General features: G+C 45.3%; 4 protein-coding genes and 1 long non-coding RNA gene across 18 annotated transcripts; 2 read left to right on the forward strand and 3 right to left on the reverse strand.

The window, feature by feature from the left end:
- Positions 1–11,822: 11,822 nt before the first annotated feature.
- On the reverse strand, positions 11,823–163,307 carry CLIP2 (CAP-Gly domain containing linker protein 2). Of its 10 annotated transcripts, XM_043531112.1 has the most exons (20): positions 163,055–163,307; positions 160,845–160,983; positions 154,366–154,506; positions 148,684–148,756; positions 109,650–109,873; positions 77,104–77,642; positions 57,116–57,240; positions 49,881–50,094; positions 48,602–48,799; positions 47,101–47,204; positions 43,578–43,638; positions 36,342–36,446; positions 33,458–34,402; positions 29,866–29,923; positions 28,117–28,200; positions 27,408–27,564; positions 26,629–26,788; positions 24,629–24,814; positions 18,401–18,463; positions 11,823–17,061 (listed from the first exon to the last, which is right to left on the reverse strand). In XM_043531112.1, the coding sequence occupies exons 5-20, from the start codon at positions 109,759–109,761 to the stop codon at positions 17,050–17,052; spliced, it is 3,123 nt and encodes a 1,040-aa protein (XP_043387047.1). In that variant the 5' UTR covers positions 109,762–109,873; positions 148,684–148,756; positions 154,366–154,506; positions 160,845–160,983; positions 163,055–163,307; the 3' UTR covers positions 11,823–17,049. The 10 variants fall into 10 exon arrangements, with proteins under 10 accessions (XP_043387047.1, XP_043387050.1, XP_037736385.1 ...); XM_043531115.1 differs by lacking the exons at positions 36,342–36,446; positions 160,845–160,983; positions 163,055–163,307; XM_037880457.2 differs by lacking the exons at positions 148,684–148,756; positions 154,366–154,506; positions 160,845–160,983; positions 163,055–163,307 and adding an exon at positions 133,625–134,089.
- LOC122463183 lies at positions 135,273–140,650 on the forward strand. Of its 2 annotated transcripts, none has more exons than XR_006286308.1 (3): positions 135,273–135,400; positions 137,310–137,379; positions 139,000–140,650. It is a non-coding gene; the product is annotated as an uncharacterized LOC122463183 (long non-coding RNA). The 2 variants fall into 2 exon arrangements; XR_006286309.1 differs by having other exon boundaries at positions 135,276–135,400; positions 138,227–140,650.
- Positions 163,308–163,935: 628 nt separating the features above from the next.
- On the forward strand, positions 163,936–176,631 carry RFC2 (replication factor C subunit 2). Its single transcript, XM_037880690.2, has 11 exons — positions 163,936–164,195; positions 166,918–166,987; positions 168,108–168,149; positions 168,575–168,681; positions 169,626–169,727; positions 170,397–170,497; positions 172,610–172,767; positions 173,140–173,205; positions 173,871–173,951; positions 175,242–175,355; positions 176,293–176,631. The coding sequence occupies exons 1-11, from the start codon at positions 163,951–163,953 to the stop codon at positions 176,401–176,403; spliced, it is 1,197 nt and encodes a 398-aa protein (XP_037736618.2). The 5' UTR covers positions 163,936–163,950; the 3' UTR covers positions 176,404–176,631.
- A 1,341-nt stretch (positions 176,632–177,972) lies between these two features.
- Positions 177,973–223,358, reverse strand: LAT2 (linker for activation of T cells family member 2). 4 transcript variants are annotated; one of them, XM_037880181.2, is made up of 14 exons: positions 220,268–223,358; positions 218,499–218,602; positions 205,212–205,318; positions 202,104–202,143; positions 197,761–197,804; positions 194,866–194,920; positions 194,208–194,245; positions 192,133–192,171; positions 189,901–189,931; positions 188,798–188,853; positions 185,085–185,150; positions 184,349–184,411; positions 183,336–183,396; positions 177,973–181,564 (listed from the first exon to the last, which is right to left on the reverse strand). In XM_037880181.2, exons 3-13 carry the CDS (start codon positions 205,297–205,299, stop codon positions 183,338–183,340), a joined length of 579 nt encoding a protein of 192 aa, XP_037736109.1. In that variant the 5' UTR covers positions 205,300–205,318; positions 218,499–218,602; positions 220,268–223,358; the 3' UTR covers positions 177,973–181,564; positions 183,336–183,337. The 4 variants fall into 4 exon arrangements, with proteins under 4 accessions (XP_037736109.1, XP_043387303.1, XP_043387302.1 ...); XM_043531368.1 differs by lacking the exons at positions 218,499–218,602; positions 220,268–223,358 and adding an exon at positions 214,533–214,572; XM_043531367.1 differs by lacking the exons at positions 218,499–218,602; positions 220,268–223,358 and adding an exon at positions 206,488–206,638.
- A 146-nt stretch (positions 223,359–223,504) lies between these two features.
- EIF4H (eukaryotic translation initiation factor 4H) lies at positions 223,505–237,685 on the reverse strand. Its single transcript, XM_037880178.2, has 7 exons — positions 237,435–237,685; positions 230,577–230,761; positions 229,381–229,445; positions 229,167–229,266; positions 228,390–228,455; positions 225,780–225,941; positions 223,505–225,555 (listed from the first exon to the last, which is right to left on the reverse strand). The coding sequence occupies exons 1-7, from the start codon at positions 237,488–237,490 to the stop codon at positions 225,419–225,421; spliced, it is 771 nt and encodes a 256-aa protein (XP_037736106.1). The 5' UTR covers positions 237,491–237,685; the 3' UTR covers positions 223,505–225,418.
- Between the last annotated feature and the right edge of the window lie 2,278 nt (positions 237,686–239,963).

Below are 239,963 nucleotides of genomic sequence, written 5' to 3' on the forward strand. Positions count from 1 at the left end.
CCTGACTTCTGCCTGGTAAGTGGAATAGCACACAGCTGAGAACCACTGGAGAGAAAGCAGAAGCCCCGATGCCTGTCCAGCCCCATTTTCTATTGCCACAGCAGGAAATACCCCGCCCCATTGTTACTGAGTTAGTTTTGGTGGGGAGAAGATTTAAATCCATAGGCGACCGGGAGCCAAAGCGCTGCTGTCTGCCACGCTAACCCGCTAACCGCTGGCTACGTTTCAGGAGCAGAGGGAGGCTGGCGGGAGTCAGCAGCAGCAGTTAGGGGTGCTGAGAAGTTGGAGGGCAAGGAAAAGAACCCAAGCAGCGTGGCACACCTACACCGGCAGCTGCCTGGCCCCACACGGACTGAGCCCCGGCCGTGGTAGAGTTGCCAACACTGTATTTCAAAAATAAGGGGCTTTTCTTAGCGCCCCGCCCCACGCCTCCTCCCGATACTATATTATCAATAACAACAAGCCCTACTCAACAAACAAACAACAAGCCAGGGGTGTTTCTTGGTGCTTTTTGCAGCACTCAGCAACTCCCAATCTTGTTGTAAAGATGTGAAAAAATCAGGGCTGTCCCTTGTAACAAGGGGCTGCGGCACCCCTACGGAGAGCGGAAGAGGGCGGCCGCGGCAGGCACACAGGAGACAGAAGCTGCCTGCCACCTATTCTGCTCTTCCCTCACAGAAGCCAGAGCCTCCCCTCCCATTGCCATCTTGACACACAACACCCATAGCTCCAGGCAGATCAGGGAAAGCAGCCATTTGAAGCATGGCATCTGAGTGCTGTCTGCTTGGGACAATCAAGGCTGTGGGGGGGGTGGGGGTCAAGCACGGTTCTGCTCTGAGAAAATGTTCTAGAACGTTCCCTGTTTATCATCTGCCGATGGGTCCAGAGCAAGTGCGCTCTGTTTGCAAGTGAAAGGACCTGGGTGTTGCTGTTTTACGAGGTGCCTGGGCCTGCGAACTCAGCCTCGGCTGTGGTGGTCAAACTGGGTTCTTCCCTTTAGCTGCACCAGCACTGCTCCTAAATATTACGTGTGCCAAACCAGGCCCCCGGTTACCCCTGGGCTCCATTATCTCCCAGCGATGCCCTGATCGACCCACTTCCAGTCCGTTTGCCATTGCTGGGTTCGCACAGTTGTCCCTGACAGGAATTAATAAACAGCTCTGCTGATGAGCACAAGGAGAAATAGCGCTCAGCTTTGCCGCCCAGAGCTGGGTCAGCTTTGCAGGGCTCACTGGAGCTGAAAGGGACAAAAACGCTAAGCAGATTGGTTTTTGCAAATAAAGGGAGGTAAACTGATCCCATTTTTACCTTTTCACTTTTCAGGGCAGAGCTGCACTTTAAAAAAAGCTCATAAACTGCATTGACAACTGCCAGTGTTCGAGAGGCAGAAGTTCGGTTACAGAGAAGCCACAAGATTGGCTTAAAAACCCTAATATTTACAATAAGTAAACTAATAAATGTAGGGCTCGTTTGATTTCCTTCCTGATTTTTGTTTTCAATTATATTTTTGTTTTTAATACAAAACCGTGACTAGATCTAACAAGAGGTTGCGCCATTAGAGTGCACTTGGGTCGCGTTTCCAAGCCTTTCTCTGCAACCACCAGGGCTAGAAACTTGCTTTTTCAAAAAACAAAAGTTGAGATTCTGATCAAATCATTTGTTCAGGGGAACTGAGGCTTCACTGCCAATATCATGAGAGCTGTTGATGGCGTATAGCGGCAAGGAGGTAATGGGCTCAGTTTGCAACAAGGCAGATGTAGGCTGGATATTAGGAAAAACTTTCTAGCTGTAAAGAGAGTTAAGCACTGGAAGAGGTAACCTAGGGAGGTCGTGAAATCCCCGTCAGTGGAGGTTTTGAAGAGCAGATTAAACAAACTCCTGTCAGGGATGGTCTAGGTCAGTGATTCTCAAACTGTGGGTCGGGACCCCAAACTGGATCATGATCCCGTTTTAACCAGGGCTGGTGTTAGATTTGCTGGGGCCCAGGGCCAAAGCCCAAACCCACCGCCCTGGGCCAAAGCTGAAGACCAAGTGTTTCAGCCCTGCGTGCTGGAGCTCAGATTACAGGCCTCCCACCTGGGGCTGAAGCTCTTGGGTTTCAGCTTTGGCCCCCCTGCCCAGGGTGGTGGCGCTTGGGCTTTGGCTTTAACCCCCCCAGCTCAGGGCAGCCTGGCTTGGGCAGGCTCAGGCTTCAGTCCCCCCATCCTGGGATCGTGTAATAATTTTTGTTGTCCGAAGGGGATCACGGTGCAATGAAGTTTGAGAACCCTGGGTCTAGGTATACTTAATCCAGCCTCAGCACAGGTGGATAGACTAGCTGACCTCTTGAGGTCCCTTCCAGCCCTACATTTCTATGATTCTATGACATGACACAGAAACAAGATATCAAATAAAAATATAGGCCCCACTCCTGCAATGAGTTCAGCATGGGCAGATCCCTGCATACCCTTCGGAGCCCCAGGGACTTAAATGGGCTCAGGTTCTCATTGCAGGATCAGAGACCTCCAGCCTGATGTTGTGCAACACGCATGGAAATAAATCTCAGTTTTAATTCTTCCAAGTGCAGAAATGATGAGACACAACAAAACTGTATAATTATGGTTTAATTAGAGAAAGTCCCAGACATGTAAAACAGGTAGTTTGACAGTGGCTTTTGTTCAGCTACAAAAGGCATTAATTTGCAAATACACTTAATATTCTTTTTTTTTGTTTGTTATGCAGAGGGATATTTTCAAAGTCCTCCATACAATGAGAAATCCAGACTAAGTATTCCAGCAGCATTTCCAAGCACAGGAATCTATCTTTGATGTTCCCCCTGATAACATCTTTCGGAGCCCTGACTACATCAAATTAAATTCTGATTACTCTGATAGTGCAACACAGCTTCCAAATGTATTCAGGCGACTTTTTTGTTCTGCAAGGAAATTAGCTCTTTTGGCACGGATGCTCATTAGAGAGCAGTGGAGGGGGAGGGAAGAAATACATTCACAATGGTGAGGGCAGCTCTTCGCGCTGTGATTTAAGTATTAGGCCCTAAATTCTGCTGTGCTCAATCAATCCAAATTCCTCAGCCCCTGCGTTTTCAATATATAGCCCAGGGATGTCAAATTCAGTCTGTGGAGAGGGCTGAACTGTACTTTTAATTCTGGTCCATGGCCCTAGGTATATATTTAGGGCTCATACAACCCTCTATCCATACCAAACGAAGTGCTGTTCAAAGATCAAGGGGAGAATATGGCCTTTCTGTGGTCACTACATCTGTGTTTGTGTTATCTGTTATTAGAGTTAACACCCTATTGAGATAAACAGTAGTGGGGGGAGTTCACACCTCAGCAAGTCATTGCTTCAGGCTGCCTGCAGACTCAGGTCTGGTCCTGTCCGGGGGCTCTTTGCACTGGTGTAGCTACACTAGTGCAAACCCCTTGTGCAGGCATCCCCTAGTGCAGGTATAAGACTTGACCAGCACCATTATCAGTGTGGCTCACATAAATGGCACTTGTGCAAGTCACTTTTTTGCACAGTGCAAGTCCTCTACACTAGGGGTTTGCATTGGCGCAGCTAGATTGGCATAGCTACGTCAGTGCAAAAACTCCCTGAGTAGGCAGGGCCGCACTGCATCAGTTAGGCCTGGGTCACATTTGGAAGGGTTTCTTGGCAACCCCGAAAATAGATTCTGCAGAATCCAGCTGGCTCGTGAGGGCCACCTCAGTGTGTCAGTTAGGCTGATGTTTGATACTCCTGACACAGACTCACGGCCTAGAGGCACAGACCTGGCCAGGGTATCAGGGACCTCTGAGGGGCTGCTGCAGTTCAGCCTGAAGCAGCGCTTTCTGAATGGAAAAAGGGGTACGCCCTTGACACCCCACCCTGGAATATTCTCCCCTAAATTCCCTGCTCTTTCCAAGATGTGATGCCACTTGCACCGGCCCCGTAGTGCACAGGCAGGGCATTGCCAATGGGTCATGTGTGCGTTTCAGGCGGGAAACACCTCTTGGGTTGGTTTGGATACGTCTCCTGCTTGCACACACTTGTGCCATGCCTCTGACAGGAGACAGCCGAGCACCCTGCCACCTCCCAGGGGCAGCGCCTCATACTCTGCTGGGTCTATGCTCTCGGCCCCTTCCCAGCAGGTCTCTCTCTAGGCAGGTGCAGTCACCCCCAAATGGCCAATTCAGGCCATTTCACCTCACGCACCGCTTCCACATCCACCTCTAGTCCCAACCTGAACCTTGTGCTCTGAGCCAACGCGATTCCATCACTCGGACTGACAGCCCTGGCTCACCGGGTGAGCACGGCTTGGTGTGCGTTTGAGAGTGTCCGAGTCGCTGCCACGGCCTGAGCCAGCCAGCTCTTGGTCACCAAGTGGTACCCTGGAAAGAGAGGGCAGGGCAGCCCCTGGCACTTTGGCTAAGCCAGCCTGACAGGGCTCAGAGGAATGCTAATACCTCCACACAGATTGAGCTCGCATCCAGAACAGGACTTCACCCTGTCAGCTAGGAGGCACCGGTACCTTTCACAGGAGCTGCTTCCCAGCTAGCAAGCGCTGGGTAGTTCAGGTTAGAATGGACAGCAGCGGCTGCCCCGTTAATGGATCTGGAATGGGACTTGACCAGTTTCATCTCTTTGGAAACACCGGGCCTCATTCTGATCCCACGTACCCAGTGTAAATCAGCAGTAACTCCACAGTCAGTAGAGTTACACTGAGGGAAACCAGCGTGGGTGAGATCAGAATTAGGCCCATTGCTTTCAGATGCATCAAATCATCCCTTTTTGTGCCAGGTGTCCCTTTAAACTATTTTAATAATAGTACTTGCCCCTTACCCGCAAACTGCTGCAGAAACATGAGCCTCACAATTTACTTAGAGTGGACACTGTTTGGGGTGGGCACCATCTTTTTGCTCTGTATTTGTACAGCGCCTAGCGCAATGGGGTCCTGGGCCATGTTGGGGCTCCTAAAAGTTACCACAACACAAATAATAAATCGCAATAGTAATGCCCATGCGCAGCAGACAAGTTCTGATGCATCATCACAGACATTAGAACCTAGACGATGAGACCATGTCTTTACGCCCACCAAGCCCTAAGGCAGCTACAGCTCCAGTACGGCACAGTAGCAGTTGATTGCAATTGCCTTTTTATCTTCTCTCCGGTGCCACCTATCGCAACGCTGCTAGGGAAGGAGAACAAACCCAGTGCAGGCTCATTGTCCCCATTTTAAAGAGGGGTCAAGGCCTGGATCTGTAAAGGTGTTTAGGGGTTGCAGCACTCAGCATTGCAACACCTGATTTAGGAGCCTAAAATCTCATTTTTCCAAAGGGATTTCGGGACTTAAGAGCCAAAGTCCCATTGGCAGTCAATGGGATTTAAACTCCTAAATGGCATCCAGTGAGTTAGCAGCAGAGCTGGGATTAGAACTCGGGACTTCATGGTGACTAGCCCTGTGCTCACTCCACTAGATCACTCTGCCTCTTTGGTAATAGTATTTTTGCTGTAAAATTCATGTGGTTCAGGCTATGTATATTAACTGTAACTTTAGCGCTCTCATGGCCAAGATGGAGTCTGCTCTGCAGGCAGCTCTGGCAATGAAAACGCACGTGCAGGGGTGAAAGTCCCTTCCACTTCAGGGGCACCTGTTCCAAACCCCTCAGAAAACACACACACACACACACACACACACACACAAAAAGAATATGGGAAAGGGAAATATTTATTGACAGGGGGATGAGAGGGGAAAAACAACAGGGGGAAATATAGGGGGAGCAGTAGAACAGGGTTGCATTCAACACAAGCCCCCACAGGCCCCGTGGTACCGCAGTCTGAAAGGGCAGACACCGAGCAATGTGTCTGCACACAGAGTTCAGGAGTCCTGGGCAGCGTTCCAGTCCGGTGGTGAGTCTTGGGTGCTCCCGTCATCTTCAGCGCCAGTGAACTTTCCCCAGCAAACCCCTCTGGTGCCCTCTTCTGCCACTCTCTGCAAAGCCACACCCAGCGACCACGTCCCCACTTAACTAGCTAACAGCCTCCCTCCTTATGCCCAACAAAGGTCACAAGCGCCAGTACTGGCAGCCCCCTGCAGCTCTGGGCAGCAGCGATACTGGGTTCGGCTCCGGTTTGTCCTCCTCAGGCGATTCCTCCCTGGCACAGTGCTCCTCCTGGCGGCTGCTCTGTCCCTCCCGGGCTTTGGGCAGGTTCTCGCTGCCTCACTCTGTGAGGGCCTGCTTGCTGCAGCCCTTCTGCCTGCAGCTCCAGCCACACACCCTGTCTCCCCCCTCTCTCTTTGTCTCACAACACTTCCTCCTTCTGTAACAAGCAGCACTGCCCCCCACCCCTGGAAAAAGATTTAAAGGGGCCATGCTCTCTAAACCCCAAAGGAGTTACATAAAAAGCCCATGGACTCTAGCGGCTCGCTGGTCTAGTGGGCCTTTTTTAATGTAATGATAGTTCAGCTCTTACCTACGCTCTCCTGTACAACCCTCTGGGCCGAACAATATCTCAATACAGAGTCAGTCTGGGGTGGTTTGGTGCTGAGCAGGGCCTGTGCCATTTCACCCTATGACAGCAACAACGGGAATCCACGGACCTGCAAATCCCAGAGCCGGCCTTTGCACAGAGCCGCCAACCCAGCGGGACTGCCAGCGAGGGTTGGGACAGATCAGACTTCTTGTGTTCATCCGACTGTCAGCTACAGGCTCTCCTTCTTCATGGTATCCTGCAGATGAGTGCTGGAAAAGCCCTAGTGGCTTATGGAGTCTGGCCCCCTGAGAAGGCGCAGGATATGGCTCTCTCCCTACCCCATAGCAGCCGTATCTGCTATTCAACCACAAACTGGGCTCCTGATCCAGACGCTTTACAGCCTGATCCTAGCAGTGTGTTAAACTCATTCCCAAGCAGAGTCAGAGGGCCCGTTGGCCTTCCCCAGCAGGTTGACATAATCATTACCAATATGATTGATCTGGGGGGCATGGAAGCGAAAGGGATCGATCCTGCAAAGGCATACATGGAAGGCTGCTAAACGAGGGGCAGGAATGTACCTTTGCGCTGGGAAGATTTAAAAAGGTGCCCTTTAAACAGAGGTTGGCACGCTGATTACGAAACACGCCCTGTTCGTGCCCGGCCCTGCACGCTAGCACTTGTGCCTCATTCTCATGCCCAAGCAGAGGTGGTTTGGGAATGTTTATAGGCACTGCAGCAGTGTGGTTCTCTAGCAAGGAGCCATCCCACGTACACCTACCCAATCCTATCGTCTGCCTTAGGATTTTGTATTGCTGCCCATCACCGCAGTATCTGATCCTGCAGCCTATTTAGCCATGGGAACGCACCATTGTTCATGTGCGCTTGGGCCCTGCATCGTTAAACTGGGCATCCCTAATGCCATACTTATCTTAACAGGCAGAAGGCTCGAGCTCCTTGGCTTGATGCTATAATGGAAATAAAATGAAATATTTTTGTTTGAAGAGCTTATCTACTCCCCCACTGTGATTTAGGCATCTTTAAACCTCATGTTTTATTTATCTTCCCTGTTCGATTAACAGCACTGAAACGCATGTCTGCAAACAACGGCTTGTGCGACAGCATTATCCGTAAGGACTGCCAAGTGCACAGGCCCTGAACGGTAAATAGGCACTTGATGAATTGCAAAGTGGAGTTAAATAAAGGATGAGATTTTAAGTCACCTTCCCCTGAGCAGGGAGTTGGTGATTCTTGCCCTTTGCTATTCTGCCCTCCTGAAGTCCTTTCCCCTGAAGTCTGGCTGTAGGTTTGCCAAACCTGATCACACCTATCTATCCAGAGATGCTGGGGAGGTTACATAATGGCCCTACCCTGCTCTGGGGAGCATTGATGGCTGTTTGATGGGGGGAGGGGGGAGGGGAAGGGAATTAATTGGTGATGTCAAGTCTACCTAGGGGACAGCTGTCCACACAATGGAGAATCTCCATCAGTATTCTCCAGTGAACCCTACCCACCATGTCAACAGCTCCAGCAGGGAAGCCGTGGGCTGAATGGGGCCTGGAGGGCGAGCACCCATGGGGCCCCAGCCGCTGTTCCAACGCAGGGCTGAGGCAGAAAGATAGGGTAACGAAGTGGCAGTTACTCCCGTTCTTCTCATGCTGTAGCTGTTTTACAAAGAGAAGTTTTCATGCTCCAGGATCCTTCCGAGATTAAGATAACGGAAGAGCAAGTCTTTTCAAACTAAAAGTGTATGGAAAGGTTCTGCTAGTAACGACTTAATCAGCTTTCTTCTAGGGCTATAGCGGCACGTAGCAGCACCCAGGGCTGGGATTTTACACATGGGGCTGCCCTGTTATCCCTTCGAAAACAAGGGCTCTAGTTTATGAAGGGCCACAGCGCCCCCCAGCGGCTATTCAGAGCATTGGCAAGCCCAAGTTCCTAAACGGCGCATTAGGCTGCACAGAGGAGGTTCAGTCACAACTGGATGCCAGGTTCTCTGACGAGCCTTTGGTTAGATGGGGAGGGGGCTGCTGGTGTTTGAATGTAGCAGATTTTCTCCTGGGCGTTCTTTGCTGATGGCTCGTTCTTCACCGTGAGTGTAAGAGACTGTCACGGCTCACGGGCGTTTCCCCTCCCTTGGCATTCCCGTGAGCGCCGTCGTGACACAGCCCCGAGCCCAGGCAGTGCCCATGGGGCTCACGGCAGAGGCCTTCAGCCCAGTATTGGAACAGGAACAAGAGCGGTCACCCTCTCGGTCCTACAGGGGGAAGCTGGCCGGCAGCACCCAAGTACTGTTTGATGGCGGAAGGCTGACCCAGTACGGACTTGGAAAATCCAGGTGCAATTCTTTGCTCCCTCCTTCCATTTATGCCTCAGTTTCCCAGCAGGATAGGATTCCTCGCTATGGGGGGCTCAGGAGGTGCTCACCTGCTCCGGGAACGGGGGTGTTGGAAACGCCGTCAGTTGATTGCTGTGTCCGCTCATGCGAGAGAACTGGATTTGAAATCCCCCTTGGTCAGGTTTACTTTGGCCCTGGCAACAAGAGCCTCCCGGAAGGCAGAGCTCAGTCTCCCACCCCACGCCATGGCTGATGCTTTGCTCCTGCTGTGGGTGGCAGGGGAGGCCTGGCTGACTTCACTCGGTGCTGTTGTGGGTGAGCGGCCCGGCCCACAGCACACGGGCACCTACTGACCCAGTGCGCTAACACCCGCCGCACAGCGAGGCTGCCCCATGGCCGCCAGTCTCTAATCTCCATTTCCCTGACCCCCTCCAGGACATCCCATGGGGCGGCAGAGCGAGGGCGGCGCTCAGGCCAGCGGGAGAGCCTTCACTCAAGCCTGGAGGCGAGATAACCGGAACCCATCATTGACACCAACACAGGAGTGAAAACCTTCCTCAGTCTGGGCCCCCTCGGGCCCCCGAGCAGCCAGTTACACTGAATGCTCAGACACAGTATAGATCGGCCATACTGGGTCAGACCAATGGTCCAGGTAGCCCAGGAGCCAGTCTCCCAACAGTGGCCAGGGTCAGATGCTTCAGAGGGAATGAACAGAACAGGGCGATTTTGAGTGATCCCTCCCCTGTCAGCCAGTCCCAGCTTGTAGGTCCAGTGAGTGACTTTGCCCAGACTGGGCCAGATGTTAGAAGAGCTCGGTCTTTGGCAGCTCCATTGCGATGCTCCACCATGCTCAGCATCCGGAGCCCTTCTGCGAACGCCAGCCTGATCCTTTGGGAGCTGTTCCAGCCCGGCCCGGGGTTCCATCAGACCAGTTAATTGAAGCCGATGGGGTGAGGAAGTCCCACTGGCACTCAGGTCTCTCAGCCCAGTCATCCTTCCGAGGTCACACAACAGAATGAGCTGGGTTTTTTTGCAGTAAGATGCCCGCCTAGTGAGCAGCATCGCACCACCGAGCCAATGCACACACCTGAGAAGCTGGCAGCAATCTCACCAATCCACACGCTGGGCAAGCCCCTCTTCCTTCCCTTTAGGGCCAAATCTTGCAAGTGTTATCCATGTGCTTTGGCCCACTGACTACAACTACAAGGGGGTGATGGGCGGGAGTGCTGCAACCAATTGTAGAGGCTCAGGAGGGCTGTTTGCAAAAATCCCATTGGCACCAAAACCCACAGGGTGAGTCATGGCTTTACATCGCTGCCCGTGCTGAGGTCAGCACCCTGACGTATTGCTCTGAGGCCCGCTGATTTGGCCTTTTCCAAAGATGCAGTGTGCCTGCCCAGCCCTGCATCGGGGGAGATGGCTCCTGGGCTTCTGCAGACCCTCTTTGGGGAGTCTGCTGCTGTGGGTGATGCCTGGGCCCTGTCCAGAAGTGCGGACCCGGGGGAGCAATGCGGCGGGCACCTCCCCCTGTCCTGTAGCATGTGTGTCCCCCTTTCACAGCTGGCCACGTGAGCTGGGCTTGTGGCCCAGTGGGCAGGACCTTTGATGTGAACTCAGGGTACCGAGTCACATCGTCTCTGTGTACCTGTTTCCTCTCTCATCTTTGTCCGTCTCGTCTAGGTGTGCATGCAGCTCCTAGCACAATGGGATCCCAGTCTTGCTTGGGGCCACTAGGTGCTACAGGAATATAAAGAAGAAGAATTTCAGAGCTTCAATGACCTAAAATAACAATCTTTGCAGCCCGTTAAACTGATTATTACGTAGGACTTTACTCCCTACCCCGCAGCAAAGTCACTCCGGCCCAGACACTCAAAGGTATGTAGGCACCTAACACCCACTGGAGGAGCTGGGCTAAGCACAGAGGTAAAGTGAGCAAATCGGGTACCATTGCCTGGAAAACAGCAACAATCCCTCTTGACACTTTGTCCCCCTGAAAATCTGGTCTCTCTGCTCCTCCAGATCCACCCAGACTTTTCGGCCATTTCCAACAGAGAGCCGAGCACTTTCGTCCTAGTTTTTCCATCTGCGGGGCCTTCCCATAGTCCTTTCCACGTAACTTTACCTTTGCATCCCCGACTGAATTCCAGCTCCTGCAACCGAGCAATTCCAATGCATTTATTCCTACTTAGCTCCCATATCTGCATTTGATTAAACACATAGTAACATGAACATTAGCATCCACAAAGAACCGGTGTAAATCGGCTCCTTGACAACCAGTAAGGCTGATTTTCATAAGAAGCGATGCCAGATTGCTGACAGGTGACGGTTGCAATTCATTCCCCGCCCTCCTCATACATATTTTAAGATCCCTGAAGAACTGAAAGTGAATTGAGTGCTTGGGCAAGGTGCTGAATTGACAGCTCTAGTAACCAAAGGCCTCTATGGACAGAGCAGGGCAGCAGCTGCACAAGCATCCCCCGCACCCCACTGTGTTCGAACCTCGACCTCTAAGGGGCAGAGGAGAATTCAGCCTTCAGCTTCTCGGCTCAGACTGCCAGCTAGTGGCTGGGGCCAGTTGGGGGTTTGCAACACCGGAAACTGGACTGAGATCACCAGTCACACCTATTCTTGACTGCATGTGCCAGGGCAATCCAGCGCCGGCAATGCACAAGCTGAAGTCTGGCCCTCTTGAATTACGGTTGTGAGTCTGACACAGGACTCACTTCTGCTCCCACTGAAGCCAGGGGGAGCTTTGCTATTGAGGTCAATGGGAGCACAAGCAGGGACACGCAGCCCATCCAATAAAGTCTAGCAATATCCAGCCCCAAAGAAGGATACCCAGATCACTCACGCCAGGCCTGAATTCGGTGCGAGGTGCCCTGTGATCACGAAGCCCCCCCTTCCGTGTGCGTGATCCCTTCCCTGACGTTTGTCTGCTCAGTCGGGAAGGAACCTTTTAACATTCCGACCGGCAATTCGCCAGCCAGCGTGCACCACCGGGCCTGCACTCTCTCGGACGGAAGAGGCGGGCGTGCCCGACTTTAGCCACAAGTTTTATTGTTTTAGTATGAGCTCACCACACTTTAGCAAGCCACTACTGGGGTCTGTGGTACATTAATACACATCTGTTGTAGTTACACTCAGTGGACTCAGATTTGTACAGCGTTTGTACATAGGAAGGGGAGGGAAAAGAATCAAATAACAAAATAAACATTTGCAGTCAAACCGTTTTTTTTTTTTATCTTACTCACAAAATTCGATAGCCAAAAAATGACTAAGCTACAAAATTGTAATACATACTGTCTGGGTAAAATGTTATCATCCATTTATACATCTACTATCGCCTTTATTCTGGTAACTTACATGGAGGCCTATAGATTTTAGTGGATTAATAATTCCCTACAAGATAGTGGTGAACCGCTAAAAGCTGCTGTAACAACGGGGTCCTGGAATCTTGTGAAGGTTTCAGTTGCATCTTTTTGTTTGTTTTCATGAAACCATCATGCATACCCACTGAAAGTCAAAGGAACTGATCAGAGGAGGGGATGGGGCAGTAGCTGGTATGTCCTGACTATTAATTTAGGACCCATGGGTATTAGCATGGGACTGTGTGTCCGCTTCACTTTTCTGAACTCTGAAAAGGATAAAGCCAGTACTGCCATCCAAATGCTTGTAAGATTTCTCTTTAGCTAGGATGAGGGGAAAGGTTGCTAACCTGGATCTTCAAGAGCCTCTCCAGTTGGCAGGGAGACTTTATTCTTCAGATGATTTCTCAGCCTTCAGTGGGAAAACAAAACAAAAAACTCTTCCAGCCACTGAAGTAATACAATGGATAGAAAGTCCCAATTTTCAACAGCATGGACTCATAATTCCTACAGATTCAACCACTGTGCAGGCCCTTAATTGCTCTTTGAATGGGAAGGGCGCATGGGTGGACCAGACAGCTCAGCACTGCTTTTCCAAGCAACTAGCTCTCACCCAAGACCCCTTGACTGTAGAGGGAAAATTCTCCCCTCTCACCCACACTGCAGTTGTTGATCATGAAGGCATATTCTGCACACAGCCCTGGGTGCGATACCAGCATGGAACATGCAATGGAGACAACTGTGGGGGTCACGGAGGAGAAAGCAGCCCCCTATCTTACTTCAGATTTGAAGCTCTGAACAAGATCACTAGGATTAATGCTGATGGGAGAGACTTTCAAATGGGAGCTAGGCTCTCAACTCCTACTGACTGCCAACGGGAGTTGGCTGCATAACTTCCCTTTGATGACCCCCTCCCCCAGGAAAATACTGATGATGCCAGTTACACAGAATGTTGCAGAGTGCTTTATGTACCACTGTATCTGGGCCAAAGTAGCGAGAAGCTTATAAATAAATGTGGTGGAAGGGGACCCTCTGACTTGTCACTTTCTGGGTTTCTTTCTAATTTGGTCTCCTAAAAATCTACGGGTGCAGCTAGCACCTGAGCAGAGGGCCAGCATGAGCTGTGGGCACTAGGGAAATTCCTCGCCGCTGTCTCTGGTGCCTGTTTCACTTCTGCAGGACTTCACGGGCACACAGGCCTCATGCTGGCCCTGCCGCACAGGGAGGAAATGCACCCTGTGTGATCTGCATTCCAGAGGCATTCAGCTCCTGGCTGGGCTCTCCTGAGCAGGGGCATCTGTTTCTGTTGTAACTCTCCCGCCTGCAAGGCGAGCTGGAAATGGGGCGCTGATCCTATATGGCTGGGTGCACAGGGGCAGAGCCTGGGGCTGCTGTGGCGTGTCCGAGGAGAACAGGTTTGCCCCACGCTGTTTCTCTCTATGCAGAGATCTCTTTCCAAAAGGGGAAACTCAGAGCCTGCGGGACAGCGTGTGATTCAGTGCAGCCCATTGCTGTGGTAAGGCCTTTCCCTGGAAGGCTACTCTCCCCTTAAAGACTATGCCCTCAGTTATATCCTAGAGAGCATTAGATCCTGAGAAGATAGTCAAAGCCAGTTTACAAAGCAGGCTCTCTTCTCCCTTCTCCCCGTAACTGAATGGACTCAGGTGCACTGGCCTGATATATCTTGATAGGTCAAATTCTCCTCTGGTTTCAATCAGGGCAGTGCCAGTCACTTCAGAGCTTTGCCCCATTCAGACCAGCAGAGGACTGGCGCAGTGCACACCTCCCAGTGGGCAGCTCCTGTTTGAACCCGGGGAAGCAGGAGGGTTGCAAAGCGACGCAGAAAGTTGCTATTTAATCCTCTTTAAATAACGGAGGCATGTTACTTTCAAACTAGATGGAAAATAAATACAGATTAATTAAAAAATCAACCCTCCCCCCCTGGCTTTCCCACTTGATAAGTCCCAGGAACTCCTAGGCACTCACATGGCTGCTGCCTTCCCTAAGCCCTGGAAGGCATTTTCCAAAGCCCATGGCACTGCCCTGACTGCTCCCATTGAAGTCACTGGGCGTTTGACCATTAATTTCAGAGGCAGCAGAGTCAGGCGGCCAGTGCTGGGTGCTTTTGAAAATACCACCCCCAAATGATCAACATGGCACCTCCTGCTGTACATTAGTTTTGCTTGGTTATGACATTTTACACTTGGGCTGTCTATCAATGGGCTTTTGGCTCCTAAGTCCCTTAGGTGCTTTGAAAATCCAAGCCTGAGGCAATGATTAGTGCTTTGTTCTTCTATGCAGGTAGAGGGTGCTGGTTCCACACAGCAGGACCTGTCCCACCTGAACTCCCGTTAACCCTCTGAACTCATTAACCAAATTTAGGCTTCTTCTCCCAACATGCCTCACTTTCCTGAACCCACCTCCTTATCTCAGCCATTGAAACAGATCCAGTGTCCACCATCCCCACCAGGTGAAAAAGGCCTAACTCTATTTCACCGCCCGGCAAGAGGTCTAGTGGCTTCCCTCGTGCAGGAGACTTGGACGGGTGGGGCAAAACTCTTCCCCAGTTTGCCTCGAGCTGCCCCAGACTCTGGGTGGCTGGAGAATTTCAGAGTAGCCAAAAGCGGCTGAAGAAAAACCATACAGGAAAACGAAGGGCCAGATTCCCAGCTCATGTGCAATGGCACATCTTCACAGGAAGTCAACAGCTCGGTCGTGTCCTGCCATGTTGGGAGCTCTTGTCCACGTCCACGGGAGCTCCAGCTCATGAACTAGCCCAGGATGTGCGGCAAAGAGCTGGAGAGAGGAGCAGAGCGGTGGACTTGATCTAGGCATTTCAGAGAGGCACAGGGATGCCCAGAGAAGAGACTGAGCTGTTCACAACTTTATGTCATTTGGCTGCATTACGGTAAATATGGCCAAAATGCTGCATTTCCAGAGAAATAGGAAACAATTTGATTTGTGTACCTCTGAAAAGGGATTCTGCAACTAATTCCCTTGGAGGAGGGTGGGGGGAAGGATCAAACAGCATCAAGAACAGCCGTTTGTTTCCATGACGAGCCTCTTCTCCCCCAGAACCAGAGGATTGCCCATTAAACATTAGTCATTTCACTGGTGCTGCAATATGTCAATCCAAGTCCTGCCCCACATTCCAGGTACTGATGCCCCCCTTGGGAAGCCGCCCCAGCCCCATCAGGGGTTTGAATGGAGCCTAAGAATCTGCTGCTGCTCCCTAGGGTCCCAGGGTATCGAAAGGTGAATATTTCTTTTCAGAGCAAGGGGTTTGCCTCAGACCATATTCTACCCTCGCTCCACCCAAGTATCATCCCATTCAGCCCAATGGGAGTTTAGTGCAAAGACTGAGGCTAGAATACAGCCCTTGGAATAGGGAGCAAGTCCATGTGCAAATACACACAGGCAATGGGGTTCCTCCTCCTGCATGGACAGTTATTGCAGATGGGTACAGAGGTGCACAACTGGCTCTCTGCACCCACAATGGCAACAGTTTTTTGTGCAAATCTGGGTGCTCAGTTGTGCCTAGATTTCTGTGCACGTGGCTTGGAGCTCCTGCTTTAAAAATGTGACCCTCAGTGTTGTTTTGGGGCCCAAACCTGCACCCCGAACTCCCACTTACAAGAAGTAGGGGGAGTCTGAGGTGCCCAGCAAACAGAGGAAAGAACAGAAATCTGCTCTGGTTACAGCTGGAGCCCTCCTGCTCTAGACGGGGCCTTTGTTTCAATATCATCCTCAGTCCCTGGTATAAGGCACTCTTGCAAGAATGCTCACAGCAACATGTTAGCCCTCTCCTGTCGGATATTGTACTGAAGAGCCAAAGACAACTGAGAATGGCAGGGGCAACGCCAAGGCAGCCTAATGCTAGGCTAGCCCATCTCTTCCAGCTAGTGATTACAATTCTGTGGATAGCAGTGGAGAGGGATCAGAGCCTAGAGGCGTCTGTCCAATGCGACTACATCCTATGTGTGTGTTTTCTACTCAGACCCTCACAAACAGGCATACAAAGGCTCTAGCCAGATGCTGTGTACGTCTCTACATGCCACAACACACCCATGGGCCCTGGCTCTGGGCCCCGGCACAGCCGGTCCTGCTAAGAGATCTCTCGGAGGAGAGAGGCTAAGGAGACCTGTACTCACCCCTGCCAGCGGCTCCCTCCCCTTCTTCAACTCAGAGTAAGCACTGACTCAGAAATAGCTGTAATAAATTATATCACCTGAAATCAGATGAGGTGCCCCCTGTGCTATCATACAGTACTAAGTGGAGTCTCCATGGCCTACAGCTGGGAGGTCTTCTATGCTGGAAAGGGGGAAGACCGTCCCAAAGGCTTGTCTTCTACAATCCACGCTGACTGGCTTGAGCACAGCCAGCCCAGCCAACCCTTTTCTGTAGTTCTTCATACTACGCGGGTGGGTGGGGGAGAGGGACAGGGATTACCTGGCGGGGGAGAGTGCAGACTTTGGGAGCACACTTAGGAATTTTCTAATGCCCCAAGCAAACGGCTTTGCATTTCCTCTAGGGTTCTAGGAAACACTGATGAAGTTTCAGCCACCATCAGCTCTCAGCAAGACCACATTGTTCAGGTGGGATGAATGGAGGGTCCACTTGGCCAATACAAATTCCACCGTCAAAACCGATACGGATAAGAAAGCAAAACAAAAGGATCTTTACACAGGTAGGTTGCCATACCGCTCCTTCTGGAATGATGCTCGTCTTGGAAAATACGAACCAGGGGATTGTCCTACTTAGGTCAGTTAGTACGTTATAAACAGTCCTGTTTTTAAAGTGAAAATACTGTTGCTAGTCTTTAGGAGGTGCATCCTTTTCCTGTCGGTGTGCAGAAGATACTGGCATGAAATGGTCCTCTCCACCTCTTCTTCTCGATCAGTGCTTCTCCTGGAAGAAATGAGACTGTGTTAAGAAAACAGAGGCCTTGGCAATGAATATGTGATCAAGGTAATCTAGATTACCAGACTCTTTGGCTATTTATCCAAAGAAGCCAGCAAACTTCATAGAGCCATACAGTTATAGGATCGCCAGCTCATCTAGTCTAATCTCCTGTCCACCATCACAGGCCACCAACACCATCCAGCACCTGCACACTAAACCCAACAATTGAAATTAGACCAAAGTATTACAGCCCACAGGAGACTTGACCATTATGTATCACAGGCAGAGAACAGTGGGGACCGAGGTGCACCAGTGCACAAGGCCACTGCAAAGACAGGGAAATGCATAAGCAAGAAAAACCCAGATAACCCTGGCAAGTGACCTGCACCCACACACTGCAGAGGATGGCAAAACCATCCTCCCTGGCAAGGTGGCTGCCAATCTGACCTGGGGGAAAATTCCTTCCTGACCCCCCCACGTGGCGAATCCTAGACCCTGAGCATGTGAGCAAGAACCAGTCAGTGAAGCATCTGAGAGAGAAAACGCCTGCTGCCATCTCAGAGAACTGGCCCTTCCTGTCCAATGTCCCATCTCCAGTCATGGCCATCCCTAATGCTTCAGAAGAAGGAGTCCGAAGAGGGGATGATGGTCATTTTTCTGCATACAAGGACAATCTTCAACCATGGTGAAATGGCCATGCCACTGCAAGGTACCAGGTACTTAATCAATCTGACCCATGTTACCAGTGAAGAGACAAAATTCTGAGACCTTGGACCTTCTCCCTCGGGTCTGAGAACCTGAGAGAGCATAAAAGTAAGCTTCCCCCAATAATGGTCCATACTGTGAAATACACAGAGATCTGATGAACTGAGGAAGGTTCTAACTTGTGCTGACATGTGAAGAGAGACATATGAGTGCTGATCTGGGAGAACTGTCCAATATAGAAGATGTATATGGAACTTCTTAGCTGCACCAGGTCAATAGTCCAAGGCATCACAGTGTGCACATTACCAATTTCTTTGCATGGTTTTTCTTTTCTTTTTTTTAAATCGGAAGCTCTAGGACCCAGAGGTTTTCAAAGCCTCCAGCAACAGCTGAAATCTGTACTTTCAGTTTCAGGCCAGTCCCAGCTGCGGGTGCAGCTGCTCCAGGGAATTGGTTCTAGCGCACTCTGGAATGAGGGCTATGCAAAGCCAACTGTTCTTGCTGTCGAACGTTATGGTCAAAGCCACGCTCCAGGGGATGAGTTCAGTGTTAGACGTGCCCCTGGCACGGCAGAGACCCCATGAAAGAGGTCCTGCCTGGGCCTTTTTTAATTCAAATAGCTCAGTATTGTATAACCTACCTCCTGCTTGTGGGATTTATCCTGTTGATGGATCCCATTAGCAGATCCCGAGTTTCCAATAGTCTGTAACAGAACAGATGAGATTTGGTTGAAGATGGGCACTGATAAAAAGCATCAAACTCCCCAGAAGCGTTGACATCTGAGGTGACAACTAACTCCCCTTCATACAGATCTGATATTAACTGCTGCATGCTGGGAAATTAGAATTTAAAGATCCCATGGTGCTCTTGGCAAGGGATTCTTAACCTCTGGATCCTGGCCAAATCCCCCAGGGGGGAAGGGTAATTGCATTCTTCCTAGAGATGGAATTTCCCCCTGTAGTTTCAACTGGGCAAGGTCCCATTCTTTGCACTCAGCTCCTGGGTAGCATTGCCTCATGCTGTTGGATTTGCTAATCTGCAAAGTGTTTTGAGTTCTTCGGGATACCAGGCACTACAGAAAGCGTGTGGGTTCACCACTTAGCACCTGTCATCTCTAGAGCTGAGTCAGCCAGGCGGAATAGGCTTTGGTTTCTACCTTTAAAAACGACAGCCAAGTCAAACGCTGATCGTGGCTCTCTAGCAGCGAGAACAGGGCCCTCATCCTTTGCAATTACAATATAACCAGCAGGAGAGGAGGGCCGGGAGCAGCTGGAAGCATATGGCTTTGGCATGCCAGCTTTCATTCAGAGCCCTTTCTACACTGACAAGATTGACAGCTGTGAATCCACCACCAAAAGCATTGCTGACGGCAGCACGGGTGGATGTTACAGTGGAGACAGGGCTCTGGAGCTTTAACTAGATCACAGAATCATAGGACTGGAAGGGACCTCGAGAGGTCATCTAGTCCAGTCCCCGGCACTCATGGCAGGACTAAGTATTACCTAGATCATCCCTGACAGGTGTTTGTCTAACCTGCTCTTAAAAACCTCTACCAACAGAGAGTCCGCGACCTCCCTATGCAATTTATTCCAGTGCTTAACCACCCTGACAGTTAGGAAGTTTTTCCTAATGTCCAACGTAAACTGCCCTTGCTGCAGTTTAAGCCCATTGCTTCTTGTCCTATCCCCAGAGGTTAAGAACAACAATTTTTCTCCCTCCTCCCTGTAACAACCTTTTATGTGATTGAAAACTGTTATCATGTCCCCTCTCACTCTTCTCTTTTCCAGACTAAACAAACCCAATTTTTTCAATCTTCCCTCATAGGTCATGTTTTCTAGACCTTTAATCATTTTTGTCGCTCTTCTCTGGACTTTCTCCAATTTGTCCATATCCTTCCTGAAATGTGGTGCCCAGAACTGGACACAATACTCCAGTTGAGGCCTAATCAGCACCGAGTAGAACAGAAGAATCACTTCTCGTGTCTTGCTTACAACACTCCTGCTAATACACCCCAGAATGATGTTCGCTTTTTTTGCAACAGTGTAATGCTGTTGACTCATATTTAGCTTGTGGTCCACTATGATCGGGGGATCCCTTTCCGCAGTACTCCTTCCTGGGCAGTCATTTCCCATTTTGTATGTGTGCAACTGATTGTTCCTTCCTAAGTGGAGTACTTTGCATTTGTCCTTATGGAATTTCATCCTGTTTACTTCAGACCATTTCTCCAGTTTATCCAGATCATTTTGAATTATTATCCTATCCTCCAAAGCAATTGCAACCCCTCCCAGCTTGGTATCATCCGCAAACTTTATAAGTGTACTCTCCATGCCATTATCTAAATCATTGATGAAGATGTTGAACAGAACCAGACCCAGGACTGATCCCTGCGGGACCCCACTCATTTTGCCCTTCCAGCATGATTGTGAACCACTGATAACTACTCTCTGGGAACCGTTTTCCAACCAGTTTTGCACCCATCTTATAGTAGCTCCCTCTAGGTTGCATTTTCCTAGTTTGTTTATGAGAAGGTCATACGAGACAGTATCAAAAGCTTTACTAATGTCAAGATATACCACATCTACCACTTCCCCCCTATCCACAAGGCTTGTTTCCCTGTCAATGAAAGCTCTCAGGTTGGTTTGACATGATTTGTTCTTGACAAATCCATGCTGACTGTTACTTATCACCTTATTATCTTCTAGATGTTTGCAAACTGATTGCTTTATTATTTGCTCCATTATCTTTCCGGGTACTATCATTACACTACAGCTTCCCCTCTTGCTACAACTAGTAGTGGATCAGGGCTACGAAGCTAGTGATTACGGGCAGACACAGCTAGAGAGAAGAGAAAGGCCAGGCTGAGTTTTGGAAGCTTAGATCCTAGAAATTCAGATTGAGCCTTTAGAAGGGAACTATTTGCCCCGGGATCATTCCTAACTGCACTTGGTATTGCTTCTTGCATGGCAATCAATTACTCCGGAGTCACGTCCCAGGTTACTCTATACCGGCATTTACAGGGCACTCATTTTTCTGCAATACAGTAAATTCCCCAGTCTCTGCACAAGACACACAGCCTGTGCCTTGAGTGGCAGCCGCATCCAACACTACAAATTAGACGTGAACTTCGCTGAGTACAAGGTCGCTGGGAATGAATAAGCTGGAATGTAATTTGCTAGAAACTAAATAAAATCTCCCAGAGCAATTATTACAAATTCTTTGAGAAGAAGCTTGAGTGCCAAATCCTTGTCATTTCCTGAAAAGCTATGAGATCAGGGTCTCCAAAGACATGCAGTATGTGGAGATTTTTTTATTACAGGCTAATACCTAGCTGTAGTCATGGCCACAGCAACAGTAAAGTGCCAATTACTTGACAATGAGATGGAGACAGTGCTATTACATCGCAGCTCCTGCAACTCCTTGTCTAATTGTGAGGCCAGCCATGCACGGTCAAGAGAGTCCAGAGCATGTCAGCTGATAAGCCTGCAAAGGGAAAGCAGCAGCATCTTGTGGTAATGAGCGATTTCCTTTTTTAGAGTGTTGCAAAGTGAAGGCAGTGCAGCTGAGAGACAAGGGGAAACAGCGGCGAGCTGGATCCCCCCAAAATGGCTACTGTGTTTTAGGGATGATTGTTTCTGTAGGTCAGGGAGAGAGCAGCGTGGAATGGGCTTACATCCGATGAAGTGAGCTGTAGCTCACGAAAGCTCATGCTCAAATAAATTGGTTAGTCTCTAAGGTGCCACAAGTCCTCCTTTTCTTTTTGGGAATACAGACTAACACGGCTGCTACTCTGAAACCTGTCATTGAAAATCAGTATCTAGCCAAGCACAACCAGAGTCCATGATTGTTTCAGTGCATCCCATTGTGCCCACTGGTCTCCATTTACGGGGTCAAAGTCCTTGGCCTTATCCTTAAACCCTTGTTTAAGCAAGTTCCCCTGAACTTCCCGCACTGAAACTCAGGAGATGGGGGTTCAGTCCTGACCCCACCGCACGCTCTTTGTGTGACTCTGAATGAGCCATTTAGGCCCAGGGTTTTAAATGTATTTAGGTGTTGCTGCACGCAGTGTTGCAACATCTGATTTAGGAGCCTAAATCTCATTTTCAAAAGGGATTTAGGCACTAAGGAATCTAACTACCATCTATGTCAATGGGAAGGCCCCTAAGTGCCTTCATCCCTTTCGAAAATGAAATTTAGGCTCCTAAATCAGCTAGACATTGCAATGCTGAGCACAGCAATGCCTAAATACCTTTAAAAATCTGGCCCTTAGTCTCTTTGTGCCTCAGTTATCGTCTATAAGTTGGGGATGATATTTCCTTTCTGCCACCCTTTGTCCTGTCTATTTAGATGGTTAGTTCCAGGGGTCAGGGATTGACTCTTTCTGTGTGTGTGTGTGTACAGTGCCCAGCACACTGAGGGGGCCTCCAAGTGCTATTGTAATATAAATAAATGATATGGAGTAAAGTAAAAAAATCATGTAAAAATTATTCTATGAAAAAGAAAGAGAGAGGGATTTCTCTGTGCAAGAATTGCAGAGATATTTCCTCCTTTCAGGAAAAACAAAAATAAATACCATTTCTGGAGAAGGAAAAGTGAAAGGGAAGATGTCTTAGCACCGTCGGGGTTTAGCATTCCTCCCAAGGGGGAACATATCCACCATACCACTGGGTATTGTAGCCATCCATCATGACACATTTCAGTTTAAGACATGGTGGTTACAACAGAAGCTAAAGTCACTCTGGAGACACTGCCAGGATTGCATTATGTCTTGGACTACAACAAAGTTGTCACCATAACTACAGCTGTGGCATGTGGTGCGGAATGAAAAATACACAGCTCTGTCTCACACAAGGCAGGTGGCTGCTTTCACCACACTTCTGTGTGCAGAGGAATTGTCTACGCCAAACCCGGCATTCTCGTCTTAGACTTGTCTCGTTTTCAGGGCAGGCGCCATCCTTTTATTGTGTGTTTGTACTGCACCTAGCACAATGGAGCCAGGTCTCTGATTGGGATCACTAAGTGTTATTGCAATACAGATAATAAATGAACCATCCCACCCCTGCCCCTGTCCTTGCAGCAGACTTTGTGGTGTTCTGCACTTGGGGAGAGAAGCAGGATATCCATTGGTCCAGATTGCCTGCCATAAAGTACCTGGACCTGTAACAGCACAGCATGGGAGAGGAAAAAATAACCAAGGCCCTAGCCTCTGTGCGTTACGGTTAGGTCATATCATGCAGTATTAAGTATCCTTCTGAATGTGCATTATGAGCAGCATGCACTTGCTGTAAGAGATGAACATTTTTAGGACCAGGTAGATGAGGAAACTTTCAATCAAAGGAACACATGTAAGGTGTAAAAACACCAGGCCTCTAAGAGATGTAAACTGACTGTAGACTTGAGTTCAGAGAAAATGCGGTCCGAAAAGCAAAAGATAGAGAATGAAAGAGCTTAATGTAAATACCAGGGCCTTTCCACAGAAGCAGGTCTCAGATACACTAAGGGTAAATGACAGAAAAGGTTGGAGCATGCCAAGATAAATTAAACGGATTCTCAGCCTCCGCTCTCACAGCAGAGGATGTAGGAGAGACGCTGGAAGCACTTCTAAATTTCCCAGGGGAGGCAAAGGAAGTACTGGAGGAAATCAGAAGGATTCGGTCGCAGGTGTTTGAGAGCAGCTGACCAACCCCTTGAGTCAGGTAGAGTCCAAGAGTTCTGAGGAAACTGGCAAGAGAGGCGGAAAAACCTTTCCCAGATGGATCTCTATTAAAGCACTTGGAAACTGAAGAAGAGTGTGCTAATGGGCGGCAGGGAAAGTGAATTCTGATGAGAACAAAGAAGAGGGATGACCTAAATCTGTATTTTTCACTTTTCATGTATCATTTTAAAGGAGATAAACAATGAAAAAATAGTCTTAGCTTATACGCCAGGAACAGTGCATTAATATAAACCAAGAAAAAAAGTAAGTCTCTCTCTCTCTCCATTAGGCCAAGTGAAAACCCAGCCAGGGTCACTACTAGAAAGAAAACATTTATTAGGCTGTTCCCAATGGTTATTCCCATCTAGATACAGACAGACAGGGCCTGGCTCCACTTTGGAGGTGTAATCCCCACCTTGAGGGGACACACCAACGCTTGCTCCGATCGACCTAAAGTGCGAACAGTATAAGTGTAGCCACATCAGCGCATGCGGCAGGAGGGTCTAGGCATCTAAGTACGATCCCATCTGAGACCATAGGTACACACTCAGGTTGCTAGCCCCTCCTGCTGCTGCTGTCGCCATGGCTACGCTGCTATTTTTTAGTGCGTTAGCTCATTTAGAGCTAGCACCGATATTACCCCGTCCAGCCTGAAGTGTAGACATACCCACCCACCCACATATAGTCCCTTTCTGTACCCATGAATGCAGCCAACTCTGGTGTGAAGCCTAGTAGATGTGTAAAAACCATCCAGCAGCACCGTATTTACAGCGTAAGAAAGGAAATCAATGCTATACCCATATGAAATGAGGAGATACACGTGAAGTTACCATTTAAATAGGTCGACTGTAATTCCCCACACTGGAATTTGGCACAGGATACTGGGAATAACACCCGGTTCTTGTGAAGAGTGCCAGAGGATCTTTAATGATCCACACAGAGTCATGCAGTTGGTTTTAGATCTCATCTGAAAGACAGAATCTGTAGCAAACACTGCACCCCCCGTGATGCTTTGTTCTGTCAGAGGGAAGAGGGCTACCTATTGAATCATGACCTACAGCACCACTTTGATTTCCTTGGTGGCGTGGGGCCCCATCAGAGCATTGCTCTGGGGACACGGCTGCCATGGCGCGAGCAATCAGGTAACTCGCTGCTCCGGTGGGGGGAGTGCACTACCTGTGTTTTCTCTGAAGAACTTCTCATGGCCTCCATGAGTTTCTCCATTTGCTGACCCTGCTCCAGGGCATTCCGCAGGACGTCCTCCGTGCTGATCAGTCGGTGCTGCAGCCGGAGAACCTCAGTCTCTGATGAAGGGTCAATCAGGGAGTACCGCCTTTGATCTGTTACCGATTTCTCTTTATCCTTGACATATAAAGGCAAAAAAAAAAAAAAAAAAAAAAAAAAAAAGCAGGGAAGCAGGTTAGACTCTGGTAAACACATAGGAACTAGGGGCAGAGTACATTTGAGAGTGACTTGTGCCAGACTCTGGTTTCAGTAACGGATCAGAGCAGACTGCAAGGTTGGAGAGAACCAAGTATTAAATGCAACAAGGGGCTGCTCCGATTTGTTACTAGCCGAGTTCAGTCAATTACTTAAGTCTCCTCCTCTAGAGGTCGCTGCAGTCCACAGGAATCACAAATCTAGATCTGAAAAAAATCATTAAGTCTCATTAGCTCTTCTTGTCCACTCGGATCTTCCTCTATCGCCTTATCGAGGAATAAACAACAGGGGGAAACGAGCAACTTTGTATTTTCTTCCTATTCTTCTCCTACTATTTTATTTTAGGAAATCTGACGTCTTGCAATGAATATATAAAACAAAATGACTCCAGCTATTGCTTGAGATGGAAAGGAAGCATGGCCAAGATTTTTTTTAAACAATCCCTTGAAAATAAGTGTAGGTATGTGAGGCCTCAGTTATGCAGATTATATTATTTATACAGCACGGTAAGCGTGCCTGCCATTTTACACCGTTAAAACAAGATAACTTTCACAATTTTATTATGAGTCTCATGGTATTTGGTGTTTTTCTTAAAGCCCCAGCTTCCGGAGGCATGTGATTACATGAGAATCTCAACGTTAAAAAAAAAATCAGTTTCTAGCCATCACAGCTGCAGAGAAAAGATGAAAAAAAGAAAAAGGAAAAAAACCCAGGTGCATCCTAAAGGCTCACAGAAAAAAGGCAAATTGAAAACATTTTTTTTTTAATAAAATCACGACTTTCCAGGGCTTGATTCAAGATTTTTTTTTTTTTTTTTTTTACATCTGGGGTTGGCAATCCGGGTGAAATGAATATAAATGCACAGCTCTCTGTAAGTACAGCTGTATGGCACAGCTCTAAAACAAAGGGGACAGCAAACGTTGATGAAGGACTGAGATCATTTAGGATTACTCTTACTAGGTGCATGCTAAACTATGCCCCAGCTGACATACACAGTTTGAGATGGTTCCTCTGTCAAAGATATAACGTACTATGAACAAAGCAATGTGGCTGGGAAGGAAGGTCATAGGCTCCGTATTGTCATAATCTGTATTTTGTCATTTCACAATAAAATGACAGTGCCTGCTTTCCAGCATGGCAATTTTGCAAGGATTTGCTATCAGCAGACAGCACTTTCCATTAGCAACCAGGCCTCCATCTGGATAAAAGTTCAAAAGTGACTAGTCATTTCCAACGTCTCCATTATTGGGTGCCCAATCTGAGACACTTCACAGGGGCCCAATTTTCAGAGAATTACGAATGCTAGCCCCTGGAAGTTGAGGCCTATTTGGGGCGTCTTAAATTGGGCACGCAAAAATGAATGCACTTGAAAAACACCAGGCATTTTGGAACACTGAGGTTCTTATGTTTTTCTGCATGCCCTGCCCTCGGAGATGAGGGATCGCCGAAACTCCCAGGACCACACCCAGTGGGGGTTGCAGCCAGCCAGCACCTCTTAGACTGGGTTCACATACACAAGACACCAAAGGAAGCCCCAGTGTAATTTGCTGAATGACAGCAAAATTCACAAAATTAGGGCAAATTCAGCGATACCAAAAGAATCCTCAGGCTGTGAAAGGTCCTTCCCATGTTTGTCTGTTCTGCCACACACATTTACCCTCCAAAGACCAGGAGCTAGGTGAAGCCCACCCAGACACCTGTGCCAACCAGCAAGGATGGGGGCACCTTGCTCTCACCAGCACTATCAGCTTTTCTCTCAGGCCTTTGATGTCGTCTTTGAGTTTCTGCTCTTTCAGTCTCCACTCTGCTTTGTGCACTTCTCGGCTCAGGTCCCGCTCTGGCCCGGGCGAGTGACGGTTTGCTTCCAGTAGCAAAGCTCGCAGCTCATTCAGGCTCCTGAGGGAGGGATGGGGAGAACGTCACAAAGGGGAAAATGTATTCGGTCGTCTTTTGGGTGGGTGGGGGTGTGTGTGTGTGTGTGTGTGTGATGTCGCAACTTCTCTCAGCTTTGAAAGAGGACATCTCACAAGGTGTGGTCTGAGAGAGGGGGCCAAACTGGGACCCTTGCGTCCAAACCCCCCAAAATTGGAAAAATTCACATCAGGACTCAGCTCACCTTTGCAGCTGGACTCCACCAGAAGGACACAGTTTCAAAAGAGTTCAACATCCAACGTGCTGATTTTTTTTTATTTGATTTTTTTTTTTTTAAATCTGGCCACTTATTTCAGTGCCTCAGCGGGAGCTGAGGTGTGTGTTGAAAACCTGGGACAGTGGTGGGAGCTGAGTGCTCTTGGTAATTCAGCCCTTGAGGCACTAAACCGGCACCCAACATCCTAATAACCCAGATGATGGGAAAGTTGAAATATGGGTTTCAATCATTCAACTTGTATTTTTTTGTACGTTAAATAGCGATGCTCTGAATAGGGCCAAATTCAGAGTGTGTCTTACATATGCCTGGGTCCTTCTTAAGAATCATAACACTGCAGCCTCTTTAGTTAGTTTCTAAAAGACCAACCTTTCCTTTTTGAGTAGCTCCTGGCTAATCAGGACCAGCTGGCCTGAAGCATCATGGGTTTTCCTGGACAAGGTCTCCAGTTCAGCTTCCAACCGCTTCTTTTCCTTCAACAGAGAATCTCCCTTCTTTTCTCCAGCTTTGCATTTATTTTCCAATGCTAAGGGAAGAATAAAAGGGGAGGAAAAAAGTCTACCAGGCCCTACCTACGTTCCTTTTTTGGATGACTTCATTTCTCAATTTCATTTCCATTCCTTGCACCATGTGGCTTCCCCTAGTTAGTTATGTCTAGTTAAGTAATCTGCAGCTGCCACTGGAGTCCATGAGAGTTGCAAATGCTCAGCAGCACTCAGGATGCAGCCCTGTGTAAGCAGAGATTCCAGAAATTATAAACCCAGCTGCATTTATTTCTACATCCCCTTTGGCTTCCCAATTTGTTAAGATTATTGGGCCAGATTCTCTCCCTACCAGATACAAATAACTTCAATGGGATTTACTTGCATCTCTCTGGGGTAGAATTGGGCCCACTGCATCAAGAACAAACATTTGCTAAGCACAATCCTCTTATACATGGACAACTGCATGTTTATGCACACACATTACTAGGTTGCTTTAATGTATAAATCCTAAATTCTTCTTATAATGGTGGAGGCACAAAAAAGCCACAATGAAACTATCTAGTTCCCACCAGCACTGGATTAGGGAAACTTACCACTTACTTGGGCCCTTAGAGTTTCAGTCTGGGAGGAGAGGGAGGACACCTCTTTATCTCTTTTACTCAGCTTATCTTGCAGTTCTTTAGGTGAATGGAAAGGAGGGAGAGAGAGAGAGAGAGGTTACATCCTTGGCAACTGCTTTGCCTGGTCACACAGTGAAGGCCAATGGTGTATGGAGACATTTAGGGTTCCGTGGCCCAGACAGATGACTAGGTGCAAATACACAGTGTCCACCCTCTCGAGAGAGGCAGAGATGGGTGGCACCAGCTGGTGTGTGTCTCACAGCATCTCATCCCCATTTGACCTTAAATGAAGCGGAGACACGCAGATAGGAAGCATATCAGAGGGTGGGCTTAAACAACAGATGACAAGTGAAGAAAGGAAGAATGAAATATTATGAAAAAGCAAACAGAAAGGAGCCTTCCACGCAATTCCATTTGTTACCTGCTACCCTGGAAGGCAGGGATGATGGAAAAAGCAAAGTCAGAAGTTGCATGGAGTCAGCACATTCACACAATCAAATCAAAGCCTTAGATTTGAAGTGCTGCAACATCCTGAGTCTAAGACAGCTTTTTAATCCGCCTTATCCATTTTTTGTTCAGTGTTTAGACTCAGAGAAGCCAAATGCACATGGATTCAGTGACCATCTTAAGACCAGTTGCTGTTGGACATAGTAAAGGGACCAAACCTAGTTCCTGAGTCCTACCCTAGTTATTTAACTATCAGTCAAGTATCTGACCTGGTATAAAATACACCCCCACATGGCATTTGCAGGGCAGAGAAAAGAAGGGGGGGGGAGAGAGAAGGCAGAATGATAACTTGTACGTGTGTGGGCAGGAGGGAATAGGGCATGAAAGTATTTTAGTCTGAATCCAAAGGTGAACGAAAGACACTCCATGAACTAACTGGCATTTACACGGGGTGAAATTCAAAGCCATGGAAGTTCAAACAGGGATGAGATCCACACAGCAGAAATGGGCCAGAGCCACAAAGCATGGATCCAGACCAAAATTTTTCCAGATTCTGGAGTTGTTCGGATCCGGAGCTATGGTTTGGTCCATTACAGAGATGGAAACCCCTGTGAAACTCAGCTCTGAATCAAACCTTATCCAAAGTTTTTGTGTCTAGATCTGGGGTTTCATTTCAGGCTCATATCTGATTTATAGCAAGGTAGAGGGAAAACTCCAAATTCTTCTAGCCAGTTGCAACATGCACCGCGTCATTCCTGTTAGCCACCCTCTGATGGGAGTGATTTTTATTCTATGGTCCAGTTTCAGTTGCTGCAAAATCAGTGCAACTGTACTGAAGTCAATGGATCAATGCCCACTTTCACCAGCCGAGGTTCTGGCCCATATTGTAGGTGTGGGGGGAAGATTTTGGAATAAGAGTCCTCCACTGTATTTGCTCAGGCAGGCATGCCAGCCACACAGGTGAAAAAGCCAAACAACCAGTGCAACCTACACAAAAGCACAAAGATGACATAGAATATCAGGGTTGGAAGGGACCTCAGGAGGTCATCTAGTCCAACCCGCTGCTCAAAGCAGGACCAATCCCCAATTTTTGCCCCAGATCCCTAAATGGCCCCCTCACAACTCACAACCCTGGGTTTTGCAGGCCAATGCTCAAACCACTAAGATATCCCTCCCCCATAAACTTCCCAAGCCCTTTTCAGCCAGCTCTTCCTAGCTAGAGCAGAAGAGTGAAAGACACAGCATGTCAATCACTCTGACAGTGAAATTCATTACCTTCCATAGCCTGCTTCATCTTTATTTTCTCTTCTGAAATATCATTAGTTTCAATCATCTGAAATAAACATAAAATATATGTATACACACACACAAATATATACACACATATAAAATGCCCACTAACTCTTTACCATCAATCTTCCGTAGAATCAAAGCAAAGTCAGTGAATTTAAAACTCTAGCAGGCACAATAAGGAACACAACTGGCATCAATGTCCTTTGGTCTTCATATTTTGCCAATCAGATTTACATCCTTCTCAGAGGGAAATCAAAGAGGTGATTTTAAAAAAAAGTCACTCAGACAGTTGAGCACTGAGGTGGGTACAGCTGGCACTCTCTTTATGGAAGGCCCGAATTCCATAATTGATCAAAATAAGGGCCCAGTTTCCATTTTCATGCGATGATGTTGGAGTTCAGTGTATGCAAAAAGGGATCATTAGGAATGGGCTCAACCTGCAAACTTTGGATCCATACGCCCCAAAGCTCAGGGATAGGAGGGGTGATCTGGAGTTTTGGTTTGGACCATCTCTGATAAGAAGTCATTTTCAGCATTTTCATCAGTGACTAGGGATTTTGGGTACATCAGTTTTTGAGGCCTCAGCTTGAGACACCTTAAAGAGCTGTGACTGTCAGATAACAGGTCCTCAGCACCTTTCTGAAAAGCAGGCTCCTTCAAGGGATAGCCCTAGGAGTCTTTTTAACTCCTTCTGTGTGTCTTGCCTTTTGGTTTCTCTCTAAGCTGGCATCAGAATTAATACTGTGATTTACAACCATGACTCAACCCAGGCTAAAATTCCGGGTAATACTGCAGTGCATGCTTAAGTGCTTTTCTGAACTGCAGTCTCAGTGCTTTTCCTTCTTCACGGTTAATTTCAGACTTATTTTTATCACACGGAAATTTTAGTTCAATTAACAACTCACTTACCTGGGAGCAATGCAGACCCGCCTAGGACCTTTCACTTATACAGGGGGATGTGTGGAGGCCACGTTTATAAAAGAACCGCATGGCATAGACGCACTAATGGCTCTGCTATTAATGCCACAGGTATCATCATGACAAATCTTGTTGCAACCCGTAGCAAGCAACAGCGGATACTGTTTGAAAACGACAGCAGCTCTAGGAGAACGTAAGTGGCATCAAACCAAACAAAGCTCGACTCCCGTATGAAGGGCAACAACAACAGTCAACAGGCTCAAAGATGAGCTGCAGGTCTCTGTGCACTCGGCCGGCTTGGCGCTATGGTACTGGTTTTGCTCCAATCACACCTACAGCTTGCTCTCCCAAGGCATTGGCCACCGTGGAGTGGAATCCAGTCACTTGGCTTTTTTCCTCTTTCCTCAGGGGTCGCTACATTCTACCTGTCTAGGGGTCACTTAAGTGACTGCAGGCTATTGTTCCCTTACTACTTAACTACCGTCACTAGACTCCTGGCCTTAAGGGACAACCACACTGATTAGTTATAGCCCAGGCCTCGTTACAGCAAAGCATCTGAGCACTGCTTAACTTTAAGCACTTTTAAGTACCATTGGCTTCACCCAGTTAGTGGATTGTGGTCAGTGACTTCACAGAAGTAGAAGCAGGTTCTGAGGATGCAATACTTGCCTCTGATGTGACTCTCAGTAACAAAAGTCATCTCACTGCAACTTACCAAAACACATAAAGCACCTGTTTGAATGCCTGGGGAAGCAGGAGTCTACAGAGTCATAAGATACATTTGTTTCTTTTAAATATTTGGATAATTCATGTTATGTCAAATTAGCCAAGATATTTTAAAAAAAAATAGAATTTACCCTGTGTCAATGAGTCTCTTGCTTTTGTCCATGCATTCATTCCAGCAGCAAGCTGCATTTTCTTGGCCTTAATTTGCATCAGAGGGTCAATATGATTGCTTTCTCTCTGGCTGTTAGTTCTTTCAAGACACGTTACGCCCAATCGAATGCCCAATAAAGTCAATGGGAGTCTTTCAATTGACTTTAATGGGTTCTGGATTGGACCTTCGGTTCTTTCTTTTTCTTTACTCTTCTTTGGAGTTAGGATTGGATGTAGACAGCAATTCTTTGCTGTTACACTGGAATTTTCTATTAACGAACTCACGGTATATTTTCTGAGTGCTGGAGCCCTTGCTCTGTAGCTTTCATGCCTAGCTAGGAGAGAGGATGCATGCTGGAAAACCCTTCCAACACCATTATTAATGCTTAAGATTCTTCCTCCTCTTTTTTGTTTCTTTCCCTCCTTTCACGCGCAATGCACATGCTATTTTACTAGTATTAAGCTTCAGCCTAACAATACACATGCAGCTGCTTAACTTTACTACCATGCAACTGATGGGACTACTCATGGTAGTTAATATTAAGCACATAGTAAATGTTTGCAGGATTGGGGCCTTAATTTGGAGCAGTGGGGTACATTTCAAATACCTATTCTCAAGCAAACAATGTATATTCCAAGGCTTGCTTTTGGTTGTCTGTACCCGACTGGGACAGGAACTCTCTCTTGCTTTGAATATTCTTTTTATCTAGCTTCTTGTGCAAAGTGCAAGTACGGGCAGAGGCTCCAAACACACAGAGACTTTGCAGTGATTTTCCTATCACCTAGCACAAGTTGTGTGAATAAGTCACAGACCGATCCTTTGTCCTTATATCATCTCATAAAGATGGGAGGGTACCACGTGATAGACAGCAGGGCATCAGAATAACAAGGCTGGTGGGCTAGAGAAACCTATAATAAGCTCAGAAGAAACAGATCCCTCCATGGTTATGATAGTTACTGCCTGTCCTCCAATCAGCACTAAGATGTGGATGAATCACTTTGAAGTCAGACATTTCATCATGTGTGACTAGTGCCTTGATTGGCATACTTCCCTCCCTCCCCCCCACATTGTGAGACCATCCCCATCAGCTGTTCCATTATAACCTTGCCTTCTAAACACCCTGCTAGACAGGGACTTTCCGTCAGTGATGAGGAAACTGAAAGACAGAAATGAAGTTCTCTTTCCCAACATCGTACAGCAGGTCAGTGGCAGAGCCTGGACAGACCCATCATGTCCCAATTACCAGTCCCCTGGCTTAACCACACAGCAGCCTTCCTCCCTTATGGCTCCCACTGACTTCCACTGAATGAAGGATGCCTTCAGGTGAAGTCCTAGGTCAGGCTACATCCTAATCTCATACCGGTTCTGTCTTTGCCTCTCTCCCATGACTGTTTAGGCCTTCCGTAGTGGCGACACATGCATGAAGTACATGAAGAGCCTCTGCACTAGCTACCCCCGGCTGCCAGCACACACCTTCGAGTCCAACGACTCACGCAGAGGGGTGCCGTTACAAGTATCCTCACTTCCATGAGCAGGGAGACAACAGGGTCCTTTACCCAGTGCAGGCAATGCCTCCTCCTCCTCCCCACTCGTGGGCCCACCCACTAACGCGATTGGATTGCTCAGAAAAACAATAAAAGACATGGATAAAAGATGAAGAATCAGATGGCTTTAAAGCCAGGAAGCCCAGGCAAATTATACTACAGGGCAAAATTCAGGTTAGCCGTATGAGGAATACTAGGGACAAAACAATATAAATAGAGTAGCCCAAACCCATACATTGGCATGCTGAGAAGGATGCAGCGCCTCCATGGACTGCAGTTTGTTCTCTAAGACAAGCACTTTTTCCTGCAATCTTTGGATCTCCTGTTTACTCTGGGCTTCTGTTTTCTGTAGTGTCTCATAGTCCAGCATCTTCTTCTCAGCCAGAGAAATCTGCTCTTTCAAGAAAGCTATTGCTTGAGCCTGATCTTTATATTCACTGTGTAGCTTCTCCAGTTCATGCACTCTCAGTTCGGCATCTCGGCACTTGTCCTTCATGTCCTGAAGTTCTGTAAGGTGCTGGTTTGTTTTGGTTTCCAGTTGCGTTTTCCAGTTGTTGTTGCTTTCTTCCACTTCGTCGCTGGCCTCCTGCAGCTTCAGCTTCAGACTTTCTTTCTCCTTTATGTGAACCGCGGTCTCAATATCGTGCTTAGCTTTAAGGTTCTCCAGTTCAAGCTGGTGCTCCATCTTTATGCTCTCTACCACGGCCTTCAGTTCTACTATCTCCTTGTGTTGGGTATCAGGGCCTGTGTTCAGGGTGGCTTTGAGGTCTTCCAGAGATTTCTGATGGTCAGAAGCCAAGGTGTCCAGCTTAGACTTCCAGTTGTCCATCAGCCCCATGTTCTCATTGGTGGCTTGTTGAACTTTGTGTTTCAGGTCAACGATTTCCTGGGAGTATTTTTCATTGACGGCTTTCAGCTTCTCTATCTCCTGTTGGTGCTTCTTCAGGGTCTTTTCGTACTTCTCCTTTAGCTGGCTGCTCTCTTTTTGGTGCTCCTTGCTGGCAGACAGCAGCTGGTCTCGCAGGCGAAGCGCCTCTGACTGCAGACCAAGATTGTGCTCAGGGGTCTCTGCCTGGTGAGAGTTCCTTAGGCATTGTCTCAGCTCCTCCACTTCACCACGCCTGACACTCAGCTCTTCCTCCAGCTGAAGGATTCTAGACTTCTCTGCTACCGTAGTTAACTGAAACAATAAAAAAAAAGGACACAAAGTAAGTTCTCACCTTTCCTTGCTGTCTGCTTCTCTTTAGTAGACGTGTTCCAGGGACAGTCAAATCCCAAGCACATTAGCCAGTTTAAAAAGAAAAACAACATCCTCAATCCGATTACAGTTTTTGCACCAGGGTAATTAACAATACTTTCTTGCATCAAGGCCTTTATGCTGGTTTTAATGCATGCTTCCAATTTGAACCATTGGTTTGAATCAGAAACAACATGTCTCTTTGAAACAACTGCTGTAATATTAGCTACTAAAAAGTTACAGGGGTTTATTAAAAATAATGTCCTGAAATCCCATTATATTTCTCAACTGAGCTGCTTGCCAAGTGATGCATAGAAAATGCTACTGTACACTCAGGAATATGGTGGATATTAACATCACGATTGTACACATCATGAACATTTCCTTTTATTGCTCAGCTCTTCAGAGCCTCTGGCACCTTCACAACTTTATGGTTTACCCTGGTGTAAAAGGAAAAGAAATTTTACACATGGAGTCTTGTTAGAATTTATTAGCAAAGTAAAAATAAGGTAGAATGCTAGAAGATGTAAGAGAATAAACTGCTGGCTATGAGTTACACTGCATGACAGGGTTTGAGTAGCTTCTTAGCTGTCTGAGTTTAATCTTTCTGGCCTGATTTGATTGCTGATCACGGTGGAGGTGGGCAACTTTGGGTACAGAACAACAGACCTGATAAGAGGAAATGTAAAAACAAACAAACAAACAAGCAAATCTACAACATTTACTCCTTTAGCACCAAAACATAACTGATCCATTCTATTTATTTGTTTAGGCTGAAATTTTTCAAAGCTGCCTAAGGGAGCTAGATGCCTGACGCCCACTCATTTTTAATGGGAATGGGGTGCTCAAACCCCTTTCACCAGTTTGGAAGACTCCAGCCTGGCCTTTTGGGTGATCTCTACAGGCTCCCATGCAGTCCTCACAGCCTGGCCGCTACTTGGCAGCCCACCCAAAACTCCGGGATGTGAGGGGCTAGCAGAACTCTGACCTCTCCCAGCGGCCCCACCCACGAGGCTCATGGCTGGAGATGATGATCGGCCCCACCATACTATTTAAGCCAGAAGGCGGCACAGGGAAGTTGTTCGAGCAACTGGGAGATCTCCTGACTGGCAGCTGCACTGGATCTGACTCGGGCTTGATCCCCAGGTTCTGATCCCCGCTCTGACCCCTGGCTTGGACTCTGGCTCTGACCACTAGGCCTGATTATCCCTCCTCTGGCCACACCACAGTCCTGACAGTTTGCTTGTCTTTTTAAAAATCAACTGCTCTCCCCACCACGTAACACCTTCAAGAAAAACCTTCTCCTCACCTGCCCCAAACAAGGCTCCTTAAAGCCCTGAAGTATTGCTCCTCTAGACAGCCCTTCCTGCATCCTACAGCCTAACTAATCCAAGTGACCAGAGCTGTCGTGCTACGACTTAGGAGCAGTTCCATTTAGACTCTCAAGCCTTATCTTCTATCTGAAATTGCAGCATCCACAATAGAAGGAAGGATGTTTGCAACATTGATTGTCACACTGTTATTTCCTACCGTAGTTTAAAGGGACCCCGGAAGCAAAATGAACCGTGCAAGGTTTAATCATTGTTATTTATCTGGCGGTGTTAATCGAATGGTGAGTTGTGAAGCGCTCATGTCAAATGGCGTCATGGGGTTGAGAAGCAAACGCATGTCGGAAAAACGAGTCACCACACAAGAAGCAAAGGCAAAATCATATGGTGCTACTATTTCCAGAAAGGGAGTGCAAATAAAGTAAACAACAAAACGCAAACCATGGACGCCCAAACTCAAACCAAACAACAAAATCCCAAACAAGGCATTGTTGGCATCAATGCAGCTGACAAGCACACTGGTCTGCCGGCAGGGAAAGTGGGGTTGGGATTACCCTGGTGTCCTCTAATTCTCTGAGGAGTTTTTCAGCCTGTGCCTTCTCAAACAGCAGGCTCTGCTCGAGCTCCCGTATGCGGGCATGCTCCAACTGCGTCTGAGTCTGGTCACACATAGGGAAGAAAAAACAACAACAACAACAGGGGAGAGAGCAGAAAACAGAGAGAAAAGGCTGCAACATCATGTTCCGTGTACAAGACAAGGAAAGGCAGTTCACAACGGGAGGAGAATAAAGGTCTCAACAGGCAGGAAAATTCATCCAAACAGAAATAGGTTACTAAGGGATTTTACATGGTCCTCAGGGTACAGTGGACTCCTCTTATAGGGCCCATTTTAGCAAAGCATCCCTATTCAAGAAGGGTGCTTAAGTCCCACTAAAGGCGATGAGACTTAAGCAGGTGCTTATGTGCTTTCCTGCATGGGGGCCATAGTGAGAACACTTCACAACAGAAGAAATCCACCCCAGCGCAATGTGCGTCAGTACAAGGTCTATGCACCAATTAAAGACCATTCACCGTACACAATGTGGACAGTTGGAGGCTGCCTACTGGCAGAGCTGCCTTTTGCAATAAAGAGAGAGTTTCAACTATGACGTAGTTGACTACAAGCAGGTTTCACTGTGCACAGTGTAGTGACAATACCAGAAAATATACATCACTTAAAGCAATGGAGGAAATTTAAGTAGAAAAAAATGGTATAATTGAGTACTTTGCATTTGTACAGCATCTATAGCTAAGGATTTCAGAGTGATTTTCAAATTTTGAGTCTCACAACCCACCCCCCATGCCTCAGTTTACTTGGGTAAACTGAGGCACAGAGAGGTTACTTGCTCAAGTTCAGTGGGTGAGCCAGGATTAGAATCCAGAAGTCTTGATTCAATGTCCCTTGCCCTAACAACTAGATAACATTCCTCTATTGGTAGCAAAATTATTATTTAAGCACATCAGTATTGGCCACTGATATAATGTCAAATTCCCTGTGAAGAAGGGGGGGGGGGAAATCAACATGCAAACTCTGGCTTTCAAATTTTTAACTTTCAAAACTATTTTCTATTGAATACAAAGTTGATCCACCAAGACCACAGCATGACAAGGACTATACGGTTACTTAAGTTGTTCTAGGCAATTTTCTTCCCTTCACTTGCCACTTCATTATTTTTTTCCCCCATTCCCAAGCCTGAATTCATTTGAAATTTTTTTTCTTTACAGCCTGATCTGAGATGGAAAAGAATGAATGAGCTTTGGCTCCTTTTCCGTGAATGGAGAAAATTTAAGTTTGCACCAATCTGTTTTCTTTTAAAGTCTGGAAAATATTATTAAATATCAGATCAAATATGGTGAAAATCAAGACTGTCAGGTACATGCAATATTATTGTAGCCATGTTGGCCCCAGGATATGAGAAAGACAAGGTGGGTGAGGTAATATAGTTTATTGGACCAACTCCTGCTGGTGAAAGAGACACGCTTTCCAGTTCCACAGAGCTCCTCTTCAGGTCTGGGAAAGATAATTAGAGTTCCACAGCTAAATACAAGGTGCAACCAACTATTACGTATAAGGAGTTAACACATTGCAAGAAACTGTTTAAAATGAAGCAGGCACTTAGCACCTTTGCAGTCACACAACAAAGGAGAGCTAGTAGGTTACAGATTGTTGTAATGAGACATAAAACCAGTGTCTCTACTGAGTCGAGGATTTTTGGTGTCTAGCAGAGTTATGAATTTAAGCTTGTAGGCTCATCTTTTGAAGGCGTTGTGCAGGTTTCTTTTGAGGACAAGGCCTGAGAGGTCAGCTCTGGAGTGACTGTTCACCCCCTGGTGATAGGGTGTTTTTGTCTTATTACTTTTCTGCGTGAGTTCATTTGAGAGTGTAGTCATTGTCTAGTTTGCTGGGGCACTTGATGCACTGGATGAGGTTCACCACAGGTTGTAACAGGCATGTGTAGGACCAATGGATCTTGAAAGGTGTGTTGTGGGGGATATATTCAGGACACTTCAAGTTTTATCAGTCCTGTTTGACTCCAGGTGGAGAAGACAAACAACGTCTCTTAAAAACGTCTCCAAGCATTGTCAGGCTTGCCAAAGAACCTTAGTGAAGCACAGACATGAGCTGGATATTTGTAAAAGAAAAGGGGGAAATTTGCCTCCTTGTTGAGTGGTTTTCCCCCCAATCTCCACATAGCTCAAAGATGCCTTTCCTAAGAGCTAGACCAGGTTCTGATTTCACTTACAGTGCCATTAACCTGAATTATTCCATTAACTTCAATGGCATTACTATGAATTTACAATGGTAACAGCTAGCCTGATGTCTTTGACTGAACCTTCAGCTATATGGACTCACAAAATTATCTCAGCTAGCCATTCAGAATCTTTTCAATGGTAGTAATTTACCACCCACTTCTGTTCTCCAAAGGGTCAAATATAAGCTCTCCAAAGGTGGGATCTTTTACTGATCCATTTCACAACTAGTCCAGGAATCTTGCAAGATTCCTGACACTGATACTTCTGTTTCTGGTTCAACTGGACATATCACAGAGCAGCTTCCCTTAGCATTCCAGTCATCCTGCTGTTCGTCAAAACCCTGGAAGACCAGAGGCATACGGAAATGAAAAACAGAGGAGAAGTTAAATGAACATTTCCAGACCTCAAATGTGTTTTTTTTTAACATTAAGATAAACTGACATGTCATCTTTTACTTTATACAAACCCTTTCATCCAGCCCTAATTAGACCAGACCAAATTCTGAGACCCACTCAACCCCAAAATTTGAGGAAATTCAGATCCAAACGTTATGGCTCAGGTCCAATTTTAACCCTAATTACTACCCACACATTATGAGCTATACGAATAGCTAATTTCTCACTAAAATACATGATGTATCTCATGAATTCCAGCAGATGATCGCAACAGTGTCTCTTAAGGATTTTAAGATTTCCTATTATAAGATCATCTATTATAAATAGGCTTTAGCTCTTTCTTGCATTTACCTCCCATATTCTAAAGGATAAAAGCTATAGCAACATCATGCTGCAAGAGATGGGCCTGGATCTAAGTCACACTGCATTTTGTGAGATGTTTTGAGCCAAAGTTCACAGATCGTCCCTACATCCATCAGGGAACAAAAATCACAGATCCAAATATCTCCAAATTTTAGACAATTCCAAACCTGGATATGAGCTTTGTGGCTTGCTCCTGTCTTTATGCCTACTAATATTTGGGCAGAGACCTCTAGACTCCACTGAAATACACTGGGTTAAGAGTTCTGGAGGAACAAAATGGGAAGATGACGAATAGAGAGCATCCTTCTTCTCTTCAAAAATGATTAAAAGTCTAGAAAACATGATCTATGAGGGAAGATTGAAAAAATTGGGTTTGTTTAGTCTGGAGAAGAGAAGACTGAGAGAGGACATGATAACAGTTTTCAAGTACATAAAAGGTTGTTACAAGGAAGAGGTGCTTAACCTCTGAGGATAGGACAAGGTACAAGGGGCTTAAATTGCAGCAAGGGTGCCTTAGGTTGGACATTAGGAAAAACTTCCTAACCGTCAGGGTGGTTAAGCACTGGAATAAATTGCCCAGGGAGGTTGTGCAATCTCTATCACTGCAGATTTTTAAGAGCAGGTGAGACAAACATCTGTCAGGGATGGTCTAGATAACACTTCATCCTGCCATGAGTGCAGGGGACTGGACTAGATGACCTCTTGAGGTCCCTTCCAGTCCTTTGATTCTTCAGTGGGGATGACTGGCATGCACCGTATGACAATCTGGTTTACAGTACTCCTATAGTCCACACACACTGTACTTGCTATTGTTTGTTACTTATGACATCAGCCCTCTCATCTCTAGCATGCAGAAGCATATAAATGGAGAAAATCTAATCAAATTGTTCTGGAGGTCCCTGTCCTCCCTGCACAAATGAGATCTAGCTAGACAGCCCTGCACCTTTTATAGCTGCTAAAATTGCAGTCACAGACTACAGGTGGCCAAAAAAACATCTCTAACCTGCACAGAGCTGCACTTGGTCCTGTCACCCTCCTTGATAAAGCACTTTTTGTGCTAGGACCCTCCTGCCCCCATAAAGCATCTGACCTTGCTCACATCCTTGAATAAAAGCCCAGCCACTGGATAGTCCAGCTGAATGAATGTTCAGTAAAGTGCCAGGCTTGCTCGTTTGCAGAGAGGGATGCTGCAGTATGTGGACGCAGCGATCCTCTCACAAAGGGATGGGCTGGAATGTCACCTCTGTGCTAAAACACGGCTGGCTGTAAGCACATAATCTGTTTTATAAAATGACCTACACAGATGCCATCAGCGCCACCTACATCACTGAGCGTCTCAGCATTTGGGGTGGGTCAGGCTCTATTTAAAAACCCAACACTGCTGTTACGTACACCCCATAGGCACTGAGTCTAGAGCTTCGGCCTGCTTGGGCAGCAGAGACTCTGAGTTCAGGAGGAATTTCAGGTTAATTCCTCCCCAAGCCCAGAGAACAAGACACCATTAAGAAGACACCATTAAGACGATGCTCTTGGGCTCCACGGGGAGGTGACGGCATTTTGCAACCACAGAGCCTCCCGTTGCTTGATTGTACAATGTGGAAGGACCTGGAAACAGCCTTTTAATGAAGAATGAACGCTGGTACTTCCTGAAGGATAAATGTTGCAATCACAGCTCCCCAAAGACAGTCAGCAGGGCAAGGGATGTAGAAAAGTTGGGGTGGGGCAAGTGACAATGGGTTACTGGGCTTTTTGCCTTTAGGGGGTATGTCTACACTGCCATTCAAAACCCGAGGCTGGCCTGTGCCAGCTAACCTGGGCTCGCCAGGCTAGAGCTAAGGGGCTGTTTAACTGCAGCGTAGGCATCCGGACTCCGGCTGGAGCCCAGACTCTCGGACCCTGCAAGGTGGGAAGATCCCAGACCTTGGGCTGCAGCCCCAGTCTGAACAGTTACATTGGAATTCGGCCACCCTGCAAGGCCTGAGCCCCGCGGGCCTGGGCCAGCCGCGAGTGTCCAATTGCAGTGTAGATTTACCCCAGCTGGCTCGTCCAAAGCTGAACAAGGACGGTAGTGACTGAAAGTAGTAACCACTGGATGGCTCTAGGGTGGCTTTCCATGAAACGAGCTATGGGTTTCTGCACAATTCCTAGGGAACACATGTTCACCGAACAAAAAAGTCCTCTGGCTAGAATGTCCAAAAGCCCCTACGTGATCAAGGAGCGCAAGTCCTATTGACTTTCAATGGGGCTGTTGTTTAAGCCATTTAGGTGCTTTTGAAAATCTCAACCACCATCACATTCAGTCCCTTAGGGTCTGTCTTCACTGCAGAGTTATTAGCTCAGATGATCAGCACCTCTCAGCTCAGGTGCGAGCAGCCCCACTGCAAAGCCCTGCCTGAGTTACCTTGCCCTCACTGGCCCTGAACATCACCACACGTGTCCTTAGGACTTCTGGGGGCCCATCCCATGGGTCTTTGTGCCACTCCATGACTCTGTCCCAGTGAATTGTGGGGGAACTCATCTGTCCTTCTGGGCGCACAGGGGAATTCTGGGAAGGAACTGGTGGGTTACCATCCTGAGTGAAAACCCCATTAGGGCTTTAGCCTATCACCCCAGCTGGGCTAGGTAGCCTGGGCTGACAGCACTAAACTTGGGTGAGAGGGTCTGATGTGTAAATGATGGGGTGGAAGGGTAGGAGCAACACTTGAGTAAAAGCCCAAGTTAACTCCGCAGTGAAGACCTATCCCAAGGGGTCATTCTCAGGAGAGAGACCAAAGACTGAGTAAACTGTAGTGAATGAATTACCCTGTTGCTCCGAGAGGTGATTTCTGCCAGGCACAGATGGAAAAGCTTGACACTGATAGGGAGCTCCACACAGGGGTGTGTGTGTGTACAAGATAAAAACCACATCCTGTACAATCAGCAAGCTCTGTTTTATTTTTCTTACTCGCAATTGCTTCATCTGCAGAATAACCCAGCCGTACATCATTTAATAATGTCCAGGAACCAAATATCACTGAGGCACTTTGCCTTCGACAGTCTGTCATCTTGTGAAAATGAAAAACACACCTTCCAAAAGCCTTGTTCCATTGCAATTATCCCCTGGCTGGTTTTAAACCCAGCACTGAGGGGTTCTGTAGGCACGGCTCACTGCACTAGAAAAGCTTTAGCAAAGCGCTCTGCACAGTATTGATTTACACCTTTCCAAACCCCCCCTACCCCCATTCTGCTGCTCTGCCTTCTCCGCCTTCTCCTCCCATTAAAAAGCAGAGATTTATTCTCAAGGGTGGTCAACGTAATTCTGTGTCTCTAATGTCCAGAAAAACACACGGCACCCCAGGACCCGCCTAGTTCAAGGATTTGCCTTCTCAGCCTTCTCTGGCCTTGTATCGATTTACTGCTGAACTACTGATTGCTGAAGCAGCTTCCTTGACATGCCTGGCTGACTTAACTTGCCTAATTCTAGAGCCTAGGGAAAGGGGAAGGGGAGATTTTGGAAGCTGCTTTGCCTTTATGGAAAGGAACCTTGCCTTTCGGAAAGATCACTCTTCCTTACTCCTCCTGCAAGGGAATCCTTGCCTGAACTGGAACCTGAGACAGAAGGTCACCTGCCAGTGCTGATCGCTTTTGTACAAAGTTGGCTGCAGTGCCGTTGTACAGAAAAACTCCAACGCCTTCCAAAAAAAAAAAAAAAAGGCACTGCAATGTCAAACCCGTCAAACCACAACTGTCTGTGCTTGTGAGAGGAGGACTCCACAGGAAAGTCCTGGTGGATGAAGGCCTAGATAAGAATGTGTGGCACTGTACCCAGAAGGGAGCTGGGATATGGGATCATACACCTTACTGAACCTGCTTGTAATGAGAGACAGGCCAGGGACAGCAGCTGTGCAGTGGGAAAAGATATGCTCGAATGCATTAACATACACAATTTAATTAACATGGGTGTTTAACATGACTTGGGACAAATTCAGGTTTAAAATCCATGCAAGCTGGTCATGGTTCATCCTAAGTGGATCTCTAGAAATAACAACGACCAGCTAACAGCATGTGGGAAATTTTTCACAATTCCGTCTATAATCTTCACTATCAATGCCTTTCTGTAATAAGTAATCAATCAGCCCTGCACAGCAATGACTAACACATCCTGGTCACAGAGCTGGGCAAAAGGCAGCAGAAATTGTTAAAGGAAAGTTTCAAATGTAATTGCAGACAATACATTACAACAAGTGCGCTCCAAATTACCTCCAGATCCCCCTTGGTAATGGATTCTTCCTCCACTCGGAACTGCAAGTCCTCCACTTTCCTGTAGGGGTGGGAGGAGAAAAGACAAAATCAGTAATGCCAGGATTAAAATTTTATCAATAAGTAGCTGCCACAAAACGCTCCTGCAAAACAAAAGGATAAGAGGAGTGGGATATGGATAAATCATATATGCAAACAACTCAGCAGAAGCTAAGCACGCCCTGTGGAAGGCAGTTAATTAGCATAACTCATGCAAAGAAGAGACACTCCTCTTTCTGCAATGTGCCATACCACACTCCTCCAGTGAGCATGGCTGCTGTACAGCTCCATATGGATACTAGAGAACTTAGCTTTTGACTTTAATCCATTGGCACCATCGGACTGAGCAAGGTTTCTCTGCCAGCTATTCACTGATGCATTTCACAGGCAAGCTTTGGGAAACCCCAGTGCCAAGGGCTGAAGGGTTCATTGCCGGATATTCACGGACAATCAGGGCTTTTCCCTTCATGGGTGACTAGGGGCAGTGTTTCACGTCCCCATGTTGTGGGAATGATGAACCAGGCTGGCAGAAAAAAAATCTTCACAAGAGACTAATGCTGTACAGGCATCTCTCTCTTGTGCTCTCTCATACACATAGGCAACTCCACTACAAAAATAAAACCCACTAATGATACAATTGCAATTCAATCTTCCTGTAAATTCAACCTTCTTTGTTCTTTTATCAGATTTTTTTTAAACAATAAACTTGAACGGTGGATGTTGCCGTGGGAACCAGATGGACTCGTGATTCTCCGTCCTGGATAAAAATAGCTCGGTCTGTGTATATCAAACTTTAAAAACAAGCTTCCTTGTCTAAACCTCTTCTAATTAGAGGAGGCATCTGTTGTTGCTTAGGCAAGAACTCGGCTGTCTCGGGTTAAACAATCTCCTGCTTCTTGTAGCGTGGAAAAGGGAGCTGGGAAAGAGTGGGAGTCCTGGGCGTGAAGGAACATCTTCAGACGGGGCATCTTTCAAATAAAAAGGGAGAGTGAGTCACTGTTTTCCTTTTAACTACCAAACACACAGCCCAGGGAAACGTCTTTATACTCTCACCATCAGCAGAAGGCTTTTTGTAAATTGAGTCCTTGGATCACTTGGTTGACTAGAGCAAACCTTCTTTCTCAGCGGGTTCTCAGCAACACACGTCTCATATGCTATCACATGTACACGGAAGGTGCTGTCTGAAGGATCTGAGATTTGGGGGAAGGCACATGAGACAGGGACAGTACCTGGTGCTTGGTAAACAAGGTTTAACTCCAACTCAGCTTTCCCCTCCCTTCCCGCAGATGCTTTTAAGATCATCACCTTGCAAAGCAGAGTGGGGAAGGAAATGTCTTTGGGGAAGGTCGGATCCCATAACTAGAGTTATAGGACTGGGATGAACCCCATGCTGGGAGTGTTTCTCTTTCCTTTCTGATGACAGAATAATAAGAATGCCAAAAATATGTTAACCCTGATATTTCAGAGGAAGGCTTTGCTGACTGCCCGATTTGTTTAAAATGCTTCAATCCCACCACCTTCAAGCATTAGTTAGAGCATACTCAGTGCCATAAATGACTATGGTCATTGTCAGGGCACAATCCAGAAGCGATTCGTGATTCATTCTCCTTTTGGCTGTTCTCTCTCTGTGAGCATAATCCAGCCTCACTGCCCCCACAGGGTTCATCTTGTAATGGTTTGTCTCCAAAAACACACTGGAGAAGACAAAGATGCTGGCAACATAACACAGCATCCTGCTGTCGCCCTCTGTGCTTCCAAGGGGACAGCCGGCTCAGGTTGCCCCTCCCCTTCCCACAGTAGACAGCTCTCAAAGCCCTGCAGTATCGAGTTGCTATTAGAAATATTGGCAGAGTCTTACCCCTTGTCTCTTGCCAAGCTCAAGAAACTAGCAGTCACATGCTGCTAATTCTCAGACACTGACAGGACCCTGCAGCGCCAGAAGATTTGCCAGATAACTCTGCAAGGGAACCTGTCTGTGCACTCCTTAGCACATCACCTTGGTGCAGTACCATGGACAGCCTCATCACCAGCCATCTTGAGGAAGACACCCTGTTCCCAATACTGACCTACTGAAAATAAGACATGGTCCACCCAGCACTGAACTGGATAGTCTCATTACGCCGGGGTGCAACGTTCTGTTAGGTTTACTAGGTCTCAGACAGCACACCCTCAACTGGTCCATCTTCCACCAAAGATACCTGGTGGACCAAATGTCTCCTTGAATGCTTTTTTCCTTCAGGCTAATACCTCTGACGCCCATCCCCTGCCCGTGTAAGGGCTCTGGCAACCACAGCGCTCTGACTAACTTCACTGGCTGGTGGGAGAGCGACACCCTTTTGTGCAGTATTGTTAATAATCCATGTGCTGCTGCTTTCCATGCACCCTGAGTCCAGCCAGTGAACCCGGCAAATGTTCTCTGAAGTGCTGGTGTCCTGCTGAATACTGAATAATGTAATCTTGGGAATGTCGGAGCTTCAGCTGATAGCGTGTTTTGTCCTAAGTACCACCTGTATTAAACAGCCACAGCGTGGTTCTAATCACACTAATGTTTTTGGACGAGAACCAGTAACGATCATTCTCCGAAATGCGAAGTTTCCCATACCCTTATCTGTCCAGGAAAGAGGCTGGCCAGGAATAAATGGAGGCTGGGAATTAGAAGGAGGTCTGTACCCACCGTAAGAGTGAGGTTCGGGAACAGCCTCCCAACGGGGTTGTGGGGGAAACAGCCCAATCTGTTTAAAAATGGAGCTTGATACATGTATGAGCGGGATTGTATGACAGGATGACTGTGATGGCCAGGGACTGGACTCAGTGACCCAGCAGGGCCCTTCCCATCCGATGTTCCGAGATTATTTTCCTCTTCAGATTTCTTTAAATTCAAAGCAGCAATTGAGCTGATTTGGCTGATTACACTTCATGCAGGAAGGCACAGGTGTTTTGGATGCAACAGGGGGATATAAGTAATGATTCCATCTCAAGTCTCCTCTGAACATTGCTAGGTGAAGGAGCTAGGAACTCGAGCCTACCAAACACTGCCTTTCTATTGTGATTAGCTTTAGCACTTCAGCCACCTTACTGGATAATCCTCACTGGACAGAAGGCCTGAATGGTTTGATATGGTAACTACAGTCAGCTCGGCATGACTAATTTCCATCGCCATCTACTTCACTCACATTGTTCATCTGTTTCCCAGGTCTTCACACCACCTACTCACTGCCCACGCAAAGAACAACGCCAATGCCAACTAAAGCCCAATGCATTTTACATGTATTGAAATCAGGGAGCCAAGCAGCTCCCGGAGTCCAGGATACGTTCTGAAAAGCACTATGTAAGAGCTATGCATCATCATCTAAGTCAAGGAAAATGCACCACTGAAATACCATGGCCTGTCTCCCCACTTCCTCCAACTTACCGTGTTGCTATATTACCTCTGTTATTTTTGCACATTTCCTAGTCCCACCCCATTCCCCCTTTACTACGTTACCTTTTCTCCTCTTCCAGTTGGTTCAGCAGCTCCACCTTTTCCTTCTGCACCCCATCTACCAGGGTCCGCGCTCGCTGGAGATTCGCCTCCGCCTCTGTGACATACTGTAACAAAAGGAAATCCCACCCCACAGCCAGCCAGTTACATTTGCAATACACAGCTGTTAAAAGCTTAACAGGGGACTGAACTGGATAGCTCAGGGGTTAGTAGATGATCTGTATGGAGGCTTTCATCTCTAGGGACCAGATTTTCCAGCAAACTCAGCACATAGGAGACTGTGCCCTTTTGAAAACCTGACTCTAGATATCCATTCTGAGCACGTGAAAGCTGGCCCGGAGCTCTTTTGAAAATCTGGCCCGAGGTCACCAAATCAAACCCAGCCTTGGCTGGCAGTAACTAGAGCTGGGTGAACAATTTATCTGACAGTTTTAGCCCTTTTTTCTGCTCCTTAGCTAGCTATGAAGAGTCTGATTTTTATGAATCAATTTGTTACTAGCAATTGTTTGATGAACGCTTTATGCAACCAGTTCTCAAGCTCCGTGGGCTGTCTGACTGGCATGTGGTTGGACAGCTAAGGCACATGGTATCGTTTCTGCTTCCTGAGTGGACAATGGAAGTTTTATAAATGTGAATAGCCAGGGCCCATACTAGAGTAAACACTCCTGTCCACGTGGGAATAAGAGTTTATGCATTTACAGCACTGCCCCATATACAATTTAATGTGAACAAAACACCATATGCACAAATGCTTGTGAAAAAGGGGAGTGAACATGTTTAACTTTTGTGCAAATGTCCTTGCACAATTTTCCTGACTCTTCACCCAGTGCCAGTAGTGACCAAACATTACTCACAGCTGGGGGCCATTCATTTAGTTCAGTACCGGGTGGCCCTGCAAGAAACACTGGAATACAATCCCTGACTGGCAGCCTCGGCAGCGAGACCGTGGAGCGAATGGCCCAAGGAGAACGAATTCCCCTTTCACCAGCAGATGGGCTCCTGACACTTCAGTCTTCACCACTATTGATCAGGCATTACTGATTAGAGAGACGCTCACAGGAATACTTTGTGCTCTGCCTCTCCATCCTTCCCACCCTGAATGTGGAGACAGCAGAGCACGCAGCAAGAATCAGTGATGGGGAAACCCCTGGTTGCACCATTTGGGCAGCTGTCTGGCTGCTTCGTGCATGAAGGCAACACAAAATGGCCTAAGTTGGGACCAAGAATCTAGACACCAATGTAGGTAACGCAGTGAAATCTCCTGGAATGGACACGGTTATAGCAGTATGAAAGGCGAATACATCAGTGTCTTCCACCGGCACCACATCCAGATTCTGTCTAATGGCAAGGTGTAAGGGCTTCAGTTTTGTGGGCTGAGCTGCCAAGATGCAACTGGCCTGAACACCTGCCAGCAGATGAGCTTAAAGCTAAGGGTGGAGCCCGAAGCAGGGGAGGTCTGAGATAGTACAAGGGTTTTTGGCCCTGCCTTTGCCACATGCTTCACCTGCTCATGTTGGGCTTTCAGGATGGCAATTTCCTTCTCCACCTCGCAGATGTGGCTGGTGGCCTTGGCAACCTCCGCTCTCTCCAGATCTCGCTCTGCCAGCAGCTGCTCAATGTGCTGCTGCTTTTCCTTCAGTGCCTCCTGCAGGGCAGTCGTGCCGGAGATCTTCCGGGCATAGCGAGAGGAGGTCTCCGTCAGCTAGAAAGAACAGTTAAGATGTGAAGGGTCTGTCGCTGTGCTCTTCCCCCCCGTGCAAACAGCGTTCACCAGCCAGACAGAGCGATTGCACACACACAGCGTGCCCCTTTGGAGCTGAAGTGCAGCTCAATCCACTGATCTGGTAGCCCCCAGACCCTGCGCTGTCTGGAGCTGGGAGTTCATGGCCTAGTTGGAAGGGGTGGGGGTGAGGTTCCTAGTCAGAATGAGACTGCAGAGTGGATAGCTCTTCCAGGCAGCGAGGGGAAGGGAGTTCTCCAGAAACAGGGCTAAGGGGGTGTGATGGGTGCTGTGAAGATCACAATTTGAACTTACAGAACAATCTGAACTTTTAAAGAACACCTGCTTTCTCTTCACAAATAGGTTTTATTTATGACAGCCACTGAAGAAACTCCCAAACGAAATGAGCTCAGCTGCCAGGGCTGTTCTTCACTGGATGGCAAGGATGGGAAAGTTGAATCCACTCCCCGTGGCGGACACTTGTTTGTCCCTCTCTGCTACAGCCCAGATGATCGTGGTCAACGTTGATCGCCCTGTATAGCTAGAGCTTTTAATAATAATATTTTGCATTCCCACGGTGCCTGGCTTCTCAAGGGAACCCCAAAGCTTTATACACACGATTCGTAGGAATTCTTTCCCACAACAACAAAACGTGGCCACCTCTGAAGTTGGAAGGAAGCAGCTGTTAAATACTGCAGGGCAATGCTGTGCAACCATTTAGGACCGGAAATGAAAAATATCGCAATCTAGATGGAATTTTAGGAAGGCAGAATATAATTATCCATGGACGTGACATCACAGTCAGTGCCCCTCCCTCTGCAAATAGTGTCATGGGATCTTTTATGACCCCAAATGCTCAGGGAGTCTGTTATACCAAGGGGGGAGGAAGGAAGCTAAGATTAGTCACAGTCTCCCCAGCACTTCCCATTTCTCGGCTGACTGTGCAGTATTAGCTGCACCAATGCACCTGCTAACATGCTCAATACGAGCCCTACCACTTTGCAGAGTCAGAGCAGGAGAGATCTAGGTCCGAATTGCACAGTGCATGAAAAGGTTCTCTCACCAATCCGCTCCGGCTGGGTCTGCCGCCGACGGAGGAGGCCACGGAGCTGACAGAGCTGATGGACGAGCTACTGGGGCTGTGAGTTAAGGCTGACACTCCCATGGCCATCCGTTTGCTCTTCTTTGCTTTAGCAGGGCTGGTGGATGGGAATCCAATCCGGATCACCTTGTGTATGGGAGCGAAGAGGCCAAATTTGGGGGGGCACTGAAAATACCTGGAGTAGGAGAAAGAGAATGTCAGAAAGGGTATTGTCCCCACCTATACCACCCCCCACATTGGGCAACACCCAGACAGAGCTGGGAGTCCAACCAAAGATTCCCAACTTCTGGGAAACGTTCTATGGCCTGTGTATACAGGAGGTCAGATTAGATGATCATAGTGCAGAGACTCTGAATCGGGAATTAAGGGGGATTTAACAGTCTCCTCGCCAACACTGTGGCCTACTGTGACTCCATGTGTAGAACAGGTTAGAGTATTCCCCTTTTCCGGTGTTTTGGGGGAGGCAGTTAAGGGTCCACCCTCTGGAAGGATAGGCCCAAAATATAGGTTTGCTTAAATAAAATAAATGCTTTCACAGGAGCGACTATATCCAAAAGCAAAACATAAACCCCATTTGCAGCAACATACATATTATATTATATCATATTTTTAATGTCAATAAGAATGAGGTGGAGAGTTGTTGTGTTTTTAGTTTTAACCATTCATCTTCGAGGATTTGTAACCCTGACACAGCTTGAAGTAAATCAGTAACGATTCCAGTTCAAACAGGAATTCTTATGGGGAAGGACTCTGGCATGTGTTATGCAGAAGGTCGGACTAGACGATCATAGCAGCCCTTCTGGCTTTGAAATCTATGAAAGTGACATTGACCAGTCAGATTTCACTGTGCACACTCAGTGAGTAAGGACAAAAAAACAAAACAAAACAAAAAAAAAACAAGCATCACAGCAGATGGGAACCATGGGATGGGACCAAATTCTGATTTCTATTGCGGCCCCTTTATACCAACTTGTCAGTGCAAAGGAGCTGTAAGGTGAAAGTAAATTAAATTCATGCCCACACTAAGGCCCCTTTGCACTTCCGGAGCATGGAAAGGAGCTTTAGTGCAAATGAGAAGAGGCCTTTGAATTTCATCATCCTCCCTGAGCAATGTAGGGTTTTATTAGTCACTTGGGTAAAGACATTTTGGTTTTGCTAGTCTGTTTAACGAGACTATGTACCCTTAAAAAATAAAGAGGAGGAAAGGAAAGATGAGTGCTGTGGACTTGGTTAATGTGACACCATCCACAGCTCTCTTTTCTGCCTGGTACATCACTCCAGTTCAGCACTGTTAGGTGATGACACAGGTTTGCCATATGGGGAGGCGGAAGGAGGAGAAGATAGGACATTTTTTTAAGAACGAGATAGAGGTGACCTTCCTGCAGTATATACCTAGGAGCAGGGTGACTTGTGCAGGATCCCAGATGTGTGTGTCAAAAACTCCCTCTACCCATGTTGTCATCAGAGAAAGGCACCGGCTCTCCTTCCCCCTGCTCCAGATGCCTCGCACCTGCCTATTCAGAATTGATCAAACCCAGAACAGAAAACTACTTGCTTTCAGTTCACAGCAAATGGGAGCATATTGGGCTGGGCCTACAAAATAATTTCCTTTGCCCCCTGCTTCAAACCCAATTCCTGTCCACTGAGATGACTCCACAAATCAATCCAAAGCTTCCTGCACTCTTAGCTCTGTCAGCCAGGGCAGTGCCAAGACTCCACACGTATAAGCACCGGGAGGGCATGGGCATCCCTCCAGGTGCTCTTTGGCTTGGGTTAGAACAAGGCAGCATTGCAGAGGTACAGCTGGTGGGAGGAAGCTAAGCGCCAACCTCTGGAGTCCCAGGATGGGCTTGACTGGTTGCGGGCACTAAACCAGCCCTGCGTGGAGGACTGCAGGCTTGACAAGAAAGGCTGTGGGGACTCTGTAAGGGGGCCCCGAAAAGGGAGAACAGGAGGGAGGCTGCTGCTAAGGAACTTTGGCCAGAGGGGATGGCTCAGGAAGCAACTGCCCTATTATACTTCCCAATCAAAACACCAGGATTGAAAACTCCAGCAGAAAGGGCTGTCTCTGTCCCATCACTGACTCTCCAGGTGGGGCTACTGGAGGCAAGGAAGATAAAGGAAAAGAGAAGACAAGAAGATGATTTTGATGCAGACAAATGAAGAAGGAAAATACCAAAACAAGAGCCACAAGGGAGACAAGGGGATGGGCACGTTCAGGTGCGATTCCATTTTGGCAGTTAGAATAGAAATCATAGAATATCAGGGTTGGAAGGGACCTCAGGAGGTCATTTAGTCCAACCCCCTGCTCAAAGCAGGACCAATCCCCACTTTTTGCCCCAGATCCCTAAATGGCCCCCTCAAGGATTGAACTCACAACCCTAGGTTTAGCAGGCCAATGCTCAAACCATGTTACTTCAAGTCTGGAAGCAGGACCCTGTGCTGATCCTGCTGCTGGCAAGAGATGAAGGCAAGTCTCACTTGGGAGCCCCATTCCGCACGTGGATGCCAGAAACCCACATTGCCAGAAACTTGGGGCCTCTTTGGAGCACAGGTTGATCTGCTCAAGCCATAGTTAAGCTGTCACTGGTCTGCTGCAGTTCAGCAACTGAAACCAGAAAGCCTGTGTGTGTCACGTCCTCTGGTGTCAGTGTGGTAGTCAAGGGAGACGATACAGTCCGATTTGGGAGTCGTCTCCTAATGCTGAAAATGAACCACTTGCAGGAAACGATGGAGTAAAACCTATCCCACCTGTACATAAAATAGTGACTAATGAATAATGATTAACAATTAATACACAAGACCAATATGGATACTAAGATTAACCAAGTATTAGCTTTACTGACACACGACGTCGGCATTCTCCAGATGTGAGCAGTGGTTCCAAAATCGCCTTCTGTTTGTGAACTGGCTTGTAAACGTTGGCAGCAGCATGTGTGTCTGTCACAGGCTGATTCCATGTATACGGGAGGCCGTAGAACAGCCTGTTCTCCATCCAGAGGAGAAAATGATTCATTTGCAAGCATCTGTTCAAGCCCAATCTTTTCAAAACAACTTCAAAAACAACCCACTTCTCATCCCTTCTGCTGGCTGCCATGCAGGCCCTGGGCCTTGGAAAAGATCACTGCTTGCTGACCTCACTGCAGATTGGGGAAACAAGCTGGAAAAGCAACGTGGCTTCTGCAAACTAGCCAAAGCCCTGCTCAGCATCACACTGTTACAATAAGCTATGCATGGGAGGACTGGTAATAGACTACAGAGCCCACCATCACTAGTCTGCTAGCTTTGTTTCGGTCCAGACTGGTAGTGACCGCAAGGCACTATTAAAGGATGTCTGACTTTTAAGGGGTTGTAGCTGGAACGCCATCTTTCTTCACAGGTCATTAGTAAAAATAATACCCAGCTCTTACATAGTACTTTCCCCCAGTAGATCTCAGAGGACTTCACAAGGAGGTAGTAACATAATCCTCCTTTTACAGATGGGGAAACTGAGGCACAGAAAGATGAAGTGACTTGAACCTAGGGCCTCTGGCATCCAAAACAGAGACCTCTGCCACTTGAGTCTAAGGAGTAACTCCCTTTACTGGCAGCACTAGTAGGCTCTTAGTCCTCATTAATGAAAGACTGTGCACCAGGAAAAAGGGGAAGAAATGGAGACTATGAAAATTGCTAATGGAAATAAGAGTGTGAGTAAAGGTAACTGAGGGTCACAGAACAGTGAGGGTGGAAAAGAGAAGCAGGTAAAGACAAATACAAATGCTGGTGAATTAATGGACTGTCAGGTTGCTTCCTGGATGGGAAAATAATGGGCCAGACTCGTCTCTCAGATATACCAGTACAAATCACAAGCAGTTCCCGTCAGGTCAGTGGGTTACACCAGTGCGAAGCCTGGTGTAAGACAGAAGAGAGGCAGGCACAGTGTAGCAATACTCTGCCCTTCCATGGTGCTGCACACGCTACATGCTGGGCCCTTGTGCGGCAGCTTCCGTCTGGGAATTGCTTTGCGAATACTGGGTACGCGCCCAGTAGCCCTGCGCAGCAGCAAGGGCAGCGTTGTCAGTGCGGGCATTCGTCCCCAGTGCAGGGCAGGGGGTGGGATGGATAGTGCCCTTCGCCAGGGGACAACAACTTTAAACTCTGTGCTCCACCCCGGTGCACCGGCCCTGCCCTTCCCCCGGCTAACCAGCACCACCCCGTCACGCCACCTGGGACAGGCCTGGAGTTTCATCCCTGACCCTGCAGCACTTGGAGCTGTGCCAGAATCGTCCCATTCGGAATGTTTAACAACTGCCACCACGGCTTTGTCTCTCAGGTGAGGCAGCCAGAGCCAAGTGCCAGGCACCAAGCACCCTTTGCGCACTCCTACAGCACCCCCAGGCATTTCCACTGGTTTTTCCCAGCTCCCCAGAGTGCCACTCTCTCAGGTTTTGCTCTTCCAGCAGTGGCAGATTTCAAAAGATGGCAGCACCACTCCTTCATCTCCTTCCCCTGCCAGTCTACCGTCTCCAGCTCCCCAGGGACAATGGCCTTCTTTGGAGACCGCTATGTGGTGCTGTCACATGTACGATCAGCGTCAGCCGTTCAGCGTCAGCCGTGCTAACGTGTCACCCAAAGACCAACAGAAATTCACCCAGCAATGGCCTAAAAAACGAACCAGGATGAGAGTCTCGGTCACTAGATGGCAACAGTTAGCTAAGCCAAAGCATGCGTTCTTCTCCCCTGCTTGTGTCCCAGGACTTTGGGAATTTGCTGGGACAAGCATGGTGCATTAAAAACAACACCATGGCAGGTCAATGTTGGGGACAGGGAGTCTGGCAGGTGCCGAGTGCCGGCTCAGGGGATCCTTTGTGCTCCAGCAGCAAAACAAAAGGTGTGTGTTTTAGCAAGACGGCTTTCCTCCAAAGGCTTCATGGAGCATCTCACAGCTCTCGGTGGCTTTAACAGCTCAATCATAGAGGATTGTGACATACAGAAAAGCAGAGGTCGGCTTGGGCTAGAAGAGTCAATTGAGATAACGCTGCCAAGCCTGCAGTCAGAACACGGGAGGAAGGGAGACTTGCTCCAGTGGGTGCCGGTTGAACTGTTAGCCAGAGGTTTGATGCTGATGTGCCAGTGATGTATGGGGGGCTACACTGTACTGCTTAAGAGCTCTGTAGTTCGCTTGAGTCCCATGAGACCTGCCCCTATATTATAGCACAGTACAGATTTTCCCCTCCCTCCTCCTGTTTAAACTGAAAAACTCTACCCATTAGCCCCTTAATTCACTCCTGTGAGCTATTCACCACATCTGACAGCGTGCACAGGGTTTGAGGCAAGTGACGAGGGAGGAAGTCCTGCGGCCAGGAGAGCTCGGTGACAGGCTTTGCTGAGGGCCTCCTACTTACCTGAACCACCCCTGATCCCAGCATGATGGTGTTAGAGCAGAAAGGTGAATTCCTGCTCATAGCAAGGCTAACCTGACAACGAGCAGGAAGCTGGATGCAGAACCAAGTTTCTCGTGGGAAGTGGTGCCAGAGGCAGTACTGGATCTCAGTAGCAGAATCCTGGAGCCCGACGCTCAATACACCCCTCCCTTACCTTCTATGTCCACACAGAAAACAAGTTACTTTGGGCCGTTCTGAAGATAAAAACCTGCAGCTACTTTATCACTGAGTGATGGAGAGCAGGAACCTGGCTGGATTCATTCCATAGCTTATCCTACAGCATCCTCCCTTCCTTTCTCTCCTTCACCTCGGGATGCTGCTGGGCACCAGGGACTCTCCGCTTCTAGTCATTTGCTGGTTTATTGCGATGCCTTCATGCTGGCATGGGACAATACATAGCCATTCCTATTTCAAATAAAGATCGTGGCCAGCAGGCACCCAGGCTGGTAGAAATGCTGCAGAAACCAGGACCTATTGAGTAATTGGCAGTTCCATGCTATTTTTGATGTTACACTAGCCTCTGCCATAGCTGGGTTTCCTGAGGAAGCCCTGAAGCAGTAATAATGTTTCATGGTACTGTTGCTAGCCCATGTACCTTATTTACTAACCAAAATCAGACTGCCTTTGGTCACTTATTTATAGCCATAAATCGAGAGATCAGGGCTGTGCAAAGATTTATAGGACTCTGCACAACACCTGAAAAATTAGAGTGAAGACCAGGGATCAATGAACCATTTCAGAGACTGGGAGAACTCACCGAAACATTGATCCAACCTTTATCAGGTTTAAAAGGATTGAGAACTTTCCCTACCACTATTCCCATGAATGGACCTGCCGAAGCATCTGGAGAGTCTGTTCCGACTGTATTTCCACACGAGTCAAGCATAAGTTGCAGAACTCAGATCCAAAACTTCCCCAAAGTTCAGGGTAACTCAAGATCTGAGGTTTTGGGTCATAGTTTGCAGCAAGAAGTTTCATCAGCTCCTCTGCCCAGTTTCGCAGACCCAGAAGTTGGAAATAGTTTGCAAGAGCACACTGCCTTTCTGATGTCCAGTGCCAAACTGATCCGTTCGACTTTCACAACTTTGCCCTTCACCAGCAGACAGATGCCTGCTAAAAGCTACACTGTTGTAGAAGGCACTGAATGGATTCAGGGGTTGCAAGTTCTGTCTGCAAACAGATGTCATGCTTAAGAATCACTACAAGCCTGGAGCAATAACTTAATTAACTGTTCATTCAGGGCTCATTAAAAGCCTCACCTCCAGAAAGAAGAGATGTCCAGCATGCTGAGACGATCTCATGTCCTTACTATGTAGAAAGCGGAAAGGGTGAATTATACATAGACTAGGGAATTATACATAGAGGAGGGAAAGTGAAGGATTTATGAAGGAAACGTCTGATGGTGAGTGGTCTTAATAAAGTCAGAGAATCACAGAAACCAGAAGTGAGAAAAAACCCAACAACTGATGTCTTCTTTAAAATAAACAAACAAACTTTTCTTTAAAAACTTTTTAAAAGTTTAAAAATACTCCAGTGATGGGACTTCTACCACTTCCCTGGGGAAACTACTTCACAGTCTGAAGACCTCGCCGTTAGAATATTTCCCCCCACAATACACAGTCTAGACGTCCCCTGCTTAAATTCATAGCATAAGTTCTAGCTCTGCCTCCTTTGACCACCCTAAGCAGCTAGCTTTTGGACTCCACATTATATTGGTAGGTGTCGGGCATCCTTTCAGACCCCAAGTTGGAGCACAGCGAGTGTATACAGTACCTTGTACCAGCGACTGCCCCATCATTCTTCCCTAGAGGTTCATCAAGTTCCACTCCACACCATTCTCCTTTGGCAAAATCTGTCTCTCCCACATAGCGCACAACTCCCGTTTTCGTCCCGCCAACCTGTTGGTTATCAAAACGCTGGAGGTTAGAAGCAGAAGCACCAGCACTAAAGTGAGGACACACAGGGTGGGGAGACTGGGAGGATAAGGAATGGGATGCACAAGAAAAAAAAGTTTGCAACATAGTCCTCTTGTGTCACAGTTAGAACACGTGGATCCAGTTCAGACACTCTCCATTCCAGGCATCCTCCAGCAATGAAGGAGTTCTTCTGAGAACTGAGGACAGAACAAAGATTTTCCTCACTCCCCATCTCCTGGGAAGAAGATGCTAAGGCAGAGGTAATCAAATCTCATGTTTCAGCAGGTCAGCTAATTGTGTAGACTTCATGAAGGGGCTTTCTGCCCTCATACACAACGAGCCGCCTGGATCACAAGTGGTTGGGTTGGGTTTTTGGCCTCCCTCTGAAATGGCTGATACTGAGCAACAACAGAGGCAGGATGCCAGGTATGGCGGACCACTGGTCCAGCACTGCACCTATTTTATTCTTAGGCCTTGCCTACACGTAAAAGGTTTACCAGGGTAACTGTACCATCAAACTCTCATAGTGGAGATGCAGTTTATACTGGCATAAAACTCCTACTGCCAGTATAGCTTATACGAGTTCCCGGAGTGGAAACTATCCCAGAAAAAGGACCTTTTTTGCCCGTATAACTGCATCTACACTAGGGCTTTGGGGTATTTCAGCAAAATAAATAAAATAAATCATACCCCTAACTGACACAGCTATGCCTGCAAAGCTTGAGACCAGGCCTCAGAAAGAAACCAACACCAGAAGAAAAAAGGAGGCACAATTACCCACGTGCATAGTCCAGGCCAGGTAGGAAGCAGTGTGACGCTCTACACGTTTTGCACACCACGAATAAAAATGCGTGTGTGACTGAACAGCAACACAACACCAGCTGGTATCTTTCTTAACATTAGAAGCTACAACAGGTTTGCTGAGTTATCTCCGTTCTGAGGAGAACAGCTTATACGGACCTATAAACCTTATAAAGCTTTATATTGCAAATAGGTTTCCTCATGATTAAAGCTTTAAAGTAGCTTTCAGAAGATAATAATGAAATAATAATACCACCACCTAGCTCTTAGATAGCGGTTTTCATCCGGGAAGCTGTTTGACCAATAGCTCAGTTCCAAAATAGAAAGGTTACTGCAGGTGCCTTGTTTCCAAGAGGAATAAGAAATGGGACATGATGAAACTATGAAGTTTGAATTTTTAAAATTTTGCTGGCAAATGAACATCAAGTGACTGGTTTTGTTGCTGGGGTTTTTCCAATTAGTTATTTTTATATTGAACTTTCTGTAAACTGGTGACATAAAGTTATCCTCAGCCCTTTCACCCTGTAAGACAATGCCAGCTTCCTCAAACATGCAGATTTTTTGAGGGGGAGAAGGATGGTTACAGACTTATGGGCTCTATGGTAGGCAAAACAGTGAATATTTTTTGAATTGCTGATTTAAGCAGGATTTTTCCACAGCGACACTAATTAAGGACGAATTAATTTGATCCTGATTGGATGAGGCTGCAAGGCTCCAAGGTAGGTCTCATCTCTGATTTGTCCAAAGATCCCGGAAGGAAGCGCATCAAGGCTGAGAAAGTCAAGATTGCAAACTATAAAAATCAAGGGGAAAGCCAAGAAACCTCGCCGTTTGGGTCCCCAAGCCACTTGAGGGAAGACTGACCTTCCTGAATCTCCAAGACTGACCACCTTGGAGAGACAAAGTCACAACATCAACAAAGAGGCCACTGGCCTCTGATCAGTCTTTCCCTGTACCCAAAGCAGGCCCACTAGCACATAGCACTGCGTCAGTGGATCATCATCATCAGGCTACTTGACTGCAGATTCAGCCCCGACACTATGAGAGCAGATGACTGCAAGCGCTGAAGAGTTTGCAACACTGCTATTATCTCAAATGTTCTATTTTCATTCACTGGAAGACATCCTACCCTTTTTATTTTTAGGGGTGAAATTGAAAGTGTGGCCGTGTCCATGTTCCCCAGGTTTAAACAGACCTAAGTGTGGTCTCATAAAATTATTCAGAATGCATTCTATGTTTAAACAGCTTGAGATTGCGTGCTGTAATTTCTGGTAAAGAAGAGTTGTCAAACTTCTTAACAAGAGTGTTTATTAAAGTCTGTATTATATCTCTGCAGGGACTAGGAGGAAAGGGTTAGCCACCACACAAGAACTGAAGTCTAACAAGAAAGCTTTAGAATTGGCTCTGAGTTTGTGGTCCAGACTTTAGATAGTAATTCAGTTTCAGTATTAAATGTATTTAACCATTCAAGTTATGTATTTGATTGACATTAGCAGAATTCTTTAGTTAAGATTTATAATCAAATGGACATCCACCTTCATCTTAGAATTTATAAGGATTGATTATTTATGGTATTAATTTGAAGATTTAATTCTAATCCAACATGAAGACTAATTTGTTAATCTGACCTTGAGTTGACAGCTGTATTCATAACTGGAGTTTAATATTAATACTAGCTTAGCTTTAGGTTATATGTTTCCTTGCTTTTAATGAAGTTTATAAAGATACACGAAGTCACATTTCTTTCTACAAGCTATGTGGGCCTGGAGTGCATACCAGATGGTCAACTTAAAAGTCTGACCAGCTCCGCCTGATTAGTCCTTGGTTCTCACAGTGCTACACTAAAAGAAAAGGAGTACTTGTGGCACCTTAGAGACTAACAAATTTATTTGAGCATGCTCAAATAAATTTGTTAGTCTCTAAGGTGCCACAAGTACTCCTTTTCTTTTTGCGAATATGCTCAAATAAATTGGTTAGTCTCTAAGGTGCCACAAGTACTCCTTTTCTTTTTGCGAATACAGACTAACACGGCTGCTACTCTGAAACCAGTGCTACACTAAAGTCTTATTCCTCCTCTTGGCTTGTCTACACTAGAAAGTCACACTACTTTAGCAATACGTAGATGGTTAAAGCAGCACAACCCCGAGTGTGGACACAGTTATATTGGTGTAAAGGTGATTTATACCAGCATAGCTATTCCTATTTGGGAAGGGGAATAACTCTGTTGGTATAAGACATCTTATAACTGGTAAAACTGTATCCACATAAGGACATTTACTAGTATAACTATCTCCCCTAAAGCAAGTTTCAATTCTTCTCTTAGCTATCCTGATATATTCCATACAACATACATCATTCAGGATTATCTTATCCCCTAAGCAAGCATAGACACAACTATCCCATACAGTTGCCAGTTTTGGTTGGACCTACTTGTGAAGGTTTCATCACATGATAATCTTTAATTAAAGATTAATCTTGAATTCCTGGAGACTCCAGGACAATCCTGGAGGGCTGGCAACCCTACTGTCCCATGACAAGCAGCGTTTCCCCCAGCCCTGAAGGGACTGGGGAACACATTTATAAAACAATAATGAGTGGTCGAGCCTGTCATATTTGCATGATAGCATTAGAACCAATTGTTGAACGTCCCATCCCCTGGCAGGCATACAGGAATGTGTGTGTGGTGAACCCAGGAAATTCATCTGACTCAGACATGCAGATTTAGTCAACCCTGATAATCTGCTAATGCTGCTAAAATAAGTATTTTTTTTTAAAAAAGCCAGCTGGCAGGTTGCATCAGCCCATGAGCTGAACGGTTTAATCAAAACGTAGGCATTCATTTCCATCAAGCACTCAAATGAGCTCACAGCTTTATCACTTTGGAATGAGAGTAGTAGGGCTGCCTGGGGAAACAAAGGAAGCAGCAATTGTATGGAGGCAGCCAGAGAGATCCGATGGATAGGGCATGAGAGAAGTACGCAGCACTCCTGGGTTCTTTTCCCAGCTCTGCTACTGGCCTGTCCTGTATCCATGAGCAAGTCACTTCAGTTCATGGTGTCTCAATTTCCTCTTCAGTACATGTCTGCTTTTATAAAGTACTCCACAACCTATAGATGGGAAACAGCTAAGTCTGACCTGGATTTAGCATTGCTACTTTGGCCACTACCAGCAGACTAAAGTCTGGAGGACAGACTGTTGGTGTTGCCAAGGTCACTAGGGGCATGAAACCTAAGGAAACCATATTTGTGATTTTCCTCCTTATCAAACCAGAAGCTGGACAGTGCCCTCCCGAGCTGCAGTTCCTGTCTCCAAAGCATGTTTTTATTCACCTCTAATACCTGTGCATTGCTGCACCATGGGACTCGGGCGGTAATTGCACTCCATAGATTGGGTGAAATGTGCTGGACTAATCACTCTGAAGAATAAATCCCTACACCATACTGCCCCCCATTTCAGCATGTCTGTTCTGAAAGAAGTGCATAGTTCATTCCTTAGGTGGTAAATTAGTGTCATTTGTAATTGGAAACATTACATACACACAGAGCCATGAATGGGAAGGACTACCTAAGCTGGATGGGATTTGAACTGGCAACCTAGAGCAAGGATGTGTAGCAGCATTGCCAATCTGGAGAGACACACAGTATTCCCTGTTAGCTTAAGGTATGGTTATTCTAGGAAACAAAGTCAAAGCAAACACTACCACCCACCCCAACTCAGGGACTGTGCTCATAGAGTAAATCCTCCATATAGTTTGCTGCAAATTTAAAAACAACAACAAAAACCACATTAATTATGGCCTTTTTAGAAAATAAAAAATTTCCCACAAAAAAACAAACAACCCACCCCGCTTGGTCATGTTCCAAAATTTTTAATGAAAATTTTAAATTGAGATTATCATCAAAAATATTACCAAAAAGAAAATGGATTTTCAGTAAACAAGAAACTTGGATTATTGTTTCAATAAAAATCACTAGTTGTTATTATTTTTTGCAAAAAGGGGGGGGGGGTCTGATTTGAACCCTGCAAAAGAAACAGCTATGATTTTTAATTTTTTTTAACCAGTTCTAGTCCTCCAGGCCTTTTAGCTAAGGAAAAACATCTAAGACAAACCGTTTCACCCATCCCACTCAGATCCAAGAAAGGGGTATCATCAGGATGAACTAAAACTGCCTCTGATCCAAACACCTGTAAACTGGGGGAAGTTTGACTCCAGACTCACCCTCTAGCTCTGCTTAAAAGTCAATCACTGGCCAGTATCTTCCCAATCCTGCCCTTTTCCCAATCTTGACATTCTCTAAGCACCTCAGGAGAAAGCATTAGCTCAAACCCTATGACGAAGTGAAGCCAGAGGAGTAGATCAATCTTGCATCTCATTCTGAGAGACGGCAGAGCAAAGGAAAATGTGTGAAGCCAAAGACACCTACTGTGTCACTTTCAATAAGGAAGGCATAAAACATGTAATGTAAAGGACAAAAATGGAGTCAAATCAGTATCCCAAGGCTGAAAAAAGTCAATGATCTTTATCCTTCCAGACACCATCCCACCATCCTCATTAGAGTTTCTAACGTATTGTTTAAACAACTTTGGCCGATTAGGACTAGACACTGTTTCAACCTAGCAGCTACAGAACCATGAGTCATGCCTGTTTCCAGCCTCCTCTCTCTAGTCTTCATTTGCTCTTTTCTCTGATTTTCACTCTTCTTCACCATTTCTCCCCTTACATCCGCTCCATTCGCCCTACAGCTACAGGCCCTGCTCTCAGCAGCCCTCTCTAAACTGACAGACAGTACCATCACTGATGGAAGCCAACGAAGGGAGATTGCACTGCCTGATTAAAACATTTTGGTGGCTACTCTACCAATCCTGACTCACTCCCTCTACAGTAACCCTGAGCACTCTTCAAGGCTGCAAAGCACTGCTGTCATTTGGAAGGCTGAAGTAGGAATGATTATCATTGTACATGACTACCATTGGAACATGCTGACTGTGTGACACCTCTTCCATTAGTGGGTCATCCACACAGAGGATAAGGAGTCTACTACAACTAACAGCCAGCAGAGTTACTTCTGTAGCTCAAGTGGTAGAAGCCTGAACTTTGGTGCTGAAGATCCCAGTCGCCAGAAGTGCTGAGCATTCATGGCGGGGAACTGTGCTACACAAGCATTAAATTACGGAGGGCATTTTTTTGGCCAGTGCCTGGGGAGTTTTGTTCCAGATGCTACAGAATGCATGGGAAAGAGAGAAAACATGATCTTCAGAAACAGGGAGACAGACACACAAAGAAAAAAAGAGCCCGACTGGCAATGTGCCAGTTTGGCACAAGGTCATTAGTCACTCACTGCAGAGTAGCACAGCATGGTTTTAAGGTGAAATATGGGTCTCCTCTCATGTGGTGATGTAGGTGCCATGAACAGTTTGTTTAAAAAACAAAAATTTGTATCAAGTCAAGTGTTGTCCGAAAGTCAGGTCACCATCCAAACCAATAGGGAAGTGAGGGTCAAAGGAATGCACAGGACCAGAAATACAGGACAGAGAAAATTTTCCCTAATGAAGCTGTAAAGATTTTTTACTGAAACCTGAGTCGGGAGTCTCCACCCATCACCCCAGGGCAGCTAGATTTGCAGACATACAAGTTCCATTAATGCAGCTGATGCAAGAGATATTTGCACACATCTCTCAAGCAGCAATGAGAAAATAATCCTTTCAGGATCCAATGCAAGAGGAAACCCTAGAATTACTGTTTCTCCTTAGAAGGCTGTCTCTCTTATAAAGGCTGTCCATGTTAATAACACAGTCCTATCTGCTGAAGGCCACTTACAACTCCTCTTTAATGATATATATATTGCAAGCAGAACACTAGTATTTGCCAGCATGCCAGCTCAATGAATGCTTATGAGGGCATGCATGCACACAGAGAAGGCCTCCAAAGGGCTGATGTGAAATGAGGGCAGGAAGGTTGGTTTGGGATTGTTATTTCCTTTTACTTCTCTGTGACAACAGCAAGAAAGCCACATTTGGGACCACAGAAGGACCACTAGATCAGGGGTTCTCATTCTTTTTCTTTCTGAGGCCACCCCACATGCTATAAAAACTTCACAGCCCACCTGTGACACACCAACTCTTTTTCTGCATATCCAGTAGATTAAAAGCCAGGGCCGGCATTAGGGGGTAGCAAGCAGGGCAAATGCCCAGAGCCCCAAACCACAGGAAGCCCTGTGAAGCTAAGTTGCTCAGGATTCCTCGCGAAGCTAAATTGCCCAGGATTCAGCTTCAGCCCCAGGCGGCGGGGCTCAGGCTTCGGCTTTCTGTCCTGGGCCCCGACGAGTCTAACGCCAGCCCTCCTCTCTGGTTTATTTTGGCAGACACCCTGAAACCTGCTCGCAGCCCCCCAGGGGGCCCTGGACCCCTGCTTGAGAACCACTGCACTAGACTAAAAGACCTAAGGGGTGGGGTTGTCTTGTCTCTCTTGTCTGGGATTCTGTCAATAGCCATGACCCTGTAAACCCCAATCATACAACATTCAGCATCCAAAGAAGCTGCCTGTCCTTGTCTGTTATCCGGGGACCTCCATAATCCAGCCAGGGCTAGGAGATGCTTTGTTTTTGGGCCACACAACATATAGGCTTCAGACCACTAGTTCTGTAACAACTAGGGCCTGGTCTACATTAGAAAGACCAATCAATTGTAAGTGTCTCTCAGGCAGTGGAACGTGCCTATTGTTCACGCATAAATCGGCCACAGCAGATCATCTGCCAGACAACAACTGGTGGAGTTAATCTGATCATTTATAGGGTTAAGCCCTGAGTCCAACTCGTTATCATTCAGACGTTTGTAGGCCATTGTAGGCACAACAGACTGGCACAACTAGGGTGCCATCAACTCTGGCAGTTATGCATCTTTGACGGGGGTCAGAGCTGACAGTCCCCTCAGCTGACCAACCTCACTAGTGCACCAGCTGAGAGCCCACCACAACCTCCTTTCATGGTAATGTGGGGCAGGGGCGTGGCCAGAAAGAGGGGAACCACATGTGGGGCATTTGAGGGGAGGGAAGGAAATTTCCATAGGGAGCAAGGAGACAGTCTCCGCTAGGTAACTCAAGGTGATGACAGCTGTCCCAGATGACAGCCAGCCCACCTGAATCAGTGCAGGCCACCCTGGTAGGGTCACAAGGCCAAACCTTATATTGCTTCGGGTTGGCTGGCGTGGATATGCTCAACTTGACGCTCTGGGGTAGACAAGGCCGTCCATGTAGAAGATTGTTTCTAGGGATATGTGTACACTGCAGCCGGGAGCTCACTGCCCAGCCAAGGGACACACACACACACACACACACACTAGCATCCTAAAAATAGCAGAGTGGATGTTGCAGCACAGGCTGGCCACCTGAGTACAAGCCCACTTGACTCCCTGGCTCCAACCTCTGTGCGCACCATAACGTCCACACTGCTAGCTCCAGTGAAGCTAGTGCCTGGCTGTCAACCCGGACTGCAAGGCTCACTCCCAGTTGCTGTGTAGACGTGCCCTAAAGGACTTTCAGAATTGTTACACCTTGTCTACACTGGGCTAGCGAGCTGTTTTCCTTTAAACCCCATGGTGGGGGGGGGGGGCCGGGGGAGAGAGTCTGCTTTGGGCCAGACAATATGAGAAAAGAGGGAAGAAGAGAAGAGGGAATGGAGAGGAGTTTACTTGAGTACCCTCAGGGCAACTATAATTCTTACCAAGGTTCAAAGGGTTCAAGTGAATCAGTCGGGCTGAGGTGACCAAAAATTAAAGGATTTTATTCATGCAGAATTAGAAGCAATATTCTCGGTCTCGCTCCTTCAGTGTAGCTCCTACTCCCTTTGCCAGTATATTGATAATATAACACTTGGTGCTTCCATGGTACCTTCCACTTCAGGAATTCCTTGCCTCAAAGACGTACGAGTTAAGCCTCACAGTATTATCACGCTCCTTTTAAAATGGGGAACCTGAGCCAGAGAGTGGCTAAGTGACTTGCCCAAGGCCACATAAGTCAGTGGCAGAGCCAGAGACAGAACGCAGATGTCTTGAATCTCTGTTCTGTCAGGATCCTGGGCAAAGGTAGGCAGAATAGTGGCAGGAGCTTGGGATTCCAGAACCGCAGCCAGGGGTCAGAGCCAATATCATGGTCAAGAGTCAAGATGAGGGTCAAGCCGGAGTCAGAGTCAGGAGTTAAGCCAAGGGTCAGAGAAGGAGACAGTCAGGAATCAGACTGAGGATCAGTACCATATCAGGGTCCATGTTATGGTTCCAGGGGTTGATTGGGAGTCAGAATCCAAGTCTGAGGCAAGGTCAACACGGGGAGTTCAGGAACAGAGAAGCAGGGCAGTTTTGGCAGCTAGTTAGGAATCTGCATTGTTGCCTGATAGCCCTGCAGGCTCAGGTTCAAGTCCTGCCAATCCTTACACATCCCATGCTTTAACCATTAGAGCAGGTATCCATTAACGACTAGGGGGCTCCTACAGAGCCTCCCCAACATGCATTTCCATCCACACCATCATATGCTCTGAGCAGGCTGGATGCCTACTTCATGCTCAGAGAGCAGAGGCCCTGATTTGGGGTCTGAGTTCACCCCCCACCTGAGGTTTGGTCTTATTGGCTGCTGAAAACTGACACCGACCTCAACCTAAGCTACTTCCCTGAGTTCAGCTGTCCCTACAATCCCCTCCAGGACCACCTCTTCTTTCCTACTTCCTTCTGTTCCAACGAGAGGCACCCACCCAGTTATACTGTGATTGGAGCTATGCAATAGTTACCTCAAGTCTGACTGCAGGGATTTTCAGGTGACTCAGCAGAAGCTGCCCACATATCTATATAGGGTCTTAGAGCCGACCACACTGTTACATTCGCCAGCCAAGAGAGATTGTTGCTCTCCCCTGGACAGATTTGCAAGAAGGTGATGAAATATTAATTATATCTTCTCTGAAAGCACTCAGTACCTCGGTGGAAGCAAAGAACGTGAGGTGTCTCCCTTCCGAGACTGATACAAACCCAGGAAAGGGACTTCCTTACTGCCCTCCTGCAAAACCTTATATTGGAGCACCACGGCAATTTGGATGAACTTGGCCGACTGGCTATGAAAGAGAATGGTAGAATTTGCCATTGAATAATATCCACTACCGTTTTCCTGCAGCTGAACTCCAATGGGCTCAGGTGCTGCTAAGTCGTTCAAGACCAACATATGGCAGCAGAGAAAGTGGCAACATCACTGCTCAATTGGAGAGGTTTAGGTTGTAGTTCTTGTTACGTGTGAGCTATTAATTCAAATTATTTAGACTCGGGTGGTAAAAGGCCCATTTCAGCTTCAGGCTGCCAGATTGAGTTTATATCTTTAAAAAAAAAAGAAAAAAGAATCAAATGAATTTGATTAGTTTATTCCTGACACGCCTCTGTAGTTTGCCAGGAGCTAGGGGTTGCATAGACAGCAGACAGAAAGAAAGAATTTGCAATGGGCATCAGAGAGAAGAATCTAATTAAAAATACTTCTCAAAGGGGTGAAGACAGAGTCTGTTCCCACCAGGCGTAGATGTCCAGCTCAGCTTATTCTCTCTCTCTCATTTTATACTTTCACCTTCTTGACACTAAGGCTGATTACATTATCTAACATTTTTCATCTACAGTAAGTTCTAGCTAAAGCATAGATTTTTGTACCTATAGAATCAGGATACAGGGGGATGCCCCACGATAATATATTAGATCAGTTGCTCATCCACTTATTTGCAGCGTCAAGAAGTTTTCCATTAGGTGCTGCTTTGTACAACCCCAGCTCTGTATTTATGGTTCCATATTTCAGTGCTAAATAAAGAGCACACTCCCGGTTAGGGTTCGGGAGGAAGATTAAAGGTAACAATACCTCTATGGAGTGCTTTTTTCCCCTTATTTTTTTACTAGACAGACATAGGGAACAGTCACTTGCCCCATGACTGAAAAAACAGCCTTTTCTGGGGTGGAACACCCTCATGTGTCAGCAAAATAACACACATTTTAATTCCCCCACGCTCCTCCAAATTAATTTCTCCAAATGAAAAACACAGGGGAGATTTTCTTCATAGGCACAAAGAAATTGGAAATGTGGCCAAGACACCTGAGTTAAGTCTTTTCTCCTAAAAACTTGTCATGAAATCTTTAATGACCACATGTCGCAGGCCCCAAGTCTGCACTACATTACTCTGGTTTCACACTAGTGTAACTCCACTAAAGCCAAATGTAACATAGCGGAGAGTCAGGACTTCTTTGCAAAGCAAGGGCGACCTTGAGATGTTCTCCTAACAATCCACTATGCTTCACCCATCAGACAAAGATTAGCTCATTCTGGGGGCACAGCTTGAGAAACTGTGGACCTGATATGCAGGGGTAGTGAGCATCCACAGCTGTGAATGCAGCAATGAGAGTGCTTAGCATCTACAAGAGGTCAAGCCCAAGGCATCTTGGGTGGGGCACCCAAAAATCAGCTGCCATTTTTTAAAGTGTTAACTTAAGTGACTTCCCCAAGGCCACCAAAGGTGTCTGTGGTAGAACCAGGCCTAGAAGCAATTCTCCTGACTGCCAGTCCACTGCCTTGATCACCACACCATTCTTTCCCTGTACTTGGATATCAATCTCCAGGATCCCCAAACTTTTCCAAAGCAGTGACTGTATCTTAATAGATCTCCCCCCGCATTTGCAGTCAATCACATCATTTTCCTGCGGCAGCTACACCAATTGCATACATGGGACAGTGAGAGAATTTCACGTATTCTTAACGATTTTTAAAGGAGTTGTCTGTCTGCTCTAGCTCTTCACTTCCTCTCCCCACTCCTGTCTGTTCTGTTTCTCCCCACTGGAAAATGGGGTAGAGCCAGCACAATGCGAGAAGCCAATTCTTCTCTGATGACCACCAATTACAGTATGTCTACACTGCAATTAAAAACTCATGGGTGGCCTGTATCAGCTGACTCAGGCTCATGGAGCTCAGGCTAAGGGGCTGTTTAATCGTAATATAGACATTTGGGCTCGGGTTGGAGCCTGGGCTGAAGGACCCTGACAGGGGATCCCAGAGCTTGGGCCGCAGCCTGAGCCCAAACATTTACACCTCAATTAAACAGCCCCTTAGCCCAAGTCCCATGAGCCCAAGTCAGCTGCAGGTGTCTAACTGCAGTGTAGGCATCCCCTAAGTGCTCCACAGACAATAGTTTGGGAAGCTCTGGTCTAGCTAAAGTAAGTGTTAACTGCTCAGCAATAATTTACAGGAGAGCAGGAGAAGAGTTCTACAACGTTGGCTTTAGAACGTTAATGTCATTCTTATATCTGCGGGAAACACATGGTTTGCAACCGCCAAAGGCAAATATGATCTCATTTTCCTTATGGAAAACTCCATGCCAACCCTTTGCCCAGCTGCTGAAGTGTGTCCGAAGGGGTTTTTGAATATAGTCACAGATGAACATAAAGTCACTGAAGAGCGAAAATGGCTTTGGGACACAACGGACTTCCAATGAAGTAAAAAGAAAAGCCAGAGGGAGAAAAACAGAACTCTAGGAGCATATGCAGAGTTTTAGAACTTACAGCTGCGAGGTGTCAATCCGACAGAGGGCCCTCCACCACCTTCCCCGGCTCTGTTGACAGAGCATTTACACAAAATACATATTCTCCTCTACTTGAAAAACCTTCCATGGAGTCCAGCTGCCCACAGCCACTTCCCAAATGACAAGATCCATAGCATCCTCCAGAAAAGCATAGACATGGGAAATAAAGTCAGGTAAGTAGTATTAATCTGTAGAACGAATGACTGAAAATTTACTTACAGCAGTCGAGGCATGCAGGTTTATTCAGAATGCTTATTTCCAATTATGATTCCTTTTCATGTTTCAATCAAAAACATAATTAGTTACATTTCGCACTCTGCTACAGCAGAGATACCTGCTGAATCAAGCACACATCATTGGACCATATAACCCCATGATCTCACTGCTGTTTATCCTCACCCTCCCCTCCTGTCATTTCTCTCTTGCATCTCAGCCTAAACTGCGAGCAATTCAGAGATCATTTCTTTCTAGGCCTGTGTGTCTATACAGCACCTAGCGCAGCAGGGAGCTCAATCCTAATTCAGTCCTGTGGGAGCCACTGGAATACAGAGTCTGCATAAGACTAATCACAGCACATGTTTATTCTACAGCTTCTGCTTTTTACGATAATAGCTTCACTGAAACCCCCTCCCAAAAAATCTCAGAGTATTTCTCCTTTGATCTTGGGAGTAGGTGGGTGACCGTTGTTATTAATCATTTATATTCCACCATCACCTAGAGGCCTCAACCAGGAGGAGCCCCATTGTGCTAGGTGCTGTACAAATACAGTACATGACAGAGGCTACGCCAAAGAGCTTCCAGGTAGGCTATAAGAGGTGAATGAAGCAAGACTGGCATGAATGAGAAGGACAGGGTAACCAAACAATAAAAGTCTGCACTATATACCACTGTCTGGACCAGAGTTTAGAAAGAACACAGTTGATGTAGATCAAGGGTTGTTTTTTTAAAACCTACTTTATATGATCTGTTGGTCTGAAAGTAATTTAAAAAATTCTCTGGACTGTATTTTAGTTCCACAATGGGAACCGTTCGTTTTTGGGGATTGCAGGGGCGGGGGGGAAGGATCAAGAAGGATAAAACTCATGAAGGTAAATTTTTCCATATGGGCCACTGTCTAGAAGCATTTTCTCTTTGACCCAGCAACCTCACGGTGCCCCTTTAAGGTGGGAGCTTTTCCCTCCCTTCAGCTACGATTCCCACAAGCACAGGCAGAGACACACCGCATCATTCATTCGCAAGGGGGGAGGGGGGAAAGGAGAGGCAGACACATATGCTGTGAATTAAGGAGGGCAAGTCAATCGCAACACTGAATTTCCTGAGCGGCCGTTTTCCACCACAACGTTAGCGGGATTTAAATGCCGTTTCTTGCGCTGCTTTTAAAAGTCAGCTTCCTCTCGTCTTTACGTTTGGGATCACAACAGCCTCAGCGTTACATTTCCCACGCTTTGGATTCGAGCATCCACCATTATGTTTTCTCCCCGATTAAGTTTTTTTTTTTTTAAACTATTTTAAATAATGAACTCTTTAAATAAAAAAAAAAAAAAAAAAAGTGACTGGATAGGCCAGCGGTTTCTGAGCCTATCTCTAGTTTTGAAAGCATATTTACAGTGACAGTCGCTTAACATTTGGCTGCAACACATCTTAAAATCCTTGGGACAGATTCTCTGCTGCGCCCAGCTTTGGTTTAGATGTGCCCGTGCACGGCCTTTCAGGGAGCCTTTTACAGCTCCACGATTCGCAGCCCCAACCCCAGCCTTGGCACGGCCTGGGAGCTGCTCTCTCATTCATACCAGCAGGCTACCGTCTCCGAGAGGCTGTGGGGAGAGAGGCAAAGGAACTGAGTCCGCTGGCTCAGTGCCTGCTGGGGACTTCCCAGAGCAGGAGGTTATCCCTAGCAGACGGCTTAGGGGAGGTTTCTGCTCTCTGAGACCACTGAACACAAACCGAATAGTTCTCAAGTTGGGATGAACTCTCCCAAATGCTGCCATCAGAGGAGTTGCTGTGTTAATTCGACTGCAGAGAGTAAAACAATTGCCGGCACGGTGACCTGAGCAGACATGCACTGAGCACCAGGGTCCTGGGGAATTCAGTCTCTAGTCTCTCAAAAAATAAATACCGTAACCCCCCCACCTGTATTTTTTTTAAAAAACACAAAGTCGTTGATTGAGCGGGTGCAGACAGCAGTGAGCCAGAGCCATGCACCCTGCTCACTGCGTCTCCTACTCTGATGCAGGCAGGCCAGGCAGCAGGGCCAGGCCATTGTGATTTGTGACTACACCGAGTTCTATGGGAGAATTCTGCCAAAAGTTCTCAGGGGGTGGGGGAACAGCAGCTTCTGCAGCCAGGGAAAGATGTCAGCGTGGTTTCACATGGAGTGACCCATTAGACAGGGGCGTCTCTCGACTGCTCAAAACACTTGATGGGTTTGCACTGTCAGTCCTGGTCTAATGAGGGAGACCTGCTGAGTACTGGAAGGGAACTCCTACAACAGCAGCCCTAGCCAAACAGCCTATGATACACTCACTTAACTGGAGTTTCTGCAACTTCCCAGTTCTCTAGCAAGTACTGGGGAGACAACAGGAGCATAGCCTAGATGATTTACCAATGCTATTCCGTTACCAATTGCTAAGATTAAGGACCATACTTTGCTCCTGATGAGTGTCAGGGAGCTTCCACTGATGTTAATATGGATGGAGGGCAGTATGCAGGCCTCAGAAGAGCTAGTTTGGGAAGATGAATTGCAAAACCTCTTGGGATCAACAGCCAGGTCTTTATGGCAAGTATCTGAGAGAATAAATACAAGACAGAAAGAGATCAATTCAAGGGAAAGCAAATCAAGTGGATACTGAAGCAACCAGACACAAAGACATTGTGAAATTCTTTTCAAACATGTTCAAATGATGTTAAAATAAGACAGTGGTGCAGAAGGAGAGAGAATGAGAACTAAGGTGACTGGTTAAAGAAGCCTTTTCTGACAAGGTCTGAACTGTAAGAGAAAGGGCAGAAAAGAAAGGCAGGTGAATGTTGTGTTAAAAAAAAAAAAGTATGAGCAGAGATTTGGTTGGATAAAAATCTGCAAATTTACTTCAGTGGCATTTGCAGCTCAGTTACAAGGGAATTGTTCTCAACCCAGAAGACTGATCACAGACAGCTGAAGTCTTCTGAATACTTGTGCAAAACTGTATTTGTGCCAGTGTTCACGTGGCCAACTTGAAAATGAGTTAGGCCAGGTCTACACGAGAAAACTACTGGTAGAGCTATGCCAGCAAACCCACCTAGTGTAACTGCAGCTTACACCAGTATGTTTGTCAAATAGACAAATTCTTTTGTCAAAGAACAGATACTGATCCCCAGAGCAAAATAAGCTATGCTGGCAAAAGTACTTGTAGGCTGGCATAACTGCGCTTCCACTAGGGTGTTTGCTGGTGTAAAAACATCTAAAAAAAAAAAAAAAAAATCACACCCCAACAGACAAACTGGCAAAGTTTCGAGAGTAGACCCAGCGGTGTTAGGCATACTTTCCTGAGCAAGGGCCTATGTAGGACAGCACTTAAGCACATGAAGTTAATGAGACACACATGCTTCTGTGCTGTACGGAATAGGAATGGACTTGTGCACCAGGGCTGTTCTGAACTGGGGACTTAGGCAGCCCCGGTGACTTACTCCAGTCTCCCTCCCGCCCCTTCCCCCGGCGCCTTTTTATAAATCCAGTGCAGGACTGTTCCTTCCTTCTATAGCTTCTCCTCTGACCCATAAAAATTTCACCATCCACTTGGGAAGCATAAATAATGCTGAACGACTTAGGTGAGCACTTAATGTGAACAGCCAGTAGTCAAAGCCCGCAGCTGCAGTGAGTAGTCCACAAGCGACCTATAGGCTGAGCTATGTTTGCATAGAACATCAGCTTGTCATTGTGAATGATGAACCAATTAAGAAATACAATGACTGCTGGCAGATGATTCGTACACAGCAAAGAGGGCTCTGTTTATCTAATAAATCGTTTGCTATGAATAGCTCACCCAGCTCTTCTGCAGACAAGCTTTTTCAGGTCAGAAATTAACATGGGCTTAGAAAGATGTTTAGCCCCTACTCGCTAGGCACTTGGGAAGCATTGTCCCTAGCTAAATCCTGCAGTCAGTTTTTCCAGACTCCAAAATGGTCTACACCAGCTTAGCGGAGAACTGAAAATGTTGGATGCTACCACACTATTGCCCAGGCAGATCTGTCTATCTAGCTTTTCTAGTGCAACCATCACCATAGCAACCAGGTGCCAAAAGGTAGAAAAACCAGACAGCTCAAAAGCAGTAGCGGAAACTGTAAAATGGTGAAGAGATTGCCTAGGACTTACCCAGACCAACCACTTTGGAACCTGTCATCTTTGTCTGTTAAAATTACCTTTAACTTTTTATTCTAGTACCGTTGCAAGGGGATACAGTCACAAAAGATTTTGTGCTCCCTTGCCTAATTCTTCCGAACATTTGGTATCATGGTAAATGCTTATTTCCCCTCCCGACCACCCAAGGAAACAAATAAGACCTGTCTCCAAAGTTAAAATGAACCATAGCATTCAAACTCACTTGAATTGTGATTTACTTAGCAATACTTCATTTTACTCTTCCCCCTTTAGGCATCTATTAAAGCGAAGTGCTCATTACCATGATTCAACTGGTTTAGCCTAGAAAAACAAACTATCACTTTTAGCCCATGTCATAAATATAAAAGGTAGGGTAAACACCTTTAAATCCCTCCTGGCCAGAGGGAAAACCCTTTCACCTGTAAAGGGTTTAGAAGCTAAGATAACCTGGCTGGCATCTGACCAAAATGACCATTGAAGAGACAAGATACTTTCAAAGCTGGGGGGTGCGGGGAGAAACAAAGGTTCTCTCTGTCTGTGTGTTGCTTTTGCCGGGATCAGAGCAGGAATGCAGCTCAGAACTCCTGTAAAGGGCTAATAAGCAATCTAGTTAGATATGCATTAGATTCTGTTTTGTTTAAATGGCTGATAAAATAAGTTGTGCTGAATGGAATGTATATTCCTGTTTTTGTGTCTTTTTGTAACTTAAGGCTTTGCCTAGAGGGATTCTCTATGTTTTGAATCTGATTACCCTGTACATCCTGATTTTAGAGAGGTGATTCTTTTACTTTTTCTTTAATTAAAATTCCTCTTTTAAGAACCTGATTGCTTTTTCATTGTTCTTAAGATCCAAGGGTTTGGGTCTGTGTTTACCTATGCAAATTGGTGAGGATTTTTATCAAGCCTTCCCCAGGAAAAGGGGTTTAGGGCTTGGGGGGATATTTTGGGGGGGAGACGTTTCCAAGTGGGCACTTCCCCTGTTCTTTGTGTAACACTTTGGTTGTGGCAGCTTTTAACCTAAGCTGGTAAGAATAAGCTTAGGGTGTCTTTCATGCAGGTCCCCACATCTGTACCCTAGAGTTCAGAGTGGGGAAGGAACCTTGACAGCCCAACTGAGCTTTTTTAGATTTAAAGACGTTGGATTTTCAATTGTAGACATACAGAACAAAAATAAACAGCTGGAGAATCCATTTGGCCTGCCTACGGGGAGTAGCTGGTGACCAGCGATCCTGTCAATTTATTATGCTACTGTTGGAACATACCATTGGGCTAGTCAAGTTTGCCAGAAGCTGGGAATGAGCAACAGGGGATGGATCACTTGATGATTACCTGTTCTGTTAATTCTCTCTGGCGCACCTGGCATTGGCCAGTGTCGGAAGACACGATACTGGGCTAGATGGACCCATGGTGCACCAGTAGGGCCATTCTTATGTTCTTATGTTACGTTCAAGTTTCAGCAACGGTGATTAAAGCTGTGTCTTGTTCAAGGAGTCTAGTCCTCTAAGTTTAGGATCTCAACGCTTTGTCTTCAAGGCACTCAATACCAGGGTACCTAAAAAAATTGCCTAAAGCTCCAGAATGAGGACTGTGGTCAGCAACTCCACTGCTCTGGCAAAAGGCAACTTTCCACCATTGAAGTAATGGTGGTGTATGCAGGAGTCAGTACTGCCTTCAGGGTTGGTCCCAGACTTTGGAATTAATTCCCACAGGAACTAAAGAGGGTCATAAACCTCACCAGCTTTTGCTCCAAGAGCAAGGCCTTCTGCGACCTGCCTTCTCAGATATAAACAGAGAGCAGTGGTACTATTAAAAAAACACCCCCAAAATGTAAATCTGCTACATCAACACACAGTTCTCCCCCTAAGGAGTGGAGGAAGGACAAACCTCATATAACAGATGCTAGGTCACGCTGTTTAACACCAGAGCCAGTGCAAGGATGTTTCGCGCCCTAGGCAAAACCTCCACCTTGCGCCCGCCCCCCAGCCCTGTGGCAGCTCGCCACGCCCTCCTTGCCCTGAGGCCCGCCCCCGCAGCAGCTCCCCGCCGCCCCCTCCCTCGGCCCAGGGAGCTGCGTGCGGCAGCTCCCCACCCCAGCTCACCTCTGCTCCGCCCTCCTCACCCCCGTTACTTGCTGCAGGCGGCCCTCCCTGTGCCCCCCTGCCCCAACTCACCTCCACTCCACCGCCTCCCCAGAGCGCACTTTTGGCCGCCCCCAACCACTTGGCGCCCTAGGCGACTGCCTGGTTCGCCTAGTGGTTGCACCGGCCCTGTTTAATGCCCTGCAGGAAGGTGCTCAGGTGAAGCTGTTACAACCACCTGTAGAGCAGGGGGAGAGCAAACAAGAATGGCCCTCCAAAAATTACGGCCAACCTTTTCAAAAGTGGCCACTGCTTTCAGGTGCCCAGCCTGAAATGCGTTGTGCCTTATTTTCAGACATGCTGAGCCAACATAAATCGAGCAGAGGTCAATAGGAGCTGTGGGTCCCTTGCCTCTTTGAAAAAGAGGTACCAGGTCTCTCCAGTTGAGCGCCTTGAAACTGAGGCACTAAGGAGCAACGTCTGCTCTGACAGCTTCCCTACAAATGCTGTGCGAGAGCTTTGACCACATGTGACAAGACAACCGGTAGCCTTGGGGGCAGATTCAGCAAAGGCACCACAAATCTGACTAGCTATCAATATATAACCTGGATTAGAAAAGAGTAAACCTTCTTCATCTCTCTATTTCACAGCCCTGCCCTCTTTTGCTCTCCTGTTCCTCACCTCCATTCCTTCTCTCACCCCTTCCCACTACTCAGCTTTCCTGTCACCCACCCTCAATCTCCTGCCAGCATCCTGTTCTCTCCCAAACCTCCCCACCTTCCCTCGACCTGTCTGCCCCTCACCCTGTTCATGCACGTGGGAATAAACCAGGAGTACAAAGTAATGTAATGTCTATAAAATAACGCCTGCATAATCCAGTGATCTCATTGTCTGATATTTGTAATGCTTGTTTCTCGTTTCCCACTACCTATTTGTGGTGTCTTTACTGTCCCTCGTCTCTAGTTGGATTGCAAGCACTTCACAGCAGGACCTGTCCATTCTAGTGGGACCACTGAACGGATAACAGACTCACCAGGACACGATCTCCAAGCCGTAAGTCTTTATCGCCTTTTTTCACGGACCCGCTGTCTGACAGGTTAGATCCAGATTCGTTTCCAGTTTTCATGGTGCTGTTCAGGACGCTCTCCCTCAGGGGGATGACGCGAGTGGAGAGAGGCGGCGTAGCCGTCCCCGAGTGCAACGACAAGTTCTGAGTTGTCAGGGACTCCACAGAATGGGCATCACTGCCCGAGCCCTCCGCCACGGGCTGGCGGGTCAGCTTGGAGGGCCGTGTAAAAATCCCCTGCAGCAGCTGGCACTCAAAGTAACGTACGCCACCAACGGAGCCATCATTCTTACCCACCGGGTCATCCAGAACAACCCCTGCCCACTGGCCGGGGGCGAACTGCGTCTCCCCAAGATACTGGATCACGCCTGGCTTCACTCCGTTCACCCAGACCCGTTCGCCCACCACGAAGTCTCCCAGGAAGTCATCGCCCACCTCAGTGACCTTTGATCCTGACTTCTCGGTGCTCGCAGTGGAGGTGGGAACCTGCTTGTGCAAAGGTGAGCCTGCAAATCGAAGGAAAACAGGACTTGGTGTGATGTGAAGCCAGATTACTAGGAAAGTTTATTAAAACTAGAAGATCCAGTACCATCATTCAGGTTACATATTTATACACAGACACAGGTCACAGACAAAGACTGGAGCGACCGTGGTTACTTACACATCTGGAACACTGACCCGCCTCTGCAGCTGAAGAGGGGAGTTATTCATAAACAATTCAACCTCAGCCCAGTATCTGCCTTGCCGTACTTATTAAGAACTCACCTGTGTCTGTTTCCCCATTCACAGGAGGAGAGTCAGAAATAAAACGACTTACTACCAACCTCAGAGCAGCGTTGGAAGGATATTAGGGTAGGTAATTATTGCGTGTATGATGCTCTGCAGAACTAGCACTAAGAACATTAATAAAGGGCAGCAGAAGGAATCCTGGCAGGTGCTCAAAGGCCCAAGGTAGCTCATTTCCCACCTCTCCTCAGGGAGGAAATCACTCCTATGAAAAATGGGAAATCGGTTTTCCCTGGTGGTGTTAGGGCAATGCTCGCTATATGCAAAGAGTTAACAGGTGAAGTGCTAGTAGATGGCGCTTGAGGGTGTGTAGCATAGCTCATGGCTTTTGTAGGACCACTAAAACTTGCTGTTGTCGTGCACTGCAAATGGCTTCCTTTGTGTGGCTCTTTGCATCCAGCTTGTAAGAGATGCAGCCAAGACTCAGAAGTAAGGGGACCAACTGGACTAGTCTCAGTATAAGAAAACAAAGACGTCAAAAAGCCTAACTCAGTCCTCTCGCACTAACAGCTGTAAATCTACAGACTTCACTGGGACTGAAACTCATCACCCCAGAGCTAGATGAAATCCAGAATAAGGAACTTCCTTTACTGGACTCAGGCAAGTAGAAGGGTGACTTCCCGCACCACTTCCGTACCAGGTGAGGAGCGGGAGAGCAGCAAATGGTGCCAAGCAGTGAGACAAGTTGAAAAACCATCAGATCACACCTAGAGATTGCTTATCTGAAACCCCAGATATGTAAGCAAATTAGGGAATGTCTACAAAGATGCAATTAGGTTTATTTCTGTTTATTTCTAATTGGCTTGTATACTCCTCTGTGCTAACCCCAAATGCGTTTTGTTTTGCTTGTAACCTTTCCGCTGGACCTCAAGAAGGTTATTCTTGATGTTTAAATTTTGTAAGTGGTTTTTTTAAATCTATCAAAAGCTTAAGTTCCAGATTTCTTTCTTTTTGTTTTTAATAAAATTTACTTTTTAAGAACAGGATTGGATTTTTGGTGTCCTAAGAGGTTTGTGCATGTTGTTAAATAAGCCGGTGGCAAGAGCTGATTTCCTTTGTTTTTCTTTCTCAGCTCTTTCCCGGAGGGTGTGGGTTTAAAGGGCTTGAGAGTACCCCTCAGGAAGGAATTCCCAAGTGCACCTTTCTGGTTTCAAAGGGGTTTTTTGAATTTTGGTGGTGGCAGCATCTACCCATCCAAGGTCAGAGAGAAACTGTAACCTTGGGAGCTTTATACAAGCCTGGAGTGGCCAGTATAAATTTTTAGAATCCTTGTGGGCCCCCACCTTCTGCACTCGAAGTGCCAGAGTGGGGAATCAGCCTTGACAGCATAGATGGTAAAGCTCCCTTTGAAGTCAACAGGAGTGCTGAATTTAATCCACTGTGCAGTGACTTGCCCAGTATCACTCAGCAAGTCAGTGGCAGGATTAGAACCCACAAGGATTTTGATCTTCACCCTGTGCCACCTCCACTAATGGAAGAGGTTCAGATTGTTCCAGGAAGCAGTCAGACTTGTGAGCGCTTACCTGAAACGACCTGCAAACCTTGCTCAGGTTCCCCGCTCACTAGCGCTCAGCCTCTACCGTTCCCTTCAGCTTTCTCAAAAGTAATGGGCATGACAGGTCAGGTGCCAACTTCTGGAAAGTCCAAAGAACAAAAAAGCCCCCAAACCAAGATGCCCCCAGCTTTGCCAGAGGCGTAGCTGAGCAATAAAAACAAAACCAGCAAAGGTGCTCTACTCGAATTCTGCTAGAGCTAAATGCAGTCCCTGTAGAACGTAACGTTTCTGCTAAAACAACCAGCACGGAAATAGTTCTGAGCACTGACACTTATGTGATCATCAGGCTTCTGAGCCAACAGACAGCCATTGCAGTAAATGAAGCTCACGCGCCTCTGAGAGCTATTGTGTCAGTCTGTCTGCAGACTCAGGAAGAGAGCACTGCATCTGGCCACACGTGGATCAAAAAAAAAAAATTAGGGTCCAATCTTGCAAAATTTTGCTACTGAGCATAATCCAATCAAGGTCATTGAGACAACTCACTATAGTAAACTCTATGGACCAGCCAGAGAAGGGGTAGCATACAATCGGACCCTATTCTTCATGTTAAGTTTTTAGATGACTAGGCCCTTCAGTTCTGCAGAACCTGACCAGGACCAAGAGAGGAATGCAGTAAGTGTCTAGCACGACGACCCACGATAGCTCAGCCCATTTCCTTGAAGCTGTGAATACACTTCTGCTCCTGGGCTGTTTTCCATTCTGGTTTTCAACCCTGCTCTGAAATTTGCCCCTCCTCACATGTTTTCTCTTTAAAAGGTTTTTATAAGTGCCTTACATTACTTTCAAGCCCATGTCTCTCCCATTCTAGTAGTAGCTGGCACATTAAAGGAATACTGACAAGTAGGCTATCTCCAAGAACTAGCTTTTCTGTTAAAAATTTTTGGCAAAACAAGATTTTCAGGCTTTTTATTACATATTTCAAATACAAAGAGGAGGTTGGGGTGGGGGGATGTTATTTGTTTAATTACCTTCAAACATTTACCAGCTGGAAAACAAAACTATCAGCACTGGATTTGTGCACGAGAACCTTGAAGTGAAACTGACTATAAACAGAAAATAAAACCAACCATTCTAGTTTAATGGCCCACAAGTGCAAGAAAGTAAATGAATACTATAAATCAGGAACAACAAATTACGCTGTAAAGATTCTTTCAGTTTTAATAATCGACATGTAGCTATCTATTTATATTTATATAATCTTGAGAGGGATGTTTAATAAAGTACAAATAAAAAGCACAATTTATATTCCTGTTTCAGACCTGGATTCAGTAAAGCACCTAAGCACATTCTTAAGTTCTTTGTTGCATCATGGGCCTTAGACACTGGCTTTACTGAAGTGTCTGGATTCATGGATGATCAACGCAGTTTTATTACAGTGTATAATCAAGTCCATCCCTATAAAGCTTCAGCACTGCATGCTTTGCACTTCTGCAGGGCTTGTCAACTAGGGACCAAAATGAAGTTTACATTAAACCTCAAAACATCTCTGTGAGGTAGCTATTATAACCCCCTTTTTACAGATGGGGAAACTGAGGCACAAAATGGACTACAGACTTGCCTAAGTACACACACACACACACACGTCAAAGGCAGAGTTGGAAACAAATTCTGGAATTCCATCTGCCAATACACCAGCACACACTAACTCCTGCTGGCCGCATATATTCGTAACAACTGACTTGTCTATGAAAGATGAAACAATCATTGGAATCTTTCCTGTAGCTGATGCTGTGTCCACCAGGAGAGAAGAGAGCTTAGCAGGACTTTATTCAGCCTCAGTTTTAGATCCCTGCTTGATAAACCTGTGGCAGAAGAACTACAGAACTTTCAGTCCCACAATCTAATTACCACAATCTAAATGCAGCAAATAATTAGGAGAGTTTGAAAGGAAGCAGACTCCTGGACAGGGCTAGCAGAGCAATCTCACAGGCAGGGCTATTATTATTTGTTCGGACTGGGTGAATGGTTCCATAAAACAGTTCCTCATTTTTCACCATGCCTGTACTGAGGGAGTGCATTACATCATCTGCGCTATTTGTATATAAAATAATTATCTGAAGCAGCACAAGCATAAAGTGAGTGACCGTGCTGATCACATGATGAAAAGATGGCCCTTCCTCGTCCTATTTCCCCGACTGGTTGTCATCTACAATTTGAGACGCAAACTTCATAGCAGGGACTGTGTCTTTCTAAGATTTCCATAAAGCCCCAAGCAAACTTTGGGGCTCTGTAAAATATTAACCAGGAGAGGCATATAGGCTCACAATAGCCAAACTAAACCCAATCTTCGCTGTTTCAAATTTAGAAAAACAGGGTGGATAAGGCAATATTTTTTATTGGAGACGAGCTTAAACAGACCACTTCTTGAGACCCGAAGAAAAGCTCTGTGTAAGCTCAAGAAAGCTTGTCTCTCTCACCAACAGAAGTTGGCTCAATAAAAGACATTACCTCACCCACCTCATGTCTCTAACATCCTGGGACTAAACACAGCTACAACAACACTGCATCCAGTTTCAAATTTGACAGCCTCAACCCTTAATTATCAGCACGATTCTAGGAACATCAGAACAGCCAGACAAGTGGTCCCTCTAATCCAGTATCCAAGCCACTGATGCTTTAGAGGCAGGTGCAGAAAACCCTGCAATAGGCAATTACGGGATAAACTGCCCTCATGGAATGTTTCCTCCTGACCCTCAAGAGTTACAGGTTGGCTTACTCCCTTGAAGCATGAAGGTTTCTACCAATTTCATTTAAAAAAAAAAACTATTTACCACTGTAACTCTGGATAGTCTTGTTCTCTATGACACTACTCCAGAGATGTCTGGGAGTCCATCCACAGTGTGGAGATGACCTGAAGGGGCCAGCAGTACGGGGAAGTGGCTGGCTACAAAAGGCCAGCCTTCTGGATGCCTGTCCCCAGAGCACAGGGAAAGTCAACATCGTTCCCATGGTCTGAGCTTGCCCTTTACTAGGGTGACTAGATGTCCCGATATTATAGGGGCAGTCCCGATATTTGGGGCTTTGTCTTATATAGGTGCCTTCTACCTCCCACCTCCATCCCGATTTTTCACTCTTGCTATCTGGCCACCCTATCCTCTACTAGGAGGGTGTTGTGACTGGATTGTCTGGTGAGTTTGAGACACTGATCACCCCCCCGTTGGAACTCCATGCCCTTTGCCACTAAGCCTGGAGTCACAAAATCTAATGGTTTGCCTGCTCCCACTTTCTGATAAGATCCCATGGAGCTCCCAGGGTGTGGCACCTGCAGTAACCTGCAGCATCTTTAAAATAGCCCATTCGTTGCTGAGCTTCCCCTCTGTCTGCTGCCATCTAGTTACATTTTACTGAGGCCAGTGGGACACCAGACTCAGGATGCCAGCAACCAAGGGGAGAAACAAAGGGATAAAATGCAGGGGAGTCAGAGGTAGAGACGTGAGAGAAATCTTTGCCTCGTGACAAAGCTGCCAAGCACAACTGGGGAGTTTGCCAAATCAAGGATGTGGAGGAAAAAATGACAGCATTTCTGCTCACTTGGAAGGCAGATCTCTCACAGGGGGAAAACAATGAGCAACATCTGCACTACTGTTCACTTACAAAGTTAAGTGACAGACCCAGGGTCACAGTGCAAGTCAGAGGCACAGCCAAGAACAGAACCCAGGAGACCTGCTTTAACTAATTTCCCTCCCCACAGATAGAAAGGTGGCCTGGGTCTTTTGCCCTGTATCGTTTGGAAAGCAAGTGGATTGTATGGCCAGCTCTGAGCCACCAGGCCCCAGAACTGTTTTTCTTGAGGGGTTTGGGTCCTCTTAAATGTTTAGGCCATTCTTGCTTGCTAATTAATTGCTTTGAGGCTGTCTGACATACTTGGCATGTTAGGCAAGATTCGTGTCCTGTGATGGACTGTACATCACGTACCCCCAACCCTGTTTTCAGATGCCAGCACTTCAAGGGGATAACACGTTCCACTCCAGCAAGGATTGAAAAGGTAAAAAGGTTTTAATTTGATGCACTAGATCCTTAGCCCAACTGTATGGCTCCTGTTAAAACCCTAACAAGAGACATGTTGCTAAATTGCAAGGACTGCTCCATGCAGGAGACCGCCTTTTGGACATTCCAGCCGGGAGGAAGGGTAAGAAAGAAGTTTCCAAGTAGTTACAGGAGCAAGGAATCATTCTGAAAGCGCTCAACGTTGGAGCAGTGGGTACAGGACAGATGCACATTGTGGATACTAACAGGGGTACCCTTGACTGAAGCCCTCATTAGGCAGACTGTGGCAGCATATACTGAATGGAAGCCACATGTCTACTCACTCAGCGCCCTTTGATTTCTCACAGCACATCAGAGCTGCTGCTATTTTACATTCCCCAGATATTGTCGTCATAAAACTTAAATCAAGGGGGAAGAGAGAGCTTGTTCCCAGGGGGAGAAAATAGAACAAGAATTTAGCAGGAAACCGGTACACCATAAGCGTTATCCATGTGTTTCCTGTACCCAACAGAACCCCGCGCTAATCCTATTATTCCCCAGCTATGTGCCACGCACACTGGTCGCCAGAAGGAACAGAAATTCAACAGCAGTGCTGTGTTGCCATGGAGATCTAGAGAAAGCCAGCTAATTGATAAAATGGAGCCTCATTAGATAAAAAAAAAATAGAGAGAGATAGATACCACTTTCTCCCCAGGGAGCTGAAGTGAGAAAGCACATATTACATTTACTGAAAGGCTTCACAATAAGGGCTTTTTTCCCAGTCTCTATTTTAAATCCCAGGGGCTTTGTTTGTTTCCCCCTTGGTAAATTGGACAGGTGTTTACCAAATAAAATATCAGCTTACCCCAATGAAGAGCGTGTCTCAGACTCAACCCAGTACATGACCCAGCTCTCCCCATACCTGCTACCCACCCACCTTCCCGGAAAGCTCCTTGTAGTAGACTATGCAAGTTGTGGTGGTGACACCATTCCATTGCCATGGAATCTACTATTTACAGTCATCTCATGGTTAGCCACCAGAGGCTGGGAACCTTAACTAGGATCTATTCTCCTCCTCACGCCATGTGACCTCGATCAAATCACCTTTGTGTTTCTCAGGGTTCTTCACTATAAAATAGAAGTCACGACAGCTACCTCAGGTGGGGCTCGATTCGTGTTTGGAAAGCAATTGGATGTCCTCCTGTAGAAGAGGACTCTGGGAGAGGGCAAAGTACCATGGTTATTCCATCCAAATCTCAGCATCCTGCACACCTGCAGAAGGGCAGCTGCTAGGAAACTGCCAACGTGCACCGCATGGCAAAAGAGAGCCTAGGATTTGCTATACTAGGGTCCATCTAGTCCAATGCCCTACTTCCAACAGTTGCCAACATACAATAGCCTCAGGGTTGCTATAAAGAACCTCGACAATTAGCCAACGCTATATGCGGGGGAAGCAAAAATCATTCCTCCTCCAGTTCACACCCCTATGCAGGAGAGCTCATGATCTTCCATCACAGCCTTAGCTCACCTGGCTACAAACATGGGGGTAAATCCTGGGGGTGCGGAGCACCTGCAATCCTCAGCGGTTCTCACTGTTCAGCCCATTGTCAGGGAGACGGATTGGTGCTTCTCCAGCTTCACACTAATGAGTTACAGCTGAAACCAAGCGAAGGAGGAATGTGTCAGCTGGAAAGCCCGGATGCTGGCCAAGGGGTCTGCTGTTTAGAAGAGGAATAATGTACGTCTGAGCTGCCACGAGCGTTAGGCAAGAGTCTGAGCGACATTCCCATCCATTAGTGCTCTCTGCACGCCTGCCTCTCTGCTTGGGTTAGTGCCTAAGTGATGATGTGGGATCTACTGTCTGGTGTCAGCTGGGATGTCCTACACTGGACTTCTTTCAAATCCCTGCTTCTGGTCCAATTCCATGTAAAAACTGGCACTGCTCATTTGTGATGGACAACACACAGACGCTTTCATGCTTAGAAGGGCCCCCACCCTCCACTAAGGGTGTGGCGTACTGAACAGTAACGTTAGCCGTAGAATCAAATACCCCTGGGGTTTGTCTAATAGCGTGTCAGCTCTTTTATTTCTTGTGTTAGAATTACTCCGTAGAATCCCTTTGGTCTGTAGGTGAAATGGGGCAGCAGCCACGATACGGCAGTGAACTCTGCATTCAGCAAGTCATGGTCAGCTACAGCCCATGTCACCTGCAGGTGGAGTTGCCCATCTAAGAAGCTGGAGTTGAGGGTGTCCCTCCTCAGCAGCCAAGATATGTACCTGGATATTTAGAGAAGAGGCAGCCTCTCTACCCCATGAGATTCCTGTAGCTGCTCTACTCCGAAGAGCCACAGCCAGTACAGACAGAGATGTAGCTTTGTCCTCTGTAGAGCAGCGACACAGACAGCAAAATCCGTGCTACTAGAGCTGGGTACAAATCTTTGGAGAAATAGTTTATTGGCCAAAAACCGAAGCTTTGGGTCAACCACAACTATTGGTGAATTTGGGCTGAATTCAGTGAACAGTTTCAGCCAATAAAAAGGTGTGGGGGAGGAATTTTTCAAAAATGGTTTGTTTTGACCTTTTTGAAACTAACAACATTTTGACTTTTTGTTTTGAAACAACGTTTCATTTAGAAACGTAGCGAGGTTTAGTTTCTAAAAAATAAAGGGTAAAAATCACCCCCCAAATGAAACCAAACCACCAAAAAAGAACCTGAACAAATTCATTTCAGTTTGAACGCAGCAATGGAACAGCTGTTTTCTGCACTGAGATTTAGCATGTCTCTTTCAAACTGCCGGATGAGGTGGGAGGAAAGGGGGCCTCAAGTCACAAGAGCCGGTCAAGCATTCACGTGCTAGAGGGAGAAGCGCTTTGCAGGGTATGGCTGAACGGCCTGGAAGTGCATCCTGGGAGGAAGAGACCATCAAGAAGATTTATATCTGACTTGGGGGAAAGATTGAAAGTTCTCCAAGTGCAGAGCTGAAAACTCTGGGATTGTGCTTGCCCATCTTGTGGGGAATACAGACAGTGTCTGGCATAGGCAAGGGCTATGCCTCTGGCACCTCCGAAATCAGCTTCCTCTTCTGTCTCCTGGAATAGCTTCCATGCTTTATACACTAAGTTCTGGCTAAAGCTTTGATGCAACAGGAAAACGGGCTTCAGCTACTCTGGATGGGGAGGAATGACGACAAAGTGGCCTGATATGAGGGAGAAGTGAAGGAAAGAGAGTGAGGAAGAATGAGAATTCTCATCAAGTGCTGACCCTGGCTTTTGGCTCACGAGCTGAATGCTACAAGTTCCCTACTCAAACAGATTTCTGTCTTTACACAGCCTGTCCCCTGGGATCTTCAATGGCCATACAGAGCAAACAAAGACCTCCATTTTTGAAAGGTCTCACCCACAAGTTCACTCATAGGAAACCAACTACACAATGGGCGAGATGGGCATTCTTGGTACTAGCAGAAGAGGGAGCTGCTAGGGATGGAATGAGTTTTGGCCACGCCATGTGGTTTGCTTTGATTAGCCTGTTCCTTTGGACTGTTTGCCAGGCAATCAGAGGATGTTCTCGACAGAAGCAGTTTCATAAAATGGTTTCTCTCTCTCCAATGCATACTGCACAGAAACCGAACAAGCATTTATCTGATGGAGTTTTGATCTTTTATGAACAACGGGGATGGTTTGGACATGGATCGCTGCCATTTTTCATTCCATAACAATCATCCCATTCTGCACTGTGCAAAGCTGAACAGCATCACAGTCTAAAGAAAAATAACAATAAACCCACCTTTGTATATAACTCCAGGGTAATTTACAAACAAAGTCAGTAAACAACAGTTGAAACAGGCCCTTTTAAATATAAAGTGGGCATGATCTCCACAAAGCATGATGTACAGGAAGCTATATGTCACACTGTTTTTTTCATCTCTTCCAATGAGGAAACACTCAGCATGTACATTTTCCTCATGCTAGATGGTCCTTGGGCCTACTCTGCAGCTTCCAGCTACATCAGACACCACTGCAATAGTGGACACAAACATATTTTACCAGCAGTAACGTGGTATCTTTGGGATCTGAACGCCAGATACATAGGGATAAGTTTGTCTGACCAGGGAGGCACGTAACGAACCAGCAGCTGTGGGTATGTGTGCCATTGCCATCTATGGGACAGAATCTGAAATCTTCAGGCATGTATCATAGTACCTATATTGCTAAAAGCAGGCAGAGATTTTCCTTTAGTTTAAGCGGTTGGGGCCTACGCTGTGGAAGCAGAAGGCTCTGAGTTCTATCCCTGCTGCTAATATGAAGGTTTGAGTGGCCACAGTCCATAGAAAGGATTTAGTTTAAGATTTCTTTGAGCGCTGTTAATACTGATTAGATTATTACCTAAGAATTAATACCACCTACTGTACTTGCTATCACTTTAAACTAAGATTAGCACAGTATTTCAGATCTTTAATCTTTGTGGTTAAAGAACATTAGGCAGGCTGGTTTATCAGCATCCTTATTAGATTAAGAGATATTGACAGATTGTGGATAGATAGTGAAATAGCACAGATTTTTCTTATGCTTCAGGCCTGCATGTTTTTAAATACCAAGAAGCTTGCATTTTTGGCATATTTTGTTGAACAAAAGCAGATACAGAGACTTTGGCAGCCTGGGGAGGTAGAAAGGTGAGTGGCAAGCAGATGCTGCATAGGACGATCTCCTTTTTCATTTGGGGATTATTAACTCACAGCACCACAATGGATTTATTCAGCAGGATGTCATGTTCGTTGATTCTTACATAAGGGTTATTTGCTGTGACGACCAAAAAACCTCATTTATAAAGTGCCTTCCCCTTCCTAATGAACACATGGAAAGGTTCAGCGGTTTAGTTCAGATTTAAAATGCATTTAGGGGAGGCCCATGATTTTCAAGAGTCAGGAGGGATTTTGAGATGCCGGAAAGGGGCCTGATTTTCAGAGGATGAATGCTCAATGTTTTCTGAAAATTAGGCTCCTTTGGGGTGTCTCAAGTGGAGCAGTTAAAAATTGAAGCATCCTCCTAAAAAAAAAAAAAGCCCCCCAAAACCCACCAGTGGTCACTTTGGAAAATTTTGGCCAGCATATTTAAATTAATTCCATTTTTATAAACCTCAAGACACATTCGGATTAAGGATTTGTTTACAAGGAGAAATTGGCCAGCATAGCTATAGTGGAATAATTTTCCACTAGTGCTATTCCAGAGTAACTCCCACGTGGACACTCAATTGCAGGATAAAAGTGACTGTATTTGGAGTAATTATTCAGGAATAAAATAACTTATTCCAGAATTGTGCCTACATGGGAAGTTATTCTGGCATAGTTTATTCCAGTGGTTCTCAAACTTTTTTTCCCAAGGGCCGCTTGAAAATTGCGGACCACTTAATGATCTTTCCAAATGTTTTTTGTACCGTTAGCTAACTATTGTAAAGCGCTTTGGATAAAAGTGTTATATAAAAAAAACCCCTTAATAATAATAAACGTTTTTTTGTTCTACATATAAAAGCACAAAACTCATATTTTAATATCAGTAGTTTTACCTTTCTAATGCGATGGATGTGCCTGCTCTCCTCCACTGCAGCAGCCCCCGAGCTGGGGCTGGGAAGGAGAGGGGTCTCTGCCCTGCCACAGCAGCCACGGAGCTGAGGCTGGGAAGAAAGGCCGTTTCTCCCCGGCGGCCGCAGCTCTGGAGCTGGGTAAAGTCGCCTCTTTCTCTGGTCACCGCAGCCCTGCACGTCCCAAATTCCCCCAATCCCTCTTCTCACCCCATTGCCCCCTCCCACCTACCCCCTCTTCACCCCAAGGCCACCTCCTCACCTTACATGTGCGTCTTCACCAGGGTCCAGGCACCTAATTAGTGGAGTCACGCCTGTGTGGCTCCACTTACTAGGCAGGTGGCCCTTCATTCTCTCGTGTGCAGCCGCCCAGACGCGCACCTTACAGCAGAAGTGGGCAAACTACGGCCCGCGGGCCACATCCAGCCCGCAGGACCATTCTGCCCAGCCCCTGAGCTCCTGGCCGGAGAGGCTTGCCCCCGACCCCTCCCCTGCAGCCTCAGCTCACTGTGTCGCCGGGCGCCATGCTCTGGGCAGTGGGGCTGCGAGCTCCTGGGGCTGCACAGCTGCAGAGCCTGACCTGACCCGGTGCGCTGTACTGCGCAGCATGGCTGCCTGTCCTGGTGCAGCCGCGCCGCCAGCCACCGGTGCTCCAGGCAGTGCGGTAAGGGGGCAGGGAGTGGGGGAGGGGGCTGGATAGAGGGCAGGGGAGTTCCGGGGGTGGTCAGGGGCCAGGGGTGTGGACAGAGGTCAGAGTGGTCAGAGGGCAGGGAACAGGGGGGTTGAATGGGGGCAGAGGTTCCGGGAGCAGTCAGGGAGCAGGGGGGTGGATGGGGCAGGGGTCCGGGGGGGCATTCAGGAATGAGAGGAGGGGTTGGATGGGGTGGCAGGGGGCAGTCAGGGGTGGGGGTTCCAGGGGGTGGTCAGGGAGAAGAGGTGGTTGGATGGGGCAGGGGTCCCAGCGGGGCAGTCCGGGGGGGGAGGGGGTTGGATGGGGACCGTGGGGTACAGTTAGGGGCGGGAGGTCCGGGGGCGGTAAGGGGACAGAGAGCAGGGGGGTGGATGGAGTACGAGTCCCACAGGGGCCATCAGGGAACAGGGGGGTTGGATGGGGCAGGATTCCCGAGGGGGCCATCAGGAGGCGAGAAGCAGCGGGGGTTGGATAGGGGATGGGGGCCAGGCGACGCCTGGCTGTTTGGAGAGGCACAGACTCCCCTAACCGGCCCTCCATACAATTTCTGAAACCCAATGTGGCCTTCAGGCCAAAAAGTTTGCTCGCCCCTGCCTTAGAGGGAACTATCCATGGACCACCTGAATGGAGCTCGCGGAGCTTGAGAACCTCTGGTTTATTCCAGTATAGCTATGCCAATGTCCCCACGTAGACAAGCCGTTAGTTACAATTTTGGGTAAGATTCATGATTTTTTTCCATTTATGCAAACTGGGTCACACCCAGCCCATGCTATCGCAGTGAAAACACTTCTGAATATAATGGACAGTGTTAAAGAATGAGTTGGGGGCATAGTGCTGCAGGATCCCACATGACAGACATCTGAGTGATAACAACAACTGGTGGGGATACACTTACAGTAATTGTCAGATAACGATCCTGTGAAGTCCTAACTAAACCAAACCATTAACTGAGTAAAGCAAATATGCATCGAGTTACCAAAGACCTGTTGTGTGTGCAAAATACATTTCACACTCTCAGGATCCACAGACTAATTCTACCATGTGCTTGTTGCTTTTGAACCTGCCATGACACTAAAGTTTTAAAAGCTCTGAAAGTTCCATAACACAAACAAGGTCAAGTTTCTGCATCAGTTTAGTCAAAAAATCCAGTGCATGCACACGCGCGCGCGCACACAAACACACACACACACAGTTGTCCACATTGAGGGATTTTCCAGGCCACAAGAGTTTCGTAAATTGCAAGCAGGGTTTAGGATAGAGCTGGTATTAAGGAAATGAAGACAACTACCCTCATTAAACTGATCTGACAAAAGAGAGATGACTAGTGGCCTTCAAGGAGACATTTACAAATGATTTCCCAGCCAGAGAGTTGAGGCATATGAGCACTGAGAGTACCAGTCTCACGAGCTTCTTAATGGGAAATGTTTGTGTTCAGTAACAAACAACAGCAGACAGAGCAAGTAAACGCTGTCTGGGTTTTATATGAATTACAGAAAGAGCCATGCTGCAAACTTTTCAACTGGATCTGGATTTGCAATAAGTGTTTGGATCAGCGATTTTCGTTTGGGCCCAAGTTTAGTTTAGCTTTCTTGTGTAAAACTGACACAAACAGAAAATAACTTTGCAGTCATTCCTGAACAAATAGAGTTAACTGAAAGACTTGAGTATCAAACAGCACCACTGTGGCATATTTATCTACACAAAAGATCATTCAGTTTACTCTCTCTCTCTCTCACTCACACACACACACGCAATTAAATAGAGATTCCTTTAATGCAACTAACTCAAACATTCCCGCTCTCACTGAAATCAGCAAAAAGAAAGTGACAAATTCGAATAAGAAAATCAGGCTATAAGTGGAACCCCAGGTCCCAGTCTATCAATCGAATTCTCATTGCAGTATTATTATTAGTTTGTGGTAGCACCTGAGATGTGCTACATGCTCGGCAACACCCAGAATTTTGACACTGACTGGACAAGTAACATACAAGGCATCCTAAGGGGCTGCATCTCAAATCTGTATAATCCAGCATATGTGCTAAGTGTTCATGACCTTATTAGTCACACAAACGTATCTTCTCTTGATGATAAATGGAAATTACACGAGCCCTAAAAATCTGGGGAGAAGGGATGGCCTAGACTAGAGGTTAACTCATTGGCTTGGGAATTCAGGCAACCTAGGTTGAGTTCTTGTCTCAGCCACAGACTTCCTTTGAGCTAGGAATATAACCTCTCCGTGCTGCAGTTCCCCATCTATATACTGGGGATGACAATACTTTCCTACCTCCCAGGGGCACTCAGGCACTACATAGCAAGTTTTTACCTTCACCCTCCAGTGGGGTAACGAAAGGGAGTGTGTCACCTCACTTCAGGATGACTCCTATCTGCCCCTTTGGGCATCCCTGTCGAACGCCTCCACATACAGGACAGTCTTAGCGAAGTGAAACACAAGGCTTGTCTTCACTGCAACAGTTAGCTTGAGTTACTTCACGCGAGAGAGCCTAGCTCTATTCAGAGAAGCCACATGCAAAACACCACTCGTGGTATGTCTATCTTGGAACTGGAAGATATAATTTCCAGCTCAAGGAGACATACCTGCATTAGCAATCAAGACAGTGTGGGTATGTCTTCTTGAGCTGGAAATTACACTTTCCAGCTCAGGGTTAGACATACCGTTGAGCTGCATGGAACAATTGGAGTATCAGAGGGACTGGATTAACAGCTGAGTTGTGCTAACTCAAGCTGTCGCCAGGGGTGCTGGAACAATCTGTATAGTGGGGTTACTGAGAGCCACTGAACCAAACTATAAACCTTGTATATGATAGAAACCACTTCAAGCCAGGGAGCGTAGCAGCGCCCCTAGTTCCAGCACCTATGGCTGTAGCCACATCCCCCACTGCATTACTACCTCGACTGGCAGCCCCACTCCGACTTCAACCCACACCAGACCAGCTAACTCGAGTTTAAAGCACCACGAAACTCAAGCTAGAAATTGTGTGTCTAGATGGGAGTCAGGTTAGGCGCTAACTCAAATTATACCTTAAGCTAACACTGCAAAGACCAGCCCGCAGTCTTTTTGGATGCCTAGCCCAACATCTGAATTGTATTGTCAATGGACATGCGTGTTTGATATCCAAATCCAGCTCTCAAGAACCCAAACTACATCACAGAACACAGCAGGGAGCTGGCCCTTGCAAACAGTGGTGATCAATATCTCATTATACCTTTGCGTTCCAGTGCACCCCTCGAAGAACTGCAATATTCAGTAGCATCAAGTGTGGATTTTCACCCAGTCACTGCAGACTTGTTTACCAGCTGTGGGAAACTGATGGTTTGAAATCCATTTAAACACACAAGAGTTTTGGCACAAATCTATGAAGTTCCACGGTTCAGCATTCAATGCCATTGAAGGGTTTCTTCCCCCCCATGACAATGGACATTGTACTGATCTTTTAAAATTAAATACACAAAATGCTGGACTCTTTGATGCGAGCACAGAATATTAGCCTGTCCTCTAAAAGGGCCCATGATACACATAGGGATATGCAACGAATGCTGAAGGTGACAGTGCTCTTTCTAGTTTGAGTGCTTCTTGAAAATCACCACCTGCCCTAGAAGCTGCATCAATGTCCACCCCAAATCCAAACAGGCAGATGGGGTACCCAGGCAACCATAAGGAAAAAAGGGAATCACAAACTAGAACCACCATAGATATTTATATTATCGAATTGGCTGGGCTCAGAATCTGTCCTCCTTCATTAATACGGTACCATTGCCCTCCTGATTCTTCCTACAGTGTCATTTAAATATAAACAAAGTCAGCATGTGCAGACCTTCTAACAAACAAAACTTCATCTTTCCTGAATTCACTTTCACATGTTTGTGACAAACAAGTTACTGTTCCTGTAAAAACAGCCAGCTGCCAAATGCAAGACGATCCTCCGTTCCACAGTTCAGAACAGTCATTGCTGTAATACAAAGAAAATAGAGGAAGTCTGAGTTTTGTCTCTCTTTGATACAAGGCAGGGTTGAGTTACACGCTGCTCAATAGCACCAGGTGTACTTCAGATGGGTCATTGCACTCTAATCCCCAGCGTGAACTTTTGTGTATTAAATCACTTCACTGGGAAGTCCTGTGTGCTCAGAAATAGCAGATAGAAAAGGGGGGTGACTCCAATGCCACATCCAAGAATGAGATATCACAATAAGCCATGTGTCCTGGAAACCCGCACAGAGGTATTTGGGTCAATATCCAGGGTAGGGGCTCACTGGGTCATTTTCAGCCCCAAGTGGCGTTTACATTTAAATTTGATACCAAAACTGGTGATCTTCAGAACTTGGCTGGGACATTGTTACAGAGCAACATCCAAATCAAAACCATCCCTTTGTGTACACACACAGCGCCCTGCAGTCCCATTACATGGCATTCAAGACATAAAAAACGACTATGACGACATTTGGCTACAGCCCTCCCGCTGGGCATTCAGGGTGACTAGACCATACAGCCCTGTTTTGTCCCTTCAGGGAAGGGGTTGGAAGAGGTGGGGCAGGGGTGAGGCCTCACAGAAGGGGTGGAGTGGGGGTGGCGCCAGGGCAGCGGGGGGTGCGGGGTCAGTGGTGTGGCCCTCGGGCCAATGTACTCATCCTCATGTGGCCCTCATGGTCATTTGAGTTTGAGACCCCTGGTCTACACTGCAATAAAAAACCCCAGTGCACCAAGTCTCAGAGCCCACAGTCTAAGACCCATCCCCCTCGTAGGGTCTCTGAGCCCAGGCTCCAGCCCGAGCCTGAACATTTGCACTACAATTTTATTGCCCTGCAACCTGAGCCCCATGGCCATCCGTGACCATGCCCGGGGTCTTTTACTGCAGTGCAGACATACCACAAGTGGGACACGTGTTTGACACCCACACACTGGACTGATCTACCCAAAGATATTGAACCAGCAAAATATCCAACACTAATAGGTCACCAGCATTTAACTATGTTTTACTCTCCGTCCTTAGCATTCTACCCCTTGGAAGCAAAAAAAAAATTATTTTCTCCTCTATCAATTTTTGTCCTTTTCCACTTCGACAAAAGTTTCCTCCTCCTGCTCCTGTTTTGAATGGATCAGATGTTAGCACGGCTGTTTTGGTCCAACAAGAACAGCTTGAATTATCACACCCTCCCTCCCCCATGCTGAAGCCTCACTGACTGACGTGAAAGGGCCAGCTTTGTGTCAGGGATATTTGTTAAGAGTAAGCCATGTGAAAAATGAAATGATCTAAAAAACCCTGGCTGCATGCTCTACCGTGGCCTGCTGGGCTTGGTCATTCCAGCCAGAAACAAGTCACAGCAGGAGGGAGACAGAACGAGGCAACATCAGGACTGGGAAGAAAAGTCTAGCCTTGTTCCAAGTTCTACCAGATAGGAATGAGCAGATTCAGTTGGTCAACAGATAAGACTGAGGGCAGGCAAGGTTATAATGACCCAGTCTGCTGTTAAATTCTAGCCCTTACCGTTGTGATAATAACCTGTCTGCCTGAGCATGCAGTTGCAACCTTGAACAATAGCTGAGAGGCATAATCTGCCCAAGTCATCTCCATTGTCATCATGAGGTTCAAGTGCCAACATACGATTTAAATGCCAATCCTGTCAAATATTACACTGTTACTGAGCATTTTAGCATAAATACCCAGTTGATAGGGGGTCATGGGAGGAGTTTGGGATTAAGGGCAGAACTTGGACAGGGGACCATCACTTTTCCCCTCCAATCTGACCCCAATAAAGGCTTTTTTAAAACCTGTGCTCCTCAGGGGGACTTAGAAATTCCACACTGGGATACTCTGATTGGATATTTATTTGCCTGTGTGACATTTTTTGCACCTAAGTTTTAAAGAGAGATGTCAAGTCATTTGTATAGCAGTGGCTCTGCAAACAAGGTAACAGAATTCTAGCACAGAAGAGTCTGTGCTAATGGCTGTGTTATTCTTCTAAGCATGACTAGTGTAACCTACCTGGTTCCTGAAGCCTAAGAGTATGTGCACATCAGCTGCCCCTAACAAGCCTGATCTGAGTTCTTGGTGCATATCACACATGTGGGGGTTTGAGGGATTCTGACATCCTGTGGAGGAGCAAACATTTTACATTTTCTTTTGTGTGTGATTACGATTTATAACAATGAGCCTATTGTTAAGTTTGTTATAATGATTATTAATAGTGTTTCAGTAACAGCTAGAGCAACAGTTCTCAACTCGGGGGGTGAGGGGAAGTCAAGCTTTCCAGGGAGCATGGCAAGCCTTCTAATTCACGATGAAGACATGGCCGGGCCAAATTTGCACGAATGGTGTTGTGACACCATGTCTGAGTGGTAAGGGGTGTTTCTCGCTATTGTAAGGGGAGGCTCTAAGTGAAAAAAATGCTAAGGTGAGACATGATTCAAGAAGGTAGAGAGGCCCCAACTGAGATCAGGTGCTAGGCACTGTACAGACATATAAGAGACAGGCCCTGTCCAACAGAAGCTTCCGAGCTAAAGAGAGACAAGCCAGACAAAGGTGGGAAGTGAAACAGAGGCACAGAGAGGAGAAGTAACTTGCTTGAAGTCAAACAGCAGAGCCAGGGCTAGATCGCAGATCTCCTGAGTCCCAGTAGATTAGCACGCTGGACTGGACCACTCGGCCTCATTCACACAAATGCAGAGAACCACAGGCTGACCAAAGGCATCTAAAATGAATCCCCTCCAGGCCTCCGCATCGACACAACACACCATTGCTGACACAATATGTCATAACAGCCCAGCAATCGAAGGACTGCGGCAGTAGGTCCCTTGCTGTACCACAGAGCCATCCTCTTCGGCTCACCCCTTCCTTCCCCAGCCTCAGTGGATGACAGCCATTTCACCGCATGTGCAAATGGGAGGAGGAATAACTACACAAGATTCAGAGGAGGGAAAAAAACTTTAAACACCCATTAATGAACCCTCATGCCATGCTTGAGACATTATGGGGGGAAACTGAGGCACAGAGCAGTGATCTCACACACACAGGGCCCAATCCTGAAAACTGCTGAGGATCTCTTGTCTGGTGCTGAGCTCCCCCAAACGGTAACAGGGTCTGATTCTACTGAAGCCAGTGGGAGCCTTTCCATTTACGTTAAAAGACTGATCCAGCTCCCATTAGTATTGGGTCCACAAATGAGAGTCAGTGGAAGAACCAGGAGCAGAACCCCCACATTCTGACTCCCAGGCCCTCCTTGTAATCACTAGACTTCAATGGCTTCCCAAAGTGGCTTTAAAACAGCAAACTCCAGCAGCTAGTGAGAGAAATGGATGGTTCTTTTAGAATGTAAATGCAAGAAATGAATCCTAGGGCTTTTCAGGCCATTAAGTAACATGGAATTCTTTAAAATTACTGTTCTTGGCAATAAGGTCATTTTAACCTGAATGCAGGCAAGTCATGTGGCCTGTATGGTCTGGGAGCTACCTCATGCCCTCCCTCCACACTCTTTATTCCCACCGATGTCAGTGCGGGAGACATATGCCCATTGAACGTAGGATGACCAAAACGTAACTAAAAAGGGGGAATTGGCATTTTCGGCTCCTAATCAGAACGGTCAAAGAGATTTGTTTTCAAATAACCAACACGATGCTGCAGCACAGAGCTGAATCAGTGTTAACTGAACCCCTGGCATGGCACCAGCATAAACAGTGCAGGGTCTCCATACCATACATGCTGCTTCACCACACAGCCACACTAGCTGTAACCTGGCGCCCAATCCAATTCCTTGAAACAAAGAGATTTCAAAAGGCCTGCTGGGATATCTCTGGGACCCCGGTGGAATTATGGGACAAGAAAAGCTCAACACCCCATAACTGCCAGAGAAACTCTCGTACAACGCTGGGGACAAACTGCACTGAAATGCAGTTTCAGTTCACTGGGCCGTAAGATGTTTATTTCTCCAAGTAGGTACCAATGTACAAATAGCTCTGTCTATACGTCTTCCTAAGTGAACACACACAGTAAGCTGCCCACACACTGATCCAGTGTCTAGAATGCAGTTTTGTTGTTCTGTTTTGGTTTAATTAATCTAATAACAGAAATTGAGGGATGGGGGTGAAAATTTGCTGAGCCATCAAGTTTGTTCTCAATGTCTGGTTTAAATGGCTCAGTGTCCAATTCAAGAGGCAATGAGTTGAGCATAAACAGAGACTACTTGCAGAAAACGCCAAATTGCCCATTTGCCACAGATGCCTAATCCCTTAAAACTGCACATGCGCTCACACACCCTCAGAGGGACAAAGATATCCACATTGACAGCAGGTATCCCGCTCCAAAATGCTTTATGCCTCAGCTGCTTCAGCAAATAGCATGTTGCATCATTCCAGCATGCAAATGAGAACAAAACTAAGATTCCAGACAAAATTAAAGACTTCAGAAGAGGCACTCTGATTTTCCTGAGGGCCTGTATTCATCTCCCTGGATTGAATACTCAAGCCAAACCTGGACACAGCAAATTTCCCAGGTATGCATGATCCTGCAGGGGGTAATATTTTATTTATACCTCATCATCCTTGACTGGCCTTGAGCAGTCAGTTTGCTCCCATTCTAAAAACTGCTCAAGCATTGTAGGCAGTTTGTGTTCAAAACTCATCTCCGATCATTCCACTCCCTCGAAACAGAATTAGACTGTTAGTTTTATACTTGTACCTGCATTCAAGTAGTTCCTAGAGTTGGAGACACACTGCTGTTTTGTGCAGCAATTCTCAGTTCTGAGGTCACACAGTTTCCTGTGGTCATGAAATTGTCTACAGAATCCAAAATGTAAATTTTAAACTGTTGTCTAAGTCATGTTTCTAGTCCTTCTGGTTACAAAACAAAAAGCTCTTCCAAAATGTACATTACTGCAGTAAAGAGGGTTGTGGACTATAGAGCATTATGCAATATACTGTCTCTGAAGTTTTCATTAAGTATTCATTGTAGTTGATCGTATTTATTTAAAATGTATAGACATCAAATTTACATACACTGAAAATAAAGGCAGATTTTATCTCTGTATGGCACAATGATCTTACCAACGTTAACAAATGATTAAAGTCTTTGTGGGGGGTTGGTGAAAAAAATACAAAGGATTTTAGGGTTAGGGGAACAAAGCATTTTGGATACAGCATCAGAGGAAGGAAGTGGGTGGCTTTGTGACTGCAAGGAAGGTGGGAAAGGGGCTGTCCAAGGGACTGACAGACAGAACTAGTGGGTTCTGTTTGCATCTCTGACTCACTGTGTGACCTTGAGCAAGTTGCCATATGTCTCACCTAATAATTCCCTGCCCCAGCAGGGGCCTCTGGCATTGGTTGGACCAGTCCCTCCTGTTTTTTCCCTGTGACACACAGCTTAGTCTCCTAAGGACTGACATGCAGCGGTCGAACTAAAGTCTTTGGACTTAATGAGGGTTTCTAGATGAAATTAATGACTTATGATATGCAAGAGGTCAGGCTAGATAATCCTTTCTGGCCTTAAACTCCATGAATCTTCTCAGTTTCTGCATCTGTAAAATGGGGATAACACTGGCTAATTCTATTAATTTAATTTACATTAAGGACACTTTAATTCCAAATGAGAGTGCCTACACGAGGGTTTAATGCGTTTAACTAATTCATTTGGAATAAACACCTCTCGATAATTCAGATTAATTTTCCTGAGTGTCCCCATGTAGACGAGCGCTAAGTGCCTAGCTCTCTTGGCTGTAGAAAAGAGTTTGAAAATGTGAACCTAAAGGATCTGAAATTAGAAGACCAAAAAAACCCCCAAAGAGTTGTAAAATCTGCTGATATTCTGGAGCTTGACTCTGATTTTCAAGTCTTTGGGTCTGGCAATATAGGTTGCAGTAGACCAGAAGTTTGTATAATTGGCTTGGTGTGTTATAAGAGGAGTTTCACCTACTTCAGGCTGATACCGGACTCCATGGATCTTGTTCGGCAATTCCTATAATCCTAGAGCCTGATCCGAAGCCTGTCAGGACAATGGGAGTTTTGAATGGACATTGGCTCAAGCCTCTGATTAATGCGCTATGTGTTGCCGGTATGGATCACAATAGTTTAAGACAGAAGCTGCTGGGCCAAATTCTGTTCTTATTTTCACCAGCATGGCACTGAAGGCAATGCAGTTACTCCAGATTTACACCAACAAACAGGGCTTGGCACTTTCTGTCCAAACCACCGTGACCTGAACGTCTGTGGAAAGAGGATTTTCTTTCCCTGCTGTTCTGTGAGGAGGCTGCAGACAGAGAGAGCAGGAGGGTATCTGACTTCCATATGCCTTCAGAGTGTGCAATTCTGTAAGGAGTGCACTGAATGGTAAGGATTAACTATATCAGATCCTTCCAAGAGCATCTAATGAGTAAGACAATTAAATCAGCCTCTCAACTGTCTATAGAAATCACCCGTGAAACTAACTAAAACAGGATTGATTCGATACCTTTCTGTATTGCTTGGAATGCATCAAACCAGGTCTTTTCTGGAAATGGAATCCAGCCCTGGATTATCTCCCCCTTCAAAAAGTCACACTCCAGATAGCAGGAGTATAGACGGAGAGGCCCTTATCAGGGATGTGTGAGCTGAATCAAGGTCCTGTTCAAGTAGTAAAAAGGTTCTTAATAGTACCAGTAAACATTTGGCTTCCGGCATTAGAGGCAGATATGCAAAACTCTCTGGAGAGCATCATCACGTCCAATCAGGGGCTGGATTTAGACTCCATCACGTGACCTTCATTCAAACCATTTTAGTCACACCCACAATAATAATTTTTTAAAAAAACTCAATTGATCTATTCTCTTCTGTGCGTCTCCTTGTGACGATGCTGCTGCCACCGTCTTTGTTGCCTGACCATCCTAGTTCCCCTTTTTAAGCCTTTTGCCATTATAAATGTAGTTCAGTCCAAGCAACTGGACTCCCAAATAGGACTGTAATCTGAACAGTATCAATCCATGCCCAGGCTATGCTGTCTCTACAAGCATGCAGACAATTGCTTCCTGCACCATCCACGCTGTACAGTCCCCATGCTGCTTATGAGACTCAGATTCCCCCCAAACATGGACATGTCCCCCAAACACAGAGGACTGAGAGGAAGAGCATCCCAGCTGCAATGCGAATGCACAGGGTTATGTATATAGTTAGGGGTGACCTATGTTTTTGGCAGGGTGGGACTGCATTGTCTGTAGTGTAATACTGCTCTGCAGTTTTCTTTCTGCTCCTCTGTAGGTTCACACACACTTGTTAAACTGGTTTCAGAGTAACAGCCGTGTTAGTCTGTATTCGCAAAAAGAAAAGGAGTACTTGTGGCACCTTAGAGACTAACCAATTTATCTGAGCATGAGCTTTCGTGAGCTACAGCTCACTTCATCGGATGCATACTGTGGAAACTGCAGAAGACATTATATACACAGAGACCATGAAACAATACCTCCTCCCACCCCACTCTCCTGCTGGTAATAGCTTATCTAAAGATAATACTTTTTTTTCTTTTTGTTTTGCTTCAGGCCTTCTGGGGCATCCTTTTGTTCTCTGTTAAAGGATATTCATTCACACTTGCAGAATGGATTTAGGTTAAATCTAGTGACAGTTCTTGACAACATACTGGCAGTGCTTGAGACATTTACTGGACATTTCTTCCTCGGGTCTCTGTTAATGGAGACCACCTCAATAGGCACAATCTTGCACGGGTGCTCAGCATGCTGCTGAAATCGGTGGGAGCTGAGGGTGCTACGAAGCATCTCTCAAGTTCAAGCCCCAAATGCTTCTGACACTAATAAGGTATCAACTGATTGTTTAACACTGGTTGCACTTAGTCAACTTTAGATAAGCTATTACCAGCAGGAGAGTGGGGTGGGAGGAGGTATTGTTTCATGGTCTCTGTGTATATAATGTCTTCTGCAGTTTCCACAGTATGCATCCGATGAAGTGAGCTGTAGCTCACGAAAGCTCATGCTCAAATAAATTGGTTAGTCTCTAAGGTGCCACAAGTACTCGTTTACTTGTTAAACTGTTTGGCGCAAGCACATAAAAAGGAAGAATTATTAGGGAATACGTTTTGAACCTAATTTAATGTATTTGGCCACTACATATTTATCTACCTACCTCATTTCAGAGGCCCATGAAGCAGTAACTGTTAAAAGCAATTTTCTTTAGGTTTAGCTAATGTAATGTGCTGGTACGTATCCGAATCAAATTGCAAATTATCCATAGGTAGCTGGATTGGCATTCCAGTATTCAATACCTTCCTTGACAAAAGAATGGAGACATGTAGGTATGACTAAGTGCAACCAGTGTTAAACAATCAGTTGATATCTTATTAGTGTCAGAAGCATTTGGGGCTCGAACTTGAGAGATGCTTCGTAGCACCCTCAGCTCCCACCGATTTCAGCAGCATGCTGAGCACCCGTGCAAGATTGTGCCTATTGAGGTGGTCTCCATTAACAGAGACCCGAGGATGAAATGTCCAGTAAATGTCTCAAGCACTGCCAGTATGTTGTCAAGAACTGTCACTAGATTTAACCTAAATCCATTCTGCAAGTGTGAATGAATATCCTTTAACAGAGAATAAAAGGATGCTCCAGAAGGCCTGAAGCAAAACAAAAAGAAAAAACAAAACAAAACCTTTGCTAGAAACCACAGCAGCTTCTGGCTCCTCGGCGGGGGGGTCTAATCTCTCTAGATTCATCTGTGTGCAACACCCAAACTTAACATTACTGGCCTGGGAGCTATGAAGCCTGTATGGAGACAAGAATTAGCCCCTTGTGTGAACCAATCAACTTCAGAAGACATGGCTATTCCTTTTTTGCATTCGGCAGTAGTTGGATAGTTTCTGGTTTTGTTTGCAACCCCTTCCTAGAGAATTACTAGACTGACATTATCAGGCAGCCTCTGTGCTGATTTCTTAGAGTCTAATGAAAAGGAAGCGTAAGCTAAATGAACCCAACAGCTAAACAAGCTGAAATGCCAGCACTTACCTTAGAGACATCCAGAATAGACACGGTTGGTTCCAATTATTTAAGCATAATTCCCTATCAAGAACACATTCTTCATTCCTTGCATTCCCTTTGTCCATCGCGTCACAAAATCAACCTAGAGGCAAAAGAAATTCGCTCTCCCCACTACATGACCAGAATGTACTCTGACAGATGCCAGACAACCTTTCGGGAGCATGCAAAGTATTTGCAGGTTCTTTACATTGTTATTAATGCAGTTGCAGATAAAATAAAGAGAAACAAAGATTACCCATGAAGGCGGAGAGACGTGCAGCACAAGTCCTACAGAGAAGTTAGATGGGCGATGGGTTTACTCTCTTCTGGCTCCACGCAGGCATAGCCCATTAATGTTAATGGGACTCAGATGCATGCATTTACAGACTTCTCAGTATGGAATCAATAAGAGTATAAAACTATAAGTATCCATTAGAAGCCAGTTGCACTTGTAGAAAGAAAACTGAAGACAGCATAGCTACCTGTCCCCCACCCCGCCCCTTGGACAGCTCAGACCTTTGCTAAGATCTGTCCAAATCCTACAAAGTTCATGACATGCAATTTTAAAATGAAACTTTTGCCACAGTTCATAGCAGAAATGCTCAGACTGCAGCCTGCAGAGTCCTAATCTGCAGCCATTTCCATGGGAGTCCTAACATTATTCTCTCCCCTCTGTAAGCGGTCATGTACTTGTGAAAGGCATCTGAGAGACAACCCTGAAGATCAGACAGCACTGGGACAGCCCAAGCTTCTCCGCAGCATCTGACAAAGGAGCCACAAACTGACCCAAAGGGAGTGACCGTGTTGTTCAGTCTCCATGACTCAGTCAGTCTTTAGCTTCTGTGCCCAAAGCTCCAAAAAAGGAACCAAGCAGTGCCCACTGTGGGGGCAGTTTCTCTAGATTCACAGATGTTAAGACCAGAAGAAACCGTTATGATCATCAGGTCTGACCCTCTGCATAACGCAGGCTGGAGAAACCTCACCCAGCAATTCCTGCATCAAGTCCATCATACCTTCTGTTTGACCTACAGCATCTCTTTTAGCAAAATGGGATGGGTAACTGTCACTAAAAGAGACTAACTGAGACTATCAACTCATCGTATGCAGGCCACTGACCATGCACCAGATAGTAATGACCCACTTTCCACCACTACTGTCCTGGGCCCACTTGGAACCTTCAGCTCAGAGCAAACACCTCCGCATCCCATTACCCTCATCCTTGAGCCTCACAGTCTCCCTGGTTTATAAAACTTTCAGTACAGCCCACAGAGACTAATTATTCGAACAGGCTGGAGCCTAAGCCGGCTATTCCTTGCTAATGGCTCTGAAGGCCTGGGGTTATTTTGTTTTCATTCCTTGTGGGCAGCACCATCAAGCAACATCTTATCAAGACTCACAAGCAAATATGAGGGTTCTGCGCATTAATTTTTGATTTAAAAATAAGGTAGGTGAGTTTGTATGCAAATTAGGTGCAATTCTCAGGCTTCTGGCAAGTTTCCTGTGCTGCCTAGGTACGCCTGCCTCCCCTCAGTTCCTGGCAGTAGGGCTGGTCCCCAAATGCAAACACTTTGGATCCAGATGGCAGACATGCCAGAGCACAGTGGTGTTTGGGTCTTGAATTTGGGGTCTATACATTCTAAAAAAGCAGGGCCCATTTGCAAAATGTGGATCTAGTCTGGGTTCAGACTCTGACCCCACCCAAAGTTCAGGACACGGGGGTTAGTTTGAGCACCATCTCTGTCAGGCACTGGAGCGCCCAGCATCTGCCAAAGCTCTGAACATATTCATTTCCCCCTTTTTCTCCTTGCTAAAAGTTCTCTAATCCCAAAGAGGATTGAAGGGCCATAAAATGCCTTGTAAATGAACCCTAGGGCCAGCTGACAGGAGATTGCAGCATGAAAGGAGAGGCTTTCCTCATTCACCGAGTTACTTTAACGCTCTTTTGAGCGAATGAAAAACACACTGAAATGCAAACACTTCTATTCGCAGCAGCCTTCACCTGTTCCACCAGCTGTGAAAGTTGTGTGGACCCCATTCATCATTGCTGCTCATTCATTCCTGCAGCTCCAGAACGCTAGAGCAAAGGGAGACTGTCTGGGGCAGGCTGGGGCAAAGACAGGTTTGTCAGACCCAGAAATTTTACAGGCAACAAGAAATTTGAAAATTAACTCCGGAGCTTTAGACACACAGACCTCCCTAGCTGCTTGCAGGCCCACTTGGCATCTCCTTTTGGTAGACGATGGGAAACAAGAAAACAGGTTAGTGGTGATCTCCTCCCTCCTGTATCAGCAACATGCAGAGCTGGATTTCCAGCCTGCTTTTCAGTCACATTTTTGTGGTGGCTTTTCATACCCTCCCCATTTTTCCAACGTCTGGGGGGTGGACTGGTGAGGGAGAGAAGGACGATCAAGATAGCAAAGGGAGAGTCACGTTGTAAGGCTGTGGTTTTCAAAGAAGCCTAAGAGAGTTAGGTGCCCACCTTCCATTGGCTTTCAGTAAGATTTAGGCACCTAAATCCCTTAGGCACCTTTGAAAATCCCAGCCTTCAAGACTGTAGACACACCAACGCTCCACGCCCACAGGAATCACAAAGCCAGAGCATTTAAGGCATATGAGCCATCTAAGGCAGTGGTTTTCAAACTTTTTTTCTGGTGAACCAGTTGAAGAAAACTGTTGATGTCCACGACCCAACGGAACTGGGGATAAGGGATTTGGGGTGTGGGAGGGGCTCAGGGCTGGGCAGAGGGTTTGGGTGCGGGGGTGAGGGCTGCAGGGTGGGGCTGGGAATGAGGGGTTCAGGGTGTGGGAGGGGGCTCTGGGCTATGGCAGAGGGCTGGGGTGCAGGAGGGGGTCAGGGCTCTGCATCCTCAGGCCCTGACCCCCTCGAGGCTGGTGAGTGCAATCCATGCCCCACGCAAGGCCGGGCCCTGCCGCTGAGGTGGCTGACAAAAGTTTAAGTCAATGCCAGCTGGAGGGGAGCGGGGCGGGATTTTGTGGCACTCTGGCACCACTAGGCACCAGAGCAAGGCCAATCTCAGCAGGAAAAGGAGGGGAACATTTTGTATCATGGTGTAGGTTTGTTTAAGTCCCATTAGTTGCTGGGGTAACCAGGGTGGGTACCACAGCACCAGCTCTCCCAGCTGCCGTCCCAGGGCCCCATCCATGCTCAGTGGGTGCCTACAAGACCATCCCAGCAGCTCCTCTCCAAGCTAGGAAGGCACACCGATGAAGAGACAACATTCCCTGCCAGCAAGAGGCGGTTCTGGCTGCTAGATTCTGGAGTGCAGGGGGGGTGCCCTCTCACAATACCCATGCAAAGGGAGAGCAGGGCAGGCAGGGAGTGAGAGAAAGGGATGGCTAGCCCCTCCCGGTGTCCCACACTCCTACCGCCAGTGGTGAGGTAGCGGGCAGGGGGGTGGCATGTGTACAGGATCAAAGCGAAGAAATAGGGAGTGTGCGGCCCAGCCTTGCTACAAGCTGCATCACTGCTGTTACAGCTGCCTGATGAGCATGTGGCTGGCTCCACAGTCCTGTTCGGTCCCATTGCCACCAGGCATGGAGGAACAGTTCTGAGAGGCGACTATTTCAGCAGCTCACTAGGGATCACCATGCTGTGCGTGAAGCCAAGGACAGCATGCCCTTTGCAGCTAAATGCTGCCTGCCCAGATCTGGGGAAGAGGTAGCAGTCCATCTTGCAGCAGGGAAATGATAACCAGAACAACACCTGAGGCCGTTTACAGCCTGTGGATGCTGCATACCCAAGATCACCAGCCAGATCCTTCCCCACCTACCTCCCACCCTTTATTTCCTCTCTGCCCCACTGCAGTCCCATACAGTCATTCCCCCACTGACCCCATGGGAGAAGTGCAGGTCAGAGTATTCCCCCACCTCTCCATCTTGGTCTTCTGAGCAACCTTGTTTTTAAACTTTGCAGGCACAGGTCAAACTCAGCACGAGACTGCATGCTGCATGTGTTGGGCCTGCTTTGGGGGCACATTCATCGTGGCGACGGATGGCTGTGGCAGACAGAGGCACAAAAGAGCTGCTGTAAACAAGCACCAAACCCAGCTGAATGGCTGCATCAGGCCAGTTGTCATTGCTTATTAACCCTTTCGAACTGCAACACGCATGCTGGCTGCCTATGCTGAGACCCTGCACTGGCAGCTTGAAGGGGGTAGCAGCGGACAGGGATCTCTCTGATGCAGCTACATGTCCATGGACGATGGATATTTCCCCCTTTCTCCTTACAGCCAGACCAACTATAATTCGCCCTCTGCTACAGGTTCAAAAATAGACTCAACATCAAGTGCTGGTAGCTAAAGAGGCATCTTTGACCCACTTCGCTCTCAGTCACTGCAGCTCCGTTCAAATGCCAGCACTTAGTGCAGACCGGGACGGGGGGGTGGTGTGTATTTTGCCCCATAACTGGACCTGGTACTCCAGGAGCAGATTTGGATACTATTGAGCATAACAATACCTTCACAGCTAGGCCTGCTGAAGTCTATAGGACTAAACTAGAGGAAGGGAAACAGAACTGGGTTAATTTATCACTCCTACCTAGACCAGAGAAAATATTGCAGAAAATAAATCATTGCAGTGAGAATTTGCTCCATTTGCTTTAACTGTGATCACACCCTAATATTTAGACATCAGGAGGCTTTTAATGTTATTGAATTGTGAGAGACAGGTCCTAAAGCTAAACAACAACCCTGCTAATAGTCACATCTGTCTTCATCACCACATTACCCTCAGTAGAATTTTAAACACAACACGGAGGGCCAGATCCTCTGCTGGTGTAAATCAGTGTTGCTCCATGAACTCCAAAGCCACTTTATGCCAGCTACTGATTTGGACCAGAGTCTGATGAGATGACTGGGATTGGCAGCCCAGAAAAGATTTGCACGGACAGCGAAAAGCAAGTTAAATCCCAAGGTTTTTGCAATCTGCTCCAGGGGACAGTTGGCGGGAGCAGAGGGAGGTGCTATTCACCACTGAAGGAACAGAAATATCTACTACAAAGGTCCTCAACAAATCAGTGGCACTGAAGTGGGAACAGAGTCAGAGTCACTGAGCAGAGAGGGGCTCTTTGTGTGGCAAGCGCATGCAGATGTAGCTGCCTGAACTCCGGTTCTCGTTGCAAAGAGTCAATAAGACAAATATACATTGATAAAACCTCCCTGCCACTGAAATTCCACAAGGTTTTTTTTTAAAACAACACTTCTATGGACCCATCACTGCAGCAATCATTGCCTGGTTTCCCTCTCTTTTGTGCAAGCATCACCCCAGACTAACTTGCTTTGCAATGACAAAGCAGATCTTTGTCAACTGTGGCCCCGATCCTGCAAAAAAGTCATATCGGAGCATGGGGTCTTTCTGTGCCTACACTGAACTCACTTCGGGATTGGAACCTAAAAAATGCTATTCTCTAAAGGGACAGAACCATACACAGAACTAATCAAAGCTAGTGAACACTGTCTTATGTTGAGGGAGGAATGAGAGGGTGGCAGATTTTAGGTTAAAACCAGCAATGTCCCCATCAAGGCAAACATTTGAGTTTACGTTTTTAATGAAATATATAGTGAAAGATTTCAGAGTAGCAGCTGTGTTAGTCTGTATCCGCAAAAAGAAAAGGAGTACTTGTGGCACCTTAGAGATTAACAAATTTATTTGAGCATAAGCTTTCGTGAGCTACAGCTCACTTCATCGGATGCATTCAGTGAAAAAGTCTCTGCAGTATTGAAAACAGCTAATGGAGGGGCTGGCAGGCCCTAGAGATTCTCCATACCTGGGCTTATGCCTGGGATCACGAGCATTTGGAAAGGACCCGCTTTATATATTTTAAGGGAATTGTTTTAAAACAGAAACAATTTTTATACCTAAAAAGTTAGCCAAAATCTGCTTCAAATTAAAACACAGCAGCCAGGAGAAATCACAGACTGGAAACTGTAGCCCTAAATGAAGGGCAGCTTGCACTTCCTTGAATTTTTAGGGTTGCACTGAACACTGGCCGTAGTATTGCTAAACCACGTTCCCTACACATACTGATGTGTTAACAGTATGCAGAATCTGAAGATCACACACCCACAGTGCAGGATATGAGTGAGGATACATAGCATGAAGGTCACCTGCAAATGATTCAACCCAAATTGCTACACTGACTCAGGATAATCAAAAACTGCCCTCCCCCTTCCAAGTTCCATCAGTCAGAAAGGTTCACTCTCATAACACTGCAAAACCATTCTTGCATTATCTCATGACAACGCATTATTCCTGTCAGCCTGTCTTTCAGTGCCTACTGTGCATGTGGACGAGGGATGCTTTCATGCCCCAGGCAGCTTTTCTTCAAACACAAACACACCCACCCACCCTTGAGTGCCCTGTAATTGCACCACGACTGTCACCACAGTACAACACTTGTATTAAAAAAGAAATTCAGCCTTCGTTCTGTACACCCTGTGCAGGTGGGGAAAAAAGCCTACTCAAATGAACCTATGTGGATGATTTAGTTGGGGATTGGTCCTGCTTTGAGCAGGGGGTGGGACTCAATGACCTCCTGAGGTCTCTTCCAACCCTGATATTCCCTGATTCTATGTGCTGCAGACAGATGCAGTTACTAGATCAGTCACACAGGTACACATGCACACAGAGCTGGGACTACAACCCGGTTCCTTCAGCTCCAAACATCTCACGTCTTAAGCTAAAGCAGAACCTTTAAAACAAGTAGAAACAGCAGGTCCCTATCAACTCTGTAGATCCGCCGCTAGAGGGGGACAACTCTCTCATTCCAATATACTTGCTTTGCCTAGTAGCCCTGATGAGCCTATTTATGCCAACACGAAGAACAAGCACAGAGGATTTTAAAACCAGGAGAACCCAGACTTAAGGCATTTTTCACCAGGTAACTTCAGTCGGCTTTGGGCCAGGCCCTAGATGAATCCAGGTCTCACCTTCCTTTGAGCCAGTAGTGGCTGCAGCCGCAGCTGTCCCCGAAGTCCGTCCCACAGGGCTGGAGTGTTTCCCTGCCCTGCCGGGGATTTTAAGTCCACTTGGCTTCAGCATGTTTGTCTCGCTCTCTATCTCAAGCTAGTAGCTGCCCGTCTCTTGGAGGGTTTTCCTACTGTCACCCAGTCAGGCTTCTAGATGATGGACCCCTTCTTCCATCGTCACAGACCTGGAGAAAAGAAGAGCATAAAGAAGTCAGACTCAGTTCAGAGAGCAAAGATGGTCTTGTGGTTAAGGCACTAGACTGGGACCCAGGAGATCTGGGCTCATTTCCCACCACCGTCACACATTCAGATTCACAGCATTTAAAGCCAGAAAGGACCATTAGATCATCTAGTCCAGCGGTTCTCAAATGGGGGTCCGCGGCCTCCTGGGAGTCCGCGAGCCCTTTCAGAGGGTCCACGGAGCTTCATGGCTGAAACCCGGTGCCCCGAGCCCCAGCACTGAAGCCAGGAGTGGCACGGGGCTGAAGCCGGCGCCGTCCCGCCCCACAGCCGGGAGCAACATAGGGCTGAAGCCGGGAGCCCCAGCGCCCGCCCCCACCACTACTGAAGCTGGGAGCTGCTCTGGGAGCCCCGCCTGCCTGTACACAGCCCCTAGATACCCTCTTCCTGCACCCCAAGCTGCCCACACACAGCCCCTAGCTACCCCCTGCCTGCACCCTGAGCTACCCCCTGGCCACACACAGCCCCTAGCTATCCCCGCCCGGCCCCCCAAGCTAGCCACCTGCCCACACACAGCCCCTAGCTACCCCCTCCCTGTGCCCCGAGCTACCCCCCTGCCCACATACAGCCCTTAGCTACCCCCTCCCTGTGCCCCGAGCAACCCCCCTGCCCACACACAGCCCCTAGCTACCCCCTCCCTGCACCTTGAGCAGTTTTCAAACTTTTTGAACTGAGTCCCCCCCCTTTGAGTTATAGTTTTGGTTGCGTCCCCCCACAGCCCAGACAGGGTGGGTGGCCTCCTGAATGAGTCGGGGGCGGGGAGGTGGCGCTCCCTCCCTGGACCCCGCTGTGCGGAGCTGGCTCAAGCCCTGCCAGTCCTTGCACCCCCAAAAATAGAAATAAAACTATGCCTATGCCCAAGGGCCCCCTGGCCTGGAGCCCCTCACCCTCTACCGGGCCCTGGCATTTTTAGAGCCTATTGAGGGGGGTCCTCAGCAAGTAAAAGGCTGAGAACCCCTGATCTCACCTGAGCTCCTGCATGTCACAGGCCGTGACATGTCACCCCAATACCCCTACGCTGAACACAACGACTTGTTAAATGCCTTTCAGCCCTCAGGAGCCAAACCTGCTGTGTACCACCCATGCCGAGGCCCCTGCGATGACAGGGAAGTGATCAGGTGAGATATGCCCAGATGATCCTAGGAGGCATCCATGCCCCATGCTGCAGAGGTAGGTGAGGAAAACCCCAGTTTGACCTGGGGGGGGAAATTCCTCCCGAATCTGGTGACCAGTTTAACCCTAAGCATGAGTGAGGGACAACGACCAGGCACTTAAGAAAGGGGGTTCTCTGTACCACCTCAGACGCCAGTCCACTCCATGCGGTGTCCCATCTCGAGCACACTCCCTGTGTGACCTCGGGCAAGCCAATCTCTCTGTGCCTCAGTTCCGTATATGTGAAATGGGGATGAGAAAACATCCTTTGTCTGCCTCGTCTATTTAGACTGGAAGTTCTTCAAGTCAAGCCCTGACTCGCACCATGCATATGTACAGCACCTTGCACAGGGGGGCCCTGGATGCTATTCTAACATACTAGGGCGTTGGTCCAAATATCCCAAAGCAGGTTTCGAAAAAGCTCCCTAAAATTACCCATATCTTGTCTGAATCTTAACCATTCAGAATTAATCTGTCGAGAGCCAATCCTGCTCCACAACAGAAGTTTTGCTGTGGACGTCATCAGAAACAGGCTAGAACCCTGGCTGCTGGCAAGGAAGGCACGGAAATTTCTTCTCACTTAGTACTAAGCAAACGCGTTACTGCAGAGCTCCAGAAGCACTACACTAAAAGGATACCAGCACTGTCAGGACGTGAGGAGAAGCACAATGTAAAGAGGCAGCTGGAGCTCATGGATTTATCACAAGACTGGGAACAATGACCTTCTGAGGTCTAGCCCTGGCTCTGACATTGAGTCACTCTAAGGCACTGGTCAAGTAACTCATCTGGTGTCAGCCCTCCACCCCGAAATCTGCCAACACAAGCTGGGTCAACAAGAGGGAGAATACGGGCAACACTCCAGAGGCTGCAGCAAGTGGACATAGAGAAGAAGGGCACAGGGGAGGGGAAAACACAAAAACAAGGAGAATTCCAAGGCTTTTTAGTCCTGAGTGTTTATAAATACACAAGACGCTCAGAGTAAGTTTCAGCAAGGAAGATGTCCACATGACATCAGCTTAGGGAACCAAGAAAGGAGGGAATTCATAGTGGTGGGGGGGGAGAAAACACCAGAGGTGAAATTTTGGTCCCATAAAAGTCAACAGCAAAGCTCTCATTGACGTCAGCGTGGCAGGGCTTTGGGGACCTGCACACTCCCATCAGACTCCCAAGCTTCCTTGGGTGAAATCCTCTCCCCATTGCAGTCCATGGGAGCCCAGAGTACTCCTCACCTTGGAAAAGGCTATCAGGACAAGAGGATTGGGGGTACCCAAAATCTGAAGCCACTTCTGAAAAATGTTGACTTGTACCAGGACTGTGACAATGAGCAAGATCGCAGCAAGAGCCACAAATCTCGGATCGGCTCATCGACAGAACGGGGGAAAGCAACAAACTTCTCCGCCCGCCTCTCCCTGCAATCGGAGGTATGACTGCAGCTCGGGGACAGGTGAGCCGTGTGAGCAGGTGGCCAGGGTTCCGGATGGGCCTGCCCCTGCATTGAAACCTGGGCCACTGCATCTTCCCTGCTATTTTAACTGAACAAACTAGATTAAAGCCAGAGCAGATATGCCCACCTGAGCTGCGATCCCACCTCCGACTGCAGCGTAGACGTCCCCAGAGAGAGGCTGAGGGACACAATCTTTCAGCATTTTAAACAGCAAAGAGCAGGTGTTGCTGCTGCTAAGAATTAGACTGGCGGCTTTTTGAAACTGGACCACCTGATTTTTAACCCTGCTTAGTGAAAAGCAGAGAGATCCTGAGAGGGGGAAAGAACCTTGCGCTTAAGAGTTCAGTGCAGATCCCAAACCTAAGCCCAGCTTTGGGTATTTGCCATCCATGCAATCCATACTTGAAATTTCTCTGCAGAGGGGACTGTGGGCGTCTGGACCGCAGGGAAAAGAAAGAGGAGAGGGTTGAGTCATAGAATTTAGAGCTGGGAGAGTCCTATTAGGTCATCTAGTTCATCCTCCAAAGGCAGTGCAGGATTATTCTCATGGTATTTTTCCTCCTATTATTTTATCCAATCTAGTTTCAAGTGGGGCTTCCAGCACTTCTCTTGGGAGACCATGCCACATTCTAATAGTCCTCACTGTCATATTCAGCCTAAATGCTTCCTTTATTAATGATGTGCTGTTACCCTCGTTATACCCATTCTCTCCTGCACCCCACTCCACCCTGGTCTTATTTTTCATCTGCATGAATTGCTGTTGCATTTGGGAGGCCTTTACGTTATGAATTGTAGCAGAAATGCTGTTTAAATCCATTCTCATGACTCATGTTCACAGGGTGGGTAGGTGAAGGGAGAGATTTAACAATAATGTAAGACTGAAGAAAGAAGCCTCACAGTTTATCAGCCTCAGAGCAGAGGAAGTCTCATAATCCAGGGCTTTGCAGTTACAGCCAAGCTAATTATAGGAAGTTTATCATTTATTCAATGAGTTCAGCCTGCTCGTCTGTTTTGCAGATTATCTGTGAACAGACTTAGATGCATTCGTTCATTATTTGGAATGGTGAGAATACCGCGCAAGCATATTGCGGCCTATGCATTTTTCCACTATGTGCGTCAACTAAATCTTCAACTATTCAGTGTTCCTGGGGTGCAATTGGCCACATAAGTCACATTATATTGTTTCTACTCCCTGCTGGGACTAACTATTTTTAAAAAACAAAACAAAAACCGGAGAAGGGAAACCAAAGGGTTTCAAGATGAATCACTCAAGCGCTTCTGGCAGAAACCTCTGTGCAAAAGCATTTTGGGAGGATTTTACTTTCAAAACACTCAATCAATGCTCACAAGCAAATGAATACCAAGGAAATTCATGGTTTTCATTCTGACCAACAGTGTTAGCCTGGACACGGCTTCCACACTTAACATGAGCCCTTGGAACGGGTAGAGGGGCAGTGAGGATGAGCTCAAGAGCTGAACCAATGTTCCATACGCAATACGTCATGGCCCAGATTTTTCGGAAAGTGTTCAGCCCCCACAATGGGGGCCCGATTCTCAACAGAGCTCCTCTCCCATTAAAACACCAAAATAAGTCCACCTAATTTTCAAGACGTCAGCATGATCAGTTCTTAAGAATCTGGCCAGGAGGGTCACAATGGGAGTTTGCTGAGTGCTGAACACTTTTGAAAATCTGGTCTTTCTGGAGGCGCCTACGTGGGAATGGAGCTCTTTTGAAAATCTGTCTTTAATTATGGGCACTGAGCCCCTGAAGATCTGCCGCTCACTGGAAATGCCTCCCATATTCCTATTCCTTTTCCCCTTCCCACATGTGGTCGCATTTGCTCGGGTTACAGCGCTTAGCCTTTCAACGCAACCCCATGAAAATGAAGGAGACTGACTCCATCTTAAAACCCCAGCCTCCCTTTGGGGAGACATTGGGCCTGCCAGCTAGGATTCTTCTGCTCTCATTTTTCCTCTTCTGAGATGATGCAGACTACAGGGATTTTCTAAATCTCAACTAAATTCTTCCCCAGTCCTTTCCGACTAAAATCAATGGCTCTGTGTGTTCCCACAGCCAAGAAAAAACATCCCAGGAATGCACGATATGAAAGTCCTTTACTGACAGCAGAAATTTTATATTCTCTCTTTAGAGCCAGAGAGAAGAAGATGAATCTGCGTTACCTCAGCACACTCGCAGGCATAGAAAAAAGGGAAACAGCCGCCAGCTAAGTGCAGACACAGGCTCAGAAAACAGCTTTCTATAAAAGCAACGCACCCGAGTACATAACCCCAGACAGAATTGCTTCAGAAGAACCCTAGTTAATCATCAAAGCAGCATGCGTAAAGGAGGATGCAATGATGGATTTGCTATTACTCTGCACCCCTGTTACAGGAAGCGTTTGTTTAAGAGTGGTGAGCAAGCAAGAGAGGGAAAGCAGGAGTGACAGAACAAATAAAAGGGCCGAGATGCAGAAGCCTTTGTCAGCTTTGTTGGCAGAATCCTGCTGCAGGATCCCCTGCTGGTGAGCCACTCTGCTCTCCCCAATAAGCATGGAGCCCTGCCCTCCATATCCAACGCCGCCCCAGCTTGCTGTCCCATTGAAGGGAAGCACGAGGTGCAGAATTCAGATCCTGAATTCAACCTGTCCTCCCACCTCACCCCCCTTCAAATCAGTGGGATATTCCAATCCCAGGTTTTGGTTCAGCTCATCAGTGTGAGACAGGGTCAGCCACAGAATACAGATCTCGGCTTGCAAGCAACTGTCACAGATGCACGTGGCATTTGGAAATAAAATACTCTCCAAAGCACTGGTGATACATTCCATAAAACGTAAAGGCAAAATTTATAAGTGTGGACGCCTACTATTTAGAGTCCTAAATCCACCTTTAAGCAACTAAACAAAAGTAGCCGGATTTTTAAATCTTATGGCCATGCATGCCCACGTTTGCAGGACCAGGGCCCGAAAGCAAATATAGGTAAAGAAAAAGTAGCCAAAGTTACCAGCTCAGCAGTATTGACAAGAAAAGAGACCAATCCCTGCCATGCAACGTGCTGCCTAGGAATACAATGTGCTGTTTGAGAAACAGACATTATAAAATACTGACTCATGGGAGTAACCACAACTTCAAACGGGACTGCTTGTATAAGTAACCATTTGCAGGGTCAGATCCTTGCTCTCATTTTAAGCTCTTCCCAGCTAGAACAACCTTTAGAAACCCAATTGCTCATGCTGTTGGAAGAAGTGTAATATTCCAGCTTTCCACACACAGGTACAATGTACGGGGAATGTGGCCCTCTAAGGGGAAAGGCAAGGGGGTAAACAGCCTCTCATTCATTTTTAGGGCTTGCGTGACCATGCAGCAACACATCTGAATTATGCTCAAAGGCTCTGGCACTTTTAACAATAAAGAGGCAGCTTGTGAAGCAAAACACACACACACTCTCTCTCTCTCTCTCTCTCTCTGTTCACAGCTGCTTTGCTAAAGAAGTAACGTTGACTCCGGACACAGTAATAGCAAATTCATTTTGTGCTTGTGAGATATATCCCATATATACTATGGCTAAAAGATAAATAAAATTCCAAATGCTGGCAGATCATCTGGGTGAACAACGTGTTGCAGGACATTCCCCAATTTAAAATCCCCTTACACATGTTTTTAAAAAGAAAGCTGAGATTCTCACCTAATAAAACCCCAGCTCCTGGAGTCATGTTAAGTAAAACACCAAATATTGCTAGACTTGAAATGAAATCAAGAGTTATCAACACCAGAAACGATGTGTAACTGTTGATAGTTGGTGGGGGGAGAAGGGGGCACAATTTAAAGGTTTTGTGGGACGCAGCGGGGTTCAGGGCAAAGCAGATAAATCCTGGCAGAAATCGGGGAGGGGGGGAGGAGGGAGACATGACCCTGCACAACCCGCCCTGCCCCATGCGTCACCTCTGATCAACACCATCTCTGATTTTTGCCCTTTGCATTTTGCACTTGGTTCAGTTTGGCCTTTGAAAACAGTCAGTCTGTTTCACTTTCTAGTTCTCAGGCACTAGTCCAATCCCCTTGCAGCAAGTTTGCAGCAATACAGAGGAAAAGTAAAGTAAAAAACCTTTCCCATGTAATTTTTTGAAGTGACGCAAAAAAAAATTAAATTTTGTTTTGCTAAACCATTGCAGATGGAAGGGGACTGAATTGAGAGGTGTCACTGGGTGGGGTGACCCCAGTGGTAGGAGGACTAGCCCCTTGTGGCTCCAGTCCATGGGTTAGTGGTAGTGCAGGACTACTTTAATATCGAGTCATTTACTGAAGATCCCATTCCTTAAAATATACATGTAAGACCCAGAAGAGCAACAAGGGGTACAAAAACGTCACAGCAGCTGCAGACAAACTCCATGGGCTTTCAATTAGCTTGAAGAGGAGGAATAAAGGAAAAGTTTACAACTAAAATATTGCCTCTGTATTGAAGAGGATTATGGGGGATGAAAGAATCACATGAGCGAACCTGTTTCATTACTTGGTGGTGTGCTCTCCTCTGCAGCTAGGAGGGCACCTGGCATTAACAACACAGCAAGCTACCTCGCTTCCCGATTGATGTGCTAATGGGTTCTTGGGAGAGACCCGACCAAGACAAGCAAGATTCTTTGTGCACATGTGTGGGTCGTAGTCTCTCAGCCAGGGAAGAGGGGGGGAAAAAACCACAAAGCAAACCTCTGAACTGAAGCACTTATTCCCAAAAGGATGGAAATAAACTATGTTAAGTTCCAGTGTGGCATCCAATACTGCAAGGAGTATTGGGAGGGGGGAATAACTAAGTCTCAGTGCAAATTAATGGGACTTAGGATCCTAAGTTACCTAGGTGCTTTTGAAAGTTCTCCCCTTATGTTTCCAGAGGGACAGGCTCCTTGCTCCCAGTCATCTTTTCCATTTCTGAAAGCTGTTCCCCCACTTGGTTGGAAATAAGTGGAATTTGGTAATCTTCCAGGCGTGCTACAAAAGAGCTCTGTTTGATGCAGTTTTTGGAGAGGGCTAAGGGTATAGTTCCTATAATGAAGGAGGGATGAAAAGGCATCTCTTTAGATAGCTAGATGGCTGAGTTCCTGCTGGAATGAGGACGTAATGCTGCTGGGACTTTATGGTATTAATGCTCGTAGGGGACCTGAAGATTTAGGTAGGTTTCCTTCTTACTTTAAATCTAACTGAATAATGCCTGTGGACTGAATGTGTTTGGGATGTCTCAAAAGGATGGAAAAAACGGATGTAAATATTTAGGGCTTGGACTGCCCAGACGTATGAGAGCTCTACACACAGACACCCTAACTTTGACCAGCTCTCACTGCTAGGGAAAGCCAGAGATTTATGAGACTCTCGGTCACACCACTTATTAAATGTGTTCTGCAGAATTAATGACCTATATGAGCGATGTTATTTATTGCTAATTCTGCTATTACTCTATCATGTAGCACTGATAGGACTTGACTTTTTTTTTTTTTTTTTTAAAAGAATGTATCAGTGACAACTAAGTAATTTTTATTCTACTGTTCCCTTAAACTAAAATCTTATTGGGGTGGGAAGGGGAATCTCAATTTTTTAAAAACATGTGACTTAAGTTGGTTGAAATGTTTTAAACAATTTTGGGGTGAAAAATTACATTTTTCTTCATAAACAGAATTTTTTTCATAGAATCACAGAAATGTAGGGCTGGAAGGGCCCTCAAGAGGTCAGCTAGTCCAGCCCCCTGCGCTAAGGCAGGGCCAAGTACGCCTGAGGTCTCTGACAGGTGTTTGTTCAACCTGCTCTTAAAAATCTCCAATGATGGTGATTCCACAGCCTCCTTAGGTAACCAGGAAAAGGGGTGAGGAAAAAGGAGGGTGGGGGGAAGGAAACCAACATTTTTTTGAAAATCATATATCTGTGAAAGTGTTAATGACAAAAATTCAAAGTGAAAAAAATGGTTCCTTTTAACAACCATGAGGAATGAAAATTACTCCAATATTTTTTGAACTTTTGAAGTTTTTTGCTAATTTTTCTGCCCTTTTTTGACCAGCTCTACTTTTCGCTAATAAAGCAACTAAACAAGTTACTAGTATATCATTCATTTTATAAAAAAGTTAAGTCATATACCATGTTGTCTTTAAACCTAGTACAAATCTCCCACGGATGTTCTTTACACAGCTCCCAGATGTGTGCCAGATGCTTCAGAGAAATGCAAAGACCTGGGGTGAAATCTTGTAGAACAGACTCCCCTAAGAACTAAGGACCTTTAGAAACCTCACCAGTTTCCTCTTCAAGTGTAAGGTGCATTTCTTTGTCCTTGCCTTTTTTAACATAAGCACACAGCAACATTTATATTATAAACACAAGACATCCCACTGCACATTCTTCTCCTCCTGGGGAGAAGATGAGAGAACAAACATGTAACGGATGTCAGCCATGTTCCTTAATGCATGACTGGAAGATGCTCGGATACTAAGGTGATGAGCATGGAATATGTATACAGAATAGAACATAATATCCTGACTCGATTAAGTCAATGGCAAAATTTGCATGGACTTCCAAAGGCAGCATGGATGAAATCCTTGCCCTGCCCCGAAGTCTTATGCTGATGCAACACAGTGAATGAGAGTCACTAAAAGCGCGGCGTGAAACAGCACAGGCCTTATAATAAGAACGTGTGGCTCCCAGTTATGGTGCACAAACACATCTTGCCACCCACCCAACAGAGGGAAAAATTCTGCCCTCAGTTCATCACAGCACAGAGTTTAAAAAACAAAACAAAAAAACTCACTCTCCCTACATGCAGGGAATTGTCTTTGTTGCCATAGGAATCCTGCAAAGTTCAGAATATCCAAACTCGCCATACGTACCAAAGAGCAGGATTTGCCTCGAGAGTGAAGTAATTCTGAAGGCAAGGCTCAAACTGTCCAGGCCTTCGTGAGGGACAGGAAATGAAGCCAGTCAAAATAAAGAAGATGATTTGATAAAGCCAAATTGCGGCTTTGCCGATACCAAAGGAAAAAGCAGATGCTGAAAATAGAGAGCAGTTTTATCTTGCTGCAGATTTAATTCCATAAATTGTTCCATCTGATCCAATGTGGTCATGCATTCACCTTTTTGCTTCTCTAATAAAGTTTCTGAACGCTTGTCAGAGATAAAATAACTATTTCTAAAGCACCAGTTAGATTAGGATTAAATCCTCAAATTTAATCAATGCATGATGGAAGGGGGAAGAAAAAATATTCCTTCTTAATTAAGAAGGCCAGAATCACTCACCAAGAAAATATTTTCTGTGATAAATAGCTGAGAGAAAAGAGCGGCTCTGTGCTATAATCAAGTTTTTAAGGGAAGGGCACCATGGAATGTTCACTGGACTACACAGTACTTATTTGGCAAACATAAACTTCTCTCTTTCCCTGGTGAGGAGTCAAAAGTTTCTTGATATGGTCATAATGATTTGTTGCCCTCACACTGCTCTTGCCACATGCATGGAAGATGCTCATCTCTTAATACGTCTGTCTTTAATCTCTTCTTTATCCAGGTTTTCTAATAATTAGTGCGTAGTGCAATAGGAAATCCTAGATGTATCTTAATTTTTTTTTTGTTTTTTTTTTCCTGAATAATCAGTCTATGCATTTATATTGCACTAATCACTGTGCTGTCTAGGCATTCAATAAGCCACAGAGACATAAGAAAACACTATCAAAGGAAGAATATGAGACTATTGCCTAATACGGTGCAATAAAAATACCCACAATACAGAAACTAAACCAAAGTAGAAAAAACACAGGCTAAGGAGACTCAGACACCTCATCATCAACCAACTGGGGAATAATTATGAGCCTGGGCCTTCAGTTAACAGATTCAAAATCTCTGTGGCAGTCAACGGGGATGCGTACTCCCCATGCTGGCAACTGAAGGATCAGCCCCTTAGATAGCAGTGACGTAAACAACACAAATGACTCTGTGCTAGTAGAAGGCCCAAACCATCCCCCATCAATGGGAAAAATCCAAGGGAAGGGCCTGGAAACTGCATGACCTCCAACTCCTTGGCATCCTTCCATGGATGGAGTGGGGTTCTTGTCTGTGGAGTGGGGCTGGGATTTGGCACCAACAGGCCACATGGCAAAGGGACTGAAAGCTCCCAGAGATGCCATGGGTCCTGCCATGCATCCATGTGGGGGATAGGCGCAATGGTACAACCATGGCAGGCAGGCAAGGCATGTCCTACTGGTTTAATCAGTGTGGGACATCTTAGGCTTGATCCAGTGACTACTGAAATCAATGGAAAGACTTCCATAGACTTCAATGGTCAAGCCCAAGTTTTTCATTGGAAAAAAAAAAGGGGGGGGGGAATTGTTTCTTTACAAATTTTTGATAGAAAATACTTACCAATTATCACCCAGCCCTATTTAGAAAGAGTCGTGTAGGAGACAGAATAGTGGGTAGAGTCCCAGGGAGGCAGTTAAAGAGGAATGATAAATACAGTCCATCATACAGCTCTGCACCTTACCAAACGTGGCATACCCTTTTAGATCTGACTCTTTCTGTAATTAAATACATGCCATAACATACACCAGATGTACCGCATGGTGGAGTATATCCTCCAACAGAAACCATCACTTTGGGAATGTCCTGGCTTTTGACCGCTTCATTTAACACTGCATTAAAGTTTGTGCTTGTACTCACTCAGTTATTCGTCACACCTTGGGTTTATGCATGTGGCTTGATTTGGTCATGGTTAGTAGTCTAACCTCTGACCTTGGTTTTGATTATGAAATGAAAACAAGACTAAGGTCTTTTTTTCTACCCACGCACCGTCCCACTTTGCAGAGAGGAACTGAAAGGCGGGTGCAACATACGGTATTGAAAACATGACAGCAATGAAGGGAATTGCAGTTTCGCTCGACTCTGAACATTTAAAACAAATGTTGGATCTATGAGAGCATTTCCTTTCTGGAATTCATTTTCATCTTTTACCTGGCAGTAGGAGAGCTCCTTTGAAGTCAATAGAGCTGCAGCAGTTTACAACACAGAGAATTTGGCCAAAAGAGAATAAGGAATTCAGAAAGTTTGCGGGGGGGGAGTGGGTGGGTGTACACTTCTGTTTACCCAGGGGCAGCAAAGATTCACCTTAAAACAGCAGGCTACATTCTGACCCACTTGATACCCCACAGGCAGGTGCAAGACAAGGAAGTATTTAGCCCAGTGGGTTTATATTAAAGGTCAGATTGAAAGTCTTACTGCTGAAAGGTTTGATGCATCCAACTTCAAGATGGAGACTGAACAGCAAAGCGCCAACAGGCTCTTGTTTCTAAGAGAAGTTTAAGGAATTAAGTTGGATGTGTATGGAGAGAAAGGGGAGCAAGTGTAACCTGCCTCACCTGCTCTCCCTTGTATATCTCTGGTAAATTCACCCTTGTGTGGGTCAAAACCTGGGAGTAGTTCCATTGAAGTCAAGGGGATTACTCACTTAAGTAAGGTGAGCCAATCTTGCCCCTATGTCTCCATGTATCATACTATCAAAGCAGAACAGTTTGGATGGCAGCATTTTGAACTCTCCTCACCACAAAGGAGCATCAGACTTTCTCCATTTCCTGGGGCTCCCAAAGGATCAAGTTTTCACTTGACAAATTGCCAGGCCACTGGGTAGAAACTAGGCGCCTTTACTGTGCTCAGAATCCCTCACTGCACTGAATTCCAGAGAGTCTTTTGAAAGCACTTGAACCAATTACTGATGTATTTTTAACCTCCTATGCCTTGTCTCTCCAGGGAAAGGCCATTGCGTTCTAGCGGACACAGCGTGACCTAAGCATGATAGACAAGGACCATCCTGGTTAGCCGTGGAGTGAATCTTCACACCAGACCACCGTGTATGCTGTAGGTGCCACATTTGTTACAGAAATCCCATTAGAGGAACAGTGACCGGCTGAGACATAATTCTGAGCACGTCTGTCTTATATACGCAATGATACCCAACCCCCACCCCCACCCCCCTTGCCAAAAAAAAAGTGTCCCAATTTTTCACATTTGCTATCTGGTGACCCAACGCTGAACGCTAAATCAGATCAGTTAACACACGGGCATTCTCTCATGGAGCCAAGCTCTTCAAGTGGCCTTAACACAAGCAATGTAAGGAAACAACTAACTTGACTCACTGCCTGACCCCCAAAAGCAAAGAGCTGACCCAATGCAAGGGTTGAACCCAGAGCTCTAGGGAGAGGAAATGCTAGACCAGGGGGTTCCCAAACTGTGGGCTGCAGCTCTAAGGTGCGCTGAGGCAGGCCCCAGTGGTTCACTGGAGTCACTGCCTTCTCCAGTCAAGTCAAACTGTTGGGTTTCAAAGATCTTGAAGCATTGCTTTGAGTGCCTGTTGCCAGGGATTTCTCTCGTTACAACTGGTTTACATTAAAATGAAAAGGAAGCATGGACATTATTTACAGTATTATGGTTTATATGTTCTAATCCTTAAAATTAATAATTTTCCTCAAGAAGGGTTAACAGTGGGTGCCTATTAGCAGCTGCACAGGTCGGCTTCAGGGAAAACAGTTTGGGACCCCCTGCCCTAGAGCATGGGTCTTGTGGCTGAAGAGTGTATTGGCAGCAAGGACTATTGGGTTCTACTTTCACTTGAGCCAGTAACTTCAGCTTCCTGTGCCAGATGAAGAGTGAAAATAAGAGTACCAGTCTCACGGGGGGGGGGAAATGACATGAGGCTTAGTTCACGGATAGTTATGTGGTTTGAGATCACCAGATTGAAGGTGCTATGGAAGAGTGAAGTATCTATTATTACTGAGCCTTAAGCCACAGAGGAGGCCCTGTCACTGCTCTTGTTCCATTGCAGTCATTCTGCTCTCTGTCCGTCACTATTCTTGGGGCAGCTCGGCACTGACTGAGACCAGTTCCCAGAACCCCTCCTCCTCTTTGCTGATTCACCAGAGCACATTAAGTTTCCCACACAAAAAGCTGACCCACCCACCATGGTTCATGCTTCTCTGACTGCTGCTCTCTCTGGAGTCTCTAGACGAGCTCTATGATTTCCCCAGACCACAGTTAACACAGACTCATTTATGTAATTCCCACCACCCATAGCGGTGGAGACAAGAAGGCCAGGAACTTAAACAATGTTTGTTTTTTGGCCAGTGTGCATTAGTCACATATAGTTTCCTGCTTAAGCTTACGGAGCACCAGAACAAAGGCCTCTTCGGAAGAAAAGCTCCGGATGACTCAAGGGCTTGGAGATGTAGGGGGAATGCCCTTCTTCCAAGTCACCAGTTCAAATCCTGCCCAAGTCAGCAGATGGCAAGTTTCAATTACTGCTACGAAGTGACTTATTACAATTACCATGTAATCATACCATCATCGTTACACTGCCCTCCCTCCTGCCAGCTTCTTTGTTCCACCCACCTCCTACCGTTTGACTTTTAGATTGTCAGCTCTTTGGGGCACGGGCTGACTTTGCTCTGCATTTGTACAGTGACTGCCATAAAGAAGCCTCAAGCAGAGTGGGGCCTCTAGGTGCTAATGCAACAGAGCCACAACAGTCTCATCAGATGGGTGCGCAGAGACTTATGCAACATAAGGTAGAGGTCACAGGCTAGTTTCTAGCAGATGGGCATCCACAGTGCAGAAATCACTGTTCTGCACGGCAGTTGGATAGCCAAGTAGGCAAGGAAAGTGAACTACTCCCTCGCTCCGCTCTCTTTGCATCAGGGCTGAGGCACAGCTGGCTGGGTGGGATAGGGGGAGGCTTGCACTGCATGGGGTATACACATCCCAGGACAGGGCTATCAATCCAGCATCTTTCACCAGCACAGGATTCTTTTGCAAGAGCAGCTTTGCCGCACAGCCTGGTTTTAATCATACTTCTAACCTTATGGTTTCTACAAGCCACTGCGCTATTGGAAAGCACTCAGATATTGGACTGTGGGTTCACGAAAACGGCCAAGCTAAGGGCTGCCATGAAGCTCCAAGGCGAGCAAATCCGCCAATAAGCGCAAGACCCACCAAGGTAGAGGAGGAACTTTGTCACATCACGTATGAAGTTTCATTTTCATAGGGGAAAGTTGTGCTTGCTGATGCTTCAAAGGCCTCAAGACTAAAAATCTCAAGCACCATTTACGGGGATGCCTTTACAGAAGGCTTCTCCTATAGAACAGAATTTAGCAAGTTCAAAAAGCTTTTGCGCAGATCCCAACAAAACCTGGAAAAAAATTCCATAATATTCTGTGCTGTCCTGTTGAACTTACGCATAGACTTTCCCAAGGCTGAGCACGATGTTCAGTATAAGTCTGGCTGACAGATAGCTGATTAACGGGCAGTCCTATGAAGAGGCCGTTCTGATCACATAGGATAGTGCTATTCATCTATATTCATTCTAGTTCCAATAGCTTAATGACTTTGCCACTTTAACCAGATGATGTATTAACTGGTGCATTGCATGTATTTGTATGACCTATAATATTTCCATACCCTGTTCCAAATATGGAACCACCTGCTTTTCTCGTCTAGATACCGAGATTCTCAGTGCCAAAGATCAGTATTTTCCCTAAAATAAATAAAAAACAAACGCAAAGAAACTACCAGGAGGATTTGATTTAAATCAAATGCATTTAAATCACGATTTAAATCAGTAATCAGGAAGACTCAATTTAATCATGGTTTTTATATATATAAGTACATTCTTGTTGGTTGTTATAACCTTAATACATATTCTTCACAACTCAGAGATAGATGTAGGTTTCATTTTTAGAAGGTACACGCTGTACATTTTTTAAGTGATTTATTTTGAAAACTTTTCAGACTAGTTTTACAGCTATATCAGAAAATGAATGATTGTTTGGTTATTTCATTTACCAAAGGTAATTGAAGCAGATATTTATGAAGTCATTGGGAGGTGAACTATCTCTAATTCAACAGGTTAATCATTAATATTTGGAGGATTTTCTTGCCATGCTGGATTAGGAGGAGAACATCACCAGACAGACATTTAAATTGTTTTACTTAACTAAAACAACAACGTTAAGTATTCTGGATTTTTTTCTTCAACAGCAAACATATAATATTTGAACAAAACAAGCATATGAATTTTTGAATGTATTTAAACGTTCAATTTTTTTTTTAAATCAGGTTTGTTTTTGTTTATTTTTAACTAAAATAGTTAAATGAAATATTTTAAAAACAAAAAACAAAAATTAAAATAGACTACGTTAGCCAGGTCAACATAAGAAACTTAAAATATTGGCTTCTGCAGCTAACTCGGTCGTCTTCACCTTCATTTTCCTGTTTGTTCATAATCTGGAAAAGAAAAACAAGCTTTCCTGCTTTTTCAGGTCCCAAACGATTTCTCTTTTTGGAATGACTTAGTCCAAAGAAAGAAAATATTCTTTCTACACCAGCACAAGAAGCTACTGCTGTTAAAAGTGAGATTATCACTTCAACAGTCTGAATCCAAGTGCTTAAGTGACTTCCACCAGTTCACTGGTGTGACTTGCTTTAAAACATCGTCAGCAAACATACATTTCTTGAATGGTTCTTATTCCCAAGATAGGTATATTTTACAGCCTGCTGCCATTATAGGTTTTCCCTTCTAGTGAGAGAATGGTATGGTAGATCTCAAAACAATGAAGGCTACACTCAGAAAGACCTCAAGACTTCTGGAATATGCTGCTCAAAACTGGTTAGTCTCTAAGGTGCCACAAGTACTCCTTTTCTTTTTACGAATACAGACTAACACGGCTGTTACTCTGAAACCAGTTTCACTTTTGTTTCTGCTGCCTGTCCCTCCCTTCTTACATTTATCTCCAGACTTCTTCTCCTTGTCCAGATCTACTCCTCCCCAACAATCTTCTATTCATTGAACTTTTTGAAACTTTGCACTTTTAGAGAGAGGTAAGGGATTGACTCTGTGTACACAAATTTGCAGAGGGACAATAGGGTTGAGGTCTGTTATTTCTCACCACTAGATATTATTTATTTATTTTAAAACATTTTTGCTTTTAACAAGCATGTTATCTCTGGAGACACAAATCTACAGTTTGAGAACTGCAAAACTAAGCATCTCGGATGGTACCTTCTAGACTGAGCACTGAGTCCCATTGGGCAGATAGAAAGATTAACCTAAATCTATACAGGAGCCCCTGGAACTCCATAAAATTGGGTCCCTAATCCATGAACTATTAGAACTCATTTACAAAACTCTTCTTAAACATTACATGAATATATTGTCTAATAAAGCATTTTATTAAAAAAATTCAATTAAAAAAATCTGATTTTATTGATTTTTTAAAAAAAATCATTGATTTTTATCCACCTTGGAAACTACCCAAGTATAGCGGTTTTAACTCACAATCCTCATCATTCATCCACTTTTAAGTGGTTGTATTTGGTTTCACCCCAGAATCCTTTGCACTGGTTCCCCATGATGCTTCAAACCACACCACAAGTGCTGCAGCACTTCAAAAAAGCAACATTAGATTTGGTGCCGCACTTAGTGCGAGGCTCCGGTCACAAAGGAGAGGATAGCCAGGGACTGAGCAAATGTGCGTTAGCAGAAGTCAAGGCAGGGAATAAAGGACAGAAATTTTCCTTGTGACACACAGGTTGAGACACCATTTTATTTCTGCCATGTTTTCCCCCAGTAAATCTCCATTCAAGGCGGGACTGCTGTGATGGCCACTAACTAAAATATCCTAGTTCTAGTCAAGGATGTCCTTATTTTATCCAAGGGCAAACTGAGGCCCAGGGAGGTGAAGTGACTTGTTCAATGTCCCACACTGACCGACCCTACCCACCAAGCTGGAGCAGTAATTCTGTTAGCTATACACTAAACAGAAGCGATAGAACTAAGCTAAGTGGAAGCTCTATTGAACTGCTATAGTAGAGATAAACAGAAGCTATGTAACTAAGAAGCAGACTATAGTCTTGGGGCAGCATCTATGGAGAGATGTGACCACATGCATTAAACCAGTGTTTTACAAACACAAAATACTCGATATTCAAAACGAAGCTGAAGAAAAATCTGTTCAGTACATTTTCCATGATGCAACTGCCTCGTAAACTGTTCCAATAGAGGCCTCCTTTTCTGGGGTACTTACACATTCAGAAGCACTTCGCCATCCAGGAGACACGCTAACAAGTCATGAATGGAAATGGAAGCGCTCCCAAATGATGGGAAAGTCTGGGTTGTTTCTAGAGGCAGCTGCTTTTCGCGCCTGCCAGGCTCAAAGAATTATTGAAAACTTTCCAACACTAATTGGCGAACACAAAAGTCTTCAGAACCTGATGCAACAAACAAGGGGGTCAGCAGAAAAAGCAGATCGCCCAGAGAAAGGCATTGTCAGTAATTGTGCCAAAACTTGGGGCAACGTTTGGGCCTGATGGTTTTACAGGGGCTGTATTGGGAGGGAAGTTACACTTGCCCATCAGCCCTGGCACGGGTAGGAAGTGGCATGAAGGGGCTGATGAGCTAAAATGAATTTAAACAGACGGGAAAAAAAAATCAAAGGGAAACCCAAGTAACATGTACATAGCTTCTTACTGTAATCCAGGTACAATACAAATGTTTAACGAAGCCTTCTCTGCAACACTGTGAAATGTTAATACAATAAATAAGTTAATTATTATTATTAATTTAGACTAAGGTCTTGGGATCAGGTAATATGGTTTTATGTGTATTATGCATTTAAAGGTACTATGGGTGTGAGTTTCAAATGTGCCTGATGGAGCTGCAATACCACTTAACTCTTCTAGAGCACTTTTTGTCCATAGATCGCTAAGTGCTTTATAAAGGAACGATCATTATCCTCCTTTACAGATGGGAAAACTGAGGCACAGAGAGGGGCACTGACTGGCACAAGGTCACCCAACAGACCAGGGGCAGAGGTGAAAACAGAATACTGGAATCCTGAATCCCCGTCTTGTGCTCTGCCTCATAAGGTCACGCTACCTCACGCTACCTTTAAGAGTCAATGGAAGTTAGGTGCCCTAATTCTTTTGGATGCTTTTGAAAAAAAATCTTACTCTGTTTGAGTAATGGATAAATAAGTCCATTTTTCAGATGGGAAAACTGAGGTACACAGGTTAAGTGACTTGTTCTAGGCCACTGTGAGAATCAGTGCTGGAGTTCAGATAGTTCTCCCAAAATAAAGTAACAAATTTAAGCCATGCCAATGTCTCACATCTCTTTTGTGCCTTAATATGGGTCATTCCTTCCTGGGAGGCAGCCTGGGTCCAGGGGATAGGGCACTCGAGTGGGACCCAGGAGAGCTGAGTTTTATTCCTGGCTCTGCTACATAACTTTGAGCAAGTCACTTCACTTCACGCCTCTTTTATGATTTTAATTATTTATTATTTTACAGCAGCTAACTGCACAAGAGACTTAATTACTACTGTAATAGAAATAATAAAACATCCATAGAGAAGCACTCTAAGTTGTGAGCCCAGACAGTCTCCACCCACCCAAACTGATATAGTATTTGAAGTCATCAAGCTGGAGTTAACAATGTCAAGCCACAGGATTGCAATTTGACAATCCTTGGTTGCATTTATTTAAATGTGTTCCTTTCACTTCTGCTGTAACTGAGCCAACTCTGGCTATTTTTTGGATCAGATTTTGTTTTTCCTTTTAGAAAGTAGCTAATAAAAATATTGTTCCTTTAGGACTTTTTCCAAGGCAATAGGGCTGATGCAAAAGTGTTGTAATTTTTATTGGCTTTTTAACAAAAACAAAAAACTTTTTTTTAAAGACAAACCGAGAGATGAGTGCTGGTATAAAGTGTGACTCCAAGAGTCATGTGGAATGAAGTCATCTCTCCACTGAGGGAAGCACTGTGCTAGAACATGAAAACCAGAAGCTGAAACGGACCATAAACTAAGTGAAATTGACCTGGGTAGTTTTATCATTCCAGCAAAATATAAAGAAACTGCATAAGGCCCCCATCAAAGGAGCAGGTGTAACTGTGTTAAAAGTGTGTCTGCGCTGTTGAAACGGACTCTGTACATGGTAGAGTTCTGTTTTTGTTTCTTAATCTACCTACCACCCATGTTCAGTTTACAAGTAAAAAGATGTTTTTTCCCCAACTGCTAGCTCTGGAGAATCAACCAATGATCTGAGAGCTGAAATGGGTTTGTTTTTTTTTGTTTTTTTTTACAGCTCACGCATCACTGTCAGCAATAAAGATTCTGCAACAGAAATGCATGTTAGGAGAGAAAGGATGATTCTGTGGCTAAGGCACTAATATAGGACTCAGGAGGTCTGGGTTCAATTCCTGGATCTGCTGCAGACTTCTTGTGCAGTGTTGGGCAAATCACCTAATTTCTGTTTCACCCACCCTTTGCCAGTCTTATCTAATTAGACCATAGAGATCTCTGGGATAGCGTCTCTCACTATTAATTTGTGCAGTGATTAGCATAACGTGGCCCCAGTCTCCAGTCGTTGTTGGGGAATTACGGTAATAAAGCAGTTAACAATCCTGGAGATGATGAGGGAGTTAGAATAGAATCCAGACCACTCTCTCTGAGCTGTGTTGGCTCTGCAGGGCTAAGAGGAGTAAACAGTAATAAAAAATTACTTTTGTCACTAAAGTTAGCAGAGACAGTTCTGAACACAAATAGGGAGCAGATGTGTTGGTGAAGAAGAAGCTAAGTTTTTATATCATAGGCCCACACTAACAGTGACCCGCAAAGTTTTCTATTTAAAAGTGGGCTTGAGTCTTTGTTTATAATGTATAAAGAAGGCCTCAAAGAGGTTTTTTCCCATGCTTGTTCTTTTTTAACCTTACAAATACTAGAAATGTCAACTCTAGTCTTCTCTCGTTTTGCTAGAAGAACTACGACTTGTCTCAGACCATGTGTATTGTGAGTTCTCACACCTCAACTGAAACGATACAAAAAGAAAAGGAGTACTTGTGGCACCTTAGAGACTTACCAATTTATTTAAGCATAAGCTTTCGTGAGCTACAGCTCAGCTGTAGCTCACGAAAGCTTATGCTCAACTAAACTGGTTAGTCTCTAAGGTGCCACAAGTACTCCTTTTCTTTTTGCGAATACAGACTAACACGGCTGCTACTCTGAAACCTGAAACGATACGGGAGCAGAAAGCTTCCAAGACATCTTTTCTTCAAAATGTTAGTTAATGAATGAAGCTATATAGGCATTAACACACAAAGCTTTGTCTAACTTGAATTCCCTTCCTCTCCCAACAGCTCAGCTTTCACTCTCTCGAATCATGCAATGTCATCATTTCACTGTCTAAGCAGGGACTGTCTCTTCTGAGTTTGTGTAGTGCTACCTGGTACAATGGGGCCCCAATCCTGGCTGGTGTCTTTGGGAGCTACAGTACTACTGTCAACCACAGAGTCCTCTAGGACAAACAAGATCTGAGTTTCTAATGTAAAAAACAAGTGCGTGGGTCAGGAGAAGAAATAAAAGCCACAGACTCACAGGCCATCTTTATAAAACTCATAAAGCAGTAAAAAAAGTGCATGAGTCCATTTATCTCTCTCCCCCTACCAGGAACCGCCATTGACTTCAACAGGAGCTCTGGGTGGTCAGCACCTTTGAAACAAATCAGATCACAGAGGGTTTACATAAATACTTTTTATCTGACCATTGTGAATGAGGCCAAACCAAGTTCTAACAACTAGGTGAACAAGAACAAGTCATGTTCTAGCCTAGCTCTCTCTGCCTGGGCTCACACACTGCTTTAATATATAAGTAGTCCACTGAGGACCACTGCCAGGCGGCATAGGTTAGAATTGTGGTTCTCAACCAGAGGTACGTGTGCTCCTGGGGGTATGCAGAGGTGTTCAAGGGAGTACATCAACTCATCTAGATATTTGCCTAGTTTTACAACAGCTACATGAAAAGCACTAGCGAAATCAGTATAAACTAAAATGTCATACAGACAATGACTAGTTTGTACTGCTCTATGTAGTATCCACTGACAATGTAAGTACAATATTTATGTTCCAATTGATTTATTTTATAATTATATGGTAAAAAGGAGAAAGTCAGCAATTTTCATGAATAGTGCGCTGTGACACTTCTGTATTTTTATCTCTGATTTTGTAAGCAAGTAGTTTTTAAGTGAGGTGAAATTTGGGGGTAGGCAAGATAAATCAGACTCCTGAAAGGGATACAGTAGTCTGGAAAGCTTGAGCGCCACTGGGTTAGTACAGCCCCCCAGTCCGGAGACAGCACAGAGCCGAGCAGAATATAAGGGAGCCACAATTGAATCTTGGCCTCAGCAGATAATCCAGGCCGTGCTTTTGATCACAACAGTGTCCCTTTGAATAGGCAGGTTTACACTAGTTCCGAAACATCAGCCCTCAGCCTTCCAAGATCATAGCTCAACCTTTCACATGACGCGTCATTGACATTCTTATAATGGCTTTTGCTCACATTTTAACCTGTGGCTTGTCTCCGCGCTGCCCGTTTGAAGTTCTGCACTCTTAGTGATTTCTGGCAGGCCCAGTGACATTGGTTGGGGAGAGCACGGCAGTCTGACTGCAGACCTGCTCCTCGCTGGACCCGGCCCATAGAAATGGATTACATTCAAGCATCTTAACAGCAGGCAGCGATTGTTTTAAACTGCCCAATAATGAACCCAAGTTTAAGACCAGGGCAGGCAGCTCCTCCCCAACAATACCAGGGCCAGGCTGAAGCGTGCTGATTAGAAGGGGCTCTTCATGAGCGCAGCTGGATAGAGGAATGTCGCTTAGCAGCAAAGAGAGCAAAAGCTAAGGCAGGTACCGCAAATCTAAAAACCCCTTAAAATGCAAGTCATCCCCAAGAAACCCCTCCTTTCCCACAATGCAGGCTGGGCTGATGAAACTTGACACTCATCCCAGCAGGAATAATTTCTGAGCTGGGGTTCACAGGCCTGCGGGACTGACAATCAGCAGACCAGCAAACAGCGCTTAGCACTGACATAGTGCTTTGTCTTCAAGCCATTTCCAAACACATCTCTGACCAGCCTGCCTAGATACCTAAAGATAACGGACGGGCGCCTCTGCCTTTGGCTCGCTCATGTTTACGGGGCCTGTCCAGATGCACCATTAGCCCCTTCCTATGTTTGGAATGGAAGCTGCAAGGGGCAGGGACCTGGTCTTTATGCTGTATTATTTAGCCAAAGTGCCTCATACGCCTGGAGCACTACAGAAATATGAACAATACATTCCAGTCTGCCCTTGTTTAGAATGGCATTTCCCAGCTACAGACAAGAAGAAAACAGATCCTATAGCACACCAATGCCAACCTCTAAATGATGAGAGGACCAGAAATCAGCAGCGATGCCCAGCCCGGCAGCCAAAGAGTGCCACGCAATCAAACAGCCAGCACACAAAAGGAAAACCCAGTTCCTGTTTGAAACCGAACTTGATCCGAGTTAAGCAGTAGATGACGACGGCCAATGTCCTTCCCATCTCTCTGGTTTCAGGTCCCCGTTTGTTCCCTCTGCTTGGAATTAAGGAGAGGATGCCATTCTGTGAGCATGTGTGTGTCCTTCCTGTCAAACCTACACCCATGCGTGGAGGTTACAATCCAAACCAAGCCAGGATTGCAGTGTTGACTGTGTTCAGGTGGGTGTGTTCCAGGGAGAGAGGGGGCTAGGGACGGAGTGCACATCTCAAAACAAAAATCTCGTCTAACAGTCTCTCCCCGCCACATAGCCTTCCACGTTTAATCGCTGCCAAGCCAAAAGGGACTGCTGCAGGCAGCAGCATCCCTAGCACAAAACCCAGCCTACCATAAGGACTATGCCCTTTTCTTTCCCCAGCCCAAGGACAATGCTTTGCCATGAACAATCCTGTAGCAAGGAGATGCAATGCCAGACTTCAGCGCCCCACCCCCACACCACCCCTGGCATTTTCCAACAGGGAGCCGCACCAGCTTCATTCATTCGCCCACCCCTTCTTTGTTGCTGGCTCAAAATTCATAGATTCCAAGGCCAGAAGGGACCATTGTGGTCATCTGGTCTGAGCCCCTGGATAACACAGGGCAGAGAACTGCCCCCCAAATAATTCCAAGAGCAGCATGGGCTTGCATGATGAGCCCCCCCGCATCCCCTTTGCTGCTGTGTTCTCCACCCTCCCTTAACCCAGGCCCTTCTTACCTTCTTCCTTAGCATCCAGCTTGCAGGGGGGCTGTGGAGGAGCCCTCCAGGCGGTTTGCACGCCCCTCTTGCCCCCCAGCCCTAGCCGGAGGCTGCAGCCCTCTGGAATACAGCCTGCCACTCCCTCAGGCTAACGCTAGCTGCATCCAAGCAGGCAGGCGAGGGAGAGAAACCGGAGCAGGAGGGAATTGACGACACCGATGCAGCCAGAGCTGGAGGATGCTGCTGCCAGGCAAGCCCAGGGACTGTCCAGAGGAGTCTCCTCCCTCCCCCTAGCAGGCCATGGGGAGGGGAGCAGGCACTGCAGTCCTGGGGGCTGGCTCGGCTGCCTAGCAAGGTGATGGCTCTTGCTGAAGAGGCTCAGTCAATGTGCCTCTAACGCTGGGCTCTGCGAATCCCCCTTCCCCGCCTGCTTGGAACAAAAGGGGAAGGAGCAGGGGAGGGAGGGGCATTCCAGCTGTTTTTGTCAGAGCTGCACACAAACCTTAATCTCCCCGTTTCGCAGGCCTGAGCCCAGCCACAAAAGCAAGCGGGAGGCTGGAAAACGTAGATCCCCATACAATGCTTGCAGGCAGCTGAGGAGGGAATCTCCACAGGGCAATTTCAATGAGGGCTTTGTTTAAAGTGCCCTATGTGTTTTTAAGGGAACGAGGGATAGAGGCCAAGATCAGAATCAGAAGACCTGGGTAAGGATTCTATTCCTAGCTTGGCTACTGATGCACTGAGGGGCCTTGGGCAAATCACTTCTCCGGTGCTCAGTTTCCCCATCTATCAATAAAGACCAGGGCAATCCTTACAGGTGTGTTGCAAAGCTGACTGCACCAGTACCTAAGAGTCACTCTGAAATCCCCCAATGCAAGGTGCTTTTTGTACAATTATTAATTACCATGCAGGACAGACGCACTGTAAAAAATCCCCCATCGTAACAGGGAGTCATTTTTAAAACTGCCTTGTAGGCCCAGCAGCTGTACTGAGCCACAGGGGGCTCTGTGTTTTGTTTTAAAGGCTTTGCTCTGGGCTACTTTATGCTTCTTGAGTTTCAGGTTCAAATACCCCCCCCCCCCCCCTAAAAAATAATCAAACTGAAAGTCAGTCAAAGTCATCCAATTTCACAGTCTCCCCCGCAAAAATAATAAGTAGCCCCAGACCCACTTGGAAGGCCACCCAGCCTCACCTAAAGGTTCACAGCCCTCTGCCACAAATTCCCCCAAACTCTCCTGGCTTCACCAAGCTCTGGTGAATACACCTTAAAATACTTTTTTCCTCCCTGCCCCTAAAAAGGGGATGGGGTGGGGAGGAAATTTCCCCTCCCACTCAACAGAGATGCTTGGTTCTTCTAAAAGACCCATCATTCAAGGACCTTCAAGTAGCCCCCTTTCCTCATCATTTCGGTTTTGCTCCAGGTAACTCAAGGGAGGGTTATTCTAAACTACATTGAACTTTCTGGGTATTTTTTAAGTTATGATGACTATTCTTATGTATTTGTGTAAAGGAGAGGGAGGAAGCAGGAAATACCTTGTGGCTTCAAAAAGACAGTCTGACTCTGGAGAACTTAACTAGACTGTTTCTAGGGAGCCCAGTAAAAAGGTATCACCTGCAGCTTGTGATTCAATCCTTAGTTTAAAAGCCAGGAATGTTGGGAAGAGATAATGTCCATCCAAGTTTGGTAAGAGATGTGCCTTTTGCTATGCTATCACCATGCCGATGCCCTCAGATCTGTAAGCAGGCACAGCTAAGCTTAATCACTGCTTGGATGGCAAAACCTGCAAGGAAGAGGTAGGTGCTGCAGGAAATGGCACTTTGCCCTCCGAGTCCCCAAAAAGTAGTGCCTTTGCAGGTGTGGGGCATCTCTGTGCTGCCAGAGGTGTGCTCTTTTGGATGAGAAGTCAGCATTAGGGATCCCATGGTGCTTCACTCCCATGGCAGCTTTACTCCAAGGATCTCAATGGAGTTTACCAACTTCAGTGAATTAAGCCTCAAAACAGCCTTGTGAGGCAGGTAACTATTCTCATGTCCCATTTTACAGGCAGGAAAATCAACACAAAGAGAGGTGAAAAGACCTGCTCAAACTCAGAAACAGAACCCACGTTGCCTGACTCCTAGGCCTTTCTTCTTTGATATGTTAAAAACTTGCTACATATCTCCCCCGAAATGACTGTATTTCAATGGTGGGTGCAGCAAAGTGGGGGGCACTGTGGCCTGGTGGAGAGAGGCCTAGACTAGGCCACAGGAGTCCTTGGGTCTATTGCTGGCTCTGTCACTGGCCTGCTGGGTGACCTTGGGCAAGTCACATCACCTCTCTGTGCTTCAGTTTCCCCATCTATAAAACAGGGATAATAATACTTAACCTCACTTTGTGAAACATCTTGAGATCTACTGACGAAAAGTGCCTTAGATATGATATTTTCAAAGCTACCTCAGGGATTCAGACAAACAGAGTTTTGAAAATGTCACCTTTTTTTAATGTGCTTTCAGATAAGATGTTACAAAAATGATCATTAGTTAGTATTATGAAGTTTAAATAAATCCTTGTGTAACCTCCCTGGATTCAAATTTTAGGTCAATTGCACAATTTTATGAAATATTTTCATATGATATTTCAGTCTTGGTACTAAAATTTCCATATATATAATTTCACTTACAGTCCTCTCTCCATTACAGCGTATAAAGTCAGCAAGTTTTGTGTTATATTTTGTCTGAGAACAGTTTGTGGTCTGCACAGTGGTTGAATGTCATTTCCTCACTTCAGTTTCATTTTATTACAAGGTCCCAGGACTAATTTAATCTAAAATGCTTTAAAGGTAGGCTTGGAAGGATTAGATTTTTATCAGTAAATGTTGATTTCACAATGCGCACACAAACCGAAGAAAAAATATTTCTATCAATAATAGTCAAAATTTACAGACAGGCAAAGTATGAAAACTGCAGCTTGAGAACTCTTAGTTTGATTTAAGGCCATTGACTTTATGTATTTTGATAAGTGATGTTGACAATTTGTTTTTAATGGTTATAAAGCTTTAACTTTTTGAATCTCAGTGTCTACTGTCATTAAATAATTGTCTGACCACTGCCCCCCATAATTTCCCACAACTCTGAAAATTTAAATAGATAAAAATAGAAAAAAATGCTTAAAAATAAACTGAATTGTGCTAAGCCTATTTTAAAGGCAAGTACATCAAGAGCTGGTATGTTCCTGAATGTTTTTATATTTCACGAGCAGAAAACTTGAGTTAAAAGAGCACTTTACTTTCTCCTGCAAAACTTCCAGTACTCCTGAGAGCTCCTCTCGTAAACAGCCATCTATCAGAGTGACTCTTATTTGCATTTCACCAGTGTAGCTTCAACCAGGATGAGAGGCCAGTTGTGTTAGGCATTGTACACGCTTATAGGAGGACACAGTCCCTGCTTGAAGGAATTCACTATTGTAGGATCAGGGCTCTACACTGTAATCTGCTCTTCGGAATCCCTGAAAACCTGTGGGGTCCCAGAGGGCTAGATTCTCCTCTCACTCACACTAGTCTACATTAGTGTAAAACTGGTGTAAGTGAGAGGAGAATCAGGCTCGTTGACCTCAACACAGAGCTGGTCAAAAAAACTTTCTACTACACTTTTTCCATTGAAAATGCCATTTTGTCAAAATCAAGAAGTTTTGCAGAAATGTATCTGTTTTGATTAAATTTCTCAGGTCCAGGATGGAAATTCTGCTGACAGGATGGAATTCCCCCATGCAGATTTACCAGTAGCACAGTTGTTAGGTAAGTTGGGAGACCTAGGTTCAAGTCCCTACTCTGCTTGATTTGTAGGCAGGACTTACACCTGCTTCTCCTACATCACAGGTGAGCATCCTAACCAGCAGGCTATACAGCCAGTCTCTCGGGCATGCTTTTTTCACAAAACATTTTGAAAGGTCTCAGTTTTGTTGCACAGTGGAACAAAAACAAATTTTGAAACCTCAGACTTTGTTTTGCAAAAAAAAAAAAAGAGCTGTTGTTTTGTGGACAGCCCTGTTCAACGGGGCTCCTCATAGGTACAGGAGCTTGCACTAGCAGACCCCAAATCCGAATCAGAGCACCCTGTCCTGCAAATAGTTATGCATTTGCTTAACTTTACACAGGGTAAAGTAGTGCCAGTACAGTCAATGAGGCTATTATATGCATAAATGTTGGCAGGACTAGGGCCTCTGACTAACAAACGTTTCTAGCCTACTGTATTTGCCTTAACCACCTCCTAGCATAGACTTGCTGCCTTGAGCTTGAAGTGATGGGATGTACATTTTGTTTTGAAAAATGGCTTTTTATAGGTAGTCAAAACTCTCTCTGCTTGACTGATACATTATTTTGATTCAGTGACGGGATTTGCATTAGCTTTTGGGATCACTGCAAATCTTCAAGGTTGGGGTTTTTTTAACGGTTCTGACAGATTGAAATGTTACACAGACAAAGTAACACAGAAACCCAGGGCATATTCAGTGCGCGCACACGCATAGTGAAAAGAAGAGCAGACGCAGGACATCTATATTGCTATATCTATGTTATCTCTGAACGGAGACAGCAGAGATGAAATGGACGCAAACTCTTAGCTATTTTGTTTTCTTTTGTTCAGCACATCCTCAATCAAATCACCAGGAGGGCTGACGAGATGTCTTGAAACACAATGACTCTGCCATTACTTCAAAGGCTTACTCTTTCTAAGGCCCTGGTCGTGCAAGGTGTTCTTGGGAGGAGGCGACATCTGTCACTTCACGTGGGGACCTATGAATAACTTCTTGCCGGATCAGGGCCGACATTTGCTAATTCACTCAAATCTCCTCAATATGTATTGTTGTTTTTACAGCACCCAAAGCAGGGATAGGTGCAGCACATAAACCGCATGGGATCCCAGCCTCAGAGCTCACAATCCATGTCCCCCATCCAGCAATTGGATTTGAGCGAGCAGACCCCTGTGCCCATGCAGACCTTCACTGACTGCAGTGGGACCCTGTGCAGGGGTCCACCCATACGGATCCAATTGCAGGACTGGGGCTTAACTGGGGAGAATACAACAGAAGGGGGAAGGGATGCAACCCAAGACTCTTCAAAATCCATTCTAATCATCGTGTCTCTGGGGCTTTTTCAGCCCTTGCCATTTTGCTGATTTTTATTTTCTATTTTTCCATTTGTTTGATTGTAACCTTTTCATTTTTCTTTTTGTTTTTTAATCCTTTGCTATTTTTCTTATTTCCACCCTAACCCTATGGGACTTCCCCACCCCAAAACAATTTCAAGCACTCCTCTTTTCTTTCACATTTACACCAGAGTAACTACATCTTGGCCACACTCTCTGCTCCCCACCAGGGACTTCTCTCCTGACAGTCCTACCCGTCTTTTTACTCTTAGGGTCCTATAGCCCAAGTGTCACTGAATGAAAGTTAGTTCTGATGGTTAGTTCTGCTGACGTCAATTACCAAAGGCCAAAATGAGAAAACTTTGGTGGATGGAGATTTGCCCTGATGACATCAGCCTGCTACGTGGGACGCTGGAAGTTCTTCCCTGCTCCGTTGGTGTCCTCCAAGCTTTTACCCTGGTGTATCTCCCCTGATTTCAATGGAGTTACCCCTGGTTTACATCACTCTGAGTGAGAGAGAGAGAGAGAATGTGGCACAAGATCTTTTAACGACCACTTGAACACATGTATGTTGCCCATTTGGTTGGGGTGAGGGAAGGCCACAGGGGCCTGATTTCATAAAATATGAGAAGTGGCAGGTTTGAATTCTTACAGGCTGTGTGTTTGCAACTACAAGTGCTCTTAAAAGAATGTTTATGTTAAGTAGCCCATGGAGGGCTATCAGTCTGAAAAAATGCCAGTTGCTCTTCTCTTCTTCCTGAAGTGAGCCTAAAAGAGCCCTGTGAATCTTATACATTCATGTTTCTGAATATATATATTCCTGTGATCGTGACTTGGGAGGCGGGGGCGGAAATCTACTTGTTTGTTTAGAGAATATCAACATGAAATGACCGTATTTGGAAATGTTACATAATTTTGTCTGCTTCCTCTGTGCACTTATTTCATTCCCACCAGCTCATTGATACAGTAGCAATGACAGCATAAGCTCTTCCCATACAATTACACTGGAGCTATAAATAGTATATTGCACCGCAAGGCAAAGTACAAATCCCGGCATTGGTGGGAAAAGTAGAATTAAAAGAACGATTCCAAAAAATGAGGCATTTAGTTCTTTGGATCCAGATGAGCTGGAAGGATTTGCTGCTTTAGGCCTGATTCATGCTGGGCCAGGAATAAAGTTAAAGAGCAGAGTGTGAGCAGAATTTAAACATAGCTCCAGCTAAACCAGTTTCCAACACATTTTGACCAGGTAGGGCCAGATTTTCAAGGGTTCAGCTCCCATCTGGCACTGAAACAAGAACCAGCTATTCAAAAGTTCTCTAGCACCCAGCAGCCCCCGCTGTGATACTTATGGCCACATTTCCAAGACAGCTCAGCACACTGGGTGCCACTGACTTTGGTGCCTGATGGGAGCCGATCTCTTCTGAAATTCTAGCCTCAATTGTGGGTGCTGAATTCTTTTGAAAATCTGACCCAGAGTATGGATGGGGCCAATCGGTGTTCAAACTAGAACATATTTTAAAAATATAGTTGTAAGGCCTAATCCCAGTCCCACTGAAGACAACTGGACTGTTGGCATTGATTTAACAGGAAGTAGGATCTGGCCCTAAGACTCTCCTGTGGGGCTCTCTACGCTAGGATTAGCACAGGGTTCTGGAAGGAAGCTTTCCTCAGAGCTGTGCAGTCCTAACCACTTGTTAAGATCACTCAGAGGCGGTGCGTGGAAACACGCTGAAGGATCACGGCAATTTTCTGAGGAATTGTGAAGACAGAGAAGAGCTCACTTACGGCTTTTCCATTATTGTTCACCCCTGCTCAAGTTAAACGGGTATCTTGACTTTAAAACACCAGTATAATTTATTCATTAAAACAATCCTGGTTCCTGTTGTTCTACATTTTTAAAATAAACCTTCTTGCAACATCCCTGTTGATCGTATGGTGGTGTTGAACAGAGTCTATGCAAGAGCAACCTGATAAAGCAGCCCATAATATAACAACTGGGGAGTCAATGTGGTTAGCCGCTGAAAAGGAGCAAGAGTGCTCAGCACCCAGCAGCTCTCCTGGGGGCCAGATTTTCAGAACTGCTCAGCCTTCAATATGTTGAGCCCTTTAGAAAATCACACCCCAATTTTGGGAGCTGAGTCTAAGAAGCTTGCTCAAGGTCACACACAGAGCCCATGGCAGAACCAATAATAATAATAATAGCTCTTACCTAGCACTTTTCATCAGTGGATCTCGATGCACCTTACGAAGGAGGTCGGTATCATTATCCCCATTTTACAGATGAAGAAACTGATGCACAGACCGATGAAGTGACGTGTCCAAGCCCAAAGTAACCCAGCAGGCCAGTAGAAGAGGCATGAATACAAGCCAAGCCCCCTGAGTCCCAGTCTAGTGCTCTAGCTATTAGACCATCCTTCCTCCCAGCTGTCACTGAATGTGCAGGTGCAATGCAGATAGGGGTATCAAACACCTGGGAAGGCAGAACCAAACTGCAGAGTGACCCAGGAGGGTCAGAGCAGTGAGAGGCTGAAAGGAGACTTGATGCTAATACATGCAACCTCCTATGCTCAGGAGAGAAGATAACAAACCCCAATATAAAGTGAAGAGGAGGATGTAACCAAGCAGCCATACTCCATTGTCTTATGGCACGTTCACTTCCGTTTTCTTTTCTTGATGCTGCCCTAATATTGCTGGTTTGCCTGAGTAAGGACTGCAAGTTCAGGCCCTTACTGTCTTCTCAGAGGATCAAGGCAGTTGACTGTGCTAGTTCAGCTAAAAAGCAACAAGAAGAAGGAGCACTTCTAGCGAGGACTTTCCCACTTTAGATCTCAAAGCACATTACAAAGGTGGGAAAGTATCATCATCACCATTTTGCAGATGGGGAAACTGAGGCAGGAAGCAATTAAATGATTTGCCGAGGGCTGCACAATGAGTCGATGGCAGAGCCTGATTCTCCTCATTAAACAGGTGCATTTCCATTATTTTAATCAGTTACTCCTAATACACACAGGAGAAGCCGGCCCCAGCTCCCCTGATACCCAGTCTAACGCTCTATCCCCTGGACAAGGCTGCATCCAACCCCACTCACCTTACGCCTGCTAATTCTTTGCTTAATCTCTTACCGGCTACACTGTACCTTAAAAAAAGACCTTATTAATGAATGGGGCAACTCTGAATTGCTTTGGAAATCAGGATCAGTGCAGGCTCATGTATAGGGAGGGTTATCTTTAGAGAACATGATAAGATGACTTTTTCTTGCTGCTGCCTCAGCTATGGACCAATGGAGTTTTCTTTTTGTTGCAGGGAGAAAGAGTCTCTTACCTCTCAGTCCTTATCATTTGGGGTGTGTAATGATCAGGGCCCCCATCATATGGTGTGAAGAAAGTAGCCTGGTTGCCTGTTGTATGGGCCCTAACACAACTGTTTTTAATCTGAGACTGAATAGAAGAACCAGATGTTTCTGGCACAGAACTATGGACAAAGTGAGCAAGGGGACAAGAGACTCCCATTTCCTTTGGATAAACTGGGTGTTTTAGAAAATCAAAGAGTGGGGATAAGAGCCAGGCTGAAAACGTCCCAGCACTCCTATTTCCATGCCTAGAATTTTCAGAAGAATTCAGCATCCACAGCTGGGACTGCATTTACAAAAGAGCTTAGCTCCCATTTACGCACCTAAGGAAGGGCCTGATATTTTCAAAAAAGCTCAGCACCCAATGTGTTCAACTCTTTTGAAAATCTGGCCCCAACTGCAGGTGCTGTGCCCTAGAAAATTTGACCCTGTCTGTTACATGCAATCAGCTTGATTTCTTGGCTTCTCAGCACTCCAAAATAGTAGCACTGCCAGGAAAGAATGGGCTAGCGAGTAACCCCTTGCCTCAGAGGATCGCCAAGCTTTTAAAAATGTAGGAACGTATCATTATTCCCCACTTTGCACATGGAGAAAAGTAAGGCAGAAAGAAATTGGTGAGACTTGCTCAAAGTCCTACAAAGAACATCCTGATGTCTCTTACTTTCCATGTGCCAAACTGTAACCAGTAGACTACACTGTCTTTCCCGTTTACAGGTGACCGTGTATATGGTATTTGGTTTTAGCCGGAGATCTAGACCCACCCCCTCAGATATCACAGTAATGAGCAGGGTAAAACAGACAGATGAAACCCCAGAGCAAATCCTATTTCCAGACTAATGGTGGGAAGAGGAATGTGCCTCGGGGTTTTTCTTGATAACAATGATTAAATTGTATTTTTTTCTTTTAACAGAAGTGTCCACATGCAGCAGCAATGCTTTCTTCTAATACAGGGGAAATATCCAACATCTGCTGGAATTTCAGTTTTCTCACCACGCTGTTTTTGTCATCAGCCTGCTCCACCACCCACTAATCTCTGCTTTCCTTTGTTAAAGAAACAGTAAAAGGTTTAGAGAATTCCCGCATAGGAGAGAGACTATTTCCTTGTGGAGTAAGGATATATGCCTCTTGACAGAAGAGTAGTGAATGACCTCATTCTGCCACAGGATATTGCTGGAGCGTGAATGCCATGTGGAAGGGACAGCAGTGACAAAAAACACTCCGATTAAAATGTTGATACAATCAGGGTGAGGAGGCAAACTATTTTGCAACGTGTTTTTTCTTGCTTTTAGAATGTTAAGTATGGAAAAAGTCCAGTGCCGTGTGGAGTTTCAGTTAAATGCCATAACAGATATCAAATCCAGGAATTCTCTCACAGTTTCAGGCTCCTGTCAGCTCATCTGTACAACGTCTTGCCTGCATGGATATCCTGATAATAGACAGAATCACCACTAGGGGGCTCCATGGCACTATAATACTTCTATAATACTAGGTCCCATCGTGAATACCTACCCTTGAAGCCAGTGAGTATTGCACATGCTTGATACCTTTCAGTCACGTCAGGTCTAATAGTATTTAGCTTTTATCTTCAACATGCAGTGCAAGACAGTGTGGCCTAATGGAGAGAGCACTAGACTAAGATTCAGGAGACCTGGGTTCTGTTTCCAGCTCTGTGGGTGGCCTATGGAGTGAGGCACTTCTCCATATGGAGATAATGATACTGACCTCTGTTTTAAAGTGCTGTGAGGTCTATGGATGAAAAATGCTGTAAGAGCTAGCTTTTGTTATTACAACCATTAACTAATTCATCCTCACAACACCCCTAAGTATCTACTATTATTCTTATTTCATAGTTGGGGAAACTGAGCCACACTGCCAGTGAGATCTAGCATTAGAACCCAGCAGTTCCTGGATCCCAGTACTGTGCTCCTTTTAGTTGAGCAGACTGCACCCATACCACGTTACATATACATAGTGCTTGACAGGAGCAGCATGCTCTTTTACTACTGCTAAGTACGGTACAAGAAGTATGATTGCAAAGAGCATCCCTTTGGAATAGGATGGCCTATAAATCAGACACAAACTGATGGTTAATATTTTATGAAGTAGGTTATATTCTGCATGGGGAGTAAATAAAAACCAGATCCATCCATCATTTAGCTTCTTGAAGTTTTAAAAACAGTTTAACTTTCTGGAGCAAGGCCAAAGCAGGTGATGTGTGTATTTCCTTCCTTGACGTCAGAAGCAAAGTGTGCCCTGTGCATGAATGACCAGACAGAGCAGTCTGCTACAGCTGAATCGCTTTCTGCAAATATGGGCCCAAACATTCAAACACATACTTATACTTATGGGCTTAAATAGCATGGAAGTGGTGTATGGGCCTCATGCTGGGATTCTGCAAGGGGTGAGTTTCTCTCCGTGTGAATTAGAAGGGACATATCACATGAATACAAAATAATGCATGGATCAGAGGAGGTAAATTGTGCACTCCTATTTGCCCTCTCTCATTATACAAGAACAGGAGATGGTCAACAAAACTGAAAGGCAACAAATTTAAAACTGATAAATGGAAATCTATATACAAATGTGGAACTCCTTGCTACAAGATGTTAAAGGCAAATGCTTAGTGAATTCAAAAAAATTAGCAGCAAAGAGTCCCGTGGCACCTTATAGACTAACAGACATTTTGGAGCATAAGCTTTCGTGGGTGAATACCCACTTCGTCTGATGCATGTCAAAAAAATTAGACATTTATATAGATAGGAGAAATATGTAGAAGGGATATAAAACCACACGTTTGAGGTTATCGGAAAGAAAATTCTATGGACAGGCTATTCTGTAATTGTTTGCTTGTAGGGTTTCTAGTCCTTTCCTGTGAAGCATCTGGTACTGGTCGGTCTGCAAGGCAGGATATTGGATTAAATGGATGTTTGGTCTGCTCCAATATGAAAAAAATTATGTTTCTAGGATCTTACAGACTTTGCAGTGCATATGGCAGCTTTTATGCAGAGAACAGACATAAGGGGTTATTGTTGTAAATATACACTGAAGAAAGGAAATATGTCATGAACAACACGTGGCATTTACTTTTTATGTAAGGATCTCAAACTGCTTTAAAAGCCATTAACGAATTAAGCCACATGTATCTGCAGATAAATATAATTTAATGGCCCCATTGTGAAGATGTGGAAACTGGGTCAGAGAAGTTAGCTAAATCTTCTGGGTTCTGCAAAATTGGGCTCAAAATCTCAAGGAAAAGTGTCTTCACAGGATATCCAGGACTTTACCTCTAGCTCCTGCCATGGAAATTTATCTATTTACCCCCTGTACCTATGTAGGCATGTATACCCCACACAATGACTTGTAAATATTTTTTTAAAAGCCAGCAAGATCTAACACCAAATTGTAATGTCACGTTTGTTCTAGCCCTCCTCCGCCGGAGGCTGTAGTAAGAGATAATTAATAGCTTCTGACATCAAGGTCATAGTACAAAACCACGACTGTATTGCAATTCCAGTGAAAATTGCCTTTTGAATGACATATGGCAATGACCTTCAACTCTTAATAGTCTAAAAGGAGGTCACATCTGATGGCTCATGCATTCAGAAAGCCCAGCTTATGCAGAGCATCCTTTAGGAGGCTGAAATGATAGAGTTAGGGAAGAGGAGCCAGAGGAGAAAAAAGAGCTTGTAGATGCAGGGTTATCTTCTAAAAAAGTAAACATTAAGCATGGCATAATCCCCATAACTAGGAATGGCGCTGAAGGGGAGATTAATAAAAACCACTCTGTTCTCTTCCCCTGTGCACTGAAGTAAACAGGACGATACTCTTACGGCTGTTAGTATCGCTGCATGGTCACAGTAGAATGTGACCTCAGCAGATCCAGAGGCAGGTCCGGATGGGTGCGGGTGAGGAAAAACCAGGCTCCTTTTCATCAGAGATGATACCCTCGAGCATCACTGCTTTGGTTTTGTATCCTAGGAGGCATGGGATGCTTGAGGAAATGCTGGCTCCGGCTGCCTCAGGGACCGTCCATGTGGTGGGCTAGGTCCACTCTGGCTAGCTCAAAGAGATGGAGTAGCCCCCCACCCACTGCACTCCTGTAGGGGGAGGACACTTCCAGAGGAAAGGAAGCAGCATTCCCACCTCCATCTCTGAGGGTTTCTGCTGGGTGGAGCAGCACTAATTTCCAAAGGAACCTCACCTCCAGAGTCTCTGCTAAGTCAGCACATCCCCTGGCTATACCTGTCTCCAGCCAACGTCTCCAATTTTGTCATGCCACTGGGCCAAAGTCGATCACAGCCATTTTCGACCCAGGCAACTGGCCCTGCCCCCAGCAGACTTTCTACCACATCACCCTTGTGCAGCAGGAGTTTACATACTAGACTTACAGTGGAATAGTTCCCATGTGTCCGATCCTAACCGGTCCTGAGGCCCTTCCACTCTCTCTGATGTCCATGGGAGCTGAAGCCCCAATCCACCAAAACACTTAAGTGCATGCTTAACTTTAAGTGTGGAAGCAGCCCCACTGAAATCAATCAGACTACTCATGTGCTTGAAGTTAAAAACTTGCTTGTGTGTTTTGCTGGCCTGGGGCCTGAGGATGCTCAGCACCCCACAAGATTAGGCCTTTACATGAACTTCATGTACTTCCATTGTTTCTGGGGAGCACAGCACAGGTTCACTGGGATGCCATTAGAGACAGCACTGGAATTTCAAACTGTAAATTGTTCATTTCCTCAGGAAAACTCCACTCTAATGCAGCAGCTGGTATCTTCAATGGCGTTCTGCCTTTTACCCAATTTTACAGCTGGGCTGATTGAGGCATAATGAAGTCAAATGCATGCTCAAGCTTAGAGTGACTGATAGGCTTTTTTTGCCCAGTACATTTTTGACTGTTGAAGATGACACGTATCTTCAATCATTTACTGCAAGCAGAATTTTTTTTAAAAAGGAAACCAATTCCAGCAGGAAAAAATGATAATTTATAACCCTGTCAGATGAGGTGTGTCTGCTAGATATGTACCTCTTTCTCACACATGCACAAACTACTCTGTGGAACCCTTATTGTAAAGTCTTTTTTTTTTTCTTTCAGAGAACAGTATTCTGAGATGAGAGGCACTCTCATTGGAAGGGCCATTTATTCTCTACAATGCTATGAAACAAGGGGGATATTGATGTATGTTGGTTCCATGAGAAGTCAGACACCAACACATCAATAATATCAGAGGTGTGGCTGACATCGATAACCCATACAAGTAAAGCAGGTTGTATAACTGCTAATGCTGCTAGACTCCAGTGATAAATGTGATCCAGTCTCTACACTGGCTCTGATGCTGGCGCAACACAATACAGGATGCCACATGCATTGTCCTGTCATCATAGTCTATGAAAATAAATTCTGAAAGGCAGAGAGAAGCCACCAGGCTAGCCCCACCTCCATTCCAGTTTCGTGGGAGTACATGAGGTTCCCTCATCCTTTGGCACTTATACCACAAACCGTCAGTGACGGTTCCCTGACCTGACAGTCAGTAGTGTCTTTGAGGGAACAGTAAAGGTCGGTCAGGTCACTGTACACTTATGGAGCACTCAATTTGCACACCCTTGCCAGCCCAGGCAGCAGTTTGGCTAACCATGAACTGCAGCATTAAAGGGTAGTTTACAAGAACAATGGCCACCTCACTGGGTGAAGAATAATTTGAACACTTAATAATTGCACTTGATTTACTTTAACTAGTACAGAACACTGCAGCATTTCTCCTCAGAAATACAGGCTACTACCAGAACATCAGACCTCTCCTTCACTCCCTACCCTGGCTTCCCATAGAATTTTGACTCAAGTTCATGATCTCAGTCCTGATCTTCAAGGTGCTCCATGGCCAGGGCATAAAGCTCTAGGATGAAGACCGTGGTTGACAGCTACACTCCTCTGGCCCAATGGAACTCTCCATTATAAGGGTAAAACTTGTCAGTGCATGATGCAGGACTTTCTCAGGGGCTGGTCCAAGACTGTGGAATGAACTTCCCCAGGAACTCAGGGCTATCATAAACCTCATCACCTTCCGCTCCAAGCATAAAGTACATTTCTCTGACCTTGCCTTCTCTAACAGACAGAGAGCAACATGTAGATTTGTTTTAAAACAAACCAGAAAAACCCACCTACCTAAACAAAATATTCCACTGCACATGCTTCTATCCCTGGAGAGGATGAGAGAACAAACATGGAACTAACGGTAGTCGCCTTGTGCAATGCGTTAATGGAAGGCACTCAGATACTACAGTGATGAGCATGGTATAAACACCTACATAGAGTAGAACATATAGCTTCTGAATGTACAAATACTTGTGTGTACAGATCTACACCAATACTTGCATGTGCACACACACTGAAACATGTATGTACATACACACACACTTTATATAGGTGCATAATAAACACATGCACACTTATACAAACAAAGGAGGAACATACTAGTTCTTAATGAGAGTGATGGTTCCAGGTGAATGCCTGGCTTAGCTGCTGAATTGCTCTGTGGCCTGGGACAAGTCACTGCACTGATTCTTGCCTCAGTTTCCCAATCTATAAAATGGTGATAATAATGCTTACCTTGCAGGTGAGTTGTGAGTCTTAATTCATTAAACTCTGTTCATTGCTCTGTAACCGTTGGATAAAACAGGATCTAGAAGGGTGAAGAATTATTATTAGTGCATGTGATAAATTATTTCAAGACTGAATCCTTCTGTTACCACACAATAACCCTGCCTAGGTTCTAAATCTTGGAAATAGTGAGCTATAATAGAAAAATTGGCACCTAGCAGGTCTGTTTCCTGCTGATATGTATGTATATTACACTCAAAAAGCTACATAAAAAACTTTAAGGTTCAAAGTTGAGCACTCAAAAAGTTAGGCAATGCCAGAAGTAAGGTTGTTTGTGCAACCTTAATTCAGCCCCTGCATTATGATACAGTCTTTAACTGCATGATCACATACTTATTTTATCCACAGAACTGCCTGGTTCCTAGTAGTAAGAGCAATGAGAGCACGCGAGAGACAGTCACCCTCCTCAGTTCTGGTGCCAACCCACAGTAGCCAGATGCAGCAACTGGAGGGAAAGTCCTGCTCAACCCCTGCAGCCACGGCCTGGAGCATGCTGAGTACAGACAAGGTCTTCAGAGAATTTAGCTGCCAAACTCTCACAAGTCTCTACCAAGCATGTGCAAAGTGAGATTTATTTTTTTTCCAAAGAACTAGCAAAATTTGGGTGGTTTTTCATGGGAACAGCAAAAGGTGCAGACCTGACATCAGTGTGACCCCTCTGCCAAATTTCAAGACCCTGCTCCAAAGCATGGAAGCACCAGAGCTTCTCAACAGAATGGTTGTAAGAAATTTTTTAACGTAGGTAAAACAATGCATTATTTTCTAATCTCATTCTCAGAAAAGGCTGAATCATTTTGCGGAAAATTCAGCCTGAGGCAGACACCCAGCGTGGAAACTATCAGCATAGACAGTGAAAGTTTTACGATGTTATAAGCAACTGAAAACAAGGTCTTATAATGGGACATGTTGGGCAACATTGACTATAGGCAGCACCATCAGCTCTGCCGATAGTTTTGATGCCTATAATTCAACGCTGCATGTCGCAGCGCCTCAGCAATAGCTGACGGCATTCAATCTTGAAGGCTTGGAGATTGCTTTTTCCCTCTCCACTCTGGCTCTCTGGGTATGTGAGGCGGGAGGCATCAGCAACCAAAGCAATAAAGAGCTGTGGGCCACACCAGCTGGCAGTGGTTTCCTCCCTTCATGGCTCCAGAAGAACAGCTCATATTTTATTCATGAAAAGCGGCTGCTGGAGGTCTAGGCAAGAAACAGGAAGTAAATATTTCTTGGGGCACACTGGGTCACAATCTGGCCAGCATCCAAAAAAAGGATCGAGAGGGAGGTGGGGGCAGGAGGCGTGAAACCTCCCTTGCTAACAGATGCTGCAGTGGGAAGGAGAAGGATAACGGAAGGCATGCAAGCCCACCCAGCAGATCTGCTCCCTGCATTATTCCCAGGCTGAGCAGCAGGCACACTGCATATGGGAAGAAACTCCCCTTAGTGCGGTGCATGCGAGGGCTCATTCACATGGGGTGGCCTAACGTGGCATCTCTGCCTGTGTCCTGACGCTGCAGAGCCATCCTCCTGCGTGTTGTTTTGAGTGCTGCACAGACCCTGCAAGGTTGATTTGTGTGGGATATATAAGGGAACTCTCCAGGGTTTGGTTCACAGAGGCACCAGCCTAGTCTCTGCTGGTCAACCTCTTGCATGAAGGTCTGGCTTCAAGTAGAATCTAAACCTCCGTGGAAACTTCCCCTCTCCCCCTGCCAGGTTCCCTATCCGGGGTCACTCTCAGGCTTCTCTCCTAGGTCCCAATACTAAAGTCACCTGAGTCCAAGGTTTGCAAGTGACTTCAGAGGGAGCAGGTTTGGGCCCCTAGTCCTTATTGCCAGGGCTTGCTCCTCCTCCATGCAGCTAGAAATCTCCCTTCTTCTCCTTGTGTCTTTGTAGGGAGTGCTTGGTCTTTCAACCCCCTCTCCAGGTCTCTTTGGGGGTTACCAAGGGGGTCATCAAGGAAGCCACGGTCTTCCTCAATCTTACAAAGTTCTTGCAGGGACAGAAATGGTTGGGCAGGAGGTGCCCAGACGGGCAACCCACTGCTGCTGCCCAGGAACTGAGGAGGGACAAGTGATATCCTGTAATCCTTATGCCGCAGTCACTAGGGAACCACCACTAGAAATGCCCCATGATCCCTACTCTGTTTGCTAGGGAGCACATAGGGCTTCCCAAGCTACCCTACCCTAAGGATTATGGGGTGTTGTGTGTCCCTAGTCAGTCCTGAGCAGGACTGAATGAGTTTACCAGCTCCGGTTGCTTGGTACAGGACATCCCTTTTCGGAAGATCTTTCAAGACTGGGGGGCATGGGAGGGGAGGAGGGACAGAGCGGAGGGAGGTTCACCCACTGACAGTTACAAGAGAGATACAGTGTTTCACATTTACACCAATCATTCCTTTGTTTTAATGACCACCTAATAGAGACCCCCAATATCCACTATACAAGGCCAGAAAAAAGAAACAAGTCACAGCTGGGCAGTCAGCGTAACAAGAAACAGGAGAGGCAGAGAGAAGCAACCTTGGTTGTAGCAAACTATCCTTATTTAATAATCCCAATCATATGCAAAGTCTTTCTCTGTGGCAGTAAATCTATATTAACATTTCACGTGTACTTTACAGTTTAAGAATTAAATTCAGAAATCAACTTGGGGGGATCACATTTTTCACATAAGTGAAAAAACTTAGCTACTAGCAGTACAAGTATCACCTAAGGTTACAGTAACAAAAAGAAGCTAGTGAAAAAACGGGTGAAATCCTGACCCTACTGAAGTCAGTGGGAGTTTTGCCATTGACTTCAATAGTGCCAGGATTTCACTTATTATATTTAGTTACCTTTTTAGTTAGTTTACTTTGAAAATCCCACCCAAAGTGCTGTTCGAAAACACCAAGCCTCCATGGGATCTGACTGTCCAAGCCCCATTAGAAATTCATAGGAATTGGGCATTCACAGACAGAAAACACAGACTCTGAGGTGCCATTCAAAATCTCAGCCTTGTTCATAGTTCGTTCCACTGTTCTCCAGTTACAGTCCCTTTTCCCTTGGCTGAAAAGACTTACATATCTGAGCAGAAGAGGCAGAGGAGGAGAAGTGTAACAATTAAGAAATATTTTGTTTTTAAATCAGGACATATTATTTAAAGAGAGCTCTATCAATGTATTTTTAATTAGTCAGAATTTTTAAAAAATTCAAGCTGTGTCTCTTTAAGATTTGAAAAGGCTACCAGAAATTAAGGTATATAAAATATATATATTTTAGATATGATTTTTAAGAATGAGTTTCCTTTTACATTTATCACTGAAACAAGACACATCTCCCCAGTGGTATGGCTAGTTATTCTATGTATAGTGTGTCAAGGTGTTTGTTTAACCTCTGTCTGACAGTAATGATAATCATCTTACATTTATCCAGATGGGGCTCAAAGCATTTTACAGATTATGGCCTGGATCCTACAAACATTTAAGCACATCTTTAACTGTTCGCAGGTGTGAAGCCAATAAAGTCATTTCACAAAAAAAAAAGGGGGGGGTTGAAGACTAGTTTAAGTTACACATGCCCCTGAGTCCCCCAGCCAATTTTGCTATATTTTTACATTTTCTTTCTCCCAAATACTGTGTAAAACACTCACACAGACAACAGGGGAAACTGATTGAATACACAACCCATAGGAACCCTACCCCTAGGGCGGGGAGCCCTAACCATAGCAACCCTAACTCCAAATGGCCTACCCATACGAACCCTAACTCTACAGCATGGAGCCCTACCCATAGGAACCCTAAACCTAGGGTTGGGCATCATACCCATAGGAACCTAAAGCGTAAATCCAAGTGGTCTACCCATAGGAACCTAACCCTAACCCTAACTCCAACTGGCATAACCATAGGAACCCTAAACCTAGGGCAGGGAACACTACCCATAGGAACTCTAACCCCAACTCCCAGTGGCATACCCATGGGAGTCATAAACAGGAAGTCCTACCCAGAGCAACCCTAAACCTAAGGCTGGGCGCCCTACCGATAGGAACCCAAACCCTAGGGCAGGGAGAACTGCCCATAGGAACCCTAATCCGAACTCAAAGTGGCCTACCCACAGGAACCCTAACCCTAGGGCAAGGGAGCCCTGCCCATAGGAACCCTAACGCTAGGTTGGGGAGCACTACCAATGGGAACCCTAATCCTAACTCCAAGGGGCCTAACCCATAGGAACCCTAACGCCAAGTCACTCACCTATAAGAACCCTAACCCTAGAGTGGGGAGCCCTACCCATAGGAACCCTAACTCTAGGGCGAGGATCACTACCTCTAGGAACCCTAATCTTAACTACCCATAGGAACCCTAACCCTAATTCCAAGTGTCCTACCCATAGGAACCCTAACCCTAATGCCAGAAACGCTACCCATAGGAACCCTAACCCTGGGGCCTGGAGACCTACCCATATAAACCTTAACCCTAGGGAGCCATACCCATAGGAATCCAAACCCTAACAGCGAACGGCCTATCCATAGAAATCCTAACCCTAACTCCAAGTGTCCTACCCACAGGAACCCTGACCCTAACTCCAAGTGGTATACCCATAGAAACCGTAACCCTAGGGCGAAGACAACTACTCATAGGAACCCCAACCCATAACTTTAATTCCAATGGGCCTACCCAGAGGAACCGTAACCCTAACCCCAAGTGCCCTACTCATAGAAAGCCTAACCCTAGGGCAGGGAGCTCTAACCCTAACCCCAAGTGGCCTACCTATAGGAACCATAAGCAGGTAGCAACCCTAAACCTAGGGCTGGGAGCCCTAGGAGAAACAGTAAAACCAACTATACAAAAAATGTTGTCAAATTCACAGAATAAACAAACTGGAAGAAGAAAAAAAATGAGAGACATACTATTTTCTTGCTTTAAAAGCTTTCCATTACTGTAATTGTAGGGTTTACTTGAAACAATAGGAGGTAAAAAATATTCAGAGAGAAGTGGTATTTTTTAAGTTAACATGGTACCTATAACTGACTGCACTAACTATGGATTACATTGTGATCTCAGTTATTCTGGTGACACTCCACTGATGTCAAATGCTGGATGAGATGGGCACTGGTCTAATCTGGTTTAGCAATTTCTAGTTTCTTGCATGTGAGATCAGTGGGGTGGCAGAATCACTTTGACCACCACTAAAGTGCAGCCATCTCTAGGGTGAAATGTGACAGCCGTTTAACAGCGCCCAGCAACACCTTACAACAGGTGAGGACAAAGAGGACAGGGTTTTCACTACCAACTTTTTCTGGCATAGCTGTGTCCGTCAAAGGTGTGATGAGGTATGACCTCTGACCTACATAGCTATGCTGGCAAAACCCCTACTTTAGATGCAGCTGTAGCTGGCATATTATCATTCTGCTCTGATCCAGCACTTTGCATCCCAAGATGATATTCAACCATTAACACCAGTCCTAAAAATACAACCCCTGTAATTGTATCAGGTGTGTGGAGATTTATATATAGCACTTTGGGTGAAATTCAATAATGTGTAGAAGGCTACCACAAGGCTGATAAACCACTTAGGTTTTCTTTTCCTTCAACAACCTTCCCACTCACACATCTGCATGTCTGTCCATCACCACCACCAGAACATTGCTGGAATCCATCCTTACCGTAACCTTCTGCTATAATCCTTCTTCAGGCTTCAAGTACACTCTGACTTGACTACTGCAGTTTCCTTTTATGGCATTTCTAAATCCTCACACTGTTAATTTCAAGGATCCAGAGTGCTCCAGCCAGATAAATATTAGGCTCTAGATAAACAATAAACTATTATTAGTCCATCTTTAAAACACTGAAATTGGACAAAAATGCAATTGGTTCTGATCTGGGTCCCATTTTCTCATAGTCCCACAGAGCTTGGGTGGATGGACTCCGATAAGTAGTTTGGACCTCTCTTTAAGAGACTATGTACAAATGAAATGAATTGCAATGTGATGCATCACAATCAAGAAGCCAGTGTTGAAGAATACCCGAGTGCTGATGCTAGGAACTGAATATGAGATAATGCAAACAGTGTTAACACCATGCCAGGAACCTAGAAGCCTGCAATAGTTCACAGTAAAAAGAAAAATGTAATAGCTTGGGATGCAGTAAATGGAAATGCTCTGGTGAGATATTTCCTACTAAATCTTGCTTGGGCTGTGTCTGTCCTGTAATCAGGCATTATTAGTAGTATTAATACTTTGTATTTCTGGCGTAGTCTCCATCTAAAGGGTTTTAAAGCACTTTATAAACATTCATCAAGTTTTATAATAACCTGGTCCACTTTTTTATATGGGGAAACTGAGGCCACAGAGGTTAAGTGACTCTGCCCACAGTCACACAGTATGTCAGTGGCTCAGCTGGGAACAGCTTGGATCCCAACGCCAGTTCTCACCACTAGACAACATTACCCTACATTAGAGTGGACTGAGCTACCTGCGTCCCAATATGCATCATCTGGATCTGCACAGCACCACAGCTGAGTTTCAAAGCTGGATCCTCATGGTGCTTTGATTGCAGAAGCATCAGGTGAGACAAAGGGATCCTTCCTCTGGCTGAGCCAGTGAGCTTGTCTCAGCTGCAGGTTGCCCTTTGCAGAGCTTATGTTTGGCAGCAAAACTCATGCGCACAAATGCTTTCTTTGTATCTTCAGTGAAAGGAGAGGAGGTGGCATCATCTCTGGAAACACACAGCATGCAAACAGGACACTGTAGCAATTTATACAAGTGCCTGATCCTAACAACAAAAGATGCCACCCCCTGCCAGCCGTTAGCAGCAGGTGTATGTGGCCAGAGAGCCCCAGAGCGTGTCAGCTCTAAGAGTGAAATCTTTTAGGAGCCTAAATGAACATTCGCTTCTCCACCATTTTTAGCATATTAACAATATCCCACATTTGCCTTGTCGCCTCCAGGAAAATCTGTGATTAAAGGAGTTCTCTATTTACATAGACGCAACAGGAATCTCTAGTTCTATTTGTTTTCATGGCTAGCATACGGCAGTATAACTCCCTCTAGTGACTAGCGTTGTAACTTCCGCTCTCTTGTATTGATTGGAAAATTCAGACGGTTGAAACAAGAAGTTAAGGGGCTTTCATGAGGTTGTTGTTCTTAGGCTATGTCTATACTATAGCTGCTACAGTGACAGTGGTGTAGCTGGGCCACTGTAGTTCCGTAATGTAGATGCTTCCTATATTGAGAGAGGGGATTTTCTGTCATTGTCATCAAGCGAATTCTCAGGGAGGCGGTAGCTAGATCAACAGAAGAACTCTTTTGTTGACCTACCAGCATTTACACTGGGGGGTTAGATCTACCTAACCAGGCAGTCAGGGCCCAAACTTTTTCACAACCCTGAGTGACTTAACTAGGTCAATCTAATATTTAGAGGTAGACCAGGCCTTAGTCATCAGTCCAGAGAGCGTGTGATCTAGAGTTAGAGTAGGACCTGGGAGCCAGGACTGCTGATTCCTATTCTCAATAGCCCTGCCACTCATCCATGGTAGGACTTTGGGCAAGTTATTTCTGTGACTCAATTTCCTTATCTGTACAACTGGGATAAACTTTCTGTACCTCATAGGAGTGTGTTGTGATCCAAACCCATTCTTTTAAGTGCTTTGATATCCCTTTATGAAATATATGTGTTATTTAAATGACAATAAAAGTATCCGAGCTTCCCACTCAGGCAGTCTACTGCAAAAATCAACGTTGGATTACTGCTATCTATTTTTTTACAACTCCTGGCCCACAGGCCCTATTGAATGTGCCATGAAGCTCTTCCAGGAGTATGAGTTTGCTAACCCAGGGCTAAGGCACCAGGCTCACATTCTGATGTTGCCTGTGACTCTGTATATACCATAAAAAACCCACATACAATACTTAGGCACATAAAGTAAAAAGTGAATACATGCAGTGTATAAAGGTGCATGCCCAGAGTCAATTAACAGAAGTGGATAAACATTTGACTGTGCCCATCCTGCCTATCCTGAGGTGCCTCCACTGCTCTGCAACAGCTGGAGATGCTCACTTGAGAGGAAGGAGGACCTGGTGGGTAGAGGGATAACACAGGGCCTGGCAGAGTCAAGTTCAGTTCTCTGCTCTGCCAGAGATTTCCTGTATGTGACCTTTGGCAAATCACTTAGTCCCAGATCCACAATGGTATTTAGACTCCTAACTTCCACTGAAATACCTTTGTGGATCTGGGCCTCTCTGTCTCTATTCCCCATCTGTAACATGGCATTGATAGTTAGTTCTTTAGCTCACAGGGGTGCTGGGAGGATAAACAGACAAACAGATTGTGAGATGCTCAGAGACTACCGTGATAAGGACAATCTAAGTACCTTACATTGTTAGCAATCTAGGATACCCCATTCTTGTTTGGGGTGATCAAGACTGTTAACTCCACAGTAATCTCAGCCTCTACAGGCCTGAGGAGGGAGAGCTCCAAGACACCCACCCAGCAGTGCAGTGTTTAACACTAGAGAACCAGCCAGATTCCCTTGTGGCACTCCCTTTATCATTTCTTCACCTAGTGGCTTCTGTACCTGCTTCACCTTCTGTTATAGGTAATCTCTTACCGCACTGGGAAAAAAACAATCTGTGCAAAACAAAATGATTGGCAGCAGTGGTGGTAACAGCATTCGTTCCAGCCCCACCAGCATGAGAGAAAGAGAGCAGGGAATATTCTCAAAAGGCATTGCAGACACCGTATTTCTCTAGCAATGAGACAGCCCGTGCTGCACGACCTGCTGAACAAGAGCAAGTTGCAATAGGAAGCAACGGATTTAAGATTAAGAAGATGCTGGTGGGATGGATGAGAGGAAGGAACGCTGCACATCTCCTAGTCACCTCACCTTTGTCCGGCTTGTCCTCGTCCGTCCTTCCACGAACGCAAGTCGATGCCACATTGTTCTATTTTGTTGCGAGCACGTTCTTTCCATTTCTGGCCAAAGAGTTTTGTCCTGGGATCAGCCCCGCACGTTTTCGGTCTGCCCAGCGGTCACTTGTAGTCTCTGGGGATCAAGTCACTGATGCGGGTTGTCCACCTATTGTCTTGCCTGCGGACTACATGACCCACCCATCTCCGCTTTGCATCATACATCGCCTGCACTACATCAGTCACCTCTGTACGCCTTCTGATCTCCACATTTGGTATATAATCACGGAGCAATATCTTACACATTCGCCTTTTCATTGCTCTCTGGGTGACAGCGAATATTTCTTCCTCCGCTTTCATCATTGACCAGCTTTCTGCTCCATATATCATTGCTGGCAGAACAGTGGAGTTAAACAGTTCTTTACTTTTCTTCATGGGCAGTTCATCATCTGTTAGAGATGTCTTTATTTTGTTGCAACTTGCCCGCCCCACCTTTCGCCTCTGACTGCATTCCCCTTCAAACGAGTTGTCTCTGCTGACGCTGGTAAATAAATTTGTCGACCTCCTCAATTTCTTTCCCATTTACAGTGATGATTCCTTCTGCACAATGCTCATTCCACATCCACTTTGTCTTCTACTTAGAACCTGATATCATGCAAAAGTGTTTGCAGTTGCTGCAATTTTGTTCTCCAGTTCTGCTCTGTCCTGTACCAGTATTACCCAGTCGTCAGCAAACAGAAGACGTGTTAACTGTTCTCCATCAATTCTGATTCCTTCTTCTCAGTTCAATTTCTTGAACAGCAACTCCAGTACTGCTGCACACAGCTTCGGTGAGATTGTGTCGCCTTGTCTGACTCCTCTGCATATAGTAATAATGCAGGGGACATTGAATAATGTTATCTTTGTCAACCAATTGTGGTTAATTTCTTCCAGCAGATGATGTACCTTGGGTCACTTCCAATTTCATTGAGCGTGTTGAGTACAGCGTTAATCTCTACCGAGTCAAATGCTTTTTTGTAGTCGACAAATGCAATACACAATGGTACTTTGTATTCCTTGCATTACTCTATGAGCTGTCAAACTGAGTGGATGTGATCAATTGTCGAATACCCTGGGTGGAAACCAGCTTGTTCTCTGCTTTCATGCATTTCAAGATCCTTCTTAATCCGATTGAGTATGATGCAGGTGAAGACTTTATACACTTGTTAGAGGAGTGTGATCAGACAGTAGTTGCTCAGTTCTTCTGGATCACCTTTCTTCATCAATAATATTATTTTCGATTTCTTCCATGCATCTGAAACATGCTTGCTATTGATGTTGATGGTGAACCGTTGCGCCAACGCTTTGAAGAGAGTATCTTCCCCTTCTTTGAGATATTCCGGCCAAATATCGTCCACTTCCGGACTCTTCCCTCTCTTTTTGTTACGAACTGCGTATTCAATTTCTTCCCACATAACTTTAGGAACTTCTTCTGTAGCCTGCTGCCTTGACAGTGTACACTGGACATTGACATGCAAGGAGTAGAGGTCATTGTAGAATTTTGTACATATTTCGTTCCTTTCCGATGTCCTTTCACCATTTTCATGCCTTTCAGCTCTGCTGGGATAATCTGTTTCAACCCAACATCTCTTTCTACTTTCTTCAGACTCTCATTCTTTTCGGCCGCCTCTCTCAATTTCTTCTTTCTATAGTCTTCTTTGTCTTCATAGTCTTCTTTGATCTTCACACGAACTTCTTTGCACAGTGTTCTGTATTCTTTGCCCATGTTTCCTTCTAATTATATGCGTGCCCTCCTCGCCATCAGATTCAGTTTCCTCACTGATCCTCTGCTTGTGTCCCAGCGTTTTCAATGCCTTTGCCTTCTTAGCTGCTGATATTATCTGCGAGATAAACTATTCTAGTCCTCATCAATGTCCTTGTTGACCTTATATTCAAGGTCCATTTCACTCATTTCCTGTGCAAATGCCTCTTCATTGAAGTTCCATTTTTGCTTTGGTTTCTGGCTTCTCCTAACTGTCATCTTTGTAGACATTGTCAACACATAGTTTTGAGCGCAACATACGATGGTCTAAGCCTGTGAAAACAATTCGTTCTCCTATTGTTGCTACATCGTTGAAGATTCTTCTGGTATCCGTCATTACATAATCAATCTGATTCAGTGTGACTCCATCCGGGCTTTTCCATGTCCACTGCCAATGCTGTTTTTTTTTAAAAATATCCAGACATGCTCCACGATCATTTTTTACACCTTTACCAAATTTTCCCACGTACTTTTCTTTCTCACTCTCCTTTCCACCTACTGTTGCACTTGGATAATTGTGTAGGTGGATCTTTTCTGCATCACCTCCTCCAGCTCTTGGAAGAAATGTTCCATTTCTTCATCTTCTGCTTGCTGCATGGGAGCATACACCTGAATATTCCTAGTGCTGGCGTTTATAGTCTCAGCATTTGGCGTCATATAAATACTGGACAACAAAAGCCACTCTGTGTTAGTCCCAGTCTTAAATGAAACTAAATCCCAATGTTTCTTGGCTCTTTGTGTCCCCTCACCAGCCTCTTCTTCTGGTTGCTTACGGACAGAGTAGCTCTTCTGCATAAGTGGAATGATCTCCCAGGAGAAATAGTGGAGGCTCCCATTGCTTGGTATACTTAACATTAAGCTAGACTGCTGTGAACCTTCCTGCACGAGCGCCCAGTGATGGACTATATGGCCAAATTTTTCAATTCTCTGAGCTGGTCCTGGATGGAGTAGGGTGTTAGAGACAGGGTAGCAAGCAACAGCACAGCTGATTGCAACTGACCAGCTGCCTGTCCAGTGGGCTATCCTGGTTCACTTGAGATAAAAATCGAGGATTTAGAAGCGGAAGTGTAACAAGAATCTATCTGAGGCTGTGGGGCTAGGAGGGAGAGTCTGTCTCAGGTTAGGTGGGCTGTATAGGAATTGTATAGTCTGTCCAAGGGACCACAACATTTTGATTACATGTTGGTTCCACTTAACATTAAAAATAATGGGAACTGCTGGATGAGCACTTTGGAAAGTCTAGCTACTTCATTTAGGCACCTAAAAGGAAGCAGAACTCTTTTGAAAATCTGAACTGAAGGCTCCATTACCCATCACCAGTTCCCTGAGCCATCTAATACCCAGGTATTTTTTTACTTTGCTGTTTGCAGTGAGTGTGGGTGGAGAGTGTGAAAGCTTCAGAGAGAAGTCATTATAAACAGAGAACAGTTTAGTTACCTCCTTCTGCTACCCATAATCTTCTGGCCTCTTCCCTGTTTGCAGGCTAATAGGATGGGCAATACCATATCCTTTCTTCCTTCTGTATCTCCTTGGTACTTATAATTTACTGACAACAGTCACAAGGGCAATTTCTCTCCTGCCAGGGAAAGAGGATTAACGATTATCATCGGGTCCAACAACACCCAGAAAGAATTTTCAGTGAATATATTTTCACAGCATAGTAGTTCCATGTGGTCTAAGCCTGAGGCTTTCTGCTCCTTAGAATGTCTCGGGGCAAGTGTTGATATTATTGATCGGGTCTGCTCCTTCCCGTTATTAAATGGCACATGGTTTTGGTTGTATTTGCACATGAGCTGTGCAGTCAGACCTTTGAGGGTTTGGTTAGGGCATCTAGAACATATCATCCTTCAAAGCAGGGACATGGATAAACAAGGAACTGAAACCTTTAGAAACAATAACCAATTTTTTTAGTCTGACAGGGAACCTGACATGGTCCTACCCTCAGGAGCCTGACGGAGGCTCCCCAGCAGTGTGTTTTCTCTCATGTATTATTTTTCCAATTTTTGTATTATGATACCAGTTTGTACTTTTCTCTATAGTATCCTGGTTAGATGCTGACAGGTACTTATTTTTTTCCTTCTTCAGAGTGTTTGCTTGTAACTGGACCTTGAATTACAACTCTACCTGCTACATTCACTTTTTTATTCCAGGCTTCTTCATTAACATATTAAACAAGTTCTGCCATTTTGACACTGAACTGGATAGAGTTGTACCCTGACTTTGGTCCAGGAGCCTAATAAAGAAGCCAGCTTAGCAACGGTTGAAATTGTGGCAGAGACATTATGGTTTTAAAAGGTCCAGTTCAAGGGGTTCTGATATCCTAGGGAACCTAGCAAAAATCCACTTTTCAACCTGCCCCAAATCACCACAGTTACAAGCAACCCTTAACACTCTTCTGCGCTAAATGAGTGCCTGATCTGCCTTTATGCCAAAGGCAAAGCCATCCCTGATACCAAACTACTGGATCACCATGGATCTGAAAGAGGTTACCGCTCTTAATGGAAGCCTGGATGCCTGCATATAGGCTGTACAGGGCTACTATAGAATACTGTATGCCAAAGAAATACGTTAATTGCATCTAGCTAGTGGAATGATATCATGCAAGTGGTCATCATGCACTCAGCAACAGTTCTTCTGTATGGTTTGCACAGTGCCGTTGGGTGGAAATTTGCAGCAATACTGCACGCATAATGGGAGAATGAATGTCAGCCAGGAAATTCTATCTTATCAGAAGGTTGGCACCTCTTAAGAGTGCGATACCTATTGAACTTGGCAAAAAAACAAAGCACAATCCACTGTTTTGTACCGTGGGAGCGCTCTGACCAGCAGCACTCAGTCAGTTCAACCTATCTGCATTATCTCACTCGAGTGAGTAGGCTCCTTACAAAGTGGTTTAATGAGCTACCCCGAGAGACAAATAAAACAAATGCATTGACTGCCTAACTCTAGTGAGTATAATAAGTTACTAGAACTATGCACTCAGATATCAACAGTGATGGGAACAGTGCAAACACTGAAAAAAGAAAAAAAAAAAGCTTATGCTCAAATAAATTGGTTAGTCTCTAAGGTGCCACAAGTACTCCTTTTCTTTTTGCGAATACAGACTAGCACGGCTGTTACTCTGAAAACTGAAAAAAAGATTGACAGACAGATAAATAGGAGAGGCTTGTCCTGTCAGCCATATATTCCTTCCTTAACAAGTTTATTAATTTACTGCCCTTGAATATCTAACCCAAAGTGACTTGCACAGTAAGTCTGTGTCAGACTTGTGTCAGAATCCACAATCTCTTAGCGTTATATCACTCAAACTCACTTCCCTTTCTATATTTTAATCAGTAGTTCATTTTCAGTCAGATTATTCAGACTCATACATTTGGGGGGTTTTTTGGTCAGTTGCTGCCTTACCTGGGATACATCAAGCTATACAGAGATCCTACTTCTGCTGAGAATATATGGCTCTCTGACTCTTCTCACAACAAAACACCAACCCGAGCATGAAGTTTAACAACTGAGATTTGTAAATATAATTTTAAAAGGTAGGTATCAGTCTCCTCAAAGATCACAGCCAATTCCGAATTTCTAAACAAGGGAACATCACATTCCCGATTTTTTTCTCCCCAGTTTTACATCAGCCTAATTGCACTGACCTTGAGTGGAGTTGCTGCTTATTTACAACAGGAGAAGATCAGAATCAAGCCCTCTATTTCCAATTTTTTTTAATGAAAATGCGGCTGACTCTGCCATGGCTCGCCCCTTACACCCATACAAAATGCTACTGTTCTGATTTGTCTAAAGAGAGCAGTGCTGCACCCAGGACTCCCAACTACTCGAACACCAGCTCAACCCTCTAGCTCATGCTCCCACCTAAGGGGTGAGACCAGAATCTAGGAGTCCTGGTTTTCAGTCCTCTGCCCCTGGCATGAGCATGGAACCCAGGAGTCCCGGCTCCCAGGCCCCACTGGGTGGAAAATAGGACCCAGGAGTCCCGGCTCCCAGCCACCCCGCGGTGGAAAATAGGACCCAGGAGTCCCGGCTCCCAGCCCCCCCCGCGGTGGAAAATAGGACCCAGGAGTCCCGGCTCCCAGTCCCCCCCGCGGTGGAAAATAGGACCCAGGAGTCCCGGCTCCCAGCCCCCCCCGCGGTGGAAAATAGGACCCAGGAGTCCCGGCTCCCAGCCCCCCCCGCGGTGGAAATAGGACCCACGAGAGCTCCCCCCGCGGTGGAAAACAGGACCCAGGAGTCCCGGCTCCCAGCCCCCCGCGGTGGAAAACAGGACCCAGGAGTCCCAGCCCCCCCGCGGTGGAAATAGGACCCACGAGAGCTCCCCCCGCGGTGGAAAACAGGACCCAGGAGTCCCGGCTCCCCAGCCCCCCCGCGGTGGAAAACAGGACCCAGGAATCCCAGCCCCGCCGCGGTGGAAATAGGACCCAGGAGTCCCGGCTCCCCAGCCCGTGCTCTGTCCCTCAGGTCCCCCCATGGAGGTATCCAGGAGCCCCCATGCCGGGGGGGGGGGGGGTGAACACGGAGCCGCCTCTAGGCTGCCATGGAGACCCGGGCAGGAGGCCGCGCAGCCCCGGCCGGGCGCCGCCTCTTTTCAGGCGGGCCCTGGCTCCGCGGCCCGGCGGTGACAGTGCGAGGGGGCGGCGCTACGACGGGCGGGCGGGAGCGGCGGGCCGGCATGGACGCGGAGATGGCGGAGGCTGAGCGGCCTGGGCCGCGAGCCGGGGAGCAGCGGGGAGCGGCCGAGGCCCCTGGCGCCTCCGGCAGCGCCCACTATGAGCTGCCCTGGTGAGAGCCGGGCCGGGGCTAGTGCGGGGGGGCCGGGGCTGTAGGGCGGGCCTGGCCTGGCGCTGTGTGTGTTGGGGGGGATCTAGGGGGTTGGGGGGGGAGAGCTGGGGTCTCCTGGCAGCTGGGGCCCCTTGGGGAACGGGGGGATCCCCTGCCCCCCTCCCCAGCTGCAGTAAGGAGGGAGGGAGATGCCAGCTATTGATGGGGGGGGGTTCCCCGGGGGATCCCCTTAGCTGGGGGTGCAGCCCCATCAAGCTCGATATCCTGTAACACTTCCTGAGGGCCCATCACCCTCGAGTGCTCTGGGGGCGTCCCGCCGCCTGCAGAACCTCCCTGACGTGCAGCTGGCTCTGGGGTGGGGAGAGGCAGCTAACCCCAGCATTGCTGCACAGCGAGCGGATGCAGCGTCGGCAGGACGTCCGTGCACTTTAAGGACAGGATCGTGGGCTTGTTAATGTTCGTGCAGAGTAAAGGGGAGCTTGGTTCCTAGAGTCTGGACCTGAAGCCCCACAGTGCATGGAACTGAAGCCTGAAAGAGCAGCATCCTTGGAGTAATGAGCTGGCCGCTATGCAAACACCAGTGCCTGCTATTAGCGAGCGCTAGCTAAAATTGTTAGTGGCTGTTGGTCCACTTCACTAGCAGATGTAATAGCTCTGCACCTGTGGCTTCCATGGGAACATACATTTTGCTCTCTTATCTCTGGTTTGTGTAGCCAATATCAGCTGTAACTGATGCTTCTGAGAAAAGGATGCTAGGCACAGTTATAAAAGGCCCATAGCCAGATGTGCAACAGCATAGATAGGGTGGATGATTCCTTTTTGCCCTCACAAGTACTCTTCAGACATGGTCATTGATTATTCTTGTAATTTGCATAGCTGCACAAGTTATTAAGGTCATAAAATGATCAAGTCCCAAGCTGTCCTGTAGCTTACCATGTAGAAGTCCATGTCTGGTGCTACCGTTTGAGAGTTCAGTTTTGTTGTCACATGTGATTTGCTGATGGACCTGGTATCTCTAAAGCAGTCACATAACTGCAAGGTTTTACGTACATGGCCATAAACTGTTGCCGTGAAACAAGTGTATTATTCCTTGGATATTATTCCTGGTCAAATTCCAACTTGCATAATTACGTTATTTTCCTATACCTAAAATGTTGTACAGCAAACAGTTGTTGCATTCCATCCTAGAAAGTGGATAAAGGAATCTGTTTATCCTTTGCATATCATTTAAAAGGACATCATCCACTCAAAATCAAGTCAGTTTGATAAATAATTAAAAGTTTCAGGTACTACACCTGCCCATATGTCCCTTTGCAGTTTTTAAATGGTTCTGTTTTGTGAAAAAACAAACAAACATCCAAATAGCACAACAGACAGCAGTGTGATCTAGTGGGTAGGTCACTGAATTGGGTGACCTGAACAAGTCACTTAATCTCGCTGCCTGTGTTCCCCTCCTGCCTTGCCTATTTACATTTTAAACTCTCTGGGGCAGGCACTGTCTCTTACTGGGTGTTAGTACAGGGCCCAAAACACAATGGGACCCTGAACTCAGTGAGGCCTCTAAGTACTATTGTAAGACAGATCATGACAATAAAGAGGGTAAACTGAAACTGACAGCGTGCTGTCATATGCACAAAGTAAACAAACTGAAAAATAAGAATCTCTAATGTTTTCCTACTCTAACAATCGTAGGTGCTATACTTGTGGCAGTAATGATTTTTTTTAAATACTTAGTGTGAGGGCATTGGGATTTGTTTGTTCTAAGATGATGGTGCTCTTCTAAGTATGCAGGTGCTTTGGAATCCTTGGGCGGAGGAGTGCCATATAAGTGTAGGCCATTAAACTGTGCTGTCATTCTGCATGACTGTAGAACCAAAATGATTTCCCCGATATTTATCCTGAGTTCTGTTAGCACAGTATGGTGTCTTGCTGTGGTATAAACTAGGCAAAATGAGGACATGCTCAGATGGCCCTGATCCTACAAATGGCTATGCAGGGCCTGTGCAGAGTCCCATTGACTTCGGCGGGGCTCTTTGCGGGTGCAGCAGTCTGCCCAAATGCAATCATTTGTGGGATCAGGGCACAAGTAAGTATGAAAATGGGTGTGGGGAAACAACAATTAGATTGTTACTCGGCATAGGATTACAGGTCACATTGCATTGGTATATAATGTTTATTTAGAATCCAGCATTTTTTAATTATCTGAAGGGTGTAAACCCTAATCCTGCAATTGATAGTGTTCAGTGCAGCAGTTCAGCATTATGCTATCAGTTGCAGGGTTGGGGAGGCCTAAGTGTCATGTATGCAAATCAGTGTACAGCAGTTAAATAAATTTCTCATCATCCTTCTTTGTCCTTTACAAAAAATCAATCAGATTATAATGATGAAATAAACAGTCATTTGGTAAGATAACTTACTGTGAAGGAATACAGTCACAGGATCAGCATCTCCTCCCTTTGCATTTAGCAGCATCAAAAGCTTATCAAATGGCTGTGTTCTAATATATTGACATATTTAAAATATTTATTGAATGTTTGCTCTTAACCACGTGAGCAATTTGCATGTAATTTTCCTTTGAAAATGTCAGAAATCCTCCTTAAGAAATTTAGACATTGACTTCAAACATTTCCAATTATTTTATACTAATTGAATCTGTTTTGATTAGTGTAAAACATGAGCTAAATTAGCTATGTCTAATGTTTTGGGATTTATTTTTAAATAGGGTTGAAAAATACAGACCTATGAAGCTATCTGAAATAGTTGGGAATGAAGACACTGTGAGCAGACTGGAGGTGTGTACTTGGCTTGTTATAACAAAAACAAATTGTTGTCCTGTATTTATTTTGTATGTATTGTTTTACCATACAATTCTGCTTAGAAACCCCAATTCAGGAAAACATTTAAATCAAGTTTAAATCCCTCTATTCAGGAAAGCACTTAAACAGATGTTTTTGCCTTCAGTGGGATTTAAGCCTGTACTTAAGAGTAAAGCATGTGCTCAAGTGTTGTCCTCTTCAGTAAGGATGCTTTCCTGAATCAAGGTCTAAGTTTATTCATTTAAACTTACTATCAATTTGTCCAGTTTTGGGGTGGTTCAGAAAATTAAATTAGTGCCCAGCATGCTAATTAAGCATGTTAATTGTAATCATCACTAAACATAGTTTGAATTACAACTAATTTTATGTTGTATCTTCCTACAGATATATTTTTGTTTTTCTAGAGTCTTAAGTTAGGTGAAAAATATTTTCATTGTAGTCATCCTAGCAAACCAGTTTGTAACAGAAACGTTTACTAATGTTGTGGTCGTACAAAGTTATATTCAGTTTTGTATACATAAATATATTCAACTTCTTTAAATTGCACTATTTTATGATGTGTGTGTACTTGCAATTTGGAATGACCATTTTAACAGCCTCCTTGGGGGTTACTCTACAAGGAAGTATTTAATGGTTAGAATGTGGGACTGGTAGTCAGTATTCCAGAGTTCAATTCCCAGATTTGCTAGTGACTTATCACAATGTTGTTGTTGTTGTTTTTTTAATGGATGGAAGGAAAATGCAAGGATACTAAAAACCTCAGGTTAGATGAACCGTTTTAAGTACGACAGGACTCTGCACACACAAAGGATTCATATAAATGATCAAGTAAGGAAACCTGAAGTAAGGCACCTGAAGAAGAGCTCTGTGAAGCTCAAAAGTTTGTATCTTCCACAAACAGAAGATATTGAAAGATATTGCCTTACTTACTGTCTCTCTCAAGTAAGAAATATGAAAATGATAAGGTGGGGTAAAAATTAAAGTAAGAGGGGAGGAAGTGAATGAGGAGTTTTTCATTCCAGTTATGAAAAATGGTAGTATGTAGGAATTACTCTCCAAGTTTTTCTAGCCAAGTAATCACTCATTCTTTTCCTAGGTTTTTGCAAGGGAGGGAAATGTACCAAATATTATAATTGCTGTAAGTATTTTTGTGTTGCACTATATTTCTGCTTGCTGTATTTTTGTTCTCTATTGGTGGTGTCAGTTCAGGATGGTAAACAGGCTCTCTCTAGATTTGCACTGGTCCATGAGTCTGTTGGTAAGGGAGATCTTAATTGTACAGCCAAAGATCAGTATTTTTGTTTGATCTGTAATTGTCCCAGATACACCCCCTCATGCTCCAGGGAATAAACCTGTTGGGGGGTTAGGTTTTGTCCCATAATTCCAGGGTTTCTTGCACTCTTCTCTGAAGCATCTGTTTGAAGCAGGATATTAGATTACATGGACTCCTCATATGAGTCTGTATAGGAATTCCTATGTTTCTGTTAGTGCTAACAGAACACAGTAGCTAGACAGTGCAACTCACTTTAATGGTATAATACTTAAAACTCATTGTATTCAAAGGGTCCTCCAGGAACTGGTAAAACAACCAGTATCTTATGTTTGGCTCGTGCACTGCTTGGTCCTGCATTAAAGGATGCTGTTCTGGAGCTGAATGCTTCAAATGACAGGTGTGTATGAGAACTCCGTAACTAAGCTTCAAATTAAGGAAGAAATGCAACAAACTTCAAATGTTTTTACTTGAAATCTACTATGATTGTTAGATTAATGATAGTAAGGTTTCCAATATTTGCTTCTCAGTCTCTTCCTGCCTCCCTCCCTCCACAAAAGACTTAGGTGATCTTCGATGTTTTAAGGTCTCTTGTAGACATTATCCACTTCCTGTTTTGGGAACTTCATAAATATTAATAGAATGGAATTGTTAAACATATGCAGATTATTAGGAGCTATGTAATCTGTAATTTCTGTCCATAACTTCTCAAATTTATCCTAAAGAGCTCTCCTGCTTCTGTTGTGTTTGTAAAGTTCCCATTAACATTTAAAGGAAAATAATTTTATTTAGTTAGTTGACAGAGGAAAGATTATTTGAGTTTAGGTATATAGGTGGTAGGAACCTCAAATACTAAAGATTGCTTTGTGGTGAAAGCTTATGGGCAGGAGAACTGGGTTATGTTCCTGATTTTGCTAGAGACTTCCTTTTTGATCTTAAGTAAGTCACTTAATTTCTCCCTATGTCATTGCCCTGGTTCACAAGGGTGTTTTAAGGCTTGCTTTGTGCATAAGGGCTTGCCGCACCACTGATTACTTTCAGGCTCTAAGTGGTTTGAGAACCTATGCTGGAAGAGTGCATGTATTGTTCTGTCTTTATTGTTAACTTCAGTTACTGAGTAACTGTAGAACACTAAATTTTGTAACTCGAAACTGAACATTGAAGGATAATAAAATGTTTGCTCTTATTTTCCCCAAAACTATTTACTAGATACAGTTCCCCTCAAATGTAAATAGCGTCCATTTTGTGTTAATGGAATGTAATTTGTTGCACTTCTTTCTTTAAATTGATGTGAAATACAAACTGGTCTGAGTGATCACTGAATGAATAAGATTATTGTTTCAGGGGCATCGATGTTGTGAGAAACAAAATCAAAATGTTTGCTCAGCAGAAGGTCACACTTTCCAAAGGTCGGCATAAGATAATCATCCTGGATGAAGCAGACAGGTACACTGTGTTTCTTTTGATCACAAATAACCCCTCAGAAGTGTTCTGCCTCCATGTTCTGCATAACTTGCATAAAATGTAAGGCTTCTATTATAAACCAATTTCAAGTTTAAGGTATTTTGCTAGCCTCTCAGAAGTAATTTAGTTGTGAATAGATCTCCATTTAACAGCACTCTTATCAGACGCTCTTCCAACAGAGGCTGCTGCATTTCAGAGATGTTTAGTATCTGAGAGAAGCACTTTAGGATTTGATGGGATGTAAAATAGTATCCAATTTACAGGCTATTTCTAAGCTCTCATTTGAAAAAGGGGTGGCTGATATAGCATACATCATCCTATAGTAGATAATTCTATTTTAGCTTTACTGGATGAAAAGATTACTACATGTGCATCTACACCTAGAGATCATTCTTTCAAATGTGGATGGTTTGGTTTTAATTGGGTAATTTGTATAGAATATTCAGAGATGGTATGTATTGTGTGGTGACTTGTAAGTTTCTGGATAAAGCTACTTAGCTTCCTAGTTGCCTCGCCAGAAGATCAAATAATTCACCAGGCAGTAGCTAATATAAATAGAAACTCTGAAGGCGGTATAAACATTTATTAGACTGCAGCTGGATGTTAGATAGTGAAGGGCAAAAGCCAACCTAACTTTTTTTTTTTCTCCAGCATGACAGATGGAGCACAGCAAGCATTGCGAAGAACCATGGAAATTTATTCCAAAACAACTCGCTTTGCACTTGCATGCAATGCCTCAGATAAAATCATAGGTAAAAGAAAGCTGCTAGTCTCTGTATGCACCTTTATTACACATCTTCCATGTTTACAGTTAGCTTCCTGCCGCTGTTACAGTATGTGATGGTAGGGCTCCAAGATTGGAGCTCCCAAAGTCTCCTAGGTAAAGCTGTAGAGTAAACTTTCTTTAATCATCTGCCTTTGCTTGTACTTTCTTTGTAGAAGACTTTGGAGTTTGAGGCAAATCTTGGTAAGTTCAGTACAGCCAAACTTTTCAAGTTTAAATAAAGGTGGCCTGATTTTCATAGATGGGTGAGCATCTGCCTGCACACCAGAAGGTGTAGGTGCTCATCGCCCCCCTTGAAAAATCTAGCTGCCTACAAGCACCCATATTCACAAAAATAAGCACCTTCCACTGGAGTAAACTCTCTGACCAGCTATTCTCATAGTTAAGGAGGAGAAAACTTAGCACAGACACGTACAAACTATATCAGAAGTTAGATGATCTAAGTAAAATGTTTTATCCCATTGTTCGGCTTCCTCTAAATATACTTAAAGTTGCAAGGTTATGTTAACTACTGTTGCATGGTGGACCATACAAGGTGCTGTCAAATTGTTCTGTTCATAGGAGCAGGTAAAAGTCTAGATTGATAAAATAAGGGTGTTTTTTATTTTGGACACTGTCACAGGGTTCACTCGCTGTTAGGGCACCTCCTCCTGACTGCTCTGGAGGTTAACTCCTCCCAGTCTAATGCCCCTTTCTGCTGCTTGTTCACACACCCTACCACCTCTCTCTCCATGACTTGGCCCTTCAGCCAAGTTGTGTAGTCCTCCCTTTCTGGGGTATCAAAGTCCCACTGGATAACTGTCCTTGGCAGTCTTCAGCTCCACTGCCTGGTCTGTGCCACTTCCCCAGTGGCTGGTAGGGAACCCAGGCCTGCCCACTACTCCAGGTTCCAGCCCAGGGATCCTACAACCAGCAGCCAACATCTGCACAGTCCCAAACCTGGCTACTGTTTCGCTGGGCTGCGCCTACTTTCCCTCTATCAGCCTCTTTTTCCACTCTCCTCTGGGAACATACTTCCTTCAGGGCTTCTATTCTCCTCCTGGTTTCCTCCTTTCCCTCTCAACAGCTAGAGAGTGACTGCTCTATGCTGCAGCCCATCTCTGCTGCCAGCTTCCTGCCTTTTTCATAGCCTCACCTGTTCCTTCTCAGCTGAGCTTTATTTCCAACCGGGGGGGGGGGGGGGGGGGTTTGCTTATCTAGCCTAATTCCCCTCAGGTGTACCCTATCCAGTTAATTGGCCCCCTTCTCTGCCTCATTAACCCTTTTAAGGCTGGTATGGGGTGAACACCCAATCACAGTTACATTTCAGAACCAAATTTGGCCTTCATATTAGCTTGCCGGAGACCTGGCCTTTGGTCTCAGTTGAAGAGCTTATGGCAGAATGTAAGGGTACTACACTGCACAAAAACTCTGCAGCATCAAGTCTCAGCATCAAGCTCAACGGACGTGGGCTCATGCTATGGGGCCAAAAACAGCATCTATACTGCTAAATATACCTGTGGCAGGTGGGGGTGCAGTCAGACATGCCAAACCTGCGAAAAAAATGCAGAAATTGGGCTTGTTTTCGGCTTAATTGGCTTGTGAGTTGCTTGTTGGCTAGTTTTTGGGTTACAGCTTGTTGCTTTTTTTTGATGGGCTCCTGGCAAGGGAGGGCAAGCAGGAGCAAGGGGAGGAGAGTCAGGGGTGCACAGCTGGCCCACCACAGTCTCAGACTGCACGCCAGGGAGATCTAGTCACATAGAGTGTTGTGGCTCTTAGGGCTTGGCTTGTTTTGACCTTCTTTTGAAATGGGATTAGCTTAATTTTTAGCTTATTGCAAAAGTCGGGGTGCTTATTTACCACGTGAAAGTTAGCAACTGTGTGTGCAGTATACGTCCACTACACACCACCATAAGTAGTGTGCATTGTAAACATGCCCTCAGAGTGGACTTTGACAGTGAAACTATTCCATATAAAAGGAAATCAGATTAAAGGGTGATGCAGAAATTTCACAGATGCCTTCTCCCAAGCTGAAAAAAGTAATCTTGGATGGATACTTAAGAAGAGAACAAGATGTGTGTGTCTCTCTCTCTCGCTCCAGAGCCAATCCAGTCCCGCTGTGCAGTGCTGCGCTACACCAAGCTGACAGATGCTCAGATCCTTGCCAGGTTAATGAAGATTGTTGAGAGAGAGAATGTACAATACACAGATGATGGACTGGAAGCTATTATCTTCACAGCACAAGGAGATATGAGACAGGTATTAAAACAAACCCAGCAAAAGAAAGGCCTTCTTACTGAAGTACAAAGCCTGGGGTTGTGGCCTTACAGGCTTTAAGTTGTGGGAAGTAAAGGGGAGATTACATGATCTGCAGTATTCCAGTAACTAAACTGTATGGTTTTGCTGAATTCTGAAATGTCTAGTCACTAGACCCTGCATCAACGGAAACTGAATGCTGACCTGTAGCTGGAGGAAGTAAAATCTTCACAGCTCTTAGAGTTTGTGCTATTAATTCGTGGGAATGCTTGATATGGCAGCAGTTCCGGAAAAGTCTCTGGTTGAGTCTGAGGAGGGGAGCCAGAGGTAGAGCTTTTCAGATAGTAACAGAAACGTTAATTTTACTCTTTACAGGCACTAAACAACTTGCAGTCCACCTGTTCTGGATTTGGCTTTATTAACAGTGAGAATGTGTTTAAGGTTAGTAAAAGTTCTTATAGCAAGATGTGATTGCTCAGTATTTGCACTGTTATGGGAACATACATAAACACGTTTTCTTCCTAGTTTTCAGTATCTGGCATCGTTCCCACACTAAAAATACTTGAAGTCTGTCAGCTCAACTATATCAGACATTGTTTAGGACATGTAAAAGTTTGACATTGCTTTGTCAGTTCCCAAGCAGTATTATGTCTTGAACAAGATTGCTACGTTAAACATAAGAGATGCATGTCCCTTATGAAAAGACTGACACAAAGTAAGAGGTTTTCCCTTTAATGCTGGAGAAAGAATGCATCTGAATGTAAACTGATACAGCTGAGACCCATTGTCTGTATAGCAAATAATGAATCATAATAGGACTGCTGTGAAATTCAGTGATAGTAACTGTTAATGCCTAGTATGTTGGGTGCTTTGTACTCAGTGATATAAAGTCTGACTTAATGTTGGGCGAGTAATTACGTTACCAGCTAAGTTAGTCACTTAAAAATAAAATGTGTGGTGAATAGCCTGTATTATAGGGCTCTCTCAGATATAGCATTTAAACTATCAACTATATAGAAGACTATTAAAATTATTCAGGGTATTTGGGTGCAGGAGGGAATATGTGCATTGATGTTTCATAAAATTCTAATTTCTCTTTTGTATAGGTGTGTGATGAGCCACACCCTCTGCTAGTGAAGGAAATGATACAGCACTGTGTGAATGCAAATATTGATGAAGCATACAAGGTATGTATTTTTGTCTTTTCAGACACTTTCTCAACAGAATGCTTGCTTTTCAAAAGATTTTAGTTTACCTTACTTTCCATCCAAAACAAAAGTAAAACTATACAAATGCAGATAAATTCATGAATATAAACCTTTTTCACGTAAGGAATCTTAATACGTAGAAATCCCGATAGCATGTCTATTTCTACACTGAAGCATCTTTGTGATCGACTGGATCTAAATGTCTGAATACAAGTGACACCACATTAAGTGACACACTTTGTAATTCACACGCACACAGCTCCACTTCTCAAAAATTTAGTAGGCAAGACAAGATAAGGTCTAGTATCACTACCTGTATTTTCAAAGAACATACTACAGAGCCGTTACTGGTGTATTTTGATAAATGGAAAAAATCTGTTGCCAAGATAAACAAAATACATCTTAAGCACTATCCTTGCTTTCAGTCTTCACTTGCAACTCATTCATAATTATGTGAATTATTTACTGGAGAGGATGAATGAGGTTCTGATACTTTACTCTAAACAGGCCCTTCTGGCATCCACATGAGGTTCTCCCCCACCTCCCAACTCTTTGGTGCCATTTTTAATTTATACCTCTCTGCTGTTGTCAGACAGTCATGGTGTTTCCACTTGCAAAGGAAAACTTGTGTTCATTATAGAATCCCACCAATACTACTTCGTAATATGGCTGGTGGAAAAAGGTTTTGGTCTAAATAACATGTCTGTTCTCTGCTGGCCTCTGAAACAGCTCAATCCCAAACCTGGATTATTCTAATGGCACCATGAAGGGTACCAAGGAACTTGAGAGATTTTAATATAGACTGTTTACCTTATGGTGGCAGATGTAGCTACTGTGTAACACTACTGGATATAAATATTAGGGCAGTAGCAGCACCAGGAACAAATGTCTGCGCTCAGATCACTGAACAGGAAACTTGTAGTTGTTCTGGTAAAAGATGCTAAACACAGCAATAAAATATCAATTTATTAGTTTATAAATTGGAGACCATCGATCCTGGCTCCATAAATTTGCAGCTTGCCTCAGATGTAATTATGTCTAAGGTGAAAAAAAGTAACGACCAAAACAAGTACGAACGGAGTGTCACTTTGGCACAAAACTTCTTGCTAGCACAGGATGGAGATTAAACCTGTTGCTGTAACATTAAAGAACTATATGCAGTTTCACCATGTGGGCAATGATTCATATACAAAAATGAGTACAAACTTGATCCACGTAACTTAATTTTCCTGGGGGGAAAAAAGTTAACATTTATTTTCTCCTGCACAGATTCTTGCCCACTTGTGGCGGCTTGGGTACTCACCAGAAGATATAGTTGGCAATATCTTCAGAGTGTGTAAAACCTTCCAGATGCCGGAGTATCTGAAATTGGAGTTCATCAAGGTTAGTGCTAGCCTCATTATCACATTCGTCTTTAAAAAAAACAAAAAATGATTCCTATTAAAGGGGCAGCCTCAGTTTGTTCTCCAAGAATTGCTAGTTCTTAGTACAAAAGGTATCTAAACCTCTCACTGCGTTTCCCCTCCCATAAACTTGTCATAAGAACGGTGAGAGTTTATTTACACTTTAACAATAAACTCCCATGCAAGCTCAAGGTGCCATATCATTTAACATTTAGACTTAGTCATAATATAATCCTATTCAGATAATGAACAAACTCAGCTGGCCACTAAATCAAAGCTTCAAATAACCATTTCAGCCCTTGGCCCTGGAACGTACGTTCTTATTTCCCCTAAAACTCTGTCAAATAAATGGCTTTTGTAGCATGGCCAGATGGTCATCAAGTCTGAGTTATTTCAGTAACTTACTAAAGGTTAAATGGCATTGAGTTCTAATTTGACATGTGATAATCATTGTATGTATTGGAATCAGACCCCTTAGGGTTAAATCCTGCCCTCAGATACAGGCATAGTGCTTCCTTGAAGGAAAACGGGAGAGATATGCTTGCACCACAGAGCAGTATTTGACCTGATCTATCAGAAAGTTGTTGTATTACCCTAACGTAGCTGGCTTCAAGAAGAAATCAGCCCTACGCTTGTTGACAATTTAATTTTTCCTTCAGCTCAGGTAGCTTGAGGGCAGCATCTTTGGAGCGGACGGGCAAGCTCTATTCCATATGGTGTATATGTAATTCATTAATGTCTGGGGACTCTGTACAGTGTGTGCTATCACAGGACCAAGTAGACAAGGCAAACTACTCTTGCTGCTGGGGGAAAAAGTACAAGTCAGTCTTCCACGAAAACTGCCTCGCTTTGCTGTAGAAATGTAGACAAAGCAACAGAAAAAGCTGAGGTTTGACACCTAATATTTGTATTGCCAGGAAATTGGATATACTCACATGAAGATAGCAGAAGGGGTGAATTCTCTCTTGCAGATGGCTGGACTGCTTGCCAGGCTCTGTCAGAAGACGGCTGCTCCTGCAGAAAGTTAAATGGAGTATTTTACTGGACTGCAATTACAGCCTTGATTCTGGAAGTATGAGGTTACAGTGTTTAAGGCCAGCAGCTATCTGCATACTAGAACCTTGTGTATATAGTAAATTCTGAATTCAGTGAACTTATTCTCTGTTCTTGCTGAACCTGAAAATGAAAGCCAGCATTTGTTTTTAAATTACTTTGTACTTTTTTTTAGGCCAAATAAACTTAAAATCCACTGAGAACGGTTGTGTCTGTGGTGTAAAAGTGGTGGGGTAGGACTGGATAGTACAGATGATTAGCAATAGAATTAAAACCCCTTGTCCTGGTCTGCCTTTTGAAATCGTTCATGGCTGTACTGACCAGAAGTTAACAGCCCATGGCTGTTCAGTGACCTGTGAAATGAAATGGTGTCAATCTCATTCCTAGTGGACAGATGTATCCATCAAACAACCGATCGTGACTGGAGATCTCAATGAAGCCAAGGATGAAATGGGCTGTGGAAAATGACCTACCCTTTTGCACACAGGTGATTTCACTAGGTTCGTGTTGAGGTGTATTGAGCAGGATCTAAGCTATACCTGTGCTGTGAATAACAGGGAAACCATCCAGTAGGCACCTTTAATACAACTAACAAAATGTGTGGTATAATAAAGCGCAGATGTAGTCGATGTGACACCTTCCCTTGGATACTGCCTTTGGAACCTTTGAAAATGGAAGTACTGTGTCAGTATTGAAGTGTGTGCCCATCTCAAATAGATGCTGGTGCATTCTAGATTTAGGCATCAATTCTTGCTGGCCTGGGTTAACTTAACAATCATGAGAAATGAAGAATGCCTGATCTTTTGCCTGTAGGATTAATTCATCTAAAAGCTAAGGCATCTATTCTTCCCTTCCATGTTCAGATTCAGAAATAATGAGCAAGCAGTTCAAATAAAGTATCAGAGGGGAAGCCGTCTTAGTCTGTATCCACAAAAACGGTGGCACCTTAAAGACTAACACGTTTATTTGGGCGGACTCCTCATAGTTCAAATAAAGTTGTTCCTCTCATAAGCAGTAACTATAAAATACAAAGGGAATATAAATATGGAGTGAAGATTTTACCCACCTCTCCAGGAAGTCTAAGAGAAGGCTTCTGGAAACGGAGCCATGTTAAAATACCCCAAGTTCATAATTTACAGGAATTATGGATACACAGAAGGAAGACAAATTAATTGTTGATGCTGCTGGCGATTACCTGGTCATGCTTCTGTAGGCGGGGAAAATGTCTTGCCTGATTCAGCTGCATTATGTACATCCCTGCTCACTGAAGAGATATGAGAGTTGAGTGAATTACTGTATACACAAATCTCATTGGCTGTAGGGATTTCAGTTTAGGAAAGATTTGTAATTTTTTCAGATGTAAAAAAGTAGAAGTAGTTAAGGCAGTTTGGCAGAATGATGTGACAAGTTCCTCTTCTGAAAGGGTAGTTCTAGGCCGTGGAATGGAGAGGGAAGCTGTGAATGAGGCCTTTGCATCCAAAGTACAGGTACACTTGGTCTAGGTCCTGATTGGTAATGCAAATGAAGACAGCACTATAAGCACGTAAGAGAGAGTCAAAGTATTTTATTTAATTAACACAGTATTTCACAAAGTCTCTATCAAACTGCGTACATCATCACGGACACTTCTGATTCTCAATGTATATAGCAACTCCTTAGTACAATTATAAACTATGCATTTATTAAATACTATAAAATCCAGGTTGGGACCCTAATCTGCTGCATGCTCTACACACGCAGTCTTGGCCCCAAAGAGTTTACCAATCTGAATAGAGTAGGCAGCCAAGCAAGATATGAAAGGCACTGAACCACTTCCTGAATCCTTCCCCTTTTTCCATGTATTCCAGACAACCTGTTCTGCCCTTAATGACCCTCATTTTCATAGCATTTACTACAGGCCCAGTCAGAAGCAAGGGGAACGAACTACAATTGCAGACTAGTCAGGTGTTCAAGGGCTTCCACGGGCACAGTGGCCAAGGCCCTATAGGGTTGGTCTTTGCCCCCATTGTATCCTCCACTGGGATCTCCTAGCTGAACATTTTCCCTATTCCCATAGAGGAGAGAAGAGCAGCTTTTGGTGACGTCTAGAATCTAGGGTGACTCCCTCTTCTGTAGCAGCTGCTGCCTGTTCTCCTCCTCCCACCATCAGCAGCTTCCAGCAGAACCCCCCAGGATTGAATGAAGGTGTGGTCGTAGATGTATTCAGCTTTGCGCTACGCCCCGTCTCCCTGGGTTGTTGCTGGAACACACAGGCTGGATGCTACTCCCATTCACTGGCAGCCAACGTTGTGCATACCCTGAATTCCCTGTACGCCTATAAATTAAAGATTTCTGAAAAGGCAACCAATCTGTCATTGTAGATACTTTTATTTCTGTACACAGGTGACAAAGGAAATGTTAGTAATGGGTGGGTGGGTGTGTTTTAAAAGCTACACTGTAGAATTCCAATCACTTCAATATAATTTATTGTAAAATTTACTGGATATGTTCCAGCACACTGTGACCCTTGAAGGAAAGGTGCCCTTTTTATTTTAAAGTGCTTCACAAAACTAAGAAAGGGTTTACCTTGCTTTACAAAGGACCACCAGAAGGTGGGGATTTGCCTGCATTTTCACACTGGCAGATTGGGGAATAGAATCTGTATCTTCTCCTTTAATCACTCTCCTACCCCATTTATCTTACACACTTTGAACTCCTGTTTGGGCAACAAATATTGTCCATAAATGCTCCAAGAAATATTAATTGGTTTATTCACCTCTCCCTGCTGAGCACAGAGTACAATAAATCCTGTATTGCCCTGGCCTAACATCTGTTGAAATCCTGGAACTTATTCAGAGTTCTGTTACTTGATTAACTGTATCCCAGGCAACTTGTATTACCACTAAACTTTAAGCATTTGAACGTCTTCCTCCAGGTATTACATCAGAATCTTAAACCGACACATCAACACAATTGCACTTCTCCCCTACAACTGAGACCAACATTTTCAAAACTGAATTGTAATTTTGGGACACCTTTATAGAGTCAACACTTCTGAAAATGAGGCAGTTTTGAGAGGTATCATATTGGACATTCATCATGACCGGTCACATAACATTTTGCATGGTCTGTCAAGTAACACAATATTTCTATAACAAAGGTTAGAACTTTTCTGTTCAGTCACTTTGGATGAAATTCACCTTTCAACAAAAGAGCCAGGACATGGTCTATGCAGTGCATAAATCTTCAGATTAGGGCTTTAATGGTTTATTAGGCTTTAGGTTGTTCTTCAAAGGTAAATTGCACCCTTAGTCTATTGTCTGTGTCCCTTATTTGTGTGGGCCCTTTGAACAGCAGAGAAAAAAAGAAAGTGTGATTCTAGATACCAACTGGTAGGAAACTTGAGTAGGTGTAAAACCGACGCTGTTTAACTCCAGTTCTGAAACTAACTAGGTGTACCCCTTTTAAGAGGTTAAGGACGTTCTAGATAGTTCTCTTTCCTACATGGACTACATTAAAGGCCCTGTCTTGCTGCTCTTTGCAGACTTCAGGAATACACCCATTAGTGGGAGCTGCAATTAAGTTTTCCCCCAATCACTAATTACAAAATGCTTGGTTGGCCTCCTAGTTTCAGACACAAGAGTAACAGGCACCTTGTTGCTGTGATTAAGGTGTCTCAAATACAAATGAAATGTCAAATCCACATCTGTAAAGAGGCTTAAATTCAACCTTAACTCTCACTGTGCATAGACTGATTAGATCAAATAGACTCCTCCACTCCGAGCACAATTTCATAAGTGAAGTACTTTGTAGTAGGAAAGGTTTCACGTCCATACCTTCCACTGCATAGCTGACTCGTACTGCCCTTATTCAAGGTTCTTTCTAATCACTGGTAACAAAAGGGAGGAAATTGCTTGTGTGACCCTTTTCCCTGCTAGTTAGAGAGTACCTGTTCATGCCAGAGCATAAAAGCTTGGTGAACCAGTTTCTAGCAATAAGTAGGACTGGCAGGAGACAGTCGCTCCAACGCATAACTTGCTGTTCTAAAAACTCCCTTACTAGGCATTTACCTAACAGTTCTCACTGTACCGTGGGTGAAGTTTACCCCTATGCAGCAGGCCAGCATGTACACCACTTCAGACTAAAGTAGTGCGTGAGCTTTTCCTTGATTTCCTGCACAGAGGTGCATTTCACTCTCAACGAGCATGTGCTGTAATGCTGCTGGGTAAAACGCTATGCTCCTGAACATTCTAGTGGTCAGAACTAAAGCATGGTTCAAATGCGAGGTCGGAGTTCTAGCAATTCTGAAAAGCAGGTGCAATTCCTGAGGCTGGCAATGCGGTAAAGATGAGCTCAGGGCCCTGTTACCTGTCTCAACTCCTATGGATGGCTGTAAAATAAATTCCAAAAGCACAAGAAAGATACTATCTGACAGCACTCTGAATATGATCTGTAGCTGCAGTGATCTTGTTTGTAGTAGCCTTCGGCCCTTCACCATTTGTGAGCACTTCAGTGTATTACTTAGCTATACAGAACTACTCCTATTCTAAAAACTTGGCATCTGGCTGGAAGGTTCGATCCCTCTGTTGGAAGCAGTGTCTGTCCAAGAGCTTTGCTACACTGGGAACTAAACAAGAAATATAATTCATCCGCTTTAATGCCTCCTTACACGAGTCAGCTTGGCAAGTTAAACTGTCAATTGCGTTGCTGCTCAGTGGTTTAAAGATTCATTTCACGCTTGACAGCAGAAAACATTGGTGAGCAGGCAAGCCATCGCTCCCTTGAATGGATGTGGAGGAAACTCTGACAGAATAACAAAACCTTGGCATTTCCTCTCGGTAACTAGGGGACTTCTATAAAGATCCATCAAGCAGCTGAAATTCACTTGTCGGGAGGGAGGGGGGTGGGCTTTCTCCATATGCTTTTTCCAGTTATTTTTGTGGGACTTCTGGATCCAGTGCATTTACTTTCAGCAGTGTGCATCCATGTCCTTTAAGTTAGTTAACGACTTTTGGCAGGGTTTGGAGAACAGGTGATTCCATTACACTCGTGAAGCCAAGGACCCCTTTCCACTGTGTGTGTGTGTAGCAGTCTTCAAAATAATACAAGCTTCTGCGACTTTGTGACAGTTTTTCTTTCAGATTGTAGGGAAGGTACCTTGAAATAAAAGAAAGACAGTGAGTTCACTGCTTCTTTTCCCCCATACCATTATTGACTTTCTGCTTGCGTTTTATTTTCAGTGCTAGGGTTTTCTCCCTGGGCTGCTATCATTCAGGTAGATTTTTGTATGAGCTGGATAATGTAAAGATTTAAAATTCGTGGGGAGTGTGTGTTGCCTAATTGTTATAACTGATGAATCTCTGAACAGTTCCAAAAATATATGGATGCCAGGAGTCCAGATAATTTAAGAATCCATCATTCCTGCAAAATCCATCTAACTAAGGGAAAGTCTATACTAGAAACTCTTGTCAGCATAGGTATATTGGCAAGGGGGGTGATTTTGTTTTGAAATTACATTGCTGTGCCAGATGTGGTTGCAGATCTAAAGGCAAAAAAGTTCTTTTGGCAGGGTAGCTTATTTTGTTTGCAGAACCAGTATGAGCTGTCCTGGCAAAAGCAGCCTTTTGCAGTATAGCTGTGTATACCCAAGGTGGGTTTACTGGTATAGCTATACTGGGAAAACTTTTGTAATGTAGATTAGGTGTTTGTATGGCCCCTCCCATAGTCATTTACAAAAGGGGGTCTTTACCTTTTTCCTTCTGTTTGGCAGACCCCCTGAAGCCTGCTTGGGGCCCCCCCAGTGGGCCCCAGACCCTTTCTTGAGAACCACTGATTTATAACATTCAGTGTTGTTTACTATTTCTTTGTGGTAGCACTGATGATGTGTTAAGTGCTTACCTGAGATTCACGAGGGGACTTCCACAGAGATTTTTTTTCAGTTACAGTGCTTTACAGAGATCTAATTAATCCTTGCCTCATCCGGTGAGGTACCTTCCATTTTACAAAGAGAAACTGAGGCATCAGACTGACTGGTCAGAGCAAGGACTGGAACTTGCTCAGTCCCATAATAAACCCACTAGACTAATCCTCTCTAATATGAAAATTGAATCCCCTCCTCTTTGAAATTCCATTGGTAGGGGGGTTAAATGGAGAATAGCTTACAAATGTTATCAAGTAGCCTTTTTCTCTGCTTTCATGTAGATCTGATTTCCCCCTACATTTGTCCAAAACAGTGCCTTGCAATTCAGTAAAACTTTCACACACATCAAAAAGAAAAACTTCAGTTAATTTCCCCTAACACAAATTTCCCATGCCCCTTTCTGAACTAATTCACTTTTATAATAATCACTAATGGAAAACTGTCATTTTGCTTCTGTTAAAGCAAAGAGCGACACCTAGCTGTGAAATGCTGCTAAGACGTGGACAGTGAGCATCTTTAAAGGTAAACTTTAAACTGTTCCTCTCCCACAACTATGCACTTTAACTTCTAGCAGACTCCTTGTACCACTCAGTTATAGTCTTACGGGGACTATACCGTCATACAAGGGCTACTTGCTTTGGAAATTTAGGACAAATATCAGATCATTAACGTTGCCACAGCCATGACTTGGTTTGTGGCATCAACCAGATAATTTTATAGGCACTAGATATTTGCTAGCTGATCCAAAAATGTTAATTCCTATAACAGGGGCAATCAGCACTTGTCATGCTGTTACTCCGATTATGGATACATCAATACATGCAACATCATCCCCGCTTTCTTAGAGTCTGCCAATACAGAGATTTGCTCCTTCCAAGTTTGCTTTTAACATAGGCTAACGCCACCTTGCTGTAGAATCAAGTTTGAGTGCAAATCATTATCTAAGAACTGATATGCCCCAACCTCTTGGTTTACAAAAAATGCATCAAACATTTTATCTATTTTTACCTTTAGTTCGGCATGGCTGCAACATCTGAGTTAACGTAATCTGGATAATCATCTGGGCTTTCTAAATGTAGAGAGTTGTTATTGGGAATTGAAAGCATTGATCAATAAATGCATTGATTTACAGACATCTTTATACACCCTGCCAACCTCTTTAAGCCTTGATGTTGATATCAGCTTGTGTATTCCTTACCAGCCATTTTTCTGTATGTGCCAAGAAATACCAGATTCCAGCATCAAGGCTCCTTGCAAAATCTTCAAGACTGTACGTAACAACAGTTTGCAAGTGTTCCTTCAGTAGATTTTTAGAATAGATCATAACAGATCCACAGAGACATTACAATCTACTGGATTTATTAACAGGGCACACACACAAAAACAAGAAACGGTTTGCTTAGAGCATCCCCAAATCAGATACGAGAAGTTCCTAAATACACTCAACACCGCATCTCACAACCAAAGCTATCCCTATGTGCCTCATGGGAAGCTACATATCCAATTGAACCTCTGTTTTAAAAAATTAACCTAACCAAGGCTTTTATGCTGACATAATTACTGCTGGCCCATCAGGGAGCTTCATAGTCCAGGGACATAAAATACAAAGATACTGTTGCTTGTTCGTTTCCTGGTCTTAGGGCTCCAAAAGCAAGGCAGAGTTTGCAGCATGGAAAGTTAAAAACTCAGAAGGTTTGAAATAAGAGAAGAGACAGTCTTCTGTAAGGGCCTGCTGGGGGATCTCAGTCAAATTTTAGGCCTTCCAACTCTGTCTGTGCTCCCTTAAATATCAGAAAGGCAAGAGTCACATAAAGATTCCAAGCTAGTACTCAAAATCATTGCGAAGATATGCAACAATGTGCAATTAGTTTTTAAAATGTTTCTATTATCATGACTGTACAGGAAAAGTACAAGGAAAATCTCTCGAGGCAGGGGTCATGTCTTCATCTGCAGCTCGCAGAATGGGACCCCATTGAGGTGCTACCGTAAAAATATTAAACAACAGTAGTTTCAGAACATACCTGACATATTTGATTGTTGCCATATCTTTATAGATGCACTATTCTCATAGTCCTCCACATCATCTGTGAGCAAGAAAAGTGTGCACAGAGCAATGGAAGCAAGTGGACTAAGAATGTGGAACCGTTCTTTGAAATGTCTCAATTCCACCCTCTAAAAATGTAACCATTTGGACAAGGCTGAGTTCCCAGTCACACCTGTGGGCTTGTGCATTTTAATGTGGAGCAACTCCACTCCCATGTCTGGTCATCACCATCTCATCTACTTCCCAGTTTAGCGCGTGTTTTGTTTTGTTTTTCTTCCCAGGCATAGGTTAGACCTGCCTGTTGATGCTACTGCTGCCCATTATACCCAATGTAATCACAAAGCTAATTGTGATCAGATTCTGAGGTGTTATCAACACAGCATATAATATCAAAAGCCAAAATTAATCCACAATTCTGAAAAAATATCCCAGAGATAAATGTTCTCAGAAGTTCATAATTTCTAAGCAGAATTCCCCCTCTTCTTCACTGAAACCAAAGCTACAATGAACTCTGTGCAGAGCCCCAGTGACTTCAGCTGGATTCCATGTGGGGAACTACCTATATGGAGCTCATTTCAGGATAAAGGTCTATGTGAGTAAAGCTTTTAAAGTTTTACTTTAAGCGAAGTGATCGGGGGCCCTGCTCCGTGACTGGGGCTTCTCAGCACCACTGCAATACACACAGTAATCATCCCCCAAAAGCGGACACTTACCAGACTCAGTGCTATTGGATGCCCCGATCACAACATTTTGATAGGAACAGGAATCCTCTTCCTTTTCTGTAAGAGATAAAAAGGAAGGACTTAATGTGTTGGATGATGGTGAGAGCTCTCCGCGCATGGCTCTGTGTATAACACTAAGTTTCAGCACCATCCGCCAGTGGAGAAGTGGTGTTTACCACAAAGAAACAAATGCACTACTTAAGGAAGTTAGCAGAAAGGTCACTGTAAAAGACTGTGCTAGAACTGGAGTTTGTGAGGCATGTTCACTTTTAGTATAATCCCTTTACCATGTTAACATGGGATCAGATCCTGCATTGAAATCAACTGGAGTTTTGCCGCTGGCCTCAAGGAGAGCAAGACTGGGTGTTCATGACAGAGTTTAGAGAGGCTGGGGGCATCTGCTGGATGATAATAGAGCAGGGGTGGGCAAACTATGGCCCGGGGGGCCGCATCCAGCCCTCCAGATATTTTAATCAGGCCCTCAAGCGCTTGTCGGGGAGTGGGGTCTGGGGCTTGCCCTGCTCCACGTGGCTCCCAGAAGAAATGGCATGTCTCCCCTCTGGCTCCTACATGTAGGGGCAGCCAGGGGGCTCCGCACACTGCCCCCACCCCAAGCACTGGCCCCGCAGCTCCCATTGACCGGGAACCGCGGCCAATGGGAGCTGCAGGGGCGGCACCTGCGGACAGGGCAGTGCGCAGAGCCGCCTGGCTGCGCCTCTGTGTAGGAGCCTGAGGGAGGACATGCTACTGCTTCTGGGAGCTGCTTGAGGTAAGCACCCCTGACCCCCTCCTGCACCCCAACCCCCTTCCCCAGCCCCAATCCCCCTCCAGCCCTATGAACCCCTCGGTCCCAGCCCAGAGCACCCTTCTGCACCCTCAACCTCTCTAGTGCATGCAGTTATAGCAGTATAACAGTGCCTTACACTGACATAGTATATTTCCCTTCCTGTACGGGAAATTAGCTAGCCCAGTATAAGCCCTTTTATACTGTATCCACACTAGGAAGTTGTATTGCTTTAATGATATGAGTATAGTAAAGTTGTCTGAGTTGTATGTAAACATGCCAGTTGGCAGCCCTTGAAACCAATGTTACCTACTGAGCCCACAAGGCAGCCGGGCAGTTGAGAAACCTGCATCTGCTGTGCACTGCTCCACCTAACCAGATAGAGACCATTTCTGGGGTGAAAGGATTCTTCATTTTCCATGGCCAAATCACTCCTTGGCCTCTCTGCTGAGACTGATAACAAAGGATGGTTTTCTTGGGACAAGGACACAGATTCAGTGAATTGGATGGAAACGCTCGCCAACGAACCATGAGAGAATAAGTTTCCGTCATTACCGCCTACTCTGAAACTGGTCTCTCAAAAAAGTAATGGTGATGGGAGCTGTCTGTGTTTACTGTCGGTCAGTGGCTTCCAGATCAAATGGGCACCGATTGCTGGTTTTAAAGGACGTTTCTCTAACTACCACTGTCTATTTTCAGACTAGCACCACAGCTGAGAGAGACTATTGGCTGAGAGAAAGGCTCAAGTACAGGCATTAAATAATATTTATAATTAGAATCTGTTTAAAAACCAACCATGATGTACATGGGCAGTTAAACCACACGAGCAACTGCCTGCAGTTTACTATCTGAAATGTACATCCACAGATGCAGAAAATGTAACAGTTGATGTGGTCACCACATCAAAGTTAGGAAGATTCTGCAGATATTCATTCTTGCAAATAGACATGCCAATCACTTTCCATCTTGCTTTAACCCCACAAAATGGAATATCCCTCCCCAAATAGTTACTTTTTGCCACACACACAAAAAAACCATTCCAGGAATGTGTTTCTTTTTCTTTTTTTCCCCCTCAAAAATAAGACCATCTTTGAATGGAAAACAGACAAAGTTTTGAAATTTCTTTCGGAGAAAAAAATGGATTATCCAAAAATGGTGTCAGAATCAGATAAAATTTCAGATAAGTTTTGCACACTTTGGGATATCAAAATGGCCATTTCACAGAATTTCACACATGCAGCATCTGCATTGCGTTTTTTGAGAGTCTCCTCCTGCCCATAATTTTCACACAGTCCTCAAACACTAGTTTTATAAAATAGAAAAACAAAATAATTACAGACATTGCTCGGATTGCAAGCTTTTGGGACAAAGACTGCCATTTAGTATGCATATGTATGGCACCAGGCACAATGGGGTCCTGATCTCCATGAAGTCCTGTGGTAACTACCACAATATAAAAGAATAATAATTAAACAAATAAGTCAGATACGTTTTTTAAAGGTCTTTACACCACATCCACCTTCTGGTGACAGACTACTTAAATTAGTTAACCTCTTTTTTGTACTTTTAAGAACAGTGTATTAAACACCTCTTTCTGTTACAACTTATTTAACTCTAAGTACATTACAGGATTTAGTTTTGCAGAAGCAATTTGGGACAGAGTTTTCATGAAAGACCCTAGACAAAATAGGACCCTAATTATGATGATTATTATTTATTGTTTTTATCATGGTATCGCCTAGGGGTCAGGGCTTCATTGTTCATGGCACCGTACAAACATATAACAAAGAGGCAACCTCTGCCCTGAAGAGCTTTCAATTCTGCAATGGGTTTAGCTGCACCTGCATGGAGCCCCGTTAAAGTCTATGTCTCTCTAAACATAGCTTCCAGACTTGCTACCTCATCTGTTCTGTATTTAACACTGATTAGTGTTCCTAACAGTAGAGATCTGGGGCACCGTCCTGCATCCCTCACTTACAAGAGCAGGCCCACTTACTGCAGTGGGCCTGCTTGTGAGGATGAGAGCTGCAGGATCAGCCCCAAGGTCCAGGACCTGCAAGCATTTACTCTCGGGAGTAGCTTGAGACACATCAGGTAGCCAAACGGGATTACTCCCTCCCAGTGCATCCAGGGAAGCACATCTATAAGTGTGTGTGGCGTCAGGGCCTAGGTGGATGCACCTTTCAAGTTATGAGAACACAGAATATCATACGGTTTGAAAAACAAAGTGACCATTGGAGATTTAAGACCTGTGGCACTTTGTATTCTCTTCCCCGGGACAGCCAGCTGCCTCAGAGAATTCCCCTGTGAATGTTAAACCTCAGGGAATTCCCCTGTGAATGTAAGGTGCTTGGTATAGGACAGCAGTGCCCAAATCACTTTCCTGACTTGCTTGGGCTTGGGGCTGATTTTGTTTGCACCACCTACTGTACGCCCCTGAGACAAGCACTTGATGGTGCCGCTGTTAGGCAGGGATAGCATCACCTTTGAAGATTCAGGGCTTCGGCTCTGGACTACCTGCGGCTTCAGGCAATGCTCTGCCACTGGCCTGAAGCCAACCAGGGCTTAATGAAAACAAACCAGCTGATCTGCACTGAAGGATGGCACCTGACCATAGCCCTGAAGCGTGTCACAGCTTTTCAGTGGTTTTGCCGCTCTGTAGAACACTCCTTTTGTATTCCCCCTCCTGCCACAATAACTTTTAACCCCTTGCTGCCCATAAGCCATATGTCTGTTCCTTAACTAAAATTGTGTCAAACCATACTGTAACAAAGGAGAAAGATAAAAGAAGAAAATTGTCTGTTTCCAGTTCATTCTAAACCCACACTATAACCTGGCTGGCTGGAAATACTTCACTGGTTTTATCGTCCATAATAGGATTGAATAAACAGTCATTCATTTGTCTGTCTTGTGAACATACCATTTGGTGGTTTCAAGAACGTCCCACAGTTGTAGTAATCTGTAGCTATAGGGTTGCTGGAAAAGATAAAACATCTCAGTCTTAGATATTTTCTGCCTTTGAGATGGCACTTGGGGCAAAATCCCACTCACCTTACTCATTAGTGGGACCCCAGTTTCCCAGCCACCCCATGGCCCCAAATCAAGCAGAAAGAGCCATAGAGCCTTCTCTTCCCAGAATCTTAAATTTTCCTTAAAGTTGCCACAACTATCACAAGCTGCCTCATCTCCCGGGCAATACACGTCTAACTGAGTAAACCAAATACAAAACTTCCAGAGAGGCAGCCCAAAGCTACTTCTTTTAAATGACATTTCTGTGACCCACATCAATACCGCTGTCCATTTCAGTGATTAATCTAATAGGTAGATTCTACAGTAGTAGGTCCATGTGAAGGTGAAGTATTTGGTTTTCTGTATCTTGGTTGCATCTGGCATGGGTATGTTTCTTGTAAGTGATTGGCTCCTTGTCCAATATCATTCTTGAAACAAGCCAATTGTATTCTTCATGGTTCTAATACTACACAGACTACAAGATATGTAGTTTCACGTTCAGGTGTGAGCTGCACTAAAGGCTAATATGATACAATGGAAGTCATATTCAATATGAGTTAGGTACAACTGCAGAACTTGGACATGGAACACCTTCTCTGTGCTTGTATCCTGCTTAGCACCTGGCTTCCCATAGGTTATTCATGACAAATTCAGAAGCACTTAGGACAGATTTTTCATTCCCATCCTGAGATCTTGCATATTCTTCTGAGAGTAACCGCAATAGCAAGTTACTATTCACAGCGGAAACAATGGCTCGCAGTAATGTGGCCCACTGCAAGGTCTTAGAGAGAGTGTGAAATTAACAGAGCTATGCATAATCTGAATAATGAAACCACAGGAATGTCTTGATCTTCAAAGCTCTGCTTCAGAACCCAAGTCTTTGGAATTTAATTTCCTCTTTAAGAAGATGAACTAAACCCACTGTAACATCCTACAATTCAAAGCTATCATTAGCAAGGGAGACTAAAGAGATTAGATTCAATGTCCTGGTGGATGAGAGAAAGATTGACTTACACATAGGCAGCATCCAATTCCTGGTTGTCTTCTGCAAGTACAAATCATTTGCCATTAGTACAGTCTCAGGGACATTTCTCACAGTGCAAAATCAAAATAAAGCCACAAAACTGATCCAGAAAAAGTCTATGCACTTAGAAACACACAGGGCCAGGTTAGATTCTCCAGGAACATCTGTAGGCGATTGCTTCCCTTCAGACAAGTATTCCAGCTCTTTCCTTTCTCACTCAGTTTTTTACTGGATCTGTGTATCTCTTGTCTCTGAAAAATTAACACTTCTTCCTCCCACAATGTACTGTTGCACATTCTGCACCAGTCTCACCTTCCTGTTCTCTTGTCTTGGTGTTCCTCATCTCCTCCCCACACCCCATTCTGCAACACCTTCTCCTCTGCACGCCCCACCCTGCTGCTTTCTAATGCACTGCCCAGAATCTTCAAAGTGAACTGACCAAACGGCATCACTCGCGAGCTTGCCACTCAGACACCTCAAGAGAAGCATCTGAGCAGGCTCAAAATCTTGAGCAAGCCACATCCAGCCTCACACCCTTTAACTAAGCATGAATTCAATGCAAGTTTTGCCACTGACTTCCATGGGAGCAGGACTGGACCCTGTGGGTATGTCTACATGGCAATAAAACACCCGCAGCTGATCCTCGTCAGCTGCCTTGGGCTTGTGGGGCTCAGGGTACAGGGCTGTAAAACTGAAGTGTAGAAGCTTGGGCTGGAGCCTGGGCTCTAAGACCTCACAAGGAGGGAGGGTCCCAGCCCAAGCCTGAACATCTACATAACAATTTGATAGCTCCACATCCCACATCCGAGGCCGCTGATGTGGGCCAGCCGTGGGAGTTTTATTCAGCGTAGATGTACTGTGAGAGCCCAGGGAAAGAGAATTTAAGGGGCTTTGTTTTAGGTAAAGAGTAATTTAGCGTATAGTCTAGGTTATCCTAAAGCAGTGATTCTCAACCAGTGGTACGTGTACCCCTGGGGGTACGCAGAGGTGCTCAAGGGGGTACCTCAACTCATCTAGAGATTTGCCTAGTTTTACAACAGGCTACATAAAAAGCACTAGCGAAGTCAGTACAAACTACAATTTCATACAGACCATGACTTGTTTGTACTGCTCTACGTAGTATACACTGAAAATGTAAGTTCAATATTTACATTCCAATTGGTTTATTTTATAATTATATGGTAAAAAGGGGAAAGACAGCAAGTTTTCAGTAATAGCCTGCTGTGACACTTCTGTATTTTTATGTCTGATTTTGTAAGCAAGTAGTTTTTAAGCGAGGTGAAACTTGGGGTACACAAGACAAATCAAACTCCAGAAAGGGGTACAGTAGTCTGGAAAGGCTGAGAGCCACTGTCCTCAAGGACTATGAGGCCTGGTCAAGGGGCATAAATAGTTAAACAAAAGGATTCGATGAGCTCCTCTATAAAAAACAGACTGAGCAATGCCATTGTTTGGGCTTCAACATAATCATATGTGGCCTTTGTGATGGTTGCTTCACTCTGTCATTGCGCAATGGGCTAGTGCCCCAATCAGCCCTATCTTCATCCAAAGATAAAGCGTCCGTTATAGAGCTGTGCTACTGGAGACCCCAAGACCGGAATAATTACTATATTCCTCTGCATTAAAGAATAAAATACTAACGAAGGGAATTCGGACGGCAGGAAATGCCTTCTTCCTGCTACCTCTATTATTATTATTATTAATTATTTGTATTATGGTACCATCCAGAGGCCCCATCTGAGATTAGAACCTTGTTGTGCTATGGATGCTACTAAGAGACAGTCCCTGCCGCTCTTACAATCTAAATAGACAGGAGAGGAGAAAGGCAGCATTCTGACCTCCATTTTACAGCTGGGGAACATCTTTTAGCCTAAGAAATATCCTGACACATCTGAATACAGGCAGGGTGTGATTAGCAACTCAAGGGGAAGCCAGCCCGTATCCTAACAGATTCTCCACTCAGAGAAGGGACAGGAACAGAAATGTGATGTTGCTTCCAAAGGCTGGTGACTTTCCATCTAATCTAGGTTTAGAAAGCAGAAACACCCACATACAGTAAAGCAGGGATCACAGCTTTTCATTTTCCCACTGTTATTTTAAATAGAGTAGATCCAGTCCTAGCATAAGTGGGCGCAAGGTCTATTGACTTCAATGGGAGTTACTTATACTAAGGCTGAATTGTTCTCAGCCTAATTGAATTTCGCTGCAGTTGTAATGTTTACCTCTCCTGAAATTTTGGTATCTGGGCTCTGCACTGTCACCTAGAAGAGAGCACATGTTGACATTGTGTGTTAGCCGTGATATGCTAGCTAGCAATTACAGGGGCTATGAAATCAGATTCGGAGGCGATCAAGCCACCAGATGTGAAATAGAGCTCAGTATAAAAAGAAAGGGGAAAGGATGAATTGTGGAACATGGGACCAAGCTGGGGAAATGCTCGAACAGGAAGAGCCATCTAGGTCACTAATTAGGAAACAGATTTGGGGGTGAGAGAGGAAGAATCACCAACATCATCAGCTCAGTGCAACACTGTAGGAAAAACAGAAACACGAGGTAGCAAGCTACAGTAGCAGAGACTAGAATCCAAAACAAAAGTGGTAATACGACTGCTTCTCTCTAAGACCCTTGCTAAACTCTACCCCGGGCAGAGCGGGTAGCGCTATGGTTAGGGCATTGGTCTGAGCCTGAGCACAGCTTGTTTCAATTCTCAGCTCTGCCACAGACTTCCTCTGTGAGCTTGGGGGAGTCACTTAATCTCAGTGTCCCAGTTCCCCGTCCATAAAGTGAGGGAACAACAGACCGACAGACTTCAATAGGGGGTCTGGGGATACATTCATTCAATATTTGTGAGGTCCTCACATACTACCTAGAAAGGGGCTCCAAAACTTGGACAGAACCCTTAAGGACTCTGTCTCCATGGCCAGCAAGGTGCTTCTGGGAACAGTCCCTAGCTGTATGGGGGACCAAAGATGTGAAAACTCCCTCCCCTCTGGTATTTCAGCAGAGCCCTGGTTTGCAGATCAAACCAGGGTGTGGTGCGAGAGATACATTTTAGGGAAAGCTGTGGTCCACTCGAGTTACCTATTATTATTAATTATTATTACTACTGGGATGTTTAAGCTGTTGGAAGGGCTCCGCATTTGCAATCAGCAAGATCTTTCCCCCAAAGGAACAGGGTTGTAGCAAGGGACGGGAGGATAATAAATGAATATAAGCAGAAAGTCAACAGGAAAAACTCCCCGATTGCAGTTTAACCCAGTCGTAGGGCCATTGGATGAGAAGCCTGATCTTCAAAAGGGCATTTTTTCTACCACATTCTCACAAATAGCCACTCCTATAGCCCTTGGCTAAGCAAGAGGAGGGGGTAAAGCTGAGCTGGTATTACTCCTTGCTCACCAATGACTAGGTAGAATACTGTCTCACAGCAGGACAGGGATGGCAGCTGTTTGTATGGAATATTGTGGGGAAGAGGGATTTCACTTAATACCACATTTAGGGCCTGATTCCCAGAAGCGTTGAGCACCCAAAACTCCAGTTGAAATTACTGGGAGATGCAGGTGCTCCGCTTCTCTGGAAATCCAGGTCACCTGCCCACATGCTACAGCAATGGGCACTCAGAAAATTAAGCTGGAATACTGTGTACAGAGCTGGCTACCGCACCCCAGCAAGACAGCCATTGCTTAGGGGAGGGTGCAGCGTAGGGCAACAGAGATCAGGTCTGAAGAATCTGCAAAGTTGTGGAAAGACTCAGGAGGTTGGTCTCAAAGGAAAAGAGAAGAGGAGAACTAAAAATAGAGTTTTCAAAGGGACTGAGAAAGGTGCTAGACAGAAATAGTCACATAGGTAAAGGATTTAAACAGGGAAAATATGGATAGAGAATGTAGGCAACATTCCATCATGCAAAGAGTAACAAGTTACGTAGGGTGTCATGAAGATTCATTGTGTTTGTTTGTATAGTTCTACAAATGTTTGTGCATTAGGGTATTATTATAGGAGTAGGTTGTAGCGTTAGCTAACTTACTTCCAAGGTAACACCTGTCCCTATAATGCACCATTCAGAATTCAAAATGGATGACCATAAATGGGAACGGAACATCCTCTCCTGGGCTTAGCTTCCGTGAACATTGTAGACATATACAGGAGTCAGGGATCTTTTACCATATATGTTCCATTTGCCAATATAAACAGGCAAAGATTTGTAATATTCCCACATACTAATTTCGTAGTGGAGTAACAACCCGCCCAGGGCAGATGACAAAAGGTGTAAAGAAATGGATACTTTTGTATAAATACCTACCATCAATGCGTGAGGCCTGCAGTCGCTCACTGGTTTTCCTGAAAGAGATAAATTTATTAATGTAACAGATTCCTGCAAATGCTATTTCTCCCGCTGTGTAGGTCTATACCTGGGATACAAGCCATTCACACTGGAAAGTAGCTAAAATCCCAGTTCTATACACACTATATTAAATATTGGATATTACAGTGGTCCCCAACCAATGGGCTGAACAATCCCCACACTCCACGGAGCTTTTCCTGGTGGTGCTGTGCAACAGGAGACATTTTGAGGACTAAGAACTGGCGTATTTGGAATGGGATGTGGATAAACAAATATATACTCGAGCCACAATATTTCTCCCATATATTATCCATATCCGTTTGCTAGGGCTTCACAATATCAAAACGGTTAAAATCAAGGACCTCCTGCACTACTTGCCTTTCATCTGCAATGACAGTTCATTTCTGTGGCTTGATTTTAAGGATTCATGCTAGTGGATGCTATAAAAGCAGTTGGAACGCAGATATCAAGAAGATTTAGAACGTTATGAAAGGATAAGCAGTAAATTAAATATAAGCCAAGCCAGGGAGTTCAGATCCAAATCCTCAATTTTCTCAAAGTTTGGGGGGACCCAGTGGCCCAAATTTAGGCTGAAATATCTTATTTTGTCACCTACCTTGTTACTGGGATGTTGTCTGGCAATTTAATTTGCTCTTGCCTTGTCACTGCAACTGGCATGGGAAATAAAATCAGTTGTTGAAGGTTATGGCAGCAGGAGACACGTTTTCAAACTGAGCACAGAGCAGTCAAATGCAAAGGATTGCCAAGTATTTGCAGACTACGAAATCCAGAACTTTTTCAGTTACCTACTTAAAAAGCATAGGATGGGCCAAGGAAGGAAATGACTATAGAAACCTGTTGTATCTACAAGCAACAGGAACAGGCCACTACAAACAAGTACATGTTAGATAAAGCTCCAGTCCTAATAGTTAGGCTGGTCCCTTTTCCCCCTGTAAGTTATCTGACATTTTCTCCAAATTTGCATGAGTTTCCATCCCTAAGCTGCTAGCAGTTCTGTTTTATAGACTTCCACTCTGAAAACTATTGCTATGGGTTCTCCCAGATGCCCCAATAGCAACTTCTCCTGAGGTTTGGTTGCATCTGTCATTGTCCTAGATCTTGTTAAAATAAAGATTTCTTCGATTGTTTGGCCCATTGCTGCTTAATAATCCTCACTCTCCTCCAGGGCTGGAGGGCTGCAGAAAGGCAAAGTATTATTAAAGGTAAGTTGCTACAGCCCACTTTTGTTCATTTTTAAATTAATTTCTCTCCACGCCATAAAAACCTCTTCCCAGTTCTACCTATCCATATTAGGGACTTCCCTCACTGTAGTAGTCAAGTGAGGCTGGAAATTGCTATTATCCCCAGTTATTACAGATGGGGAGACTGAGGCATGTAAATACTAAGTGACTTGCCCTAGCTCATATAGGGAATTTGTGGCAGAGAAGGGAACTGAATCCAGGTCTTCCAAATCCCAGGCAGGTACCATAACCACTGGACTATCCTTTCTCTCTATGCTGGTTTAATCCTTCTGTGGCTGGGAACACATTCCATTGTACAACAGAAACAGCACTCTTTGGACCGATGGATCATCGGAGGCAGAATATCCACAGCTCCGATTACTGGAGCTTTCCACAGCATTTGTTGCTGTTGATCATGGTTTAGCATTGTCCCATTTTAAAGACACTGGAGGAGTCAAAGGACACCTGCTGCGATGACCCATATCCATTACTGTCAGGGAACAGCCTGGAAGGACTGTTGGACGACTGCTCTTCTGCCACCAGAGCACTCCCTCATGTTTTCCCCCATCCCAGACAGTCACAGCACCTCGCTGCTGGGGAAAACTGAGACATCAAGTCAAAGGCCAGCAAGACATGGAGGACACCCAGATCTGTTTTATTTACATTCTGAGCTAGCAGCACCGTCTTTCAGCTCTCAGAGGTCAGCACCTGGATGTAAAACAGCTGCTTAAGGCAGCAAGACAGAGGTATTGTAGGCAGAGAGAAGGAAATGCTTTGAAAATCCAGCTCCCACCGTAGTGTCTCGCTCTGTGGCGGGAGCCTTGCTGCTCAGATCCTCATGTCACTTTGAAGCCTCGACACCCTTCTGGACTCCTCGTTGCTGCTAGATACTCTAACGACTACCACTGCAAAAGACGTTATCTTCCAGCTGCAGCTGGCCAGAAGACTGCACCACATCCTGTCCAACACGGACTTGGCCATGATGCTCTCTAGGCTGGATTACTCCAGTTCACGGTATCTAGCTTCGAAACGCAATTGGTTCAAAATGCGGCAGGCCCATCTCCTCAGCAGCACAATCTCATAGTGCTTTGCTTGTTTTAATAGCGGCCATTAGAACACCAGGCACATTCCAAGGTCTCGGTCCTATGTGCTCCATTGGATTGGCTCATGTTACCCAAGAAACTTTCCCCTCTCTCAGTGTGACAGCACTCTCCCGAGAGACCTGTGGTCCTCAGGCACTAGGAAGCAGCCTCAAGAACCAGAAGACAGAGTTTTCTCAATAGTCAGCTCAAGACTGTGTAACTCCTTTGCACAAACCTTGCTCCTTTCAGAGCCAGGCATAATACTTCTTTCTTTCAGATTAGCTTTCCCAAAACCCAATCAGAAACAGGAGAGGAAGGGAGGTAGGAGCAGAAGATGATAATAAAGAGAAGAGGGGGAAATAATTAAAAATTTTAAAAAAAGAGACTAGAAAATGTAAAGAAAGACAAAGGAAGGAGAAAAAAGAAAGAAGGGGCAGCCGGAGAGGAAAGAAAAGATCAAAATGGAAGTCCCCTTGTGGTGACTCAAAGGAACAAGGGACCAAGTGATGGTGCCTTTCTTTGGTGCTGTGATATTACTGCACTCAGGATGGTAGGAGTACTTAAATAGACTGCAGCGGGAAGCCAGTGCCTCAGCAAGCTTAGCTTCCAGCACCTTCTTTGTTAACGATGACCTTTAATACCGACCCAATCAGCAGCTCAGTTTAGGATGAAACCAAAAGTTCAGCTTGTAACCAAATATGCCGCAGGAAGCAGTGACAGGGCAAGGATAAATGAGTCATTCGTGTCAATTTGGGTTCAAGTGTTTCCCCCTCACTCTCTGTCATTTTCAGGGGCAGTTTAAGTTTCTGCTCAGAAGAGCAGGAATCCTGTAGCTTAAGCCAATATGTTGTTACATTTCACAATACAGATTCTATGTGGCACTAAATATTTAGGCTGGGATTTTAAAGGAGCTTAGGGGAATTAGATACCCAAATCCCAAGTGGGCACCTAAGTCTGCTTTGAAAATCTCAGCCTTCTGGTTCTGTCAGTTAAACCTTCCATGCTTTCCCAACTGTAATGCATTATTCTTTGAGACAGGAATTTAATTCTCTGCACTGCAGGACATGGTCATGAAAAAAAAGACACAAATTGGTATCCTTGCAAAAACTGCAGCCTGAAAAACTTTCTCAGTACTTACAAGAAGATTCTTCCAGATATCTATAGAGTTTTGTAAAAATGCATACTCACTTGAATAGGATCGTATCACCTCAAATCCCTGCTGGTTTTCATGCCTGAAAATACAGGGAAAGTTTTGGCCAATGCAATATGTCCTAAAGGGAAAGATATGCAATGCGGGGCGGGGGGGCATTGTTGATGTCACAAAGCATAAGACCGGGGTCTCAAACATGTGGCCATTTCCTGCGGCCGGCCATAGACGCCGACTCCACCGGCAGCCAAGCTCCCCTGCCCCCCTGCCTCCCACCTCTGCCCCTCCCCACGCGCGCCACGTCCCCACTCCTCCACCTACCTCCCAGCGCTTTCCACCACCAAACAGCTGTTTGGCGGCACTTAGGACTTTCCAGGAGGGAGAGGGGAGGAGCAGGGACACGGCATGCTCAGGGGAGGAGGCGGAGAAGAGGCAGGGCCGTGGCAGGGATTTTGGGAAGAGGTTGGAATAGAGGCAGGGAGGGGGCAGAGTTGGGGTGGGGACTTTGGGGAAGGGGTTGGAATGGGGGCGGGGAAGGGGTGGGAAGAGGTGGGGCAGGGGCAGGGCCTCATGGAAGGGGTGGAGTGGGGGCGGGGCCGGGGGTAGGAGAGGGCTTTTGTATCTTTGTATGAAAAGGTGTCAGTGATGCAGCCCTCGGGCCAATGTACTAGTCCTCATGTGGCCCTCGTGGTGATTTGAGTTTGAGACTCCTGCATAAGACTGTGGCAGAAGCCACTAAGGGTATGAAAGTGGAAGCTAAGGAAAGAGGAGGCTTATATTTCACAGCACGTCAGCACGAAGGCTTTTGCAACTGAAATCCAAAGAAAGGGGCTTCCCTGATCACTTTAAATGTGAATATTCTCTCTGAGGGGGGCAGACAAGTTGTTTGATTTACAGCTAGAGCTGGGCAAATAACTGACTCTATAGCCCAATGAACTGAAAAACCATTCTCACTCTCTCTCTCTGGCCCAGTGACTAGTCAAGTATTTTATACAAAGTGGAAAGACCCGACCCAGAATACCCTATGGTCCAATGACTAGGGCACTCCCCGGTGAGTGTCTTAGCCAAAGGACGATAGGTATTAGGGAGGCACCACCATCATCTTCGCCTCCTCCTCCTCTCCTCTGGCTGTGTTATGAATGGAGCCTAAGTCCCAAACATATTTTTTGGCCAAAACTTTTTAGTGACATCATGTCACATTCATGAACACTTTCGGGTCAACCAAAACTTCATTTTCAGCAAACAAACTAGGAGTCAAAAAAATTTCACCCAGCTCTATTTTCAGCCTCTTTATGGGTCTGATTTTGTGACCTTTGACGTCAATGGGAGCATTGCCAATGACCCTTGAACACACAACAGGAGCTGGGGAGGGAACCCAAGGATGGGGGCAAAGCCAGGTGTGATGAAGAGATAATCCTGGTCCAGAAAACAATTATGATTTTGACTCTTTCCATCCCATCATGGAAGCATTTCGACATAAAGTACGTGCAGACTTGCAATAGAATTCAAAAGGTTCTAGAGACAGCTCCACAAAGCCCAGAAGGAAAGTTTAACCTCTCACATACCTTGGGTCTATTCCAGGGGTGGGCAAACTTTTTGGCCCGAGGGCCACATCTGGGTATGGAAAATGTATGGCGGGCCATGAATGCTCATGAAATTGGGGGTTGGGGTGCAGAAGGGCTCCGACTGGGGGTACGGGCTCTGTGGTGGGACTGGGCATAAGGGGTTCAGAGGGCAGGAGAGGGATCAGGGCTGGGGCAGGGGGTGGGGCACAGGAGAGGCTCAGGGGTGCAGGCTCTGGGCAGCGCTTACCTCAAGCAGCTCCTAGAAACAGCAGCATGTCCCGCCTCCTGCTCCTATGCAGAGGTGCGGCCAGGCATCTCTGTGAGCTACCCTGTCCGCAGGCACTGCCCCTGCAGCTCCCATTGGCTGTGGTCCCCAGCCAATGGGAGCTGCGGGGGCAGCGTGCGGAGCCCCCTGGCTGCTCCTAGACATGCCGCTGCTTCCAGGAGCCGTGTGGAGTGGGGCAAGACCCTGACCCTGCTCCCCGGCTGGAGCGCCAGAGCAGGACAAGCCCCAGACCCTACTTCCTAGCAAGAACTCGAGGGCTGGATTAAAATGCCTGGAGGGCCGGATGTGGCCCCTGGGCCGTAGTTTGCCCACCCCTGGTTTATTCGGTCTTTTCAGAAGACAAGCATCATGTTTTTCACTTTTTTTTTTTTTAAATAAGGTAAAAGAGAGCTGTTGACCATGCATTTTGCTGAGGTAATATTTAAAAAAAGAAGGTGACATACCAAAGGGAAGGGAACACAGCAGAGCGGTAACACTAAAGATTATCTGTTACTGTGGGTACAGACACTGGGGGAGGGTTTCAAAGCACTAATGGGATTTGAGCACTCAGCTCCCATTTACTTCCCCAGCCCAACCCAATGTCTTTGGGAGTGGGTTGGTCTCCTTCCTCTGAAGCATCAGGGCTGGTCACAGCTGGAGATGGGATGTTGGACAGGAAGGGACAGGACTCTGAGGTGGCGCCAAGCATTCTCTCAGGTGCTTGGCTGGCTGTTTCTTGCTCACATGTGCAGGATCTAGCTAAGGGGTCGGCAACCTTTCAGAAGTGGTGTGCCGAGTCTTCATTTATTCACTCTACTTTAAGGTTTCGCGTGCCAGTCATACATTTTAACGTTTTTAGAAGGTCTCTTTCTATAAATCTATAATATATAACTAAACTATTGTTGTATGTAAAGTAAATAAGGTTTTAAAAATGTTTAAGAAGCTTCATTTAAAATTAAATTAAAATGCAGAGCCCCCGGACCCGCGGCCAGCACCCGGGCAGTGTGAGTGCCACTGAAAATCAGCTCGCATGCCGCCTTTGGCACGCTTACCATAAGTTGCCTACCCTTGGTCTAGTTGATCGCCCTACGTGGGGCTGGGAAGGATTTTCCCCCACATCAGATTGCCACGGACCTTGGGAGTTTTGACCTTCCTCGGCTGAAAATGGCTGTGGGTCACTTGCCAGGATAATCTGAGTATACCTCACTTAATCATTTCCCTGCCATCGTGGAGGCCTCAGGCACTGATGCCCCTCCTATTCTCCCCCGTGACACATAACGTTACGTCTCCTGTGGGCTGTAACACTTCAGTCTCATTTCAGTTGTTGGGTTTGGTGAGCGGATGCTAGCGGGTGTTAGACAGGAGCTCAGATTAGATGACGCAGTGGTCCCTTCTGGCCTTCAACTCTGACTTTCAATGGGCGCTGGGCACTCAACTCCCCTTTGTGCCTGCGAAAATCTCTCCCTCTTTCTTCCAGGAGCATAGCTATTAATCTAACACAGAATCTCTTCATTCCGATCAGTCCTGTTCCTATAGCTGCAGTTTGGGGGTGCTTTCAATCAAAGTCCCTGTTTAGATTCCTTGTGACTGTGTGGGTGTGTCACGGGGGTTGCAAAAAAAGCAACAACCAAAAACCAGCTATAGAAATGGAACGTGAAATCTTGACCCCTCTCAAGTCCATGGTTGTTTTGCTACTGACTTCACTGGACCAGGAATACATCCAGGCTCTTGGTTTAATTTCAGCAAGCCAGGACATCTCTCTAACCCCAGACAGGATTCAGAGGGATAGAGCCCCTGCGGTTGCTCTTCCATCAATTGCCAAACATCACACCAAAAGCCTGTCACACTGTCATCTTTAAACTGAGCAGCAGGGTGGCAGCACACAATATGGCCCATCCTTGGGCCCTTCCAGAGCCCTCTGCAGCAGGTTAGCTATGCTGCCAAAGGCAGGAAGAGGTTAAAAGCCATGATTTTTCTTTTTTCTCTAATCTTCTTACTTGTGGTTTGTCTGTTACTGAAGGAAACAAGAGTGTGTGTGAGAGAACTCATGTTTCCTTACTTAGCTGACGTTGTAGGTTTGGTAGTTCAATGCTAGCATATGATCTTATTAGCTAGCACATGTTATTGTTTCAATACCGGTTTTTGTACCTAATGAAGTTGTGGATCTACCTTAATCCTAGAATAGATCAATGTGGTGGCACCATTTTGCAGTGCACTAATTTGCTCCTCTACCCTTTCTCATCTAAAACTCTTATTAAAGCCAATCGGTACATCATTTAGGCCCAAGCTCACAGCTTGTCGTTTAATTTCATGTTATTCTTTCTAAGGGCACTAGGCAGCTTTCCTGTGTCTCTGAGCCATTCTATGTTCTTGGGCACTATGGGATTGTGGACGATCATTATTGCTCCGAGGCAGCTATTTTTCACCTCCAGATTTCCTAACATGTGCAGAACTGGGATGCATAGAGCTCCACAGAGCCCACACAGCAGCTGGGATCAATTTCCTCCTACGAGGACCTCTTGGGAAAAAAATGTGAATGTGAAGGGTAACTTACAGTTTCCTCTGCTTGCACAGCTTCTTTTCCCGTTTAGTAGCTGGAAGAAGATCATCAAAATGGGTGACAGGAATTCAAGTGCCAAAAGAAAACAAAAACTTAAGATGAGCTAACAGGAATTTAGACACAAAGAGGAAGTGCAGAACAGCAATTCTGAAAGGATTTCAACCAGTGCCTCCATCAAACCTGCAGCCAAGACCAGGAAAGAGCGCTGGACTAAAGCGGATGTCCCCTCGGCCAACTGAGAGATGTTTTAACAACATCTGGAGGATTGGAACCAGGATCAGTCAAATTAATCCCTGGTCCAACAGCATGGAACGCAGTTTAGCCCAGCCATGCAAGTCTGTGCCCCACAAGCCACTCAGTAGTAAGCCTTAGAGCATTACTGTCAGTGGCATTCTCCAAGGGTCTGCTCCTTTGTCATGCTGAGCAGCCTCCATTCCCCATGACTTGCATAAGAGGTGAGGGTACTCGGCATCTCGCAGCAGATGCTGAACACCTCACTTCTTAGGTACTCTGCTGGCCCTCATTACTGTAGGGTCTGAGCACCTCACAACCTTTCCTTTACTGTCCCCCCAACACTCCTGCAGATCGGGCAGTGCTATTATCCCCATTTCACAGATGGTGAACTGAGGCCTAGAGAGACTAAGGACCAGATTTTGAAAGTAACTTAGGCCCTCAGTGGAATTTTCAAAAGCACTTTGACACTTAACTCCCCTTGAAACCAATGGGAGTTAGGCGCTTTTGAAAATCCCACTAGGCACCTCTCTGCATCTTTAAGCACGTAAATAATGTTAACAATCTGTCCTTAAGTGCCATGCCCAAGGTCACACAGGAAGTCTGTGCAACAGCAGGAAATCAAACCCTAGGCTATCTCCCTGACCAGCAGACCATCCTTCTTCTCACAGGATCAGCCGTAAGCTGGGCAAGGGCCACTTCTCCAAGTTTAGTACCACTTCTGCTTTGGGGTTCTCTCTCTCTCTCTCTCGAGAGAGAGCATGGGGTCAAACTCATCCTTTGTACAAATCCAATGAACTGAGTGGAATTCCACGAAGGAGGTATTTGACCCATGGTTTCCTTTAAGGAGACATTTCATCTCATCTCATCTCTGACAGATAGGTATACAAGCTCTGACCTTCGGGTGGGAGGTGAGGGTCCCCATATCCCATTGTCCTAAATGATCACAATGGCCAGACAGGTGGCTGCCAGTAGCAGAAGGAAGATCAGTAATGCCCAACTTTGCTTTGAAACCACTGGCACCATGCTTAGCACGGAGGACCTCCTGTCTACGACCTTTTGGAATGACCCACTGGGCCAAATCAGTGCAACTTCATTAAACTGCTGCAAAACCCACCCAAAGCACTGCCAAAACCCACCCATGATTACCTTGTAGCCGGAGCCCACTCTGGCACTAAGCAGTGTGGCTAGTTAATTACCCACATCTCCGAGTCAAACCAGCCTGGGGAGATCCTTTATGGCTCCGCACCACCGCAAGACAATGGATGAAACGCATCCATTGACTCGGAGATAGATTTGCCCCATTGCACACAGGTGCTGAACTGAGAGAGGAAGCGGCAGAACAGAGATTCAGGTGGGAGATGTGATACTGAATGCGAGGGCTCTGGGCCAGGTCGGAGATGCGTGGTATCTCCCGACATTAGAAGGCCGATGATGAATGAATCACAGAGTTGTAAAGGTCAGAGATGGCAAAGCTCTACTAGGTCATCGAGTCCACAGCCCCTGCCAGAGGGAGAGTTGGCTAGGAAGGGAAAGTTTTAATCTCAGTGTAAACTGTACTGCTGAGCTCATCCCCACTGACCAACCACCACCAACAAAATGCCAGCCAGTCAGTGCTCTGCCTGATGTGGATCCTTTGCTGGAGGAGAAAAGAGACAGAGTCAGGTCCAGCAGCCTGGCTGGTTGTGACTATTGGGCCGTACTGCTGCTGTGGTTGCATTCATTTGCATAATGCCCGCTCAGCGGCAGAGCAGGGCAAGTATGCTTTGCAAGGCTCCCTTGATTTACTACAGGACTGTGAGCCTGTCATCGGGGGTCCCATGCACACACAGAACGTCTCAATTTCAAAATAAGACTTCTTGAGCATCTTGCTTTCCTAGTGAACAGCCACAGCCAAGTGCTTTTGGATTTCTCCCCCATCCCCAAGGCTATGAAGCTTTTCCTTCTACATCCTGCAGTCAGCTGCACTGACTGGGGTGGAGAGAGAACCCCAGGGCCCTCCTGCTGTGCCTCTCCCTGTGTAAGAAGCCAGGGATTACAAACTCCTGATCAATGGTTCCTTGCCTCCGTTCCCACTGGCCCCTAGACAGCACAACTCCTGAAGGGGCTGTGCTACCAGGGACTGCCCCTAGAACCACCCCTGAAAGCTTCCACAGCACGGATGAGTAAAAGTCGCAAGCCCACACGCAGGCTGTATTAACTTTCCCTGGTTATGTATGGCAGGGGTTAGAATCTGGAGGGGTCCAGGCAGATCCCCACCATCCATCTTCCTCCCTACCCCATTCCAGCTCTACAGAGCCCTAGCTCTGTGCAGGGGATTGCACTGGGTGGAGGGGAAAGAAGGGTGCAAGCCGCACAGGTGGGAACTGCCTGCGAGCACCAGCTTCCCGCCACCCCCCATTTCAGTAACAGGAGTTGCATGCGAAAAGCAATACTCGCTATGCACACAGTGGGGTCGAGGCAAGTGACTCCCTGAAGGACTTTGTGTAACAGAGGAGAATGGGCAGCAGGAGCTCACGCTGCACCGAGTGCGGGTGGCAGACAGGTAACGCCTAGATCTCACCTTCCCGCACGTGCCCAGAAGAGAAACGCGGGCTCAGGCACCTGTTTTGGGACATCAGGCTCAGCTTGACTTGGGGGAGGGGGTGGGGGGAGTCATCTCTGCAATACTGAATGGCAGCAAAACCTTCATGCTCAGGCAACCCACCCGTGACAGTTAACTCCTGAGTAGGAGAGCAGGCACCATGCCCAGCCCACACTGGGACTGCAGGGAGATACGTAGCTGTTTGGCATAGGCAAGCAGACTGAGCAAGGCAGGATTTCCTCATGCTGAAGGTGCCCCAAATTCAAGGCTGTGGGATAAAGTCCTACCAGAATGCTGACACTTCATGCACATGCTCACAAGAGCCCCCAGCAGCATCAGTGAGGCCGCAGCCCAGAGCAGCTCCACTTGGCTCATTGCTCCGCTGAGGTCCAGCCTGAAACACATGCAGCAGAGGAGAAAAACATTAACTGAACCTGTCAGCGCGTTACAGCTGTGTCAGCCACATGCACGTCTGTGGCTGGGAGGGTTTAAGCACAAACAAGACCTATTTCATGCCTGCTCAACAAGTCTTTCACACAAGAGCCAAATACTTCCCTCCCTTCACCACAGAGCCAAAAGTGCTTTTCAAAGGGGATCAAAGTATCGTCATTAAGTTGTGTAGAAGTTGCTTTTTCTTATTCCCCTTTCCCTGATCTTTGTGGTTAGATTGTGAGGTCCTCAGAGCAGGGACTCTCCTTAAGCATTTGGAAAGCATCTAGCACAGTGGATGCTACCTCAAGTCATTCAAAATAATCATCATCCCCATTTTACAGATGGGGAAACTGAGGCACAGGGCGGGAAAGTGACTTGACCAAGATCACCCATGAGAGGTCAGTGGCAGAGCCAGGAAGATAATCTGGGTTTCCTGACTCCCAAGGCAACTCCCAATCCACTAAGCCACACTGCCTCCCCCCATAATTTTATTAAATAGAAACCATCCAGGAGAGATGGCGATGGAGAGGCAGATAGTGTTTTCTAGCATGACAGACCTCAGGGGTGGGAAAGACCTACACATTAGGCCATCCAATCTTTCCCCCTGTTAATGCAAGATTGTTCTCTGCACGATATTCTCCAATATTTTTTCTGCATTTAAATGGCTCAAACCATGGGGCCTCCACGGCTCCTCCACCCCCTTAACAGAGTGCCTCGACAACAACAAATATTTCTCACTATTCTGCCTGGATTTCAGCCTTAAAAATGTGAAGTACTACATATCATTACCCTAGACTAGAGAAAACAGAAGGTCTGATTCTCCCCTGCCTTGACCTCTGTGAAGTGGGTGTAAAATGCTACCAAATCAGAGCTCTCCACTCTCACCACTGGTATCCTTCACCAGTCACTTTGCATAGGTAAAGGTTGGAAAAAATGCACCCAAGATGGCCCCATTACCACAGCATCCAAGCACTTCACAATCTTTAACGTATCCTCACAACCCCACCGTGGGGCAGGGCAGTGCTACTATCCCCGCTGTACAGATGGGGAACTGAGGCACAGAAAGATTAACTGAATGGTCTAACATCAGACAGGGAGGCTGTAGCAAAGAAGGAACTGAGGCCAAGTCACCTGACTCCATAAGCTGGCACTTCTACCACTGGGCCATCCACGCTCTCATGGGAACCCATGGGAACTAGGCCTTGGGTGAAGTTAAGGAAAGCACCATCCAGTACTTCAGGCTGATGATCACCTGGAGACAATGGTGCTTTCTCTCTGCCAGCAGCACCTAGATGTCAGAAAGAACAGCAGGAGCTGCAGCAGGTCTGTAAGGATTACTAGTAACCTCTCCCCATTAGAGCAGAGTTTATCGGCAGACAGTCTGCATTCAGCACACAGGTCCTGGCAAAGCCATCCGACTTTCCAAGCATGCACACAATGACTTTAAGACCAGCATGTCATTACAGATGACAATATTAATCCATATCAATCTGGAACGACTTGAATCCTCTCTGCTCATCTAGGATTGGATTAAAGCTTCCTCAATTCACTACAAAGTCATCTTTCACTGACAGTTTCCACATCCCTCTCTCCACCTTCTCAGTTCTTTCCGCCTTCATTGAGAACGTTGTGACATTTGCATGAGTACTGAAACGATTCTATGTCCGCAGTGTGTGGAAACCATTCCTGCCATAGCTGCCTTCTAGAAGGCCGGGGTACGGACAGGCCCTTGCTTTTAGTACATCTCTGTCCTACGCACACATACGCACAATGGAGGATAGCTTCCTGCAATCTCTTTTCCTAGGATTGACAAAGTGGGTGAGGTAATATCTTTTATTGAACCAACTTCTGTTGGTGAGAGAGATGAGATTTTCCCCTGGGACTGCAAGTCATGGCTAGAGCTGGTGACTTTCTGGTAGTTCTCCTAAGCAATACCCAAAGTTAGGGTAAAAACCAAGTCAGAGATATAAACCCTCATTCTTCAGGGCATAAGGAAATCACTAGCTCCCCATGCTTAGGAAGAAACTTCTCGTTTCTTAATCATAGCTCAAGCTTAGAACTGGGAGGTGCTAAGCACTCGGGCCGCTCGTCAGCAAAGAACTTAAACACACACTCACTCTTATGTACACGAGTAGCTCAATGGCATTGGCCAGAAAGGATCCTGGACTAATTAGACCATTAATCTGATGCTGTATTTGAATACTGTTCTCACATTCTGTATTTATCTATATGCACTCAGAGACAGAGAAAAATAAGTCCCTCGGTTTTCTCCATGCGTGGTCCAAAGTATTCCATGTTACAGACTGCAGCCGTTCAGGCAAATATGGTAGAGTTTTAATTTTTTTTAAATAAAGGTTCTACGTGGGCCAGTTAAAATCTCTGCTCCCTGCAGCGGGCAGGGAGCTATTTAGGCTTAAAGGGCTGTGACTGTCCTTCAGCTATGCCAGGTTTTGCCCCCCCCAGGAAGGAGTGGGGGTTGGGGTGTCTCAGGAACAGGATTTTAAATCAGTAACTGCACGAGCTAGCTGTAAGAAGAACTGCAGGAGGAGAGTGCTCCCGCCACAGAGCCCGTGAGAACACTGTTGTCCTCGCAGTATATCGTCTTTTTCCACGGGAAGCCATAGCCCAGTGTCTCTTGTTGAGGTTTGTGCAGGAAACAGACCTAGTGAGGAAACAGCTACTGTGAGCAATCAACTGCACTCTGCCAAAGCCCTGAGGACTCCCCCTTCTTTATACCCCTGGCCACAGCCGCCGCATCTTCATTGTATTCAATTCCCTTCACTTGTGTGTGCATCCATGTAATTTTTAGCTTATTCCTCTCTCTGTTGTACAGATTGCCATTGGCCACCCCAGAGGGGGCTGCATTGCTGTGGCACTACAGGTACATAGCCTGTGAAGTGCTTCAGGATGCCCGGTACTATAGAAGCACAAGATGTGATTATCAATGAAGCCTCCAGAGTACAACGAAACTTTTAGGTCCTGGTCCTACCGATTCAAAAGGGGGGGAACCTCCCATTGGCATCCAGTGGTGCAGGACCAAGCCCTTGGTCTAACGGTATTTTGGTATTTAGCAAGGTTACAAGGTAGCAAAATTGATCCCCAGACAGGCTATTGCTGTCACAACTCAATGATTCCACCACAACAAAATGTTGAGAACAGCTTTTTCTTACAAGACACCCTCCCCAAATCCCTGAAATTTCCAACTTCTGCAGTGTCAGAAATTGTTTGTGGACATAAAATCCTCCTGGAAAGCCGAGCCCCAAGAGCCCGGCGATGCTACATTCCATTATAATTCAATCCAAGCCCAGACAGAGGCAATTTGCACTCCTGAAATAGGGGTGGAACTGGTTTAAAAACTAACGAAACACCCCAAATCAGAAAAAAAAAAAAAGTCCCCAGCCCAGATAAATGCATTATAAAAGCCCACTGGATGCCTGCAGTATGACCAGGTTCATGACTATGCAAGGATGGAAGCACAGTGTGACTCTTGGAATCTCCAGGTCAAGCAGACATCACGAGAGCTGCTGGGAATGTGGTCGTGAGGTGTACAACGACTGTCCGTTTGTCTGTAGCGCGTTAGCCCCAGAGTGCAGAAATGCTGAAACACAGAAGCCTCTCTCTCTTGAAAGATCTAATGGAAGAAGTTGACAAAAGGATTTACGACCCGGCAGGGCGAGGCCGGTAACATTTGCTCAGCGTTTGAGGAAAATAAACCAGCAGGATGTCTTTCTGAAAGGCTGAACTCTTCCTTCTCCGGCTGTCTTTGGGAAACGGGCAGGGAGGATCAACATGCTCAAGCAGCCACGTGTTTGTCTGGGTTTTCAACACACCACAGTTCAGGGGATTTCAGAGCACAGGGGGTTTTGGAGTGGGATAGTTTAGAAGATGAGGGCCATTTGCAAAATTCGACTGTGGATAGAAAACACGATTCCCTATAGTTTGGGGCAGCTCAGCTCCTTCTCTAGGGGTAACATTCAGAGATAGCGCTGCAGGCTTGGTCCATTTTAAAGTTTCTCAAGCTTCTCCTTTATCTGTCACATGTCCCCACACAAACAAGGAGACCTCTGTAAGAATTAGGTAGCTGGAACCATTAATAGTCACAGTTCTAATGCTTAGATTTAAACATTGTAAGAGGCTGAAGAAGAGCAAGCAACCGTCTGTGAATCACACACTGCCTGACAGTTCCTGGAAGAATGTCTGACCATAAATGATTATTCCATTCAGAACAGCAAGTAGGAGGGTGGATACACTACTAGTAGTTTCCATTCCATATCACCCCTGTGAGGATTAAGCATACGTTTCGGAGCAGGGCACTCAACTACAGCAGTGCGGGGACTCTCTTTTTTCAAATACAGGGGTATTCTGCATAAACAAAGATGCACATTTTAATGACAGGTTTCAGAGTAGCAGCTGTGTTAGCCTGTATTCGCAAAAAGAAAAGGAGTACTTGTGGCACCTTAGAGACTAACAAATTTATTTGAGCATAAGCTTTTGTAAGCTACAGCTCTTGCATCCGATGAAGTGAGCTGTAGCTCACGAAAGCTTATGCTCAAATAAATTTGTTAGTCTCTAAGGTGCCACAAGTCTTTCTTCTCTTTTTGCTCATTTTAATGGAGATGACATAGGGAAGTTTTCAAGTGTCCTTCAGTCTATACTAGCTAGGTCCTGTGATCTGGGCTGCTATGGTTAAAGGCGTTTCAGTGGTTGGACATTACAACCTGATCCTACAGTTAGGTCCCCATAAAATCATTAGCATTGCCAACCCTCCAGGATTGTCCTGGAGTCTCCAGCAATTAAAGATTAATCTTTAATTAAAGATTGTGTCATGTGAGGAAAACTCCAGGAATACATCCAACTAAAACTGGCAACCCTAGAAATCATTATAGCGAAGCCAGCAGGGCTCTGTGAAGGCACCATATTTGTCCTGATTGCAAGAGAAGGGCTGAAATTGGTCACCGAGGGAGTTCATAAACCTCATCTATAAAACACATGCTTCTGCCTGAGAGGCTGGTGTAAGTAGAGGGTCATCCCCCCCCCTTCAACCTCCCCGTCCCCCACACCACCATTTTAGATTATGGTTATGAAAGCCACTTGTATAACCTGCCCTGCTTTTAAATAAAATGTGAAGAATCAAGATGGTTTGGTGATTTGCTGGAGTAAAAAAATCAAATGGTTGGCTGATTGAAAAGCGTCACTCCAGGAATTAAAGCACGCATACTAAGCCTACGTGTAACACGAGGAACACTTTATTGGTACAGGAGTTCGGGTATACTACCACGGCAAAGCGCTCCTGGTGTGGATGCAGCTATGCCAGGAGAACCGCTCTTTGTACTGATATAGTAAAATCACCCCGCCCCGACAGAAATACACTGCACTGGTAAAAGCACTGTTTTGCTGGTGTAACTGTCTATGCCTGAGACTTCTGCCAGCACCACTCTGTTGGTCGGCGATCACACCCCTGACTGACAGAGCTATGCTGGCAGAAGCCTGTAGCATAGACAAATCCTTGCTAAACAGAGGCAGTACTCACGCCAACTCAGAAGCTTCTAACAGTTACAGAGAAAGACCCTTCCCTTTTTCCCTCATCTATACTAGCTATTTCCCCAAAAATTCTAACCGATTTTAAAAACTATCAAAGCCCTAGGATAGGCCAGGCTCCAGCGACTGTTTTTGTAACCGGTTTGTAGTTAAGCCTTCAAACCAGTTACAGAAAGCGATTTGGCTGCCAGAACTTCGTCCACACCAGTTCTAAAATCAGTTTGAGCTTTAGGGAAAGTCTCAGCAGCAAAGATAAGGCCTTACTGTGTATTTGTGCAGCACCCGACACAAGGGGCCCCCGATCCCGACTGACACCTCTGGGCATTACTGTGACACAAATAGCAACATTGTCAAGGAAAATAGACTAAATTCAGCTCACAGTTCCCAAATGAAAAGGAGTACTTGTGGCACCTTAGAGACTAACCAATTTATTTGAGCATAAGCTTTCGTGAGCTACAGCTCACTTCATCGGATGCATACTGTGGAAAGTACAGAAGATATTATATACACACAAAAAGCATAAAAAAATATCTAAAGTGATCACTCTCTAGGAGAGTGATCACTTTAGATAAGCTATTACCAGCAGGAGAGTGGGGTGGGAGGAGGTATTTTTTCATGCTTTTTGTGTGTATATAATAAGATCTTCTATACTTTCCACAGTATGCATCCGATGAAGTGAGCTGTAGCTCACGAAAGCTTATGCTCAAATAAATTGGTTAGTCTCTAAGGTGCCACAAGTCCTCCTTTTCTTTTTGCGAATACAGACTAACACGGCTGTGACTCAGAAAGTTCCCAAATGGAAACCAAAGGAGTTGCAGCCACTTAAACTTGAGCTGCATTTTGCTCATGTGTTTTCCAGATAGCCCTGAACAGATGTTCAAGTAGACCCAAGTATTTTGTGCCAAGAGAGGAGTAGATACATGTTAGCTGTAGATGGAACAATACAGATAAATAGTCCCTTCCAACCCTCCATTTTTATGATTCTATAAACATTTGAACTGGTACATTATTACTTTCACACAGATTTTTACCTAACGGATTCTGACGGATTGCATGACAAACATGTGATTTGCTGTTTTGTTTTGTGTTTTTAAGTAGGCAACCACTCCCCACCCCCCCAATCCACCCACGCTACCTCCTCCTGGAAAAAGAGCTGCCTGAATCTACACGTATGTCAAAGGGTACAAATAAATAAATAACCTGCTCCTGACATTGCGTGCCATTTGGGTGTATGTTAAATATGCCCACCGTCATTGTCTCTCTCCATCTATATGCCGATATGTAACCAATTCAGGTGAAACACAACAGGTTAGTGCTTTTATGGCCTTTTATCTTTTCAAAGCTCTCCACCATGCCTTAGCTCATCCTGCAAAGTTTATTTTGCACAAAAGCCCTGAAATTGTAAACTTTGTAGAAATATACAGGAAAACCCCCTGCCTGAATTCATATGACGCTTTGTGTCCCCAATCTAGCAGCCAAAGGTGTAAGTAAAAACAAGATCCAATGGCTTAAAGGTGAAGATAGACAAAAAGGAAAAAAGGGGCAACTTTGTAACAGTGAGGTAATTATTCACTGTAGCAATTTACCGAGGGTTGTGACGAATTCTCTATCACCGGAAATTTTAAAATCAAGATGGGATGGTTTTTCTAAAAAATATGCTCTAGTACAAGCAGGAATTAATCAAGGAAGTCCTAGGGCCTGTGTAATACAGGAGGTCAAACTAGATTATCACAATGATCCCTTGTAGTTTTACAATCTGTTAATCTTATGTTTTGAGCATCAGGATTGAATTCAGAGCTAGGCAAAATAAAGAGGAGACAATGGCTCTTCATCTCAGATTTACAATGTCAAGGCCACAATCCTGCAATGCGCAGGTGAATCCTGTCACCATCACAATGCCCCTCGAAAGTCAATGGGGAACCATCCTCTGCCCACTTAGATCCCATTGAAGGATCAGGGCTAAAGGGCCTGATCCTGAAAGCAACTGATTGTTGAGGAGCGTTTGCTGTCGTTTAACCCCAGTGAAGTTGATGAGAGTAAGCACGGCGCTGGTAGCAAGTGTTTGCAAAGTGGTTTTAAAGAATTAGAACAATTTCCCACAAAAGGAATCCAGCACTGTATGTCAAATACATATTGTGGATGTCAGAGTCGTGGAACGGTTCAAGCAAGAATAAATTGACATAGCAAAGGAGAGAGCTAGAGCAAATGTAGAAGCTGCATAGAAAGAGTTAAGAAATCAGACAGCAGGTGAAATAAAACAGAATGACAAGGAGCCTCCAGTTATCAACTAGTTAATTCCTTAGAATATTGTAAAGTGTGTTGACAGCCTCAGAAGATGCTAAGGAAAAGTCTATCACCTTCTGCACTGGAGATTGCACTCACATCAGAAAATAGCTGATAACTACCCATTACTTGTCAAGACACAGGCGACACTGAAGCCATGCTGTATGGTTAGTCCTCACCACAGCTCCTGGGAGGGACTCAGCGTTCGGAATGGCACACAGAAGTATTTTATTCCATATATGCGCTTCTATTAACTTCTATGAGACAGAGAATGTGTCACAAAATTCTCTGATTATCCCAGATTTTGCTAACCTCCTGGGGCATAGCTCAATGAACCTAGATCTCAAGAACACTTTACACCGGTCCTGATCTTAAGAACAATTTGGCACGAAGAGGGTTTTATTTTTTTCTAACCAGAACTGGTAGATATTTCAAGGCATCCGTATGCAGGAAAATTCAAACACACACAAGCCATGAAACAGGAGGAAACCCCAGTAAGTGTAATTACAGCTCAGACCTTTCATAGGGCTGGACTTCTGGGGGGGAAAACATGGCAGACAGCTGGAGCCCTGAAGTCAAGAGTCATACGCAGGAAGCTATGGCCCGATTGCTGGAGAGGACAGCTAGATAAGCCTAGCACATAACTTATACACAGGATCCTGCAAAACCTAGGGCTCACTGCAGATTTTATATTATAAAGGGCATAATAAAAATAAACAGCCAGGATCAACCAGCAGGAAGACAGGGAGGGGATGTAAAGCCACTTTTATGGTCTGACTCAAAAGCAGTGGAAGGAGCCGGTAGGAATCTAAAGAAAAGGAGTACTTGTGGCACCTTAGAGACTAACCAATTTATTTGAGCATAAGCTTTCGTGAGCTACAGCTCACTTCATCAGATGCAAAGCTTATGCTCAAATAAATTGGTTAGTCTCTAAGGTGCCACAAGTCCTCCTTTTCTTTTTGCGAATACAGACTAACACGGCTGCTACTCTGAAACCTGTCATTATGGTAGGAGTCTAATGGCCTTTGGAGCAGGCTCTTAGTGTGAGTAAAATGCTGCTGGGGAAAATATATTTTGGTACCTTCTTTGCATGGTGAGGCCCATCAGCTAATTTATGTACATTCCACCTGAACCCCCACCACACAGAGCGACACACAACAGAATGACAGTAGCCCAGATGCAGTTCTTCTTGACACGGATAATCCAAAGCTCCAAATGCCCTCCCAAAATCATTGCAGAATTAGGGCCTGCTCCAAAGCTCAGTGAAGTCAATGGGAAGACTCCCACCGACTGCAGTGGACTTTGGAGCAGGCCCTCCCCACTCCCAGCCAAACCCCCTTCTCTACCCATCTCACCTGTAGCATCAGCCAGTTCTTTGCAGCTTCCCCATTCTTCTCTATCTCCCCTCACGGAAGCAACCAGCAATACTGGAACAGGTTCCTCATGGGGACTGTAAGCAGGTCTCTGGTTTCCTGTCACCATCTGAATCACTAAACCCGACATCCGTTGCTGTGCTGGACAACCCCCTTTGGCTGATAAAGAAATCAACACACATTTTGACACACTCGTCTCAGCTGGCTCTCACTCAAACAGTTCATTTGGGGTTTGTTGGGCGGTGGGGGGAAGAGACTCAAACAAACCACGCTAAATACACCTATTGCTAGAGCTTGTTTCTACGCTGAAATAGAGCTGCAAAAATTGTCTTTTGCCCCTAAACAAATCAGCGCCAGCAAATTATTACTCCTCGGTCAGCAAGTCAGTACCAGGAATTAATAGCTACACAATTCACTACAATTGTTATTATTCGTATTACAAATAGCATCTAGAAGCCCCAGTTGAGTTCAGGGCCCCAGCCTGCTGGTTGCCGTTTACACACATAGGAAGAGACAGTCCCTGCCTCAAAGAACCACCGGTCATCCCCATTTTACATATGGGTATACAGAGGCCCAGAACAATTGCCCAAGACCTAAGTTGCCGTCTAGTGTCTTTACCACATCCCTCCCTCCCAGCTTCAGCAGCACTTTCCAGATTGAAAGCCTGCAATTAGATCACAGTCATAGTTTATTCCATTGAACTTTTCTACAATGCTTGAAGAATTGTTTTGGGTTTTTTGTTTTTTTGAAGATAGGGGTTCTGCTTAATGGCAATGGGGAAGGACTTATGGCAGGGAATTTACTTACTGGCCCAGAACTTTTCCAAGGAAGCAGATTTTCGTGGGTCAGGAACGAAGTGTGCGCATAAATATAAAAAACCCACAAAAACCATACACACTGGATATACCATGTTGTAAAGCACCTTCCATTGCTGTACAGTATCTCCCAAATATGCAGCTGTGTTTGTATTATATGTGCTTTAATAATTACGCACCTACTGGATGTTTTTCAGCAGACGGAGGGGTTTATTAAGCTTGACAATGAACAGTAATGGCACCTAGTATCTGTCGTAACAACCAGGGATTTAGAGTAGCAGCCGTGTGAGTCTGTATTCGCAAAAAGAAAAGGAGTACTTGTGCCACCTTAGAGACTAACCAATTTATTTGAGCATAAGCTTTCGTGAGCTACAGCTCACTTCATCGGATGCATTCCAGGGATTTGTGCACACATGCAGCAGAAGGTGGCATTTTCCCATCACAATACCTGATTGAACCAGCTCCCCAGTTTTGGGTCAGGAATGCCGTTAGCCAGGTTAACATCAGAAAAAATAGAACTACATTAGCAAATACACGTGTATGTGTCATGGAGTGTGGGGGAGTCAGGGCCCTGCACCCCCCACTTCCGGCAATTCACCGTGACTCTCGGCCAGCCAGTAAAACAGAAGGTTTATTAGACAACAGGAATACAGTCTAAAACAGAGCTTGTAGGTACAGAAAACAGGACCCCCTCAGTCAGATCCATCTTGGGGGGGTGGGGAGCCCAGACCCAGGTTCTGCCCCTCCTCCCCACCCCATCTTCCCAGCCAGCTCCAAACTGAAACTCCCTCCACCCCTCCTCTGGCCTTTGTCTCTTTCCCTGGCAAGGAGGCCACCTGATCTCTTTGTTCTCCAACACCTTCAGTTTGCACCTTGCAGGGGAGGGGCCCAGGCCAACAGTTGCCAGGAGACAGGGTGTTGGCCACTCTCTGTGCAGACAGCATCACACCTGCCCTCTAGGGCTCTGCAACAATCACACCACCTAGATACTTAAGAAATGCATAGGGGAAACTGAGGCACCCACACAGCATTCAGAGAAAACATTAAGAACATTACCACGTCGTCAGTATGTACATGTGCAAATATATTTAAGTCTATATATAACTCTGCTCTTGGGACGAAAAGTAATTTTTTTCCACGTCTTTCAAAATAGCTACTTTGCAAAATCCAGATTTGTGGAAGGCTACATTGGAAGCAGCATGTATGTTTGTAGATAAAGCGCCCTAGGAGCAGGGCATGGAATGGAGCATCGGTCTGCTTATTTATTATTTGATTATGCTGTGTTCCATTACGGGGATGGTACTGTGACCCTTCCCAAGGGTACCTGGGGCACCTCACTACCACCCGTCCTTAGCGCGAGGGAGCCTTGTCTGTGCCTGCCGGGGCTCAGCTCCGACTCTCCCAGCACAGGCAGCACGAGCCCCCCCACCTCAGCCCACATGGGCTTTGCCGTCCCTCATGCACGTTAGCGACAGACATACTCCAACTCCAGCGTCCTCCCAGCAGCCCCCTGCAAGGTCCACCTCCCGGTCCACTAAATACCCACAGCATTACCAGACCCGCTGTTCCCAAGGAAACAATCACCACAGCTTAGTTACACCTTCGAACACAGCTCCACCTAACGCCATGCTTCGATTTGTTTGCAGAGAAAGCAAGGATACATTTATTTAAAAAGAACAGAGATGTATAGGATAGCAAACAAACATTGGCAAACAGTGCTACGTAGAAAATCAAATCACAACATGCATTCTAGTGCCTAAACTTGACTAACAAGATGCCCCCTCTTGTCTAATAAGGCACTGTTTACCCAAAGTCCTTCTTGCAGCATTTTTCAACCAGGATGGCTGCTATCCTATTTCATAAGGCAAAGCCTGTCAGGAGCTTGTCTTCCCAGAAGGATGCCCAGGTGTCTCTCTGCACCCCTAGATATATTAGACCAGTCCTTTGTTCTATAAAACAGAGTACCTCCTCCGTTTACGTATTTCTTCTGAAACGTCACCATCTCTTCATTTGACTCACTAAGCTAATAGACTTCTGTGTAAGACACATAATACACAATGGTCAGCTAAGAATATAAGCATCTCACCTTCTGTCTGGAGGACTCTCCAGGCATGCTACAGGTCACCTGCCTTTAACTACAAGGCCTTAAAAACATAATTTCCAATATATCTACAGATCTCCTTACATATAATCCACATATACCTTGTGCAAAGGTCATGATGATCAGTGTGACATAGGCTTTCAGAAATCTTCACTACCAAACCCAGGGATCCCTGGGACCCTTATGCACCCCTGTGGACTCTGCCTGTTGGCATTAAGATACTAACTGAGGTTATTTACCCTAGTGCATAATTTTGGATGTGGTTTTGAGTAATAGCAGGGCAGCTAGAACTTTGAATATTTTTTCTCCAAAATAAAATAAGGATTTTAATCAGAGCACTTAGCTATCGATCAGTTTATTAGGTGTTTTCCAGCGATTTTTCTCAAAAATATAGAATATTAGCTGTGCATTGCTATTTAATCTCAAACAACCTATTTCTAGTCCCCATTATTACAGGCCTAGTAAACACTGCATGGAGAGAAGTGAAGAAGTTATTTTACAAGTGTAGTCACCCAATAGCTATATGTTCTATAATTAGAATGAAGATCATGGCTAGTTTTCTGTCTTCTTCAATATTAAAAGCAGAAGTGTTTAATTCCATTTGTTGCTCCATTCACATTATGACTGTACGTGACAAGGAGAGATGACTTTTTTTTCTTCTTCTTTTTGGTAGTTGGCACACCCCTCTGTGGTCATGATGTAGGTGTTCTTTATACCAACATCCCCCTTTTCCACTAGTTTGCAGCTTGTGTGGCCATTTTCAGGTGGATAGCATAGGTTTGAAATGCCACTGCAATGGAATGGCAATGTTTTACAACCACACTGCCCAGAAGTAAATGACAACAGAAGGTGCCGTGGTGGAACAGACACTTGCTGGATTCAAGTGGCATGCATTTCCCCCAGTACTACAGGTAGACTCTTTTCCCTTGCTACATTGCTTTTAATTTTAGATACTGGGCCACTTTCTTAATTTCTAACTAACTTAATTATTTCAACAGTAGGGTCAGGTATAAAAGCAGACTATTTACCAACCATGACAGCTGCACTTAAGAGGCTAGTTTGCACAGTTGGAAGGTTCCAAGATGCTGTATCCTCTAGTGTTCAGGTTTCAAAGTAGCAGCCATGTTAGTCTGTATCTGCAAAAAGAAAAGGAGTACTTGTGGCACCTTAGAGACTAAAATTTATTTGAGCATTAGTGTTCAGCTACTTCTAGCCATCTGGACTTTGACTTGTGAAGAACCCAGGTGCCTTTAAAAGCAACTGGAAATGAGACGACAGCCTGGCTGCAACAAGGGAAGAGGAAAGATGAGGCCTTGGCTTGTTCAAGTGTCCCACTCATCAGGACAGAGCACACACTCAAAGCAGGAGAGAAGCTAGCTGAATAGTCTTTGTAATACAAGACAAGATTTGGGGAGGGCTGGCAGCCTTCTTCCTGCCTGAGAGGAAGTTCGTGAATGGTTATTCTCTGGTGATATTTGAGGCTGCAAGACCAGTTAGTTTTTTTTTTTTCCCCCCCCTTTCTCTCTCACACACACTCAGTCCCACTGATTTGAGTTACGAGTACAAAGGAGGGGTGATTAAAAGCCAGTGGTAGAGCCGCATGCTGTCACCTACGGCAATAAATTACTTCGGCTACATTTATACTCGAAGCTGAGGGTGCGATTCCCAGCTCAAGCAGATCTACTCACGCTAGCTCTCAAGTCAAAAGTGGGTAGCCAGCTGCAGTAGAAGGGTCGGTGGCGAGCAGCAGCACAGGTTAGCAGCCCAAAGTGTGTACCCACGGTATCTGGATGGGTTTGTTCTCAGGGTGGCTAGCCTGTGCTGCGGCTCGCCAGGCCCCATGCTACCGCAGCGACACTTCTTGTTGTCATGGGCGAGCTCGCTGAAAGCTAGAGCGAGTCAGGTCTATTTGAGCTGGGAAGCACAGCCCTCACTCACACCGTAGACCCAGCGTCAGATGCCAGCTGAGACTCCATTACGCTTTTAAAAACGTATCCGTTTCAGGTTTTTCTAGGCAAGTTTATACAGGTTGCTCCTTTGGGCCAGTGCTGCCTTGTACACAGTGCTCCACATGCCAGTTCACATCACCTCTGCATTCTAAGAAACTATTGACGTGGGGAGACTTCTAGAGGCACTCATCGGACGTAGGCACCCAACTTGTATTTGTACCATTGAAAATGCACCCCCTATGGGGTGGGAGAGCTAAATGATTCAAGTGTGAAGATTTTAATTTGCAACCACCTTGCCTTGGAAGGTTGGCTGACACCCCTAATATGCCATATAGAAAGAGGAATGACAGATCAAAGTCTCTAGCCCCATTAGCTTGGAACAGAGGTTACAACTGCACAGGCCTCAGCTAAAGAAGAGAGAACATTTCCCACAGTCCACCCTTCTCACTGCCTTAATGCTGTAGGTCTGACCTTACCGTGGCTGTAACTGAAAGTGGCTGAAGATGTACGCTATGCTACCACCCAGTGGAAAGAAGACCTAAGTACAAAATAAAGACTGTAGCAGGCCTTTATAGGAGCTGAGTAGCAATTTGACATGAAAATTTACCCTGGCACAATTTTAACCTTCCACCTTATACTTACAAAGGCTACTGTACACCACTTAATGTTAGGATGAATCTGGCAAAGGGTATTCTCATGCTAGTGTTCACTTTTTATGGTCAAGACAATCATTTCTAAATTGGAACACAACCCTACCAAGGGTAGAATGCTTTATTTGATTGTTTACAGCAATACAAGTTACACATTTGTTACAGTAGAGATATTATTGCAGGAATTTATAGAGATACTTACTGATTTTGGTTAAATTTAGAATAAAGAGGCAGCTCTCGGGAGCAAGGTGTGCACAAGTCATCCAGTCTCACATACCACTCTGGACACTAACCTGGCTGAAAACCAGTAGGCAGAAACAACTTGACATTACTACATGTGGCAAAGATAGCAAAATTAAACACCAACCCTGAAGTTTTACGTAAGAGCTTGTGGGTTTCCAAGTAGCACATATGTTTCTTTAACAGGGCTTAAAACTAACTCTTCAAGCCCACGGAGATTGTTTTGCTTGGAGTAGAACAAAAGTACCAGGGAAGCCAATATTACAAGTTTTAACTTGCAGCTGAGAATGCAGTGTTAACAGAAGGTGAGTGGACCTGCTGCATAAAAGTCAACGTATCCCTCAAACACTTTAGACATATGGGCTTATGTAAATATCTGTGTGTAAAATTGAAATTTCTCTTTTTTGTTAATAGTCTACAGTTTAGACTAGAGGTCCCCAAATTGTGGGACGCACAGAGGACCCCCAGCCTCAGCCCCCGACCCCTGACTCCCTGCTGGAGCTGCAGCCCCACTCTCAGCCCTGACTCTGGGGGGGGGGGGGGGGGGAGGCTGGGCACGCGAGCTGTGCAGACAGGGCAAAGGGGTTGTGACCCTGAAGAGTTCAGGGACCACTAGTTTAGATCCACTGACAATTGATTACACCATGATCATATACAACACTGGGACCAGTACTGCATTCCTTATGAACCCATATACTTCTGCTTTAAATCAACAGTTTTGGGAAGACAACAGAAATGCAGTGCCTGGCCCTTTATGAGTGGGACAATTCTAAGCAACGCAAGTATAGCAAGGTACAAGAACCATGGGGGAACAGAATACCAAGGCCAATTAGAAAGACCTGAAGTATTGCTGTAAGGACAGCAATATTACTACATATAAGCCAGGCCTTGTCAAGCTTCTAGTGTTAAAGGATTAAATTACTGCTGATGTGAGAGTCAGTGTATACTTCTACATTGTTTCAAATGCCTCTCCCAGCTCAAGTCCCCTGCCTATGGAAGTACTTTGCTTTAAAAATAAGCTGCTGAACATGTAGTTTGTCATGTGGAGCCAGTAATCACTAACCAGAAAGGACAATGTAAGGTGGTACAAAATACAGATGCTTTCAGTCATCTGGATTAAAATACAGATTTTTGAGTCCCTATGACCCTGGGTAAATGGTATGTAATGTGTGGGATTTAGCCACCAGCTGATAAGAGGTTGATTACTACAAATCACTGCAAATTTAGCTGTCTTAAGAGTGAAAAGTGATCTGGTGTCCAAGGACACAAAGGAAATTTCTAAGAATTAAATACAAACCTTAGTACTTTATATTCAGAATTTAAAGCTCAAAAGCTGAGACCAACTGAATGCTTTTGGGTACCTCCAAAATTATACTTAATTCTACATTAGCTGAACATATACACAAATATTCTTCATAAAACTACCCTGGTGCACCACCACTACCTACAGTTAGCTAACAAATGAAAGGCATGTTATCTCCAGCACACTAAAACACCAGCAAGACACAAAAAGCCTGATGTCCAGGACCTGGCAAATGTGGCCTTGAATAGGACACCGTGGCCTGTGATAAGTCAGTAATCACCGAGCAGAACAAACTGATGGTCTCTCCTTTTGTAAAAAGAAAAGGAGAACTTAGTTAAGCTCAGTCCATGCCATGGGATGCATGCTGTTAAACCCCAGGAGGACGACTGGTGGGCCTGCATCAGAAGATACATTTGATACCTGATTTATCTGGATATTCAGGTTTGCCACTGTGATCCAGCCCAACAGCAGGATATTTAAATTTAGTTTCAGTAATAAATTATGTTTCCGTAATGTTTAGTTAGGAGATATTCAATGTATTCTAGTTTTCCAACATTGAAGTTTACTTCCAATTCTGAAGAATATTTCAGTAGGTTGAAGACCCCAAATCCCCTGCCTGGTGACTGACAGGTTTCATCCTGCCTCTCGAACTACAGAGCAGAGGAGTAGTAAGCCTGGACACTCAGAGAAACCAAGTATCAAGTTTATCTCCAAGACTAATGTGTATTTTTACAATGCTGTTACAAGCTGCACCGAAGGAATGTTGTGTCTCAGAAATATGCATTAAAAGAACACTAGCACAGATCCATTGGTGAAGAGGGACTATTTGCAGTCTCAGAAAAACAGGTTGCCTTCAACTTAATGTGATTTATTAGTACATTGTACTTAGTTTAAAAAGCCCATGCAAAGTGTAAAATAAAACAACGGTATTTTTCAGTACAATTTAGATGCTCTTATGTAATATTTACATATTTCCCCCACAAAAAAAGCCTTAAAAGTACAGTAAATCCTTGTTTTCACAGGCACCTAAGAACTTCAGCTCCTACTGCGGGTTTCAGTTATGCTACTAGGATTCTCAGAACACCAAGTCTCTCATGTTTCCCACTTTCTGCGCTGAAGATATGTATTTGAAATGCTTCTGTATTTTTAACCAGACTCCAAGAGAACCTATTGCAATGTTAGAACAATGCAAACTACCCCATGAAAACAAGCACGTAAATTTTTCATTTAAAAAAAGTCATGTTACAGAACAGCCTTCTTTATGAGGAAGCCATCATGCCCAAGGCTGCTTAAGCTTATCAGCAGTTTCCCCAGTCTTGCCCAGGTACCTTATATCTCACTGCAGAGAGAAAAAGACCTCCCAATGGAGTACTGACCTGTGTGAGAAGACCTTTGTGTCCTATCAGGTAAGATAAATTCTAGGAACAGTTCAGAGATCTGTCCACTTAAGGCTGTTAACTTGTTCCACTTTAATAAAATGCTCTGCAAGAGGAACAGAACTAAACTTCTAATTTAAAATGAATTAAACCAAGAGACATCAAACTTTTAGAAGAATTGCAGCTTTCACTTCTGCATCTGTCAAGCAGTCCAAGGCAGATAAAGAAAATTAGGATTGTTTTATTCAAAATGACCTTAAACACAAGTATTTTTACTGTATTTACAAACTAATTGATCAGTTTTATGCCATTCTTATAAGCTCCCAATGCTTTATTAAACAAGAATCTCTCTCCACTTAAGATGTTCCTTTGCTACTATAAGATACACCCCATTCTGCATGAATATCTAATCTGATAGCTTCCCTATTTTAAATGGATTGACCAAAACTTTAGAATTAAATGCAATATTGCAGAGGGCTAAAAAACTGTAGCAGACTCAGAAATAAAGATGAGCATTAAATATTACTTAATGTTTTCTTTTATTTAAAAGATCATCACAAAATACCATATTCATAAATTTACTTTCTGTTATGAAGCAGAATGTGTTAAGTGTTTGGAATTCCTTTTTTACATTTAAAAGTCAACTTTATTGAGTAGAAGTGAGTTTATATGGGAGTTTTTTGTTCTTAAAATCTTTTCCACATTGAAGATGCAAATAGGTCATTGGCTATTATTGGTTTGGAATACAACCACACAAATGCATGTCTTTGTCTTAAATTAAGTATTAGTGTTAGACAAATGGTTCTTATCTCAGAAGCAGATTAAGTGACAGACAGAAGGAAGGAAAGAAGGATTGTTCCGTAAATTGCTGAGACTCTGATGTTAACAAGGCAACAGTAAGGAAAAAATCCAGTACTATCAAGTGAATTTGGTACTTCCAAAACTCTTGGCCTCTTGCAGGTACTCTGGTAAACTGGTTGCTTGACACTTGAAAACTCTCAGCAGTGGTGTTTGGGACCCAAGAGTTCTTTTCATGCACTGGATAAGTCTTCACTTAATATTTTTTATAGAGTGTTACAGCTCAAAGTTTTTATAACACTGCAACTATTCAGTACGTCCTTCCCCACACTCTTCCATCAAAACTGGTAACAAAATAATTCATATTCAAAGAGATGCAGCTATTACCACCTATCTATCTGTTTGGAGATAACCATTATCTGAATCTCTATGCAGTACAAAGCAGAATTTATGGAGTGAAATGAAAGTAAAGAATTTAAATCCTGTTCATTTTAGAGACTAATCTGTCAGCTCTACACCAATGGGCAAAGATATATAGGGGCTGAAGGCAAAAAGAGTGGCAAATTATACACTCCTTAAACAAAACAAAAATAAAAAGTCAACTTTATTTGTAGAAACGTCATTTAAAAATTTACCAACCATGTAAAACTTAAAGAAATAGTAAGCAGAAAGAGCCAGCCAGCAGTAATGTGCTAGAACATGCACAGCTTTATAGCACCAATCTGCAGGTTCAAAAGAGTGTAGCATTTACCATTGGGGAGCTAAAGGTAGACGGCATGTTGCAAAACTTAATGGCAGATGCATTTTCCCATCTAGCATGCCTATTGAAATGAGTGCTTTATTTATTCACGTAGACCGACAGCCACAGTGGTTTGGTGAAATCAATTACAAGATATAGTCAGCCCGGAGGATTTCCTTGTGCACTATACACAGATATTTCAATGGAGATCTTTCTTCTCTTTTACTTCTGTTTAGAAGGGATATTTTTCCTTACTGTTGGAAAGGACAATCTAATTTGTTTTCTTAGTTATATGGAGCTCTACTGTTGTATATGGTAATCCTATTATTCATCATTGCATATGGTACCTAATTCTACATAGTCAGGGATGTATAGCTTACGGATTCTGTTCACCTTGCCAGGACTCTTCAGTTTACCGCTTTAGAGCCACAGCAATACAGAACAAAACATGCAGATCAGAAAAGGAGCACTGAGGACGTCAAAAGAAAATGATACTGGATAATAATTAAGTCTAACCTGTGCTTCTAAAGTAAAACAAACCCAGAAAAGAGAAAGTGAAGCAGCACCTTAGTCTAGAGAAGATGCCACAATGGTGGAAGCAGCCACTGATTTACCTGCTAGAAACAGTGTGCTGCTTGGAAGGAAAAGCAGAGGAGGGAAAACTTAGCACAAAGCAGGCACTAGATACAGCAAAGCCAAGAACGTACTAAAAACCACTTGTTAACAGCTGACATGCATTCACAAGCTCTGTGTTTTGGGTTTCAAAGAAGACAAGCATCAGATGGCAGGAATGGTAACTGCAGGGTAGACGTTCCAGCAGAGCTAGTCACTCTGTACTGTCTTGCTTATTCTCCTGCCCGCCCCAGCCCCTCCACTCCCATTCCCTCAGCCCCAAGCTCATTCTTGCTCTTTTGCTGTTTCCTCTCGGGGCTTGGCTCCACCGAAGATAGCAGAGTTAGGGTTGGCTACTTGATTGAGGGGAGTAGCAACTGTTCGAGGTTTGAGTTGAAGTCGGGGCCGCTGTGCTCTTTCCTCTGGAAAGAGAATATTTAAAGATGTTAAAGAGGGACGAAATGCTGAGCAACAATTTTGAAATGCTCAGCTATATTATATGCATCACTTTTGCAGAGCTATGCAGTTTACTTCTGGGACAAGAATAAAAATATTGCCTGTTTAGGGTGCTAGCTTTAAATTTGGAGTGAATGCTAAAGGTTAGCTTTACTGGAGATACTTAGTACAAAATATACAAGTTTTCCACCTTCTGTTGGCTCTCTGAAGTCCATGGAAGTCCCACGAAGGGGAGGTCCATCTCTAAAGCGACCAGTCCCACCACCCCCCATTGGGGGGGCGCCTGTTCGACGATCTCCACCAGGACGAGTTCCTCTATCCCGGCCTCCCAAGAAATCATCATCTTTGAAGCCTGAAGAAGGAAGATGTTGAGTTTTGAGAGCAAATTTTTGTCATACCTTCAAACTTAATGCATTTCTGGATGACTTGATCGCTGTGTAACTATCACTGCAGTTAGAACAAATACTGCAATGTGATTTTATGTAAAAGACAATTCATCTTGTCACTGAGAATCAAAGATCACTTCACAGACCTGAAGGAAGCCAAAACTAATTTTAGAAAAAAAACCTAAAACTTCCACTTGAACTGGTAACATTACCATGTGATTGTCTTGACTCAGAGGCTATTTACCCACGTATATATATATACCATGCTCACCAAAACATCAGGCGAGCTTTGGACATGAGTTCTTAACAGCAAGTGAAAGTATTGTTAAAATCACAACCACTATAATCTGGGAAGAGGGCTGAACATTATACCACTGAGTAGATCTAACACAGGCTTTCTGTTTAGAAGCACTTTGACTTTGCTAGCCACAGAAGTGGAGGCAGCTTTTGCATGGAGTATGTACAAGCTGTGTACGAGGACGAAAGGAATGAGCGAGCAGAGAAGCATATATTCAGTACTATGAAAGCAAAGCCAGACAACAGTAATCTACTGATAGTGTGAAAGTGACTGCATGTCTCCAAAGACTAAAGTTCAAGAAACTAAATAAATAATCAGCATTGGGGGAAAAACATCACTGGATCATTAAAGATGAGGTTTAGAGTACCTCCCTGTGATTTTTATATCAAAGAGAAGAGATCAGTAGAGAGAACCAGGAGAAGAGGAAATCACATCAGAAAAGGATTCTTGTACAAACACCACCTTTTGTGGTAGCAAATACTTCCGCCACGTTACCAGTGGAGCGTTCTCTCAGATTCATCAGGAATTAGAGAGTTTAGTATACCTCCCAATGCAGTGTTTCATAACTATCAGAATATCGAAGTTTATTTAGAAGCATATTAAGAGATCTTGCAGACGTTACCTGGGATTGAAAGCTATCTTGCCCCTATTATTAAATCTCTTGAATTAGAATGATAGGCTAGACCCCTTCACCAGAGCAGAAATAGCAGTAAGGTTTACGGAAGACAAGTTTCAGACCAGTGTAGTGCCCCAAGAGACAGATGTTCTGTAACAACTAATTACAGTGACAGTTATTTAATGACTTGTAAGTATTTGGGTGCAGAAGAGTACCATTTGAAAGAGTATCATTTAAACTGTAATAAATTAACTGCATTATGAAATGCTCAGATATCAGACTTGCTGTGCATTTCTGTCAGATCAGCTTATCCAAGTAGTGCAAGTAAACTGTACTTTCATGAATAGGCTACCTTCTGATTGCGTTGATGGTTTTTATCAGTGAATGGTCATCCATTCAACATCTAACTGGCTGGAACAGATTCCATTTCTTTCAAAAGGAAATTACTAGTGAAAGGCACAAGACTAAGACTTGGATATCAGAACTCTAGCTAGAGTACACTGTATGAGCAGTGGCATTACAAGACTCTCCTACTTCCCCTCAATATCATGCTCCTAATAGTATTATTTCCTCCAGGGTGAAGCTGAAGCAGGTTGTGCAGTTTGCATGTCCACTCAATTCTAAGCAGGGACTGACAACTGTCCATTTCCAACATAACATCTCCCCACCAGAAAATGGATCCAATGCATCAACCCATTTCACAGAGGGCAATCAACTGCTATCAGGTGGTTATAAATGATATCATCCAAGCAAGTAGGTGGGTTTTCTGGATGAAGAAAAGTTATCAACTTTTCAACAGGAAAAATACATCCATTGTCACCTGCTATTTACAAGCTGTAATCTGAAGCTACTTGCAACTACATTACCAAAAAATAAAAAAATAAAAAAATAAAAGATTAAAAAAAGAAAATTCTGGAAAACAATTTTTAATCATTCAGACTTGACAATCTCTGTTGGAGAAGCAAATCATGATTGTTCAATGTATTTGAAAGAAAAGATGAGACCATACTCCCACCTGTAGCAAAAATAAATATCAACTTGTAAGCATCTTGTGAAAGTTAAATGCATCATTTTCTGCACAGGAAGTACCTACTTCTGCTCCTATTCAGACGTGTACTCTGCTGATGAGTTTGTTTTTGTCACAGATTATGGGGCAATCCTCCAACTATTCTCAATCATCAGGTTTTTAAAGGAAGCATCTATTTTGCAGATTCACACTGAACCACAGGCATCATTTTATCACCTTTTCCAGAACTAATGTTACTCCGTGCATCCTGCGAGCTTCCCTGTCCTTGCTATTGTCAAAGACAACGGAAACCTTCCATCTGGAAGGTTCTGCTATAACTCACCTCAGATGCCTAAGTGAGACTGGTTTACAAATATTACTTCTATAAATTTGATAATTAATCACCAGTTACAGGACCCACGTAGTAGGCATGTCAATTAATAGGCAGCATAAGAAATGCAGGAGTTTGTCAGTAAGAGTATATATACTGATACCAGAACTGAAGTCATCTCTAGGTTCCCATCCACCTCCTCTTGACTCTCGAGGACCTCCTCCCATTCCTAGAAAGAAAACCATGTCACAATTGTGGTCAGTTCTAAAGCTATGCAAAAGAATGATTAATGGGGAAAAAAATCTGAATTCTAGTCCGTAAACTGCCAAATTAATCTGGTGCAAAACCCTTGCACAGTTTAATAAAGTCACAATGCTGCCTACTCCCATTAGATATACACAAAAACAGTTTCCAAAGTGAGAGCTTTCCAAATGAACTAAGGAAGGGCTGATGACAAAGCCTCTCTAATGCAAAATCAACTAGGTAGAAATCTTTAAAATACTCTCCCTTAGAAATCCAGCTCAGAGAAGCTGTAGTGAAGGAAGTCAGAACTCAAATTTATCACAGGATGTTTGACGAATGTCATATTAAGCCTATACCTTCTCAAACTGACTTAGCCTGCTCATCTTTTATCCCATGAGAAAGCATAGAAGACCAGACTGCTGGACTAATGATTGTGGTTTCACTTCCTGGGCCAGGAGCAACAATGCATCCAGTTCTCGAGTAAGTTTATTTACTCCTCTAGACAACTAAGGAGCAGCAATGACTGGGCTAAACGGAAGTATGCATCATTTCTACTTTACATTAAATCTGAGTGGAAAATTTATCCATATGCCTGCTCTTCAGATGTCAGGTAGTTTTCACCCTACATGGTCACTATACAGCTATAATAAAAACCTGAACACATTTTAAAACTGCCAAGTAAGTAAGAGAAAGTCACCTCTGTCATCAGGCCCAGCACCTTTTCTGAAGCCAAAGCCACCTTTGTCTTGTTTTCTGCCCTCTGCTATGTCCACTCGGAGTGGTCGGTCATTCAAGAGCTATTGAAAAGAAGAGGGGAGAGTCCTCTTAAGAATTTGCCAAACTGGATTGTCAAAGAACTCTAACATTCTGCTTGTCTTTACATTTAGGAACATAAATGGAGTTATACTTACTGCACCATCGAATGTCAAGGCTTCCTTAAGTGATTCCACCTCATCAAATTCTACATAACAAAATCCTGTAAGAAAAATTAGAAATTAATAAAAGAGCTTCAACAGTGGGAACACACATCAATACCTAGAAAGGTGAGGAGCAGGGATATGAAGAGTAATTCTGCTGCATATAACTAACAGATGGCATGCACGTCAGACTACTTGCTTTTAATTTTACAGATTCTCATGATAGATTAAGTTTAATATTTCTCAGATTTTACAGTTAAGTAGACAGTTTTCAACCACATCAACGAGTGAACGATTAGTTGTACCCAAATTTTCTAAGATTAACTGCAGCATCTGTTGGGCTGAAATCCTGATTATTTTAAACGCCAAAGTAACACTATTACCCAATTCATTTTAACATCACCTTAACACTACCATTCTGCTTGCCATTCTGTTTTTTGAAATCCTCTCCTTCCTGAAGTTACAAACTCTCTTCCTGCTCCAAACATCATTAGATTATATACAGGCTACCCACTCTGGCAGCTGTTGAGGGAGAAAGATGCCAATAGCTTAGTGGTGAAACAAGGGTGCCAGAATCTTTTTTTTTTTTTTTTTTAAAGCTGGTTGTCCTCATGAAATGCAACCCCCTTCTGCAGTTCATCCTTTTCCTGTAGTAACTAGAATTGAAACCCATTCAAGTTTTCCTAGGAGCTAGAAACTGAGTTGATCTAAGGACTGAGGATCAGTAGAATTTGTCTAGGTTTCATGGTACTTAAATATTGCAGAAGTCTCAGTTCTGTTCTCAGAAGACTGTCAGTTGCACAACTTGTTAAAAATATGCACGGTCTGAAAAAGCTTGCAAGGGAAATCCATGAGAATAATTCAAGTTCTAAAGTCCCTTGTGTTGGGCAGCAGAAACATTTACTCTTCTGGACCATATCACCTCAGTTTTCTGCAAATGAAGTTCCTGTCTCTCTCTTATCCATTTGAGAGAGGCTGTGTTCATTCGATTCATATTCACGTCTGATGCCAATAGGTCCACAGAAAGTCATCAGCATGCATGAGAAGATTCATTCAAATTTGTCAGATTTACTTTAAAAATACGGATTAGAACCCTCAAAGAAAGTATCTCTGCAAACCCAATGAGTCTCACCACCCTTTACTAACCATCTGTAGCTATGTAAGAAAAAAAAAATCACACAAGTGCCCACCTTTAAATTTGTCTGTTTCTTTGTCTCTGACTAGTCGTACACTCCTTACACTGAGATCCTTAAAGATTGCATCTATGTCTCCTTGAACAGTGTTGAAGGGTAGATTTCCCACATATGCTGTGAAAGGGGGTTCTGTCGGCAGATCTTTCTGTTTACGAGAACCAGGGCCAGCACCACCACGAGACCTAATGGGAAACACAGAATTACATCTGACAATTGGACAACTTCCAGGGTGGTTAAGCAGTAGTAGTTACATTCTAATTGTTGTTTGACTTGTAGTTTTTAGTCATTGAGATGATCCCAGCTCTTAAAACATTTGTTCCTTTTTATTTCTTTCAAAAGGTTAGGTAATATTAAACATGAATTTCCCAAGAGACATGAAAAGTCATCACTTTAATGTAAGAAACACTGGTTAGCTCAAATACGTTAACGTCAAACCAATAATAGCCATGGGGAATGAAATCTACCCCAAGAACTACAGTGCAAGCTTATGGACACTGCCCACCAGTACACTTCAAAACTGAGCAGAAGGGAGGGAACACTTTTAGGGGGTAGGGGGCTATGTTCCCTGTAAGCTGCATGGCTGTGCAGCAGGCTGAGCAGGCAGGTCAGGAGAGACGCCCCTCCCTCGGCCTGCCCCAGGCCCACCGGAGCTGCCGCAGCCGGGGAAAGGCGTCTCTCACTCAGCCCCGAGCTGCTGCAGCAAGAGGGGCGCTGTGGGGGGGGGGGGGAAGGGGGAGAGTCCTCTCTCCCCACCGCAGCCCTGTGCAGACTGCACCCCAAACCCCTCATCCCCAGCCCCATCACATAGCATGCACGCCCCATCCCAACTTTCTGCTCCAGCCCTGATCCCCCTCCTGCACGTCGAACTCCTCGTCCTCAGCCCCACCCCAGAGGCCGCACCCCCAGCCGGAGCCCTCATCCCCCAACCCTCTGCCCTAACCCTGAGCCCCCTCCCGCACCCTGAACTCCTCATCCTCAGCCCCACCCCAGAGCCCGCACCCCCAGCTGGAGCCCTCATCCCCCAACCCTCTGCCCTAGCCCTGAGCCCCCTCGCGCACCCCAATCCCCTCATCTTCAGCCCCACCCCACAGCCCTCACCCCAACCTTCTGCCCCAGCCCATAGCCCCCTCCCACACTCCAAACCCTTCGGCCCCACCCCCACCACATGAATTTTGTTATGTGCACCACTGTGTCACACATCACCTCCATATTGGTGCACATAACAAAATTCATTCCGCACATGGATATATAAAAAAAGAGGGAATACTGGTGAGGGGAAGTCTATCTGACTTCCACAGAGAATGCCCAAAGGGTTCAGATTAGTGCTTACTGGGGTGGACATCTTTGACACTTACACCTTCATTTTAGCATCTTTAAGTTTTTGCAGTATGGTCTTGGTTTTGTTTTTTTAACCTGTTTAAGGTTATTTTTCAAAGGTCAGAACAAGATGCACCTGGGATATCACAAGCACCTGCTGCTGTCAAAGAAAATTAAATACTCAAAGGAATACGCAGTAATCAAGGAAAATCAAGCAATGGCTGAAAACTGAGGGGAGACACTGCATCTTTCATTATAGCAGTTTGCCCCTGTACTGTCAAATACAAGACTTATGGGAGCCACGGTTATGTCTTGAATATAGAGCGTAGTTGAAAGCATAATTAAGAGTGAGATTTTCAAAGGCACCTAATTCCCTTAGGCACTCAAAGTCAACAGATTTGGGTACTCAGCTCCCTTATGCTCCTTTGAAAATCCCAACCTTAGACCAACAGATCAACTCAACTACCCCTTACCTATCATTTCTAGGCTACTGAAATTTTGACTGTTAATTCCAGTATGTTACTAGATTAAGCTGTACCAGTGCGAGATCCCCCTTTGCACTGGTGAAGCTCATCTACATTGGGGGTTGCACTGTGTGCAGTTACACCAGTCTGAATTTCCTTAAGGTAGACAGGACTGGAGATTGGAGAAACATCCATTCAAACTACCTGTAAGAAAACAATTTTAATATCAGGTTCTTAGAAAACAAACTTTCCTCCAAAGCTGTTTAGAACTTGGCTCTACTAAACTTTTTGTCAAGTCAACTGCATTTCTCTGTCCAGAGGCTATAAAGACATAAAACAGCCACCTAATATTACAAGTTTACTCTGCAACCGCCCAATAAACTCACTGAGATCATAAATAGGGTTCAGCATGATGGCCTAACGGTGACCTAATGTCAAAATTGTTATTTTCTAGGCAGTATTAAGACAACAGTTCTTGCAGGGGAAAGCTACAGGTGAAGAAAAGAATCAATAGCATGGAGATTGCTCAAGACTTTTCTCTTTAGTGATATTTATCAGAAAGCAGTGTACAGGCTACAAATTGATCCGTCTCACTGTAGGAGTAAAGGTACGCCAAACCATATTGGCCATTTCCCAAAAATGAATTTGGGAAAGAGGGAAAGGCAGAGGGAATAAGCAAAGAATACTAGATTTTCAAATGGTGTTCTCAATTTACTGGCATTCAAGACTTCCAAGTGCATTTGGAATTTCAATATTGTTTACTACACCATTCCTGAAACAAGAACACAGTTTAAATGAAAGTATAAACAAGTACTGTTCCAGCAGTGTTCTTTCTACCTCCACATCAAGTTACTGGATTCTTTCGAACGTTGTCCTTTGCTCAGATGTCTGCTGCTACATGTGTAGTCTGCTTGTCAAACTGGCACTGGCTTCCAGTTGCCAAGTCACCGTCAAGTTCTCCCTTGATTTCATCTCTATAAATAAAAATGTTTGCACACTGCTGCCCACCCTATTTGAAGTTGGTAGTAATAGAGCTTATATTTGTTCAAAAACTACAAGCTTGTATTTGACGTTTCACCATGTATGTTCTATTTGCCACCTCACCGACCTATTTCACCCTATACAAGTGAACTATGCAAATGAACTGAGGTAGGCTACAAAAGAAAAGAGTGATTTACTTCCAACACTTATAACTGGCAATACCGTTAAAACATGGTGTCATTCGCAGGAATTTGTAACAACCTGCTTCCACTGGACAGGTGGTCTCCAACCTTTTTATGCACAAGATCACTTTTTAAATTTAAGATCAATCCAGGATCTACCCCGCCTCTTCCTCATGGCCCGGCCCCTTCCCCAAGGCCCAACTCTGATCACTGCTGTCCCCCACCCTCCCTCTGTCGCTTTCTCTCCCCCACCCTCACTCACTTTCATTGGGCTAGGACAGGAGGATGGCATGTGGGATGGGGTGCAGGCTCTGGACTGGGGCTGAGGGGTTTGGAGTGTGGGAGGGAGCTCTGGGCTCAGCCTGGGGCAGGTGGTTGGGGTGCAGGAGGAGGCTAGGGGTGCAAACTCTGGGCTGGAGAAGAGTGCTGGGGTATAGGAGGGGATGAGGGGTGCAGGCTCTCGGAGGGAGTTTGGGTGCAGGAGGAGGCTCCAGGCTGGAGTAGGGGATTGGGGTGCAGGAGGGGGCGCGGGGTGCAGGCTCCATCTAGGAGGCGCTTACCACAGGCGGCTCCCGGTCGGTGGCGCAGTGGAGCTAATGCAGGCTCCCTGCCTGCCCTGGCCCCATGTCGCTCCCAGAAGCAGCTGGCATGTCTTTGCAGCCCCAGGGGACCATCCTTCCACAGGCCTGCAAGTGCCGCCCACGCAGCTCCCATGGGTCACAGTTCCCGGCCCATGGAAGCTGCGGAGTCAGTGATGGGGTGTGTGTGTGCGTGTGTGTGGGGCAGTGCCAGGGGCTGCAGAGACATGCCAGCCGCTTCTGAGAATGGCATGAAGCCAGGGCGGGCAGGCAGTCTGCCTTAGCCCCGCTGCGCCACCGGACTTTTAGCGGCCGGAGATTGCGATCAACTGGCAGAGGCTCCAGGATCAACCAGTTGTTCGCGATAGACTGGTTCGTGACCACTGTACTAGGCTGTAGAGACTGCCAACTTGCCATGATGTGACATGACACAGTTTATTTATCTGTATTGCAGTCATATCTAGACTTCCCAGTGACGGACCAAAGTGCCATTGTTCTAGGCTCTGAAGTAAAAAGAGATCCTGCTCCAGAACAATTTACAATCTAAGTATAAGACAAGAAATTGTAGATGGATGCAACTGAAAGGGACAGAACACAGACAGTAAAACAATACTTGTCACCAGGAGAGGCAGTGGTCTCAGAATACCAGCTGCCTACCTCTACTGATGAAAGTAAAATGTCAGAAGGATCTATTTGCCTTATATGAGAGAATTTTACCATCTAATAATCTGTACTTGAGAATCAGGTTTCAGATCTCTGTTTGGTATTAGGTGAACAATGCTCTCCCTCTAAGTCAGTGATTCTCACACTTATTTGATCACATCCCTCCTTCGTGTCTGTAATAGTTTATGCCCTCGCCCTGCCACACAAGTACATATACTGATAAAAAAAATCAACATGCAATTCTCACTAAATATTAAAAACAATAAGGCATTGATTCAAACAGAGCCTGCCCAGAATACCTTCTGCGCCCGCCTCCCAATTTGAGAAACTCTGCTCTAGGTCAACCACATATGATTTTGGATATACCTTATCAATACAATAGCTATTATGTTTCAACTGATAATTCTGAAAAGTTTCTACAACAATTTTATATATGCTATTTTATAAAATGGGTAGAACAACGGGAGACAATTTCTGAATTTAAGAAACTCGAATTGCACAGAATAAGATTTAACTTCATTTCCATTAATCCTTTGTTTCTATTAAAACAAAAACGCAAGGGAGACTGGAGTAAGGAGTACAGCGACCTGGTATGTTCATGCTCATCATATTCATGATGTCAAAAGCCTTATGAGTCAGCAGTGACTAAACAGTCATTTTCATTGGGAAACTAGTAAAAGCTCTCAATTAGGCACAATTAAAGAGATGATGAAATGTTTTAAAGTAGCACAACCATTTACAAAACTTTACTAAACTGAGAGTTCAGTGTTTCAGGCACAAGAACAAGGCTGTATTAAAGAAAAAGTAATGTATTCCCTCAACCAAAGATTTATTTACTGATCTTCCAGGTATGTTTTTATATTCCAGCTTCATGAGAAAAAATGTCTAAGCAGACTAAGCTGTCCTTTGCTTAAGAGATACAGACTGTTCCTTCGTTTGTTAAATCTAATCTAGATTTTCATTTTTTTAGGAAAGAAACTTGTCCTGTCTCTAGAGAACCACAGGAGTGCATGGCCCTATGTTTATACTAACATAGCCTGTGAACGCCTCTTGTATATTTCATATGACTCCTTCCCTCAAATTTTGTGCTTATCTGATTAATATACTTACCATATTTCAGCCATCTGAACACTATTTGAAACATCTGAGAAAGGTGAACAGTGAAGTTGTTTTAACTTCATTTTCATTTCATGAGTTTTCTACAGAACCTTCGGATGTTTAACAAGGTTATATCATTAACTGGTAGTGGCAAGATACGATAAAATAAAACTCAGAATTTGTTGTAAGTCATTGTCAAATAAGCTTCTGAACTAACATGGGCTAAAAAGTATTGCAATTGTACTGGAATTGCAAATAAGATGATGCTGTATACATCCTTCAAGAGATTACTGGTGCAGAAACACAAGAACACTTGATCATTCAGGCACAATGTTTAGCTTGCTTAATTTACAAACCTAGACATTCTCTTAAATATTTCTAAATAATAGATGCAGGGTTTTGTTTTGACTTTCTCTTTCTATTACTACACTATGCATTGCTTATTATTCGGACAATGTGCTAGGACACAGGAACCAGAAATTGAAACTAATTAGTCAATTTTCACTGTGGACACTGACAGAAGGGCAAGAACAACACAGGTGTAGTGGAGAGTAAATTTGATATTTTAAAGTGTTTTATTACATGGTATTATATTTTATCAACTAAGATTTGTTTTACAAAATAAGATCGGAATACCCCTTTTATACACATCTGTGGCCCAACCTAAGCAAGACACATTTTAATTAAACCATCTGACCTGAATAACCCGCACAACAGTGGAATGCCACCTGCTTCCTCCTGCAGTATGCAGTAGTAGACTATGCTGTTATCCTAAAGAACCCGTTACCCCTCAGAAGGGCTTGGAGGAGATCCAGAGACAGAGCACGAGGCACTCCCGGGGAGTAAGGCAGCCCCTCGAGACAGCTTTACCACGAATGTCACCCTGCAGCCCCAACGCTTTGAGTGACGCAACTCCCCCAAGGGCTCGCAGACTCGGGAATCAACTTCCGAAGCCCTGAAGCCCCGAAAGCTCAGCAGGCAACACGTGACCCGTGCGCCCCCCCCGCGCCGAGGCCGCCCCACTCTCTCCCCGCCGCAGGCAGCGCAACGCTCCTCCCCCTCCGCACTGTCCCGACTCAGGCCCCACAAGACCCTCCCTCCCGCCCCGTCTGCCCGCGCCCGCCCGAGGCGCGGCCCCCGCAGCCACCCCCCCCCCCGCACACGCGCACCTCGCCCTCCCCTCCCGGCTCCACCACCGGCTCGTCCCCGGCCGGGCGTCGCCCCCCCGCCCCCCGCGCTCCGCCTCCCAGCTCCTCCCGGGCCCGACTATCGGGTCCCCCCGCCCCGCCAGCCCACCGGGACCCTACGGCGCCGGCCCGCAGCAACTCGCCGCGCCCTGGGCCTCCTGCCACCCAGCCCCCAACGCTGCCGGCCCGGCGGTTTCGCCCCCCAGCCAGGGCCAGTCCCGGCCCCAACGCTTCCCCTCAGCCCTGGCCCGGGGGAGGGGGGGTCCCAACATTTCCCCATCCCGGCCCCAAGGCAGGGAAGCGCCGCCCCTTTTCCCCGCGCGCCCCGGGAGGGCCCCGGCCACCCCCCGCCCGCGGGGCCCAGGCCGCGGCCCCCCGCGCTCACCGGCCTCCGCCGAAGCTGCTGTAGGCCCGGTCGTCATAAGCATCAAAATCCGCCATCGCCGCCTCAGCCTCCACCCCGTGCGAGCGTGACAGGGCCGCGCCCGTAGGACCCCGCGCCACTTATATAGGGGGCCCGGCCGGGGCTGCCCGCGCCGCTGCCTGCGCCAAATCCCCTCCGCTCTGCGGCAGCTGCCCGCTGTGCTGCCTGTCTAAAAAGTCACACCCGCCCCCCACACACACATCCCCAACGCACATGGGGCTGCTGCCGCTCCCCCCGCTTGTGTTAGCACCACAGGGACCAACGCAGCCACCCCTCCCCCAGCTAGTGGCAGCACCACAGGGGCTAGTGTGTTGCCTCCCCCAGTTCCCAGGCTGTGTGCCCTATAGGGGTCAATGCAGCCTGCTAACTCCTATGGGCCATGGGGTGCTCGCCCCCAGGCCTCCAGCTTGTATGTGGGCCAGGAGCGGTGGTTACTGCCTTTGTCGTCAGACCCTGTGCCAGCACTGTCAGGGCTATGGCCGTTATGGGATGATCAGATGTCCTGATTTTATAGGAACAACGAGGAGTCCGGTGAGGCCTTAAAGACTAACAGCTTTATTTGGGCATAAGCTTTCATGGGTAAAAAACCCACTTCTTCAGATGCAGATGTCTGGATACAGACTAACACAGCTACCCCTCTGATACGATTTTATAGGGACAGACAGTCCCGATATTCGGGGCTTTTTCTTATATAGGTACCTGTTATCCCCCACGCCTTGTCCTGATTTTTCACACTTGCTATCCGATCACCCTAGGCTGTTATCACAGGTATGTACTTGTAAAAACCAATAATGTGTAATTCATAGCAAGCACATTGGTGTACTCTGTCAGGTACTTTTAAAGAAATGCTGTCAGGCAGCACAAGGCCACAGCATTTAGGTTTTGGAAAGAAAAAATAGTTTTACAAACTCTATTATTCATAGAAATGGGTTTTGATTTTTTTATAAATATAAAAACAGTGGATTTGAACAGTGCTTCCAACACAAACGCTGCAGCACCGTATTATATGCAGGAACTAGAAAATGGAATGGCCTTTAAAAAGACCCTGACCACTGTCCATTTTCGCCATGCAACCTGAATGGAACGTAGAGGTAAACAACATAAATTGTGAAAAGCCTTAGATGTTACAAACGCTTTCACTTTTAATGATCTAAGATATCAAGAACACAAAGGATATTTGGTTTAAAATAACAAGATTTTTAATCTATTTTAAAATAATATATGAATATATGAATCTGTCAGGATGCCTTTAAGTTGACAACAGATTGTCTAGCTATCACTAACAGCATAATAAAAAGTACAGTTATTTCACATTCCAGATACTGTTCTGTTTTCTCTATATACTTGTAACAGATCGGATAGGAGAAGAGATTTTAAAAGGAAAAACTACACCACACATTTATTGGACAGTTCTTCCTGATAAATAGCATCTTCAGTGGGAACCTGTCCTGGTTCTTTGTGGTACCGTTGAGAGGGAAGATAATGGATTCTTGCTGAGAAACTTCTAATATCTTTAAAGGTATATCCTTTGCATTATTTATTTGTTTTCTTTTATTGAGCTGCTCTTCGGGTTTTTATATTGAACTACAAGACTTATTGATTTTTTCCACAGTCTGATTGATTGTATCAGTATAGCTAATGTCTGACCCAGACAAAACCAGGCTGTCATATTTCAAAAGCATTGAAGAGGCGAGCTTTCTCAACATCCATATCCACACAGCAGCCAGTTTTAGAGAATCTCATGTTAAAATTTAGGTCAGGAGAGATGGTTCCTGTTCACAGAGTCTGAGTCAGCTGCCAATGGGAAGATCCTACTTTGTGTGTGTATGTGTGTTTCAGACTTCGACACTGGTCGCTCTGTGGAGTTTTGTGAAATGGAGATCATGTGATTCTAGAAAATTTAAGGTTTCAGAGTAACAGCCGTGTTAGTCTGTATTCGCAAAAAGAAAAGGAGTACTTGTGGCACCTTAGCGACTAACGAATTTATTTGAGCATAAGCTTTCGTGAGCTACAGCTCACTTGCATCCGATGAAGTGAGCTGTAGCTCACGAAAGTTTATGCTCAAATAAATTGGTTAGTCTCTAAGGTGCCACAAGTACTCCTTTTCTTTTTAGAAAATTTAAGCAATACATGTTAAAAAGAAATGAGTTGATCTCACATCACTGGTTCTTGATTTCCAGTTCTCTGCTGTGAGTTTTTTGGCCCGTCTTCCTGTTTGAGGCCTATCTCAAGCTATGAGAGTTGGCTTTAAGTTTTACAGGGTCCTATCCAACTTTTCTGCCAAGGGGACCCTTTCCTAGATCTCTCATGATAGCCTGTGAGCTCCTCTCCCTGCCTATAACTAGTAATAACAATACTTAGCACATTACATAGAACTTTTCATCTTCAAAGCTGTGTACAAACATTACAATCACTTGACAGATTGCTCATGAATTTAAACCGGGCAAGTCACTCAGCCTAAAAATTATGGGGGAATCTGCAGACATGGCG

The sequence above is a fragment of the Chelonia mydas genome, chromosome 17 (assembly GCF_015237465.2).
Source record: "Chelonia mydas isolate rCheMyd1 chromosome 17, rCheMyd1.pri.v2, whole genome shotgun sequence".
Lineage (NCBI taxonomy): Eukaryota > Metazoa > Chordata > Testudines > Cheloniidae > Chelonia > Chelonia mydas.

Coding starts and splice junctions, on each gene's coding strand:
- CLIP2 (XM_043531112.1), bottom strand. CDS start 109,761: ATGCTGAAGCCAAGTGGACTTAAAATCCCCGGCAGGGCAGGGAAACAC. Junction 47,205..48,601: donor TGAAAGCCCAACATGAGCAG/GTGAAGCATGTG, acceptor CTTTTGTTACAG/TATGTCACAGAGGCGGAGGC. Junction 34,403..36,341: donor GAGAATTAGAGGACACCAGG/GTAATCCCAACC, acceptor TTATTGTTTCAG/TTAACTACGGTAGCAGAGAA.
- RFC2 (XM_037880690.2), top strand. CDS start 163,951: ATGGAGACCCGGGCAGGAGGCCGCGCAGCCCCGGCCGGGCGCCGCCTC. Junction 164,196..166,917: donor GCCCACTATGAGCTGCCCTG/GTGAGAGCCGGG, acceptor ATTTTTAAATAG/GGTTGAAAAATACAGACCTA. Junction 175,356..176,292: donor TGAAATTGGAGTTCATCAAG/GTTAGTGCTAGC, acceptor TTGTATTGCCAG/GAAATTGGATATACTCACAT.
- LAT2 (XM_043531367.1), bottom strand. CDS start 206,546: ATGGGTTCCCATGAGAGCGTGGATGGCCCAGTGGTAGAAGTGCCAGCT. Junction 185,151..188,797: donor GTTCTTGAAACCACCAAATG/GTATGTTCACAA, acceptor TATCTCTTACAG/AAAAGGAAGAGGATTCCTGT. Junction 183,397..184,348: donor GCAACAATCAAATATGTCAG/GTATGTTCTGAA, acceptor CTCTACATTTAG/AAAGCCCAGATGATTATCCA.
- EIF4H (XM_037880178.2), bottom strand. CDS start 237,490: ATGGCGGATTTTGATGCTTATGACGACCGGGCCTACAGCAGCTTCGGC. Junction 225,942..228,389: donor TAGAGATGACTTCAGTTCTG/GTATCAGTATAT, acceptor TTCCTTCTTCAG/GCTTCAAAGATGATGATTTC. Junction 225,556..225,779: donor CTTCAGAGAGCCAACAGAAG/GTGGAAAACTTG, acceptor TTCTCTTTCCAG/AGGAAAGAGCACAGCGGCCC.